The sequence below is a fragment of the Xenopus tropicalis genome, chromosome 3 (genome assembly GCF_000004195.4).
Source record: "Xenopus tropicalis strain Nigerian chromosome 3, UCB_Xtro_10.0, whole genome shotgun sequence".
NCBI classification, from domain to species: Eukaryota; Metazoa; Chordata; class Amphibia; order Anura; family Pipidae; genus Xenopus; species Xenopus tropicalis.
The window spans coordinates 133,433,786-133,722,143 of NC_030679.2; the positions used below are offsets into that span (position 1 = coordinate 133,433,786).

Genomic DNA, 288,358 nt, shown 5'->3' on the forward strand with positions numbered 1-288,358 from the left:
TTTTGTCTGGGTTTAAAACCCAGCAAGGTGGCAACCCTAGCTCCATGCTTTTATAAATCTGTTTAAATCTGTTTTTTAAAGTAACAATAAAGTCTTTCTTTTCTGTGTATATTTGTGTGTTTGATATATACAATAAAACATCTGAATAACTTTATATGAGAAATGCTAATTCCTCTTTACTTCTTGTAGATGAGCAGAAAGCCAACCTTCTAACCCAAATCCCAGCCATAAACCAAACACTGGGTAAGCCATTTGCTTTTGTTGCTTTGCTGTTCCTGCAGTGTGTAAGGTTCAACAAGGATAAAAGGAATGCCATGGAAATGGGAAGAACACCGGAGAGTAACCACGTGGCATTTGTCAATTTATTTTGTAAAGTTCAATAGTAACAAAAGCATCAACAAACCCTTCTAGGGATAACACAAGGGCAGTTCCGGAGTCCCATAAAAAGTCTATCCAAAGTCTGAAGAAATGGCTGGAGAGTAACTGAAGCAGTAAATCTGAAGTGCAGTCCTTTCCTGTATCTCTGCAGTCTGACCCCCCAAGCTCTCTGACAAGGCCTGATGGAATACACCCATGGGTCCTTCAGTAGTGATGAGCGAATTTTTTTGCCAGGCATGGATTTGCAGCCAATTTCCGCATTTTGCCATTGGAGAACTGTTTTGCAAAACTTCAGTAAAAATTTGCTGTGTGGAGTTTTTTTTGTTGCGTGTCAAATTGGGCATGGTCGCGTCAAAATGTGGGCGTGGTCAAGTCAAAACAAGTGTGGGTGTCAAAAAAATAGACGCGGGTGACAAAAAAATTGTGCAACAAATGCGTTTCATGCATTTTCGTGACAAATGCATTCATCATTATACTTCAGAAAGCACTGGGCCAGAGTACTCTGTGAGCCCCACAAAGCATTCCTCTTCTTTCATTTCTTATGGCTTCAAAATTCTCAGGCCAACACATTACCAGTAGGGTGAGAAAGCTCTTATGTTCGGCATTTTCATTACTGCACTTGTGCTCCCATGCAAAGAAAGAAGCAGGAAGTACCCGGGGCCCTTGCAGATTTCTGCTAACATGAGCATTGGCCCAGGAAAGTGATTATAAGCACTGGGGGTGCCTAACATTTGGAACCCCCAGTGATTGAAGCTTTCCTTCTCCTTTAAATCTTCTTATACCATCTGCTGTCTGGTTTGGCCCCACTTATTAACAAAGAACCTAGCAACTAGGAGGCATCCATTTCAGGTAGGCAAGAGGCAGAATTGCAAGTGAAATAATACGCTGTAATAGAATTTCAAAGCAGCGGGTTCTGGAGTAAACTGAAACTGAATGACCCACCGCAGATTCAATTAGGGGAGGGAAATCTCTTTAAAGTTATTGCTAACATCAGAGAAAGGCTCAAAGAGACTGACTGCACTAATTATTACAGTTTAGTCAAGACATATTGGTCTTTTTATGAACAAATTATGGAAGAAACCCACTTTCTTAACAATTAGTTACATGCTGATACTTAATATTGTTTACTTGGCCATTCTAGTCACCCCAATGGGTCATCTAAAGTCCAGGATCTGCAGTAAAGATAAGAATTCTGGACATGTAGAACCATACATACGCCCATATACAAAATATTCATATTTATATAACTTTGAAATATGCTACTGATTTCTGTAGGCTTTCTGATCTGCTATTATCCCGGCTTCTGCTTTAAAACCCCAGTGGGTGAGCTGTAGCCTATAGGATAAACCCATGTAAATGGGATTTTTTTGGAGCTTGTTTGGAATTCATTCCCAGAATTCCTTTTGTTTATTTGTATCTGTATGAGGCAGTCTCCTCAACCTTAATGTTTTGTTTGTAGATAAGTTGAAAACCAACCTTCTAACACAAATCACAACTATAAACCAGACACTGGGTAAGCAATTCCCTTGCTGATTAAATAAGGCATTGTTAAAAAGAGAGATCCTTTGTGAATCTGACTTCTATATGCTCTTGAGGCAGATTCAAGCACTTCATGTATGATGTTTTAAAGGTGCAACTTTTCTCCATTTCATGCTCCATCATTTGCATTTATCTATACTAAAAAACATATTATTTTCAGGAGACTGAAAATCTGTAGGTCTAAAAATGGATGGTTTTACCTTTATATCTCTTTTCAGATTCCCGTATATCAGAGGTTATCTTACAGGCAATACGAAAAGGTAAAAGGAGTTAGAGAGTAAAAAATGGTAACAAGACTGGGTGATAGTTGGTACGAGAACTAGACAAGAGAGTAAAGATGAGAAGTACAGTTGTTTAACTATTGAGAAAGCTTAAAAGTGTGGTAGCCAAGCAGAAAAGTGATCTAGAACGGTAGAATAGTGACCAGCAGGGCATTATATAACTGTGGTATGGTATCTTTCCAAGGAAATAAAAAAATAGCTACAGTAGGTTTAAGATATTGTACATATTATGCCTTTTGGCCTCTGTTCTGGAAATATCTGTCTGTTAGGCACCATGGCCCCTAACTGGGCTCTAGATCTACACTGCCAGTTCTCCATCCAATTACAAATATTCCTCAATGTTATCATTAACTTTCTGTGAGGTACTGTATCAAATGATTTAGCAAAGTTCAATTAGACATCAACTGCCATCCCGGTGTCGAGGTTCCTGCTCACCTCATCCTAAAAGGCGACTAAATTAGTCTGCCAAGATCTGTTATGCATAAAACCATGCTGGGCACAAACTTATATTATTATGATTTGTAAGGTACTCATGTACTCTATCCCTTATTTCTCCATCCAATAGCTTTGCTACCATTGATGTCAGACTAACAGGCCTATAGTTTGTTTAGGCTGCAGCATCTAATGGAAAGCTTTCCCAGAAGAAAGGAAGAACCAAGCAGCAATGGGAGGATCAAGTTCACATTAATACCCTTGGTTTGGGGATTGGAAGCTTTTTAAGATGAAAAACAGGGGAAATGACACAGGTTACATAGCAGATGACAGATAAACTCTGTAAAACACCATTGTATTCTACAAAGCTTAACTTTTTTTTGCTATGTAACCTGTGCTATTTAGCCTATTTTAATTTGAATGGCTGCCCCCATGGCTGCACATTAGCTCATTTATATAAACTATAGTAGTGTTTCTGAGGTAAACGCACAACTTTTACCAGTGCAGGGCAACAGTACATTATATTTTAATCACTTTGGTGTTACTGTTCCTTTAATTCTCTTATTTATTATAACTTTTATATAGTTGTGATCTTTTTCTCCATAAACTTGTTTTCAAAACCAAAAAGAACTTATGTGAATTATTTGTAATGTTTATTAGAATTCCAACACTCAATGGCCCATACCTTTAATCTCCACATTCAATCTCCATACAAGCTCAGTGCAAGGAGTGACTATAAATGACTAAGGTGGAAGTTACAGTGCAGCACAGGCATCAGGCAGAACCTCTATGTTCACTTGTACAGACCCAAACTCTGTCTTCCCTTTCAGAGATACGTCAGTGTGATTCTGGCTGGAAAGGATTTGATGGAAGCTGTTATTATATTGTTACAACTGAGAAGAACTGGACAGAGGCCCGGGGCTTTTGTAAATCAATGAACAGTGACCTGGTTATTATCAAGAGTGAGAGGGAACAGGTGAGGCACTTACTATATATACAAGATAGCTGACTCCATTCACTATAGGCATCACTGGCGTAACTATAGAGGAAGCAGACCACATGTATGGGCGGCCCAGGGTCCCGGACTATAGGGTCTGTATTTTTATAGTGATATAAATCTCCCCTCCCCAGCTGCTCTCTGACCTATGGCCAGAGAGCGGGGGGAGCAGGTGGGCGGGGGATGCTAGCAGGGGGTAGGGAGTGGGCGGGGGATGGTAGCAGGGGGTAGGGAGTGGGCGGGGATAAAAGCAGGGGTTAGGGAGTGGGGGGGATGCTAGCAGGGGGTAGGGAGTGGGCGGGGGATGCTACCAGGGGGTAGGGAGTGGGCGGGGGATGCTAGCAGAGGGTAGGGAGTGGGCAGGGATACTAGCAGGGGGTAGGGAGTGGGCAGGGGATGCTAGCAGGGGTAGGGAGTGGGTGGGGATACTAGCAGGGGGTAGGGAGTGGGCAGGGGATGCTAGCAGGGGGTAGGGAGTGGGCGGGGATACTAGCAGGGGGTAGGGAGTGGGCAGGGGATGCTAGCAGGGGGTAGGGAGTGGGCGGGGATACTAGCAGGGGGTAGGGAGTGGGCAGGGGATGCTAGCAGGGGGTAGGGAGTGGGCAGGGATACTAGCAGGGGGTAGGGAGTGGGCGGGGATACTAGCAGGGGGTAGGGAGTGGGCAGGGGATGCTAGCAGGGGGTAGGGAGTGGGCAGGGATACTAGCAGGGGGTAGGGAGTGGGCAGGGGATGCTAGCAGGGGGTAGGGAGTGGGCAGGGATACTAGCAGGGGGTAGGGAGTGGGCAGGGGATGCTACCAGGGGGTAGGGAGTGGGCAGGGGATGCTAGCATGGGGTAGGGAGTGGGCAGGGATACTAGCAGGGGGTAGGGAGTGGGCAGGGGATGCTAGCAGGGGGTAGGGAGTGGGCGGGGATACTAGCAGGGGGTAGGGAGTGGGCAGGGGATGCTAGCAGGGGGTAGGGAGTGGGCAGGGATACTAGCAGGGGGTAGGGAGTGGGCAGGGATACTAGCAGGGGGTAGGGAGTGGGCAGGGGATGCTAGCAGGGGGTAGGGAGTGGGCAGGGATACTAGCAGGGGGTAGGGAGTGGGCGGGGATACTAGCAGGGGGTAGGGAGTGGGCAGGGGATGCTAGCAGGGGGTAGGGAGTGGGCGGGGATACTAGCAGGGGGTAGGGAGTGGGCAGGGGATGCTAGCAGGGGGTAGGGAGTGGGCGGGGATACTAGCAGGGGGTAGGGAGTGGGCAGGGGATGCTAGCAGGGGGTAGGGAGTGGGCAGGGATACTAGCAGGGGGTAGGGAGTGGGCGGGGATACTAGCAGGGGGTAGGGAGTGGTCAGGGGATGCTAGCAGGGGGTAGGGAGTGGGCAGGGATACTAGCAGGGGGTAGGGAGTGGGCAGGGGATGCTAGCAGGGGGTAGGGAGTGGGCAGGGATACTAGCAGGGGGTAGGGAGTGGGCAGGGGATGCTAGCAGGGGGTAGGGAGAGGGTGGGGGATGCTAGCAGGGGGTAGGGAGTGGGCGGGGGCAGAGTTCTGGGTAGTTATCACTGTGTGCCCAACCCCCTCAAGGATTTTTCATGGGGCGGTGTTGCCATTCTGATAAGGAGACAGGATAACCGGTATGTGATATTTGAGCATTCAGCTTTCTTTTAGACAGAGGTGAAACTACACACAGACACCAGGCTTCTCTTCCTTCAGAAAGTCTCAACTTTATTAACACTTCTGCATTAACAAACAGACATTGAGTCACATGACACCAGATCAGTGTGAGATCTGTACGGGAGCACATATATGATTGAATATCTTAACAGGCGGCCCATCGAGTTATGCCACTGATAGGTATCTGGTTACGTTATAGTGAAGATATCTAAGTTCCATTTGAATCTTTCTGTAATTTAAATACCACACCTGCTAAAATAATTTCACATAAATTAAACCCAATAGGATTGCTTTGCCACCAATACAAATTCATGCAGCTTAGCTGGGCTCAAGTACAAGGCACCATTTTATTATTATAGAGTAAAAGAAATCAAAAAAATCATTTTTAAAATATGAAATATTTGCTTAAAAATGGACTCTATGGCAGATGGGCATCCTACAATTCAGAGCTTTCTGGATAAGGGATCCTATACCTGGGATCAAGGTACAAAGTTACTACCACATAGCAATGCATTTGGACCCATGCAATAAAATTTACTTCATCAAGGTTGAAAAATGTTGCCATAAATAAAATATATTATTTCCATTAGTGCTGGGCGGTATGACCAAAAATTTATATCACGGTATTTTTCAAAATTATATCGGTATCACGGTATTTGACGGTATTTTTTTTTCCCCATGCATGATTAGGTGACCACCCCAAACACCCGCCACCCGCACCCCCCCCGCCACCCCAAACACCCCCCCATCCGCACGCAGCCCCCCCACCCCCCATCCGCATGCACCCCCCCATCCGCACGCAACCCCCCCACCCCCCCATCCGCACGCACCCCCCCCACCCCAAACACCCCCCCATCCGCACGCACCCCCCCACCCCAAACACCCCCCCATCCGCACACCCCCCCCCACCCCAAACACCCCCCCATCCGCACACACCCCCCCCACCCCACCCCAAACACCCCCCCATCCCCTTCACATAAATATAACCCCCCACCCCACCCCATCCCACCCCCCCCCCAAACACAACCCCATCCCCTTCACATAAGTATAACCCACCCCCACCCCAAACACCCCCCCATCCCCTTCACATAAATATAACCCCCCCCACACAACCCCATCCCCTTCACATAAAATATAATTACTGGCCAGGCACCCCCCAACAGCTCACATTGGTATCCGACTCTGAATGCGTCCTAGCGATGGCGCTTTTGTAGAGTGTGCGCGCTGACGTCACGTGCGCGCTGACGTCACGTGCGCGCTGACGTCACGCGCGCACCCGGAAGTATTCAGCACACCGGTATGTAGAAAATTCATATCGGTTTCAAAAAAAAACCGGTGATCGGTTTTTACCGGTATACCGCCCAGCACTAATTTCCATATATTAAAACAATATGAAACCAATGTCTGGGGCCCTGACAACTTCCACTTCATCTTTATTTAATTAATAGAGCTCATTATTCTTCCAATGTTCAACAATTCCCACCTTCTATGAAATGCTTTTGTAGCCCATAAAATGGTAGCTTCTGATGAAGTGGCGAGAAGCCATGAAACACATTAAGCTGTAGGTGCCTGACTCTGTGATGTTTTTAATGGACTGAATAAAAGTGATATTTTAATGGAAGGACGTTTCTGTGCTCCATTTACAATTTATCAACGTAGCCCATCAAATGGTTGGTGCTCATTGCAGGAATATCACCATACATTTATATGTGAAAGAATTATATTATGTCATATAAGACACACCCTTAAATCCATATGCCTCCTCCTCCCCTATGGATAGCACAGAAACGCCCAGCATGTAATTACACACCTCAGGGACCCCCTAACAACTATTTCCAAATGCTAACAAATGCCCACCAGGTTCACCTCTTACAGGTAGATACAACAGGCAGAGTATGGCACACACACAGGCAGCATAAGACAGGCAAAAATAGCACACACAGGCAGCATAGAGCAGGCAGAGTATGTCACACACAGGCAGCATAGGGCAGGCAAAGAATAGCACACACATGCAGCATAGGGCAGGCAGAATATGTCACACACAGGCAGCATAGGGCAGGCAGAGAATAGCACACACATGCAGCATAGGGCAAAGGGCAGGCAGAGTATGGCACACACAGGCAGCATAGGGCAGGCAGAGTATGACACACACAGGCAGCATAGGGCAGGCAAAGAATAGCACACGCATGCAGCATAGGGCAGGCAGAGTATGGAACACACAGGCAGCATAGGGCAGGCAGAGTATGTCACACACAGGCAGCATAGGGCAGGCAGCGTATGGCACACACAGGCAGCATAGGGCAGGCAGAGTATGACACACACAGGCAGCACAGGGCAGGCTAAAAATAGCACACGCATGCAGAATAGGGCAGGCAGAGTATGGAACACACAGGCAGCATAGGGCAGGCAGCGTATGGCACACACAGGCAGCAAAGGGCAGGCAGAGTATGACACACACAGGCAGCATAGGGAAGGCTAGGAATAGCACACGCATGCAGAATAGGGCAGGCAGAGTATGTCACACACATGCAGCATAGGGCAGGCAGCGTATGGCACACACAGGCAGCATAGGGCAGGCAGAGTATGACACACACAGGCAGCATAGGGCAGGCTAAGAATAGCACACGCATGCAGAATAGGGCAGGCAGAGTATGGAACACACAGGCAGCATAGGGCAGGCAGAGTATGTCACACACAGGCAGCATAGGGCAGGCAGATAATAGCACACACAGGCAGCATAGGGCAGGCAGAGTATGGCACACCAAGGCAGCATAGGACAGGCAGAGTGTAGCACATACAGGCAGCATAGGGCAGGCAGAGTATGGCACACACAGGCAGCATAGGGCAGGCAGAGTATGGAACACACAGGCAGCATAGGGCAGGCAGAGTGTGGCACACACAGGAAGCATAGGGCAGGCAGAGTGTGGCACACACAGGCAGCATAGGGAAGGCAGAGTATGGTACACACACACACCACATAGGGCAGGCAGAGTATGGCACATACAGGCATCATAGGGCAGGCAGAGTATGGCACACACAGGCAGGGTAGGGCAGGCAGAGTATGGCACACAGGCAGCATAGGGCAGGCAGAATATGTCACACACAAGCAGCATAGGGTTGGCAGAGTATGGCACACCAAGGCAGTATAGGGCAGGCAGAGTATGGCACACACAGGCAGCATATGAAAGGCAGAGTATGGCACACACAGGTAGCATATGGAAAGCAGAGTATGGCACACACAGGTAGCATTGGAAGGCAGAGTATGGCAACCAAAGGCAGGATAGGGCAGGGCAGGCTGAGTAGGGAAGGATACAGGAAAACTTATCCTGACTAAACAAGTAACTGACCATGACAACTCCAAGATGACCACAGCAGTACATACAGTGACACAATGTCAGCGCTGTTCCTACAGTCTCTCTAAGGTGTGACCAGTTGAACAATGTGGGTGCTTACAGTCTTGGCCTGTGTTGTGAACAATAAAGGGTCGTAAAGGTGTGGATAATGCAGGGCCTTACAAGTATCAACAATACAGCAGTTTACAGCCTCAATCTGAGTTGTGAATAACGCAGGGGAAGCAGTTAATTTCAGCACTGATATTATTTAAAGGGGATCTGTCGTAAAAATTAAAATTTAATATAAGCATCATCACACTGAAATAAGAAACTTTCTAAATATAATCAATTAAATATTCTGTACTGTACTACCAGTCAATGTAGTGCAAACTAAAGGGAGTAATTATCTCTGGCATATGTTAGTATGTAGTATATCTGCGTCTTGTAATGAGATGTGTCTTCTGCTTCCCTAGATATTCCTTGAAAATATTACTGACAGATCATTCTTTTGGATCGGCCTCACAAGGGATAAGGATGATAAAAATGTGTTGAGATGGGTGGATGGAACACTCCATAATTTATCAGATGGGTAAGAATCTGTCCCTGGCCATCAGTGAAAAGCTTCTATTTTCATGAAAGTTTTATTGAGAGTTGAAAAATATGATGCTTGGTGAATAAAACCCACTAATACTAATGTCTGTCATCTTGTTCCCACCCACCTCCCACTACTTTTTTGCTGTCTGTCGGCGGGAGGAGGGCAAATAGAGACAGATAATTACAGAGAAATGACCACAGAGGAGGGCAAGCAGACAGGGGAGGGTGGGGAAGAAAATGGGGACAGATAAGTGCAGAGAAATGGGCACCAGAAGGGCAAGTAAATGGAGACAGAAGGGGAGAAAAAGACAGTTGAGGTGAACAAAGGTAGGGAAATATTTATGCAGGTCAGGAGAGAAGGTTAATGATTCCCCCACAAACCCCTGTAGATTATAATGAATAATGCGGCCCCTACTAAAAGGATATTTTATTATTAACATTTATTTATAAAGCGCCAACATATCCCGCAGCGCTGTACAATAAGTGGGTTACATACATTGGACATACAGAGTAACATATAAAGCAATCAATAACCGATACAAGAGGTGAAGAGAGCCCTGCCCAAAAGAGCTTACAATCTACAAGGAGAAAGGGTTGAGACACAAGGTGTGGGAATGGGCATGACCAGAGTTGTGAGAGGTGGGGCACAGGGTATTGCTAAACTAGATTAGGGTAAGCCTCTCTAAATAAATGTGTTTTTAGAGATCTCTTGAAGGCAGAGAGATTGGGAGAAAGTCTGACAGTGTGTGGGAGTGAATTCCAGAGAAGGGGGGCAGCCCTTGCAAAGTCTTGAATGTGAGTGTGTGAGGAGGGAATGAGAGAGGAGTTGAGGAGCAGGTCAGTAGAAGAGCGTAACAAGCGGGTTGGATGGTACCTAGAGATGAGTTCAGAGATGTAGGGTGGGGCAGAGTTATGAACTGCTTTAAATGTGAGAGTCATTAGTTTGAATTTTATCCTGGATGGTAGGGGAAACCAGTGCAGGGATTGGCAGAGCGGCGTTACATGGCCTATATAAGACTATATATAACTTGGCCTATGGTCTTGCGCCTTTATATGATCACAGTACTCCTTGGTGACTTCCCTTATGAATTACAATTTACCAAGGAATTCTGTGGTCCTTATACATTACAGTAGGGGGTACATTATCCCAATTTTCCCATTTCCCTGTGGCCCAAATTATAAATTATATCATTACAAAGGGCTTGTAAATGATTGCAGGAACAGTGCATCTTCCCAAATCTCCAGCTTGTGCATCTTCTTTCTGCCAGCAGCAGCCACTCAGCTACTCACCTTCTGACTGCCACAGCACTCAGTGACTTACTGCCACACTTACTGCTACTTACTGGGATGGGTGGGTGGGGTAGAAGGGATTGGGAATGAGAGGGGAGTGGATGTAAGTGGAGGGGAACAGAGACGAGAAGGAAGGAGTAAGTGGAGGGGCACAGGGATGTGGCAAAGAAAGGAAAAGGAATAGAGGCAGTAATTTAACCATAGATATCTGTGCCCCCAGCACCCACACCCAGAGGCTCAGTCACCCATACACACTGCCCCCCTGAGATCCATGCCCCTGGGCACCCCATCACCCATACCAGTGAAAGGCAAGAATGGGGGAGAGAAAGTGTGTGCTAATTAGCATTTAACACGTTTGTGCTGGAATTAATATATAGGTTTTGGTCACATTGATTTTCACTGTTCTAATGAATTTAGCATTTTCACATAATAAATTTCCTATTTATGCTGTTTATTGTTCTTGATCTATATAGTTAGAGAGTACATTTCACTTTACATTTGCAAGTTTTCAATCTTTTCTGATTTGCTCATACAATCTGATGTATATCGTGACATATCCACTAGGGGGCACATGCACTAAGCAATTTTGACCGATTTTGTAGGAGAAGTTAATACCCTCATTGTTTTTTGTTTCACGAAAATATTTTATTAATTCAGCCCCTAGGTATATTTTTTTCTATTTCTGCCAGATTATAGGGGTCATTCAAATGTCCCACACAGTGTGCAAAAAAGGCACAATAGGTAGTTTTTTGGACTTTTCTCACTGTGTGTGACAGTATGTGAACAGCTACAGGCCTCTAACCTTGTGACCTTCACTTAGAATTGAGCCCAGACTGTGTGAGGTTGCGTTGGACTCAAAAGGGGAGTGTAATAGGGGGCACGTAGGCGTCCTACCCCCCCACCTTGTGCAACATTCAAATTCTCTTTTATGTTTTTGCTATATTTCTCTGCTTTCTGTCAGTTTTATACTGCAATGGGGACAACGTGACTCGTAACAACAATCTTTGTGCGACACCTAAACCTGCAGTTCCCAGTTTAACTCAGTTTGCAATTCTTCTGCAGATTCTGGGCCAATAATCAGCCAAATAATAATTATGGAAGTCAAGACTGTGTTCTACTGTGGCGTGGAGAAAAGTGGAATGATCTTGATTGCACCTATCAGTATAAAGCAATCTGTGAGAAATAACTGACATGCTGTGTTTAGTTTTGGAGCCATAAATATAGGTTTTATGAGCAGCTTCTTAGTATACAGGTATTGGACCCCTTATCCAGAAACCCATTATCCAGAAAGCTCCGAATTAGAGAAAGCCTGTCTCCCATAGACTCCATTTTAATCAAATAATTCAGAATTTTAAAACTGATTTCCTTTTTCTCTGTAATAATAAAACAGTACCTTGTACCTCACCCCAACTAAGATATAATTACCCCTTATTGGGGGCAGAACAGCCCTATTGGGTTTATTTAATGGTTAAATTATTCCCTTTTCTCTGTAATAATAAAACAGTACCTGTACTTGATCCCAACTAAGATATAATTACCCCTTATTGGGGGCAGAACAGCCCTATTGGGTTTATTTAATGGTTAAATGATTCCCTTTTTTCTGTAATAATAAAACAGTACCTGTACTTGATCCCAACTAAGATATAATTACCCCTTATTGGGGCAGAACAGCCCTATTGGGTTTATTTAATGGTTAAATGATTCCCTTTTTTCTGTAATAATAAAACAGTACCTGTACTTGATCCCAACTAAGATATAATTACCCCTTATTGGGGGCAGAACAGCCCTATTGGGTTTATTTAATGGTTTATTGATTTTTTAGAAGATTTAAGGTATGGAGATCCAAATTACAGAAATACCCCTTATCCAGAATACCCTTGGACCCGAGCATTCTGGATAACAGGTCCTATACCTGTACCAATGTCCAGCAAATAAATAGAAAACTAAAATCTCCTGAAAACAATGACGGAGACCCTATATCCTTCCAAATAAGGAGCATTATAGCTCCACCCCACTGCTACTATTTGCTATAATATCTGGGGTGGGGCTGAAGAGATACTTAATGATGAATGACATGGTACTGCGCTCCCTCTAGTCATTATATCTGCTGAGAAGAAAAGGTCCTCAAAATTTCAGCCTTCAGTCAACTGACATGTGCCTTCCCCAAAGAATCACTTGCCTACAGCATTGGGATCTGTATCTGCTTTTCAATAAATTGTTGCAATTAAATCCTTGAGTCTCTCTGATCAATGCCAAGTGATGCTGAAAGTGGGAACTTCACTAATTTCACATAAATTCCTTTTCTCCCATGTCCCAACATGTAAGTACACATGGGTAGTATTGCCTGCCCACACAAGGAGGTAGGACCTATAACACCATACGACTTCCTTCTCACCACTTTTATACATTTATCATAGCAGTACAGGAACCAACATTATTCTTTGGATGGGAAACTTATATTGACACGTCGGGATATGGAAGAAAAGGAATATATGGCAAGTAGGTAAGTGACATTCCCATTTTCCTCTATGTCCCTTTCATGTCAATACACATGGGATCTACTAAGCAAAGCCATGCCTAACAAGGGGTGGGAGTTATAGATTGTCCCCTCTTAGTCAAGGGAGGTACAAATGATTCTACTTAGCCTAACTGAGGACATTTAGGGGTATATTTATCATGCTGTGTAAAAAGTGCAGTAAAACATTCCCTGTGATGTTGCTCATAGCAGCCAATCAGATGCTTTGCTTTGGTTTTCTAACTATTGAAATCTAATTGCTGATTGGTTTCCCTGGGCAACATAACCAGTAATGTTTCACTCCACTTTTTATACAGCATGATAAATATACCCCATAGGGGCGAGTTTACTAAGATTGGAGATAAATATTACCGGTGATGTTGCCCGTAGCAACCAATCAGATTTCTTGATTTCTTACTTGTAGGTGACAGTTCAAATCTAATTGCTCATTGGTTGCTATGGGCAACATCACTAGTGATATTTATCTCCAGTCTTAGCCAGCCACAGCTCACACTTCAGTGCAGTTTCCCTCTGTTTCTTCTGGCATGCCCATATGATTCTCTAAATCATCTGCCTTGGCTTCCAGCAGGTTTAGTTGCCTATAGATAGAGTCCATGCAGCATGGCAGGGAGATATTAAGTCCTCAAGGTCTCCAATCCTCCTCTCTACCTTTCCTAGTCCTTTCTGATATTTTTGGCAAGGCATGTCAGAGTATTGCAAAGTCTGTGGGGAATTCATCAAGCAGGAGTGATTGCCAGTAAGTATATGCAGCGGTTCTGCTAGTGTTGGGTCCATACGGGGGGCTGTTCTGTGGTGGCAGGAGGTGAGGGGGTCTCGCTAGCAGCAGTCTCAGTGTCAGGAGGGAGAGACATACCCTGTGACTGCTCCTGGAAACCTACACGGCCAGTGGCCATTCTGATGTGAAAAAGCGAGGGACTGCTCTGTACCAGACTTGAAAAAGAACAAAAGCAGGGACTGCCCTATACCAGACTTGAAATAAAAGCACTGGAGTTTGTTTACTGGATTGTCATTGGTCAGTTGCTGATAAGAGCAAGTCCGGCACAGATAAGGGAGGGAGACATGAGTGAGACTCGCCCACTCCTCATTCAGCTGCAGGCACTGAGGAATAGAAAGCGCCAGTTAGCTGTGTTTTACCCCTGTTTTAATGGTTTTGCCATCTGATTTTTTTTCTTAGAACAACATGAGTTATAGTGCTTTCCTATAGGGCTGTATAGAAACACTGAGTTAAGATTTTGAGAATTCACATCCCCTTTAATGCTTAATATGCATAGATTTCCAAAATGTGTGTTATGTAAAGGCTCCACAAATGAAATATTGCACACAAAATTTACATGGGCAAAACCTCTATATACTCTAAATGCCTTCCCCATGGGGTATAGCTGTATAGGGAACATAACAAGCAGTGGTCATTAGGAGGAACTATATTGCTTAATTTGTTTAAAAAATCTGTGGTATCAGATAAACAAGGTTGTAGAGTAGGCAAAATCTCCTGCAAAAATAAATCAATGTAAATGGCCAGAGGTGGTAACAAGGATCCCCCATTGGAGACTATTGGTCTCCCCAGTGGATTCTCCAAACTTTTATGGATTTTGGGTAAAAAATAAATATATATGGAGCCTTGGGATATTTACAAAACTTCAGAGTGGGATCCCCACTAAGCTTTTGTAGTGTGTAACATTAGATAATTGTCTTACTGCTTTTATCTTTTTTATCCAAAATTACAGGACCACCAACTTTATCCGCCTTTATCATGATGGAAACATTCTCATTAAGGGATTTTCATGCCATTTTTTCTAAATAAGAAATATTGTTTGGTTTACTTTTTTTATTTTGCAGGTTTTATTCCTATTCCATCATCACTGAGGCTTCAAACACATCTATCGATTGTAGAGAGCACTGAAATACTTCATGAAAGCACGGAGGGACTGTGGAGCTAGCTGGGGCTCAATTCCCTCCGGCACATGAAGGGTTAAGTTGGTAAGCCATTGTGCGGGAAAGGATTAGACTCCACACTCACCCCTCCCCCTGTTGCCTGTCAGCTCCCAGCACAGCGTTGCAGCCTCACCTCCTGCTACACACGGAGCGGCATCTCCCTCCCCCCCTCCCTGTTTAAGCACATTTAGCTGGTGACCGGTATGTCAGTAATTTCGCTCAACTTAAATGTATATGTTTTCTTTTCAGGCTCTGTTCATTTTTATTTAAAAAAAAAACATTCTGAAAGTTACATATACTGTATTTGTATATGTTTGGTTTGTCACAGCATATGGCGGGGGATAGTCCTTGGCCATTTAATCTCTGGTTGTTTGATGGTTTCCACATGCCCACTGCGTTCGCAGTGACTGGCATTCATTATAAAACAGCCTTTTTTTGGTAAAGTTTGAAATACATGGCAAGGACTATTCTGATGTTGGATTCTTTAATAAAGCTGTGGACGAACTCCACCCACCAAAACATTGTCATTGTGTTTTTCTTATGTCAGCTGGGCTCATCGGGGGGGGGGTATGTTGGAAGGAAGGGAATAAGTCTCCGCAGTCAAACTGACCTGGGGGATTAAATGTGCTTTTAAACTAAAATAGCCCTAAAGGTGGGCATACACGCACCGATAATATCATACGAAACCTCGTTTCGTACGATATTCGGTGCGTGTATGGTATGCCGGCGAGTCGACCGATATCGCAGGAAGCTGCTCATATCGGCCGACTCGCCGATCGGACCAGTGTGAAAATTTTGATCGGGCGCCATAGAAGGCGCCTGACCAAAATTCTTCCTTCAGCGCTGAATCGGCAGAAGGAGGTAAAAATCCTATTGTTTCTACCTCCTTACCTGCCGATTCAGCCCTGAATGGTGTGTGGCGGATCTGACGATGTTTCGTGCAACCGATGGTCGCACGAAACATTGTCAGATCGCCACGTGTATGGCCAGCTTTAGAGACATACTGGCATTATCCCTCATTGTTGTAAACCCCTTATCAGAAAAATATTGTACCAAATTATGTTACCTTCTGGGTAGCCTGGCAAGGTATGGGTTCCTGCAACAGCCTGGTACAAAGTAAAGATAACACGCTGAATTTATGGTGAGAGTGAATGCAGCACTCTCTATTTTACTGGAACAGGTAAATGAAAACTATAATAGAACAAGTACAAATAAAACACCTTGGGGCTCAACCCTTTCTCCTTGTAGATTGTAAGCTCTATTGGGCAGGGCCCTCTTCACCTCTTGTATCGGTTATTGATTGCTTTATATGTTACTCTGTATGTCCAATGTATGAAACCCACTTATTGTACAGCGTGGCGGAATATGTTGGCGCTTTATAAATAAACGTTTATAATAATAATAATAATGTCAGTAAGAACAAACCAATACAGTAACACTATATATTAACCCCTGTGGCGCACCACATATAACAGAGTTCAGGCCTGATTGTTACATACACTTTATGTTTGTGCGCACTTATCTGTAATCCAAGGTGTAACATCCATAAAATCCAGTACATTAGATTTATAATCCAGTGATGGAAATCTATCCAGTGTTCCCAGGGATTACAGTGTCCAGTAATTAGTCCTGGTTCTCCTTTTGGTTAGAACTGGGCCACTAACTAAGCAGGGGTGACTGACTCTAACGGGCACCGGAACCTGGGCTCTAACCTTCTCTGATCAGAGAAGGAACCTGACTACTGAACCTTCTGGTTCTTATAAAACCCTAAAATCCCTAACTGGGCCCTAGATCTGCACTAGTTACAGTGAGGGCCTATTGGAACTGGAACTTAATGGTCCTAAAGTGCAAGGAGAGTAAAATCCTTCCCTGACTGACACTCACTGGCACACTAAGGGGGACCTGCAGTTGGTGCAGCCTTTTCTGCCCTTTGCCAACCATGCATCCCAGGGGGTCTCTCTCTCCCTGCTGCCAGATCTGTGCATGCTCTCTCCTTGCCTTATTGCCCTGACTTCCTCTTTCCCATCTCTCCTTGCAAAGTCACATGGTATCAGCCTTACTGTTTCCAGATTGTCTAAGGCTGCAGGCTGGAGGTGATATTTGCACAGTCCTCGTTTGCCTGCCTGTTAAAATATGTTTTTAATTTAAGAGATCTGGTGAATTTAAACATGTCAATCACAAAGTTAAATGGTGGACTACTCTGTGTAGACACAAAATGAAGTCCCTTATTAAGCACAGATAGTTCTGCTCCAGAAGGGTATAAGAGGATAAATTAAATACATTATTCAACTCAGTTTTCTCACCCCTTTCCTCTGGTAGTTGTTCCTGCGATCTGCACCTTTTCCTTCCCCGTCTCGTTTTCCTCCTTTTCTGCGCTGACTTGGTCTTAAAAAATCAGCAGAACTTGCTGAAACAAACGAGGAAGGAGGAGAGCAGCCCTCTGTATCCGATGTGTGCGGGGTGGCGGTGTCCTGTGAGGCCATAGCTGCCCTTGTGTGTCTGTAAAATTGGCGGCGTGTCTCCTTCCAAATGTAGATTTCACCCCTCTCATAATCCCTTGTATCTCGGCGGAACTTCATTTGTAGCAGGTCCTGTTGTAACTTCTCGACCTTGCATTCCAGTTCCTGCCAATCCGTGGTCACCTCGCTTATTCCTTTCTTGCAAAAAATATTTTTTAAGCAGAGAAGGAGAGTAATTCATTGGAGTAATTTGTGTTTTCACAAGTGGTACCCATGTTGGTGACAGCCACTGTAGTTTAGTAGTGTAGTAGAGCTCTGTGTTAAATTAAAATGATGTCAAAGTGATACTATCAGTCCCAGCCCTTGATTTTTAGGAATGACATTTTATCTCCCTTGACCTTCCAGACCAGACTCACTAGAGACACAAGGGAGCTGTGTTGCTGGCAGTTTGTGTGCAGGAATGCAGCAACTACACAACCTCCTTTCTGTCTATAGAGACCAATCATGAAAGTGTAATCATTTGTTCCACCTAAACTGCTGTGTTTTGAGAAATACAACTATAATTCCCAGGAAATCAGATTCTGGGGTGGCATGGAGATGCCTTTTTAAACTACTTTAATGGAAGGTTACATAGAAAACATAGATTTAATTTTAAAATGTCACATGGGGCTAGCCATATCCTTCATTTCCCAGGGTGCCACAACCATGTAACCTGTGTGCTGATAAACTTCAATCACACTTTACTGCTGGAGTGATACCCCCCCTCCCAGCAGCCGATCAGCAGAACAATGCGAAGGGAGCAGCTCCCAGTAGGTATCAGAATAGCACTCAATAGTATATGTCTATGAAGATTCTCATTCATCCAGGTCATGATATACAGTATCTAGTAGAATTAAGTCTAAATCAACTGGACTTTTCTGAGTTTTTCTTGAAAACGTTTCACCCCTCATCCGAGTGGTTTCTTCAGTTCAAATGACTGGTAGGGAATTCCCCAACATTTAAACCCTTGATGGTAGTTCAGACATAGACATCCAATCACAATGGTTCCATTGAACTTGTTCAGTTAGGTGTTGGCTGAAACTGACAGGTGTAAGAAGGAACGATCCAGTCACAATGGTACCATGATTCTCATTGCTGAATGTGTTAATCCTTCAAAGTACATGACTGGAAGTGTGAACTGTTGTGAAAACGCCGGGGTAAGGATGCCAAAGTGGCATTGTATGTAGGTGACAAGCGGTGTCTCAGGCCCCCTCCTCTGTTCAGGGATGGTTTTTCCAGGCTGGCATAAATGGCCTCTTTTACACCTCTTTCAAACCATCTGTCCTCTCGGTCCAAGATATGCACGTTACTGTCCTCAAAAGAGTGACCTTTTTCTTTGAGGTGTAGATAGACTGCTGAGTCTTGTCCTGAGGAGTTCGCCCGCCTATGTTGGGCCAGAGAGGTTGTTTTGTCTCCCCAATGTATAAGTCAGAGCACTCTTCATTACACTTGACAGCATAGACCACATTACTTTTCATGTGCTTGGGTGTAGGGTCTTTAGGGTGCACCAGCTTTTGTCTCAGGGTGTTCAAGTGTTTAAATACCGGGGAATTCCCTACCAGTCATTTGAACTGAAGATGAGTGGTGAAATGTTTTCAAGAAAAACTCAGAGACTTAATTCTACTAGATACTCAATAGTATAGCTAAAAAAAAGTGTTGGTTCAAGAATAACATTTTAAATGTCAGAAATAAAAAGTACCCCATAAAAATGATGAGAGCATCCCTTTAATGTTTGCTTGGTAAATTATATTTGGCTATAATCTAAAGTAGAATCCTCATACTGTAGTTGTATTAAAAAAGAATAAAAGAACAGTAAAAATAAAAATGGTGAGCTGATCAGAAAAACAGACAGAGCTGACTAGAGTTCCTTAGGCCAGTCCATAGTAAGTAATGTTGTTGGTTTAAGTCAAAACCACTTCCCTTTAGCCTTCCCAGGAGTCAGTATTGTGCTTTATTCTAGTGATTTCACTATTCTCCCTCCACTTAATATTCTTTGATATGTTCAGAGATTTTGTGTCCCATGAGTCCCTATCAGTAAGTTGACCCCAGAAAACCCTGTATTAATGGAAGGTACACATTCTGATTAATGCAAAATGTCCTACTACTCCAAACTTTACTATGAACAGTATCTTATCTCCTACAAAGCAATATAAATATAAAGAATGCCAGTGTGATGCCCGATATGCATAGGAGTATGAAAGTATGCAGTGACCCCAACATTAAAGTGCAGAGAAGAAATCCTCAAAGCTGACACTGGCTGCTGCAAAATAATCTCCCTCTCTGAGATTTATGTGGCAAAGTACTCATTCAAAAGAATACAAAAATCGGCAAATATGACTTTCTGCTCAAAACTATTAAACTACAAAGATTTGCAAAGCTAGCCTTTTTATGAAATGTCTTAAAATTGCCTCAAAGCTTAATAATCAGTCATTTGCATTACCCACTATTATCATTTTATACAGTATTTTGTACCAAACTACACCCAAATAAAAGCAATACATTGTGCTAGCACAGTAATATTTGCCTGGAAATGCTACTCAAAAAATATACTAAAAACACATAAAAATACTTGTCAGCCATTTCATCTTGCAAAGATTTTTGTTCTACGATGTTAAGAGAAAACATGATAAAAAAAAGCAGAAGTGGAGCCCCAGGGACCTACTGTATCTGGCAGGGAGGAGCCAGAACCCCACTGAGAAGGAACCACTCAGCTGGGCAGAGAGACTTTCCCATCCATTGGCACAAGATGGACAGAGGTAAGGGGTATAACAAGGGACTGGGATGGGAGAGATCTATATGGGAATATGTCTGTATCATTAATATGGAGAGAGAACAGCACAGCAGGGAGGACTTGACTATGTAACTATAATTTACTTAAGATAATGTATAAACAGCATACCTTTCTTTGCAGGCGGAAACCACCAGTCACATAAATACACAGAAATAGATTTAGTTGTGTAACCACATGGGGAGGCATGACTAAACTCATTTTCTCTAAAACCACAAAAAAGATCAGGAAAAACCATGAAAACTGCAACTTTTTTGTATTGCTGCACAAACGCAAGCATCAAAAATCCTTCAAAACCAAAAAGCAAAGAAAGATCTTCCAGTTGTAAAAAGGACACTTGCCACTGACTTTAACCTGATCTCAGCAGCTTTTAGATGGTGTATTTTTTGTTTTGGATTTGTTACATTTTTGTCACAATATAAAACATTAAAAAAATTGCTTTTTTTCCCGTACCAAAATTCTATTTTGTTTAAAAAACTTAAGCAGTAAATCACTAACGCTTAGGGGCAGATTTATTAAGACTCGAACGCTCCGAGCGTATTTTCGGCGAATTCGCCTGCGCGACTTTTTTGTACGCTTGTGTGAAAAAATCGGAGAGGTTTTCCCTCTGTTTACAATCGTTCGGTACGAAAATTTTGTGACTAATACATTTTTTTTGTAAGCATTTTCATTTTTGCGATCTTCGAAAATGATCGTATCCAATCCAAATTTTTTTTTATCCCAATAAACACCATGCTGTCAAAGTTTCCTCTCACAACTACTTTATCATTTGATTTAGCTTCAATTTAATTATTTTATAACCATAAATATTTTTCAACTCTAATTTCAGTAACTATGGGGATTTATCAATGTTTGAATTCAAATATTTTCCACGCTTTGATTTTGTTTGCACTAAAACTCCCAGTATTCGAATTACGGTTCAAAAACTTGAATGTTTGATAAGTGCAAAAACTTGAAGAACTCAAATGTAAAACTGCATCTTAAAGCTCGCGAGTTGCTGGTAATTTTAACTGACCAGAACCTTACTACAGAACAAGACCCTGAGACAAGGTTCTCAGTTATATGAAATTATTTATTAATCAAACAAACAAACACAGAGTCTTGTGGAAGCTATCAGCAACACAGAACAGCAACTGAAATGTGTCACTAACAGCTTCCAATGAGACCCTGAAGGTTTCAGCCTTTTATAGAGGATGTCATACCCTATGTAAAAAGTACATAACACCCCTTTTACAACTTTCTTTACTAGTCAGCACTATCATGTCTGGACCTTGTGATTTTATAATATGGTATACTAGGCTTTTATATTCTATTTTACACCTTGCATATATAGTATATTTATATACCTTTATCTCCTACCTCATCTGCCTTGGGTTGTCTTTCTAGGGGACACTGGGGGATTTTATGTGTCCCTTTATACAGAACTTACCCATCATAAGTGAGTGTCTCAACATCCCCTCTTAAGCTGTGAAACAGCTTACATTATCATATGGATTGGGAACCCCCAGAGACAGAGAAGCATATAGAAATTAGGTGTGGTATAGCAATAAAACCTAAGCAATCTAAAGTTAGATATCAGGGTAAGGACATTCTGACAATGATGACTTGCTATATCAAAATAGGGGCAGCAATACTAGGGTCTTAAGTCCTTCCCCGATACCTTTTTATCAGCTTATCCACAGAGACCCACATAAGTTATAAATTCTGTCTTACTTAGACTTGATATAGGTATAATTTCAATCATATTGCAAGACAGTTCTACAGTCCTCCCTTCAACTATGTTATACTAACTCAAATTATTGCTGAAACATAGGAGGTACAGCGTCTTATGGTACATAGTAATATTCTTATGAGTAGGTATATGCAGATAACAAAAGCAACAAACAATAGTATGGATTTCCAAGGAAATTACTCCCCATTTCCCAACCATCTGAATAGATTTTACAGAGTAGAAAGAGTATGAATTGAAATACAGAAACATCCCCAACAGTCACTTTGATTCCCAGCTATTGCTTTAGTTTTATGTAGGTGTAAGAGTTCATAGCTAGCCCACAATGCTGTTGTTGGGATTGGGTAAAGAAGCCACGTATAGAGATTGTAAACAGTCCTCCAGTTGCACCCATGTGAATGTCCTTTTAATAGAGTAGTAGTAGGCGAAAGTTTGTTCAGTGGGGGTAAAGTTTCGTTTATGGATCAGATCATCAACCTGTAATACAAAGCAAAGAAGTGATAACAACTGGTGCCTTAAAGAGATTAATCTTCATTAGTTGGTGGGCGACCTGAATCTTTAAGTGTTTACTTCGCAAACAGCAAAACCAGAATGCATTTCTGTTTAGGAACCATAAAGATTATTACATATTGTCATATAATCAGTAACAGGAACTATTCCCTTGAAGGGCTGTTCTTCTAGTGGCTCATTTGGTAAACAGCCTCGGTTCTCAGTTAAGAATAATGGTAAATCTTTTATGATGGCAAAGGGATTAGTAGATATCATACCTTTGAAAAAAATGTGACTTCATATTAGCACAGCTGTGTATTGCCCTACACACACAGACACAAAATGTAATGTGTTGCTTTTCAATAGTGCTGGCACATTATGTGAGGTGTATATGATGACACTAGGGACAGTAACATGAACATACAAATTCTCTATGGCTGTAGCACAGGCACTTATGTTGCAGAGCGAAAGTTTGCTCAAGGGGTGAAAAAGTACTAGAGAAATGTCCCAATTAACACCCCCTCTTGTTGGGTTGCAACTGCAGTCTAGCAGTACCCATTGAAAAGACATATAATTCAATATATTCACATTTGTTAATGAGATGAAGATGTGGAGTGTGCAATATGTCAGACATACAGTATGGGAGAGTAAAACTTCACTTTTTAGAGTCAGAGAGACAGGAGTTTTAGCAGAAAGATAAGTAGTCTGTGGTTTCCCTATCAAAGTCCCAAACCAACAGTGCAGATAGACTGTTCATGCAGACATGGGCCAGGGTGGAGAGTAGATAAAACTGAAATAGAAGCAGGATAGTGACTGGGTTTGCAACACTCACGCACAAAGTGATCAGGCTTATTGCAATTCCAGCAACAACATTCCTCCTGTAACTGTTCTGAGAATTACCAGGGTTCCTTCTATGAGGGATATTATACCTGGTCTGAGCATTTATAACAAAGAAATTGGGAACAGATTTGGTAATCTTAAGGCTGCCTGATAAATCTGCCCAAAAGCCTTCATTAGAAGGGCAATATGGATTGGGATTTGTAAGAGTGAAATTAAGTTTGTCTCCACTCCCTGTGAAGTGGAAGGCCCCGGTGCTTCTGCACCCCATAGGGTGGAGGAACCTTGTATCTCCGGTAGAACAAAACGTTCTGGTGCTTTATAAACAGAAGACTCCTTTTGGTCTTGTACTGGGGTGCTCAAGGCCTGATTTAATTGCCCTTAAGCATCCATATTAAGGACAGAATAAAGCTTACTTAAAGCAGTAGCTGAATCTGAGTCAGCTGATAGGGATAAACCTTGAGTATAAGTAAGAGGTAATCACTTTACAATTGGCATAATTTTGCCAAATATTATAATATACAACATGCAAGTCAAGATACAGAGTTGACAAAAATGACATATAACATATATACTCACCAAGAGTCTTCTGCAGGTTCACTTACTTCCGTTCCTTCGATTGTCCAGCAATCGGCTTACCATCATGTTGGGACAGTCACCAAATAATGTTGGTAATTTTAACCGACTAGAACCTTACTACACAAGAAGACCCTGAGACAAGTTTCTCAGTTATATGAAATTATTTATAACACTGAGTCTTGTGGAAACTATCAGCAACACAGAACAGCAACTGAAATGTGTCACTAACAGCTCCCAATGAGACCTTGAAGGTTTCAGCCTTTTATAGAGGATGTCATACCTTAGCTAAAAAGTATATGATGCCCCTTTTGCAACTTTCTGTGTGTTCTGTGGTTACAGTTGTGCAAATAACAAAGTGCATGTAGGGGCTTAGCTAGTCAGCACTATCATGTCTGGCCCTTGTGATTTTATAAGATGGCATACTAGGCTTTTATATTCTATTTTATACTTTGCATACATAGTATATTTCTATACCTTTATCTCCTACCTCACCTGACTGGGGGATTTTATGTGTCCCTTTATACAGAACTTACCCATCATAAGTGAGTGTCTCAACAGAGCCCATATAAGAAACCAATGGGGGTTGTCCTAAGCAAAATTCAAGCCATTTTTTCAACTCCCAAAAACAGGTACCGGTATAGGACCCATTATCCAGAATGTTTGGGACCAAGGGTATTCCGGATAAGGGGTCTTTCTGTTATATGGATCTTCATACCTTAAGTCTACTAAAAAAATCAATAAAACGTTAAATAAACCCAATAGGATTGTTTTGCATCCAATAAGGATTATTTATATCTTAGTTGGGATCAAGTACAGATACTGTTTTATTATTACAGAGAAAAGGGAATCATTTAACCATTAAATAAACCCAATAGGGCTGTTCTGCCCCCAATAAGGGGTAATTATATCTTAGTTGGGATCAAGTACAGGTACTGTTTTATTATTACAGAGAAAAGGGAATCATTTAACCATTAAATAAACCCAATAGGGCTGTTCTGCCCCAATAAGGGGTAATTATATCTTAGTTGGGATCAAGTACAGGTACTGTTTTATTATTACAGAGAAAAGGGAATCATTTAACCATGAAATAAACCCAATAGGACTGTTCTGCCCCCAATAAGGGGTAATTATATCTTAGTTGGGATCAAGTACAGGTACTGTTTTATTATTACAGAATAAAGGGAATCATTTAACCATTAAATAAACCCAATAGGGCTGTTCTGCCCCCAATAAGGGGTAATTATATCTTAGTTGGGATCAATTACAAGGTGCTGTTTTATTATTACAGAGAGAAAGGAAATTAGTTTTAAAATTCTGAATTATTTGATTAAATTGGAGTCTATGGAAGAGCTTTCTGGATAACGGGTTTCCAGATAAGGTATCCCATACCTGTATTTGAATTTACACAATTAAATTTGTTTTTTATATGTGGATTTTTGAATAAATAACCATTTGAGGTTTTTTTTTACATTGTTAGTTTATTCAAAGTAAAAAAAAGATAAACTCTAAAATTCACAAACTCAAAAACTGATAGATAAGCCCATATTTCAGGGATGCACTGTATCTGGGATCTGGTTTAACTTCTTGCTGAATTCTGATTGTGTCAAAATGTACATCAAAAGCAGGGTTTTCTAGCTGTAAGGCCGGTGCCACCTAGGGCCCACCCACTGCTTTGAAGGATGATTTACGTGGGCAGATAAATCAAAATTTGAGTTTGCGTTTTTTCACAATTTAAGAAAAAATAAGAAAACCGTGAATCCAAATATACTCAAGAATGTTCTTAATAGTGATGAGCGAATCTGTTCCGTTTCGCTTCGCCGAAAAATTCGCAAATCTTTCAAAAGATCCGCGAAACGGCGAAAAATTCGCGAATTTGTCTTCCAAATTGAGTGAGCAGAACCAATGATAGCCCCTGAGGAAGTCACACTGAGAGTCGCGTTTGGTGGGTCTTGTTGACCATGGCTGGGTGTAGGTGGAACTTTGATGGAGCAGAATTAGGCAGAGTGTTTGTTACCAAGCAGCCAGACTTATTTTTTATAGAGACCTACATTGTTTGGGGGTATAGTTTATGGAAAGCTTAGTACACTCTTTAACTCCTTGCTTTATTTCTCAATGATTCACACACGCAACAATGGAACTAACATAGCACCAATGATTCAGATCCTTCCAGGCCTAACCTTTCCCTAAGCAGAGCGCTTCTTCTCTCCCTCACACACTGCCACAATGGCAACCTCCCCCATTGTTTCCTGTTTCCTTTATTACTTCACATATCTATGGAAATACTTTGCTATCCATCTGCCTTACCAGTTGCTGCCATCTACTGGCTGAACCTGCACCTTGTTAACTACTACATGTGTAGGGAACTGGTAAATTATGCTTTTTCTAACTCTGTGAACCCCTAGTATTTGGACAGCTATAAAGGGTCCTTAATGTAATGGGAAGTAAGTCCTTGTTCCTGGGTCATAGCATGACCTTTTGCAGTTCCACAGTTTGGCCATAAGGTGGCACTGTGGTATAGTATAAAAGGCTGAGCAGCCATGAGGCTGGAGGCCATTTTGTGAAGCTCTCTGCCTAAACAAGCAGGTGGACAGATATTGTGGAATCTGGGAATAGGTAGGCCCAGACAGAATAGGCAGCTCCTGTTATAGTTTCATAGTTATAGTTACATAGTTACATAGGGTTGAAAAAAAGTGTCCATCAAGTTCAACCCATCCAAGTAAACCCAGCACACCTAACCCACACCTACCAATCTATACACTCACATACATAAACTATAAATACAACCACTAGTACTAACTGTAGATATTAGTATCACAATAGCCTTGGATATTTTGATTGTTCAAGAACTCATCCAGGCCCCTCTTATAGGCATTAACAGAATCTGCCATTACCACATCACTAGGAAGGGCATTCCCCAACCTCACTGCCCTCACTGTGAAAAACCCCCTACGTTGCTTCAAATGGAAGCTCCGTTCCTCTAATCTAAAGGGGTGACCTCTGGTGCGTTGATTGTTTTTATGGGAAAAAAGAACATCCCCCATCTGCCTATAATCCCCTCTAATGTACTTGTACAGAGTAATCATGTCCCCTCGCAAGCGCCTCATTTCCAGAGAAAACAACCTCAACCTCGACAGTCTCACCTCATAGCTTAAATCTTCCATCCCCTTAACCAGTTTAGTTGCACATCTCTGCACTCTCTCCAGCTCATTAATATCCTTCTTAAGGACTGGAGCCCAAAACTGCACTGCATACTCACGGTGAGGCCTTACCAGGGACCTATAAAGGGGCAAAATTATGTTCTCATCCCTTGAGTTAATGCCCTTTTTTATACAAGACAGCACTTTATTTGCTTTAGTAGCCACAGAATGACACTGCCTGGAATTAGACAACTTGTTATCAACAAAAACCCCTAGATCCTTCTCCATTAAGGAAACCCCCAACACACTACCATTCAGTAGATAGTTCGCGTTTATATTATTTCTACCAAAATGCATAACTTTGCACTTATCAACATTGAACCTCATTTTCCAGTTTGCTGCCCAGTTTTCTAATTTTGTCAAATCGCTCTGCAAAGCGGCAGCATCCTGCATGGAACTTATAGTTTTGCACAATTTAGTGTCATCAGCAAAAATAGGTCACACTAGGTGTGATAGACAGGCAGGGCTAGCTAGTGAGCATATTCTGGCTCTGACAAGGAATTGTAGAGGGATTATAATCCCGGGTATTATACTGCCCAGAGTAGGGTTACCAGTGTACAGACCTAGGGTTAGATAGTGATCACCCAGGTTCCACTGGAAGCATATACCTGAAACATGGGAGTTAACCCATTGTGCCCTACGGGAGAGAATCATTGTGACCATTTGTCATGAGTACTGTCTGTTCTGTGAGATGCTACTACCTACCTATTCTGTGCTGTAATTACTCCTAAGTGGCTGTGTAAATAAACAGTTCATTGTTTCAACGTTAAGAACCACTGGCGCCCATTTCTTGAGAGATACAACACATAACTACCTGACCTCCATATCAAGCGAGGGCTCACACCTGAAGGATATAGTGTCATCCCTTGTAAAATAAGGTGTGGTTTGTGGTAAACAGAAGGGCTAATTTACCATAAGCTTACACATGTATAAACACATTCTTTATTTTACCTCCTTACAAACTAGAACTGAAATTAAATCTCTTAATTAAACTCATCTTCAACTACTAATATAACACTTTATTTCAAATACCCAGGAACATGGCAAAGTGATTCTGATAGTGATGTATATGAAAATATCCCTGGTACTAAAGAACCAAGGAAGATGATGAGGTTTAAACAAGAATCTAAAGGAGAAAACCTCTCACCAAAAGGTAATCTGTATTCCTGTGTGTGGTTTCCCTACTATAACAGCTCACTGTAGGGCCAGTGTTTGCATGGCGCTGATGTCTGTGGAGCTCTATACCTCAGCCACACGTGTCATGTTCTAATTAAGTAACATTCTGTAAAGGAGAAAGAAAGGCAGATTCACTGGGCTTATTATAATCACATACCTGAGACCCTGGGCCAGTGCTCCTGTTGGTTGAAAATGACACCAGCCCTGGGTACCACTGTTTGTGTCACGTCTCCATCTTCCTCCTCTTTGGTGATCCTGTCTACAGCCCCTGGCTGGGTGTATATGCACAGAGTACTGAGAAGCCGGCTCTTTGCTTCTACATTCAACTTTACATAACGCACATGTGCACTCGTCCTGTTCTGTAAACAAGATCGAGAAGAAGAGGATGATGTAGTGATATCTGTATTACCCCCCCTAGTGCAGTTTGTTTTCAGCCTAACATTTTGGCACCCAGCAGTGATTATGCCTTTATTTCCCCTTTATGACACAAGGAGCATAGTTACAATTTGTCTAACTAGTGAAATGATGGGCAGCTGTTTCTGCTGATCGTCGGCTTTTAATTTTTCTCTGGTTTCCCCATCTTCAGTTCTATGGGACAAAGGACAAACATTGAATTCCAGTGAGCTTTGCAGATAATAATTATTATGGCATCACTGGAACTAGATGCCCAAATGCCCCAGTGCAAAAGTCGGTGTTTGGCCTCCTTCTTTCCCCATCCCTCAGTGCCTAGATGTGAGGCTGTGCATAGTGCATTTCTGCAAAGATCTGATACTTTGGGCCAAAAAACTTTCCATTGAATATATCTTATTTAATAGCCAAAAACACACAATTTCTCCCCCAACAGAAGCAATAACTAATGTGTCTGTGTATCCATTTCTTTTTTAGCTCTGAAGGCAAGTGAAACATTGGGGACACAGAGGAGACTCCTGATGGTTCTGGTGACCCTGCTGGTTCTTGTCTTCATTTTCCTGATAACCCTGACCGGCCTTAAGTTTATATACTGTGAGTTTCACCCTTCTTCACAGCCAAACACTTGACTCATTTGCCAGCTGCAAAAAATTGACTGATAGATTTAGCTTTAATTTTAAAATATACTGTACATAATTAGTGATGAGCAAGTCTGTCCCATCTTTTTGCTGAAAAATTCCCAGAAATGCAGCTATTGCACGACTTGTTTGACACATCCACAACTTATTTGACACAACTTTGACTTTTTTGACCCAGTTGCAACTTATTTGATGCAACGGCAACTTTTTTGACGCCACCACAACTTATTTGACATGACCGCAACTTTTTTTGACACTGCAACTTTTTCCTCACTCAGTGAATTTGTGTTGCGGCAAATCTTTGCAGCAGTGTTGTAGAAAAAGTTGCCAAAGGTGAAATGCGGAATTTTACAGTGAACCCATGCCTGGTGAAAAAACTCACTCATCACTATATATAATGAAATAAGCTGGGGGTGCTGAAGGCTTTTGCTGCTATTTCAAGCTACTAAAGAGAAACGTTTTCAAGTTCCGTGTTTGTGTGACAAAACGTCACATGATTTTAAGGATTGGATTTGGTTTGGCCAGGAATATGGATTCGCCTGAATATGAATCCTGCTGAAAAAGGCTGAATCTTGGCCAAATCCTAAACCAGATTCTGGACTTGAGCTCACTCACCTGTTACTGATCTTCTCTTTCCAGATTCTACAGTGAGCCGGCAGCTACAGCAGGCAGGTGAGTATTCGCTACACACTGTCTTCATCATTATACATACATCAAAGTGTAAGGACATAAGAAACAACCCCTGTACCATACTATAGCCTTATAGACACATTATTATAACACTGAGCAGTATAAAACACTTGGTAAAAAAGGGAAAGTAGTACAGGTATGGGATCCATTATCCAGAAACTCGTTATCCAGAATGCTCTGAATTATGGGACGGCCATCTCCCACAGACTCCATTTTAATTAAATAACTTAGACTTCCGGTTATGGTGCCTGAGGGAGCGGTCAGACAGTGAAGGAGCTCCATGCACGTCCCCATTTAAGCAAAATTTTCAAAATAAATAGACCCCTCTTACCTGTCTCTTTCATAGCGGAGACCTCTCCTAAGTAGTGATGAGCGAATCTGTTCCGTTTCGCTTCGCCGAAAAATTTGCGAATGTTTCAAAAGACCCGCGAAAAAAATGTCGCCCGCGGCTATTATTTTGTCGCGCGGCTATTGTTTCGCCGCCCGCGGCTATTATTTTGTCGCGCGGCTATTGTTTCGTCGCCCGCGGCTATTATTTTGTCGCGCGGCTATTGTTTCATCGCCCGCGGCTATTATTTTGTCGCGCGCCTATTGTTTCGTCGCCCGCGGCTATTATTTTGTTGCGTGGCTATTATTTCATCGCCAGCGGCTATTATTTTGTCGCGCGCCTATTGTTTCGTCGCCCGCGGCTATTATTTTGTTGCGCGGCTATTATTTCATGGCCCGCGGCTATTATTTTGTCGCGCGCCTATTGTTTCGTCGCCCGCGGCTATTATTTTGTTGCGCAGCTATTATTTCATGGCCCGCGGCTATTATTTTGTCGCGCGCCTATTGTTTCGTCGCCCGCGGCTATTATTTTGTTGCGCGGCTATTGTTTCATCGCCAGCGGCTATTATTTTGTCGCATGGCAATTGTTTAGTCGCTCGCGGCTATTATTTTGTCGCGCAGCTATTATTTCATCACCCGCGGCTATTATTTTGTCGCGCGACTATTGTTTGTCGCCCGCGGCTATTATTTTGTCGCCAGCGACTATTCTTCTTTTACTCCAGCGACAATTTTTGGACGTGCAGCGAATTTTTCCGCGGCAAAATTTTTCATCCGTTTCGCAAAACAATCCGCCAATGGTGAAACGCGGAAATTCGCCGCGAAACTTTTCGCCCATCACTACTCCTAAGCAATAGAAGAGACCTAAAAACTCTGCAGCACCAAATTCTGCAGGGGAGAGAGATGCACATCAAATATGAGTGTTTCAATGGTTAGATTCTTTATAACAAGTTTATTCGGCTTCTAATCCACTCAAGGAAAAAAGTGAAGTTGTATGATTTAATTCACTTTCTTAAATTGCCATCCTTTGTTATTTGCACTTATTTAACTTGTTATATATTATGTAATGATGTTCTGCCATTATATCTTTTTCCCAATGTTGTTATCTAATTTACTTTTCCTATTAAATTGCTTATGTTTTCACCATTCTACTGCTATTACAGATAACCATCTATTTAAGGCTAGTCTAATGTTGATGTCTTATGTTATATATACTACATTTGTTATCTATGGATAACGTCAATATTATTTCATGGAACGTGAATGGAATTAATTCACCAATAAAACGTAAAAGAATTCTACAAGAACTAAAAAAATTTGATACAGATATTGCACTGCTCCAAGAAACACACTTAAATAAAGATGAAAACCAGAAACTATGTTCTTTTTTCAATTTTATTTAGAAAAAAGTTAAATTTCCAGCTTATAAATACATCCAGGGACAACACTGGTAGGTTTATCCACGCAGAAATTCTTCTTCAAAACCAGCAATGGAATATCTGCTCATTTTATGCCCCAAACAACAATAAACCTGACTTCTACTGAGATTTAATTCACAGAATTAATTCTTTGAATTCCTTTAATGTGATAGTGGGAGGTGATTTTAATGAATCACATTTATGGTCTTTGGATAAATGTGAGGCTTGATAAAGGGCTGGAGTGAAGCCCGAAACGTTGCCTTTGGCACTTGAGTAAAGATTCACATTTTTCAAAACAACCGGAGTGCTGCTGTTTTCTTTATTTATCTGCTCGGGCAGTGGGTACAGCGTGCACCTGGGGCTGCAAGAAGCTATTTTCACTGTGTAAGCACATGTTAACTGATTCTATGTGATATATACACTAATCCTTCTCACAGCAAATCAAAACTATTTTCGGACCTACTAGATCATAGTTACATAGTTACATAGGGTTAAAAAAGGCCAGTGTCCATCAAGTTCAACCCATCCAAGTAAACCCAGCACACCTAACCCACACCTACCAATCTATACACTCACATACATAAACTATAAATACAACCACTAGTACTAACTGTAGATATTAGTATCACAATAGCCTTGGATATTCTGATTGTTCAAGAACTCATCTAGGCCCCTCTTAAAGTAACAGTAACAGTAAAAAAAATTTATTAAAAAAATAAAAACTACACCCTCTAACTAATACCCATGTCCAGCTGCATTGTATATATTTACATTCTATTTAGCAAAAAAATCCCAAGTAAATCTCCTCACCATGGTATGGATACAGTTTTGAAGAATGGCGATATGGCGACTAGTCCCTCAGTGTGTGCGCGCCCCCGACATCTCTCCTCTTTACAGGACATCCGGCTGTAACCAGGAAGTGCAGCGATCACCCTGCTGAAGACACGCTGACAGGATGGCCGGTGGGAGGAGAGGCAGACAGATGGAATGGCTGCTGGAGGGGAGAGACGCTGCCTGGATGGCCGGTGGGAGGAGAGGCAGGCTGATAGAATGGCTGCTGAAGGGGAAGAGCTGCCAGGATGGCCGGTGGGAGGAGAGGCAGGCTGATAGAATGGCTGCTGAAGGGGAAGAGCTGCCGGGATGGCCGGTGGGAGGAGAGGCAGGCTGATGGAATGGCTGCTGAAGGGAAACACTGAAGCCGGTTGCAGCGGAGCTTTGCTGGTTGCTAAGCGACGTGACGTCACGGAGGCGGGATTTTTGAAACCAAAAGCAGGAAGAAGCTGTCGGCAGCACTCACATAGGGGAGAAGAAGCCTGCAGGCCCTGCAAGATGGCGAACACCCTGTATACTCCACAGGAAAGCGTCGGTTTGGATTTTTTTGTGATACATTATACGAAACCAGCATGCAGCAGAGTATTTCAAGTAAAAACTGTAAGTTGATTGATTGGGGCTGGGGTGTCTAAATGGTGTTACTGGTCCTTTATAGGCATTAACAGAATCTGCCATTACCACATCACTAGGAAGGGCATTCCCCAACCTCACTGCCCTCACCGTGAAAAACCACCTACGCTGCTTCAAATGGAAGCTCCGTTCCTCTAATCTAAAGGGGTGACCTCTGGTGCGTTAATTGTTTTTATGGGAAAAAAGAACATCCCCCATCTGCCTATAATCCCCTCTAATGTACTTGTACAGAGTAATCATGTCCCCTCGCAAGCGCCTCTTTTCCAGAGAAAACAACCCCAACCTCGACAGTCTAACCTCATAGTTTAAATCTTCCATCCCCTTAACCAGTTTAGTTGCACGTCTCTGCACTCTCTCCAGCTCATTAATATCCTTCTTAAGGACTGGAGCCCAAAACTGCACCGCATACTCAAGGTGAGGCCTTACCAGAGACCTATAAAGGGGCAAAATTATGTTCTCATCCCTTGAGTCAATGCCCTTTTTTATACAAGACAGCACTTTATTTGCTTTAGTAGCCACAGAATGACACTGTCTGGAATTAGACAACTTGTTATCAACAAAAACCCCTAGATCCTTCTCCATTAAGGAAACCCCCAACACACTATCATTCAGTAGATAGTTCGCATTTATATTATTCCTACCAAAATGCATAACTTTGCACTTATCAACATTGAACCTCATTTCCCAGTTTGCTGCCCAGTTTTCCAATTTTGTCAAATCGCTCTGCAAAGCGGCAGCATCCTGCATGGAACTTATAGTTTTGCACAATTTTGTGTCATCGGCAAAAATAGAAACATTACTCTCTATGCCCACCTCCAGATTATACAAACTTGAAGGATGTCTGGAGAATTTTGAATCCCTCTAGCAAAGAATTCACCTTTTACTCACATTCCCATGGAATGGTGACAAGAATAGACTATATACTCACATCCACCAACCTACTATCCCATATTTTGGATGCAACTATTGGGAACTTTACTTACTCAGATCACACTCCAATCGGCATTACATTTACAGCTAATTATATTTCCAAATCCTACATTCCTTGGAAATTTCCAGTATTCTTAGCTTCCAGGTGTGACTTTCAACAAATGCTCAAAGATAAGTGGAAAATATTCCTGTCTGACAATGCAATTCACTACAATAATCCAACTCTCTTCTGGGACACATGGAAAGCATTCATCAGAGGAGAAATAACTTCTTCCAGATCACAATTCACTAAAAAAATTAATTCAAAAATTTGGGATCTTAGTAACAAACAAAACGAAGCCTATATTTCTTTTAAATCAACTCCTTCTCAAGTCAACCGCGAGAAATTTGAAAAATCCATAAAAGAACTCAAATCCTAGTTATCTATTAAAGATTCTATTAATCAGAGTTATGTAAAATCCAAACAAACAAGCTAACAAATTACTAGCCAATATGACAAAATATTGGTCAAAGTCTCACAAGATTTACGCTATTAAGTCCATCGATGATAAAATCACCCATAACCCATTGGAGATTGCTGAGACCTTTCGGAAATATTATGAGACCTTATACTCTTCTACCAACTCTAATAGAAAGTTGAGAAGATCATTCTTTAATAACATAACTTTTCCCAAGATATCCCAATCGGATGTGGAAAATCTAAACTCTCCTATTACTGAAGAAGAAGTAAGATTCACGATATCATCCCTGAAGAAATACAAAGCTGGAGGTCCTGATGTTTTATCCGGTCCTTTTTATAAGTGCCTAATTAATGAAATTTCACCCTTTCTTACAAAATTGTCAAAATTAATCAAAAATTAATCAAAAACAATCTTTACCCTCCAGTCTCAATTCATACACTTCAGTACTGCTCAAACAAGGAAGAGATCCAACCATTACATGCTAGTACAGACCCATTGCACTAGGATGTGAAGATATTGTCAAAAATTATTGCAAATCGTTTATCTATAATTCTCCCAAAACTCATCTCCCCAGAACAATGTGGATTCATCAAGGGGAGATCAGGAATTAAAAATGTAAGAACTTTAATTAAGGTCATATACTCAGCAAAAACTAACCAAATCCCAATATCATTGGTGGGAATAGACACAGAGAAAGCTTTCGACAACATTTGCTGGGACCATTTGTTAGACACTCTAGAAGCTTTCGGTTTTCATGTATTTTCATCTATTTGAAATGAGGTTTTCATCTATTTGAAATGAGGGACCAGACAAGGTTGTCCTTTATCACCTCTATTATTTGACCTATCCTTGGAACCATTAATTAGAACACTAATAAATAAAATAAGAGTTCAATTAACTGCTTTTACTGACAATTTAATTGTTAAAGACCCTAATAAAAACCTTACCAACATCATAAATTTACCTCTCCTAATCAAACACACCGATATCAATAAGCTAAAATCGGCCCTCTTAGAATTCCTTTGGAAAGGCAAAACTCTCAAAATAGCACTTAACAAACTGAACTATCCTAAGTCTCCCATGGTCTTGATTTGTCTGATTTTAGTACTTTTATCAGCTTTAACTCGATATATAGTTGTCAGAAAAAGGTAAATTTACCAATCTACGTCTGGAACTTTCAACTAATTCCCACAAAAACATTTTGGAACAAATACATAAACCTCTGAAATTTCAACCTGTAGAAACCAAAGAGAACCCTTTATTTAGAGATACGTTCGCAGTTTGGAAACTAATGCATAAGTCATATAAATCAAGTTATATCTCAACTACATACTTTCCCCTAGTGAAGATTTTGACACTACCCAACTCATTTCATCCTCCTATGTCTACCACCTGGAAACAAAAAGGAATACAATATATAAAATACATTATTTCACCATCTTCTGATAAAATTATGGATTGGTCAGAATTCAGCAGTAAATATCAAATTTCAGAAAAAGAAAAATTACATTATTTCCAAATCTCTCATTGGTCTCATCACCATAATCACCTAGACTCCTTATCAGTCTATAATCCAATGCTTACTACTGCTCTTGATAATCTTATGGTTTCTCAATCCCGTAATAACATCAGGAGTATACAAACTTCAATATGGAACAACCCAATTCTTAAAGCTCATCCTCTAGATTCGACTGCAAAAAAATGGTCCACCTATCTTCTACATACATGAATTTTCCCAGAAACCATAACCAATTGTATGAAGTGTTTTGACAAACTCATTCACACAGTCTGGAGGGAGCAAACTATAAACTTATCCATCTAGCCTATAAAGGTTTTAACTTTGACTCCAAAAAAACAAATTTCCTTAAATGTCCCAAATGTACTACACCGCTTCCAAACATTATTCATCTACTTTGGGATTGCCCTCATATTAATAGTTTTTGGAAAGTCATTGAGAGCCATTTAAAATCTACATTGGACTTTAAATACAATCTGACTCCAAAATCTGCCTTATTAAACTTTTCAGAAGACTCAGTGCAAGTGTCTCACCTACTTCAACCTAAATTCAGAAACATTTCCTACTCCATAAATTACTTAAACCTTATTTTGGCAGCAGCAAAGAGGATTATTTTCAAGAAGTGGATTGATCCTAACCCCCCATTAATAGTGGAGGTCATTTCAGAGCTACAAATTCTCTGTACAAATGAAGCCATTGCTTTCAAATGTAGTAACACGAAAAATTGTACAAGATTCTTGACTAAATAGAGATTCCAAAAGAATACCCTTTCTCCCAAGGATAGATCTCATTTAGACTCATTACTTTACTAACCATAGTTCCATGAATGCTTACAAACTCTTACTAGCCTGTCTAATTGTAACAATAAGAATGACTTAATGTGGTTTAACCTTATTCAATTGTATAATACTAATCCATGTTTTTCCATCATTACCTTTTCATTCATAGTCAATTGTAAAATTGTTCTGAATTGTTCAATTTACTAATCTACTTATGTACCTTATTAATCCCATTTGGGATTTGCTTGTTTCTCAATGATTGTTGTATTTGTCTAATCTAATAAATAAAAAAATAAAAAAATCAGTACCTTGTGCATGATCCCAGCTAAGATATACTTAATCCTTATTGAGGGCCAAACAATTTATATGGGATATTGTTCCTCTCTGGTAACATGTATACAAGCTGTAGCATAGAAATGTTTCACTTGGGGGAACCGTTTAAGTGCCAGCAGGATTTCACATTTTGGTTCCCCCCAGTGCCAGACATTTTGTAAACATTCTGTGCTCTCTCATTTTAGGGGCATTTACTGGAGGGGGGGTTAGTTTAGGTAGGAAAACTATATATATATATTTTTTTTAAAGAGAACCTGAGCTTCCCAAATCTGGCTGAGTTTCTGTGTATTTCCACATTTAAAGCTCTAAATACAAAAAAAAGAAAAAATTCTATTTTTCATGATATAGGGATTTATACCAGAAACATATTTTATTTTCTGGACAAAACTTCAACTGATTTGGGAAGACTCATGTCTCCCAAATCTGCCAATACCTGATATGTATAGTTTTATGGAGATTTCTGACTTCTATAGATCAAAAATAAATTACCAAATTTTCAAAGCATTACAGCAGAATACGGCATAAGCCAAAAATCCTGGAACATTAAGTTTACCCCAAGAAACAATATATTTTTTAAAAGTACACATCCTGCCCAATCCAAAATAGGTAACTACGTCTTCCAACTCCTAAGTACCAAACACCAATGCTTGCCTGATTTTAACAGTTTCTATAAAAAAATAAAAATTTTTAAAAATTACCTCGAAGCTATACAATTCAAGCATCATATCTTTCCCATAGTATTAGGCACCAAGAAAAAACATCCTAAATATTAAAGCCAAGGGTCCACTGGGGGGAACAGTTTGATGCCCATTGTGCATAGGATTACCAAAGTATCTAGCATTTAGAGAACCCAAAAGGAAGTTAGTGCCTACAAATTGCCCCGGAGAGCTTTTTTGCTACTGAAAATTGAACACATTTACTGCATTTTTTTTGTGAGATAAAAAAAATACTTTGACTTCCCAAAACCATATATTTTTGGAAAGTACGCATTCAAATGGATTCAAAATGGGCACCCATGTCTTTCTACTCCAAACTACAGAGTTGCAATGGTTGCCTAAAATTGGCAGTTTTGATGAAATACCTAAGAATCTTTTCAAACTTTCCACTTTCAAGCACCTTATCTACCACATAACATTAGATACCAAAAAAACACATCCTAAACATGAAAGGGTTGGACCAAGGGTCCACTGAAGGATTAGCAAAGTATCTGGCATTTAGAGACACAAAAAGAAGTTAGTGCCTACAAATTGCCCTGGAGATCTCACTACTGAAAATTCAACATATTTACTGCATTTTTGTGGGGTAAAAACACAAAAAAATACATTGCCCCCCCAAAACCATATATTTTTGGAAATTATATATTTGGGTGAATTCAAAATAGGCACCCATGTCTTTCTACTCCAAACTACAGAGTCGCAATGCTTTCCCAAATTTGGTGGTTGTGATGAAATACCTGAAAGTTGCATCCTTCCACTTTCAAGCACCTTATCTCCCACATAACATTAGCTACTAAGAAAACACATCCTAAATATGAAAGCCACAGGTCCACTGAACAGTTTGATGCCCATTATGCATAGGATCACCAAAGTATATGGTATTTAGAGATCCCAAAAGTAACTTAGTACATACAAAGTGCCCTGCAATATAAAATCCCGACATGTGTATTATTTGCCATAAGACCCCCTAACAGTACAGAGACCCTAAAAAAAATATATTTTCCAAAAGTGAACATTCTGACAAAACAAAAATTGGTAAATACATCTTTCTACTGCAAAAAACCAAACTACTTTGCTAAACATAACGATTTTTATAAAATTTCTGAAAATAGCCACAAAGCTTGCATTTTCCCCCATTATATAACCCACATTTTGTAACATATCAACATAAAACATTCTAAATATGAACTCCAGAGGTCTGCTGAACAGTTTGATGCCCAGTATGCATAGATTTACCAAACTATGTGGTGTACAGAGGCACCCAAATTGATATATAGCAGACAAAATATCTATTGCAAAGACAAGTAACAAAGAACAATGCAAAATGCAATAAAATCACTAAGATCCATAAAAAAACTGCTGTCAGAAATTAGTTTTGCGCACAAAATCAAGTGAACAACACCCATGCATAACTGAAATGCAATAAAATGGCTAAAAATCACAGAAAATATAATAAAAGCACTAAAATAACATACAAAAGGTATTGCGCAGTGAGATTGGAGAATATGCTATCCACAATGGCAATAAAACATTTTTTAGGCATACTCTAGAGACAAGGAACCTCGTCCCTAATTTTAAGCCTTGATACTGAAAAGGCCTTTGATAGATTGAACTGGCCCCATTTATTTACATTACTAAAACATTTAAATCTTACAGGCCCCTATCTCTCTGCTCTACAAAACCTCTACAGCATTTCTACAACTTATTTAAAACTAACAGGCCAATCTGGAAAACCTATCCCAATATCAAATGGAACCTGTCATGGTTGTCCCCTATCGTCTCTCTTATACGCCCTAAGCATAGAAAAACTTGCAGCCGCTATTAGATCTCTCATATTGCGCAGTGAGATTGGAGAATACGCTATCCACAATGGCAATAAAACATTTTTTAGGCATACTCTAGAGACAAGGAACCTCGTCCCTAATTTTAAGCCTTGATACTGAAAAGGCCTTTGATAGATTGAACTGGCCCTATTTATTTACATTACTAAAACATTTAAATCTTACAGGCCCCTATATCTCTGCTCTACAAAACCTCTACAGCATTTCTACAACTTATTTAAAACTACCAGGCCAATCTGGAAAACCTATCCCAATATCAAATGGAACCTGGCATGGTTGTCCCCTATCGTCTCTCTTATATGCCCTAAGCATAGAAAAACTTGCAGCCGCTATTAGATCTCATCCCAACATTAAAGGGGCACTAATGATGTTTTATTGACCTTAACCAACCCTTTGATTTCACTTCCAAATCTACATCAGACTCTATCTCAATATAGTGCATTTTCTGGATACAAACTAAACCTGCACAAAACAGAAGCTTTACCATTAAATATCCCTCTAAAAAAACCTAGAGATTCTTAAGACAAATTTCAACTATAAAAGGAGAACAGACTCTATTACCTATCTAGGGACCCATATCCCTACAGCTCATGACCGGATATTTGACTTTAACTTCAAAACCCTAACACATAAAACTAAAACTAGTCTTACAGAATCGGCAAAGTAGTCAATCTCTTGGCTTGGGAGAATAGCAGCCTTAAAAATTACCATATTGCCAAAATTTCTCTATCTTTTTGAAATGCTACCAGTAACAATGCCAGCTAGCATACTAAAGGTCATCCAGGCCTTATTCCATAAATTTATATGGAACTCCGCAGACACAGAATCTCCAAATCAGTAATCATGACAGCGACTAGGCACGGTGGACTGGGTGTCCCCAATTTACAAAAATACTATGAAGCTGCACACTTAAGACAACTTCTAACTTGGTCCTGGAGATCACTGACTATTTGGGGCCAAATCGAAAACGACATGCACAATGACTCCCACTTCAACTCAACAATCTGGTCCAAAACTGATAAAATACAAGCATCTCCATACATGCTATCATCAACTCAACTCACACTTTCACTCTGGACTAGGCTCAAACATAAACACATAAAGCTTAATTTCTGACTGGTCGGGCAATACAATATATCTAAGGAACCCAAACTTCCTCCCAGGCACGGATCCTTCTTTTTACAACAGGTGGATTGGAACAAATCTACACACCGTAAAAGATATGATAGAACCTGGGAACCATACAGATCTTCCATTCCAGACTTTAAGAGACAAAGAGACTGAAACCCTAGCTCCATGCTTTTATAAATCTGTTTAAATCTGTTTTTTTTAAGTAACAAGAAAGTCCTTCTTTTCTGTGTATATGTGTGTGTTTGATATATACAATAAAACATCTGAATAACTTTATATGAGAAATACTAATTCCTCTTTACTTCTTGCAGATGAGGAGAAAGCCAACCTTCTAACCCAAATCACAGCCATAAACCAAACACTGGGTAAGCCATTTGCTTTTGTTGCTTTGCTGTTCCTGCAGTGTGTAAGGTTCAACAAGGATAAAAGGAATGCCATGGAAATGGGAAGAACACTGGAGAGTAACCACGTGGCATTTGTCTATTTATTTTGTAAAGTTCAATAGTAACAAAAGCATCAACAAACCCTTCTAGGGATAACACAAAGGCAGTTCCGGAGTCCCATAAAAGTCTATCCAAAGTCTGAAGAAATGGCTGGAGAGTAACTGAAGCAGTAAATCTGAAGTGCAGTCCTTTCCTGTATCTCTGCAGTCTGACCCCCCAAGCTCTCTGGCGCTCTATTTATTACCCTGTTGCCCAGACTCCTAGCAGGTCCCCATTGGGGGACAGGCCATGATAACCCCTTTGCTTTTTTGAAAGGATACTGGGAACTGGGATTGACAGTGCAGTGTCTCCACCTAGTGGACACTGAGGAGCACACCCCAGGGGAATTCCACTAGCGAGTCAGGGCTGTCAGGCTGCTGCCTGTGTTACATTGAGCCCCCAAGGCAGAGAATAGAAAAGGGCAAACACTACTTTTAATAGCAATTATTTATACAAATAACCCAATAACCATTACAAATATGTAATGAATGAATATAGCAAAGTTGCTTAGAATAATGTTTTCTTTATTAGGCAAAAAATATTTTTGGGTTTGGCTTGTCCTTTAACTGAGGCAGTTTCGGGATAACAATTTACTAACTATAACTGAAATATTGTTTCAGAATCTTCATCTGCTTATATAAATACTGAGGTTTTACATTGAGTTTAAAAATACAGCAAAGTCGATGCATTTTCATTAGTGTTCAGCAGGTTTCTTTAGGAGTGCAAAAAGGCAAGAAACATGAAATACACAATGGCTATTGTAAAGCAGCAATCGGGTTATCAGAAATTGGAAATGTCAGATTATTTGCCAAAAGCAGGGTAGACACACACTTAAAAGGACAGTGTATTAAAAGAAAACAAAAACATAGTGGGCAGCAAACAAACTCCCCTTGGCTGACAGACATTGTGCACAAAACATTTTGACAAGATAACAAAGTATCAGGGCCTGACAGAATACACCCATGGGTCCTTCAGAAAGCACTGGGCCAGAGTACTCTGAGCACCACAAAGCATTCCTCTTCTTCCATTTCTTATGGCTTCAAAATTCTCGGGCCAACACATTACCAGTAGGGTGAGAAAGCTCTTATGTTCGGCATTTTCATTACTGCACTTGTGCTCCCATGCAAAGAAAGAAGCAGGAAGTACCCGGGGCCCTTGCAGATTTCTGCCAACATGAGCATTGGCCCAGGAAAGTGATTACAAGCACTGGGGGTGCCTAACATTTGGAACCCCCAGTGATTGAAGCTTTCCTTCTCCTTTAAATCTTAGGGGGTTCCTGAGTAGACTGAAACTGAATGACCCAGCTCAGATTCAATTAAAGTTATTGCTAACATCAGAGAAAGGCTCAAAGAGACTGACTGCACTAATTATTACAGTTTAGTCAAGACATATTGGTCTTTTTATGGACAAACTATGGAGGAAACCCACTTTCTTTAGCAATTAGTTACATGCTGGTACTTAATATTGTTTACTTGGTCATTCTAGTCACCCCAATGGGTCATCTAAAGTCCAGGATCTGTAGTAAAGATAAGAATTCTGGACATGTAGAACCATACATACGCCCATATACAAAATATTCATATTTATACAACTTTGAAACATTCTACTGATTTCTGTAGACTTTCTGATCAGCTATTATCCCGGCTTCTGCTTTAAAAACCCAGTGGGTGAGCTTTAGCCTATAGGATAAACCCATGTAAATGGGATTTTTTTGGAGCTTGTTTGGAATTCATTCCCAGAATTCCTTTTGTTTATTTGTATCTGTATGAGGCAGTCTCCTAAACCTTAATGTTTTGTTTGCAGATAAGTTGAAAACCAACTTTCTAACACAAATCACAACTATAAACCAGACACTGGGTAAGCAATTCCCTTGCTGATTAAATAAGGCATTGTTAAAAAGAGAGATCCTTTGTGAATCTGACTTCTATATTCTCTTGAGGCAGATTCAAGCACTTCATGTATGATGTTTTAAAGGTGCAAATTTTCTCCATTTCATGCTCCATCATTTGCATTTACCTATACTAAAAAAATATTATTTTCAGGAGACTGAAAATCTGTAGGTCTAAAAATGGATGGTTTTACCTTTACATCTCTTTTCAGATTCCTGTATATCAGGGGCTATGAAGAGTATAAAACAGGACATCTTACAGACAATACAAAAAGGTAAAAGGTTTTAGAGAGTAAAAAATGGTAACAAAACTGGGTGATAGTTGGTAGGAGAACTAGACAAGAGAGTAAAGATGAGAAGTACAGTTGTTTAGCTATAGAGAAAGCTTGATTTTAGCAGGAACACATGAAACTTTAAGTGGATGAAGTCAAGATCAGTCTATGACTTTCTCCACTGGCATTCAGCTGATGAAGAACATCTTCTGAGGTACCTAGTTGAGCTTGTCTGCCAGGGTAGCTATTCAGCTGGGCGTGTGTGACAGGAGGTGGAATGAGCAAGGGTGTCACCGGCAGATAAGAGAGCATTGCTGAAGTCAGAAGCAGCCATATTCATACAGAAGAGGTTGCTAATATGGGTGATGTGATATGTGTTGGTAGGGGTTATCTGTATTAAGATTTCTGTGTGTGTGTGTGGTGTGTGATGATTGTGAGTTAGTGAGGTTGGAAGAATAGCAGGGGTTGCAGAATATAAACTCAATGGCACGACCCTCAGTATGAATAGGTGAGTAAATTGTTAATGAAAGGCCCTTACATGTGACTGAAGAAGCACAGTTGTCGGTAGGTAAGTCACCTAGAATGAGAGCTAGTGTGTTATAGGAGGAAAAGTGTGGTAGCCAAGCAGAAAAGTGATCTAGAACAGTAGAATAGTGACCAGCAGGGCATTATATAACTGTAAAATATAGAGAGATTTGAGAAAACTGTGTGATAAAAGTGATGTAATGGCTCTCAGTGCTGTGGCATATTTCCAAGGAAATAAAAAATAGCTACAGTAGGTTTAAGATATTGTACATATTACTTTTGGCATCTGTTCTGGAAATATCTGTCTGTTAGGCACCATGACCCAACAATGAAACAGAACAACCAGTGTTTCTTCTCCATGACACCATGGCAACATTAGCATTGAAAGCATCTACACTCTATTCTGTGGGAACCTTTGTAGGAATGATATAAACAACAACTTCAACACTTTATATTGTACCAAGATATATCACCTTCTGGGTAGCCTGGCAAGGTATGGGTTCCTGGTACAAAAGAGAGATAACACACTTGCTGTATTTATGGTGAGAGTGAATGCAACACGCTATATTTTACTGGAACAGGTCAATCTGAACCATAAAAGAACAAAGAATGTCAGTATAGAACTGTTACGTACACTTTATGTTGGTGCGCACTTAACTATAATCCAAGGTGTAACATCCATAAAATCCAGTACATTAGACTAGTAATCTATTAAGGGATATCCATCTGGTGTTCCCAGGGATTGCAGTGCCCAGTATTTAGTTCTAGTTCTCCCCTTGTGTAGAACTGGACAACTAGCTAAGCAGGGGTGACTGACCCTTATGGGCACTGGAACCTGGGGCTCTAACCAACTCTGATCAGAGGAGGGAATCATCTGCTTCTTATAAAACATGCTCCTAACTGGGCGCTAGATCTGCACTGCCAGTTCTCTATCCAATTACAAATATTATGTTCCGGACCAATATTCCTCAGTGTTATCATTAACCTTCTGTGAGGTACTGTATCAAATGCTTTAGCAAAGTCAAAGTAGAGGACATCAACTGCCATTCCAGTATCGAGGTTCCTGCTCACCTCCTCCTATAAGGAAGTTAAGTTATTAAATATTGTAATTTGTAATATATTCAAGTACCCTCCCTATCCCTAATTACTCCCTCCAATAGCTTTCTTACTATTGATGTCAGACTAGACCTATAGTTTGTTTAGGCTGCAGCATCTAATGGAAAGAAAGGAAGAACCAAGCAGCAATGGGAGGACCAAGTTCACATTAATACCCTTGGTTTGGGGATGAGAATCTATTTAACCTGAAAAAATGGGAGAAATCAGCTCATTTATATAAACTGTAGTAGTGTTTCTGAGGTAAATGCACAACTTTTACCAGTGCAGGGCAACAGTACATTATATTTTAATGACTTTGGTGTTACTGTTCCTTTAATATCCTTATTTATTATAACTTTTATAGAGATGTGATCTTTTTCTCCATAAACTTGTTTTCAAAACCAAAAGGAACTTATGTGAATTATTTGTAATGTTTATTAGAATTCTAACACTCAATGGCCCATACCCTTAATCTCCACATTCAATCTCCATACAAGCTCAGTGCAAGGAGTGACTATAAATGACTAAGGTGGGAGTTACAGTGCAGCACAGGCATCAGGCAGAACCTCTATGTTCACTTGCACAGACCCAAACTCTGTCTTCCCTTTCAGAGATACGTCAGTGTGATTCTGGCTGGAAATCCTTTGATGGAAGCTGTTATTATATTGTTACCACTATGAAGAATTGGACAGAGGCCCGGGGCTTTTGTAAATCAATGAACAGTGACCTGGTTATTATCAAGAGTGCGAGGGAACAGGTGAGGCACTTACTATATATACAAGACAGCTGACTCCATTCACTATAGGCATCACTGGCGTAACTATAGAGGAAGCAGACCACATGTATGGGCGGCCCCGGGTCCCGGATTATAGGGTCTGTGTTTTTATAGTCATAGAAATCTCCCTCCCCAGCTGCTCCCTGACCTGTGGCCGGAGAGCGGGGGAAGCAGGTGGGCGGGGGCTGCTAGCAGGGGGTAGGGAGTGGGTGGGGCCTGCTAGCAGGGGGTAGGGAGTGGGTGGGGCCTGCTAGCAGGGGGTAGGGAGTGGCCGGGGTATGCTGGGTAGTGATCACTGTGTACCTGGCCCCTTTGAGGATTTTTCAAGCCCATCAAGTTATGCCACTGATAGACATCTTCACTATAATGTGACCAGATATCTAAGTCCCATTTGAATCTTTCTGTAATTTAAATTACCACACCTTAAGTCTGCTAAAATAATTTCCCATTAATTAAACCCAGTAGGATTGATTTGCCACCAATATGAATTCATGCAGCTTAGTTGGGTCAAGTACAAGGCACCATTTTATTGTTATGACAGAGTAAAATTTTTTTTAAATATTTAAAAATTGACTATTGACTCCTATAATTCAGAGCTTTCTGGACAATGGGTTTCTGGATAAGGGATCCTCTACCTGGGATTATGGTACAGGTATGGGACCCGTTATCCAGAATGCTCAGGACCTGGGGTTTCCAGGATAAGGGGTCTTTCCGTAATTCGGATCTCCTACCTTAAGTCTACAAAAAAAATTATTTAAACAGTAATTGAACCCAATAGGACTGTTCTGCCCCCAATAAGGGGTAATTATATCTTAGTTGGGATCAAGTACAGGTACTGTTTTATTATTACAGAGAAAAGGGAATCATTTAACCATTAAATAAACCCAATAGGGCTGTTCTGCCCCCAATAAGGGGTAATTATATCTTAGTTTGGATCAAGTACAGGTACTGTTTTATTATTACAGAGAAAAGGGAATCATTTAACCATTAAATAAACCCAATAGGGCTGTTCTGCCCCAATAAGGGGTAATTATATCTTAGTTGGGATCAAGTACAGGTACTGTTTTATTATTACAGAGAAAAAGGAAACCATTTTTAAAAATGTGAATTTTAATTAAAATGGAGTCTATGGGAGATGGACTTTCGAACTTTCTGGATAATGGGTTTCCGGATAAGGTTTCCCATACCTGAAAAAAGTTACTACCATAAAGCAATGCATTTGGACCCATGCAATAAAATTTACTTCATCAAGGTTGAAAAAATTGCCATAAATAAAATATATTATTTCCATATATTAAAACAATATGAAACCAATGTCTGGGGCCCTGACTTCCACTTCATCTTTATTTAATTAATAGAGCTCATTATTCTTCCAATGTTCAACAATTCACACCTTCTATGGAATGCTTATGTAGCCCACCAAACGGTTGGTGCTCATTGCAGGAATATCAGCCTTCATTTATATGTGAAAGAATTATATTATGTCATATTAAGATATACCATTAAATCCATATGCCTCCTCCTCCCCAGTGTGTAGCACAGCAACCCCCAGCATATAATAATTACCCACCTTGAGACCCCTATCAACTATTTCCAAATGCTACCAAACTCCCACCAGGTTCACCTTTTACAGGTAGCATAGGACAGGCAGAGAATAGCACACAGATGCAGCATAGGGCAGGCAGAGTATGGCACACACAGGCAGCATAGGGCAGGCAGAGTATGGCACACACAGGCAGCATAGGACAGGCAGAGTATTGCACAAGCAGGTAGGCAGAGTATGGCACACAGGGTGCATAAGGCAGGCAGAGTATGGCACATACAGGCAGCATAGGGCAGGCAGAGTATGGCAAACACAGGCAGCATAGGGCAGGCAGAGTATTGCACATGCAGGTAGGCAGAGTATGGCACACAGGGTGCATAAGGCAGGCAGAATATGGCACATACAGGCAGCATAGGGCAGGCAGAGTATGGCACATACAGGCAGCGTAGGGCAGGCAGAGTATGGCACATACAGGCAGCGTAGGGCAGGCAGAGTATGGCACACACAGGCAGCGTAGGGCAGGCTGAGTAGGGAAGGATACAGGAAAACCTATCCTCATTAGACAAATAATTGACCATGACCACTCCAAGATGAACATTTTTTACAGCAGTATATACAGTGACACAATGTCAGCACTGCTCCTACAGTCTCTCTAAGGTGTGACCAGGTGAACAATGTGGGTGCTTACAGTCTGAGCCTGAGTTGTGAACAATATAGGGGCTTAAAGGTGTGGAGAATGCAGGGTCTTGCAAGTGTGAACAATACAGCATTTTACAGCCTGAATATGAGGTGTAAATAAATGCAGTTAATCTCAGCACTGATATTATTTAAAGGGGATCTATCATGAAAATTAAAATTTAATATAAGCATCATCACACTGAAATAAGAAACTTTCTAAGTATAATAAATTACATATTCTGTACTGTACTACCAGTCAATGTAGTGCAAACTGAAGGGAATAATTGTCTCTGGCATATGTTAGTATGTAGTATATCTGTGTCTTGTAATGAGATGTGTCTTCTGCTTCCCTAGAAATTCCTTGAAAACATTACTTCCATCACCAAATTTTGGATCGGCCTCACAAAGGATAGAAATAAGAATGTGTGGAGATGGGTGGATGGAACACTCCATAATTTATCAGATGGGTAAGTATCTGTCCCTGGCCATCAGTGAAACACTTCTATTTTCATGAAAGTTTTATTGAGAGTTAAAAAAAAAATGTGATGCTTGGTGAAAAAAAACACTAATACTAATGTCTGTCAACTTGTTCCCTCCCACCTCCCACTACTTTTTTGCTGTCTGTCGGCATTACTAAAACCACCCTGCTGCGCTCCCTCTCCCATATACCTGGTGCCCCCGTCTGTCACCTGAAGCCATGCTTGCCCCCCACCCTGCCCAACCATCCGCAAGCTGGTGCTCACAGCCACCCTTCCACACGCAGGGTACGGAAACCAAAGGGGGGGGGAATGTAAGCGATAACCAATGTACATCAGAGAAATGAGAATAGAGGGGAATAAAACAGACAGGGCAAACAAACAGAGACAGAAAACTACAGAGAAATGGACACAGAGGAGGGCAAGTAGACAGGGGAGGATGGGGAAGAAAATGGGGACAGATAAGTGCAGAGAAATGGACACCTAAAGGGCAAGTAAATGGAGACAGATGGGAATAAAAGGAGGCAGATGAGGTGAACAGAGGTAGGGAAATATTTATGCAGGTCAGGAGTGAAGGTTAATGATTCCCCCACAAACTGCTGTAGATTATAATGAATAATGCACCCCCTACTAAAATTTAGAAGGATATTAGAAGTGTACTTGGTATTACATAGCCTATATAAGAGTACTTGGCCTATGGCCTTGTGCCTTTATATGATCGCAGAACTCCTTGGTGGCTTCCCTTATGAATTACAATTTACCAAGGAGTTCTGTGATCCTTATAAATTACAGTAGGGGGGTACATTATCCCAATTTGGCCATTTCCCTGTGGCCCAAATTATAAATTATATCATTACAAAGGGCTTGTAAATGATTGCAGGCACAGTGCATATTCCCAAATCTCCAACCCAACTTGTGCATCTTCTTTCTGCCAGCAGCAGCCACTCAGCTACTCATCTTCTGACTGCCAGAGCACTCAGTGACTTACTGCCACACTTACTGCTACTTACTGGGATGGGTGGGTGGGGTAGAAGGGATTGGAAATGAGAGGGGAGTGGATGCAAGTGGAGGGGAACAGAGACGAGAAGGAAGGAGTAAGTGGAGGGGCACAGGGATGTGGCAAAGAAAGGAAAAGGAATAGAGGCAGTAATTTAACCATAGATATCTGTGCCCCCAGCACCCACACCCAGGGGCTCAGTCACCCATACACACTGCCCCCCTGAGATCCATGCCCCTGGGCACCCCATCACCCATACCAGTGAAAGGCAAGAATGGAGGAGAGAATGTGTTTGCTAATTAGCATTTAACACTTTTGTGCTGGAATTATGTTGCATTGTGTGAAATAATGTGTCCTATTTGCAAATGAGTCTCTGACTCCTGCCATTACACATAAGCACTTAAAAACATCTGTATCACTTTATAACATTGGACTAATTAATATATGGGTTTTGGTCACATTGATTTTCACTGTTCTAATGAATTTAGCATTTTCACATAAACATTTCTTATTTATGTTGTTTATTGTTCTTGATCTATATAGTTAGAGAGTATAATTCACTTTACATTTGCACTCCAGTCTTTTCTGATTTGCTCATACAATCTGATTTTATGTATATGGTAACACTAGGGGGCACTAAGCAATGAGAAAAAGTCGATTTTTTTTTAACTTGTGATATTTTCAAGATTTAAGAATAGGTTTTGGCCAGTACTCAATTTTTCTGATATTGTTTCTCAAAAAATTAGAGTTTCTCACAAATATTTCCTGCAAATATCGAGTTTTTCTAAAATTATGTTTTTGCTATATTTCTCTGCTTTCTGTCAGTCTTATACCGCAATGGGGATAACGTGACTCGTAATGTGACTGCGGCACCTAAACATGCAGTTCCTGGTATAACTCAGTTTGCAATTCTTCTGCAGATTCTGGTACGAGGATGAGCCAAATAACGAAGCTGGAAGAGAAGACTGTGTTAACCTGTGGAAAGATAAAAAGTGGAATGATGTTTATTGCACCGGCCTGTATAAAGCAATCTGTGAGAGAAAACTGACATGTTGTGTTTAGTTTTGGCATCATAAATATAGGTTTTATGAGCAGATGCTTTGCTTTGGTTTTCTAACTATTAGAATCTAATTGCTGATTGGTTGCCCCGGGCAACATCGCCAGTAATGTTTCACTCCACTTTTTATACAGCATGATAAATATACCCCTTAGGGGCGAGTTTACTAAGATTGGAGATAAGTATCACCGGTGATGTTGCCCGTAGCGTCCAATCAGATCTCTTGATTTCTTACTTGTAGGTGACAGTTCAAATCGAATTGCTCATTGGTTGCTATGGGCTCTAGTGATATTTATCTCCAATCTTAGCCAGTCACAGCTCACACTTCTGTGCAGTTTCCCTCTGTTTCTTCTGGCATGCCCATATGATTCTCTAAATCATCTGCCTTGGCTTCCAGCAGGTTTAGTTGCCTATAGATAGAGTCCATGCAGCATGGCAGGGAGATATTAAGCCCTCAAGTTCTCCAATCCTCCTCTCTGCCTTTCTGATATTTTTGGCAAGGCATGTCAGAGTATTGCAAAGTCTCTGGGGAATTCATCAAGCAGGAGAGATTGCCAGTAAGTATATGCAGCGGTTCTGCTAGTGTTGGGTCCGTACGGGGGGCTGTTCTGTGGTGGCAGGAGGTGAGGGGGTCTCGCTAGCAGCAGTCTCAGTGTCAGGAGGGAGAGACATACCCTGTGACTGCTCCTGGAAACCTACACGGCCAGTGGCCATTCTGATGTGAAAAAGTGAGGGACTGCTCTGTACCAGACTTGAAAAAGAACAAAAGCAGGGACTGCCCTATACCAGACTTGAAAAAGAACAAAAGCAGGGACTGCCCTATACCAGACTTGAAAAAGAACAAAAGCAGGGACTGCCCTATACCAGATTTGGAAAAAAAGCAATGGAGTTCATTTACTGGATTGTCATTGGTCAGTTGCTGATAAGAGCAAGTCCGGCACAGATAAAGGAGGGAAACATGAGCAGAGAGTGAGACTCACCCACTCCTCATTCAGCTGCAGGCACTGAGGAATAGAAAGGGCCAGTTAGCTGTGTTTTACCCCTGTTTTAGTGGTTTTGCCATCTGATTTTTTTTTTTAGAACAACATGAGTTATAGTGCTTTCCTATCTTAGGGCTATATATTTATAAACACTTAAGTTAAGATTTTGAGAATTTACATCCCCTTTAATGCTTAATATGCATAGATTTCCCAAACTGTGTGTTATGTAAAAGCTCCACAAATGAAATATTGCACACAATAGTTTCATGGGCAAAAACAGAAATTTAAGAGCAGTGCAGAATGCAATAAAACCACTTAAAGCACTATTTTGTTTGGCTAGTGAAATCAAAATGGCAGTTTTAGTAGTTCACTGTGCTATAAAAGTTATTCAGGCTAAAAATAAAATAATATAACTTGAGATAAAACATAAAAGGGTAACACAGGGTGGTTATGGGTGTGCTGCCCCAGCAGTTAATATTTGTGTATTAGGTTTAAATATCATAGTTTATTTGCATATACATTGTTATACTGCCACCTAGTGACCAAGGTCATATTGCAAGATGTTTATTTCTAAGTCTGTAGACCCTCCCATTCCCCTTCCTTATATGTGATGTCAGTTCCTCCCATCATTCCTTTCCTGTTCCTGCTTTCCACATGTAAGAAGCTACTCCAGGGGTTAGGAAAGAAAATTGTTTTGACCTTCGGCATTTGTTCATCCAGTCTAACATTCGTTTATCCGCTTTAGCATTTATACATCTGCTCCAAATAAAGAACCTTTGTGGTCTCCAAGTGCCTGGGGAGTTCTGCTATCTGGCAAAGATTGCCCACAGTGGTTGTGCCCAGCTCCATACCGGCCCAGGGAGAGGGGTCTCAGGGGAAACTCAGCCATTATCACAGCAATTGGAGTCAGAATAGTCCTGTTAAGGGGGAAAAACATGTAAGACATTATGGGAACTGGGGTCTTGGCTGGAGGAAACTGATTTCTGCTACATTGTTTCTGTAGTCAGGCAAGCAGTGCAGGGGATGGCAAAGTACAGAGAAATGCTGCTTTCTGTAGTAAAGACATTTATACATAACATAAATCATTACATTTTTAACTGAATGTACTAAAAATATGAACACAGATATTCATTTGTATTTATGTAACCTCATACAGAGGGTATAGATATACAGTAGAGTGGCAACAATCGTATGGGTATGGCTTATGAAATACCCCTTACCTTTGTCCATCTTGTGCCAATGGATGGGAATATCTTTCTGCCCAGCTGAGTGGTTCCTTCTCAGTGTGGTTCTGCCTCCTCCGTAATATATACTGTATATACTCGAGTATATGCCGATCCGAATATAAGCCAAAGTACCTAATTTTACCTAAGAAAACTGGAAAAACTTATTGACTCGAGTATAAGCCGAGGGTGGGAAATGCAGCAGCTACTGCTAAGTTTCAATAATCAAATAAATAATAAAAGGACACTCAGAGTGACCCCCTCTGAACTCTTTATAAATATATCATGTTGGCAGCTGCAGATTAAGGAAAGGTGATTAGGGAAAGGTGGGTGGAGAACCCTTTGACCCTCCTGCCATGAAGAGTCACAGCACTGCTGATAACTTCAGGGAAAGAAAAATGCAACAGCAGCAGACAAAAGCAAGTTTGGGAAGGCTAAGGAAGCTAAGTATCAAGTACTTGCCATCCTGCTGTGTGTGCTCCCCTGTGTGCACTCCCATCATATCAATCATGGAAGGCAGGTGCAGCTAGTCCACTTAATTTTCTTATTTTGTGCTATAAGACATGTTCTGTCTCAGCATCGGTTGTACCTGCCACAAGCTCAGTGTAAGCCCAGTCTGTGAGGATGAGTGCAGCCGGTTGAATGATCACCTTAACAGATAGCTTACTCAATGAATAAAGACTCCAGAAGTGTTTTCCAATGCTTCTTTATGCTTCTAGGTAGAAAAGGTATAAACATAGAGACTTTTACATAGGTAAATTTCTAATGAAGTTACACAGCTTACACACACTGCAGTCCCTTCATAACACTCTAAACCAGGGGTGGGCAAACTACAGCCCACGGGCCGCATCTGGCCCCTTGGCCTTTTTAATCCGGCCCGCCGCCGACGCCAAGTCTCATCACGCGAGACTTGGTGTCATTGGTGGGCCGGAATTAAACAGACGAAGGGGGTGTAACGCTGGCCTGGCCCTGCCTGCCCTGGCCCGGGGGTAAGTAAATGTGGCCCGTGAGCCAAAAAGTTTGCCCACCCCTGCTCTAAACAAAAGGGGGAGTTACAGCAAGAAAATGGAGGGCGGGAGCAACTATCTAGCATGAAACAGCAGGGGTGAACGGATGATGCCAAATAACATTATAACAATAACATGTAATAACAACTGCTAGGCAGTAAAAAGCTGCGTGGCAGCACAAGACGTTATAGAGTATATGTAGAATATGATCGATTGCACCAATTTCCCAAGTATCTAACTCAGCAACGCATTCCAAACTACCTGTTAGGTGCCAGAGATTGTAAGCTCTACGGGGCAGGGACCTCCTTCCTACTGTGTCTCATACCACATGGCACTTATATATATATATATTTATTGTATTTATTTATTATATCACTCGTCCTCCCTGTGTGTAATTTTGTATTCTGTAAGATTGTACAGCGCTGCGTACCCTTGTGGCGCTTTATAAATAAAGTTATACATACATACATACAGAGATTGCTTCATTAACTCCACTATATCTACTGCTTATTAATTATGCACGAAGCTCTGTTCACCCGGGGGGGTGCGCTGGGATGATTCCATTGCAATGTCCGCAATTATAACATGGGAATGTTCCCAATCTTTTTTGTTGGTATTTATACTGGGGTTTCTTTTCCCGGGATTTCAGTTCTCTGATAGTGATGGGTGAAAAGTTTCACCAGGCATGGATTCGTGGCGAATTTCTGCATTTCGCCATTGGCGGATTGTTTCCCGAAACGGATGAAAAATTTCGCCGCGGAAAAATTCGCCGCATGTCCAAAAATTGTCGCCGGCGTCAAAAAAGAATAGTCGCGGGCGACAAAATAATAGCCACGGGCAATTAAATAATAGCAGCATGCGACGAAACAATAGCCGTGCGACAAAACAATAGTCGCGGACGACGAAACAATAGCCGCGCGACAAAATAATAGCCGCGTGACAAAATAATAGCCGCATGCGACGAAACAATAGCCGCGCGACGAAACAATAGTCGCGGGCGACGAAACAATAGCCGCGCGACAAAATAATAGCCGCGCAACGAAACAATAGTCGCGGGCGACGAAACAATAGCCGCGTGCGACAAAACAATAGCCGTGCGACAAAACAATAGCCGCGGGCGACGAAACAATAGCTGCGCGACAAAATAATAGCCACGTCGCACAACATTTTCGCCGTTTCACGAATTTTTCGCCGTTTCGCGGATCTTTTGAAAGATTCGCTAATTTTTCGGCGAAGCGAAACAGAACAGATTCGCTCATCACTATTCTCTGATAGTCTTAGCTTTTCTGTAAGAAAACATAGGATGCTCACAGAAAAGTTTACTATATTTAGGGTTAGATTTTAAAATGCCCCAGTATTTACAAATTACAAAAAAGGAAGTCACTCACAATTCAGTAGGTGCAAAAAACTGCCTCCATGAAGGTTTATTGGAGAAATCAGTGAGAAGGATACAGACATTTCAGGAACCTCTTGTTCTCTATTTCAATGTAGCATTCCCTAACACCCACCCCAGGTGAACAGAATTTAAACTACAAGGTGCATGTCCATGATCATACGAAATCTCGTGAGGTCTCGGGCTGTTAGTGATGTCAGACATAGGTCATGTGATAAGGATCGCAGACAGAGCCATGACCTGGTTATCAAGGCAACGTCTAAGTGTTATACAGTGAACAATTATTACAATGTTATACACCAGGCAGATTTGTAAGGTGAAAAAACAAATAAAGATAAAATAAACAATATATACATCATATACAATTGTTACTGTGCTCACATAGCACCTAACATGTGCTGAGAATAAACATGAAAATCAAATGGAAACTCACCAGTCTGCATACAATGCATACATTGATCACCCCTGATGATGTTCCCTATGTCCCAGCATCATCAGGGGTGATCAATGTATGCATCCTAGAACTGGGGCCCCAGTAAAGATTAGGGGGTACCACACTTGCCTTAGCAAGTTTGTGGTGTACTTTTTGAAATGCCTGTGTGGGCTCGGATATGTTGGCAAAACTATCCAATCTGTAAAAGACAGAATTGGGCAGCATAAATCAGAAATTGCCAATAAATGTAACATTCCTGTAGTTATGCATTATGTGGAGATGGGACACCATGCTGCACAACTAAGATTTCAAGTGTTAAAACAGGTCAATAGATCTAAAATAGGGGGCAACAAAATACGGTCTCGATCGCCCCCTATTTTGTTGCAATGTGAGGCATGTTGGACTTACCCCCGCAGGTTTAAATGAGAGAATAGAACTTAATTGGCTTTTATAGGTTTTATTGTGGGTCCTGCAGACTGGTGAGTTTCCATTTGATTTTCATGTGTATTCTCAGCACATGTTAGGCGCTATGTGAGCACAGTAACAATTGTATATGATGTAGATATTGTTTGGTTAATCTTTGTTTTTTCACCTTACAAATCTGCCTCGTGTATAACATTGTAATAATTGTGCACCGTAACACTTAGATGTTGCCTTGGTAACCAGGCTCTGTCTGCAATCCTTATCACATGACCTATGACTGATATCACTAACAGCCCGAGATCTTGCGAGATTTCGTATGATCGTGGACATGCACCTTGAAGTTTAAATTCTGTTCACCTGGGGGTGGGTGTTAGGGAATGAGAGGTTCCCGAAACGTCTGTATCCGTCTCACTGATTGCTCCAATAAACCTGCATGGAGGCAGTTTTTTGCACCTACTGAATTGTGAGTGACTTCCTTTTTTGTATTTTGCACTTAATATGTCTATAGCCGGAAGCCACAGGTTTTAGGAATACGCACTCCAAGTTAATTTATTTTACTATAGACTTTATTTTGGATAGCACAACTGATTTTTTCTTTTTGCATTATTTACAAATTACATTCTTAACTGTTTTTACCTTGAATATCATACGTGGTAACAAACAGTGTACACTGTTCCATGCCTGTAGGTCTCCCTGTTCTTTTTAACACCTGTTCCCTAGGCATTGATTTCACCTCCTCACTAACTTTAACTAGCTCATCCTTGTTGTAACCTTAACTAGCTCATCCTTGTTGTAACCTTAACTAGCTCATCCTTGTTGTAACCTTTCTCCAGGAATTTATTGATCATATAGATGTTTCCTGCTCACTAGATATGATACGCCTTGCCCTAATCATTTGGCTCTTAGGTAAACCCTTAAAAACACCCAGAGGGTGCAAACTGGTGGCTTGTAGCAAGTCATTCCTGTCAGTGGGTTTAGTATAAAGGGAAGTGGAAACCCCCAACCCTGTGGAATGGATATTTACATCCAAAAAGTGTAAACACCTATCCTGTGCATCAAGGGTAAATTTAATAGTGGAGTGAGCTGCATTTACAGTAAGTACTCCAGAAACTCAGTTAATTTACTTTTGGTTCCGAACCAAGGAAAAACTGTGTTGTCCACATAACGCATATATGAGTGGATGTATTCATTAAAACCATTATTGGAAAATGTATACGTGCTTTCAAACCAATCCATAAATATATTAGCGTAAGCAGAACCCATATTAGCCCCCATCGCACAGCCTTGAAGTTGCAGAAAAAATTCAGTAATAAAGCAAAAATAATTGTTAACAACTACAAATTCCAACAAACTACAAATAAAGTTAATATAATAATTAGGCATCCGTATACTCTTAATGCCTTCCCCATGGGGTATAGCTGTATAGGGAACATAACAAGCAGTGATCATTAGGAGGAACTATATTGCTTATATATTCTGTAACCCTTTCTTGGCACATTCACTTAATATGGGCTGTATTTTCACAGGAGATATGTGTTCTCAAAGAATATTGATACTGGGAACTGGGAACAGCGCAGTGCCTCCACCTAGTGGACACTGAGGAACACACCTCTAGGGGATTTCCACTAGGAATAATCACACATGGTTTGCAGCAATATTAAACTTTATATAACTTTTGGACATTAACAGCAGAACAGCTTTTGGGTGACTGATAATCCTTTCCTGAGGAAACTTGGGAGGGCTATCCACACTGGCACAGTCTCTGTACTTGCCCAGCCCACTTTAGATCCGGATAGACCCCCAACCCTTAAATCAGTTCAGTCCCTTCCCAAAGAGCTCTTTAGTCCCCCCAGGTAGCGCTACCTGCCCCAGTGTACCTTCCCTGTTGAAAGGGGTGGCTGCTCCCACGTAGCAGGCAATTGCAATACCTGTTCCTCCAGGGGACACACACACAGAGTTCCACAGAGTATTTTATATTCCCAGGCAGCCCAGCAGACTTTTATCCTTTCCGGTCTGAACTCACACTGTTTGTGCTAACTGCTCACTCTGGGTCTCTGTCTCTGAACTGGCAAACAACAGCAGGGGCTCCCTTTATAAACTGCTGGGCCCGCCCCTAGATTTTTGGCTCCAAAGCTTAGGCACACCTCTCCCAGACGTGCACTGGGGCAGCCAGCCAACCAGATCCCTCCCCAGTCTGTAGCTAGGCTGGATGAGATCACAGACTGAGAAACAGGGGACAGGGTTCTCTGATCCCCTACAATTCCATAACAGCAGTGTTTAGGATAATATTAATCTCATCCTTAAACTTCAGAGTGGGATCCCCACTAAGCTTTTTGTAGTGTGTAACATTAGATAATTGTTGTACTGCTTCTCTCTCATAATCTTTTTTTATCCAAAATTACAGGACCACCACCTTTATCCGCCTTAGTGATCATGATGGAAACATTCTCCCTAAGGGATTTTAATGACATTTCTTCTAAATAAGAAATATTGTTTGGTTTACTTTTTTTTTTTTGCAGATTTTTTTTCCAATTCCATCATCACTGAGGCTTCAAACACATCTATCGATTGAAACTGACCTGGGGGATTAAATGTGCTTTTAACATTAAGTTTAGTCCTTAGAGACATACCGGCATTATCCCGCATTGTTATAAACCCCTTATAGAGCTGGGTGGTATGACCAAAAATTTATATCACGGTATTTTTCAAAATTATATCGGTATCACGGTATTTGACGGTATATAAATAAAAAATAAATATTGGTGGCCCCCCACCCCCCCCCAACAACCCCAGCCCCCCCAACAACACCAACCCCAGCCCCCCCAACCCCAGCCACAACCCCCCCAGCCACCCCAGCCACAACCCCAGCCACAACCCCCCAGCAGAACTTACCCAACTTGTGGTTCCTCCAGCTCCAGCGATGCGTCCTAGCGACGTCGCGTGCGCGCTGACCTCACATGCGCGCCGACGTCACGTACGCACGGGCGCAACCCGGATGTGATTGGAGAAAAACAGCAGGAGGCGCGCATACCGGTATAGCGGTATGTTTAAAACTCATACCGTTAAACTCATACCGTTAAACCGGTATACCGCCCAGCACTAACCCCTTATCAGAAAAATATGCTTTTAATTTAAGAGATCTGGTGAATTTAAACATGTCAATCACAAAGTTAAATGGTGGACTACTCTGTGTAGGCACAAAATGAAGTCCCTTACTAAGCACAGATAGTTCTGCTCCAGAAGGGTATAAGAGGATAAATTAAATACATTATTCAACTCAGTTTTCTCACCCCTTTCCTCTGGTAGTTGCGATCTGCACCTTTTCCTTCCCTGTCTCATTTTCCTCCTTTTCTGCGCTGACTTGGTCCTAAAAAATCAGCAGAACTTGCTGAAGCAAACGAGGAAGGAGGAGAGCAGCCCTCTATATCCGACGTGTGCGGCGTGGCGGTGTCCTGTGAGGCCATAGCTGCCCTTGTGTGTCTGTAAAATTGGCAGCATGTCTGCTTCCAAATGTAGATTTCACCCCTCTCATAATCCCTTGTATCTCAGCGGAACTTCATCTGTAGCAGGTCCTGTTGTAACTTCTCGACCTTGCATTCCAGTTCCTGCCAATCCGTGGTCACCTCGCTTATTCCTTTCTTGCAAAAAATATTTTTTAAGCAGAGAAGGAGAGATCCTTACTTAACACCTGTAGATGTGATGACGTGAATACTTTAGTTTTGATAAATTAAAAACTTTTTCTGTGGCCTTCTCCGCAGTGTGTATCGCTCCCATTCTCTTTCTCTTCATTCCATTGGAGTTTCTTGGTCTTGTTTTCCATAAATTTCTGTTGGTCTTTTTGCGAGTCCATTGTCGGGTTGGTGATTTGCCGTCATCTTGTTCTCCTAAAAAAAACCTCTTGAGCCTTTTCTATTCTGTTAACCTGTGAAGAAGCAGGAGAGGAGCCAGCAAAAGAGCCTTCTGAGAGTTCATCACAATCCATACTAGAGAAGCTCACTTTCTTAGGAGTGCTAGTATTTTTTGAGATAGATCTGTGGGTATATCTCTGATTCTTTCTACTTTCTCTCCTCTCTTGTGCCCAATTATATACTTGTCCTTTATTATAATCAATAGTGTCTCAAACAAATTTTCTCTTTTCATTTTCCATAACTTCTATTTCTACCTTTTTAACTCTCTTCTGAAAAAAGAGAGTTCAAAAATATCATCAAAATGTGCTGATTTTCTAAATGTGTCAATTTCTTTTTCCACTCTTTTAAGTTCAACCTAAGCTCCATTTAGAAGAAGGGAGGTTCCGTTTAAATATTTGGAAAGGATTTTTTACAGTGAGAGCTGTGAAGTTGTGGAATTCCCTCCCCGAATCAGTCGTGCTGGCTGATACATTATATAGCTTTAAAAAGGGGCTGGATGGATTCTTAGCAAGTGAGGGAATACAGGGGTAGGGGAGATAGCTCTCAGTACAAGTGAGGGAATACAGGGGTAGGGGAGATAGCTCTCAGTACAAGTGAGGGAATACAGGGGTAGGGGGGATAGCTCTCAGTACAAGTGAGGGAATACAGGGGTAGGGGGGATAGCTCTCAGTACAAGTGAGGGAATACAGGGTTATGGGAGATAGCTCTCAGTACAAGTGAGGGAATACAGGAGTAGGGGGGATAGCTCTCAGTACAAGTGAGGGAATACAGGGGTAGGGGAGATAGCTCTCAGTACAAGTGAGGGAATACAGGGTTATGGGAGATAGCTCTCAGTACAAGTGAGGGAATACAGGGGTAGGGGAGATAGCTCTCAGTACAAGTGAGGGAATACAGGGTTATGGGAGATAGCTCTCAGTACAAGTGAGGGAATACAGGGGTAGGGGAGATAGCTCTCAGTACAAGTGAGGGAATACAGGGGTAGGGGAGATAGCTCTCAGTACAAGTGAGGGAATACAGGGGTAGGGGGGATAGCTCTCAGTACAAGTGAGGGAATACAGGGGTAGGGGAGATAGCTCTCAGTACAAGTGAGGGAATACAGGGGTATGGGAGATAGCTCTCAGTACAAGTGAGGGAATACAGGGGTAGGGGAGATAGCTCTCAGTACAAGTGAGGGAATACAGGGGTAGGGGAGATAGCTCTCAGTACAAGTGAGGGAATACAGGGGTAGGGGAGATAGCTCTCAGTACAAGTTGATCCAGGGACCGGTCCGATCTGTAAATGATGGAATTTTTTTATTCTTAAACCCCGGGGAATCATTTGAGTCTCTACATATTTCTCCATCGAAGCTATATCCCACAGGTGTATAATTCTTTAGTTAACATACGTTCATATTCCTTATAGGCTCGCAAAAATACCAACAGAAATTTAATTAATTCAAAAATAATACTTGTTTAATTTTAAAATGCATGATGTCACTGAATTGCAAAGCATGCTGGGAGCCTTGAGTATAAAAGGCCGCCCCAGTCAGCAAGCATCAGTCTGGTTTTGGCTTTACACATGAAAGACCTGTGTACAGACTGCTTTGCTGGTTTGATGCTGTGCTATACTGAGCTGTGTAACAATTTTGCCTTCTGCTTCAAGGCAATAAAGTCATAATTTTGGACCAGTGCTCTTACCTATTCCAACCAGATCAGACTATAACAAGTTGGAAAATCAAAGCAAACATCTGATGCAGGAAATAGATGTTAGTTTTTGAATGGAAAGTATACTGCCACACATTAGAGGGAGTCTAGGGATCTAGGTTGGAGAAGATAACTCTTCCTCTTTGTGCTCCACTCCAGGAGGCGTTGGATGCTAATGTAAAGTCTAGAACATTAGTCCCTAGTATCCACTGTGAGACGATCCTGTGAATGAGGTAATGACTGTTGACTGCTGTAGTTCAGCTACTTATAGTCATTCTGCAATACTGTGTAAGGGCCCGGCTGAAAAAGAGGGTCTCAGTGTAACTGTATTTTTCCCTAAAAAAGGGTTTCACCAGCTTTCACCAAATTCTAAAGGGACAGCAAGCAGATCTGCTCATTAACAATATGGGATGCACCATTTCTAGTCACTCATATCAAAATAAATGACATAAATGATATATGTGATTCTCCTTGTTTTTTGTATTACTTTTTTTTTTAAATTATAATCAATGAACTAAGATTGATGTTTAACCTGAATTTACTAACAGTGTCTCATTCATGAGAGGGTGCAGCACAGTTCTTGTTGACAGAGTTTGGAATCTGTACAGCTTGTAAAATGGAAACTGATGGAATTTAGAAGCAAGACTAGTAACTAGAGAGTCTACATCTCCAAGTGGCTGCCAGAGTGTAGTTTCTCCCCTGTGTGAGGGATTCCATCAGACAAGGGCAGATGATCCTCTGCTACAAAGAGTAATTCATTGGAGTGATTTGGGTTTTCACAAGTGGTACCCATGTTGGTGACAGCCACTGTAGTTTAGTAGCGTAGTAGAGCTCTGTGTTAAATTAAAATGATCTCAAAGTGATACTATCAGTCCCAGCCCTTGATTTTTAGGAATGACATTTTATCTCCCTTGACCTTCCAGACCAGACTCACTATAGACACAAGGGAGCTGTGTTGCTGGCAGTTTGTGTTCAGGAATGAAGCAAGTACACAACTAATATGAATTTCTGTTTGTCACAAACCTCTAGCACTGAGACAATTGCTGATTGATGTTTGAGTTTGTGTTACATGTACAGTTATGTGGTTTCCAAAAATGAATACCAGGAAGGATGTGACAAAAATATTGTATGTAGCACATCGTTGAAGTTTCCGTATTCTAGCCTGCAAATAGAATGGAAGTGTGATGAAATAAATGACAGAAGCAACCAGGCAATGGGGTCTTTGTTTTATTGCCTTTTGTATAAAGTACAGTCAATTGGAAATGGGTTCCAGGGCAGGCACACTATGGGTATTTGCACATAACAGAACTGGATCTTATAATCATTGTTTTAGTTGTAAGGTAGGTATTACTTTTAAAGGAATACTGTCATGGGAAAACAGGTTTTTTTTTCAAAACCCATCAGTTAATAGAGCTGCTCCAGCAGAATCCTGCATTGTAATCTGTTTTTTAAAAACATAGATTTAATTTTGAAATGTCACATGGGGCTAGCCATATCCTTCATTTTGACTATTTCGACATTTCGACTATACTTTTGACGCCCGTGACTATTCTTGCGACAATTTTAGGACGTGCAGCAAATTTTTCTACTGTGAATTTCTTCATCCATTTCGCGAAACAATCCGCCAATGGTGAAACGGAGAAATTCACCATGAATCCATGCCTGGTGAAACATTTCGCCCATCACTAGCTGTAATCTAAAGTAGAATCCTCATACTGTAGTGGTATTAAAAAAAGAATAAAAGAACAGTAAAAATAAAAATGTTGAGCTGATCAGAAAAACAGACAGAGCTGACTAGTGTTCTTCAGGCCAGTCCATAGTAAGTAATGTTGTTGCTTTAAGTTAAAACCACTTCCCTTTAGCCTTCTCAGGAGTCATTATTGTGCTTTATTCAAGTGATTTCACTATTCTCCCTCCACTTAAGATTCTTTGATATGTTCAGAAATGTTGTGTCCCATGAGTCCCTATCAGTAAGTTGACCCCAGAAAACCCTATATTAATGGAAGGTACACATTCTGATTAATGCAAAATGTCCTACTCCAAACTTTACTATGAACAGTATCTTATCTCCTACAAAGCAATATAAATATAAAGAATGCCAGTGTGATGCCCGATATGCATAGGAGTATCAAAGTATGCAGTGACCCCAACATTAAAGTGCAGAGAAGAAATACTCAAAGCTGACACTGGCTGCTGCAAAATAATCTCCCTCTCTGAGATTTATGTGGCAAAGTACTCATTCAAAAGAATACAAAAATCAGCAAATATGACTTTCTGCTCCAAACTATTAAACTACAAAGATTTGCAAAGCTAGACTTTTTATGAAATGTCTTAAAATTGCCTCAAAGCTTAATAATCAGTCATTTGCATTACCTCCTATTATAATTTTATACAGTATAAAACATTACATTACATTGTGCTAGCACAGTAATATTGCCTGAAAATGGTACTCAAAAAATACACTACAAACACATAAAAATACTATTCAGTCATTTCATCTTGCAAAGATTTTTGTTGTACGATGTTAAGAGGAAATACAAACACATGATGAAAAAAACAGAAGTGACTGCACCTACTGTATCTGCACAGAGGAGCCAGAACCACACTGAGAAGGGACCCACTCAGCTGGGCAGAGAGACTTTCCCATCCATTGGCACAAGATGGACAGAGGTAAGGGGTATAACAAGGGACTGGGATGGGAGAGAAGGAACCACTCAGCTGGGCAGAGAGACTTTCCCATCCATTGGCACAAGATGGACAGAGGTAAGGGGTATAACAAGGGGCTGGGATGGGAGAGAAGGAACCACTCAGCTGGGCAGAGAGACTTTCCCATCCATTGGCACAAGATGGACAGAGGTAAGGGGTATAACAAGGGGCTGGGATGGGAGAGAAGGAACCACTCAGCTGGGCAGAGAGACTTTCCCATCCATTGGCACAAGATGGACAGAGGTAAGGGGTATAACAAGGGACTGGGATGAGAGAGATCTATATGGGAATATGTCTGTATCATTAATATGGAGAGAGAACAGCACAGCAGGGAGGACTTGACTATGTAACAATAATTTACTTAAGATTAAGATTAAACGACCAGTCACATAAATACACATAAATAGATTTAGTTGTGTAATCACATGGGGAGGCATGACTAAACTCATTTTCTCTAAAACCACAAAAAAGATCAGGAAAAACCATGAAAACTGCAACTTTTTCACATTATTGCACAAACGCAAGCATCAAAAAATCTCCAAAACCATAAAGCAAAGAAAGATCTTCCAGTTGGAAAAAGGACACTTGCCACTGACTTTAACCTGATCTCAGCAGCTTTTAGATGGTGTATTTTTGGTATCGGATTTTTTACATTTTTGTCACAATATAAAACATTAAAAAAATTGTTTTATTCCTAGGTCCACGTGCGTTAGTGGATCTTTCTCATGAACGCAACGTGGATCTGGGAGCTTAAATGAAAGCATTACCCTCAATGTTTTTATCTGAAACTTGTGCCTAAGGAAATACTGTACCTGATTGACTCTCATTTAAATCTCTTATGCCTCACTACCCCACTGTGATATATTTCCCTATAGCACTCCCTGTAAAGACAATCTTTTTAATTCCTATATTGAATTAATGCCCGTATCTAGATTTTTAAAAGTATTTATAACTATACATTGGGAGCAGAACTCTTGCACGGGGAGAAGCACTGCCATTGGGATGCAAAGCTAGTTCTCCTGTACCAACGTGTCTGCTTGAGAGGAGCTTAGCGCTCGTGCTGGGAGAGGCGTTGCTAGGGAGACGTGAGGCTGGAAACCCTGTAGTGCCGCACCTGTTTTTAACGTCTCCCTGGAGATGTTACTTAGGGGCTGATTTACTAACCCACGAATGGTCCGAAGGCGTCCGAATGCGTTTTTTTCGCAATGATTGGTATTTTGCGATTTTTTCGGAAATTGTCGCGACTTTTTCGTAGCCATTACAAATGTTTCGCAAAATGTCGTGACTTTTTCATAGCGCTACGACTTGCGCGAAAGGTCGCAACTTTTTCGCAACTTTCGCGCCGAGTACGAAAGTTTCGGATTCATTCAAGCTTCACTATGGTGACTTTCCTTGGGCCAGGTTGGAGCTGCAGAGTGTCATTGAGCCCTATGGGAGACTTTCCTTGGGCCGGGTTGGAGCTGCAGAGTGCCATTGAGCCCTATGGGAGACTTTCCTTGGGCCAGGTTGGAGCTGCAGAGTGCCATTGAGCCCTATGGGAGACTTTCCTTGGGCCGGGTTGGAGCCGCAGAGTGCCATTGAGCCCTATGGGAGGCTTTCCTTGGGCCAGGTTGGAGCCGCAGAGTGCCATTGAGCCCTATGGGAGACTTTCCTTGGGCCGGGTTGGAGCCGCAGAGTGCCATTGAGCCCTATGGGAGGCTTTCCTTGGGCCGGGTTGGAGCTGCAGAGTGCCATTGAGCCCTATGGGAGACTTTCCTTGGGCCGGGTTGGAGCTGCAGATTGCCATTGAGCCCTATGGGAGGCTTTCCTTGGGCCGGGTTGGAGCTGCAGAGTGCCATTGAGCCCTATGGGAGACTTTCCTTGGGCCGGGTTGGAGCTGCAGAGTGCCATTGAGCCCTATAGGAGACTTTCCTTGGGCCGGGTTGGGGCTGCAGAGTGCCATTGAGCCCTATGGGAGACTTTCCTTGGGCCGGGTTGGAGCTGCAGAGTGCCATTGAGCCCTATGGGAGACTTTCCTTGGGCCAGGTTGGAACTGCAGAGTGCCACTGAGCCCTATGGGAGACTTCCCTTGGGCCAGGTTGGAGCTGCAGAGTGCCATTGAGCCCTATGGGAGACTTTCCTTGGGCCGGGTTGGAGCTGCAGAGTGCCATTGAGCCCTATGGGAGACTTTCCTTGGGCCGGGTTGGAGCTGCAGAGTGCCATTGAGCCCTATGGGAGACTTTCCTTGGGCCGGGTTGGAGCTGCAGAGTGCCATTGAGCCCTATGGGAGACTTTCCTTGGGCCGGGAGACTGCCAAAATCATGCTAAGTCTGAAACTTTCGCCCGCCGCTTACGAGCGCTCAATACGAAAAAGTCACGACAAGATATGAGCAAATCGTAACGGTTACGAAAAAGTCACGACTTTTCGCGCAAGTTGTAATGGTTACGAAAAAGTTGCGACAATTTACGAAAAGTCGTAACGGCGACGAAAAAAACGCAAAATGTTCGTTTTCCAATCGGAATTTTTCCAATTCGGATTCGGATTCGTGTGTTAGTAAATCAGCCCCTTAGTATACACGTGCAGAGTGGAAAGGAGGTGGGGGTGTGGCACTGAGTATGATTTCTGGGGTGGGTTCCCAGGGGCATGTATGATTGGTCTGTTCAAACTAGGGGGGCAGTCCTTTGTCTATTTAACTTTCCCTATGATCTGCCTGACTTTAATACCTTTGTAAAAGCTTGGACTTACCGAGCGAAATGTGCATCAGGCACTGATTTTAACTTAGCTGGGTAGGCAGGTGTTGAGCACCGTGGGTGTTGATGGTGTGGGAGAGGGGAAGAGGGTATGGTTTGGTAAAGGGTGCGTGGTGGTCTGAAACGATGTTAGTGGATGGTGTGGTGCATCATTCAAACCAGCACAGGTATAGTTAATTCTGTATTTGCTCTCTTCCCTTCCTGCTCTCCCTAAACCAGATGCAGAGTGCTAGTGTGGGCACCTCAGTGTGTCACTGAGCCGTACCCCTTACTTTTAACGATTTGATATATATTAATGGTTAATTAAGGGTTAAGTCTTAAATTGGTCTACGAACTAACACAGCTGTGGGTGCTGCAGTGTTATGATCTTTCTTCCTTAATTGCATTTATGTTTTTGATCATGCACACCCTCATGCACTCATTTTTTGTGTTGGTGTCCCATTTATATCTTCAATTTGGCCTAAGCTTTTTTTGTTGCATTATGGAGTTAAACCCTGGCATTACTGGAATGGGAGGAGCCAGTGTTCACATCTCAACCAGAACTAAACTTGTCTTTAGTTAAAGGGAAACCCCCAAAATGAATACTTAACAAACGGGTTATATCATGTTAAGTTGCCTATTAAAGAATCTCCCAAACTGGAATATATACAGTGGTGTGAAAAACTATTTGCCCCCTTCCTGATTTCTTATTCTTTTGCATGTTTGTCACACTTAAATGTTTCTGATCATCAAAAACCGTTAACTATTAGTCAAAGATAACATAATTGAACACAAAATGCAGTTTTTAAATGAAGGTTTACGTTATTAAGGGAGAAAAAAAACTCCAAATCTACATGGCCCTGTGTGAAAAAGTGATTGCCCCCCTTGTTAAAAAATAACTTAACTGTGGTTTATCAATTTCAATTTTCAATTTCAATATCAATTTCTGTAGTCACCCCCAGGCCTGATTACTGCCACACCTGTTTCAATCAAGAAATCACTTAAATAGGAGCTACCTGACACAGAGAAGTAGACCAAAAGCACCTCAAAAGCTAGACATCATGCCAAGATGCAAAGAAATTCAGGAACAAATGAGAACAAAAGTAATTGAGATCTATCAGTCTGGTAAAGGTTATAAAGCCATTTCTAAAGCTTTGGGACTCCAGCGAACCACAGTGAGAGCCATTATCCACAAATGGCAAAAACATGGAACAGTGGTGAACCTTCCCAGGAGTGGCCGGCCGACCAAAATTACCCCAAGAGCGCAGAGACAACTCATCCGAGAGGCCACAAAAGACCCCAGGACAACATCTAAAGAACTGCAGGCCTCACTTGCCTCAATTAAGGTCAGTGTTCACGACTCCACCATAAGAAAGAGACTGGGCAAAAACGGCCTGCATGGCAGATTTCCAAGGCGCAAACCACTTTTAAGCAAAAAGAACATTATGGCTCGTCTCAATTTTGCTAAAAAACATCTCAATGATTGCCAAGACTTTTGGGAAAATACCTTGTGGACCGACGAGACAAAAGTTGAACTTTTTGGAAGGTGCGTGTCCTGTTACATCTGGCGTAAAAGTAACACAGCATTTCAGAAAAAGAACATCATACCAACAGTAAAATATGGTGGTGGTAGTGTGATGGTCTGGGGTTGTTTTGCTGCTTCAGGACCTGGAAGGCTTGCTGTGATAGATGGAACCATGAATTCTACTGTGTACCAAAAAATCCTGAAGGAGAATGTCCGGCCATCTGTTCGTCAACTCAAGCTGAAGCGATCTTGGGTGCTGCAGCAGGACAATGACCCAAAACACACCAGCAAATCCACCTCTGAATGGCTGAAGAAAAACAAAATGAAGACTTTGGAGTGGCCTAGTCAAAGTCCTGACCTGAATCCTATTGAGATGTTGTGGCATGACCTTAAAAAGGTGGTTCATGCTAGAAAACCCTCAAATAAAGCTGAATTACAACAATTCTGCAAAGATGAGTGGGCCAAAATTCCTCCAGAGCGCTGTAAAAGACTCGTTGCAAGTTATCGCAAATGCTTGATTGCAGTTATTGCTGCTAAGGGTGGCCCAACCAGTTATTAGGTTCAGGGGGCAATTACTTTTTCACACAGGGCCATGTAGGTTTGGATTTTTTTTCTCCCTAAATAATAAAAACCCTCATTTAAAAACTGCATTTTGTGTTTACTTATGTTATCTTTGACTAATAGTTAAATGTGTTTGATGATCAGAAACATTTTGTGTGACAAACATGCAAAAGAATAAGAAATCAGGAAGGGGGCAAATAGTTTTTCACACCACTGTATATCAGTAAATATTGCCCTTTTGCATCCTTTCCCTTGAGCCGCCATTTAGTGATGGGCTGTGTGCTCCCTCAGAGATCAGCTGACAGGAAATAATGCAGCTCTGACTGTAACAGGAAGTAGTGTGGGAGCAAAAGGCAGAACTCTGTCCATTCATTGGCTGATGGGGCCTAGCATGTATGTGTGCCTTGGCTTGTTTGTGTGCAACGTGGATCCTATGATCTCAGGGGATCATAAAATCTGGGAGTTAACCCATTGTGCCCTGCAGGAGAGAGTCATTGTGACCATTTGTTGTGAGTACTGTCTGTTCTGTGAGATGCTACTACCTATTCTGTGCTGTAATTACTCCTAAGTGGCTGTGTAAATAAACAGTTCATTGTTTCAACATTAAGAACCACTGGCGCCCATTTCTTGAGAGATACAACACATAACTACCTGGCCTCCATATAAAGCGAGGGTTCACATCCTAAAGGATCTAGTCTCATCCCGTGTAAAATAAGGTGTGGTTTGTGGTAAACAGAAAGGCTAATTTACCATAAGCTTACACATGTATAAACATGTTCTTTATTTTACCTCCTTACAAGCTAGGACTGAAATTAAAGCTCTTAATTAAACTCATCTTCAACTACTAATATAACATTTTATTTCAAATACCCAGGAACAAGGCAAAGTGACTCTGATAGTGATGATTATGAAAATGTCCCTGGCACTAAGGAACCAAGGGAGATGATGAGGTTTAAACAAGAATCTAAAGGAGAAAACCTCTCACCAAAAGGTAATCTGTATTCCTGTGTGTGGTTTCCCTACTATAACAACTCACTGTAGGGCCAGTGTTTGCATGGCGCTGATGTCTGTGGAGCTCTATACCTCAGCCTCATGTGTCATGTTCTAATTAAGCAACATTCTGTAAAGGAGAAAGAAAGGCAGATTCACTGGGCTTATTTTAATCACATACCTGAGACCCTGGGCCAGTGCTCCTGTTGGTTGAAAATGACACCAGCCCTGGGTACCACTGTTTGTGTGTCACGTCTCCATCTTCCTCCTCTTCGGTGATCCTGTCTACAGCCCCTGGCTGGGTGTATTTGCACAGAGTAGTGAGAAGCCGGCTCTTTGCTTCTACATTCAGCTTGTGCACTAGTCCTGTTCTGTAAACAAGAAGAGGATGATGTAGTGATAACTGTATCACACCCCCCCCCCCCAGTGCAGTTTGTTTTCAGCCTAACATTTTGGCACCCAGCAGTGATTATGCCTTTATTTCCGCTTTATGACACAAGGAGCATAGTTACAATATGTTTAACTAGTGAAATGATGGGCAGCTGTTTCTGCTGATCGGTCGGCTTTTTATTTTTCTCTGGTTGTTAAATACATATTAAACCCACCCCAACTTCAGTTCTATGGGACATAAAGGATCAAAACATTGAATTCCAGTGAGCTTTGCAGATAATCATCATTATGGCATCACTGGAACTAGATGCCCAAAGGCCCCAGTGTTTGTCCTCCTTTCCCCATCCCTCAGTGCCTAGATCTGAGGCTGCACATAGTCCATCTCTGCAAAGATCTGATACTTTGGGCCAATAAACTTTCCATTAAATATATGTTATTTAAAAGCCAAAAACACAGAATTTCTCTCCCAACAGAAGCAATAACTAATGTGTCTGTGTATCCATTTCTTTTTTAGCTCTGAAGGCAAGTGAAACATTGGGGACACAGAGGAGACTCCTGATGGTTCTGGTGACCCTGCTGGTTCTTGTCTTCATTTTCCTGATAATCCTGACCAGCCTCATGTTTATATACTGTGAGTTTCACCCACAGCGGCAATAACATATATAATATATAACTACCTATTCTTCACAGTCATACACTTGACTTAGTTGACAGCTGCAAACATTTGATCCAATTAAAAATAGATTAATCCTTTAAAACATACTGTACATAATTAGTGATGAGCAAGTCTGTCCCATCTCTTTGCTGAAAAATTCCCAGAAATGCAGCTATTGCACAACTTGTTTGACACATCCATGACTTATTTGACACATTTTGACTTTGTTGACCCAATTGCAACTTACTTGATGCGATGGTGACTTTTTTATGCAACTGCAAGTTATTTGGTGCGACCGCGACTTTTTTGATGCAACCACAACTTATTTGACATGACCACAACTTTTTTTTGACACAACTGCCTCTTTTCTCACTTTTTCCTCTCACACAGTGATTTTGTGTTGCAGCAAATCTTTGCAGCAGTGTTGTGACAACTGTTGCCAAAGGTGAAATGCGGAATTTCGGGACGGCCATCTCCATTTTACTGAAATAACTTTTTTAAATGATTGCCTTTTTCTTTGTAATAATAAAACAGTACCTTGTGCTTGATCCCAACTAAGATATAATTACCCCTTATTGGGGGCAGAACAGCCCTATTGGGTTTATTTAATGGTTAAATGATTCCCTTTTCTCTGTAATAATAAAACAGTACCTGTACTTGATCCCAACTAAGATATAATTACCCCTTATTGGGGCAGAACAGCCCTATTGGGTTTATTTCATGGTTAAATGATTCCCTTTTCTCTGTAATAATAAAACAGTACCTGTACTTGATCCCAACTAAGATATAATTACCCCTTATTGGGGGCAGAACAGCCCTATTGGGTTTATTTAATGGTTAAATGATTCCCTTTTCTCTGTAATAATAAAACAGTACCTGTACTTGATCCCAACTAAGATATAATTACCCCTTATTGGGGGCAGAACAGCCCTATTGGGTTTATTTAATGGTTAAATGATTCCCTTTTCTCTGTAATAATAAAACAGTACCTGTACTTGATCCCAACTAAGATATAATTACCCCTTATTGGGGGCAGAACAATCCTATTGGGTTTATTTAATGGTTAAATGATTCCCTTTTCTCTGTAATAATAAAACAGTACCTGTACTTGATCCCAACTAAGATATAATTACCCCTTATTGGGGGCAGAACAACCCTATTGGGTTTATTTAATGGTTAAATGATTCCCTTTTCTCTGTAATAATAAAACAGTACCTGTACTTGATCCCAACTAAGATATAATTACCCCTTATTGGGGGCAGAACAACCCTATTGGGTTTATTTAATGGTTAAATGATTCCCTTTTCTCTGTAATAATAAAACAGTACCTGTACTTGATCCCAACTAAGATATAATTACCCCTTATTGGGGGCAGAACAGCCCTATTGGGTTTATTTAATGGTTAAATGATTCCCTTTTCTCTGTAATAATAAAACAGTACCTTGTGCTTGATCCCACACAATAACTCCCACTTCAACTCAACAATCTGGTCCAAAACTGATAAAATACAAGCATCTCCATACATGCTATCATCAACTTAACTCACACTTTCAATCTGGACTAGGCTTAAATATAAACACATCTTAAAGGACAAGTAAAGGCTAAGTCAATTGTGGGTGCCAAAATATTAGGCACCCCCAATTGACTTAAATCGCTTACCTTGTACCCCGGGCTGGTGCCCCTGTTAGGAGAAAACTGCACCAGCCCAGGTTACCTGTAGCGAGCGCTTCCTCCTTCCAGCTTCGTTCTGCCGGCAAATTCCCGGGACCGGCACATGCGCAGTAGAGTGAAAAGCCAACTTTGTGGTTAAAGTTCCACTGTTCACTCTACTGCGCATGCGCGTGCTCGCGAAACAGGAAAGAGAAAGGGCTCGCAGCTACCCCGGGCTGTTCTCTCCTAACAGGGGCACCAGCCCGGGGTACAAGGAAGGCAATTTAAGTCACTTGGGGGTGCCTAACATTTTGGCACCCTCAAGTGACTTAGCCTTTCCTCCTTTAATTTCTGGTCAGGCAATACAATATATCTAAGGAACCCAAATTTCCTCGCAGGCACGGATCCTTCTTTTTACAACAGATGGATTGGAACAAATCTACACACCGTAAAAGATATGTTAGAACCTCGGAACCATACAGAGCTTCCATTCCAGACTTTAAGAGACAAAGTCCCACAACTTAATCTTCGACATTTTTTACTACCATATGCAACCTTTGCAAAGGCCAATCAACCAACGGCTTTTGAAACTATAGCAAAAAAGGGCCTCCCACATAAGGGCTTGATTTCCATCCTCTACAACATCCTCATGACCCCCCCACCAGAAGGCTCTCAGGGTCGGCATAAATACATGGACAAGTTAGATGCAATTCTCCCAAAACCATTATCTGAACAGATTTGGTAAATATCTGGGATAATGCAAGAAAGATGATCACATGTGTGAGACAAAAAGAACACATATACAAAATCCTGATGTTTTGTTACCACACTCCTGAAAAACTACACAAACTTTTCCCAGATCAACCCTCAACCTGCTGGAGGAGCTGCGAAATGTAGGGATCCCTGCAACATATTTTCTGGGACAGCCCTGTAATCCAACCTGTCTGGAACAAAATAGCAAACCTATAGCAAAAAGGAAAGGTAAAAACTCAGTAAGCTTTATCAGAAAGGTCTGTGTAAATACAGTCATAAGCACTTACAGTAATGCTGCACTGAGCCCTCTATCAAAAGAAACAGGATTTGTTGTCTGTTTGTTTTCCTGTGCCAGAGACATGCAGCTCTCTCCTCTCCCCCCTCTCCTGCTCCCCCCTCCCTCAAGAATGCTAAGAACTCACCCCCCCTTAGGAATGTGGATGTAAGCCAATCAGCAGGAAGCTTCCACATAGTCTTACAAACTGAGCATGTACACCGGTCTTGGTCTTGGTGCAGGAGCGAGGCATTATGGGAATTTACTTTACACAGTTCATGGTTTTTTGTTTTTTTTGAGGCTTCTGATCATCTGAACGGGAGAAATATTGGGAGACTTTTATGGATAAAGAAGACATAATACACATGACTTATCACTGGAAGCAAGGTTCTGTTTTCCCCCTGATGATTGAAACTTAGTATATGCTTTCTTACAGCAATGTATTATGTTTACTGCATAAATGAAATATAAAATATAAGTTACAAAAAAAATTGGGCATACAATCCAAGAACTTGGAGCCTCCTTGCATGATAAAGAGTATTGGCTCTCTCACATATTTATTCCCTGCTGAGATGTTTCCCTTATTACCATATGCATGGGGTAGGCGTGCCCAGGAATGTGTTATTTACCACTTCCTGTAGAGGAAGCAGGGGCATATACTGTATAAGAACATATCAGAATAATATCAAGCATGAGGGGTGTTGAATAATCCTGTTCCCCTAAAATAGCGAAACAGCTATTTGGTAAATAAAGGCAGAGGGGTGCAGGGGCTCAGCCAATGGGGGGGCACCTTGGGGGGTGTGGGGACTCAGCCAACGGGGGGCACCTTGGGGGTGTGGGGACTCAGCCAACGGGGGGGCACCTTGGGGGGTGTGGGGACTCAGCCAATGGGGGGCACCTTGCGGGGTGCAGGGGACTCAGCCAATGGGGGGCACCTTGGGGGGTGTGGGGCCCCTGGGGTAACAGCCCCAGTGGGACCTACACCCCCCAAGTCTGACCCTGAATAAGGGCCCCCAAGCTGTATAAGAAAATAATAATGTTAATTAGTTTTTAATCAGACCTAAAAAATTATATGCTTAAAAATTGATTAAAATGTATTTAAAAATATACCGTACATACTATAATAATTACTTCCAGAATAAGTAATTGCCCATAGAGAGAGTTGGGCTGATACTGGGTAACCCAGTCTCTTTGCTTAAAAAATCATGAATTTGCACAAAACTAAAGTAATTAAACAAGCAAAGAGCAACTTTTTTTAAAAGCCGCACCTCCCACACCTGAATGTTACCCCCTTGGAGAATAGTTGGCTAATGTGAAGGGGGAGTAATCCATAGAAATAAAGTGAAATCCAGATGACAAAGAATGTGACCACAAATAGACTCCTGTCAGACCCGACTCCATTGCCACGAAAGTCAAACAGGCTGAAGGATCCCAAACTAAAACGTAACATTTATTAATCACATTAATATTCCCAAATATCAGCCCTTCACTTGCGTTTTTTTTAAATAAATTGCTCAAACTGTCCTGACGTTCATACACAACAACCGATGCTTTCATACACAATCCTTCCATAAACAGAGAAGACTCTGTTCCTTTCTAGCAGGAAGTTGACCGACCAATGAAACAAAAGCTTGTATTCAGCTCACTCACCTGTTACTGATCTTCTCTTCCAGATTCTACAGTGAGCCGGCAGCTACAGCAGGAACGTGAGTATTCTCATATATTCATATTCATACATACATACATGCATACATACATGCATATAGAAAAATATAAGGGATTTTGATAAAAGGCTTTTACCCTATCTCATATATCTAATAGAGGGCCCTGCGGGTACCTGATTGCTGAAATAATTTTTCATAAATCTGCTCCTGTCTCAAGTATTGCCTTCCTAAATAAAATGCTATTTCTCCTCCACCACCATTGCCATGTTATTTTCAGTGACGCAGTAGATATGGCGCTGGTGAACTGAAAGTGTTTCAAAAGCCCTCCCCCTGAATGCGAGCCAGCTTGCATAGCGAAAGCGCACACTCGAGCATTATCACCTGCGTATGCGCCTAATCCAAAGAACATTTAATGCGCATGCATTTCCGGTCATGGCCTTGAGTGTGGGTTACGTTTTTATATACTAAGCGCAAGTGTGAATCCAGCAGCCTTAGCGCTCCCCTAGAAGCCCATATACAGGTACGCCTTTCCCTGGACACAATATTGTATTCAGACTTTCCTCTTCCTTTAAGAAGCAACCCCTGTACCTCATGATTGCTCCACTTATTTCTTTCTGTGAAGCCATGGGTGTCGGCAAGTAGGGGCAAGGGAGGCCACTGGGACTTTGCATGCACTACCTCCCAGTCTGCTGGCCCAGATCACTGTTTAACTGTCCCACATTGCCCTGCTTGTCCTCTGTTCTTCTCAGCTCCCTGGTCCTCAAGAAAAAAAAAATCCAAGATGGCAGTGCATTTCACTGTGGAACACATGGCCATATTGGATATTTTAGGGGAGCCAGGCAGAGAAAGGCAGAGACAGAGACAAGTAGCATGGGAGCAATATGAAAAAAACCTTGGTGTTGGTATTCTGCCTGTGTGAGTGTAGGTGAGGGAATGTTTTCAGTCTGTCTATTTCTGCATTCATCTTTCTGGCATGTCTGGAGTGCTCATTGGCCATTTTTCAGTGATTTCACTGGCTTGTCTGGTGTTAGTGCTCATTAGCCATTTCTACAGTGACTATAATGGCAAGTGTGTGGTGAATATGCTGATTATCCATTTCCTGTAGAAATGATACTGGCATCTCACATGTTAAAGGACATGTAAACCCCCCACAAAAAATCTGTGTGACTATGAGCTTTGCCAATAGAAACAAACTTGCCTCCTAGTAGTTATATACAGGCTTAGTCTAGACAGGTAGTTTTTGCTTGATGACTTTGCTCCCTCTGAAAATTTTTCTTCAGATGCCCATGTCTGAAACTGTACCTTCCTGGTAAAAGACTGGGAACATATAGGCAGAAGAAATCAATTTTCTTTAGGACCCAAGGGACATCGAGCCGGATAAAACACTTTGCCAACATTAGTTGTTTGTAGGGCTGCTTACAAAATTATTGTAGTAATCATTCTAGTAATACATTTTTATTACTGCTTGATGACGTCAGCGGTTTGCTAGATGACATCAGCAAAGCATGGCTATGATATCATTGTGTTTGCCCTTTTGTCTGGGTTTAAAACCTGGCAAAGGTGGCAACCCTAGCTCCATGCTTTTATAAATCTTTATAAATCTGTTTTTTAAAGTAACAAGTCCCCCCTGCTTTCTCTGACTCCCTCTGCATCCTCCCGCTCCCTGCTGAGTCCTTGCGTCAGATCATAGTGGGGGCCGGGTAAATTATCTTATATAATTATATACAATAAAACATCTGAATAACTTTATATGAGAAATGCTAATTCCTCTGTACTTCTTGCAGATGAGGAGAAAGCCAACCTTCTAACCCAAATCACAGCCATAAACCAAACACTGGGTAAGCCATTTGCTTTTGTTGCTTTGCTGTTCCTGCAGTGTGTAAGGTTCAACAAGGATAAAAGGAATGCCATGGAAATGGGAAGAACACTGGGGAGTAACCACGTGGCATTTGTCAATTTATTTTGTAAAGTTCAATAGTAACAAAAGCATCAACAAATTCTACTAGGGATAAAACAAAGGCAGTTCCGGAGTCCCATAAAAAGTTTATCCACAGTCTGAAGAAATGGCTGGAGAGTAACTGAAGCAGTAAATCTGAAGTGCAGTCCTTTCCTGTATCTCTGGAGTCTGACCCCCCAAGCTCTCTGATGCTCTATTTATTCCCCTGTTTCCCAGACTCCTAGCGGGTCCCCATTGTTATTATACATGTGTGTGTAGATATATTGGAACTGGGGTAACCGGATTATCTTCGCCTGTTGGATCTGCCTATTGTTCTTATGGAAACATGTGCTCGTATTGTCTATACAGACACACCTTGGAGAAGTCCATAATCCTTTCAGATTAAGAACATTAGTAGTTTCCCATATCCATCACATGGAAGGCTTAGTATTTGCTTAATTTCTCAACTTTTCAAATACAACAGTGCAGCTTACTTAGCATCAATCCTGCAGATCCATCCAGGCTTCTCTCCCTAGCACTCACACTGCCCGAATGGCCACCTCTCCTTCCTTCCCTGTCTCCTTTATTATAACTTGTTGCAATACTTTTCTAGAGTTCATCCTTAAAGTTGCTGCCATCTACCGTCATTTCCTCAGAAACTGGAGAAACTCGCTTCTCTTTGGAGTCACAGGCCCTGATAACCCTTTTGCTTTTATGAAAGCATACTGGGAACTGGGATTGACAGCACAGTGCCTCCACCTAGTGGACACTGAGGAGCACACAGTGCAGATTCAATTAGGGGAGGGAAATCTCTTTAAAGTTATTGCTAACATCAGGGAAAGGCTCAAAGAGACTGATTGCACTAATTATTACAGTTTAGTCAAGACATATTGGTCTTTTGCTGAACAAATTATGGAGGAAACCGACTTTCTTTACCAATTAGTTACACGCTGATACTTAATATCGTTTACTTGGTCATTCTAGTCACCCCAATGGGTCATCTAAAGTCCAGAATCTGCAGTAAAGATAAGAATTCTGGACATGTATATCCATACATACGCCCATATACAAAATATTCATATTTATATAACTTGGAAACATTCTACAGATTTCTGTCGGCTTTCTACAGATAAGTTTAAAACCAACCTTCTAACACAAATCACAACCATGACACTGGGTAAGCAATTCCCTTGCTGATTAAATAAGACATTGTTAAAAAGACTTCTATATTCTCTTGTGGCAGATCCAAGCACTTCATGTATGATGTTTTAAAGGTGCAAATTTTCTCCATTTCATGCTCCATTATTTGCATTTACCTATACTAAAAAAAACCATATTATTTTTAGGAGACTGACAATCTGTAGGTCTAAAAATGGATGGTTTTATCTTTACATCTCTTTTCAGATTCCCGTATATCAGAGGCTATGGAAAGTATAAAACAGGACATACAGACAATACGAAAAGGTAAAAGGAGTTAGAGAGTAAAAAAATGGTAAGACTGGGAGTAAAGATGAGATGTACAGTTGTTTAGCTATTAAGAAAGATTAATTTTAGCAGGAACACATGGAACTTTAAGTGGATGAAGTCAAGATCAGTCTATGACTTTCCCACTGGCATTTAGCTGATGAAGAACATCTTCTGGGGTACCAAGCTGAGCCAGTCTGCCAGGGTAGCTATTCAGCTGGGCGTGTGTGACAGGAGGTGGAATGAGCAAGGGTGTCACGAGCAGATAAGAGAGCATTGCTGAAGTGAGAAGCAGCCATATTCATACAGAAGAGGTTGCTAATATGGGAGATGTGATATGTGTTGGTAGGGGTTATCTGTATTAAGATCTCTGTATGTGTGTGTGGTGTGTGATGATTGTGAGTTAGTGAGGTTGGAAGAACAGCAGGGGTTGCAGAATATAAACTCAATGGCACGACCCTCAGTATGAATAGGTGAGTAAATCCACTGTGAGAGCCCAAATGAAGTTGTTAATGAAAGGAGCTTACATGTGGCTGAAGAAGCACAGTTGTCAGTAGGTAAGTCACCTGGAATGAGAGCTAGTGTGTTATAGGGGGAAACGTGTGGTAGCCAAGCAGAAAAGTGATCTAGAACGGTAGAATAGTGACCAGCAGGGCATTATATAACTGTAACATATAGAGAGATTTGAGAAAACTGTGTAAAACTGATAAAAGTGATGTAATGGCTCTCAGTGCTGTGGTATCTTTCCAAGGGAATAAAAAATAGCTACAGTAGGTTCAAGATATTATACATATTATGACTTTTTGGCATTTGGTTCTGGAAATATCTGCCTGTTAGGCACCATGACCCAAAAATGAACAGAACAACCAGTGTTTCTTCTCCATGACACCATGGCAGCATTAGCACTGAAAGCATCTACAGTCTATTCTGTGGGAACCTTTGTAGGAATGATAAAAACAACAATTTCTATTTTACGTCAACACTTTACTGTACTTAGTGAAGCTATTATATTGTACTAAGTTATCTGTCACCTTCTGGGTAGCCTGGCAAGGTATGGGTTCCTGGTACAAAGGAGAGATAACACACTTGCTGTAGTTATGGTGAGAGTGAATGCAACACTCTGTTTAACTGGAGCAGTTCAATCTGAACCATAAAAGATCAAATAATGTCAGTATAGAACAAACCAATACAGTAACACAATATATTTACCCCTGTGGTGCACCACATATAACTGGGAGTTCAGGCCTGATTGTTACATACACTTTATGTTTGTGCGCACTTATCTGTAATCCAAGGTGTAACATCCATAAAATCCAGTACATTAGATTAGTAATCTATTAGGGATATCCATCTGGTGTTCCCAGGGATTGCAGTGCCCAGTATTTAGTCCTGGTTCTCCCCTTGAGAGACAACTAGCCAAGCAGGGAGGATTGACCTTAAGGCCACTGTAACCTGGGCTCTAACCTTCTCTGATCAGAGGAGGAAACCTTCTGCTTCTTATAAAACATGCTCCTAACTGGGCCCCAGATCTGCACTGCCAGTTCTCTATCCAATTACAAATATTATGTTCCGGACCAATATTCCTCAATTTTATCATTAAAGGAGACATTTTATATAAAGTTCATATTCAATTATAATATTCATCCTCCCACAAAATGTGAAATGACGCAGAAAGAAAGAGGTTTTGAAAGCATTTTACCTTCTAAAACTGCCATTATATGAGAGCTGCAGAGACAACCACTCAAGTCTGAAGCCAGAGCAAAATGAAACATGGGAGTGTCCTTCAGTCTCCCACAGGAACTGGTCACAGCACTGACTGACAGGCTTTACTCAGCAGCAGCAGGGAAATCCCCTCCCTCCTTCTGTGTCTCTCTGCTTGTGCTGCTGTCTGGGGGGGAGGAGCGAGTAGAGCAGGAATGACTGCCTGTGACATTGCTAAGCCCCGCCCTCCCTATGCATATTCACTTCACTTTAAGTAGCTATGAGAGCCAGCTGCCCCAGCCAGGTACTGAAGAGTCTAAATCAGAAGCTGGCATAAGGTATGGGTAGAGCACAGTTTTCAAGCAGTTATGAACATATTTGAACCCAAAGGTATTAAAATAAAAGCACTTCTATTTTACAGTTTTTTACATGGATTAGTGCATTGTAAAAATGTATGCTATATATCCTCTTTAACCTTCTGTAAGGTACTGTATCAAATGCTTTAGCAAAGTTCAAGTAGATGACATCCACTGCCATTCCAGCATCGAGGTTCCTGCTCACCTCTTGATAAAAGGCAATTAAATTAGTCTGGCAAGATTTGTTATGCATAAAACCATGCTGGCACAAACTTATAATATTGTGATTTGTAATGTATTCAAGTACCCTATCCCCTATTACTCCCTCCAATAGCTTTCCTACTACTGATGTCAGACTAACAGGCCTATAGTTTGTTTAGGCTGCAGCATCTAATGGAAAGCTTTCCCAGAAGAAAGGGAAGAACCAAGTTCACATTAATAGGGGAAATGACAAAGGTTACATAGCAGATGACAGATAAGCTTTGTAGAATACAATGGTGTTTTACAGAGTTTAGCTTTTTTTTTTGCTATGTAACCTGTGCTACTTAGCCTATTTTAATTTGAATGGCTGCCCCCATGGCTGTAAATCAGCTAATTTATATAAACTATAGTAGTGTTTCTGAGGTAAACGCACAACTTTTACTAGTGCGGGTCAATAGTACATTATAATTTAAAGATTTTGGTGTTACTGTTCTTTTAATACCCTTATTTATTATAACTTTTATATAGATGTGATCTTTTTCTCCATAAACTTGTTTTCAAAGCCAAAAAGAACTTATGTGAATTATTTGTAATGTTTATTAGAATTCCAACACTCAATGGCCCATACCTTTAATCTGCACATTCAATCTCCATACAAGCTCAGTGCAAGGAGTGACTATAAATGACTAAGGTGGAAGTTACAGTGCAGCACAGGCATCAGGCAGAACTTCTATGTTCACTTGCACAGACCCAAACTCTGTCTTCCCTTTCAGAGAGACCCCAGTGTGATTCTGGCTGGAAATCCTTTGATGGAAGCTGTTATTGTATTGGTTCAACTGAGACGAACTGGACAGAGGCCCAGAGCATTTGTAAATCAATGAACAGCGACCTGGTTATTATCGACAGTGAGAGGGAACAGGTGAGGCACTTACTATATATACAAGACAGCTGACACCATTCACTATAGACATCACTGGCTTAACTATAGAGAAGTGCTGTACAACTGGCAGCCTGCGAGCTACCTGTCTGGCTGCTTTGATGGCTTACCTTTGTGGAAGCTTTAAATGGTATCAGTACTGAGATTAACTGGCCCCCTGCATGGTTCATACCTCAGATTCAGGCTGTAAACCCCCTGTATTGTTTAAAAATAGAGATGTAGCGAACCTCGCCAAAAAAGTTCGCGAACCCGTTCGCGAACTTTCGGCAAAAAGTGCGAACGTTCGTGAACTTTGCGAACCCCATAGACTTCAATGAGAAGGCGAACTTTAAAACCTAGAAAAGCCATTTCTGGCCAGAAAACTGATTTTAAAGTTGTTTAAAGGGTGCCACGACCTGGACAGTGGCATGCAGGAAGGGGATCAAGGGCAAAAATTTCTCTGAAAATTACGTTGTTGACACAGCGTTGCGTTTTGTGCTGTAAAGGGCAGAAATCACACTACATTCCTAAACTTATGTAATAAACTGCTTTAAAAAGTCCGGCATCTACATTTCAATCAAGTCGTGTAAAGGTTACGGCCGGTTCACACGCAAAGACAAAATGCCGTGTTTACTGCAACGAAAAAAAACGCAAAAAGCTTTAATGATACCGTCAAGTGAGCGAATAATAGTTTTTACTAGTTGCTTGTCACCTCCAGGACGTTCGTCCTGTCGGTGGGAATATTTCTGTAGTGGTGTGTTTAGCAGTCACCGTGCTTGTGCGCACGTGCATGGTCAGGCAGAGGTAATTCAATGTACAGTGACGTGAACCAAAAAACACTGATTCTGCAGTGTGGGCCCAGTTTTGTCCTACCTTTTTGATCACCTGTGGTGACCATAAAAGATACGATTTTGCCGCTGTTGCAGAACCCTGAAAAATCAGGAATGTGTACATTCCTGAAAAATTATGGTTTTTTTGTTGCAGCCACTGAAGCACAGAGGACAGAAAAAATATGTTAGATAGATGGTATCATAACCATGCCCCAGGCAAACCCTTTAAAAGAACTAAGATAGGGTGCCAAGCACAGAAGACAGAAAAAACATCAAAGATAGATGGTATACTAACCAATCCCCAGGCAAACCCTTTAAAAAAATGAAGATAGCGTGCCAAGCACAGAAGACAGAAAAAACATCAAAGATAGATGGTATCATAACCAATCCCCAGGCAAACCCTTTAAAAAATGAAGATAGCGTGACAAGCACAGAAGACAGAGAAAATATGTTAGATAAATGGTATCACAACCATGCCCCAGGCAAACCCTTTAAAAAAATGAAGATAGCGTGCCAAGCACAGAAGACAGAAAAATTCAGGATTTACCTGTCCAAAAAGTTTGGCTTAAAATTAAGCCAGTAGGATTTGCACCCTAGTTTGTACGGTGGTGGAGGAGGACGCTAAAGGACAGCTGTGTGTGGTGTCAAGCGGCGTGCAGAGAAGGACAGCTGCATGGGCAGTCAGAACAAGTCTTCCGGCGTGCAGTAACCCTCTGAGATCCATGCCTCATTCATTTTAATAAAGGTCAGGTAATCAACACTTTTGTGACCTAGGCGAGTTCTCTTCTCAGTTACAATCACTCCTGCTGCACTGAAGGTCCTTTCTGAGAGGACACTTGAGGCAGGGCAAGACAAGAGATTTATGGCAAATTGTGACAGCTCTGGCCACAGATCAAGCCTGCGCACCCAGTAGTCCAGGGGTTCATCGCTCCTCAGAGTGTCAATATCTGCAGTTAATGCCAGGTAGTCCGCTACCTGCCGGTCGAGGCGTTCTCGGAGGATGGATCCAGAAGGCTCCTGGTGCTGCCTTGGACTGAAAAAACTTTGCATGTCTGACGTTACAGAGTGGCCAAAGTGCATTGACCTTGCAGGTGTGCTCGTGGGAGGATTATCGGCACCTCTGCCCCTGGAATGTGGAGTGACATCACCCTTAAAAGCATTGTACAACATGTTTTGCAGGCTGGTTTGGAAATGCAGCATCCTTTCGGACTTGTGGTACGTTGGTAACATTTCTGCCACTTTATGCTTGTAACGAGGGTCTAGTAGCGTTGCCACCCAGTACAGGTCCTTCTCCTTAAGCCTCTTGATACAGGGGTCCTTCAACAGGCATGACAGCATGAAAGACCCCATTCTCACAAGGTTGGATGCAGAGGTATCCATCTCCCCTTCCTTGTTATCAAGGACTACGTCCTCATCCACCACCGTCTCCTCCCCCCAGCCACGTACAAGACCAGGGCTCCCCAAAAGGTGACCACAAGCCCCCCGGGAAGCCTGCTCCTGTTGGTCTTCTGCCTCCACAAAGCCACCTTCCTCCTCTGACTCCACTTCTGACACCTCTCCCTGCATTGCAGCAGGTGCCTGGGAACGTTCTGGTGATTCCGCCCAGAAATCATGCTCTTGGTCACGCTGGTCTACAGCGTCATCCGTCACTCGTCGCACGGCACGCTCAAGAAAAAAGCAAAGGGTATTAGGTCGCTGATGGTGCCTTCAGTGCGACTAACCATATTTGTGATCTCGTCAAAAGGGCGCATCAGCCTGCAGGCGTCGCGCATAAGCACCCAGTAACGGGGGAAAAAAATCCCCAGCTCTGCAGATCCAGTCCTACCACCCAGTTCAAATAGGTATTCATTGACGGCTCTTTGTTGTTGCAGCAGACGTTCAAACATCATTAGCGTGGAATTCCAGCGAGTCTGGCTGTCGCAAATTAAACGCCTGACTGGCAACTTGTGCCGCCGCTGAATGTCAGCAAGGCGTGCCATGGCTGTGTAGGAACGTCTGAAATGGCCAGACACCTTCCTGGACTGCCTGAGAATGTCCTGCAATCCTGGGTACTTTGAGACAAACCGTTGGACTATCAAATTTAAAACATGTGCCATGCAGGGCACATGTGTTAAATTGCCCAATCTCAGTGCTGCCAACAGATTGCTTCCGTTGTCACACACCACTTTTCCAATTTTCAGTTGGTGTGGGGTCAGCCACCGATCGGCCTGTGAGTGCAGAGATGACAGGAGTGCAGATCCGGTATGGTTTCTGCTTTCCAGGCACGTCATGCCCAAGACAGCATGACAACGGCGTAACTGGCACGTCGAATAGCCTATGTGGAGCTGGGGGTGCACAGGTGTGGAGGAGGACACAGCAGCAGAGGAGGAAGAAGCCAAGTTAGAAGACGAGTTAGAAGACGAGTTAGAAGACGAGTTAGAGAGCAAAGGAGGAGTAGAGGTGGTGGCAGACCCGCATGCAACCCGTGGTGGTGACACCAACTCCACTGTTGTTGAACCACGCATTCCCTGCTTCCCAGCCATCACCAGGTTCACCCAGTGGGCAGTGTAGGTGACATACCTGCCCTAACCATGCTTGGAGGACCATGTGTCAGTAGTCATATGGACCTTTGCCCCAACACTAAATGACAGAGATGCGGTGACTTGGCTCTGCACATGCTGGTACAGGTGTGGTATTCCCTTCTGTGAAAAAAAATTGCGGCTGGGTACCTTCCACTGCGGTGTCCCAATTGCTACAAATTGGTGGAAAGCCTCAGAGTCCACCAGCTGGTATGGTAAAAGCTGGCGGGCTAAGAGTGCAGACAATCCAGCTGTCAGACGCCGGGCAAGGGGATGACTCGGAGGCATTGGTTTCTTACGCTCAAACATGGCCCTCACAGAAACTTGGCTGGGGGCAGATGAGCAGGAACTGGTGGTCAAGGTGGAAGGCGGAGTGGAGGGTGGTTGAGACGGGTCAAGGACAGCAGAGGTAGAGCAGTAAGATGCTGGAGCAGAAGGAGGGTGGCTTAGCGTTTGGCTGCTGCCTTTGAGGTGTTGCTCCCATAGTGCTTTGTGTTTGGCGTTCATGTGCCTTCGCATAGCAGTTGTACCTAAGTGGGTGTTGGGCTTCCCAAGACTCAGTTTCTGACTGCACTCATTGCAAATTACAGCGCTTTTGTCAGATGCACAAATATTAAAAAAATGCCACACTGCTGAGCCTTTTGATGTGGGCTTTCTAGCAGTAACAGTAGAAGTTGGCGGGTGCGTTGGCTGGCTGACCACAGGTGCCGATTCATGTTGTTGCCCTACTGTTCCCTGCGAACTGTCCCTGCTTCTTCTAAGTCTTATTCTCCTCCTGCCTCTCTGACTCTCCGTCTCTCCATCTGAACTATCCTCCTCTTGCTCTCTTCTTGTGGGCACCCACAAAATATCAATCTCCTCATCATCATTCTCCTCAGATGCATCAATTTCTTCTGACAGCTCACAGAAGACAGCAGCAGCGGGGACCTCATCACACCTTATGTCCATCTCTGTTGTGTTGCCTGGCTGAATTATGATATCTGGTGTAACGTCCTCATCTCCTTCATCTTCTTCTGGCAATAATGGTTGCGCATCACTCAGTTCACCAAACTCATGAGTAAATAACTCCTCTGACTCCAGTGAAGAAGGGGCGGCGGTGGTGGAGGAAGTGGTACGTGGGGTGCCCATAGCAGAGGAAGATGAGGATGTTGTGGCAAAGTTAGAAACAGTAGAGGATGGGGTGTGCTGTGTAAGCCAGTCAACTACCTCTTCAGCATTTTGGGAGTTCAGGGTAAGTGCCTTCGGAAAACTGGGCAATTTCCTAGGGCCACAGGATATCATAGCAGCACGGCCCCTAGTGCCTCTGTGTGGTGGCCTGCCTTTGCCTGGCATTTTTTTTATTTTTACAAAACAACAACAACTTGGGTGATGTTTCTGGACACGGAATTACTATTGTTATTTTTAGACAGAATGTGCAAAAGCTCACACAGCTAGGTGGCACTTGGTTGAAAAAGACAGTGGCAACAACAAGGCCTGCAATGGTAAAGTATACAGTAGTGGATGTAGTATTGCCGGTGGAAAAACGTCACTCAGGTGATGTTTCTGGACACGGAATTACTATTGTTATTTTTAGACAGAATGTCTTAATAAATATCTAAATATCTATATCTAATATATCTATATCTAATATATATATCTAATATCTAATAAGATAAATGAAAAAAAAAATAATAAAACAAAAGTGATCTCTGGTTGGTGCTGGTGGTGAACTACTAGGAGCAGCACACCAGTCCCCAACACAGCTAGACTAATAGCTACCTAAACTCTCCCTCAAATCCCTGCACACTTGGACATAGCTCTCTCCCTATGTGCTGCTAATACAGAGCAGTAGAAAGCAGATCACATTCACTAGTCAGACTCAACAAAGCTACCTAAACTCTCCCTCAAATCCCTGCACAAATCTCTCCCTATGTGCTGCTAATACAGAGCAGTAGAAAGCAGATCACATTCATTAGTCAGACTCAGCAAAGCTACCTAAACTCTCCCTCAAATCCCTGCACAGCTTCTCTCCCTACACTATCTCTTCAAACACACACAGGCAGAATGTAAAATGGCTGCTGGGCTTCGGTTTATATATGGAAGGGAGTGGTCCAGGGTTGGGGGGGGTGGTCCAGGAGGGAGAGCTGCCTGATTGGCTGCCATGTATCTGCTGACTCTGGGGTGAGAGGTCAAAATTTGGTGCCAGCTAAGGCGAACCCAAATGGCGAACATCGCCAAAAGTTCGCGAATTTGCGGACTTGCGAACACCCGATGTTCGCGTGAATTAGTTCGCCGGCGAACAGTTTGTTACATCTCTATTTAAAAATGTAATCCCCTATACTGTTCACACCTTTTAATCCCTACATTGTTAACCCACTGCATTGTTCACACCTCATGCTCAGACTATAAGTGCCCACATTGTTCACCTCTTCACACCTCAGACTGTAGGAGCAGTAGAAACCCACACATAAAAAGAACATATACTGAGGTGGTGCTGCAATTAAACATTTTTCTTAATATATAGTTATTGTGCAGACTGTTGGAGCAGACAGCATAGGGCGGGCAGAGTATGGCACATACAGGCAGCATAGGGCAAGCAGAGTATGGCACACACAGGCATCATAAGGCGGGCAGAATATGGCACACACATGCAGCATAAGGCGGGCAGAGTATGGCACACACAGGCAGCATAGGGCGGGCAGAGTACGACGCATACAGGCAGCATAGGGCAGGCAGAGTATGGCACACACAGGCAGCATAGGGCAGGCAGAGTATGGCACACACAGGCAGCATAGGGCAGGCAGAGTATGGCACACAGAGGCAGCATAGGTTAGGCAGAGTATGACACACACAGGCAGCATAGGGCAGGCAGAGTATGGCACACACAGGCAGCATAGGGCAGGCAGAATATGGCACACACAGGCACCATAGGGCAGGCAGAATATGGCACACACAGGCAGCATAGGGCAGGCAGAATATGGCACACAGGCAGCATACGGCAGGCAGAGTATGACACACATGGGAAGCATATGAAAGGCAGAGTATGGCACACACAGGTAGCATATGGAAGGCAGAGTATGGCACACACAGGCAGGATAGAGCAGAGCAGGCTGAGTAGGGAAGGATACAGGAAAACCTATTCTGACTACACAAGTAACTGACCATGACAACTCCAAGATAAATAGTTTGTACTGCTCCTACAGTCTCTCTAAGGTTTGACCACTTGAACAATTTCAACAATTTTCATCACACTGAAATGAGAAACTTTCTAAATACTGTCTAATCAATTAAAAATTCTGTACTGTACTACCAGTCAATGTAGTGCAAACTGAAGGGAGTAATTGTCTCTGGCATATGTTAGTATGTAGTATATCTGTGTCTTGTAATGAGATGTGTCTTCTGCTTCCCTAGAAATTCCTTGAAAATATTACTGACGACTCATACTTTTGGATCGGCCTCACAAGGGATAACAATAATATGAATGTGTGGAGATGGGTGGATGGAACACTCCATGATTTATCAGATGGGTAAGATTCTGTCCCTGACCCTCAGTAAAAAGCTTCAATTTTCATGAAAGTTTTATTGAGACTTGAAAAATGTGATGCTTGGTGAATAAAACCTACAGAGAAATGACCACAGAGGAGGGCAAGCAGACAGGGGAGGGTGGGGAAGAAAACAGGGATAGATAAGTGCAGAGAAATGGGCACCAAAAGGGCAAGTAAATGGAGAAGGGGGGAAAAAAGGAAACAGTTGAGTTGAACAGAGGTAGGGAAATATTTATGCAGATCAGGAGTGAAGGTTAATGATTCCCCCACAAACCGCTATAGATTATAACGAATAATGCGCCCCCTACTAAAATTTAGAAGGATATTAGAAGTGAACTTGGTGTTACATGGCCTATATAAGAGCACTTGGCCTTTGGCCTTGTGCCCAGTGTCAGACTGGGACCCCAGGGGCCCACCAGAAAACCTTAGACCCTAGCCCCACTTTCCAAACTATTTTTTTCTCACCCAACCTCTTTATTCTCCTAGTCTCTTTTATTTACATGCTAGCATCTATTCTTCCAACTATTTCTCCTCTTTCTTCCCAATAACAAATCGGGAATGACCATGAAACAGGCCAAATGGTCATGAGCAGGAGGGCACACCTGGGCCCACCGGGAGTTTTCCTGGTATCCTGGTGAGCCAGTCCGACACTGCTTGTGCCTTTATATGATCATAGAAGAAGTTCTGTGATTCTTATACATTACAGTAGGGGGGTACATTATCCCAATTTGGCCATTTCCCTGTTGCCCAAATTATAAATTATATCATTGGCTTGTAAATGATTGCAGGCACAGTGCAAATTCCCAAATCTCTAACCCAACTTGTGCATCTTCTTTCTGACTTGCCAGCAGCAGCCACTCTGCTACCCACCTTCTAACTGCCACAGCACTCACTGACTTACTGCCACACTTACTGCTATTTACTGGGATGGGTGGGTGGGGTAGAAGGGATTGGAAATGAGAGGGGAGTGGATGTAAGTGGAGGGGAACAGAGACGAGAAGGAAGGAGTAAGTGGAGGGGCACAGGGATGTGGCAAAGAAAGGAAAAGGAATAGACACAGTAATTTAACCATAGATATCTGTGTCCCCAGCACCCACACCCAGAGGCTCAGTTACCCATACACACTGCTCCCCTGAGATCCACTCCCCTGGGCACCCCATCACCCATACCAGTGAAAGGCAAGAATGGGGGAGAGAATGTTTGTGCTAATTAGCATCTAATGCTTTTGTGCTGGAATTATGTTGCATTGTGTGAAAAAATGTGGCCTATTTGTAAATGAGTCTTTCTCTGACTCCTGCCATTACACATAAGCACTTAAAAACATCTGTATCACTTTATAACATTGGACTAATTAATATATGGGTTTTGGTCACATTGATTTTCACTGTTCTAATGAATTTAGCATTTTCACATAATTTCCTATTTGTGTTGTTTATTGTTCTTGATCTATATAGTTAGAGAGTATAATTCACTTTACATTTGCACGTTTTCAGTCTTTTCTGATTTGCTCATACAATCTGATTTTATGTATATCATGACAAATCCACTAGGGGGCACATTTACTAAGCAATTTTGAGAAAAAGTCCATTTTTTAACTTGTGATATTTTTGAGATTTAAGAATGGGTTTTTGCCAGTACTCAATTTTTCTGAAATTTCTCAAAAAAATCAAGTTTCTAGAAATGTTTCCAGAATTTTTCGAAAATTACTCCCACAATTTATGGTTTTTTAGTGTTTTTTGGTCAAAAAAAAAAATCAGCAGGTTTGATTTGCCTCCTGTGGAGGCTTAGAATAGTAGAGGAATAGAATATTCAGTTACAGCCTGTACTTGACACATTTTCTAGGAGGAGTTAATCCCATCATTGTTTTATGTTTCATAAAAAAAAATTTTTAAGTAGCAATTTAGTAATTCAGTACCTAGGTATATTTTTCTATTTCTGCCAGATTATAGGGGTCATTCAAATGTCCCACACAGTGTGCAAAAAAGACATTCCCCATTGTGTGTGACAGTGAACTTCACTTAGAATTGAGCCCAGACTGTGTGAGGTTGTGTTGGATTCAAAAGGGGAGTGCAATAGGCGGCACGTAGGCGTCCTACCCCCCACCCCCACCATGTTTTTGCTATATTTCTCTGCTTTCTCTCAGTCTTATACTACAATGGGGACAAAGTGACAACAATTTTTGTGCGGCACCTAAACCTGCAGTTCCCAGTTTAACTCAGTTTGCAATTCTTCTGCAGATTCTGGTACAAGAATGAGCCAAATAATGAAGATGGAAGAGAAAACTGTGGTCATCTGTGGAAAGAGAAAAAGTGGAATGATGTTTTTTGCACTGATCTGTATGAAACAATCTGTGAGAGAAAATGGACATGTTGTGTTTAGTTTTGGAGCCATAAATCTAGGTTTATGAGCAGCTTATTAGTATATCAATGTCCAGCAAAAAAACAGAAAAACTAAAATCTTCTGAAAACAATGGCGGAGACCCTATATCCTTCCAAATAAGGAGCATTATAGCTCCACCTCACTGCTACTATTTGCTATAATATCTGGGGTGGGGCTGAAGAGATACTTAATGATGAATGACACGGTACTGCGCTCCCTCTAGTCATTATATCTGCTCAGAAGAAAAGGTCCTCAAAATTTCAGCCTTCGGTCAACTGACATGTGTCTTCCCCAAAGAATCACTTGCCTACAGCATTGGGATCTGTATCTGCTTTTCAATAAATTGTTGCAATGAAATCCTTGAGTCTCTCTGATCAGTGCCAAGTGATGCTGAAAGTGGGAACTTCACTAATTTCACTTAAATTCCTTTTCTCCCATGTCCCAACATGTAAGTACACATGGGTAGTATTGCCTGCCCTCACAAGGAGGTAGGACCTATAACACCATACGACTTCCTTCTCACCACTTTTATACATTTATCATAGCAGTACAGGAACCAACATTATTCTTTGGATGGGAAACTTATATTGACACGTCGGGACATGGAAGAAAAGGAATATATGGCAAGTAGCTAAGTGACATTCCCATTTTCCTCTATGTCCCTTTCATGTCAATACACATGGGATCTACTAAGCAAAGCCATGCCTAACAAGGAGTGGGAGTTATAGATTGTCCTAGTCAAGGTAGGTACAAATGGTTCTAATTAGCCCAAATGAGGACATTTAGGGGTATATTTATCATGCTGTGTAAAACATTACCAGTGATGTTGCTCATAGCAGCCAATCAGATGCTTTGCTTTGGTTTTCTAATTATTGAAATCTAATTGCTGATTGGTTGCCCTGGGCAACATCGCCAGTAATGTTTCACTCCACTTTTTATACAGCATAAAATATACCCCTTAGGGGCGAGTTTACTAAGATTGGAGATAGCAACCAATCAGATCTCTTGATTTCTTACTAATTGCTCATTGGTTGCTTTGGGCAACATCACCGGTGATCCCATATAGATTGTAAGCTCTACAGGGCAGGGACCTCCTTCCTCTTGTGTCTTCGACTCTTAACTTATTGCAGCTGTATTTATCTGTATTTATTGTTATACTTTGTATTTATCTATTATCTTATTAACACCCTGTTTGTATTCATGTATTCTACTGTACAGTGCTGTGTACATAAGTAGCGCTTTATAAATAGATATAAATAAATAAAAGATATACATACATACATACATACATCACTAGTGACATGTATCTCCAATCTTAGCCAGCCACAGCTCACACTTCTGTGCAGTTTCCCTCTGTTTTTTCGGGCATGCCCATATGATTCTCTAAATTGTCTGCCTTGGCTTCCAGCAGGTTTAGTTGCCTATAGATAGAGTCCATGCAGCATGGCAGGGAGATATTAAGTCCTCAAGGTTTCCAATCCTCCTCTCTGCCTTTCCTGGTCCTTTCTGATAATTTTGGCAAGGCATGTCAGAGTATTGCAAAGTCTGTGGGGAATTCATCAGGCAGGAGTGATTGCCAGTAAGTATATGCAGCGGTTCTTCTAGTGTTGGGTCCGTACGGGGGGCTGTTCTGTGGTGGCAGGAGGTGAGGGGGTCTCGCTAGCAGCAGTCTCAGTGTCAGGAGGGAGAGACATACCCTGTGACTGCTCCTGGAAACCTACATGGCCAGTGGCCATTCTGATGTGAAAAAGCGAGGGACTGCTCTGTACCAGACTAGAAAAAGAACAAAAGCAGGGACTGCCCTATACCAGACTTGGAAAAACAGCAGAGGAGTTTGTTTACTGGATTGTCATTGGTCAGTTGCTGATAGGAGCAAGTCCGGCACAGATAAGGGAGTGAAACATGAGCAGAGAGTGAGACTCGCCCACTCCTCATTCAGCTGCAGGCACTGAGGAATAGAAAGCTCTAGTTAGCTGAGTTTTATATAAACACTGAGTTAAGATTTTGAGAATTTACATCCCCTATAATACTTAATATGCATAGATTTCCCAAACTGTGTGTTATGTAAAGGCTACACAAATGAAATATTGCACACAAAAGTTTCATGGGCAAAAACTGAAATTTAAGAGCAATGCAGAATGCAATAAAACCACTTAAAGCAATATTTTTTTGGCTAGTAAAATCAAAATGGCAGTTTTAGTAGTTCACTGTGCTATGAAAGTTATTTGGGCTGAAAATAAAATAATATAACTTGAGATAAAACATAAAAGGGTTACACAGGGTGGTTATGGGTGTGCTGCCCCAGCAATTAATATTTGTGTATTAGGTTTAAATATCATGGTTTATATGCATATACATTGTTATACTGCCACCTAGTGACCAAGGTCATATTGCAAGATGCTTATTTCTAAGTCTGTAGACCCTCCCATTCCCCTTCCTTATATGTGATGTCAGTTCCTCCCATCATTCCTTTCCTGTTTCTGCTTTCCACGTGGGAGGATCTACTCCAGGGGTTAGGAAAGAATTTTTTTTTTTTACCTCCTGCATTTGTTCATCCAGTCCAACATTTGTATATCCACTTTAGCATTTATACATCTGCTCCAAATAAAGAACCTTTGTGGATTCCAAGTGCCTGGGGAGTTCTGCTATCTGGCAAAGGTTGCCCACAGTGGTTGTGCCCAGCTCCATACCGGCCCAGGGAGAGGGGTCTCGGGAAACCTCGGCCATTATCACAGCAATTGGAGTCAGAATAGTCCTGTTAAGGGGGAGAAACATGTAAGACATAATGGGAACTGGGGTCTTGGCTGGAGGAAAGCTGATTTCTGATACATTGTTTCTGTAGTCAGGCAAGCAGTGCAGGGAATAGCAAAGTACAGACATATGCTGCTTTCTGTAGGAAAGACATTTATACATAACATAAATCATTACATTTTTAACTGAATGTACTAAAATATGAACACAGATATTCATTTGTATTTATGTAACCTCATACAGAGGGTATAGATATGCAGTAGAGTGGCAACAATCGTATGGGTATGGCTTATGTTATACCCCTTACCTCTGTCCATCTTGTGCCAATGGATGGGAAAGTCTCTCTGCCCAGCTGAGTGGTTCCTTCTCTCCCATCCCAGCCCCTTGTTATACCCCTTACCTCTGTCCATCTTGTGCCAATGGATGGGAAAGTCTCTCTGCCCAGCTGAGTGGTTCCTTCTCAGTGTGGTTCTGCCGCCTCCCTGCCAGATACAGTAGGTCCCTGGGGCTCCAATTCTGCCTTTTTCATCATTTCTTAAAGCTGTTAATTTCCTCTTCACATAGTTTTAAAATAACATTTAAAGGAGAAGGAAAGGTAAAAACTAAGTAAGCTTTATCAGAAAGGTCTATGTAAATACAGCCATAAGCACTTACAGTAATGCTGAACTCTATCAAAAGAAACACAGGTTTTCTTGTCTCCTATTTTTGTTCGTGCTTCGGTTTCTGACTTCCTATCTCAGAACAATCCTTCATTCCTGGGGCCAGAGTCTGTGCAGCTCTCTCCTCTCTCCTGCTCCCCCCTCCTATAAGAATTCATAAAACTCACTCCCCCCACCCTTAGGAATGTGGAATCTGAGCTACCATAGGCTAGAGCTGCAGCAGGAAGTATTGATTTCTAATGCTGCTTCTTCTTTGATGAACTATTATGCTGATTTATAACTGCAAAGCTGAATTTCTAATCATTGAGCCAACGCATGAATTGTAATAGTAAATGCTGCTATTATGATCAAGTAACATTTTATCCTTATTGATCGATTTGTTTATGGCTGATAATTGTGATTTTTTATTTGCCTGTTTTTTTATACTAATATTATTAGGGATCCAAAAGTATAGTATGTTCTCTATGTTTAATCTAGGCCAAAGAGGATTGTATTTATTCTTTATTCTTATTGAGTAGTTCTTAAATTGTAAGTAATTAACCCTCTGCATATTCTTTCTTGTTAACTACATGCCACATACTTTGATAATACTATGCATATTGGGCATTAACTGCTATTGATATTTATGATGTTTCATAAAGATAAAAAGTTTGAAAAACAAACAGGAACACGTTATTCCAATCAATGTGTGTCTATATTGATGCCCTTTGTTTGGGGGTAGCAAGCTCTCCAGCTTGGCATTTCAGCATCTGGTTGTGAGGGTCTAATTTACCTTAGCAACCGGGCAGCTATTTTAACAAGAGACTGGAATATGAATAGGTGATGGACTGAATAGCTATAACAAGTAGCAATTAAACTGAACCTGCAAAAAGCAATACATGTTGGTTGCCGGGGTCAGTGCCCCTCATTTGAAAGCTGAAATGATGCTGAAGAAAAGAGGAAATAATTCATTAACTATAAAAAAAGAAATAATAAAGATTCCATGCAAAGCTGCTAGAAATAGGACATTCTATAACATACTAAGTTAACTTATAGGTGAGCTGCCCCTTAAAGAGAAGTGGTTATTATTTCAAGACTGCAGCTAAAAGTAACAACATTACTTATATTGGGCATCCTCGACTAACAATGTATTAAAAAATGACCAAAACAGTGCTGTTGAAGTGCCAAGGTTAGTAGAAAAAGTGGAGGTTTATTGAGCAGCATCCTTGGAAGATCTGTCAAGCCTTATCCTACCCCACTTTGACACATATTCTTTAGTCTTCAAGAAGCATGACAGCCATTTCCATCAGGCTTTAGAGGATTAATTAAGGCAAATGTGTGGGATAAACATCCCAGAGATAACATCTTAGTGCTCTGTATAATGCACAGTTTGTAGCAGACTCCTCCATCTGGAGCCAGAGTGCTTCACAGAAGAGCCAGTCAGCATACAAGCCATTAGACCCTATAGGCAAATACTGGAAAGATATCAGTCAGATTTCTTGCAGGACTTCAACAATCAACATTGTGTGCACAGAGTGTGAAAGCTAGCCCAGCTGGTCCCCAAATTGACCAAAATGGCAGTAGAACAAGTGAGGGTTTACTGAGGTTTATAACTGAAGTTATATCCTACCCCACCGTGACCCATGGGTAGTCCAACTGCGGTCACTTGCTGCAATTAAGGGGTTAGTTTGGCTACCACAACAGGTCACCCAATCAATGGAACATTCCTGTGACAAATTAAGTAGAGAACTGCTCTATTGTTCTTGAATCACATCACAGCTTGGGCAAATAAAGGGAGGTTCTTTCATCGGGAATAGCTAATCAATACTATGACCAAACTGGTGGGATCAAAAATAAAATTTGTTCATTAAACCTTATGAGTTCAGGTGTCACAATAATTATAACTGGACTGTCAAAGTCTATAACAACGGAAGGCTTAACGCAAGTTGTATTTCAATTTCTCTTCATTATCATATATTTATCCAAGTCAGAGTACGACCCAAAGAAATGGTTTAGATTGAATTATTCTCTCTATTCACGGTGACCTAAATAAGGGTTTTGTACCTTGGATTAATAATCCTGGTTTAGCCCTTCCCACCCCAGAAAGCAGAGATATCTGTGACACCATCACTTGGCACTGATCAGAGAGACTCAAGGATTTCATTGCAGCAATTTATTGAAAAGCAGATACAGATCCCAATGCTGTAGGCAAGTGATTCTTTGGGGAAGGCACATGGTTGTGCTTACACATCAGCTGACTGAAGGCAGACATTTTGAGCAGGGCTGCTTTAAAGTACCAGTGGGCCCAGGGCAAAGACATGAGGGTTGGCCCCCGCAATTGCTCCAATAAATATTTTTTTTTTTATAGGACTACACTCAAGTAGGGGAACTTCAGTACACTAATGCAGAAAATACAGAATAAAGTCTGTGCTTACTGAAATAGACATAAGGTCCAGCAGTGGTGGGAAAAGAAACTGTAATCACAAATACTAGCTTTTATTAAAAATATAGCCATTAAGAACATTTGTTCTAACAGAACAGTAATGGTGTTGAGCTCTCCCAGCTGATTAAAATTAGGGGCCTGCCATTTTGGGGGGATGCTTTAATCAATAGTTATAAAAAATAAAGGTTTGATGGTGGGCCCTAGGCATACTGACCTATCTATCCACTCACATACAGACCCACACTGACCTATCTATCCACTCACATACAGACCCATACTGACCTATCTATCCGCTCACATACAGACCCACACTGACCTATCTATCCACTCACATACAGACCCACACTGACCTATCTATCCACTCACATACAGACCCATACTGACCTATCTATCCACTCACATACAGACCCACACTGACCTATCTATCCACTCACATACAGACCCACACTGACCTATCTATCCACTCACATACAGACCCATACTGACCTATCTATCCGCTCACATACAGACCCACACTGACCTATCTATCCACTCACATACAGACCCACACTGACCTATCTATCCACTCACATACAGACCCACACTGACCTATCTATCCACTCACATACAGACCCATACTGACCTATCTATCCACTCACATACAGACCCACACTGACCTATCTATCCACTCACATACAGACCCATACTGACCTATCTATCCACTCACATACAGACCCATACTGACCTATCTATCCACTCACATACAGACCCACACTGACCTATCTATACACTCACATACAGACCCATACTGACCTATCTATCCACTCACATACAGACCCACACTGACCTATCTATACACTCACATACAGACCCACACTGACCTATCCACTCACATACAGACCCACACTGACCTATCTATCCACTCACATATAGACCCATACTGACCTATCCACTCACATACAGACCCACACTGACCTATCTATCCACTCACATACAGACCCACACTGACCTATCTATACACTCACATACAGACCCACACTGACCTATCTATACACTCACATACAGACCCATACTGACCTATCTATCCACTCACATACAGACCCATACTGACCTATCTATACACTCACATACAGACCCACACTGACCTATCTATCCACTCACATACAGACCCATACTGACCTATCTATCCACTCACATACAGACCCATACTGACCCATCTATCCACTCACATACAAACCCATACTGACCTATCTATACACTCACATACAGACCCACACTGACGCTCTATATACTCAGATACATAAACCATATATACCAACATCAATACTAATCGTAGTATCACAATATCCTTGGATATTATACTATACTTGTTTTTAGGAGATTTTCATTTTTCTTTATTTTTTTTACAATTCTTTAAAATTTGTAATATAATAAAATAAATATACAAACCTCCAAATCTATACACAACATCAGTTTTTTTCCCAGATTGCAAACTATATCATTCCACTTTTTGTCTGGCAGCATATGAATACAGTCTTCTTTTCCCCCTGCATTATTTGGCTCCCCCTTCATCCAGAATCTGCAGAAGAATTACAGATAGAATTAAAGGGGTGTTATGGGTCACTTTGTCCCATTGCAATTTAGGGCTGACCGAGAGCAGGTGGATATTAAAAACAATAAATATTCACTCATCACACATTTCAGTGAATTGTTTTGCAAAAGTTCTGTGATAATTTGCTGTGAAAACATTTGGATTGTTTTGCACTATCTATATAGTCCTCTATGTTCTATTGTGTTAGACTTCCTTCTCTCAGAAAAAAACCTTCAGGGCATGGGCATGAGTCTGCTTAGCTCACTCCTCTCCCCCTCTTTCTCCCTTCCTCTCCCGTCTCTGCTCATTCCCCCTCCCCTCTCTACTCACTCCCCGTCCCCTCTCTGCTCACTCCCTCTCCCCTCTCTACTCACTCCCCCTCCCCTCTCTGCTCACTCCCCCTCCCCTTTCTGCTCATTCCCTCTCAGCTCAGAGCTGCAACAGGGAAGCTACTGAAACCAAGCTAAAGTGGCAGCTGCTACCTTACAGATTAAATATAGCATTCTAGCTTGCACTATTGTCTCTAATCTATTGGCAATCAAATGCCAAAATGCCTTTCCTTCTCCTTTAAAAAGTAAAATACCTTTCCTTCTCTCATTCAATTCATTTTTAATGTACTCTCAATTAAACTTTATTAAAAATGGAAGGTGTTGACTGAGGGCTAGGGACAGATACTTACCCATCTGATAGTTTATGGAGTGTTCCATCCACCCATCTCCACCTATCATTATTCCTTTTGAGGCCAATCCAGAAAGTTGACCCATCAGTAATACTTATAATAAAACCCTAGGAAAGCAGAAGACAAATCTTATTAGGAGACCAAGGTAAGACACAGCTGTAGTACATATTACAATATGTCATAAAGACAAAAAAAAAACCCTTAGGTAATTCTACAGAATAGTGGCAACCAATAGAGTGTTGGTGATACGATCTATTAGTAAACAAGGCCTTATGAAGTCACACCTACCAACCATAGGACATATAAATATATATAGAAATATCTAGAGTCAACTTGACAGAAAATGACTACAGAGAGAATCCCATCGGATACAAAGTTTACATAGTAACATAGTAACATAGTAAGTTGGGTTGAAAAAAGACATACGTCCATCATGTTCAACCATAATGCCTATATATAACCTGCCTAACTACAAGTTGATCCAGAGGAAGGCAAAAAACCCCATCTGAAGCCTCTCTAATTTGCCGCAGAGGGGAAAAAATTCCTTCCTGACTCCAAGATGGCAATCGGACCAGTCCCTGGGGCAACTTGTACTAAGAGCTATCTCCCCTACCCCTGTATTCCCTCACTTGTACTGAGAGCTATCTCCCCTACCCCTGTATTCCCTCACTTGTACTGAGAGCTATCTCCCATACCCCTGTATTCCCTCACTTGTACTGAGAGCTATCTCCCATACCCCTGTATTCCCTCACTTGTACTGAGAGCTATCCCCCCTACCCCTGTATTCCCTCACTTGTACTGAGAGCTATCTCCCATACCCCTGTATTACCTCACTTGTACTAAGAGCTATCTCCCATAACCCTGTATTCCCTCACTTGCTAAGAATCCATCCAGCCCCTTCTTAAAGCTATATAATGTATCAGCCAGTACGACTGATTCGGGGAGGGAATTCCACAACTTCACAGCTCTCACAGTAAAAAATCCTTTCCGAATATTTAAATGGAACCTCCCTTCTTCTAAACGGAGTGGGTGCCCTCGTGTCTGTTGGAAGGCCCTACTGGTAAATAAAGCATTAGAAAGGTTATTATATGATCCCTTTATATATTTATACATAGTTATCATGTCACCTCTTAAGCGCCTCTTCTCCAGTGTAAACAAACCCAACTTGGCCAGTCTTTCCCCATAACTGAGACTTTCCATACCCTTTACCAGCTTAGTTGCCCTTCTCTGGACCCTCTCTAGCTCAGTAATGTCCCGTTTGAGCACTGGAGACCAAAACTGAACAGCATATTCTAGATGGGGCCTTACCAGTGCTCTGTAAAGGGGAAGAATAACCCCCTCCTCCCGTGAATCTATACCCCTTTTAATACAGCTCAAAACCTTGTTTGCCCTTGCAGCTGCTGCCTGGCATTGCTTGCTACAGCCAAGTTTATTATCTACAAGGACTCCAAGATCCTTCTCCATTATGGATTTGCCTAGTGCAGTCCCATTAAGGGTATAAGTGGTTGCATATTTTTACATCCCAGGTGCATGACCTTACATTTATCCACATTAAATCTCATCTGCCACTAGGGGACTGCAGTTTTAGTTTTGAAAACTGGGTGGAGCCACCAACAGCCAATCAGATTTCACCAATTGAATTTTATTGGTTCCCAAACTTTACACAGTCAGTCACTGGGTGACTATGTACTCAAGGTTAGAAAAAGTGGGCGGGGCCACCAAAAGCCAATCACATTTCTTTAATTGTTTTCAGTGGGGAAATTTTAACTGTTGCTATTCTCACATGTTTAATGTCAGGGTCCCCAAACTTGGGTGACTATGTTCCAATTTTAGAAAAATGGGTGGTGCCAACAACAACCAATCAGATTTCACCTATAGACTTCATATCTTTAAATTTAAACTGCTGCCATTCTTTAAATATTAATACTAAGGTCCCCAAACTTTGCAGAGCTAGTCACCAGGTAACTGCGGTTCAGAGTTAGAAAAAGTGGGTGGAGCCACCAACAGCCAATCAGATTTTACTTATTGATTTTCAATGGGGAAACTATACTAGGGGACTGAATTTTTAGGTTTTAAAAAGTGGGTGGAGCCACCAACAGCCATTCAGACTTCACCTATTGAAATTTTCAGGTTTAAATTTAAAATGCTGCCTGTCTCACACTATTTATGTCTGGGTTCCCAAACTTTGCACAGTCAGTCACTGGCTGACTACGTATTCAGGATTAGAACAAGTGGGTGGAGCCACCAACAGCCAATCCATTTCCACCCATTAAATTTTGTTGGTTCATATTTAAACCAATGCCAATTTTTAAGTATTAATTCCAGGGCTGTTAAACTTTTCAGAGTTAGTGACTGGGTATTTGCCATTCAAAGTTAGAAAAAAGTGGGCGGAGACACCAACAGCCAATCACATTTCACCTATTAACTTTCAATGGTGAAGTGTAAAATGCTGTCAGTCACAATTTTTATGCCTGAGTCCCCAAACATTGCAGAGTTGGTCACTGGGGGACTGCAGTTCAAACATATGAAAAGTGGGTTGGGCCACTAACAGCCAATCAGATTCCATCCATTGAATTTTGTTGATTTACATTTAAAATGCTGCCATTCTCACACTATTTATGCCAGGGTGCCCACTTTTTGTCCCTGGGTGACTTTGACTCAAGGTTAGAAAAGTGGGTGGAGCCACCAACCACCAATCACAATTTACCTATTGGTTTAAATTTAAACTGCTGCCATTCTCTAACTATTAATCCTGGGGTCCATAAACCTTGCAGAGTTAGTCACTGAGTAACCGCAGTTCCAGGTTAGAAAAAGTGGGCGGAGCAACCAATAGCCAATCAGATGTCACTCATTGACTTTCAGTGGGGAAATTGCTGCCATTCAGACACTATTAAAACCAGGGTCCCCAAACTTTGCACAGTGGTATTAACTATATAACTGTGGGCCCAAGGTTAGAAAAAGTGGGCGGAGCCAACAACAGATCAGATTTCATTCAGTTTCTTCATGTTTTTCAACCCAACATGAAGTTTGTTCTCAAACTTTCCTTTCTAGTTAACAATGCTTTCATATTTTCATATTTTTTTATTAGAGGCATTTAAATAAGTAATTTATCCTTTTATTATTATAATCTTAGACAACAATTTTGATGGAAAAAAAAATACTTTTATAGGAACTGATTGAAGAATTTCACACAATAGTAGTGTCCCTAAAGTCTACAGGGATAAAGTGATCCAGACTATCTGTGAAATTGGAAGTTATAGTTCTGTGGTAAAAGATTTTAGGACTCATTTATTAAGATGTGGAAAGATGCAAAGCATGCAAGTTTCTGGACTTTGCCCCAGCTAAATCCCTATTCATACCCAACCCCTGGCACTCACCCTACTGAGGATAAAGTGTCATGGTACATTAATGGATAAAGTGTCATGGTACATTAATACATGGAATACTTGCAGCGTAATACCACATGAATATTATATACACATATAGATCTAAAAAAAAACACCACACAAAAAATTTATTGGATTATTCCAATGTTTCAGTCACTAAATGTGACCTCCCTCAATGACAAATGTCAATTAAACTGAGCTTATGGTGACCAAGGGTCCCTATAAAGCCTCTTTCTAAAGCAAAATGGCACGGAAAAAAATTTCACCCACATACATGATATTATAAAAAAAAGTGCTTCTACAGGTGAAGACAAAAGCAAATAAACACAAAACAAAACTAAGAAAATTAATTACAACCAGCTACAAGAAATTAAACAAAAAACATATCTTGGCAACAATCAAGCTGATATTAATATATTACATTACCAAATCTGTGTTGTTTGCTACCATTTAAAGCAGCATAAACTGGAGTGGGATATGTACAGTAGTACAGCTGTGTGTTACCTCTGCCCTGTAATGAGATGTGTCTTCTGCTTCCCTAGAACTTCATTGAAAGTCTTACTGACAACTCCTATTTTTGGATCGGCCTCAAAAGGGATAATAAGGATAAGGATGAGTGGAGATGGGTGGATGGAACATACTATAATCCACCACAGCAGTAAGATGAAGAATCTGTCCTTGGTCCTTAGTTAAAAGCTGTCACCTGTTTCTATACCCTGGATGTGCAGTCATTTTTGTACAGGAAAATTGGAATGCTGCCCATTATCAGGAAGGAGCCCCATTGTGTGGTGATTAGTGATGATTGAATCTGTCCCGTTTCGATTTATTAAAAAACTTGTGAAATCTGAAAAATGTCACTTGTAAAAAAAAAATTGTCTGATCCTCAAATGTTTTTAGCTGTTTAGCAAAAATACCTGCCAATGGCAAAACATGGAAATTCACTGTGAATCCATGCCTGCTGAAAAATTTGGCTCATCACTAGTGATATTTGGCATTGACATTTAGTAATCAAGTTGGGTGACAACCTCTTGAAAAAAAAATATACAGTATTTACTCTAGCATTCCTTTACCCCTTTAACCACAGCATCTTATATCTCACATGTCTTCTGAACATTTTGATGCCCAATATGAACCAATATGAATCAAGGCAAAAATCTGATTGGTTGCAGGAAATGGATGTTTTTGAATGGAAAGTATACTGCCACACTTTAGAGGGAGTCAGAGGCACTTTGGACATAGTTTACTCCATATAAGCTATTGACTGTTCTCCATTAGCTCCATACTCAACTCCATACCCCATTAAAGTTTCTTCTTTCCCATTGTGGCTGAAAGAAAGAAATCTTTCTGGTAACCACTGTATTAGATATGTAGGGGACCCAAGGGGCTAATACCTCTACTGGCTTAGGAAGTCCTTGTTCTGTTACCTATGTCCTGTGGGATGGAATTGTCCCTAATTGGCTCAGGGATCTAGGTAGGAGAAGATGTGTGTGCCATACTCTGCCTGCCCTATGCTGCCTGTGTGTGCCATGCTCTGCCTGCCCTTATCTGCCTGAATGTGCCATAAACACAGGTAGTATAGGGCAGGTAGTACACACAATTGTGTACACACAATACGTATAATGTTGGCACTACTCCTACAGTCTGAGGTGTGAATATGTAAACAATGTGAGTGATTACAGTCTGAACCTGAGGTGTGAACAATGCAGGGGGTGAACAATACAGAAACTAAAAGGTGTGACCAACACAGGGGATTACATGTTTAAACAATACAGGTGGAATTACAGCCTGAATCTGAGGTGTGAACCATGCAGGGGGGGCAGTTAATCTCAGTACTGACACCATTTAAAGCTTACACAAGAGTAAGCCATCAAAGCAGCCAGACAGGTGTGGGGCCACACAGAGGGGGGTCGCGGGCCGCCAGTTGGACAGCACTGGTCTAGAGCATTAGTCCCTAGTATCCATTGCAAGCCGATCCTATGAATGAGGTAAAGATGTGGAGTCATATTGTGCCATAAATACTTGTTGTACTCAGGTAGTACCTTTGGTACTGTCTAATATAACTTTTGTTTGATCAAGAATTACTGGTGCCAGCCATTTTATAAAGTATCAAAGCTGAAAAAGAGGGTCGCACTGTATCTGTATTTTTCCCTGAAAAAGGGTTTCACCAGCATTCACCATATTCTAAATAATTTAATTTCTAATTTAATATTCTATCTAATTCAATAGCTTTAAGAAATCATGATACATGATACCAGTGTATGCAATAATATGAATTTCTGTCTGGCACAAACCTCTAGCACTGAGACAATTGTTGACATGTTTGAGTTTGTGTTACATGTACAGTTACAAAGCCAGTAAATGTAGTTTCCAAAAATGAATACCAGGAAGGATGTGGCAAAAATATTGTACTCAGCGCGTCTTTGAAGTTTCTGTATTCTAGCCTGCAAATAGAATGGAAGTGTGATTAAATAAATGTCAGAAGGAACCAGGCAATGGGGTCTTTGTTTTATTGCCTTTTGTAAAAAGTACAGTCCATTGGCAATGGGCTCCAGAGCAGGCACACTATGGGTATTTTTACATACAGGAGCAGTAATGAAGGATTTATACAGCATATAGTTAATAACACAAGCAGCACATAACAGCACTGGATCTTATAATCATTGTTTCAGTCGTAAAGTAGGTATTACTTTCTTAAAGGAATACTGTCATGGGAAAACATGTTTTTTTTCAAACCCCATCAGTTAATAGAGCTGCTCCAGCAGAATCCTGCATTGTAATCTGTTTTTAAAAAACATAGATTTAAGTTTGAAATGTCACATGGGGCTAGCCATATCCTTCATTTCCCAGGGTGCCACAGCCATGTGACCTGTGCTCTGATAAACTTCAGTCACACTTTACTGCTGCGCTGCAAGTTGGAGTGATATCCCCCCCATTCCATCAGCCGATCAGCAGAACAATGCGAAGGGAGCAAGATAGCAGCTCCCAGTAGGTATCAGAATAGCACTCAATAGTAGTGATGAGCGAATCTGTTCCGTTTCGCCGAAAAATTCACGAATCTTTCAAAAGATCCGTGAAACAGCTAAAATGTTGTGCGGCAAAAAAAATTGTCGCCCGCGGCTATTATTTTGTCGCACGGCTATTGTTTTGTCGCCCACGGCTATTATTTCATCACCTGCAGCTATTATTTTGTCGCCCGCCGGCCACAATTTTTGGACGTGCAGCAAATTTTTCCAAGGCAAATTTTTTCATCCGTTTCGCGAAACAATCCGCTAATGGCGAAACGCGGAAATTCACCACGAATCCATGCCTGGCGAAACATTTTGCCCATCACTACTCAATAGTAAGAAATCCAAGTCCGGCTTGGGACTCCTCCAGTTACATGGGAGTAGGAGAAACAATAGGTTACCTGAAAGCAGTTCTAATGTGTAGCGCTGGCTGAAAGCTCAGACTCAGGCACAATGCACTGAGATGGCGCCTACACACCAATATTACAGCTACAAATAAATTGTTGGATCAAGAATAACATTTTAAATGGCAGAGTGAATTATTTGCTATGTCAAGTGTAATTTAGAAACAAAACGTACCCCATAAAAATCATGACAGTATCCTTTTAATGTTTTCTTGGTAAATTATATTTGGCTATTATCTAAAGTAGAATACTCATACTGTAGTGGTATAAACAAACAATAAAAGAACAGTAAAAATAAAAATGGTGAGCTGATCAGAAAAACAGACAGAGCTGACTAGTGTTCTTCAGGCCAGTCCATAGTAAGTAATGTTGTTGCTTTAAGTTAAAACCACTGCCATTTAGCCTTCCCAGGTGTCATTAGTGTGCTTTATTCTAGTGATTTCACTATTCTCCCTCCACATAAGATTCTTTGATATGTTCAGAAATGTTGTGTCCCGTGAGTCCCTATCAGTAAGTTGACCCCAGAAAACCCTATATTAATGGAAGGTACACATTCTGATTAATGCAAAATGTCCTCCTACTCCAAACTTTACTATGAACAGTATCTTATCTCCTACAAAGCAATATAGATATTTAGCCATTTCATCTTGCAAAGATTTTTGTTGTACGATGTTAAGAGGAAATACAAAAACATGATGAAAAAAGCAGAAGTGGCTGCGTCTACTATATCTACACAGAGGAGCCAGAACCAAACTGAGAAGGGACCACTCAGCTGGGCAGAGAGACTTTCCCATCCATTGGCACAAGATGGACAGAGGTAAGGGCTATAACAAGGGACTGGGATGGGAGAGATCTATATGGGAATATGTCTGTATCATTAATATGGAGAGAGAACAGCACAGCAGGGAGGACTTGACTATGTAACTATATAGTTACATAGTTACATAGGGTTGAAAAAAGACCAGAGTCCATCAAGTTCAACCCTTCCAAGTAAACCCAGCACACACAACCTATACTTACCAATCTATCTTCATATACATAAACTATATATACAACCACTAATACTAACTGTAGATATTAGTATCACAATAGCCTTGGATACTATGCTTGTTCAAGAACTTATCCAGGCCCCTCTTATAGGCATTAACAGAATCTGCCATTACCACATCACTAGGAAGGGCATTCCCCAACCTCACTGCCCTCACCTTGAGGAACCCCCTACGCTGCTTCAAATGGAAGCTCCGTTCCTCTAATCTAAAGGGGGGGCCTCTAGTGCGCTGGTCATTTTTATGGGGAAAAAAAGAACATCCCCCATCTGCCTATAATCCCCTCTAATGTACTTGTACAGAGCAATCATGTCCCCTCACAAGCGCCTCTTTTTCAGAGAAAACAACCCCAACCCTGACAATCTAACCTCATAGTTTAACGCTTCCATCCCCTTTACCAATTTAGTTGCAGTCTCTGCACTTTCTCCAGTTCATTAATATCCTTCTTAAGGACTGGAGCCCAAAACTGCCCCCCATACTCAAGGTGAGGCCTTACCAGGGACCTATAAAGAGGCAAAATTATGTTTTCATCCCTTGAGTTAATGCCCTTTTTATACAAGACAGCAATTTATTTGCTTTAGTAGCCACAGAATGACACTGCCTGGAATTAGACAACTTGTTATCTACAAAAACCCCTAGATCCTTCTCCATTAAGGAAACCCCCAACACACTACCATTTAGTAGATAGTTTGCGTTTATATTATTTCTACCAAAGTACACACTTTAGTGTCATCAGCAAAAATAGACACATTACCCTCTATGCCCACCTCCAGGTCATTAATAAACAAGTTAAAAAGCAAAGGCCCAAGGACTGACCCCTGCGGTACTCCACTAACCACACTGGTCCAATTAGAAAATGTTCCATTTACCACCACTCTTTGTACTCCATCCTTCAGCCAGTTCTCTATCCAATTACAAATATTATGTTCTAGGCCAATATTCCTTAATTTGATCATTAACCTTCTGTGAGGTACTGTATCAAACGCTTTAGCAAAGTCCAAGTAGATGACATCAACTGCCATTCCAGCATCGAGGTTCCTGCTCACCTCCTCATAAAAGGCAACTAAATTAGTCTGGCAAGATCTGTAACGCATAAAACCATGCTGGCACAAACTAATAGTATTGTGAACTGCAATGTATTCAAGTACCCTATCCCTTATTCCCCCTTCCAGAAGCTTTCCTACTACTGATGTCAGACTAACAGGCCTATAGTTTTCAGGCTGAGAACGGGATCTCTTTTTAAATAACGGCACCACATTAGCAATCCGCCAGTCTCTCGGCACCATGCCAGACCTCAACGAATCCTGAAAAATTAAGTGAAGAGGTTTGGCAATCACAGCGCTCAGCTAATTTAATACCCTAGGATGAATCCCATCTGGCCCTGGACCTTTATTTACCTTTATATGTTTAAGTCTCATTTGAATTCCCTCCCGAGTGACCCATGCGTCAGTAGCTAAATTACTAGAACTGGGTATATTAAAAGGGAACCCTTCATTAGCTGGCTCCTCAGATGTATAGACAGATGAAAAATAAGAGTTCAAAATTTCTGCTTTTTCCCCATTCTCATCAACCAACTTACCCCCCCCCCATGATAATAAGGTTCCCACCCCTTCTTGCTTCATTTTTTTACTATTCACATAATTAAAAAATAGTTTTGGAATCTTTTTACTCCTAGCTGCAATATCCCTTTCCATTTCTATTTTAGCTGCCTGATAGCTTTTTTGCTACTTTATTTGCCTCTTTGTACCTGATGAAAGTCCCTGCTGTCCCAGCTAACTTGAATGCTTTAAAAGCAGGTTTTTTCTTACCAACCTCGACACTAACACTTTTATTCAGCCATAAAGGTTTTGCTTTGCGATGCCTCTCCTTGCTTACAAGGGGAATATACTGTTGTGTATACCTGCAAAGCAATGTTTTAGATGTTCCATTTTTTTTCTGTGTCTAACCCTGTGAAAAGCCTTTCCTAGTAGGTTCTTGAACCGCCTGAAATAAAAAGTTGCCATTCAGCATATTTACAAACCTACTAGCTTTTTCGGACTTAGCCACCCCATTACTCCAGTCAATGTCCAGATAATTTAAATCCCCCATAATAACAACTTGACCCAGTTGTGAAGCCTCCTCCATTTACAACAGTAGCTGGACCTCATCCCCCTCATCTATACGGGGTGGTTTATAGCATACACCAATGATCATTTTCTTTGTGACCTTCTGCCCTACTGAAATTTCTACCCAAAGAGATTTGACGTTTTCATTGGTAATGTCTTTATTACATGGCTTTAAATCTGACTTTATATAAAGACAAACCCCTCCACCCTTTTTAATATCTCTGTCCCTCCTAAAAAGTGTATAACCATTTAAATTCACAGCCCAGTCGCATTTATCATCCCACCAGGTCTCAGTGATACCTATTAAATCATAATTTTCAATACATGCAATAGCCTGCAGCTCCCCTAATTTACCCAACAAGCTTCGTGCATTAGCCAGCATGCAGCGGAGATTACTACTTCTCCCTCTGATGTTTACATTAGCTAACGGAGAGTTAGAGCTAGGGTGAATATTAGACTGTTTCCCTTGTAACAATGGAAACTCCTTATCTAATAAACTATAGGCCCCCTCACTTCTCCCCACAACCCTTTGCTAATCCCACTGCCCTGTCTACACTAGCTTTCCCATAAAACTCTAGCTCACCCACCCCCCTTGTCTACTTTAAACACTCCTCCAGCCTCTTAACCATTTTCCCTCCCCTAGCACAGCAGACCCCCTTCCATTGAGGTGCAATCCATCACGGCTGTATAGATTGTACCCCAAAAAAAAGTCAGCCCAGTGCTCTAGGAACCCAAACCCTTCCTTCCTACACCAAGACTTTAGCCATGCATTTAGCTCCCTAAGCTCCTGCTGTCTCCCTAAACTTGCACGTGGTACCGGCAAAATTTCAGAAAAAAATGACATTAGAGGACCTTTCCTTAATCTTAGAGCCTAGATCCCTCTCACTCACTCTCTCTTTAAGGTCCTCCACCTACCATTCATTTTGTCATTAGTACCGATATGTACCAAGACAGCCGGGTCATGCCCAGCCCCTCCCAAAAATTTGTCAACCCGATCAACCACATGCCAAACCCTGGCACCAGAAAGACAGCAAACTGTTTGGCTGAAGCGATCCACTCGACAGATTACCCTGTCCAATTTCTTAATGATCGAATCCCCTATAACCACCACTAGTGATGAGTGAATTTTTTCACCAGGCATAGATTCGCAGCGAATTTCTGCATTTTGCCATTGGAGAATTGTTTTGCAAAACTTCTGTGAAAATTCACTGCATGAAATTTTTTTGTTGCGCGCCAAATTGGGCGCGGTCACATCAAAAAAGGCATGGTTGCGCAAAAAACCCGCGGGCGTTAAAAAAAGTAGACAAGGGTGACAAAAAATAGATGCGGGTGACAAAAATGACACGGGCAACAAAAAAAAATAGCACGACAAATACATTTTGTGAATTTTCGCCAGACAGATTCACTCATCACTAACCACCACCTGTTTAGGCCTAGCTCTGCTCTCCTCCCCGCTGTTAGAGAGATCAGCCTCATCTAGAACTGCCAGTCCAGAGTTCACACTCCCATCTTCTTCACACAATCTGGCAAATCTGTTGGGATGCGCAAACCCTGGTGCAGCCTCCCTCTTCCTTTTCCCCACACTAGATTGTCTAACTGTCACCCAGCATACTGCCTTATCATCCTTTCGCTGCTCCCCTCCCCCCAAACTATCTGACCCCGCTAGCTCCTGCTCAGTGAGCAAGAGACTCCTCTCAAGATTGTCAATCAAATGCAGTGTTGCAACTTGTTCCTCTAGGGCTCTAACGCGAGCCTCTAAAGTGGCAATTCGCTCACATCCACAACAGAGGTATGTACTTTGGAACTGTTGTTCCACAACTGCATACATGCGGCAGGCTGGCACTGTGTCAGACCTTCAATGTTGCTACAACTCATACTCCCAGTTACAGAAACAGTTAAACAAAAATAGGTGAAAAGACATGAAATAAATACAAACTTTGTACCTTGTCAGAAACTCCTTTAGTTTGTAACTCCTGTGTTTATAACTCCACTTACAGAGCCCCCACTAACTCCTGTGATTATAACTCCACTTACAGAGCCCCCACTAACTCCTGTGTTTATAACTCCACTTACAGAGCCCCCACTAACTCCTGTGTTTATAACTCCACTTACAGAGCCCCCACTAACTCCTGTGTTTATAACTCCACTTACAGAGCCCCCACTAACTCCTGTGTTTATAACTCCACTTACAGAGCCCCCACTAACTCCTGTGTTTATAACTCCACTTACAGAGCCCCCACTAACTCCTGTGATTATAACTCCACTTACAGAGCCCCCACTAACTCCTGTGTTTATAACTCCACTTACAGAGCCCCCACTAACTCCTGTGTTTATAACTCCACTTACAGAGCACCCACTAACTCCTGTGTTTATAACTCCACTTACAGACCCACTAACTCCTGTGATTATAACTCCACTTACAGAGCCCCCACTAACTCCTGTGATTATAACTCCACTTACAGAGCCCCCACTAACTCCTGTGTTTATAACTCCACTTACAGAGCCCCCACTAACTCCTGTGTTTATAACTCCACTTACAGAGCACCCACTAACTCCTGTGTTTATAACTCCACTTACAGACCCACTAACTCCTGTGATTATAACTCCACTTACAGAGCCCCCACTAACTCCTGTGTTTATAACTCCACTTACAGAGCCCCCACTAACTCCTGTGTTTATAACTCCACTTACAGAGCACCCACTAACTCCTGTGTTTATAACTCCACTTACAGACCCACTAACTCCTGTGATTATAACTCCACTTACAGAGCACCCACTAACTCCTGTGATTATAACTCCACTTACAGGGCACCCACTAACTCCTGTGATTATAACTCCACTTACAGAGCCCCCACTAACTCCTGTGTTTATAACTCCACTTACAGAGCCCCCACTAACTCCTGTGTTTATAACTCCACTTACAGAGCACCCACTAACTCCTGTGTTTATAACTCCACTTACAGACCCACTAACTCCTGTGATTATAACTCCACTTACAGAGCACCCACTAACTCCTGTGATTATAACTCCACTTACAGGGCACCCACTAACTTCTGTGATTATAACTCCACTTACAGAGCCCCCACTAACTCCTGTATTTATAACTCCACTTACAGAGCCCCCACTAACTCCTGTGTTTATAACTCCACTTACAGAGCCCCCACTAACTCCTGTGATTATAACTCCACTTACAGGGCACCCACTAACTCCTGTGATTATAACTCCACTTACAGAGCCCCCACTAACTCCTGTGATTATAACTCCACTTACAGAGCCCCCACTAACTCCTGTGTTTATAACTCCACTTACAGAGCCCCCACTAACTCCTGTGTTTATAACTCCACTTACAAAGCCCCCACTAACTCCTGTGTTTATAACTCCACTTACAGAACACCCACTTCAAGAGCAATCAGTTACAGAGCACCTACCACCAGAGCAAGCTCCACTAGAGTGCCAGCGGTTCTATTTATACTGTCTGTTCAGGTGAACTAATCAACCCCCTCCCACCTCAGAGGGTAATTATAAAGGAATGTAACTTCTGGCAAACCTGCTGTAAGCCTAATAGTTCACCAAACTTTGTAAATTAGCACCAAAAAAAGCAATTACTTTTGAAAAAAATTAAACCCAACAGTTAAAAAACACCATGGTTTTGAATAAAGTTAATAAAGAATACTTATCCCTTTTTGTTGAAGTGAAAAGCAAGTTGTTTTAACCAGCCACCAGCCTGTTAGTAAGGCTATAATTTACTTAAGATTATGTATAAACAGCATACCTTTCTTTGCAGGAGGGAACCACCAGTCACATAAAAACACAGAAATAGATTTAGTTGTGTAATCACATGGGGAGGCATGACTAAACTCATTTTCTCTAAAACCACAAAAAAGATCAGGAAAAACCATGAAAACTGCAACTTTTTCGTAATGTTGCACAAACGCAAGCATCAAAAATCTTCCAAAACCACAAAGCAAATAAAGATCTTCCAGTTGTAAAAAGGACACTTGCCACTGACTTTAACCTGATCTCAGCAGCTTTTAGATGGTGTATTTTTGTTTTCGGATTTGTCACAATATAGAACAATAAAAAAATTGCTTTTTTTACACCAAAATTATATTTTGTTTAAAAAAAGACAAACTGAGAAAACAAATTACCTTAGTAAATGCCCCCCCTTAGCTTTAACATAAGAAGTAGCGGTTTGCTCTCGCCCACAATTCTTTAAGGTTCTGGTTGGTCTTGTGCTGATCTCCAAAATTGAATCTACCCAATGATAAAGTAGTTCTTGCCAAATTATCAGATGGAAAAATACACCCAGCTTTACACTGCTGCCAAATCTAAAGAAATGATGGTACATTCTATCCCCAGCAAATCAGATCATAGTAGAGATGAAGTGAATATCATTTCTGTTAAACATATCAATATGCATTTTTAATTTTTATTGAAAAATCAACAGAAAAGTAAAGAATGTTTTTTTCTCTCCTGTTGCATTATGGTTAAACCCCGGCATCATTGGAATGGGAGGAGCCAGTGTTCACATCTCAACCAGAACTATACTTGTCTTTAGTTAAAGGGAAACTATACCCCAGAATGAATACTTAACCAACAGATAGTTTATATTATGTTAAGTGGCCTATTAAAGAATCTTACCAAACATCCTTTCCCTTGAGCCGCCATTTAGTTCCAACAATGGAACTGACTTAGCACCAATGATTCAGATCCTTCCAGGCCTAACCTTTCCCTAAGCAGAGCGCTTCTTCTCTCCCTCACACACTGCCAGAATGGCAACCTCCCCCTTTGTTTCCTGCTTCCTTTATGGCTTCACATATCTATGGAAATACTTTGCTATTCATCTTCTTTACCAGTTGCTGCCACCTACTGGCTGAACCTGCACCTTGTTAACTATTTACATGTGTAGGGAACTGGTAAATGATGCCTTTTCTAACTCTGTGGTCCCCAAGTATTTGGCCAGCTATAAATTGTCCTAAATGTAATGGGAAGTAAGTCCCTGTTCCTGGGTCATAGCAGGACATTTTGCAGTTCCACAGTTTGGCCATAAGGTGGCACTGTGGTGTAGTATAAAAGACTGAGCAGCCATGAGGCTGGAGGCCATTTTGTGAAGCTCTCTGCCTGAACAAGCAGGTGGAGAGATATTGTGGAATCTGGGAATAGGTAGGCCCAGACAGAATAGGCAGCTCCTCTAATAGGTCACACTAGGTGTGATAGACAGGCAGAGCTAGCTAGTGAGCAGCTTCTGGCTCCAACAAGGAATTGTAAAGGGATTATTATCCCGGGTAAAATACTGCCCAGTAGGGTTAACAGTGTACAGACCTAGGGTTAGACAGTGATCACCCAGGTTCCACTGAAAGCATATACCTGAAAGCTGGGAGTTAACCCATTGTGCCCTTCAGGAGAGAGTCATTGTGACCATTTGTCGTGAGTACTGTCTGTTCTGTGAGATGCTACTACCTACCTATTCTGTGCTCTAATTACTCCTAAGTGGCTGTGTAAATAAACAGTTCATTGTTTCAACGTTAAGAACCACAGGCACCCATTTATTAAGAGATACAACACATAACTACCTGGCCTCCATATCAAGCGAGTGTTCACACCTGAAAGAATAAGTCTCATCCCAGGTAAAATAAGGTGTGGTTTGTGGTAAACAAGCTAAAACTGAAATTAAAGCTCTTAATTAAACTCATCTTCAACTATTAATATAACACTTTATTTCAAATACCCAGGAACAAGGCAAAGTGATTCTGATAGTGATGTATATGAAAATTTCCCTGGCACTAAGGAACCAAGGGAGATGATGAAGATTCAACAACAATCTAAAGGAGAAAAACTCTCACCAAAAGGTAATCTGTATTCCTGTGTGTGGTTTCCCCACTATAACAACTCACTGTAGGGCCAGTGTTTGCATGGCGCTGATGTCTGTGGAGTTCTATACCTCAGCCACACGTGTCATGTTCTAATTAAGCAACATTCTGTAAAGGAGAAAGAAAGGCAGATTCACTGGGCTTATTATAATCACATACCTGAGACCCTGGGCCAGAGCTCCTGTTGGTTGAAAATGACACCAACCCTGGGTACCACTGTTTGTGTCACGTCTCCATCTTCCTCCTCTTCGGTGATCCTGTCTACAGCCCCTGGCTGGGTGTATATGCACATAGTAATGAGAAGCCGGCTATTTGCTTTTACATTCAGCTTTACAGCTTTACATAACGCACATGTGCACTAGTCCTGTTCTGTAAACAAGATCCAAGAAGAAGAGGATGATGTACGTATGTATGTATGTATAAATTTATTATATGTTAATTGCCACAAGAGGATGCAGCACTGTACAATCTTACAAAATACAAAATTACACACAGGAAGGACAAGTGATAATAAATAAATACAATAAATATATATATATATATATACATAAATGCACAGGGAATAAGTGCCATGTGGTATACGACACAGTAGGAAGAGCCCATAGAGCTTACAATCTAAGTGGTTGTGTAACATACAGGCATAAACTGGAAGGTAAGAGTGCATCAGGTATGGGCATTTGCCCTTAAGCGCAGGACTAGGCAAAATAATGTTTTAGTGCTCCAGAAGGTAACAGCTGAGTTTTTTCTTAAAGAGAGTGGGTGAGTTTTCCCTACTGAGGGATTCAGGTAGATATGTAGTGATAACTGTATTACCCCCCCAGTGCAGTTTGTTTTCAGCCTAACATTTTGGCACCCAGCAGTGATTATGCCTTTATTTCCCCTTTATGACACAAGAAGCATAGTTACAATATGTCTAACTAGTGAAATGATGGGCAGCTGTTTCTGCTGATCAGTCGGCTTTTTATTTTTCTCTGGTTGCTAAATACATATTAAACCCACCCCAACTTCAGTTCTATGGGACATAAAGGACCAAAACATTGAATTCCAGTGAGCTTTGCAGATAATCATCATTATGGCATCGCTGGAACTAGATGGCCAAAGGCCTAGATGTGAGGCTGCGCATAGTGCATTTCTGCAAAGATCTGATACTTTGGGCCAAAAACCTTTCCATTGAATATATGTTATTTAAAAGCCAAAAGCACACAATTTCTCCCCCAACAGAAGCAATAACTAATGTGTCTGTGTATCCATTTCTTTTTCAGCTCTGAAGGCAAGTGAAACATTGGGGACACAGAGGAGACTCCTGATGGTCCTGGTGACCCTGCTGGTTCTTGTCTTCATGTTCCTGATAATCCTGACCTGCCTCATGTTTATATACTGTGAGTTTCACCCACAGCAGCAATAACGTATATAATATGTAACTACCTATTCCTCAAAATCATACACTTGACTCATTTGTCAGCTGCAAAAATTTGACCCACTTAAAAATAGATTTATTTTTAATTTTAAAATATACTGTACATAATTAGTGATGAGCAAGTCTGTCCCGTCACTTTGCTGAAAAATTCCCAGAAATGCAGCTATTGAACGACTTGTTTGACACATCCACGACTTATTTGACATGACTTTGACTTTTTTGACCCAATCACAACTCATTTGATGCAACGGCAACTTTTCTGACGCAACCACAACTTATTTGACATGACTGGAACTTTTTTGACACAACTGCGACTTTCTCCTCACTCAGTGAATTTGTGTTGTGGCAAATCTTTGCAGCAGTGTCGTGAAAACTGTTGCCAAAGGTGAAATGTAGAATTTCACAGTGAACCCATGCCTGGTGAAAAAACTCACTCATCACTATAAAATAAGCTGGGGGTGCTGAAGGCCATTGCTGTTATTTCAAGGCAAAGTATCTGTCCACAAAGATAAATCAAGAGTTGGGCTGCTACTGGATAACCCAGTCTCTTTGCACAAAGTAATGACTTAGCACAGAACTAAAATACTTATACAAGCAGAGAGTAATACACTTTTTGCCCAAACTGTCCTGAAGTTCATACACATACGCGAGCTTCATAAACATGGAAGATTCTGTTCCTATCTAGCAGGGAGTTGATAGATACACCAATGTTTCCAGTTGGCCTGTGCTATTTTGGGATTTGGCCAAATCCCTTGTGAAAGATTTGTTACAAACTGAATCAGAATCATAATTTGCATGTGCAAATTGAGCTACTAAAGAGAAAAAATTTAAAGTTTGTGTTTGTGTGATAAAACGTCACATGATTTTAAGGATTTGGATTTGGTTTGCCCAGGAACATGGATTCATCTCAATATGGATCCTGCTGAAAAAGACCGAATCTTGGCCGAATCCTAAACCAAATCCTGCGCTTGGTGCATCCCTAGTATTCAGCTCACTCACCTGTTACTGATCTTCTCTTTCCAGATTCTACAGTGATCCGGCAGCTACAGCAGGAACGTGAGTATTCTCTATACACTGTCTTCATAATTATACATACATCAAAGTATAAGGACATAAGAAACAACCCCTGTAACACATGATTTCTCCACTGTTTTTCTTTCTTTAAAGTCAGACCTGCTTGTGTAAAGGCCATAGCCTTATAGACACATTATTATTATTAACATCATTTTATAATGCGTCAACATATTCTGCAGCGCTGTACAATAAGAGTGTTTATACTGTGGGGATTTTGCATTTACTGTGGGGATTTAGCTCTTTAGGGAGCAGCAGCTCCTCTCACACAGATAAGGGACAGGTACACAGGATTTCAAGCTGAATTCTGGAGTGAATTTATTTAGCAGAGCAGTTTTGGCAGAAAATAAAATTTCATACAGCTGATATCCAAATATAACAAATAAGTAGCAGTCTTGCTGAAACAGAAACTGTCCTTCTCAGGGGACACACACAGCCACACTTGGGCAGATTAAACAAAATCGGTAAATGCAGGTGACACGCAGTCTTTTTGTAGAATCCCTGTGCTTTCTCAGAAGCAGCTGCAATTCAGTCCCAAATATTTAGGGCAGCATGTAGTACTGTAGCTGGTCCTTGCTAGTGATGAGAGTAGTGATTAACAAATCTGTCCATTTTTCAGAAAATAAAGTACGTCCAATACATTTGTTGTGCGTACCAAAAAGAATTGGCGGCACATTAAATTGTTGTGGGTGGCAATTTTTTTATATGCTTGACATTTTTTTACGCGCATCATGTTCTTGATACATGTGGCAATTGTTTTGGTGGTGCGCAACAATTTTTTGTTGCATGGCAAATTTTTGAGCCCTTTCCTGAAAAATTCCACCAATGGCAAAACGTGGAAATTTGCCACAAATCCATACCTGGCAAAATGTTTCACTCATCATTCTCTTTTGGACCTGGTGATATCTAATACAGGTATAGGACCTGTTATCCAGAATGCTTGGGACCAAGGGTATTCCAGATAAGGGGTCTTTCCGTAATTTGGATCATCATACCTTAAGTCTACTAAAAAACATAATACATAAAACATTAATTAAACCCAATAGGATTATTTTGCATCCAATAAGGGGTAATTATATCTTAGTTGGGATCAAGTACAGGTACTGTTTTATTATTACAGAGAAAAGGGAATCATTTAACCATTAAATAAACCCAATAGGGCTGTTCTGCCCCAATAAGGGGTAATTATATCTTAGTTGGGATCAAGTACAGGTACTGTTTTATTATTACAGAGAAAAAGGAATCATTTAACCATGAAATAAACCCAATAGGACTGTTCTGCCCCCAATAAGGGGTAATTATATCTTAGTTGGGATCAAATACAAAGTACTGTTTTATTATTACAGAGAAAAAGGAAATCAATTTTAAAAATCTGAATAATTTAATTAAAATGGAGACTATGGGAGACAGGCTTCCCGTAATTCAGAGCTTTCTGGATATCGGGTTTCCAGATAATGGATCCCATACCTGTAATACTGAACTCATCTCTAACATTTGTGTGGGTGAGAATTTGGGGAACAGTGATGATAAGCGGCAAAACAAGCAGTACCGGGCAAAAAGAACAGCTTAACTGATTTAATCAATCCTCAGCTAAATAAATACAATAGCAGACCAAATATATAGCACTGAGAAGGTGCAAAAGGTGTAATCTTTAGGAGTTGCAGGATGATCATCAAATGTTATATTGACAATGGTGGAACTGATTTACTCCCAGACAAATAAAAACTCTATGAGCTCTATGAAAATGAAGGCTAACATTGTGCTCTATATGATATAGTATAGCTGGGATCATTTGGATCCCTTGTCATTCACCCCCTGTGCCTATAGCTCCAGGGCTTTCCTATATTGTATGGTCCCTTAAGGGACACTGAGCAGTATAAAACACTGGGTAAAAAAAGGGAAAGCAGTACAAGTAAGGGATCCATTATCCAGAAACTTGTTATCCAGAATGCTCTGAATTACGGAAAGGCCATCTCCCACATACCCCATTTTACTGAAATAACTTGGATTTTTAAAAATGATTTCCTTTTTCTTTGTAATAATAAAACAGAACCTTGTACTTGATCCCAACTAAGATATAATTAGCCCTATTGGGGGCAGAACAGCCCTGTTGGGTTTATTTAATGGTTAAATGATTCCCTTTTCTCTGTAATAATAAAACAGTACCTGTACTTGATCCCAACTAAGATATAATTACCCCTTATTGGGGGCAGAACAGCCCTATTGGGTTTATTTAATGGTTAAATGATTCCCTTTTCTCTGTAATAATAAAACAGTACCTGTACTTGATCCCAACTAAGGTATAATTACCCCTTATTGGGGGCAGAACAGCCCTATTGGGTTTATTTAATGGTTAAATGATTCCCTTTTCTCAGTAATAATAAAACAGTACCTGTGCTTGATCCCAGCTAAGATATAATTAATCCTTATCGAGGGCCTAACAATTTATATGGGATAATATTCCTCTCTGGCAACATGTAAACAAGCTGTAGCATAGAAATGTTTCACTTGGGGGGGACTATAGATTGAATTATGTGGTAAATTAACCCTGTAAGTGCCAGCAGAATTTCACATTTCATTTCCCCCAATGCCAGACGTTTTGTAAACATTCTGTGCTCTCTCATTTTAGGGGCATTTACTGGAGGGAGTTTAGTTTAGGTAGGAAATCTATATATTGTTTTTGTCAGGAGAACCTGAGCTTCCCAAATCTGGCTGAGATTTTGTATATTTCGATGTCTGGAACAAGATTTAGAGCTCTAAATACAAAAAATAATTTCTACCAGAAACATATTTTATTTTATGGACAAAGATTCAACTGATTTCAAAAGCCTCATGTCTCCCATTTTAGGGCTCTGGTACACGGGGAGATTAGTCGCCCGCGGCAAAACTCCCTGCTCGCGGGCGACTAATCTCCCCGAGTTGCCTTCCCCCTGCCATCCCACCGGCGAACATGTAAGTCGCCGGTGGGATGGCACACGCGGCGGCGCGATTTCGCGCAAATCGCCCCGCCTCAAAGCTTCCATTTTCAAGCATCATATCTCCTGCATAACATTAGATACCAAGAAAAAACATTGTAAATATGAAAGCCAAGGATCCACTGGACAGTTTGATGCCCATTGTATATAGGATTACTGATGTATCTGGCATTTAGAGACCCAAAAGGAAGTTAGTGCATACAAACTGAATATACTGCAATATAAGATACATATATGTATTATGTGCCATAAGTCCCCCTAACAGTACGGAGAAAAAAAAATCAACAAAATTGTGTAAGTGTGTGTGTGTGTACACTTGGCAAAATGGGTGTTGTGTGTGTGACAGCCCTATAAGCCCATATAGAGGTACACTTTTTTCCTGGACACAATATTGTATTCAGACTTTCTTCTTCCTTTAAGAAGTAACCCCTGTACCTCATGATTGCTTCAGTTATTTCTTTCTGTGAAGCCATGGGTGTTGGCACGTAGGGGCAAGGGAGGGCACTGGGATTTTGCATGCAATACCTCCCAGTCTGCTGTCCCAGATTGCTGTATTGAATGTCCCACATTGCCCTGCTTGTCCTCTGTTCTTCTCAGCTCCCTGCTCCTCAAGAAAAAAAATCCAAGATGGCAGTGCATTCCACTGTGGAACATATGGCCATCTTGGATTTTTTTAGAGGAGCCAGGCAGAGAAAGGCAGAGAAAGAGACAAGCAGCAAAGAAGAACCTTGGTTGGTATTCTGCCTGTGTGAGTGTAGGTGAGGGAATGTTTTCAGTCTGTCTATTTCTGCATTCATCTTTCTGGCATGTCTGGAGTGCTCATTGGCCATTTTTCAGTGATTTCACTGGCCTGTCTGGTCTTAGTGCCCATTAGCCATTTCTACAGTTATTATAATGGCAAGTGTGTGGTTAATATGCCGATTATCCATTTTCTGTAGAAATTCTGGCATATCTCATGTTAAAGGACATGTAAACCCCCCAACAAAAAAAAATCTGTGCGACTTTATGAGCTTTGCCAATAGAAACAAACTTCCCACCTAGTTGTTATATACAGGCTTAGTCTAGACAGGTAGTTTTTGCTTGATGACTTTGCTCCCCCTGAAAAATGTTCTTCAGATGCCCATTTCTGAAACCGTACCTTCCTGTTAAAAGACTTAAAGCATACAGGCAGAAGAAATCAATGTTCTTTAGGACCCAAGGGATATTAAGCAGGTTTGTTTCTAGGGCTGTTTACAAAATTATTGTAGTAATCATTTTAGTAATATATTTTTATTACTGGGGCAGGGGCAATGCAAAAGGGCAATTTCACTGAGCTCTATGTGCACTTCCTGCAGTTTTTCAGTGTTAACCCCCCATACCTGTAAAATAACCCCCACAAACTATATATTTCTGAAAAGTGCACACCATCAGCTATTCAGAGACGCCACTCTCCTCTTTCTACATGGAAAATTGCGGCCGCAGTCCCTTGCAGAAGTGGGTGCTTTGGTCAGAAATCAAGGAAAAAACAGATACAAACCTAGATTTCTCCCCAAAATCTCTATAGCAACTACCAAAAACTTACTAAACATCAATCTGCAAGTTCCCCTGAATAAAACGATACCCCATATGTATGGGTGCACATAAAGACGTGGCCACCAAATGCCCCAAAACAGGGGCAATGCATAATAATGGGGCTGCAATTTATGTGCACATCTCAAAGTTTTTCAGACAAAATTGCCCCTTAACTGTAAAAAAACCCATATAAACTATACATTGATTAAAAATAGACAACTTCAGCTATTTAGAGACACCATTCTTGGTCTGAAAAAAAATATAAAGTTAGATTTCTCCCCAAAATCTCAACGGCAACTATCAAAAAACTTGCTCAGTATCAATTAGCAAGTTACCCTGAATAAAATTACACCCCATATGTCTGGTTGCACATAAGTACATGGCCGCCAAACCTGAAAATGCACTCTATGCACCCCTTGCAGTTTTTTACTTTACCCCCCCCCAAATAAACCCCTAAATTGTACTTTACTCACCTATTTCTGTTTTGTGGAGCATCTTTGATTTGAGTTCCATCTTTCCTGTGGTGTTATGATACCAGTTTTTTGCTTCTTCCTACACTACTTTAGAAATGACAAAATCTGCACCACATTTAGAAGGATATTTGCCAAAAAATCCATAGTAATTTGGCCCATAAATGATGCAAATGTCCTTAGAAGTTGCACTAAAGGTTAGGAATTTAGGTGCCAACAATAAAGCTTGGGGCATTAGCATCAGAGATAAAATTATGTGCACCATTACGTGCCGTGCAGCAGTCACCAGTGGCACACCAGCAAAGTTTTTATATTTAGAGAGCCACTGCAACTTGTGTAACCTAACCAGAACATACAGTAGATATTCAATTTGTACTACAAGCACAAAAAACCATAATGTATCTGTCATCCTGTGCTCAAGAACCTTTGCAAAAAACTCAAGGCCTACACTTACAGTAGTTAAATGCTGCCCAGAAATGCAAAGTAATATACAAAACTATGCACAGATAACTGCGCTGACAGGCAAGCTTTTGAGGTGCCAGTAAAAGGACTTGTGGCATCAGCTTTAGAGATAAAAACATCTCATTGATTCATCACACACCACAAGTTTTATCATGCGCCCTGTCAGTCACCCAGCACCTCAGTTCGCTATACCAACAGCACAATATAAGTCCTACCCCATAACCAAAGAAACACTGCAACTAGCCTGAATAACCATAGCTCAAACACAAAAATCTGAATGCCCAAGAACAAGTCTAAACAACCACAAGCTACAAGCACACTTTGTTTTTCTGACAACCTGTGCAAAAAACAAAATCACACACCATAAATCCCTACTTTACTAAAAAAAAAACAACACTTTTGCCAATATGACACACCTTACCAAACTTTTCATCACATAAATCTATAACCTAGTTATAAGTAAAGTACGGACCTGCCAGAATAGATAAACTCAATAAATAAAAAACAGCGTTACTTTGCCAGCACAGCTAAGTTTGGAGTCCTGAAACCTTGTGCATAAAAACCTAGAACATGCCAAGTCCACTATTCTGATATGCTAAATCCTTATTCCACCAACAAACCCAGAGAACCATAACCTACCTATAAAAACACAAAATTCAAGTCCTCTCATAGTGTACCACAGTATGGTACACTTCAAAACATGGGTGGAAACACAAAGCAGGCTTGCTAGGACACTTGGGACAATAATACCGGACATCTCGCCTAACACCCTTGGAACGGCAAACCTTACATTTTCTCTGGGCATATGTTTTTTTAGGTGTTGGTGGAATTTGTGCTATAAAATGCTTACCCACCATTCGGGCAACATTGTCATTACCTGGCATGTCAGGAACCTCCTCTACATCACCAAACAACAAGGAAGGGAGCAACTGCAGCACATAATTGTAATAAGACAATCTGGGGCCTGGTACTGCCGCCTTGTAAACGACATAAGAATTATAAAGGGCCATTTGGATCATATAAATTGCTGCTTTTTTGTACCAGGCCCTGGTTTTTCGGGTGGCATTATAATAATGTTGTATTTGGTCGGATTTATCAACACCACCCATATGCTTACTATATTCTTTACTACACAGTGGCTTTGTTTTTGAGGGCCTACCGCCACTTCTGTGTTGGACAATCATGGTCTCATCGTGGATAGTAGTAAGCATAAAAACAACTTTGGTGTCTGAATATTTTATGGCCAAGAGCTCATTGCTTCTTAGAGCATGTACTTCTCCACGCTTCAGTTTCTTATCCAGCAATTCCCTGGGCAGTCCTTTGCGGTTACGGTTGACTGTGCCGCAGGCTGGGGTGTCCAAAGAATTTAGGGCTCTAAATAAAGGGATGCTTGTGTAAAAGTTATCCACGTATAAGTGGTAACCTCGGCCCAGCAGTGGAGTTATGAGCTCCCAAACAATTTTACCACTGGTAGTCAAGTCAGTGGGACAACCGGGGGGGTCCAAATTAGTGTCCTTTCCCTCATACAGCATGAAATAACTAGTGTAGCCCGTGCTGCTTTCACAGAGTTTGTAAAATTTCATCCCATAGCGAGAACGCTTACTTGGGATATATTGGCGAAATTTTAGGCGCCCTTTGAAGAGCAAAAGGGACTCATCAACACAGACATTTTGGGAGGGGGTGTAAACCTCTGCGAAGCGCTGAGACAGGCTATCTATAAGGGGCCTCAATTTATAAAGCCTGTCATAACCGGGCTCATTAGGGGCAACAGCCGTTGTGTTGTCGTTAAAGTGAAGAAACCGCAATAAAATTTGATAACGGTTTCTTGGCATAACGGCTGAAAAAAGAGGGATGGAAAGGACTGTATTGGTATCCCAGTAGGAAGCTAAAGAATTACGTTCTACGAGTCCCATTGCCAATGTAAGAGCCAGGAATCTTTTTATTTCATTTATATTTGTGGGATACCATGCCTGGGCTCTTGAAAAACCCGGTAAAGGGTTGCTGGCAAGATACTGCTCAGCATACAAATTTGTGTAACGGACCATGTCCTGTAGGATGGCCTCTGTAATATAGAGATTAAAAAAATCTATAATTTCAAAATTAGTGGTGTCCACACTGATGCCAGGGACTGCAGTGAAAGGGGGAATTTCAGGGACATAATTACAGGGAGGCCCCCACGCAGGCTCTCCAACTGCTGCATCAGTGCTACCCTCACCCTCTTCTACTTCCATGGGTACATCTTGGGCACTACCACCAGCCTCTGCCTCTTCAGCAGTAAGCGTGCCACCACTACTAACCTCTGCGCTAACCGTGTCACTATCGTCTATCTCTGATTCCTCAGTAGAGTGGTCAGATGGCACATACTCAGACCCAGAATCGCTAAATTCTTCTGAGCTGGAGTCCATGCAATACCTAGCAGCTTCCTCGGTGCTGTAAAACCGTTTGGCCATTGTGCCAGAAATATACCGACAACTGCAAATCTAGCAATCAGCAGGCAAAGTGAAAACAAGCAAGCAAAAAAAAAAAAAAAAAAAATAGCAGCAAGCAAGACAGCACTTGTAATAGGAGAAGCTAGAAAAAAAAAACCTCACTGTAACCTTTTGATAAACTCAAGCCAGCAAGGGATGACCAGGAGTTAACCTTTGGCAATAGAAACTACTAGAACAATCTGAACTTAGCACCTCTGGATCTTTCTAGAACAACTGAAACCAAATGGAATAAAACCACTAAAAGCAATCAAAGAACAATAATTACAATGAAATCGGTGGTCAGAGCCCTGGATCCACCAATGTCACTGCAAAAGCAACCTTTTAGGGGCACTAAATACACAATAAAGAACAATGCAAAGATAAAACACCATAAAATCAGTAAATTCAAATAAAACCACCCAAACCAACAAAAGAACAATAATTGCAATGAAATCGGTGGTCAGAGCCCTGGATCCACCAATGTCACTGCAAAAGCAACCTTTTAGGGGCACTAAATACACAATAAAGAACAATGCAAAGATAAAACACCATAAAATCAGTAAATTCAAATAAAACCACCCAAACCTACAAAAGAACAATAATTGCAATGAAATCGGTGGTCAGAGCCCTGGATCCACCAATGTCACTGCAAAAGCAACCTTTTAGGGGCACTAAATACACAATAAAGAACAATGCAAAGATAAAACACCATAAAATCAGTAAATTCAAATAAAACCACCCAAACCTACAAAAGAACAATAATTGCAATGAAATCGGTGGTCAGAGCCCTGGATCCACCAATGTCACTGCAAAAGCAACCTTTTAGGGGCACTAAATACACAATAAAGAACAATGCAAAGATAAAACACCATAAAATCAGTAAATTCAAATAAAACCACCCAAACCTACAAAAGAACAATAATTGCAATGAAATCGGTGGTCAGAGCCCTGGATCCACCAATGTCACTGCAAAAGCAACCTTTTAGGGGCACTAAATACACAATAAAGAACAATGCAAAGATAAAACACCATAAAATCAGTAAATTCAAATAAAACCACCCAAACCTACAAAAGAACAATAATTGCAATGAAATCGGTGGTCAGAGCCCTGGATCCACCAATGTCACTGCAAAAGCAACCTTTTAGGGGCACTAAATACACAATAAAGAACAATGCAAAGATAAAACACCATAAAATCAGTAAATTCAAATAAAACCACTCAAACCAACAGAAGAACAATTATTGCAATGAAATCAGTGGCCAGAGCCCTGGATCCACCAACGTCACTGCAAATTCAGCACCCAATAGCAATAAAAAAGTTACAGTGCAATAGAATAATTCAAAAACAGAAATCAATTATGAAAATGCAAAAAAAACACTAAAATGCAACCAAATAAATCAGATAATTATAGAGCAAGATCAGAAATAAAGTTTTAGTAAAAAAAAAGACTGCCAAAGAAAGCAAAGAAAGAAAGAAAAGAAAAGAAAGAAAGATTTTTTTTTTTTTTTTTTTTCTAAGTGTAAGTGTGTGTGTAAGTGTCTGTGTGTGCTTGGGAAAGTTGTAAATAAGTGTGTATGTGTGTAAAAGTGTAATAATGACAAAGATAGAAGAAGAAATGGAAAAAAAAAAATAAAAAAATTTTTTAGACAGTTGAGATAGAAATAAGCAAAATAAACAGTGGTTAGAGAGTTGTAGTTCAGCTCACACAATGCAGGCAGGCAATCAGGGCGACCAATCCAGCAGGAAGGCAGCAGGAAGGCAGCAGGGGGGCTCCAGCAGTCACATGTGCGCAGCAGGAGTGAAGAGGCGACGCGGGGGCGGCGATATTTAAAGGGACAGCAGTGGACACGTCATCAATGCGTGTCCACTGCTGTCATTGGCTGAGGGACCGGATCGGTGCGGCTGGGCGACCGGATCTGTAAGTATGTCCTTATTCGCTCGTTGCCTAGGGGGTTGTGAAGGCTTTACAAGCGCTGCGCTGCTTTAAAAGCGCTTGTAAACCCGACAGTGCCATTGGACGTAGATTCTACGTCCCATGGCACTTTGGTCCCTTGGTACCTGGGACGTAGAATCTACGTCCCTTGGCACTTAAAGGGTTAAAGTAACAAAGTTCTTTTCTGTGTATATGTGTGTGTTTGATATATACAATAAAACATCTGAATAACTTTATATGAGAAATGCTAATTCCTCTTTTACCTCTTGCAGATGAGGAGAAAGCCAACCTTCTAACCCAAATTACAACCATAAACCAAACACTTGGTAAGCCATTTTCACTGTGGATAGACCCCAGTTCCCAATATCCTTTCAAAAAAGCAAAGGGGTTATCATGGCCTGTGACTCTGACTTCCATATTATTATAAATTTTTCTTTGCAGATGAGGAGAAAGCCAACCTTCTAACACAAATCACAACCATAAAAGAGACACTGGGTAAGCAATTGCCTTTTCTTATCTTCTTTTAGTGTTCTGGTATTTTACTGGAGCAGTTCCATGGGCAGCCCAACAGCTCCCCTGGCCTTGCTATGCAAGGTTAGGTTAATACATAGCTGTCTGTGAAATAATACAGTGACCCCTTTCCATAAAAAAAACTCAACCTGGAACCGCAGTCTGAGGACTTTAGGGAATAATTTCTAGATATTATTTCCATATTATTATACATTTTTCTTTGCAGAGGATGAAAAAGCCAACCTTCTAACACAAATCACAACCATAAAAGAGACACTGGGTAAGCAACTGCCTTTTCTTCTCTTCTTTTAGTGTTCTGGTAATTTACTGGAGCAGTTCCATGGGCAGCCCAACAGCTCCTGGCCTTGCTATGCCTATGCAGGGTTAGGTTAATACTCAATCTAAACAACTTGATCTGAATCAGAAGTCATGAGACTTTAGGGATGCATTTTTAGATATCATATTCCATATTATTGCTTTATATTATTACGTTTTTCTTTGCAGATAAGGAGAAAGCCAACCTTCTAACCCAAATCACAGCCATAAACCAAACACTGGGTAAGCCATTTGCTTTTGTTGCTTTGCTGTTCCTGCAGTGTGTAAGGTTCAACAAGGATAAAAGGAATGCCATGGAAATGGGAAGAACACTGGAGAGTAACCACGTGGCATTTGTCTATTTATTTTGTAAGGTTCAATAGTAACAAAAGCATCAACAAATCCCCCTAGGGATAACACAAAGGCAGTTCCGGAGTCCCAAAAAAGTTTATCCACAGTCTGAAGAAATGGCTGGAGAGTAACTGAAGCAGTAAATCTGAAGTGCAGTCCTTTCCTGTATCTCTGCAGTCTGACCCCCCAAGCTCTCTGACGCTCTCTTTATTCCCCTGTTGCCCAGACTAGCAAGTCCCCATTGTTATTATACAGGTGTGTGTAGATGTATTGGAACTGGGGTAACTGGATTATCTTCCCCTGCTGGATCTGCCTATTGTTCCTATGGAAACAAGCGCTACTGTTGTCTATACAGACACACTTTGGAGAAGTCCATAATCCTTTCAACTCAGGCTTTTAGAAAGATCATTAGTAGTTTTCCCATATCCATCACATGGAAGGCTTAGTATGTGCTTCATTTCTCAACTTTTCAAATACAACAGTGCAGCTTACTCAGCATCAATCCTGCAGATCCATCCAGCCTTATCTCCTTTGTTTCCTGTCTCCTTTATTATCTCACACTGTTGTTACAATACTTTTCTAGAGGTCATTCTTAAAAGTTGCTGCCATCTACTGGTTGGATCTGCACATTGTTAACAATATACATATAATATATATATATAAATAATTGTAACCCATTCTTAGCATATTTCGCAGAAACTAGGTTACACTCTCTTCTCTTTGCAGTCACAGGCCCTGATAACCCCTTTGCTTTTTTGAAAGGATACTGGGAACTGGGATTGACAGCGCAGTGCCTCCACCTAGTGGACACTGAGGAGCACACCCCAGGGGGATTCCACTAGTGACTCAGGCCTGTCAGGCTGCTGCCTGTGTATTACATTGAGCCCCCAGGGCAGAGAATAGAAAAGGACAGACAAACACTACTTTTAATAGCACCGATATATACAATAATAATAATAATGATTTACTAACTAAATATTGTTTCAGAATCTTCATCTGCTTATATAAATACTGGGGTTATACTTCCAGTTTAAAAATACAGCAAAGTCAATGCATTTTCATTAGTGTTCAGAAGGTTTCTTTAGAAGTGCAAAAAGGCAAGAAACATGAAATACGCAACAGCTATTGTAAAGCAGGGTTATCAGAAATTGGAAATGTCAGATTATCTGGGAAAAGCAGGGTAGACACACAATTAAAAGGACAGTGTATTAAAAGAAAACAAAAACATAGTGGGCAGCAAACAAACTCCCATTGGCTGACAGACATTGTGCACAAAACATTTTGACAAGATAACAAAGTATCAGGGCCTGACGGAATACACCCATGGGCCCTTCAGAAAGCACTGGGCCAGAGTACTCTGTGAGCCCCACAAAGCATTCCTCTTCTTCCACTTCTTATGGCTTCAAAATTCTCAGGCCAACACATTACCAGTAGGGTGAGAAAGCCAGATTTTATGTTTGGCTTTTTCACAATAACATGTGAAATAATACGCTGTAATAGAATTTCAAAGCAGGGGGTTCCGGAGTAAACTGAAACTGAATGACCCAGTGCAGATTCAATTAGGGGAGGGAAATCTCTTTAAAGTTATTGCTAACATCAGGGAAAGGCTCAAAGAGACTGACTGCACTAATTATTACAGTTAAGTAAAAACATATTGGTCTTTTGATGAACAAACTATGAAGGAAACCCATTTTCTTTAGCAATTAGTTACATGCTGATACTTAATATCATTTACTTGGTCATTCTAGTCACCCCAATGGGTCATCTAAAGTCCAGCATCTGCAGTAAAGATAAGAATTCTGGACATGTATAACCATACATACGCCCATATACAAAATATTCATATTTATATAACTTGGAAACAGTCTACTGATTTCTGTAGGCTTTCTGATCTTACATAGTTACATAGTTACATAGGGTTGAAAAAAGACCATTGTCCATCAAGTTCAACCCATCCAAGTAAACCCAGCACACACAACCCACACCTACCAATCTATACACTCACATACATAAACTATATATACAAACATTAATACTAACTGTAGATATTAGTATCACAATAGCCTTGGATATTCTGATTGTTCAAGAACTCATCCAGGCCCCTCTTATTGGCATTAACAGAATCTGCCATTACAACATCACTAGGAAGGGCATTCCCCAACCTCACTGCCCTCACCGTGAGGAACCCCCTACGCTGCTTCTAATGGAAGCTCCGTGACAAGGGGACTCCCAATTGCCCTTCGCCTTCAGCCATCCCTCTGAACCCCATTGTTACATACATTAATAAAACACCAGGAGCTGGAAATGGGTTAAAAAGAGGCCACAGCATTTATTCACATTTTATCAAATAAATAGGACCTTGCCAGCCTCACCCCAAGGCAATATTCAAAGACAGAATTCCATAAGAGATCGCTACTATGATCTGCTGTTCCTTACTGAAGACTTGAGATCAGCACTATGTCATTATATCCACCACTGAGTATTAGGCTGCCTCTACCTACAGAGAGGATGGCCCCAAACTCTGCTACCAGCAGGAGCTGCATCTCCCACCATGAGAGAAGTTCAGCAGCCCTGCTGCCGGTCCTGAATCTGCAGTGCCTTGATGATAGGAAATCCAAGCAGGCTGTCACATAGCACAAGCAGTAGTAGCGTCTGTATAATCAACCCACTGTGCAGTCAAAGGAGAGAAGCTCCTTTCTCCCTCTGCTAAAATTTCCTGTGCAGTACTCTGGCAAGGTCCTACTGCTGCTGTGACAGATACAACTTAAAATACATTAACATATATCAACTGTTTTGATCCAGAGGAAGGCAAAAAACCCAGCCTGAAGCCTGTGCCAATTATGCCTCAAGAGGGAAAAAATTCCTTCCTGACCCCACCTGGCGATCGGAAAATTCCCTGGATCAAGGATTTGACTTTCATTTAACATAAATAATACCATGCAGACTCTCACATTCATACTGTATAGTGTTACCGAAACCACAATATAACAGTGCATATAGGAAAACTTTCACATTCTGTTATTAACAGATAATATGAGAGCATAAAGAAGAAAATATCCTGGCATTTTACAAAATATTTTAAAATAAGGGGAGGGTGGGAGGGATGTTTCTACCTGTTCAGAAGATAGGAAGTGAACTCCTTCTCTTGTGACATCACATCCCTATCCTTCTCCACCCCCAGCCCAGCTTTCCCCCTCCTTAACTTATTGCTTCTCACCCAATCACAGCTGCATCTGATTTTTCCAATCTTTAAACATAAACCAGTGTAATCTGGCTGCTGGTCATTCGGATCCCTTGTCATGCAGCTCCTGCGTTTATAGCTTCAGGGCTTCCTTTCCTCTAATCTAAAGGGGGGGCCTCTGGTGCATTGATTGTTTTTATGGGAAAAAAGAACATCCCCCATCTCCCTATAATCCCCTCTAATGTACTTGTACAGAGTAATCATGTCCCCTCGCAAGCGCCTCTTTTCCAGAGAAAACAACCCCAACCTCAACAGTCTAACCTCATAGCTTAAATCTTCCATCCCCTTAACCAGTTTAGTTGCGCGTCTCTGCACTCTCTCCAGCTCATTAATATCCTTCTTAAGGACTGGAGCCCAAAACTGCCCCCATACTCAAGGTGAGGCCTTACCAGGGACCTATAAAGGGGCAAAATTATGTTCTCAACCCTTGAGTCAATGCTCTTTTTTATACAAGACAGCACTTTATTTGCTGTAGTAGCCACAGAATGACACTGCCTGGCATTAGACAACTTGTTATCAACAAAAACCCCTAGATCCTTCTCTTTTAAGGAAACCCCCAACACATTACCATTCAGTAGATAGTTTGCATTTATATTATTTCTACCAAAGTGCATAACTTTGCACTTATCAACATTGAACCTCATTTTCCAGTTTGCTGCCCAGTTTTCCAATTTTGTCAAATCGCTCTGCAAAGCGGCAGCATCCTGCATGGAACTTATAGTTTTGCACAATTTTGTGTCATCAGCAAAAATAGAAACAGTACTGTCTATGCCCACCTCCAGGTCATTAATAAACAACTTAAAAAGCAAAGGGCCAAGGACTGACCCCTGCGGTACTCCACTAACCACACTGGTCCAATTAGAAAATGTTCCATTTACCACCACTCTTTGTACTCTATCCTTCAGCCAGTTCTCTATCCAATTACAAATATTAAGTTCTAGGCCAATATTCCTTAATTTGATTATTAACCTTCTGTGAGGTACTGTATCAAACGCTTTAGCAAAGTCCAAGTAGATGACATCAACTGCCATTCCAGCATCGAGGTTCCTGCTCACCTCCTCATAAAAGGCGACTAAATTAGTCTGGCAAGATCTGTTATGCATAAAACCATGCTGGCACAAACTAATAGTATTGTGAACTTCAATGTATTCAAGTACCCTATCCCTTATTACCCCTTCCAAAAGCTTTCCTACTACTGATGTCAGACTAACAGGCCTATAGTTTTCAGGCTGAGAATGGGATCCCTTTTTAAATATCGGCACCACATTAGCAATCCGCCAGTCTCTCGGCACCATGCCAGACCTAAACGAATCCTGAAAAATTAAGTGAAGAGGTTTGGCAATCACAGCGCTCAGCTCATTTAATACCCTGGGATGAATCCCATCCAGTCCTGGACCTTTGTTTACCTTTACATGTTCAAGTCTCTTTTGAATTTCCTCCCGAGTGACCCATGCGTCAGTAGCTAAATTACTAGAACTGGGCATATTAAAAGGGAATGCTTGATAAAGGGGTTATTTTGCCCTAAAACGTTGCACTACCGCAATAAAGTTTGAATTTAAGGGCTTGTCCCGTTTGTAGACTTGAGTGCCATTGCATTACTTGACATATTAAAAGAGAAGCCTTCATTATCTGGCTTCTCAGATGTATAGACAGATGAAAAATAAGAGTTAAAAATTTCTGCTTTTTCCGGGGAAAATCATCTCATCAACCAACTTACCCCCCCGTGATAATAAGGTTCCCACCCCTTCTTGCTTCACTTTTTTACTATTCACATAATTAAAAAATAATTTTGGATTCTTTTTACTCCTAGCTGCAATATCCCTTTCCATCTCTATTTTAGCTTGCCTGATAGCTTTTTTGCATGCTTTATTTGCTTCCTTGTACCTGATGAAAGTTTCCGCTGTCCCTGCTGTCCCAGCTAACTTGAATGCTTTAAAAGCATGTTTTTTATTACCAACCTCGACACTAACACTTTTATTCAGCCATAAAGGTTTTGCTTTGCGATGCCTCTCCTTGCTTACAAGGGGAATATACTGTTGTGTATACCTGCAAAGCAATGTTTTAAAGATGTTCCATTTTCCTTCTGTGTCTAACCCCATGAAAAAACTTTCCCAGTTGACACATTGCAGAGATGCCCTTATACTGGCAAAGTCTGCACGTCTAAAATTGAGCGTTTTAGTTACTCCCTTATAGAGCTGTCTCTGTAGCATTATCTCAAAGGAGACCATGTTGTGATCACTGTTCCCCAAATGCCCCCCCCACAAATGTTAGAGATGAGTTCAGTATTATTAGATATCACCAGGTCCAAAATAGAGTCATTCCTAGTGGGTTCTTGAACCGCCTGAAATAAAAAGTTGTCATTTAGCATATTTACAAACCTACTAGCTTTTTCTGACTTAGCCACCCCATTACTCCAGTCAATGTCCGGATAATTAAAGTCCCCCATAATAACAACTTGACCCAGTTTTGAAGCCTCTTCCATTTGCAACAGTAGCTGGGTCTCATCCCCCTCATCTATATGGGGTGGTTTATAGCATACACCAATGATCATTTTCTTTGTGACCTTCAGCCCTACTGAAATTTCTACCCAAAGAGATTCAACGTTTTCATTGGTAATGTCTTTATTACATGGCTTTAAATCTGACTTTACATAAAGACAAACCCCTCCACCCTTTTTAATCTCTCTGTCCCTCCTAAAAAGTGTATAACCATTTAAATTCACAGCCCAGTCGCATTTATCATCCCACCAGGTCTCAGTGATACCTATTAAATCATAATTTTCAATACATGCAATAGCCTGCAGCTCCCCTAATTTACCCGACAAGCTTCGCACATTAGCCAGCATGCAGCGGAGATTACTACCTCTCCCTCTGATGTTTACATTAGCTAACGGAGAGTTAGAGCTAAGGCAAATATGAGACTGTTTTCCTTTTAACGGAAGCTCCTTATCTGATAAACTATATGCCCCCTCACTCCTCCCCCACAACCCTTTGCTAGTCCCCTTGCCCCGTCTACACTAATTTTCCTATACAGTAGAACTCTAGCTCACCCACCCCCCCTTGTCTAGTTTAAACACTCCTCCAACCTCTTAACCATTCTCTCCCCTACCACAGCAGACCCCCTTCCATTGAGGTGCAATCCGTCAGGGCTGTATAGATTGTACCCCAAGGAAAAGTCAGCCCAGTGCTCTAGGAACCCAAACCCTTCCTTCCTACACCAAGACTTTAGCCACGCATTTAGCTCCCACTGTCTCCCTAAACTTGCACGTGGCACCGGCAAAATTTCCGAAAAAATGACATTGGAGGACCTTTGCTTAATCTTAGAGCCTAGATCCCTGAACTCACTCTTTAAGGTCCCCCACCTACCGTTCATTTTGTCGTTAGTACCGATATGTACCAAGACAGCCGGGTCATGCCCAGCCCCTCACAGTAATGTGTCAACCCGATCAACCACATGCCGAACCCTGGCACCAGGAAGACAGCAAACTGTCCTGTTGAAGTGATCCGCTTGACAGATTACCCTGTCCACTTTCCTAATGATCGAATCCCCTATAACCACCATCTGTTTAGGCCTACCTCTGCTCTCCTCCCCACCACTACTAGAGAAACTGGTCTCCCGGCTGTTAGAGAGATCAGCCTCATCTAGAACTGCCAGTCCAGAGTTCACACTCCCATCTTCTTCACATAATCTGGCAAATCTGTTGGGATGCGCAAACCCTGGAGCAGCCTCCCTTTTGCTTTTCCCCACACTAGATTTTCTAACTGTCACCCAGCTTACTGCCCTATCATCCTTTTGCTGCTCCCCTCCCCCCATACTATCTGGCCCCGCTAGCTCTTGTTCAGTAAGCAAGAGACTTCTCTCAAGATTGTCAATAGAACGCAGTGTTGCAACCTGTTCCTCTAGGGCTCTAACGCAAGCCTCTAAAGTGGCAATTCGCTCACATCCACAACAGAGGTATGCACTTTGGAACTGTTGTTCCACAACTGCATACATGTGGCAGGCTGTGCACTGTGTCAGACCTTCAATGTTGCTGCCACTCATTCTCCCAGTTATAAGAACAGTTAAACAAAAATAGGTGAAAGGACTTGTAGTAAATACAAACTTAGTACCCTGTTTTTAACTCCCTTAGTGTTTAACTCCTGAGTTTATAACTCCACTTACAGAGCCCCCACTAACTCCTGAGTTTATAACTCCACTTACAGAGCCCCCACTAACTCCTGAGTTTATAACTACACTTACAGAGCACCCACTTACAGAGCAATCACTTACAGAGCACCTACCACCAGAGCAAGCTCCACTGGAGTGCCAGTGGTTCTATTTATACAGTCTGTAAAGGTCAACTAATCAAACCCCACCCACCTCAAACTGAGGGTAATTACAAAGGAATGTAACGTCTGGCAAACCTGCTGTAAGCCTTATAGATCACCCAAACTTTGTAAATTACCACCAAAAACAACAATTACTTTTGAAAAAAAATTAAACCCAACAGTTAAAAAACACAATGGTTTTGATAAAAGTTAATAAAGAATACTTATCCCTTTTTTGTTGAATTGAAAGCAAGTTGATTCAACCAGCCACCAGCCTGTTAGTAATGATCTGGTTAGTGATCTGCTATTATTCTGGCTTCTGCTTTAAAAACCCAGTGGGTGAGCTTTAGCCTATACAGTAGGATAAATCCTTGTAAACGGGATTTTATTTGGAGCTTGTTTGGAATTAATTCCTTTTGTTCATTTGTACCTGTATGAAGCAGTCTCCTCAGCCTTAATGATTTGTTTGTGAAACCACACGGTGACTCTACCTAAGCTGATCAGAAAACCCTGCACTACCCTGATGAGCCTCAAGAAAGGTGAACTGGTCTGTAGTTGGGAATCTGATCAGAGCTTTAGCCTATAGGATAAACCCATATAAATAGGATTTTTTTTGAGCTTGTTTGGAATTCATTCCCAGAATTCCTTCTGTTTATTTGTATCTGTATGAGGCAGTCTCCTAAACCTTAATGTTTTGTTTGCAGATAAGTGGAAAACCAACCTTCTAACAAAAATCACAACCATGGGCCAGACACTGGGTAAGCAATTCCCTTGCTGATTAAATAAGGCATTGTTAAAAAAAAGAGATCCTTTGTGAATCTGACTTCTATATTCTCTTGAGGCAGATTCAAGCACTTCATGTATGATGTTTTAAAGGTGCAACTTTTCTCCATTTCATGCTCCATCAGTTGCAAATACCTAATCTGTAGGTCTAAAAACTAATGGTTTTACGTTTAAATCTCTTTTCAGATTCCCGTATATCAGAGGCTATAGACAGTATAAAACAGGACATACAGACAGTACGAAAAGGTAAAAGGAGTTAGAGAGTAAAAAATGGTAACAAAACTGGGCGATAGTTGGTAGGAGAACTAGACAAGAGAGTACAGATGAGAAGTACAGTTGTTTAGCTATTAAGAAAGCTTAATTTTAGCAGGAACACATGAAACTTTAAGTGGATGAAGTCAAGATCAGTCTATGACTTTCCCCACTGGCATTCAGCTGATGAAGAACCTCTTCTGAGGTACCAAGTTGAGCTTGTCTGCCAGGGTAGCTATTCAGCTGGGTGTGTGTGACAGGAGGTGGAATGAGCAAGGGTGTCACGAGCAGATAAGAGAGTATTGCTGAAGTGAGAAGTAGCCATATTCGTACAGAAGAGGTTGCTAATATGGGAGATGGGATATGTGTTGGTAGGGGTTATCTGTATTAAGATCTCTGTATGTGTGTGTGGTGTGTGTGATGATTGTGAGTTAGTGAGGTTGGAAGAACAGCAAGGGTTGCAGAATATAAACTCAATGGCACGACCCTCAGTATGAATAGGTGAGTAAATCCACTGTGAGAGTCCAAATGAAGTTGTTAATGAAAGGAGCTTACATGTAACTGAAGAAGCACAGTTGTCAGTAGGTAAGTCACCTAGAATGAGAGCTTGTGTGTTATAGGAGGCCTTTGGCACTTGAGTAAAGATTCACATTTTTTCAAAACAACTGGAGTGCTGCTGTTTTTATCATTTTTGTATTTATTTGCCCGAGCAGTGGGTAAAGTGTGCACCTTGGACTACAAGAAGCTATTTTCACTGTGTGAGCACAGGTTAGCTGATTCTAGAATGGTAGAATAGTGACCAGCAGGGCATTATATAACTGTAACATACAGAGAGATTTGAGAAAACTGTGTGATAAAAGTGATGTAATGGCTCTAAGTGCTGTGGTATCTTTCCAAGGAAAATCTGTTCTGGTAATATCTGTCTGTTAGGCACCATGACCCAAAAAATAAAACAGAACAACAAGTGACACCATGGCAACATTAGCATTGAAAGCATCTACAGTCTATTCTGTGGGAACCTTTGTAGGAATGATAAAAAAACAACAATTTCTATGAATTAAGTCAACACTTTACTGTCCTCACCCTGTGGTGCTCCACATATAACTGAGAGTTCATAACTAGCTAAGCAGGGGGGACTGACCCTAAGGGGCACAGGAACCTGGCCTCTAACCTTCTCTGATCAGAGAAGGGAACCTTCTGCTTCTTATAAAACATGCTCCTAAGTCCCTAACTGGGTCCTAGATCTGCACTGCCAGTTCTCTATCTAATTACAAATATTGTGTTCCAATTCCTGAATTTTAAACATTTTAAAAATTCCTCAATATTCCTCAATTTTATCATGAACTTTCTGTGAGGTACTGTATCAAATGCTTTAGCAAAGTTCAAATAGACATCCACTGCCATTCCAGCATCGAGGTTCCTACTCTCCTCCTCCAAAAAGGCCATTAAATTAGTCTGGCAAGATCTGTTATGCATAAAACCATGCTGGCACAAACTTATAGTATTGTTACAGGTATGGGATCCCTTATCCGGAAACCTGTTATCCAGAAAGCTCCGAATTACGGAAAGCCCGTCTCCCATAGACTCCATTTTAACCAAATAATTCAGAACTTTAAAATTGATTTCCTTTTTCTCTGTAATAATAAAACAGTACCTTATACTTGATCCCAACTAAGATATAATTAATCCTTATTGGATGCAAAAAATCTTATTGTGTTTAATTAATGTTTTATTGATTTTTTAGTAGACTTAAGGTATGGAGATCCAAATTACGGAAGGACCCCTTATCTGGAATACCCTTGGTCCCGAGCATTCTGGATAACAGGTCTTATACCTGTATTTGTAATGTATTCAAGTACCCTATCCCTTATTACTCCCTCCAATAGCTTTCCTACTACTGATGTCAGACTAACAGGCCTATAGTTTGTTTAGGCTGCAGCATCTATTAAAAAGCTTCCCCAGAAGAAAAGGAAGAATCAAGCAGACCTAATTCACATTAATACCCTTGGTTTGGGCTGAGAAGCTATTTAAGCTGAAAAATGGGGGAAATGACAAAGGTTACATAGCAGATAGCAGATAAGCTTTAGAATACAATGGTGTTTTACAGAGTTTATCTGTTTTTTTGCTATGTAACCTGTGCTATTTAGCCTATTTTAATTTGAATGGCTGCCCCCGGGGCTACACAGCGGGGTATTTATATAAACTATAGTAGGGTTTCTGTAGCAAACACACCAGCTGTACCAGTGCAGGAATGGCTGCCCCCGGGGCTACACAGCGGGGTATTTATATAAACTATAGTAGGGTTTCTGTAGCAAACACCCCAGCTGTACCAGTGCAGGAATGGCTGCCCCCGGGGCTACACAGCGGGGTATTTATATAAACTATAGTAGGGTTTCTGTAGCAAACACCCCAGCTGTACCAGTGCAGGAATGGCTGCCCCCGGGGCTACACAGCAGGGTATTTATATAAACTATAGTAGGGTTTCTGTAGCAAACACCCCAGCTGTACCAGTGCAGGAATGGCTGCCCCCGGGGCTACACAGTGGGGTATTTATATAAACTATAGTAGGGTTTCTGTAGCAAACACCCCAGCTGTACCAGTGCAGGAATGGCTGCCCCCGGGGCTACACATCAGCTTATTTATATAAACTACAGTAGTGTTTCTGAGGTAAACAGACAACTTTTGCCAGTGCAGGGCAACAGTACATTATAATTTAAAGATGTTGGTGTTACTGTTCCTTTAATACCTTTATTTATTATAACTTTTATATAGGTGTGATATTTTTCTCCATAAACTTGTTTTCAAAACCAAAAGGAACTTGTGTGAATTATTTGTAATGTTTATTAGAATTCCAACACTCAATGGCCCATACCCTTAATCTCCACATTCAATCTCCATACAAGCTCAGTGCAAGGAGTGACTATAAATGACCAAGGTGGAAGTTACAGTGCAGCACAGGCATCAGGCAGAACCTCAATGTTCACTTGCACAGACCCAAACTCTGTCTTCCCTTTCAGAGATACCCCGGTGTGAATCTGACTGGAAATCCTTTAATGGAAGCTGTTATTATATTGTTACAACTGAGAAGAACTGGATGGAGGCCCAGGCCTTTTGTAAATCAATGAACAGCGACCTGGTTATTATCACCAGTGAGAGGGAACAGGTGAGGCACTTACTATATATACAAGACAGCTGACTCCATTCACTATAGGCATCACTGGCGTAACTATAGAGGAAGCAGACCACATGTATGGGCACCCAGTGTCCTGGATTATAGGGTCTGTTTTTTTATAGTGATAGTAATCGCCCCTCCCCAGCTGCTCTCTGACCTGTGGCCGGAGAGCGGGGGAAGCCAGTGGGTGGGGGATGCTAGCAGGGGGTAGGGAGTGGGCGGGGGATGCTAGCAGGGGGTAGGGAGTGGGTGGGGGATGCTAGCAGGGGGTAGGGAGTGGGTGGGGGATGCTAGCAGGGGGTAGGGAGTGGGCGGGGGATGCTAGCAGGGGGTAGGGAGTGGGCGGGGGATGCTAGCAGGGGGTAGGGAGTGGGTGGGGGATGCTAGCAGGGGGTAGGGAGTGGGTGGGGGATGCTAGCAGGGGGTAGGGAGTGGGCGGGGGATGCTAGCAGGGGGTAGGGAGTGGGTGGGGGATGCTAGCAGGGGGTAGGGAGTGGGCAGGGGGTGCTAGCAGGGGGTAGGGAGTGTAGGGAGTATTCAGCTTTCTTTTAGACAGAGGTGAAACTACACACAGACACCAGGCTTCTCTTCCTTCAGGAAGTCTCAACTTTATTAACACTTCTGCATTAACAAACATAGTTACATAGGGTTGAAAAAAGAGCATTGTCCATCAAGTTCAACCCATCCGAGTAAACCCAGCACACAACCTATACTAACCAATCTATACACTCACATACATAAACTATATATACAACCACTAGTACTAACTGTAGATATTAGTATCACAATAGCCTTTGATATTCTGCTTGTTCAAGAACTCATCCAGGCCCCTCTTATAGGCATTAACAGAATCTGCCATTACCACATCACTAGGAAGGGCATTCCTCAACCTCACTGCCCTCACCGTGAGGAACCCCCTACGCTGCTTCAAATGGAAGCTCCGTTCCTCTAATCTATAGGGGGGGCCTCTGGTGCGCTGATTGTTTTTATGGGAAAAAAGAACATCCCCCAACTGCCTATAATCCCCTCTAATGTACTTGTACAGAGTAATCATGTCCCCTCGCAAGCGCCTTTTTTCCAGAGAAAACAACCCCAACCTCGAAAGTCTAACCTCATAGCCATAGGCGGATTTTCCATAAGGCTAGGGTAGGCTAAGCCTCCCCAAACCTGCTTGGCACATTAAAAAAAAACAAACAAACAAAAAAAAACCCACCTTACTCCGTTTCTGCACTGTCCTGGAAATGAGTTCCTCAAGCCCGTTTTGCTGTGCTCCGATTGGATCTTTCTTCTTCTGGATTCTCCAATCAGAGCACAGCTTTCTTGACAGACAGTAAAATTGACCAATCAGAGCACAGATGCACACAGGGATTGGGAAACAGTGCAGAAATGAAGACTGAAAAGAAGAATCTGCAGCTGTAACTTTACCTAAGAACCAACTCTCAACTTTTGCTGCAGATTTCATCCCACAGGTACTATATACAGGTACTATACCCAGGTACTATACCCAGGTACTATACCCAGGTACTATACACAGGTACTATACCCAGGTACTATACACAGGTACTATACACAGGTACTATACCCAGGTACTATACACAGGTACTATATACAGGTACTATACCCAGGTACTATACCCAGGTACTATACACAGGCACTATACCCAGGCACTATACCCAGGCACTATACCCAGGTACTATACGCAGGCACTATACACAGGCACTATACCCAGGCACTATACGCAGGCACTATACACAGGCACTATACCCAGGTACTATACACAGGCACTATACCCAGGTACTATACACAGGCACTATACCCAGGTACTATACACAGGCACTATACCCAGGCACTATACCCAGGCACTATACCCAGGTACTATACGCAGGCACTATACACAGGCACTATACCCAGGCACTATACGCAGGCACTATACCCAGGCACTATACCCAGGTACTATACGCAGGCACTATACACAGGCACTATACCCAGGCACTATACGCAGGCACTATACACAGGCACTATACCCAGGCACTATACACAGGCACTATACCCAGGTACTATACACAGGCACTATACCCAGGTACTATACACAGGTACTATACACAGGTACTATATACAGGTACTATACCCAGGTACTATACCCAGGTACTATACACAGGTACTATATACAGGTACTATACCCAGGTACTATACCCAGGCACTATACCCAGGTACTATACACAGGCACTATACCCAGGCACTATACCCAGGCACTATACCCAGGTACTATACGCAGGCACTATACACAGGCACTATACACAGGCACTATACCCAGGTACTATACACAGGCACTATACCCAGGTACTATACCCAGGTACTATACACAGGCACTATACCCAGGTACTATACACAGGCACTATACCCAGGTACTATACACAGGTACTATACACAGGTACTATACACAGGTACTATACCCAGGCACTATACCCAGGTACTATACACAGGCACTATACACGGGTACTATACACAGGTACTATACCCAGGTACTATACAGTTCTAAAGAATCACTAGCTGACATTAAATAGTTTTTTGCCTGACCTGACATCTATAATAATTTATAATCTATCCCCTACCCTAACAGATGGAGGGTAAGTTAACTCTTTCCCTCTGAAAAAGCTCATTGTGTGTTTGTACTATTTTTTTTTATTTTTGTCATTGTTTTGTTCATTTATAGTAAGTTACAGTGGGGCCAATGTTGTGTATCAGTGCCAGTGTTATAGTGCCAGGGCCTGAATATCTGCCATCTGTACCCACTGTGTTTCACTGTATATAATGTGCTGGGTTTGTAAATAAGGACTGCGTCTCACTGTATATAATGGGGAGTCAGTACCCACTGCCTTTCTTGCTATAAAACTAACATTAACACATCTAAAGGGGTGGTTCACTTTTAAGTTAACCTTTAGTATGTTATAAAATGGCCTATTCCTAGCAACTTTGCAATTGGTCCTCCTAATTAATTTTTTTGAATAATTTGCCTCTGTTCTGCCTCTTTCCAGATTTCAAATGGGGGCCAAAAATATTGCTCTGTGAGGCTACAATTTTATTATTATTATAATTTTGTATTACTTATTTTTCCAAGTAGGCCCCTTAACTATTCATATTCCCATCTCTTGTTTAAACCACTACCTGGTTGCTAGGGTAAATAAGACCCTAGCAACCAGATAGCTGCTGAAATACCAAATGGAGAGCTGCTGAACAAAAAGCTAAATAACTGAAAAACCATTAAAAATAAAAGTGAATTCGAATGCGAACTAGCCCTTGAAGCTAACTGATCACAAACACAAATGTTTGCAGATCCCCTAACAGAAGTGCACGTATGAATACTTTTACACCCTAAGCATTTTAGGGTTAAAAAAAGCACCCCCACCCGCACTTTTGTACAGTATCCCTGGGAGTCAGTGGGAACGGCAAGAGGTAGTTGGGAGGTTAATTTTTTACACCAGCAGCGAATCCACATTAGCTGTAGGTCAGTCTGTGTATGGGCCATCTTTAGCCTCCCCAAACAAAAAAGTCACCCTCCGCCTATGCTCATAGCTTAAATCCTCCATCCCCTTTACCAGTTTAGTTGCAGTCTCTGCACTCTCTCCAGCTCATTAATATCCTTCTTAAGGACTGGAGCCCAAAACTGCCCCCCATACTCAAGGTGAGGCCTTACCAGGGACCTATAAAGGGGCAAAATTATGTTCTCATCCCTTGAGTCAATGCCCTTTTTTTATACAAGACAGCACTTTATTTGCTTTAGTAGCCACAGAATGACACTGCGTGGAATTAGACAACTTGTGATAGTTATTTAGTTACATAGTTACATAGGGTTGAAAAAAGACCATTGTCCATCAAGTTCAACCCACCCACCACTGCCTGGATTTAGACAACTTGTGATCTACAAAAACCCCTAGATCCTTCTCCATTAAGGATACCCCCAACACACTCCCATTCAGTAGATAGTTCGCGTTTATATTATTCCTACCAAAATGCATAACTTTGCACTTGTCAACATTGAACCTCATTTTCCAGTTTGCTGCCCAGTTTTCCAATTTTGTCAAATCGCTCTGCAAAGCAGCAGCATCCTGCATGGAACTTATAGTTTTGCACAATTTAGTGTCATCAGCAAAAATAGAAACAGACATTGTGTCACATGACACCAGATCAGTGTGAGATCTTTATGAGAGCACATATATTATTGCATATCTTAACAGGCGGCCCATCAAGTTATGCCACTGATAGACATCTGGTCACATTAAAGTAAAGATATCTAAGTCCCTATCTAAGTCCCATTTGAATCTTTCTGTAATTTAAATCACCACACCTTAAGTCTGCTAAAATAATTTCACATTAATTAAACCCAATAGGATTGCTTTGCCACCAATACGAATTCATGCAGCTTAGCTGGGCTCAAGTACACGGCACCATTATATTATTACAGAGTAAAAGGATATAATTTTTAAAAATGTGAAATATTTGTTAAAAATTGACTCTATGGGAGATGGGCATCCTGTAATTCAGAGCTTTCTGGAAAATGAGTTTCTGGATAAGGGATCCTATACCTGGGATCAAGGTACAAAGTTACTACCATAAAGCAATGCATTTGAACCCATGCAATAAAATTTACTTTATCAAGGTTGAAAAATGTTGCCATAAATAAAATATATTATTTACCTATATTAAAACAATATGAAACCAATACCTGGGGCCCTGACAACTTCCACTTCATCTTTATTTTATAAATAGAGCTCATTATTCTTCCAATGTTCAACAATTCCCACATTCTATGGAATGCTTATGTAGCCCATCAAATGGTTGGTGCTGATTGCAGGAATATCACCGTACATTTATATGTGAAAGAATTATATTATGTCATATTAAGACACATCCTTACATCCATATGACTCCTCCTCCCCTGTGCACAGCACAGCAACCCCCAGCACATAATTACACACCTTAGGGACCCCCTAACAGCTATTTCCAAATGCTAACAAACTCCCACCAGGTTCACCTCTTACAGATAGCATAGGGCAAGCAGAGTATGTCACACACAGGCAGCATAGGGCAGGCAGAGTATGTCACACACAGGCAGCATAGGGCAGGCAGAGTATGCACACACAGGCAGCATAGGACAGGCACTGTATGTCACACACAGGCAGCATAGGACAGGCAGAGAATAACACACACAGGCAGCATAGGACAGGCAGAGTATGGCACACACAGGCAGCATAGGACAGGTAGAGTATGGCACACACAGGCAGCATAGGACAGGCAGAGTATGGCACATGCAGGCAGCATAGTGCAGGCAGAGTATGGAACACCCAGGCAGCATAGGGCAGGCAGAGTATGGCACACCCAGGCAGCATAGGGCAGGCAGAGTATGTCACACACAGGCAGCATAGGACAGGCAGAAAATAGCACACACAGGCAGCATAAGACAGGTAGAGTATGGCACACACAGGCAGCATAGGGCAGACAGAGTATGGCACACACAGGCAGCATAGTGCAGGCAGAGTATGGCACACACAGGCAGCATAGGGCAGGCAGAGTATGGCACACACAGGCAGCATAGTGCAGGCAGAGTATGGCACACACAGGCAGCATAAGGAAGGCAGAGTATGATGCATGCAGGTAGGCAGGGTAATGCACAAACAGGCAGCATATGGCAGGCAGGGTATGATACACACAGGCATCATAGGGTAGGCAGAGTATAGCACATTTAGGTAGGCAGAGTATGGCACACAGGCAGCATAGGACAGGCAGAGTATGGCACATCCAGGTAGGCAGTGTACAGCACACACAGGTAGGCAGAGTATGACACACAGGGTGCATAGGGCAGGCAGAATATGGCACACACAGGCAGCATAGGGCAGGCAGAGAATGGCACACATAGGCAGCATAGGGCAGGAAGAGTATGGCATGCACAGGTAGCATAGGGCAGGCAGAGTATGGCACACACAGGCAGCATAAGGAAGGCAGAGTATGGCACATGCAGGTAGGCAGAGTAATGCACACACAGGCAGCATAGGGCAGGCAGAGTATGTCCCCCACCGGCAGCATAGGGCAGGCAGAGTATGGCACACACAGGCAGCATAAGGCAGCATAAGGCAGGCAGAGTATGGAACACACAGACTGCATAGGGCGGCACACAGGCAGCATAGGGCAGGCAGAGTATGGCACACACAGGCAGCATAAGGTAGGCAGAGTATGGCACACAGAGGCAGCATAGGGCAGGCAGAGTATGGCATACAGGTAGCATAAGGAAGGCAGAGTATGGCACATGCAGGTAGGCAGAGTATGACACACACAGGTAGCATATGGAAAGCAGAGTATGGAACACCCAGGCAGCATAGGGCAGGCAGTCAAGTAACTGACCAAGAACAGCAGTACATACAGTGACACAATGTCAGTACTGCTCTTAAGTCTCTCTAAGGTGTGACCAGTTGAACAATGTTACAGTCTGAGCCTGGGGCTTAAAGGTGTGGCTAATGCAGGGCCTTACATGTATGAACAATACAGTGGTTTACAGCCTGAATCTGATGTGTGAATAATGCAGGGGGAGCAGTAAATCTCAGCATGGATATTATTTAAAGCGGATCTATCATGAAAATTAAAATTTAATATAAATGTCACCACACTGAAATAAGAAACTTTCTAAATATAATCAATTAAAAATTCTGTACTGTACTACCAATGTAGTGCAAACTGAAGGGAGTAATAGTCTATGGCATATGTTAGTATGTAGTATATCTGTGTCTTGTAATGAGATGTGTCTTCTGCTTCCCTAGAAATTCCTTGAAAGTCTTACTGACAAATCATACTTTTGGATCGGCCTCAAAAGGGATAAGGATGATAAAAAAGTGTGGAGATGGGTGGATGGAACACTCCATAATTTATCAGATGGGTAAGAACCTGTCCCTGGCCCTCAGTGAAAAGCTTCTATTTTCACGAAAGTTTTGTTGAGAGTTAAAAAATGTGATGCTTGGTGAAAAAACCCACTAATACTCATGTCTGTCAGCTTGTTCCCACCCACCTACCACTAATTTTTTGCTGTCTGTTGGTGGGAGGAGGGCAAACAGAGACAGATAACTACAGAGAAATGAACACAGAGGAGGGCAAGCAGACAGGGGAGGGTGGGGAAGAAATTGGGGACAGATAAGTGCAAAGAAACGGGCACCAAAAGGGCAAACAAATGGAGACAGAAGGGAAAAAAATTAGACAGTTGAGGTGAACAGAGGTAGGGAAATATTTATGCAGGTCAGGGGTGAAGGTTAATGATTCCCCCACAAACCGCTGTAGATTATAATGAATAATGTACCCCCTACCAAGATTTAGAAGGATATTATAAGTCCTTGGTGACTTCCCTGAATTACAAGTCACCAAGGAGTTCTGTGATCCTTATACATTACAGTAGGGGGTAGATTATACCATTTTGCCCATTTCCCTGTGGGCCAAATTACAAATTATATAATTACAATGGGCTTGTAAATGATTGCAGGCACAGTGAATCTTCCCAAATCTCCAACTTGTGCATCTTCTTTCTGACTTGCCAGCAGCAGCCACTCAGCTACCCACCTTCTAACTGCCACAGCACTCAGTGACTTACTGCCACACTTACTGCTACTTACTGGGATGGGTGGTTGGGGTAGAAGGGATTGGAAATGAGAGGGGAGTTAATGTAAGTGGAGGGGAACAGAGACGAGAAGGAAGGAGTAAGTGGAGGGGCACAGGGATGTGGCAAAGAAAGGAAAAGGAATAGACACAGTAATTTAACCATAGATATCTGTGGCCCCCCAGCACCCACACCCAGAGGCTCAGTCACCCATACACACTGCCCCCCTGAGATCCATGCCCCTGGGCACCCCATCACCCATACCAATGAAAGGCAAGAATGGAGGAGAGAATGTGTGTGCTAATTAGCATTTAACGCTTTTGTGCTGGAATTATGTTGCATTGTGTGAAATAATGTGTCCTATTTGCAAATGAGTCTCTGACTCCTGCCATTACACATAAGCACTTAAAAACATCTGTATCACATTATAACATTGGACTAATTAATATATGGGTTGTGGCAGGGCCGGAACTAGGGGTAGGCAGAAGAGGCAGCTGCCTAGGGCACAACAATTGTGGGGTGCCAGGCAGGTATCTCTTCTGCCTACCCCTAGTCCACTCTCTTTAGTCATTTCCCCCACCGCTTGGCAGTATTGCATCGCGAATTCCCCCACGACTGCACATGCGTGCCAAAGCACATGCGCTGGGGGGGGGCGAGGTGGCCAACTGGGTTGCCGGCTTGGCCCGCCCCCGGGTTTTGGTCACATTGATTTTCCCTCTTCTAATGAATTTAGCATTTTCACATAATATATTTCTTATTTATGTTGTTTATTGTTCTTAATCTATATAGTTAGAGAGAACCTTTCACTTCACGTTTGCACTCCAGTCTTTTCTAATTTGCTCATACAATCTGATTTTATGTATATCGTGACATATCCACTAGGGGTCACATTTACTAAGCAATTTTGACACATTTCCTAGGTTAATCCCCTCAATGTTTTCTGTTTCACGAAAATATTTTAGTAATTCAGCCCCAAGGTATATTTTTTTCTATTTCTGCCAGATTATAGGGGTCATTCAAATGTCCCACACAGTGTGCAATGTGCAAAAAAGGCAGCAATAGTCCATTTTTTGGACTTTTCCCACTGTGTGTGACAGTATGTGAACAGCCACAGGCCTCTAGCCTTGTGACCTTCACTTAGAATTGAGCCCAGACTGTGTGAGGTTGCGTTGGATTCAAAAGGGGAGTGTAATAGGGGGCACGTAGGCGTCCTACCCCCCCACCTTGTGCAACATTCAGATTCATTTTTATGCTATATTTCTCTGCTTTCTGTCAGTTTTATACTGCAATGGGGACAATGTGACTCGTAATAACAATCTTTGTGCGGCACCTAAACCTGCAGTTCCCAGTTTAACTCAGTTTGCAATTCTTCTGCAGATTCTGGTACGAGGATGAGCCAAATAATAAGTATGGAACAGAAGACTGTGTTCTACTGTGGAAAGAGGAAAAGTGGAATGATGATGATTGCATCGATCAGTATAAAGCAATCTGTGAGAAATAACTGACATGTTGTGTTTAGTTTTGGAGCCATAAATCTAGGTTTATGAGCAGCTTATTAATATACCAATGTCCAGCAAAAAAATAGAAAAACTAAAATCTCCTGAAAACAATGGCGGAGAACATATATCCTTCCAAATAAGAATCATTGAGCCAACGCATGAATTGTAATAGTAAATTCTGCTATTATGATTAACTAACATTTTTATCCTTATTGATTGATTTGTTTATGGCTGATAATTGTGATTTTTTTTGCCCTTTTTTTATACTAATATTGTTAGGGATCCAAAAGTTAGTTATATGTTCTCTATGAATTTTTAATGTAGGAGGAATGTAAGAGGATTGTATTTATACTTTATTCTTATTGTTAGAGTACTTATTAAATTGTAAGTTATTAACCCACCTTTATTGTTAACTACATGCTGTCATAGTTATATATAAAAATGTCTAGTAGTTCTATAATGGCTCGTATTTATATACTGCAATGATCCTCCACTAGGGATATATGATTCTCGCCCACAGTGAGTAAGTCACTCTTGGATTTAAATAGATACTTACTCAAATCGAGCCTGGTCCCGAAGTTCCCCCTGGGCCTGACCTGAATCATTCAGATTCACAAAGGATATTAACCAGACAGCTTTATTAGAAGTATACATTAATACAGAGTATTACAATATGGAGTATTAAATAATAGCTCATACATCCTGAAAGCTCGTGAGGACGTGAGGGAACAAATTCAAGTACAAAAATGTTGCCATTTAACCATTTCTTCCTACATGGGGCTGATCCCATGGCAGCCAATCATTAGCCTTGTTTTAGCCTAACTGTGTCTCTCTGTCCCTCTTTAGGAAAGGCTTAAGTGTCTCACTGTCTCAGCACACTAGCCCAAAAAGGTATCTCTCTGGTAAGAAATCTATATCAGCGCAGTGTCCCAAATGGTATTTGTGCAGTTGGTGATTCTGAGACTATTTGTGACATTATTAACCTTGCACTAGGGATACTTGTGACAGGAGACAACAGATGCATTCCTTGTTCTATGTAAACATTCTAAGGCCCAAGTACAGTAAATAGAATGACCTCTGGTCTTTATGTCTAAAATCAACCTACAAGTGCAGTTGTTCTGTGCCTGTGTCCTGTTCTAAATCTTTGTCCTTTGATAATAACTAAAATATATGTGTTTATAGCATAAACCTAAAACACCAATATCTACACATGCCACATACTTTGATAATACTATGCATATTGGGCATTAACTGGTATTGATATTTATGATGTTTTGTGGGAGATTGTAAAATATGAATTATAAAAAATAATTAATAATCCATAATGATATCATATAATAATTTACTGGAAGATTGATGAAGGGAGGGTACTCTCTGGGAACCCTCAAAATCTACAAGTAAACATGAGTATTAATACAAGAAGAGTATTTTAATCCTTTAGGCATAAATGGAATATAACAAACAAAGTACAGTTCTTAATTGGCACATAAAATAAGTTATTCTAAGGTGCCTGGCCTATTATCTTACATGACCCGATGTTGGAGGATTCTGAGGTTTTGATGTTTCTTCTGGGAGTGTCTTTTCTCCCACCCTCTCTCCTCACTAATACAAGTAAGGCTTCACTTTATACAGGGTTAACATAGATCATATTCCACTTAAAACCCACCCATTGGCCAGTAATAGATATTATATTGTCAAAGATTGCCTACTATGGACATGGCAATGTATCAGCACAACCTTGTATGTAAGAGGTGTTACTGCACCATAGACTTACTACTTATCACATAGCAAAGTCTAACAGTAGCCGACAAGGATGCTGATTCTCCTTGTCTATTTCTGTTACAGAAGGTAAATTCCTATGACAGGCAAATATACTGAACTTGAAAAGACCCAATCCTGTGGTTTATGTAGAAAAACATAAACAATATCTCTAACATAGAATTTTACATATAAAACCTAATATTAACTGGACATACATATATAAATGTATGATTTCAATCTCTATCTTGCAAGGATACCAAAATCATCAGTCTTTGCCAAATGCCACCTGTCACTCCACATTCATTCTGGGTTATATTTAACTTGTCCTTAGCTGTTAGTAGCTAGGGGTTATATGGTTAAGCATGGTTAATGGTTATATAAAGTTAATTAGCGCTCTATGAATTCTAACAGAGGTAAACAGTTTGAAAACACGTTATTCAAATCAATGTGTGTCTATATTGATGCCCTTTGTTTGGGGGTAGTAATGAATTCAGTATATTACTTGTTTAACCAGTAAGTTTTGTTGGCTGTTGCCCCTGGCTTTGCTGCTTTTAGCTCCCGGGGGGTGAGCGTAAGCTGTTGGGAATTGAACACTGAGTAAATACTCACTCTATACTTTAACTTTAGATACTGCAAAGGTCAAACTCAGTAGTTATAATGCATGTTCATACAGGGTTGGACTGGGCCACTGTTCCTCCCCTGATGCATTAAACTTATGCACGCTCAGGGGAACACATCAGGTGGGGGACCCTGGGGTGGGCTAGGGGGGCCCCTTTGGGGCATAATTGATGCTCAGAGGGGGCCCTGCAGGGGGTGTGGGGGATGCAGTGGGCAAGGGCACCTGCATCCGGTGGGTCCTGCACCCCCCAGACCAACCCTGCATCCATAACAAAGGAGAATTCTTTTAAATGGTCTATAATGTATGAGTTTTTATAAATAATGTATTAAAAATGTTAGTAGTATAATAACAATACAGATTTTGTTTTAAAGAGGCAGTTCAACTTTAAATTAACTTTTAGTATGATGTAGAAATTGATATTCTGAGACAATTTGTAATTGGTTTTCATTTTTTATTTTTTTGTGGTTTTTCAATTATTTAGTTTTTTGTTCACCTTCTCTCCAGTTTGGCATTTCAGCATCTTGTTGTGAGAGTCTCATTTACTGTACCAACCAGTCAGCTGTTTGAATGAGACACTGGAATATGAATAGGTGATGGACTGAATAGCTATAAAAAGTAGCAGTAGCAATTAAACTGTAGCTGCAAAAAGCAATAGATTTTTGGTGCGGGGGTCAGTGACCCCCATTTCAAAGCTGGAATGATGCAGGAGAGAAGGGGAAATAATTCATAAACTATCAAAATAGGAATAAGGAAGATTCCATGCAGAGTTGCTAGAAATAGGACATTCTATAACATACTAAAAGTTATCTTATGGGTGAACCACCTCTTTAAGAGAAGTAGTTTCAATAAGACAGTAGTTTTCACTGTTTTATTTCAAGTCTGCAGCTAAAAGCAACAAGATTACTTATATTGGGCATTTTCAACTAACAATATATTAAAAAATGACCAAAACAGCGCTGTTGAAGTGCTAAGCTTAGTAGAAAAAGTGGAGGTTTATTGAGCTAAAGAAAAACTCATAGCACACCCTGGCTCCTCCAAAACAAAAAACGTTAGCCTGGTGCCTGGTATCAAGAGGGAACGGCGCCCTCCAATCCAATCTCCAACAGCATAGATACCGGCACAGCAAGGCAATTATAAGCAGGTAAAACCTGCACATTTATTTAGTGCAACACAGTAATGTTTCGGGGTGAACCCCTTCATCAGCCAAACTGGAAAGTGAGGCCAATTAACATTTAAAGGGTATGAAATGTGACATCAGCAATTGCATTTGCATAATAAATTGACAATACATAGGTGCCACATACAGATAACATTATTTTATACATATGCCAGCCAAACAAGTTTAAATGCAAACAAGCACTACATTACCCAACAGATTTGCCGCTATCCAACAGATTTGCCGTTATCCAACAGATTTGCCGCTTTAGGTGAAGATGCTGGGGAAGACAGCTCTGAGCTGGCATGTATGGAGCGGGCTGACTCTCAGAGCACCCTGGGAGCCGGCACCTCTAATACAGGTGGGGGAATAGTGCTAGGAAGGGAAGGCAGGCTATAGTTGTAGGGGATTCAATTATTAGAAAGGTGGATAGGGTAATTTGTCGCAAAGACCCTACATGCCAAACTGTGTGTTGCTTGCCTGGTGCTAGGGTTCGGCATGTGGTGGAACGAGTGGACAGATTGTTGGGAGGGGCTGGGGAAGACCCGGCGGTCTTGGTACACATAGGTACCAATGACAAAGTTAGAGGAGGGGGGGAAGTCCTCAAGAACGATTTTAAAAAGCTAGGTGCGAAGTTGAGGGCGAGGACTTCCAAGGTAATTTTCTCAGAGATATTACCTGTGCCACGAGCAACATTAAGAAGGCAGCGGGAGCTTAGGGAGATTAATGCGTGGCTGAGAGATTGGTGTAGGGAGGAGGGCTTTGGGTTTCTCCAGAACTGGGCTGATTTCTCAGTCGGCTACAGGCTCTTTGCCAGGGATGGGCTGCACCTCAATGATGATGGGGCAGCTGCTTTGGGGGAAAAGATGGCTAGAGGGTTGGAGGAGATTTTAAACTAGGAGTGGGGGGGGAGGGTGCAGAGGGAAATTCTGTGGTACACAGGATAGATGAGGTAGTGGGCATAGTAAGGGAAAATGGGGGAGGAGACTTGCTTCGGGATACTGATAATGGCAGGGAGGCCCATAAGTTGTTTACACGTCATTCTCACGCCGGAACCAGTATTAAATGTATGTTTACCAATGCAAGGAGTCTGACTGGTAAAATGGGAGAGCTGGAGGTACTGGCGTTGGAGCAGAAATATGATGTGATTGGAGTTGCTGAAACTTGGTTGAATGAGTCTCATGACTGGGCAGTTAATATTGGGGGGTATACATTGTTTCGGAGGGACAGGGGCAATAGAAAAGGAGGAGGAGTGTGTCTGTTCATTAAGCAGGAATTAAAAGCAAATATTAGGGAGGAAGTGATGGGGTTAACAGAGGGAGCTGAATCCTTATGGGTTGAGCTTCTCACAGATAGTAAGGAATCTACCAAACTAATTGTAGGGGTATGCTATAGACCCCCTAATGTAAGCGAAGAGGAGGAGGCCCAGCTCCTGTTGCAAATAGAAAAGGCTGCTAGTTTGGGGCAAGTGATAATAATGGGGGATTTTAATTACCCTGATATTGACTGGGGCAATAGTACTGCCAGGACAGTAAATGGGAACAAGTTTATAAACTTGCTGCATGACAACTTTATGTCACAGGTTGTTGAGGAGCCAACCAGGAACCATGCTATACTAGATCTAGTGATCTCTAATGACCCAGAACGTATAGCAAATGTGCAAGTGGTTGAACCCCTGGGTAATAGTGACCATAATGTTATTTCATTTAATGTTTGGTGCAGGAAACAAATTTACACGGGGGCAACAAAGACAATGAATTTTAGGAAGGCAAATTTTAGCTCCTTAAGGGCAGCGCTTCAGGGCATAGATTGGGGCATTATGTTTTCTGATAAAAACACAGAGCAGAAATGGTTGTCATTTAAAATGATATTAAATCATTACTGTTCTCAATTTATTCCATTAATAAGAAAAAGTAGAAGTGTTAAGAATCACCCCATGTGGCTTAACTCTGAGGTAAAGAAGTTAATAGGGAGAAAAATGAAAGCTTTTAAGAAATATAAGTCAGAGGGGACAGTAGCTGCGTTTAATGATTATAAACACTATAACAAGTGTTGTAAAACAGCAATCCGGAAGGCAAAGATAGAAAATGAGGAGCGCATCGCGGCCGAGGCCAAGACTAACCCCAAAAAGTTTTTTAAGTATATTAATAGTAAAAAGATGCAGGTTGAGGGTGTGGCCCCATTGAGTTATAATAACAATATGGTTACAGCGGATACAGAAAAGGCAGATGTGCTTAACCAGTTCTTTTCTTCTGTGTATACAGTAGAGGAGCCAGTGGGACAAGTCCCACCCAATAGCTGCACTGTTGCCTCAGCTCCAACTACACAGTGGTTGGCACAGGATATGGTGCTTAAAGGGTTACACACGATAAATGTAAACAAGGCACCTGGGCCAGATGGAATACACCCTCGGGTACTGAGGGAGCTAGGGGCAGAATTGCAGTGGCCCCGGTTTCTGATATTCTCGGACTCTCTTTCATCAGGTATGGTACCTAGGGATTGGAAGAAGGCGAATGTCATTCCCATATTTAAAAAGGGAGTAAGATCTCAGCCTGGCAATTATAGGCCTGTAAGTTTGACATCCGTGGTGGGCAAGTTATTTGAAGGCTTGTTAAGGGATCACATTCAAAATTATGTAGTGGAGAATGCCATTATGAGCAGTAATCAGCATGGCTTTATGAAGGACAGGTCATGTCAGACCAATTTAATTGCTTTTTATGATGAGGTAAGTAAGAAGCTGGACAGTGGGGATGCAGTAGATATCATCTATTTGGATTTTGCCAAAGCATTTGATACCGTTCCCCACAAACGACTGCTTTCTAAGCTAAGGTCTATTGGTCTTAGTGAAGCCGTTTGCACATGGATAGAAAACTGGCTACAGGATCGGGTACAGAGGGTGGTTGTTAATGGTACATTCTCTACTTGGAATAAGGTCCTCAGTGGGGTCCCTCAGGGTTCTGTACTGGGTCCACTTTTGTTTAATTTGTTCATAAATGACTTAGGGGAGGGTATTATGAGTAATGTATCAGTGTTTGCAGATGACACAAAACTCTGCAGACCAGTCAATTCTATCCAGGATGTGACATCCCTGCAGCAGGATCTTGACCAACTGGCAATCTGGGCAGCTAAGTGGCAGATGAGATTTAATGTGGATAAATGTAAGGTCATGCACCTGGGATGTAAAAATATGCAAGCCCCATACACCCTTAATGGGACTGCACTAGGCAAATCCATAATGGAGAAGGACCTTGGAGTCCTTGTAGATAATAAACTTGGCTGTAGCAAGCAATGCCAGGCAGCAGCTGCAAGGGCAAACAAGGTTTTGAGCTGTATTAAAAGGGGTATAGATTCACGGGAGGAGGGGGTTATTCTTCCCCTTTACAGAGCGCTGGTAAGGCCCCATCTAGAATATGCTGTTCAGTTTTGGTCTCCAGTGCTCAAACGGGACATGATTGAGTTAGAGAGGGTCCAGAGAAGGGCAACTAAGCTGGTAAAGGGTATGGAAAGTCTCAGTTATGGGGAAAGACTGGCCAAGTTGGGTCTGTTTACACTGGAGAAGAGGCGCTTAAGAGGTGACATGATAACTATGTATAAATATATAAAGGGATCATATAATAACCTTTCTAATGTTTTATTTACCAGTAGGTCCTTCCAACGGACACGAGGGCACCCACTCCGTTTAGAAGAAGGGAGGTTCCATTTAAACATTCGGAAAGGATTTTTTACAGTGAGAGCTGTGAGGTTCTGGAATTCCCTCCCCGAATCAGTCGTGCTGGCTGATACATTATATAACTTTAAGAAGGGGCTGGATGGATTCTTAGCAAGTGAGGGAATACAGGGTTATGGGAGATAGCTCTTAGTACTAGTTGATCCAGGGACTGGTCCGATTGCCATCTTGGAGTCAGGAAGGAATTTTTTCCCCTCTGTGGCAAATTAGAGAGGCTTCAGATGGGTTTTTTTGCCTTCCTCTGGATCAACTAGTAGTTAGGCAGGTTATATATAGGCATTATGGTTGAACTTGATGGACGTTTGTCTTTTTTCAACCCAACTTACTATATGACTATATGACTATACTATATTACCCGACTATACTGAAGTACAGAAAATGTCCCTGGTTATTTCCTATTCAGTTATTCATTTCTGTAAGTAAAGAAAAAATAGTTTAAAATACAAAAAACAGAAAACGCAAAACGATGACAAAAAGCTACAAAAATCATGTTAGATTAAACTCCTCATTTAACCCCTGTGGCACCCTGGATTGAAGGGCCCAAAATGACTCACGTTGCAATAAAGATATTTTCTTGTCACAGCCTGGTCTACTCTCAATTTTTTCAAGTATTTGCCAATGCAGTTGTGATACCCTGTGGCCTTTATCGAAAAAAATGTTTTGCTAATGTAGTTTCCTTTCTCTTTATCTCCGAGATGATCACCCCTTGCCTCTTGCCCTCCTCCTTAGCTGGTTGATAATTGTGGATAGTGGACTTGTGCTCATTTAACTGGGTTTTTACAGCTCTGCCCATTTGCCCCACATACGCCAACCCGCTATCACAATTAAACCAACCATGTATGTGTAATTTAGAACCTTTTTGGGGGTGGGTTACACTCCTCCCTGGGATGATTCCATTGCAATGTCCACAATTATGACATGGGAATGTTCTTTTTTGTTAGTATTTATACCAGGGTTTCTTTTCCCGGGATTTAATCAGTTCTCTTAAAGTCCTAGCTTTTCTGTAAGAAAACATAGGAAGCTCACAGAAAAGTTTACTATATTTAGGGTTAGATTTTAAAATGCCCCAGTATTTCCAAATTACAAAAAAGGAAGTCACTCACAATTCAGTAGGTGCAAAAAACTGCCTCCATGCAGGTTTATTGGAGAAATCAGTGAGAAGGATACAGACATTTCAGGAACCTCTTGTTCTCTATTTCAATGTAGCATTCCCTAACACCCACCCCAGGTGAACAGAATTTAAACTACAAGGTGCATGTCCACGATCATACAAATGTAGTTTAAATTCTGTTCACCTGGGGTGGGTGTTAGGGAATGCTACATTGAAATAAAGAAGAAGAGGTTCCTGAAACGTCTGTATCCTTCTCACTGATTGCTTCAATAAACCTTCATGGAGGCAGTTTTTTGCACCTACTGAATCGTGAGTGACTTCTTTTTTGTATTTTGCACTTAATATGTCTATAGCTGGAAGCCACAGGTTTTAGGAATACGCACTCCAAGTTAATTTTACTATAGACTCTCTTTTGGATAGCACAACTTATTTTTTCCTTTTGCATTATTTACAAATTACATTCTTAACTGTTTTAGCATGAATATCATACGTGGTAACAAACAGTGTACGCTGTCCCATGCCTGTAGGTCTCTCAGTTCCCTAGGCATTGATTTCACCTCCTCACTGACTTTAACTCATCCTTGTTGTAACCTTTCTCCAGGAATTTCATCATATAGATGTTTCCTGCTCACTAGATATGATACGCCTTGCCCTAATCATTTGGCTCTTAGGTAAACCCTTAAAAACACCTGGAGGGTGCAAACTGGTGGCTTGTAGCAAGTCATTCCTGTCAGTGGGTTTAGTATAAAGGGAAGTGGAAACCCCCAAACCTGTGTAAAGGATATTTACATCCAAAAAGTGTAAACACCTATCCTGTGCATCAAGGGTAAATTTAATAGTGGAGTGAGCTGCATTTAAGTTCTCCAGAAATTCAGTTTACTTTTGGTTCTGGACCAAAGAAAAAATGTGTGGTCCACATAACGCATATATGAGTGGATGTATTCATTAAAACCATTATTGGAAAATATAAGTGTTTTCAAACCAATCCATAAATATATTTGCGTGAGCAGAACCCATATTAGCCCCCATGTCGCAGCCTTGAAGTTGCAGAAAAAATTCAGTATTAAAGCAAAAATAATTGTTAACAAGTACAAATTCCAACAAACTATGAATAAAGTTAATTGCGTGCAGTGCGTGCTAAGTACATCCGTATACTCTCAATGCCTTCCCCATGGGGTATAGCAGTCAGAAAGTATTCTGTTCCAACTTGTGATAAACACCTCATCACTATCTGTAAATGACAGAGATTTTTTTATTCTTAAACCCCGGGGAATCATTTGAGTCTCTATATCCCACCAGGTGTATAATTCTTTAGTTAACATACGTTCATATTCCTTATAGGCTCGCAAAAAGACCAACAGAAATTTATAGAAAACAAGACAAGACCAAGAAACTCCAATGGAACAAAGAGAAAGGTAATGGGATCGATACACCCAGCAGAGAAGGCCACAGAAAAAGTTTTGACTTTATCTTCTAAAGTATTCACGTCATCACATCTACAGGTGTTAAGTAAAGGTCTCTCCTTCTCTCCTAGCAGGAATTTTGATATATTTGAGAGTATTAAATGATAATCAGTTTATTAGAACAATTGTGCTTAAAAAATATTTTTTGCAAGAAAGGAATAATAATAAACAGTGAGCAATATTAGGCAATCTGATTGCATAGCTACCACTAGGTTTAAAAATAGAAGTAGTTTCTACCCCACTCATTTTAGAGGACCACTAAAAGAGGCTTATCAGCAAAGAGTTGAGGAAGCCCTGTGGCAGTTATTTGATGAGGCATCTAAACTGTTGCCCTCTAATCTGACTGGGGAGGAATGGGGGGCTCTAAAAGAGTTACAAGAGGATGATTCAATTGTTATCAAACATGGGGATAAAGGTGGGATGGTAGTGAAACTGGATGTGGAAGTACATAGATCAGAGGCTCTGAGGCAACTAAAAGATAGAACAGCTTATATAGAGCTAAAATCTGACCCCACTAGGGTATTTATGAGTAAACTCACCACCTTAATTGAGGAGGCATTTGGGAGGGGCCTGATTACTAGTTTGGAGAAAGATTTTCTTGTTCCCAAATATCCTGTTATTGCAATATTTTATCATCTCCCAAAGGTACATAAAGAGCAGAGACCTCCCACTGGTAGACCCATTATTTCAGGCATTAGCTCACTTAATGAACATCTTTCTGAGTGGGTTGATGCACATCTTCAACCTTTAGTTCTGCGACTTAATAGAGTCTAGAGCATTAGTCCCTAGTATCCACTGTGAGCTAATCCTGTGAATGAGGTAAAGATGTGGAGTAATATTGTGCCATAAATACTTGTTGTACTCATGTAGTACCTTTGGTACTGTCTAATAAAACTTTTGTTTGATCAAGAATCACTGGTGCCAGTCATTTTATAAAGTATCAAAGTGTTGACTGTTGCAGTTCAGCTACTTATAGTCATTCTGCAATACTTTATAAGGGCCCAGCTGAAAAAGAGAGTTGCACTGTAACTGTATTTTTCCCTGAAAAAGGGTTTCACCAGCATTCACCATATTCTAAATAATTTAATTTAATATTCTTTCTAATTTAATAGCTTTAAGAAATCATGATGCATGATACCAGTGTATGCAATATTATGAATTTCTGTTTGGCACAAACCTCTAGCACTGAGATAATTGCTGACATGTTTGAGTTTGTGTTACATGTACAGTTAGAAAGCCAGTAAAAGTGGTTTCCAAAAATAAAAATTGTACAGGATGTGGCAAAAATATTGTACTCAGCACATCGTTGAAGTTTCCGTATTCTAGCCTGCAAATAGATTGGAAATGTGATCAAATAAATAAAAGAAGGAACCAGGCGATGAGGACTTGTTTTATTGCCTTTTATAAAATGTAGAGCCATTGGCAATGTGCTCCAGAGCAGGCACACTATGGGTATTTTTACATACAGGAACAATAATGAAGGTTTTATACAGTAAATAGTTAATAACTCAAGCAGCACATAACAGAACTGGATCTTATCATCAAGTCGTAAGGTAGGTATTACTTTCTTAAAGGAATACTGTCACGGGAAAATGTTTTTTTTTTTTTTAAACCCATCAGTTAATAGAGCTGCTCCAGCAGAATCCTGCATTGTAATCTATTTTTCAAAAACACAAACAAATTTTTTTATATTTAATGTTGGAATTTCACATGAGGCTAGCCATATTCTTCATTTCCCAGGGTGCCACAACCATGTGACCTTTGTGCTGATAAACTTCAGTCACACTTTACAGCTGTGCTGCAAGTTGAAGTGATATCATCCCCTCCCAGCAGCCGATCAGCAGAACAATGGGAAGGGAACAAGATAGCAGCTCCCAGTAGGTATCAGAATAGCACTCAATAGTAAGAAATCCAAGTCCGGCTTGGGACTCCTCCATTTACATGGGAGTAGGAGAAACAATAGGTTACCTGAAAGCAGTTCTAAAGGAAAGCCCTGGAGATATAAGCACAGGGGCTGCATGACAAGGGATCCGAATAACCAGCAGCCAGATTACACTGGTTTATGTTTAGAGATTGGCAGAACCAGGTGCAACTGTAATTAGGTGAGAAGGAAAGAGTTAAGGCAGGAGAAGGCTGGCCTGGGGAGGGGCGGAGAAAGAGAGGGATGTGATGTCAGAAAAGCACTCACTTCCTTATCTTCTGAGCAGGTAGAAACATCCCACCCACCCTCCCTCTTTTTGCATATTTTGCAAAATGTCAGGAGTTTCTCTTCTTTTGGTTTTCATATTATCTATTAATAACTGAATGTGGATGTTTTCCTGAATGCATTGTTATATTGTGCTTTCTGTATCTTTATGTGGTATAAACTTGAGAGTCAGCATTGTGTTTAATTCATGTTAACAACGATTTCTTGATCCAGGGAATGTTTCCAATCGCCCAGGGGGTCAGGAAGGAATTTTTTCCCTCTTGAGGCATAATTGGCACTAGCTTCAGGTTGGGTTTTTTGCCTTCCTCTGGATCAAAATAGTGGCTATATGATAATATATTTTAAGTTTTATTTGTCACAGCAGCGGTAGGACCTTGCCAGAGTACTGCACAGGTCATTTTAGCAGAGGGAGAAAGGAGGTTCTCTCCTTTGACTGCACGGTGGATTGATAGATACAGACACTACTACTGCTTGTGCTAGGTGACAGCCTGCTTGGATTTCCTATCATCGAGACACTGCAGATCCAGGACCGGCAGCAGGGCTGCTGAACTTCTCTCATGGTTAGTAATGCAGCTCCTGCTGGTAGCAGAGTTTGGGGCCATCCTCTCTGTAGGTAGAGGCAGTCTAATACTCATTCAAGTCTTCAGCGAGGAACGGCAGAGCATAGTAACGACCTCTTATGGAATTATGTCTTTAGAATATTGCCTTGGGTTAGGCTGCCAAGGTCCTATTTATTTGATAAAATGTGAATAAATGCTGTGGCCATTTTCTCCACCTCTGTCTCCTGGTGTTTCACTAAGATATGTAAAAAGGGGGTTCAGCGGGGTGCCTCAAGGCGAAGGCTCAATTGAGGAGTCCCCTTGTCATGTGTAGAGCTGGCTCCTTCAGAAAGCTCAGACTCAGGCACAATGCATTGAGATGGCGCCTACACACCAATATTACAGCTAAAAAAAAATTGTTGGTTCAAGAACAACATTTTAAATGGCAGAGTGAATTATTTGCTATGTAAACAGTGTCATTTAGAAACAAAAAGTACCCCATAAAAATCATGACAGTATCCCTTTAATGTTTGCTTGGTAAATTATATTAGGCTATAATCTAAAGTAGAATCCTCATACTGTAGTGGTATTAAAAAAAGAATAAAAGAACGGTAAAAATAAAAATGGTGAGTTGATCAGAAAAACAGACAGAGCTGACTAGTGTTCTTCAGGCCAGTCCATAGTAAGTAATGTTGTTGGTTTAAGTTAAAACCACTGCCATTTAGCCTTCCCAGGAGTCATTAGTGTGCTTTATTCTAGTGATTTCACTATTCTCCCTCCACTTAAGATTCTTTGATATGTTCAGAAATTTTGTGTCCCATGAGTCCCTATCAGTAAGTTGCCCCCAGAAAACCCTATATTAATGGAAGGTACACATTCTGATTAATGCAAAATGTCTTCCTACTCCAAACTTTACTATGAACAGTATCTTATCTCCTACAAAGCAATATAAATATTCAGCCATTTCATCTTGCAAAGATTTTTGTTGTACAATGTTAAGAGGAAATTCAAAACAAGATGAAAAAAGCAGAAGTGGCTGCACCTACTGTATCTGCACCGAGGAGCCAGAACCACACTGAGAAGGGACATTGAGCTGGGCAGAGAGACTTTCCCATCCATTGGCACAAGATGGACAGAGGTAAGGGATATAACAAGGGGCTGGGAGAGAAGGAACCACTCAGCTGGGCAGAGAGACTTTCCCATCCATTGGCACAAGATGGACAGAGGTAAGGGATATAACAAGGGGCTGGGATGGGAGAGAAGGAACCACTCAGCTGGGCAGAGAGACTTTCCCATCCATTGGCACAAGATGGACAGAGGTAAGGGATATAACAAGGGACTGGGATGGCAAAAATGAAATCTACATGGGAATATGTCTGTATCATAAATATGGAGAGAGAACAGCACAGCAGGGAGGACTTGACTATGTAACTATATATGTACATAGGGTTGAAAAAAGTCCATCAAGTTTAACCCTTCCAAGTAAACCCAGCATACACAACCTATACTTACCAATCTATCCACTCACATACAGACCCATACTGACCTATCTATCCACTCACATACAGACCCATACTGACCTATCTATCCACTCACATACAGACCCATACTGACCTATCTATCCACTCACATACAGACCCACACTGACCTATCTATCCACTCACATACAGACCCACACTGACCTATCTATCCACTCACATACAGACCCACACTGACCTATCTATCCACTCACATACAGACCCATACTGACCTATATATCCACTTACATACAGACCCATACTGACCTATCTATCCACTCACATACAGACCCATACTGACCTATCTATCCACTCACATACAGACCCACACTGACCTATCTATACACTCACATACAGACCCACACTGACCTATCTATCCACACACATACAGACCTATACTGACCTATCTATCCACACACATACAGACCTATACTGACCTATCTATCCACTCACATACAGACCCACACTGACCTATCTATCCACTCACATACAGACCCACACTGACCTATCTATCCGCTCACATACAGACCCACACTGACCTATCTATCCACACACATACAGACCTATACTGACTTATCTATCCACTCACATACAGACCCATACTGACCCATCTATCCACTCACATACAGACTTATACTGACCTATCTATCCACTCACATACAGACCCATACTGACCTATCTATCCACTCACACACAGACCCAAACTGACCTATCTATCCACTCACACACAGACCCATACTGACCTATCTATACACTCACATACAGACCCATACTGACCTATCTATCCACTCACATACAGACCCATACTGACCTATCTATCCACTCCCATACAGACCCATACTGACCTATCTATCCACTCACATACAGACCCATACTGACCTATCTATCCACTCCCATACATACCCATACTGACCTATCTATCCACTCACATACAGACCCACACTGACCTAATTATCCACTCCCATACAGACCCACACTGACCTATCTATCCACTCACATACAGACCCATACTGACCTATCCATCCACTCCCATACAGACCCATACTGACCTATCTATACACTCACATACAGACCCATACTGACCTATCTATACACTCACATACAGACCCATACTGACCTATCTATACACTCACATACAGACCCATATTGATCTATCTATCTATCTATCTATCTATCTATCTATCTATCTATCTATCTATCTATCCACTCACATACAGACCCATACTGACCTATCTATCCACTCACACACAGACCCAAACTGACCTATCTATCCACTCACACACAGACCCATACTGACCTATCTATACACTCACATACAGACCCATACTGACCTATCTATCCACTCACATACAGACCCATACTGACCTATCTATCCACTCCCATACAGACCCATACTGACCTATCTATCCACTCACATACAGACCCATACTGACCTATCTATCCACTCCCATACATACCCATACTGACCTATCTATCCACTCACATACAGACCCACACTGACCTAATTATCCACTCCCATACAGACCCACACTGACCTATCTATCCACTCACATACAGACCCATACTGACCTATCTATCCACTCCCATACAGACCCACACTGACCTATCTATCCACTCACATACAGACCCATACTGACCTATCTATCCACTCACATACAGACCCACACTGACCTATCTATCCACTCACATACAGACTCATACTGACCTATCTATACACTTACATACAGACTCATACTGACCTATCTATCCACTCACATACAGACCCACACTGACCTATCTATCCACTCACATACAGACTCATACTGACCTATCTATACACTCACATACAGACTCATACTGACCTATCTATCAACTCACATACAGACCTATACTGACCTATCTATCCACTCACATACAGACCCATACTGACCTATCTATCCACTCACATACAGACCCATACTGACCTATCTATCCACTCACATACAGACCCATACTGACCTATCTATCCACTCCCATACAGACCCATACTTACCTATCTATCCACTCACATACAGACCCATACTGACCTATCTATCCACTCCCATACAGACCCACACTGACCTATCTATCCACTCACATACAGACCCATACTGACCTATCTATACACTCACATACAGACCCATACTGACCTATCTATACACTCACATACAGACCCATATTGATCTATCTATCTATCTATCTATCTATCTATCTATCTATCTATCCACTCACATACAGACCCACACTGACCTATCTATCCACTTACATACAGACCCACACTGACCTATCTATCCACTCCCATACAGACCCACACTGACCTATCTATCCACTCACATACAGACCCATACTGACCTATCTATACACTCACATACAGACCCATACTGACCTATCTATACACTCACATACAGACCCATATTGATCTATCTATCTATCTATCTATCTATCTATCTATCTATCTATCTATCTATCTATCCACTCACATACAGACCCACACTGACCTATCTATCCACTTACATACAGACCCACACTGACCTATCTATCCACTCACATACAGACCCATACTGACCTATCTATCCACTCACATACAGACCCATACTGACCTATCTATACACTCACATACAGACCCATACTGACCTATCTATACACTCACATACATAAACTATATATACAAACGTCAATACTAACTGTAAATATTAGTATCACAATATCCTTGGATACTATGCTTGTTCAAGAACTCACCCAGGCCCCTCTTATAGGCATTAACAGAATCTGCCATCACAACATCACTAGGAAGGGCATTCCCCAACCTCACTGCCCTCACTGTGAAAAACCACCTGCGCTGCTTCAAATGGAAGCTCCGTTCCTCTAATCTAAAGGGGGGGCCTCTGGTGCATTGATGGTTTTTATGGAAAAAAAGAACACCCCCTATCTGCCTATAATCCCCTCTAATGTACTTGTACAGAGTAATCATGTCCCCTCGCAAGCGCCACTTTTCCAGAGAAAACAACCCCAACCCTGACAGTCTAACCTCATAGTTTAACCCTTCCATCCCCTTTACCAGTTTAGTTGCAGTCTCTGCACTCTCTCCAGCTCATTAATATCCTTCTTAAGGACTGGAGCCCAAAACTGCACTGCATACTCAAGGTGAGGCCTTACCAGGGACCTATAAAGGGGCAAAATTATGTTCTCATCCCTTGAGTTTATGCCCTTTTTATACAAGACAGCACTTTATTTGCTTTAGTAGCCACAGAATGACACTGCCTGGAATTAGACAACTTGTTATCTACAAAAACCCCTAGATCCTTCTCCATTAAGGAAACCCCCAACACACTCCCATTCAGTAGATAGTTTGCGTTTATATTATTTCTACCAAAGTGCATAACTTTGCACTTGTCCACATTGAACCTCATTTTCCAGTTTGCTGCCCAGTTTTTCAATTTTGTCAAATCGCTCTGCAAAGCGGCAGCATCCTACATGGAACTTATAGTTTTACACAATTTTGTGTCATCAGCAAAGATAGAAACATTACTCTCTATGCCCCCCTCCAGATCATTAATAAACATGTTAAAAAGCAAAGGACCAAGGACTGACCCCTGCGGTACTCCACTAACCACACTGGTCCAATTAGAAAATGTTCCATTTACCACCACTCTTTGTACTCTATCCTTCAGCCAGTTCTCTATCCAATTACAAATATTATGTTCTAGGCCAATATTCCTCAATTTGATCATTAAGCTTCCGTGAGGTACTGTATCAAACGCTTTAGCAAAGTCCAAGTAGATGACATCAACTGCCATTCCAGCATCGAGGTTCCTGCTCACCTCCTCATAAAAGGCGACTAAATTAGTCTGGCAAGATCTGTTACACATGAAACCATGCTGGCACAAACTAATAGAATTTGAACTGCAATGTATTCAAGTATCCTATCCCTTATTACCCCTTCCAAAAGCTTTCCTACTACTGATGTCAGACTAACAGGCCTATAGTTTTCAGGCTGAGAACGGGATCCCTTTTTAAATAACGGCACCACATTAGCAATCCGCCAGTCTCTCGGCACCATGCCAGACCTCAACGAGTCCTGAAAAATTAAGTGAAGAGGTTTGGCAATCACAGTGCTCAGCTCATTTAATACCCTGGGATGAATCCCATCCGGCTCTGGACCTTTGTTTACATGTTTAAGTCTCTCTTGAATTCCCTCCCGAGTGACCCATGCGTCAGTAGCTAAATTACTAGAACTGGGCATATTAAAAGGGAAGCCTTCATTATCTGGCTCCTCAGATGTATAGACAGATGAAAAATAAGAGTTTAAAATTTCTGCTTTTTCCCCATTCTCATCAACCAACTTACCCCCCCGTGATAATAAGGTTCCCACCCCTTCTTGCTTCATTTTTTTACTATTCACATAATTAAAAAATAATTTTGGATTCTTTTTACTCCTAGCTGCAATATCCCTTTCCATCTCTATTTTAGCGTGCCTGATAGCTTTTTTGCATGCTTTATTTGCTTCCTTGTACCTGATGCAAGTTTCTGCTGTCCCAGCTAACTTGGATGCTTTAAAACCACGTTTTTTCTTACCAACCTCGACCCTAACTCTTTTATTCAGCCATAAAGGTTTTGCTTTGCGATGCCTCTCCTTGCTTACAAGGGGAATATACTGTTGCGTATACCTGCAAAGCAATGTTTTAAAGATGTTCCATTTTCCTTCTGTGTCTAACCCTGTGAAAAGCCTTTCCCAGTTGACACATTGCAGAGATGCCCTTATACTGGCAAAGTCTGCACGTCTAAAATTGAGCGTTTTAGTTACTCCCTTATAGCTCTGTCTCTGCAGCATTATCTCAAAGGAGACCATGTTGTGATCACTGTTCCCCAAATGCTCACCCACACAAATGTTAGAGATAAGTTCATTATTATTAGAAATCACCAGGTCCAAAATAGAGTCATTCCTAGTAGGTTCTTGAACCGCCTGAAATAAAAAGTTGTCATTTAGCATATTTACAAACCTACTAGCTTTTTCTGACTTAGCCACCCCATTACTCCAGTCAGTGTCCAGATAATTAAAATCCCCCATAATAACTTGACCCAGTTGTGAAGCCTCCTCCATTTGCAACAGTAGCTGGGCCTCATCCCCCTCATCTATACGGGGTGGTTTATAGCATACACCAATGATCATTTTCTTTGTGACCTTCAGCCCTACTGAAATTTCTACCCAAAGAGATTCAACGTTTTCATTGGTAATGTCTTTATTACATGGCTTTAAATCTGACTTTATATAAAGACAAACCCCTCCACCCTTTTTAATCTCTCTGTCCCTCCTAAAAAGTGTATAACCATTTAAATTCATGGCCCAGTCGCATTTTTCATCCCACCAGGTCTCAGTGATACCAATTAAACCATAATTTCCAATACATGCAATAACTTGCAGCTCCCCTAATTTACCCGACAAGCTTCGCGCATTAGCCAGCATGCAGCGGAGATTACTACTTCTCCCTCTGATGTTTACATTAGCTAATGGAGAGTTAGAGCTAAGGCAAATATGAGACTGTTTCCCTTGTAACAACGGAAGCTCCTTATCTGATAAACTATATGCCCCCCTCACTCCTCCCCCACAACCCTTTGCTAGTCCCACTGCCCCGTCTACACTATCTTTCCCATAAAACTCTAACTTACCCACCCTCCCTTGTCTAGTTTAAACACTCCTCCAGCCTCTTAACCATTCTCTCCCCTAGCACAGCAGCCCCCCTTCCATTGAGGTGCAATCCATCACGGCTGTATAGATTGTACCCCAAAGAAAAGTCAGCCCAGTGCTCTAGGAACCCAAACCCTTCCTTCCTACACCAAGCCTTTAACTACGCATTTAGCTCCCTAAGCTCCCGCTGTCTCCCTAAACTTGAACGTGGCACCGGCAAAATTTCAGAAAAAATGACATTAGAGGACCTTTCCTTATTATTAGAGCCTAGATCCCTGATCTCACTCTTTAAGGTCCTCCACCTACTGTTCATTTTGTTGTTAGTACTGATATGTACTAAGACAGCCGGGTCATGCCCAGCTCCTCCCAATAATTTGTCAACCCGATCAACCACATGCCGAACCCTGGCACCAGGAAGACAGCAAACTGTCCGGTTGAAGCGATCCACTCGATAGATTACCCTGTCCACTTTCCTTATGATCGAATCCCCTATAACCACCACCTGTTTAGGCCTAGCTCTGCTCTCCTCCCCACCACTACTAGAGAAACTGGTCTTCCGGCTGTTAGAGAGGTCAGCCTCACCTAGAACCGCCAGCCCAGAGTTCATGCTCCCATCTTCTTCACACAATCTGGCAAATCTGTTGGGATGCACAAACCCTGGCGCAGCTTCCCTCTTCCTTTTCCTCACACTAGATTGTCTAACTGTCACCCAGCTTACTGCCTTATCATCCTGTCACTGCTCCCCTCCCCCCAAACTATCTGACCCCACTAGCACCTCCTCAGTGAGCAAGAGACTCCTCTCAAGATTGTCAATCGAGCGCAGTGTTGCAACTTGTTCCTCTAGGGCTGTAACGTGAGCCTCTAAAGTAGCAATTCGCTCACATCCACAACAGAGGTATGTACTTTGGAACTGTTGTTCCACAACTGCATTCATGTGGCAGCCGGGCACTGTGTCAGACCTTCAATGTTGCTGACACTCATTCTCCCAGTTACAGAACAATTAAACAAAAATAGGTGAAAAGACTTGAAATAAATACAAACTTTGTACCTTGTCTGAAACTCCCTTAGTTTGTAACTCCTTTGTTTATAACTCCACTTACAGAGCCCCCACTAACTCCTGTGATTATAACTCCACTTACAGAGCCCCCACTAACTCCTTTGTTTATAACTCCACTTACAGAGCCCCCACTTCAAGAGCAATCACTTACAGAGCACCTACCACCAGAGCAAGCTCCACTGGAGTGCCAGTGGTTCTATTTAAACTGTGTGTTCAGGTGAACTAATCAAACCCCACCCACCTCAAACTGAGGGTAATTATAAAGGAATGTAACTTCTGGCAAACCTGCTATAAGCCTAATAGTTCACCAAACTTTGTAAATTAGCAATTACTTTTGAAAAAATTAAACCCAACAGTTAAAAAACACAATGATTCTGAATAAAGTTAATTAAATATACTTATGCCTTTTTTTGTTGAAGTGAAAAGCAAGTTGTTTTAACCAGCCACCAGACTGTTAGTAAGGCTATAATTTACTTAAGATTATGTATAAACAGCATAACTTTCTTTGCAGGAGGGAACCACCAGTCACATAAATACACAGAAATAGATTTAGTTGTGTAACCACATGGGGAGGCATGACTAAACTCATTTTCTCTAAAACCACAAAAAAGATCAGGAAAAACCATGAAAACTCAAACTTTTTCATATTGTTGCACAAACGCAAGCATCAAAAAACCTCCAAAACCACAAAGCAAAGAAAGATCTTCCAGTTGTAAAAAGGACACTTGCCACTGACTTTAACCTGATCTCAGCAGCTTTTAGATGGTGTATTTTTGGTTTCGGATTTGTCACAATATAAAACATTAAAATAATTGCTTTTTTTTCAAACCAAAATTATATTTTGTTTAAAAAAAGACAAACTGAGAAAACAAATTGAACCTTAGTAAATGCCCCCCTTAGCTTCAACATAAGAAGTAGAGGTTTGCTGTCGCCCACAATTCTTTAAGGTTCTGGTTGGTCTTGTGCTGATCTCCAAGATTGAACCTACCCAATGATAAAGTAGTTGTGAGTGGAAAATTTGCGAAACACATTTGTTGCACAATTTTTTCACCTCCCATGTCTTTTTTGGTCGTCCGTGTTTTTTTACGTGGCCACGCCCAATTTGATGCACGCTTACATTTTTTTACGCACAACAAATACTTTTGCAGCAAATTTTCCCAAAAAAATTGCCAATGGCAAAATGCGGAAATTCGCTGGGAATCCATGCCTGGCAAAAAAATTCGCTCATCACTAGTTAGTAACACTAACCGTTAGTGGTTTACTGCTTAAGTTTCCTTTCACAACTACTTTATCATTTGATTTAGATTCAATTTAATTATTTTTATAAGCATAAATATTTCTCAACTCTAATTTCAGTAATTATGGGGGTGATTTATCAATGTTTAATTCCAGTATTCGAATTATGGTTCAAAAACTCGAATGGTTTTTAGTACAAAAACTTGAAGAACTCAAATGTAAAACTGCATCTTAAAGCTCACAAGTCCATATAAGAAGCCAGTGGGGGTTGTACTAAGCAAAATTCAAGACATTTTTTAAACTCACAAAAACGGGTATTTGAATTTACACAATTAGATTTTTCATACTTGGATTTTTGAATAAATAACCATTTGAGTTTTTTTTTTAAATTGTTTATTCAAAGTAAAAGAAACCTCTAAAATTCACAAACACAAATTGATTGATAAGCCCATATTTCAGGGACGCACTGTATCTGGGATCTGGTTTAACTTCTTGCTGAATTCTGATTTTGTCAAAATGTACATCAAAAGCAGGGTTTTCTAGCTGTAAGGCTGGTACCACCTACGGCCCCACCTCCTCAAAAAGTCTTTGTCAAATAAAAGCTGGCGAGGTTCAATAGAGGTCAATAAGAATTGTTTTATTTATTTATTTCCCCAGTTTAATAAAACATTTAGGTTTTTTTTAACCACATTTAAAATATATGGAACAATGTGATTCTTGCCGGTGTGCAATGCGCAGGGATATTCTGTCACATCTTTTTCTTAAATAAGCTCGCATCAGTCCATATCCTGTCCAATTGTCAGAGGCATGAACATAAATAAAGTTTGTAAATTTGAATAGTAAAAGAATGGTAAGGAGGCACAGCTAAGCAATCACAGGGCTAAGGGCTCGTATTCATGAGCATTTGTTTGGGTGCTTCCTGTGGCAGCATTCTCCTGCCTTCCACCGTACAAACAAATGCTCGCCATTCTTCTGTACGTGCCTGTACTTACACAAGCGCATGTAAGCGCTGAACACAGGTGGAACACAACATACACCTGTGTAAGTACAGGCTCATACAGAATAATAGGATGTTTTCTTTCCTGCACAGGAACATACGAGTAGGAGCCCTTAGAGAATATGTTTTCTAAATTGAGTGAGCAGAACCAATGATAGCCCCTGAGGAAGTCTCACTGAGAATCGCGTTTGGTGGGTCTTGTTGAACATGGCTGGGTGTAGGTGGAACTTTGATGGAGCAGAATTAGGCAGAGTGTTTGTTACTAAGTTGCCTTTGTGTTTGTGTCAAACAACCAACTGAGCCACTACCACTAGTAGAGCAACAGTTTTTCAGAATGCACTTTTTTAAAAGTGATTAAGATGTGAGTCCAGGTTGGACCTTCCATATAACGCTATATTTTTCTGGCATATTACAAACTGGTAACATATCACTAGGTATCTTGCTTGGGGGTCTTAGGGAAAGGAAACTGTTTGACAGTGAATTGGGACCCAGGGCCAGTGCGAGGCTGGCCATTAGGGGTAATGGAGCCCCCGAGGCAGAAGCCCTGGTGGGCCCTGCACCCCCCAGTCCATCCCTGTCTACCCCTGACATCATCAACCCGCTTCCTTTGCCCTTGTTTAATGGGAAGCAAAGGTGGCAACCCTAAGCTTAAATGATGTACAGTAGTTTCCTTTCTAATCTCTGGGAGTGACCGCAGGGGACCATTTGTAGCATCTGGTAGACCACCCTGTAGCTTAGGCACCAAAACCAGGCTTCTCTTTGGTCCTCTTTCTTTCCCAGGTGTACCCTAGGGCTCCCAGTAATTTTTAGGGACATGTTCTGCCTCACAGCCAATGGGATAGCTCCCCTGCAGCAGGCTCTGATCCCCTGTTTACTTTACTTACTTTGCATGTTCTGCAGCACTTTATAGAGAATATACCACATTCATATTAGTCCCTGCCCCAGTGGAGCTTACAATCTAAAGTCCCTATCACATTCACACACACAATTAAGCTTCCTGTATTAGCTTTAAACAAAATGGCTCCTGTAAACCGAAACTGCCACTCACAACTCACTTTAACTGGGCTAGCCATTGAGATGACTGCACTGATACAAGCAGTCACCAGGTGACTAAAGGTGGCCATATTGGTGCCAATAAAAGCTGCTGGTTTGACCTCCCCAGACCCCTCTTCAGGCAATTAAAAAAAAATCCTATTGAGCAAAAAGTGGATTGGGGCATTGATATAATCCTCTCCCAACTGATCGCCCCAGGCCTACAGTATGATCTGACCATTGGCCCAGATTATTGTTGGCTGAGTCAAAAAGGGTTAAGATCCACATGTATGTGTGCCTTGGCATGTTTGTGTGCACTATGAATCCTATGATCCCAGGGGGCGGCCCATAATTTATGTTTATGCAATATATTTTTTATAGAGACCTATATTGTTTGGGGGTATAGTTTTCCTTTAACTTCACCTTATGGAAGGTTTAATACACTCTTTAACTCCTTGTTTTATTTCTCAATGATTCACACACACAACAATGGAACTGACTTAGCACCAATGATTCAGATCCTTCCAGGCCTAACCTTTCCCTAAGCAGAGCGCTTCTTCTCTCCCTCACACACTGCCATAATTGCAACCTTCCCCTTTCCTGTTTCCTTTATTGCTTCACATATCTATGGAAATACTTTGCTATTCATCTACCTTACCAGTTGCTGCCGCCTACTGACTGAAACTGCACCTTGTTAACTATTTACATGTATAGGGAACTGGTAAATTATGCTTTTTCTAACTCTGTGGTCCCCTAGTATTTGGATAGCTATAAAGGGTCCTTAATGTAATGGGAAGTAAGTCCCTGTTCCTGGGTCATAGCATGACATTTTGCAGTTCCACAGTTTGGCCATAAGTGGCACTGTGGTGTAGTATAAAAGGCTGAGCAGCCATGAGGCTGGAGGCCATTTTGTGAAGCTCTCTGCCTATACAAGCAGGTGGAGAGATATTGTGGAATCTGGGAATAGGTAGGCCCAGACAGAATAGGCAGCTCCTGTGATAGGCCACACTAGGGGGCACATTTACTAATCCACGAACGTCCGAAAAGTGTCCGAATGCGTTTTTTTCGTAATGATCAGTATTTTGCGATTTTTCTGTAAATTGTCGCGACTTTTTCGTAGCCGTTACGGCTTTTTTGCAAATTGTCGTGACTTTTTCGTAGCGTTACAACTTGCGCAAATTGTCGCAACTTTTTCGTAGCCGGCGCGCCGAGTACGAAAGTTTCGGATTCATTCAAGCTTCAGTATCGTGACTTTCCTTGGGCCAGGTTGGAGCTGCAGAGTGCCATTGAGTCCTATGGGAGGCTTCCAAAATCATGCAAAGTCGGAAAGTTTTGCCCGCCGTTTACGAGCGCTCAATACGAAAAAGTTGCAACAATATACGAGCAAATCGTAACGGCTACGAAAAAGTCGCGACTTTTCGTGTAAGTCGTAATGGCTACGAAAAAGTTGTGACAATTTACAAAAAAGTCGTAACGGCGATGAAAAAATAATACGAAAAAGTCGCAAAATGTTTGTTTCCAATCCGAATTTTTCCCATTCGGATTCGGATTCGTGGATTAGTAAATCAGCCCCTAGGTATGATAGACAGGCAGGGCTAGATAGTGAGCAGCTTCTGGCTCTGACAAGGATTTGTAGAGGGATTATAATCCCGGGTATTATACTGCCCAGAGTAGGGTTAACAGTGTACAGACCTAGGGTTAAATAGCGATCACCCAGGTTCCACTGGAAGCAAATACCAAAAAGCCGGGAGTTAACCCATTGTGCCTCGGGAGAGAGTCATTGTGACCATTTGTCCTGAGTACTGCCTGTTCTATGAGATGCTACTACCTACCTATTCTGTGCTGTTATTACTCCTAAGTGGCTGTGTAAATAAACAGTTCATTGTTTCAACGTTAAGAACTACCTGGCCTCCATATCAAGCAAGGGTTCACACCTGAAGGAATAAGTCTCATCCTGGGTAAATAAAGTGTGGTTTGTGGTAAAGAGAAGGGCTAATTTACAATAAGCTTACACATGTATAAACACATTCTTTATTTTACCTCCTTACAAGCTAGAACTGAAATTAAAGCTCTTAATGAAACTTATCTTCAACTACTAATATAAATTTTATTTCAAATACCCAGGAACAAGGCAAAGTGATTTTGATAGTGATGTAAATGAAGATATCCCTGGCTCTAGGGAACCAATGAAGATGATGAAGATTCAACAAGAATCTGAAGGAGAAAACCTCCCACCAAAAGGTAATCTGTATTCCTGTGTGTGGTTTCCCTACTATAACAACTCACTGTAGGGCCAGTGTTTGCATGGCGCTGATGTCTGTGGAGCTCTATACCTCAGCCTCATGTGTCATGTTCTAATTAAGCAACATTCTGTAAAGGAGAAAGAAAGGCAGATTCACTGGGCTTATTATAATCACATACCTGAGACCCTGGGCCAGTGCTCCTGTTGGTTGAAAACAACACCAGCCCTGGGTACCACTGTTTGTGTCACGTCTCCATCTTCCTCCTCTTCGGTGATCCTGTCTACAGCCCCTGGCTGGGTGTATATGCACAGAGTAGTGAGAAGCCAGCTTTTTGCTTCTACATTCAGCTTTACATAACGCACATGAGCATTAGTCCTGTTCTGTAAACAAGATCCAAGAAGAAGAGGATGATGTAGTGATAACTGTAGCACCCCCCCCAGTGCAGTTTGTTTTCAGCCTAACATTTTGGCACCCAGCAGTGATTATGCCTTTATTTCCCCTTTATGACACAAGGAGCATAGTTACAATATGTCTAACTAGTGAAATGATGGGCAGCTGTTTCTGCTGATCGGTCAGATTTTTATTTTTCTCTGGTTGCTAAATACATATTAAACCCACCCCAACTTCAGTTCTATGGGACATAAAGGACAAAAACATTGAATTCCGGTGAGCTTTGAAGATAATCTTCATTATGGCATCACTGGAACTAGATGCCCAAAGGCCCCAGTGTTTGGCCTCCTCCTTTCCCCATCCCTCAGTGCCTAGATGTGAGGCTGCGCATAGTGCATTTCTGCAAAGATCTGATGCTTTGAGCCAATAAACTTTCCATTGAATATATGTTATTTAAAAGCCACAAACAAAGAATTTCTCCCCCAACAGAAGCAATAACCAATGTGTCTGTGTATCCATTTCTTTTTTTAGCTCTGAAGGCAAGTGAAACATTGAGGGCACAGAGGAGACTCCTGATGGTTCTGGTGACCCTGCTGGTTCTTGTCTTCATGTTCCTGATAATCCTGACCTGCCTCATGTTTATATACTGTGAGTTTCACCCACAGCGGCAATAACGTATATAATATGTAACTACGTATTCTTCAAAATCATACACATGACTCATTATACTGTACATAATTAGTGATGAGCAAGTCTGTCCTGTCTCTTTGCTGAAAAATTCCCAGAAATGCAGCTATTACACGACTTGTTTGACACATCCACGACTTATTTGACACAACTTTGAATTTTTTGACCCAATCACAACTTATTTGATGCAACGGCGACTTTTCTGACACAACCACAACTTATCTTACATGACCGCAACTTTTTTTGACACAACTGCAACTTTTTCCCTCACTCAGTGAATTTCTGTTGCGGCAAATCTTTGCAGCAGTGTCGTGAAAACTGTTGCCAAAGGTGAAATGCGGCATTTCACAGCGAACCCATGCCTGGTGAAAAAACTCACTCATCACTATATAATGAAATAAGCTGGGGGTGCTGAAGGCCATTGCTGTTATTTCAAGGCAAAGTATCTGTCCACAAAGATAAATCAAGAGTTGGGCTGCTACTGGATAACCCAGTCTCTTTGCATAAAGTAACGACTTAGCACAGAACTAAAATACTTATACAAGCAGAGAGTAATACACTTTTTGCCAAAACTGTCCTGAAGTTCATACACATACGCGAGCTTCATAAACATGGAAGATTCTGTTCCTATCTAGCAGGGAGTTGATAGATACACCAATGTTTCCAGTTGGCCTGGTCACTATTTTGGTATTTGGCCAAATCCCTTGTGAAAGATTTGTTACAAACCGAATCAGAATCCTAATTTGCATGTGCAAATTGAGCTACTAAAGAGAAAAAAAATTCAAGTTCCATGTTTGTGTGATAAAACCTCACATGATTTTAAGAATTTGGATTTGGTTTGCCCAGGAACATGGATTCATCTGAATACAAATCCTGCTGAAAAATGCTGAATCTTGGCCGAATCCTAAACCAAATCCTGGACTTGGTGCATCCCTAGTATTCAGCTCACTCACCTGTTACTGATCTTCTCTTTCCAGATTCTACAGTGAGCCGGCAGCTACAGCAGGAACGTGAGTATTCTCTACATCAGGGGTGGGCAAACTACGGCCCACGGGCCACATCCGGCCCCTTTGCCTTTTTAATCCGGCCCGCCGACGACGCCAAGTCTCATCACGCGAGACTTGGTGTCATTGGCGTGCCGGAATTAAAGAGAGAAGGGGGCCCGCCCTGGCCCGGGGGTGAGTAAATGTGGCCCGTGAGCCAAAAAGTTTGCCCACCCCTGCTCTACACACTGTCTTCATAATTATACATACATAAAAGTATAAGGACATAAGAAACAACCCCTGTACCACATGATTTCTCCACTGCTTTTCTTTCTTTAAAGTCACACCTGCCTGTATAAAGGCCATAGCCTTATAGACACATTATTATTATTAACATTATTTTATAAAGCACCAACATATTCTGCAGCGTTGTACAATAAGAGGGTTTATACTGTGGGGATTTAGCTCTTTAGACAGCAGCAGCTCCTCTCACACAGACAAGAGACAGGTACACAGGATTTCAAGCTGAATTCTGGTGTGAATTTATTTAGCAGAGCAGTTTTGGCAGAAAATAAAAGTTCATACAGCTCATATCCAAATATAACAAATAAGTAGCAGCCTTGCTGAAACAGAAACTGTCCTTCTCAGGGGACACACACAGCCACACTTGGGCAGATTAAACCAAAATAGTTAAATGCAGGTTACACTCCCTGTGCTTTTTCAGAAGCAGCTGCAATTTAGTCCCAAGTACAGTATTTAGGGCAGCATGTAGTACTGTAGCTGGTCCTTGCTAGTGATGAGAGTAGTGATAAAAGAATCTGTCCTGTTTTTCAGAAAATAACGTGCGTCCAAAACATTTGTTGCGTGTACCAAAAAAAATTGGCGGCACATCAAATAAAATTGTCATGGCAATTGTCGCGGCAATTTTTTTATATGCTTGACATTTTTTTACGCGCATCATTTTCTTGATGCGTGTGGCAATTTTTTTTGGTGGTGCGCAACAATTTTTTGTTGCATGGCAAATTTTTGAGCCCTTTCCTGAAAAATTCCACCAATGGCGAAATGTGGAAATTTGCCAGGAATCCATACCTGGCACAATGTTTCATCCTCACTGTTCTCTTTTGGACCTGGTGATATCTAATAATACTGAACTCATCTCTAGCATTTGTGTGGGTGAGCATTTGGGGAACAGTGATCATAAGCAGCAAGTGATAACAAAACAAGCAGTACCGGGCAAAAAGAACAGCTTAAAGGAGAAGGAAAGGCTAATAAAGAGTTAATCTCAAGCTGCAGGCATACCTTCAGTTCTCTCAATAGTGCCCTTAAGTCTCCCCATATTTCTCCCGTTCAGATGATCAGAAACCAAACAGCAAGAAAAAACACTGAGCTGTGTAAAGAAAGTTCTCATAATGCTTCACTCCTGCACAGACACGGAGACCAAGTGAACATGCTCAGTTGGTAAGACTATGAGTTACCTTCCTGCTGATTGGCTCAGATCCACATTCCTAAGGGGGGGAAGTGAGTTCTTAGCATTCTTGAGGGAGGGGGGAGCAGGACTTACAGACACAAGAAATCTTTTTTCAGAGAAGTCAGTGCAGCGTTTCTGTGAGTGCTTATGGCTGTATTTACATAGACCTTTCTGATAAAGCTTACTTAGTTTTTACCTTTCCTTCTCCTTTAACTGATTTAATCAATCCTCAGCTAAATAAATACATTAGCAGACCAAATATATAGCACTGAGAAGGTGCAAAAGGTGTAATCTTTAGGAGTTGCTGGATGATCATGAAATGTTATATTGACAATGGTGGAACTGATTTACTCCCAGACAAATAAAAACTCTATGAGCTCTATGAAAATGAAGGCTAACATTGTGCTCTATATGATATAGTATAGCTGGGATCATTTGGATCCCTTGTCATTCATTCCCTGTGCCTATAGCTCCAGGGCTTTCCTATCTTGTATGGACCCTTAAGTGACACTGAGCAGTAAAAAAAGGAAAAGCAGTACAGGTATGGGATCCATTATCCAGAAACTCATTATCCAGAATGCTCTGAATTACGGGACAGCCATCTCCCATAGAAATATGAAATAACTTAGATTTTAAAAATGATTTCCTTTTTCTCTGTAATAATAAAACAGTACCTGTACTTGATCCCAACTAAGATATCATTACCCCTTATTGGGGCAGAACAGCCCTATTGGGTTTATTTAATGGTTAAATGATTCCCTTTTCTCTGTAATAATAAAACAGTACCTGTACTTGATCCCAACTAAGATATCATTACCCCTTATTGGGGCAGAACAGCCATATTGGGTTTATTTAATGGTTAAATGATTCCCTTTTCTCTGTAATAATAAAACAGTACCTGTACTTGATCCCAACTAAGATATAATTACCCCTTATTGGGGGCAGAACAGCCCTATTGGGTTTATTTAATGGTTAAATGATTCCCTTTTCTCTGTAATAATAAAACAGTACCTGTACTTGATCCCAATTAAGATATAATTACCCCTTATTGGGGGCAGAACAGCCCTATTGGGTTTATTTAATGGTTAAATGATTCCCTTTTCTCTGTAATAATAAAACAGTACCTGTACTTGATCCCAACTAAGATATAATTACCCCTTATTGGGGGCAGAACAGCCCTATTGGGTTTATTTAATGGTTAAATGATTCCCTTTTCTCTGTAATAATAAAACAGTACCTGTACTTGATCCCAACTAAGATATAATTACCCCTTATTGGGGGCAGAACAGCCCTATTGGGTTTATTTAATGGTTAAATGATTCCCTTTTCTCTGTAATAATAAAACAGTACCTGTACTTGATCCCAACTAAGATATACAGTAATTAATCCTTATTGAGGGCCAAACAATTTATATGGGATATTGTTCCTCTCTGGTAACATGTAAACAAGCTGTAGCATAGAAATGTTTCACTTGGGGGGACTATAGATTTAATTATGTGGTAAATTAACCCTTTAAGTGCCAGCAGAATTTCACATTTTGGTTCCCCCCAGTGCCAGACATTTTTTAAACATTCTGTGCTCTCTCATTTTAGGGGCATTTACTGGAGGGGGGTTAGTTTAGGCAGGAAAACTATATATATAATTTTTTTCAGGAGAACCTGAGCTTTCCAAATCTGGCTGAGATTTTGTATATTTCCATGTCTGTAACAAGAGTTAGAGCTTGAAGTACAACATTTTTTTTTTACCAGAAACATATTTTATTTTATGGACAATAATTCAACTGATTTGGAAAGCCTCATGTCTTCCGAACGTGCCAATACCTGATATGTATAGTTTTATGGAGATTTCTGACTTCTGTAGATCAAAAACTCCCAGCAGGAAATTACCAAATTTTCAAAGCATTACAGCAGAATACGGCATACTTTACATTCCAAAGCCAAAAATCCTGGAACATTAAGTTTACCCCATGAAACCATATATACATTCACATACACATTCTGCCAAATCCGAAATGGGTAACTTCCAACTCCTAACTACCAAACAGCAATGCTTTCCTGATTTTCTATAGAAAATTATAAAAATTAAAAAAAAAAATTGCCTCAAAGCTTCCACTTTCAAGCATCATATCTCCCATATAACATTAGGTACCAAGAAAAAAAATCGTAAATATGAAAGCCAAGGGCCCACAGAACAGTTTGATGCCCATTGTGCATAGGATCACTGATGTAGCTGGAATTTAGAGACCCAAAAGGAAGTTAGTGCATACAAATTGCCCAGGAGATACCGAAAATTCAACACATTTACTGCATTTTTGTCAGGTAAAAACACAAAAAAATAAATTGACCCCCAAAAAACCATATATTTTTGGAAAGTCCACATTTGGGTGAATTTAAAATGGGCACCCATGTCTTTCTACTCCAAACTACAGAGTCGCAATGCTTTCCCAAAATTGGTTGTTTTGATGCAATACCTACAAATCTTTTCAAACCTTCCAATTTCAAGCACCATATCTCCCACATAACATTAGGTACCAAGAAAACACATCCTAAATATGAAAGCCAAGGGTCCACTGAACAGTTTGATGCCCATTGTGCATAGGATCAGCACTGTATCTGGCATTTAGAGACCCCAAAAGGAAGTTAGTGCATACAAAGTGAATACACTGCAATATAAGATACATATATGTATTATGTGCCATAAGACCCCCTTACAATACAGAGAAAAAAATCAACAAAATTGTGTGTGTGTGTGTGTGTGTGTGTGTGTACACTTGGCAAAATGGGTGTTGTGTGTGTGACAGCCCTATAAGACCATATAGAGGTACACTTTTCCCTGGACACAATATTGTATTCAGACTTTCCTCTTCCTTTAAGAAGTAACCCCTGTACCTCATGATTGCTCCACTTATTTCTTTCTGTGAAGCCATGGATGTCGGCACGTAGGGGCAAGGGAGGCCACTGGGACTTTGCATACATTACCTCACAGTCTGCTGTCCCAGATCGCTGTTTAACTGTCCCACATTGCCCTGCTTGTCCTCTGTTCTTCTCAGCTCCCTGCTCCTCAAGAAAAAATATCCAAGAGGGCTGTGCATTCCACTGTGGAACACAAGGCCATCTTGGATTTTTTTTGAGGAGCCAGGCAGATAAAGGCAGAGAGAGACAAGCAGCATGGGAGCAGCAGGAAAGAAGAACTTTGGTGTTGGTATTCTGCCTGTGTGAGTGTAGGTGAGGGAATGTTTTCAGTCTATCTATTTCTGCATTCATCTTTCTGGCATGTCTGAAAGTGCTCATTGGCCATTTTTCAGTGATTTCACTGGCTTGTCTGGTCTTAGTGCTCATTATCCATTTCTACAGTGATTATAATGGCAAGTGTGTGGTTAATATGCTGTTTACCCACAAAAAAATCTGTGAGACTTTATGAGCTTTGCCAATAGAAACAAACTTCCCACCTAGTAGTTATATACAGGCTTAGTCTAGACAGGTTGTTTTTGCTTGATGACTTTGCTCCCCCTGAAAAATGTTCTTCAGATGCCCATGTCTGAAACTGTACCTTCCTGTTAAAAGACTGGGAGCATATAGGGAGAAGAAATCAATTTTCTTTAGGACCCAAGGGATATCGAGCAGGTTTGTTTGTAGGGCTGTTTACAAAATTATTGTAGTAATCATTTTAGTAATATATTTTTATTACTGCTTGATGACGCTTAATGACGTCAGCAGTTTGCTTGATGACATCAGCAAAGCATGGCTATGATGTCCTTGTGTTTGCCCTTTTATCTGGGTTTAAAACCCAGTAAGGTGGCAACCCTAGCTCCATGCTTTTATAAATCTGTATAAATCTATTTTTTAAAGTAACAAAGTTCTTTTCTGTGTATGTGTCATGATCTCCCTGAGGAGACGCCATGGAGTAGCAGGAAGGTGGGAGCCTGAACACTGGGTAACCCGGAGTGTAACCATATGTCACAGAACTGGTGTCAGAGGCCATGATGATAATGAAGAACTTTAATACTAGTGACGTAACACAAAGGAAATACACACTGCATATATAACACAGCAAGCAGAGGCAGAATCCAAACAGGCAAAAGGTCAGGGCAAGCGGCAGTCAAGCGAAGTCAAGGACAGGCCAAGGTCAAAACCGGGAAATCAAGGTAGAACTAGGAAGGGCTCAGGAACAAGGCAGAAGGCAGGATCAGGACACGAAACTGGAGCTTGGAACCAGCGAGAACAAGAACAGACACAGGAACAGGGAACACGAAGGCAGGGTCACGAGAGACAATTAATGACCAAGCAAGGGGCAATGGTCAGGGAAAGGCTTATAAAGGGTGAAGATTAGGAGATGGGAAACACATGAGGTTAATGAGGTGGGTGGAGGAAAGGGAGCGGACAGAAAGTAGGAGACAAGAGAAGAAACAGACAGAGCCCAAAATGCCTCCAGTGGCTATAGAGGCAAATGCATGCCGTCAGGAACACCCCAAGTTGTGTTCGAATCCTGCTGATCCTGACAGTATGTTTGAGTTTGATATATACAATAAAACATCTGAATAACTTTATATGAGAAATGCTAATTCCTCTTTACCTCTTGCAGATGAGGAGAAAGCCAACCTTCTAAAACAAATTACAACCATAAACCAAACACTTGGTAAGCCATTTTCACTGTGGATAGACCCCAGTTCCCAATATCCTTTCAAAAAAGCAAAGGGGTTATCATGGCCTGTGACTCTGACTTCCATATTATTATACATTTTTCTTTGCAGATGATGAAAAAGCCAACCTTCTAACACAAATCACAACCATAATACTGGGTAAGCAACTGCCTTTTCTTCTCTTCTTTTAGTGTTCTGGTATTTTACAAGAGCAGTTCCATGGGCAGCCTAACAGCTCCTGTGGCCTTGCTATGCCTATGCAGGGTTAGGTTAATACTCAATCTAAACAACTTGATCTGAATCAGAAGTCATGAGACTTTAGGGATTCATTTCTAGGTATCATATTCCATATTATTGCTTTATATTATTAAGTTTTTCTTTACAGATAAGGAGAAAGATGAGCAGAAAGCCAACCTTCTAATCCAAATCACAGCCATAAACCAAACACTGGGTAAGCCATTTGCTTTTGTTGCTTTGCTGTTCCTGCAGTGTGTAAGGTTCAACAAGGATAAAAGGAATGCCATGGAAATGGGAAGAACACCGGAGAGTAACCACGTGGCATTTGTCAATTTATTTTGAAAAGTTCAATAGTAACAAAAGCATCAACAAATCCTACTAGGGATAACACAAAGGCAGTTCCGGAGTCCCATAAAAAGTCTATCCACAGTCTGAAGAAATGGCTGGAGAGTAACTGAAGCAGTAAATCTGAAGTGCACTCATTTCCTGTTGTTCTGTCTCAGCATCGGTTGTACCTGCCACAAGCCCAGTGTAAGCCCAGTCTGTGAGGATGAGTGCAGCAGGTTGAATGATCACCTTGACAGATAGCTTACTCAATGAATAAAGACTCCAGAAGTGTTTTCCAACGCTTCTTTATGCTTCTAGGTAGCAAGGGTATAAACATAGAGACTTTTCCATAGGTAAATTTCTAATGAAGTTACACAGCTTACACACACTGCAGTCCCTTCATAACACTCTAAACCAGTGGATCTCAACCTGTGGGTCGGGACCCCTTTGGGGGTCGAACGACCCTTTCACAGGGGTCGCCTAAGACTATCAGAAAACACATATTTCCAATGGTCTTAGGAATAATTTTATGGTTGGGGGTCACCACAACATGAGGAACTGTATTAAAGGGTCGCGGCATTAGGATGGTTGAGAACCACTGCTCTAAACAAAAGGGGGAGTTACAGCAAGAAAATGGAGGGCGGGAGCAACTATCTAGCATGAAACAGCAGGGTGAAAGGATGATACCAATAACATTATAACATAACATGTAGTAACTGCTAGGCAGTAAGAAGCTGCATGGCGGCACACCTGTATCTCTGCAGTCTGACCCCCCAAGCTCTCTGACACTCTCTCTATTCCCCTGTTGCCCAGACTCCTAGCAGGTCCCCATTGTTATTATACAGGTGTGTGTGGATGTATTGGAACTGGGGTAACTGGATTATCTTCCCCTGCTGGATCTGCCTATTCTTATGGAAACATGTACTCCTGTAGTCTATACAGACACACCTTGGAAAAGTCCATTATCCTTTCAACTCAGGCTTTTAGAAAGATCATTAGTAGTTTCCCATATCCATCACATGGAAGGCTTAGTACTTGCTTAATTCTCAACTTTTCAGATCCATCCAGCCTTATCTCCCTAGCGCTCATACTGCCCGAATGGCCTCCTCTCCTTCCTTTCCTGTCTCCTTTATTACCTCACATCTGAGGGAGAGTTTAGGTGGCTTTGCTGACTAGTGATCTACTTTCTACTGCTCTGTATGTAGCTGCTGTGGCTGTGGGCAGCTGTCCTGTGCTGATCATCTGCTGTAACCCAATAGTCCTTGTAACGACTTTTTTTTTTTCTGATTACTGATACTCTAGTGTTCTTTTCATTGTGTACTGCAGCTCCATCTGTGTGTGTTGGAGACAGGTGTGCTGCTCATAGTAGTGCAGCAGCACCAACCACCGTTTAACACATCATTTTTTTTTATTTGTGTTTTTTACTTTGCTACTGTAATTTATAGAGCCCAGTGCTATTAGTCTAGCTGTGTTGGGGACTGGTGTGCTGCTCCTAGTAGTTCACCACCAGCACCAACCAGAGATCACTTTTGTTTTATTATTATTATTTTTTTTATCTTATTATTTAGATATATATATATATATGATATAGATATTTAGAAATTTATTTAGACATTCTGTCTAAAAATAACAATAATAATTCCGTGTCCAGAAACATCACCTGAGTGACGTTTTTCCACCAGCAATACTATATCCACTACTGTATACGTTGCCATTGCAGGCCTTGTTGCCCACTGTCTTTTTCAACCAAGTGCCACCTAGCTGTGTGAGCTTTTTCACATTCTGTCTAAAAATAACAATAATAATTCCGTGTCCAGAAACATCACTTGAGTGACGTTTTTCCACCAGCAATACTATATCCACTACTGTATACTTTGCCATTGCAGTCCTTGTTGCCCATTGTCTTTTTCAACCAAGTGCCACCTAGCTGTGTGAGCTTTTTCACATTCTGTCTAAATAACAATAATAATTCCGTGTCCAGAAACATCACCCAAGTTGTTGTTGTTTTGTAAAAATAAAAAAAATGCCAGGCAAAGGCAGGCCGCCACGCAGAGGCACTAGGGGCCGTGCTGCTATGATATCCTGTGGCCCTAGGAAATCGACCAGTGTTCCGAAGGTACTTACCCTGAACTCCAAAAATGCCGAAGAGGTAGTTGACTGGCTTACACAGCACACCCCATCCTCTACCGTTTCTAACTTTGCCACAACATCCTTATCCTCCTCTGCTATGGGCACCCCACGTACCACTTCCTCCACCACCGCCGCCCCTTCTTCACTGGATGAGTCAGAGGAGTTGTTTTCACATGAGTTTGTTGAACTGAGTGATGCGCAACCATTATTGCCAGAAGAAGATGAAGGAGATGAGGACGTTACACCAGATATCATAATTCAGCTAGGCAACACAACAGAGATGGACATAAGGTGTGATGAGGTCCCCGCTGCTGCTGTCTTCTGTGAGCTGTCAGAAGAAATTGATGCATCTGAGGAGAATGATGATGAGGAGCTTGATGTTTTGTGGGTGCCCACAAGAAGAGAGCAAGAGGAGGATAGTTCAGATGGAGAGACGGAGAGTCAGAGAGGCAGGAGGAGAATAAGACTTAGAAGAAGCAGGGACAGTTCGCAGGGAACAGTAGGGCAACAACATGAATCGGCACCTGTGGTCAGCCAGCCAACGCACCCGCCAACTTCTACTGTTACCGCTAGAAAGCCCGCATCAACAGGCTCAGCAGTGTGGCATTTTTTTAATGTGTGTGCCTCTGACAAAAGTGCTGTAATTTGCAATGAGTGCAGTCAGAAACTGAGTCTTGGGAAGCCCAACACCCACTTAGGTACAACTGCTATGCGAAGGCACATGAACGCCAAACACAAAGCACTATGGGAGCAACACCTCAAAGGCAGCAGCCAAACTCTAAGCCACCCTCCTTCTGGTCCAGCATCTTACTGCTCTACCTCTGCTGTCCTTGACTCATCTCAACCACCCTCCACTCCGCCTTTCACCTTGACCACCAGTTCCTGCTCATCTGCCCCCAGCCAAGTTTCTGTGAGGGCCATGTTTGAGCGTAAGAAACCAATGCCTCTGAGTCACCCCCTTGCCCGGCATCTGACAGCTGGATTGTCTGCACTCTTAGCCCGCCAGCTTTTACCATACCAGCTGGTGGACTCTGAGGCTTTCCACAAATTTATAGCAATTGGGACACCGCAGTGGAAGGTACCCAGCCGCAATTTTTTTTCACAGAAGGGAATACCACACCTGTACCAGCATGTGCAGAGCCAAGTCACCGCATCTCTGTCATTTAGTGTTGGGGCAAAGGTCCATATGACTACTGACACATGGTCCTCCAAGCATGGTCAGGGCAGGTATGTCACCTACACTGCCCACTGGGTGAACCTGGTGATGGCTGGGAAGCAGGGAATGCGTGGCTCAACAACAGTGGAGTTGGTGTCACCGCCCCAGGTTGCATGCGGGTCTGCCACCACCTCTACTCCTCCTTCGCTCTCTAACTCATCTTCTAACTCGTCTTCTTCCTCGGCTTCTTCCTCCTCTGCTGCTGTGTCCTCCTCCACACCTGTGCACCCCCAGCTCCCTCTGGGCTATTCGACATGCCAGGTACGCCATTGTCATGCTGTCTTGGGCATGACGTGCCTGGAAAGCAAACCCATACCGGATCTGCACTCCTGTCATCTCTGCACTCACAGGCCGATCCGTGGCTGACCCCACACCAACTGAAGATCGAAAAAGTGGTGTGTGACAATGGAAGCAATCTGTTGGCAGCACTGAGACTGGGCAATTTAACACATGTGCCCTGCATGGCACATGTTCTAAATTTGATAGTCCAGCGGTTTGTCTCGAAGTACCCAGGATTGCAGGACATTCTCAGGCAGTCCAGGAAGGTGTCTGGCCATTTCAGACGTTCCTACACAGCCATGGCACGCCTTGCTGACATTCAGCGGCGGCACAAGTTGCCAGTCAGGCGTTTAATTTGCGACAGCCAGACTCGCTGGAATTCCACGCTAATGATGTTTGAACGTCTGCTGCAACAACGAAGAGCCATCAACGAATACCTATTTGAACTGGGTGGTAGGACTGGATCTGCAGAGCTGGGGATTTTTTTCCCCTGTTACAAGGTGCTTATGGGCGACGCCTGCAGGCTCATGCGCCCTTTTGACAAGGTCACAAATATGGTCAGTCGCACGCTTTTGCTTTCTTCCCGGAGCATGCCGTGCGAGGAGTGACAGATGAGGCCATAGACCAGCGTGACAAGGAGCAGGAAGAGCATGATTTCTGGGCGGAATCACCAGAACGTTCCCAGGCACCTGCTGCAAAGCAGGGAGAGGTGTCAGAAGTGGAGTCAGAGGAGGAAGGTGGCTTTGTGGAGGTGGAAGACCAACATGAGCAGGCTTCCCGGGGGGCTTGTGGTCACCTTTTGGGGACCCCTGGTCTTGTACGTGGCTGGGGGGAGGAGACCATGGTGGATGACGTAGTCCTTGATAACGAGGAAGGGGAGATGGATACCTCTGCATCCAACCTTATGAGAATGGGGTCTTTCATGCTGTCATGCCTGTTGAAGGACCCCCGTATCAAGAGGCTTAAGGAGAAGGACCTGTACTGGGTGGCAATGCTACTAGACCCTCGTTACAAGCATAAAGTGGCAGAAATGTTACCAACGTACCACAAGTCCGAAAGGATGCAGCATTTCCAAAACAGCCTGCAAAACATGTTGTACAATGCTTTTAAGGGTGATGTCACTCCACATTCCAGGGGCAGAGGTGCCAGTAATCCTCCCACAAGCACACCTGCAAGGACAATGCACTTTGGCCACTCTGTAACGTCAGACATGCAAAGTTTCAGTCCAAGGCAGCGCCAGGACCCTTCTGGATCCACCCTCAGAGAACGCCTCGACCAGCAGGTAGCGGACTAACTGGCATTAACTGCAGATATCGACACTCTGAGGAGCGATGAACCCCTGGACTACTGGGTGTGCAGGCTTGATCTGTGGCCAGAGCTGTCACAATTTGCCATAAACCTGTTGTCTTGCCCCGCCTCAAGTGTCCTCTCAGAAAGGACCTTCAGTGCAGCAGGAGGGATTGTAACTGAGAAGAGAACTTGCCTAGGTCACAAAAGTGTGGATTACCTGACCTTTATTAAAATGAATGAGGCATGGATCTCGGAGGGTTACTGCACGCCAGAAGACTTGTTCTGACTGCCCATGCAGCTGTCCTTCTCTGCACGCCGCTTGACACCACACACAGCTGTCCTTTAGCATCCTCCTCCGCCACCGTACAAACTAGGGTGCAAATCCTACTGGTTTGAGGCATGGATCTCAGAGGGTTACTGCACGCCGGAAGACTTGTTCTGACTCCCCATGCAGCTGTCCTTCATTTATCTAACATATTTTTTCTGTCCTCTGTGCTTGGTACGCTATCTTAGTTTTTTAAAGGTTCTGCCTGGGGAATGGTTGTGATATCATTTATCTAACATATTTTTTCTGTCCTCTGTACTTGGTACGCTATCTTAGTTTTTTTAAAGGTTCTGCCTGGGGAATGGTTGTGATATCATTTATCTAACATATTTTTTCTGTCCTCTGTGCTTCAGTGGCTGCGACAACAAAAAAACAAAGTTTTGGGGTACGCAAAGTTCGCGAACGTTCTCACTTTTTGGCGGAAGTTCGCGAACGGGTTCGCCAACTTTTTTTGTGAGGTTCGCTACATCTCTATGAAGGAAACCCATTTTCTTTAGCAATTATGGGGAATGGTTGTGATATCATTTATCTAACATATTTTTTCTGTCCTCTGTGCTTCAGTGGCTGCGACAACAAAAAAACAAAGTTTTTCAACATTTAGCGAACGGGTTCGCCAACTTTTTTTGTGAGGTTCGCTACATCTCTATGAAGGAAACCCACTTTCATTAGCAATTAGTTACATGCTGGTACTTAATATCATTTACTTGGTCATTCTAGTCACCCCAATGGGTCTAAAGTCCAGCGTCTGCAGTAAAGATAAGAATTCTGGAGATGTATAACCATACATACGCCCATATACAAAATATTCATATTTATATTACTTGGAAAAATTCTACTGATTTCTGTAGGCTTTCTGATCTGCTATTATCCCGGCTTCTGCTTTAAAAACCCAATGGGTGAGCTTTAGCCTATAGGATAAACCCATGTAAATGGGATTTGTTTGGAGCTTGTTTGGAATTCATTCCCTGAATTCCTTTTGTTTATTTGTATCTGTATGAGGCAGTCTCCTCAACCTTAATGATTTGTTTGTGAAACCACACGGTGACTCTACCTAAGCTGATCAGAAAACCCTGCACTACACTGATGAGCCTCAAGAAAGGTGAAACCGGTCTGTAGTTGGGAATCTGATCAGCTATTATCCCGGCTTCTGCTTTAAACCCAGTGGGTGAGCTCTAGCCTATAGGATAAACCCATGTAAATGGCATTTTCTTGGAGCTTGTTTGGAATTGACTCCCATAATTTATTTTGTTTATTTGTATCTGTATGAGGCAGGCTCCTCAACCTTAATGTTTTGTTTGCAGATAAGTGGAAAACCAACCTTCTAACACAAATCACAACCATAAACCAGAGACTGGGTAAGCAATTTCCTTGCTGATTAAATAAGGCATTGTTAAAAAGAGAGATCCTCTGTGAATCTGACTTCTATATGCTCTTGAGGCACTTCATGTATGATGTTTTAAAGGTGCAACTTTTCTCCATTTCATGCTCCATCATTTGCATTTACCTATACTAAAAAAAATATTATTTTCAAAAAACTGAAAATCTGTAGGTCTAAAAATGGATGGTTTTACCTTTATATCTCTTTTCAGATTCCCGTATATCGGAGGTTATGAAGAGTATAAAACAGGACATCTTACAGACAATCCGAAAAGGTAAAAGGAGTTTAAAAAGGAGTAAAGATGAGAAGTACAGTTGTTTAGCTATTAAGAAAGCTTGATTTTAGCAGGAACACATGGAACTTTAAGTGGATGACGTCAAGATCAGTCTATGACTTTCCCCACTGGCATTCAGCTGAAGAAGAAAATCTTCTGGGGTACCAAGTTGAGCTTGTCTGCCAGGGTAGCTATTCAGCTGGGCGTGTGTGACAGGAGGTGGAATGAGCAAGGGTGTCACGAGCAGATAAGAGAGCATTGCTGGAGTGAGAAGCAGCCATATTCATACAGAAGAGGTTGCTAATATGGGAGATGGGATATGTGTTGGTAGGGGTTATCTGTATTAATATTTCTGTGTGTGTGTGTGGTGTGTGATGATTGTGAGTTAGTGAGGTTGGAAGAACAGCAGGGGTTGCAGAATATAAACTCAATGGCATGACCCTCAGTATGAATAGGTGAGTAAATCCACTGAGTCCAAATGAAGCTGTTAATGAAAGGAGCTTACATGTGGCTGAAAAAGCACAGTTGTCAGTAGGTAAGTCCAGTATTTAGTCCTAGTTCTCCCCTTGTGTAGAACTGGACAACTAGCTAAGCAGGGGGGACTGACCCTAAGGCCACTGTAACCTGGGCTCTAACCTTCTCTGATCAGAGGAGGGAACCTTCTGTTTCTTATGAAACATGTCCCTAAGACCCTAACTGGGCCCTAGATCTGCACTGCCAGTTCTCTATCCAATTACAAATATTATGTTGCAGACCAAGATTCCTCAATTTTATCATTAACTTTCTGTGAGGTACTGTATCAAATGCTTTAGCAAAGTCCAAGTAGATGACATCCACTGCCATCCCAGCGTCGAGGTTCCTGCTCACCTCCTCCTAGAAGGAAGTTAAATTATTAAATATTGTGATTTGTATTATATTCAAGTACCCTATCCCTTATTACTTTGTCCAAAAGCTTTCTTACTATTGATGTCAGACTAACAGGCCTATAGTTTGTTGAGGCTGCGGCATCTAATGGAAAGCTTTCCCAGAAGAAAGGAAGAACCAAGCAGCAATGGGAGGACCAAGTTCACATTAATAACCTTGGTTTGGGGATGAGACGCTATTTAAGCTGAAAAAATGGGAGAAATCAGCTCATTTATATAAACTATAGTAGTGTTTCTAAAGTAAAGACACAACTTTTACCAGTGCAGGGCAACAGTACATTATATTTTAATGACTTTGGTGTTACTGTCAGGAAGGGGAACAGGGGGTACGATCGTCCCGGGCCTGGGCGTTTTTAGCATTAAAGCACTAGAGTTTCCTTAGCTCGGGCCCCCTTTCATCAAGCCCGGGCCCTGTCTTTAGTTGTGTCCTCCGCTATGTGCCGCGGCTCTCTGCTACATCTTCACTTTTATAAGGTTGCGCCCATGCGTACTGACGTCACACGCACGGGGCGCAACCTTATAAAAGCACAGAAGTAGTGGGGAGCCGCGGCACATAGAAGAGGACATCACGGGAGCTGGAGGCCGCTGGGGGGGGAAGGGGGGAAATGGAAAATGCTTGGGGCCCTGGGGGAAACTGAAGGATACGTGGGGGGGCCCTGGGGGAAGCTGAAGGATTCTTGGGGGGCCCTGGGGGAAGCTGAAGGATGCTTGGGGGGGCCCTGGGGGAAGCTGAAGGATGCTGGGGGTGCCCTGGGGGAATCAGGAGGATGCTGTGGGGGAGCTGGAGGATGCTTGGAGGCCCTGGGGGAAGCTGAAGGATACTTGGGGGGGCCCTGGGGGAAGCTGAAGGATGCTTGGGGGGGCCCTGGGAAAAGCAGGAGGATGCTTGAGGGGGCAGGAGGATGCTTGGAGGGGCCTGGGGGGAAGCAGGAGGATGCTTGGGTGGCCTGGGGACAAACAGGAGGATGCTGGGGGGAGCCAGAGGACACTGGGGGGGAGCCAGAGGATGCGGAAGGAATCAGCGGAGAGCAGGCCATAGTATGAGTAATTTGGGGGAGGGCCACCAATGTTTTAGGGGGTACCTGCCCTGGCACCAATGCAAAACGTAACCCCTGGCCACCAATGTTTTAGGGGTGCCCTGCAGGGGCGCTTCAGCCATTAGGCAAGTTGAGAAACTCGCCTCAGGTGGCAGAAGCGCCCCAGTTACCAGGGGCGGCAAAAAGCCGCTCCTGGTAACTTTAAGAGACGAATTTCCGGTTTTTAAACTGGAAATTCGGCTCTTCTAGTGAAGAGAGTGCAATTGCGCTCTCTGCACTAGCGATCTCACCGCCCCCGGACCCGCTCCTGCGCTCAGAAGGTAAGAGCTGGGGAGCGGGGGGGGGGGGGGCGGCATCCAGGAGCCGCCTCAGGTGGCGATATGTCCAGAATTGCCCCTGGTGCCCTGGCTACCAATGTCTGTATGTCTTTTGTATTGATGGGGAGGGGTCACTGGGGGAGGGGCCATTGGGAGTATGGGAGGAGGGGGGCCCAGAAATTTTTTTTGTGAGGGGCCCTGTGATTTCTGATGGCGGCCCTGGTTACTGTTCCTTTAATATCCTTTTTATTATAACTTTTATATACATGTGATTTTTTTCTCCAAAACCAAAAGGAACTTATGTGAATTATTTGTAATGTTTATTAGAATTCTAACACTCAATGGCCCATACCCTTAATCTCCACATTCAATCTCCATACAAGCTCAGTGCAAGGAGTGACTATAAATGACTAAGGTGGAAGTTACAGTGCAGCACAGGCATCAGGCAGAACTTCTATGTTCACTTGCACAGACCCAAACTCTGTCTTCCCTTTCAGAGAGACCCCAGTGTGATTCTGGCTGGAAATCCTTTGATGGAAGCTGTTATTATATTGTTACCACCAAGAAGAACTGGAAAGATGCCCAGGCCATTTGTAAATCAATGAACAGCGACCTGGTTATTATTGACAGTCAGAAGGAACAGGTGAGGCACTTACTAAATATACAAGACAGCTGACTCCATTCACTATAGGCATCACTGGCGTAACTATAGAGGAAGCAGACCACATGTATGGGCGCCCAGGATCCCGGATTATAGGGCCTATTTTTTTATAGCCATAGAAATCTCCCTCCCCAGCTGCTCTCTGACCTGTGGCCGGAGAGTGGAGGAAGCCAGTGGGCGGGGGAAGCTAGCAGGGGGTAGGGAGTGGGTGGGGGATGCTAGCAGGGGGTAGGGAATGGGCGAGGGATGCTAGCAGGGGGTAGGGAGTGGGCGGGGGCTGCTAGCAGGGGGTATGGAGTGGGCGGGGATGCTAGCAGGGGGTAAGGAGTGGGCGGGGATGCTAGCAGGGGGTAGGGTGTGGGATGCTAGCAGGGGGTAGGCAGTGGGCGGGAGATGCTAGCAGGGGGTAGGGTGTGGGCGGGGGATGCTAGCAGGGGGTAGGCAGTGGGCGGGAGATGCTAGCAGGGGGTAGGGTGTGGGTGGGGGATGCTAGCAGGGGGTAGGCAGTGGGCGGGAGATGCTAGCAGGGGGTAGGGTGTGGGCGGGGGATGCTAGCAGGGGGTAGGGTGTGGGCGGGGGATGCTAGCAGGGGATGCTAGCTATTGACTCCTATAATTCAGAGCTTTCTGGGCAATAGGTTTCTGGATAAGTGATGCTATAGCTGGGATTATGGTACAGGTATGGGACCCATTATCCAGAATTTTTGGGACCTGGTGTTTTCCGGATAAGGGTTCTTTCCCTAATTCTGATTTCCTACCTTAATTCTACAAAAAAAAATTTAAACAGTAATTAAACCCAATAGGATTTTTCTGCCCCCAATAAGGGGTAATTATATCTTAGTTGGGATCAAGTACAGGTACTGTTTTATTATTACAGAGAAAAGGGAATCATTTAACCATTAAATAAACCCAATAGGGCTGTTCTGCCCCCAATAAGGGGTAATTATATCTTAGTTGGGATCAAGTACAGGTACTGTTTTATTATTACAGAGAAAAGGGAATCATTTAACCATTAAATAAACCCAATAGGGCTGTTCTGCCCCCAATAAGGGGTAATTATATCTTAGTTGGGATCAAGTACAGGTACTGTTTTATTATTACAGAGAAAAGGGAATCATTTAACCATTAAATAAACCCAATAGGGCTGTTCTGCCCCCAATAAGGGGTAATTATATCTTAGTTGGGATCAAGTACAGGTACTGTTTTATTATTACAGAGAAAAGGGAAACCATTTTTAAAAATGTGAATTATTTTATTAAAATGGAGTCTATGGGATATGGTATTTCTGAACTTTCTGGATAATGGGTTTCCGGATAAGGGGTCCGATACCTGTACAAAGTTACTACCACAATACATTGGGACCCATGCAATAAAATTTACTTCATCAAGGTTGAAAAAAGTTTCCATAAATAAAATAAAATATATTATTTCCATATATTAAAAGAATATGAATCCAATGCCTGGGGCCCTGACAACTTCCGCTTTATCTTTATTTAATTAATAGAGCTCATTATTCTTCCAATGTTTAACAATTCCCACCTTCTATGGAATGCTTTTGTAGCCCACCAAATGGTTGGTGCTCATTGCAGGAATATCAGCCTTCATTTATATGTGAAAGAATTATATTATGTCATATTAAGACACACCCTTAAATCCATATGCCTCCTCCCCTGTGCGCAGCACAGCAACCCCCAGCACATAATAATTACCCACCTTAGGGACCCCTAACAACTATTTCAAAATGCTAACAAACTTCCACCAGGTTCACCTTTTAAAGGTAGATTAGGGCAGGCAGAGCATAGCACACACAGGGAGCATAGGGCAGGCAGAGTATGGCACACACAGACAGCATAGGGCAGGCAGAGTATGGCACACACAGGCAGCATAGGGCAGGCAGAGTATGGCACACACAGGCAGCATAGGGTAGGCAGAGTATGGAACACACAGGCAGCATAAGGCATGCAGAGTATGGCACACACAGACATCATAGGGTAGGCAGAGTATGGCACACACAGGCAGCATACGGCAGGCAGAGTATGGCACACACAGGCAGCATAGGGCAGGCCGAGTATGGCACACACAGGCAGCATAGGGAAGGCAGAGTATGTCACACACAGACATCATAGGGAAGGCAGAGTATGTCACGCACAGGCAGCATAGGGCAGGCCGAGTATGGCACACACAAGAAGTGTAGGGCATGCAGAGTATGGCACATAGTGGTAGGCAGAGTATGGCACATACAAGCAGGCAGAGTATGGCACATATATGTAGGCAGAGTATGAAACATAGAGGTAGGCAGAGTATGGCACACATGGTGCATAGGGCAGGCAGGGTATGGCACACACAGGCAGCATAGGGCAGGCAGAGTTTGGCACACACAGACAGCATAGGGCAGGCAGAATATAGCACACAGGCAGCATAGGGCAGGCAGAGTATGGCACATAGAGGTTGGCAGAGTATAGCACATAGAGGTAGGCAGAGTATGGCACATAGAGGTAGGCAGAGTATGGCACATAGAGGTAGGCAGAGTATGGCACATAGAGGTAGGCAGAGTATGGCACATAGAGGTAGGCAGAGTATGGCACATAGAGGTAGACAGAGTATGGCACATAGAGGTAGGCAGAGTATGGCACATACAAGTAGGCAGAGTATGGTACATGCAGGTAGGCGAGTATGGCACACGGTGCATTGGGCAGGCAGAGAATGGCACATACAGACAGCATTGGGCAGGCAGAGTATGGCACGCAGGCAGCATAGGGCAGGCAGAGTATGGCTCATACAGTTAGGCAGAGTATGGCAAATGCAGGCATAGCGAGTATGGCACACAGGGTGCATAGCGCATGCAGAGTATGGCACAAACAGGCAGCATAGGGCAGGCAGAGTATGGCACAAACAGGCAGCATAGGGCAGGCAGAGTATGGCGCATACAGGTAGGCAGAGTATGGCAAACAGGGTGCATAGGGCAGGCAGAGTATGGCACAAACAGGCAGCATAGGGCAGGCAGAGTATGGCACAAACAGGCAGCATAGGGCAGGCAGAGTATGGCACATACAGGTAGGCAGAGTATGGCAAACAGGGTGCATAGGGCAGGCAGAGTACAGCACACACAGGCAGCACAGGACAGGCAGGGTATTGCACACACAGGCAGGATAGAGCAGGGCAGTAGGGAAAAATACAGGAAAACCTATCCTGACTAGACAAGTAACTGACCATGACCACTCCAAGATGAAACGTTTGTACAGCAGTACATATAGTGACACAATGTCAGCGCTGCTCCTACAGCCTCTCTAAGGTGTGACCAGTTTAACAATGTGGGCGCTTACAGTCTGAGCCTGAGTTGTGAACAATATAGGGGCTTAAAGGTGTGGATAATGCCGGGCCTTGCAAGTGTGAACAGTACAGCATTTTACAGCCTGAATATGAGGTGTAAATAATGCAGGGGGAGCAGTTAATCTCAGCATTAATATTATTTAAAGGGGATCTATTGTGAAAATTTAAATGTAATATGTCATCACACTGAAATAAGAAACTTTCTAAATATAATCAATTACAAATTCTGTACTGTACTACCAGTCAATGTAATGCAAACTGAAGGGAGTAATTGTCTCTGGCATATGTTAGTATGTATTATATCTGTGTCTTGTAATGAGATGGGTCTTCTGCTTCCCTAGAAATTCCTTGAAAATATTACTGACTACACCAACATTTGGATCGGCCTCACAAGGGATAACAATTGTAAGAATCTGTGGATATGGGTGGATGGAACACTCCATTTATCAGATGGGTAAGAATCTGTCCCTGGCCATCAGTGAAAAGCTTCTATTTTAATGAAAGTTTTATTGAGAGTTGAAAAATGTGATGCTTGGTGAAAAAAACCCACTAATACTAATGTCTGTCATCTTGTTCCCACCCACCTCCCACTACTTTTTTGCTGTCTGTCGGCATTACTAAAACCACCCTACTACGCTCCCTCTCCCATATACCTGGTGCCCCCGTCTGTCACCTGAAGCCGACGCTTGCCCCTCCACCCTGCCCAACCATCCGCAAGCTGGTGCTCACAGCAACCCTTCCACGCGCAGGGTACGGAAACCAAAGGGGGGGGGGAATGGAAGAGATAACCAATGGATGGAAACAACTTTCAGAGAAACAGGGAGGGCAAACAGAGACAGATAACTACAGAAAAATGAACACAGAGGAGGGCAAGCAGACAGGGGAGGGTGGGGAAGAAAATGGGGACAGATAAGTGCAGAGAAATGGGCACCAAAAGGGCAAGTAAATGGAGACAGATGGGAATAAAAGGAGACAGTTGAGGTGAACAGAGGTAGGGAAATATTTATGCAGGTCAGGAGTGAAGGTTAATGATTCCCCGACAAACCGCTGTAGATTATAATGAATAATGCACCCCCTACTAAAATTTAGAAAGATAATAGAACGCAGCTGGGTGTTACATGGCCTATATAGGAGTACTTGGCCTATGGCCTTGCGCCTTTATATGATTGCAGAACTCCTTGGTGACTTCCCTTATGAATTACAATTTAGCAAGGAGTTCTGTGATCCTTATAAATTACAGTAGGGTGTACATTATCCCAATTTGGCCATTATCCTGTGACCCAAATTATATAATTGTAAATGATTGCAGGAACAGTGCATCTTCCCAAATCTCCAACCCAACTTGTGCATCTTCTTTCTGACTTGCTAATAGCAGCCACTCAGCTACTTATCTTCTGACTGCCATAGCACTCAGTAGGCCTCTGGCCTTGTGACCTTCACTTAGAATTGAGCCCCCCACCTTGTGCAACATTCAGATTCATTTTTATGTTTTTGCTATATTTCTCTGCTTTCTGTCAGTTTTATACTGCAATGGGGAAAACGTGACTCGTAACAATCTTTGTGCGGCACCTAAACCTGCAGTTCCCAGTTTAACTCAGTTTGCAATTCCTCTGCAGATTCTGGGGCAATAATCAGCCAGATAATGAAGGAGAAAACTGTGTTCAACTGTTGCGTGGAAAGAAGTGGCATGATTATGATTGCACCGATCAGTATGAAGCAATCTGTGAGAAGAAACTGATATGGTGTGTTTAGTTTTGGAGCCATAAATCTAGGTTTATGAGCAGCTTATTAGTATACCAATGTCCAGCAAATAAATAGAAAAACTAAAATCTCCTGAAAACAATGGCGGAGACCCTATATCCTTCCAAATAATGAGCATTATAGCTCCACCCCACTGCTACTATTTGCTATAATATCTGGGGTGGGGCTGAAGAGATACCTAACAATGAATGACATGGTACTGCGCTCCCTCTAGTCATTATATCTGCTGAGAAGGAAAGGTCCTCAATTTCAGCCTTCAGTCAACTGACGTGTGCCTTCCCCAAAGAATCACTTGCCTACAGCATTGGGATCTGTATCTGCTTTTCAATAAATTGCTGCAATGAAATCCTTGAGTCTCTGATCAGCGCCAAGTGATGCTGAAAGTGGGAACTTCACTAATTTCACTTAAATTCCTTTTCTCCCCTGTCCCAACATGTAAGTACACATGGGTAGTATTGCCTGCCCACACAAGGAGGTAGGACCTATAACACCATACGACTTCCTTCTCACCACTTTTATACATTTATCATAGCAGTACAGGAACCAACATTATTCTTTGGATGGGAAACTTATATTGACACATCGGGACATGGAAGAAAAGGAATATATGGCAAGTAGCTAAGTGACATTCCCATTTTCCTCTATGTCCCCTTCATGTCAATACACATGGGATCTACTAAGCAAAGCCATGCCTAACAAGGAGTGGGAGTTAAAGATTAGTCAAGGGAGGTACAAATGGTTCTACTTAGCCCAACTGAGGAAATTTAGGGATTTATATTTATCATGCTGTGTAAAAAATATAATAAAATATAATAAAAATGGAATAAAACATTAACTGTGATGTTGCTCATAGCAGCCAATCAGATGCTTTGCTTTGGTTTTCTAACTATTGAAATCTGATTGCTGATTGGTTGCCCTGGGCAACATCACCAGTAATGTTTCACTCCAACTTTTTATACAGCATGATAAATATACCCCTTAGGGGCACGTTTACTAAGATTGGTTGCTACGGGCAACATCACGGGTGATATTTATCTACAATCAGATCTCTTTCTGGCATGTCCATATCATTCTCTAAATGATTTTCCTTAGCTTCCAGCAGGTTTAGTTGCCTATAGATAGAGTCCATGCAGCATGGCAGGGAGATATTAAGTCCTCAAGGTTTCCAATCCTCCTCTCTGCCTTTCCTAGTCCTTTCTGATATTTTTGGCAAGGCATGTCAGAGTATTGCAAAGTCTCTGGGGAATTCATCAAGGAGGAGTGATTGCCAGTAAGTATATGCAGCGGTTCTGCTAGTGTTGGGTCCGTACGGGGGGCTGTTCTGTGGTGGCAGGAGGTGAGGGGGTCTCGCTAGCAGCAGTCTCAGTGTCAGGAGGGGGAGACATACCCTGTGACGGCTCCTGGAAACCTACACGGCCAGTGGCCATTCTGATGTGAAAAAGTGAGGGTCTGCTCTGTACCAGACTTGACAATGAACAAAAGCAGGGACTGCCCTATACCAGACTTGAAAAAAAAGCACTGTAGTTTGTTTACTGGATTGTCATTGGTCAGTTGCTGATAAGAGCAAGTCCGGCACAGATAAGGGAGTGAAACATGAGTGAGACTCGCCCACTCCTCATTCAGCTGCAGGCACTAAGGAATAGAAAGTGCCAGTTAGCTGTGTTTTACCCCTGTTTTAATGGTTTTGCCATCTGATTTTTTTTAGAGCAACATGAGTTATAGTACTTTCCTATCTCAGGGCTATAGAGAAACACTGAGTTAAGTTCTTGAGAATTCACATCCCCTTTAGTGCTTAATATGCATAGATTTCCCAAACTATGTGTTATGTAATGAAATATTGCACACAAAATTTACATGGGCAAAAACAGAAATTTAAGAGCAACGCAGAATGCAATAAAACCACTTAAAGCAATATTTTTTTTGGCTAGTGAAATCAAAATGGCAGTTTTAGTGGTTTACTGTGCTATAAAAGTTATTCAGGCTGAAAATAAAATAATAGAACTTGAGATAAAACATAAAAGGGTTACACAGGGTGGTTATGGGTGTGCTGCCCCAGCAGTTAAAATTTGTGTATTAGGTTTAACTATCATGGTTTATATCCATATACATTGTTATACTGCCACCTAGTGACCAAGGTCATATTGCAAGATGAATATAGGGGAGAGAAGTGACCTTCTCTCCCCTATATTTAGTCATATTGGGTTTCCCCTGGCTATACAAGCAGCATGGTGGATGATACTGCCTTGTAGTGCTGGGTCCTGAGTTCAATCCCAGCCAGGGCACCATTTACAAGGTGTTTGTATGTTCCCCATTGTCTGTGTGGGTTTCCACCCCTCCAGATGTTCTGATTTATTTTATAATTACGTATCAGGCACATCACGTTCAATACAGCTCGTCTCCAATTCTCTGTTTTTATGTGAATAACACAGTTCCCTTCATTTAGGTTATTGCCAGTCACTTCCATCACTATACTGGGACACCAATTTCCCCATATGTTTCTTTCTAGCAATCTGGCATTCTTCTCTTCCAGAGCTTCTGTTACTCAAGCCTCTGGTCAGGATTAACCCAATGCCACTTTGCTCTCCTGTACAGGACTTTCCATGCTGGTGGAATTCATTGAAGGCCCCAGCACCCTTAACTGGTCCTGGTCTAGCACTTTGCCCCTAATTAATGGATGGATCCATCGGTAACTAATTCTACTTTCTCCTAGATGGAGCGACCACTGCCCGTATCCACTATTCCTGACTGCCTCATACATCTAATGTATGTTATTAAAGTTGCTTATCTGTTCTGACTGTTCCTAGCCAACTGTGACTGTCTCTCTAACTGGGTCCCAACTCACCCTCCTGCAGGTGATGTTGCTCCTGCCAAGCATCTTGAGTCTGGATCCCATGACTAATATGCAGCAGCCTTTTATACCTTCTGCACTATGCTTCCCCCTGGTGGCTAGAGTCCTATATTATATTTTTATACTCATTATAAAACACAATTGCCCTTACTGTCATCTAGTGGTCAATTGCCCACATTACAACAATTTCAAACATTTACAAACATAAACTTTTTAATAACTCACATTTGTATAATTACAAACTTACAATTTTCATGTACGATTAGGGAACTGTTAAATTGTGCCCTTACGCTATGGCAGTTATTATTTGGACAGCTATAAAGGGTCCTTAATATAATGGGAAGTAAGTCCCTGTTCCTGGGTCATAGCAAAACCTTTTGCAGTTCAACAGTTTGGCCATAAGGTGGCACTGTGGTATAGTATAAAAAGCTAAGCAGCCATAAGGAGAGATGCCGTTTTCGTAACAGAGTTTGTCTAAGCAGAATGGTAAGAGATATTGTGGAACCTGTGTGTAGGTAGGCCCAGAAAGGTCAGGCAGCTCCTATAATAGATCACACTAGGTGTGATAAACAGGCAGGGCTAGCTAGTGAGCATATTCTGGCTCCCACAAGGATTTGCCAAGGCATTATTATCCAGGGTAGAGACTTTCCTTGGGCCAGGTTGGAACTGCAGAGTGCCATTGAGCCCTATGGGAGACTTTCCTTGGGCTGGGTTGGAGCTGCAGAGTGCCATTGAGCCCTATGGGAGACTTTCCTTTGGCCGGGTTGGAGCTGCAGAGTGCCATTGAGCCCTATGGGAGACTTTCCTTGGGCCGGGTTGGAACTGCAGAGTGCCATTGAGCCCTATGGGACACTTTCCTTGGGCCAGGTTGGGGCTGCAGAGTGCCATTGAGCCCTATGGGAGACTTTCCTTGGGCCGGGTTGGAGCTGCAGAGTGCCATTGAGCCCTATGGGAGACTTTCCTTGGGCTGGGTTGGAGCTGCAGAGTGCCATTGAGCCCTATGGGAGGCTTTCCTTGGGCCAGGTTGGAGCTGCAGAGTGTCATTGAGCCCTATGGGAGACTTTCCTTGGGCCAGGTTGGAGCTGCAGAGTGCCATTGAGCCCTATGGGAGACTTTCCTTGGGCTGGGTTGGAGCTGCAGAGTGCCATTGAGCCCTATGGGAGACATTCCTTGGGCCAGGTTGGAGCTGCAGAGTGTCATTGAGCCCTATGGGAGACATTCCTTGGGCCAGGTTGGAGCTGCAGAGTGTCATTGAGCCCTATGGGAGACTTTCCTTGGGCCGGGTTGGAGCTGCAGAGTGCCATTGAGCCCTATGGGAGACTTTCCTTGGGCCGGGTTGGAGCTGCAGAGTGCCATTGAGCCCTATGGGAGACTTTCCTTGGGCCGGGTTGGAGCTGCAGAGTGCCATTGAGCCCTATGGGAGACTATCCTTAGGCCGGGTTGGAGCTGCAGAGTGCCATTGAGCCCTATGGGAGGCTTTCCTTGGGCCGGGTTGGAGCTGCAGAGTGCCATTGAGCCCTATGGGAGACTTTCCTTGGGCCGGGTTGGAGCTGCAGAGTGCCATTGAGCCCTATGGGAGACTTTCCTTAGGCCGGGTTGGAGCTGCAGAGTGCCATTGAGCCCTATGGGAGGCTTTCCTTGGGCCGGGTTGGAGCTGCAGAGTGCCATTGAGCCCTATGGGAGGCTTTCCTTGGGCCGGGTTGGAGCTGCAGAGTGCCATTGAGCCCTATGGGAGACTTTCCTTGGGCCGGGTTGGAGCTGCAGAGTGCCATTGAGCCCTATGGGAGACTTTCCTTGGGCCGGGTTGGAGCTGCAGAGTGCCATTGAGCCCTATGGGAGACTTTCCTTGGGCCAGGTTGGAGCTGCAGAGTGCCATTGAGCCCTATGGGAGACTTTCCTTGGGCCGGGTTGGAGCTGCAGAGTGCCATTGAGCCCTATGGGAGACTTTCCTTGGGCCGGGTTGGAGCTGCAGAGTGCCATTGAGCCCTATGGGAGACTTTCCTTGGGCCAGGTTGGAGCTGCAGAGTGCCATTGAGCCCTATGGGAGACTTTCCTTGGGCCAGGTTGGAGCTGCAGAGTGCCATTGAGCCCTATGGGAGACTTTCCTTGGGCCGGGTTGGAGCTGCAGAGTGCCATTGAGCCCTATGGGAGACTTTCCTTGGGCCGGGTTGGAGCTGCAGAGTGCCATTGAGCCCTATGGGAGACTTTCCTTGGGCCGGGTTGGAGCTGCAGAGTGCCATTGAGCCCTATGGGAGACTTTCCTTGGGCCGGGTTGGAGCTGCAGAGTGCCATTGAGCCCTATGGGAGACTTTCCTTGGCCCAGGTTGGAGCTGCAGAGTGCCACTGAGCCCTATGGCAGGCTTCCAAAATCATGCACTGAAGGATCAAAGTCGGAAAGGTTTTCCTGCATTTTACGATCTTAAGAAATTATTGTATCCAATCCGAATTTATCCCATTCGGGATTCAAACTCGTGATTTCATGAATCTGGCCCCTAGTGATGTTGTGATGGCAGATACAGTTAATGCCTATAAGAGGGGCCTGGATGATTTCTGGAACAAGCATAGTATCCAAGGCTATTGTGATACTAATATCTACAGTTAGTATTGATGTTGGTATATATGGTTTATAAATTAATATATATATATCCTGGTATAAGTGTGTGGATATACAGTATCTGAGGGGTTTGTTTAGGAGTTTAGGAGTTTAAACCAATGGACTATTTTTTCAACCCTACCTGTTAATATATGTAACTATGACAATGCATTAAAAGGGATCACGGAGGCCCATCCTAAGCAACATGGTGACATATTTTATGGTCATGTAACTTGGATTAATAATCCCTGGTTTAGCCCTTCCCACCCCAGAAAGCAGAGATATCTGTGACACCATCACTTGGCACTGATCGGAGAGACTCAAGGATTTCATTGCAGCAATTTATTGAAAAGCAGATACAGATCCCAATGCTGTAGGCAAGTGATTCTTTGGGGAAGGCACATGGTTGTGCTTACACATCAGCTGACTGAAGGCAGACATTTTGAGGACCGTACTTTGCAGTTAATCAGAAGGCATTATAACCAGAGGGAGGGCAGTATTGTTCATTGCAATATTGTTCAGCCCCACCCCAGATATTATAGCAGTATATACATTGCATTTGTCAAGAAGTGGAGCTATATACTCCTCATTTGGATGGGTATATGGTCTCTGTCATTTTTTTTAGAAGATTTTAGTTTTTTTTTGTTTTTTTCTGGACTTGTATTGTAATAAGCTGCTCATAAAACTGGTATTCATGGCTCCAAAACTAACCACAACATGTCAGTTTTCTCTCACAGATTGCTTTATACTGATCGGTGCAATAAACATCATTCCACTTTTTTTCAATCCACAGGTGACCACAGTCTTCTGTTCCAGCTTCGTTATTTGGCTCGCCCTCGTACCAGAATCTGCAGAAGAATTGCAAACTGAGTTATACCAGGAACTGCAGGTTTAGGTGCCGCACACAGAATGGCATTATGGGTCACGTTGTCCCCATTTCAGTATAAGATTAATATAAAGCAGATAAATATAAAAAATCAGCTCATACCAGCACTTGTGATGTTAATGAGACAGGAACGAGCAGAAAGAGAAAACATATACATAATGTGGTAGAGTCAATATATCACAATATAAAAGAGGAGACTATGAGAATTGGAGTGCATATGTGAAGTAACATCTAAACTATCTAAATAGATAGAAATTTCATTTAGGATGAAATTAATGAGAGAATGCTAAATTCATTAGAACAGTTAAAATTAGTGTGACCATGCATTAAATATCCCTGTGTAATGAAGGGCTTATACAAATGTACAAATGTGCTTATACATTTACAAATGTGACACATTTTTTCCCACAATGCAGCATTTTTTCCTAGAATTCTAGCACAAAAGCATGAAATGCTAGTTAGCTCACACATTTTGACTTGCAAAGCTGCAGGCCTAGTGCTTTTATACAGATCACGTGAACTCCAAGGTGACTTTGGATATCTTTATACGTTTGAATAGGTGGTACATTATTCATTATAGGCTACAGCTCAGTCTATCTGTTTGTGGGGGGGGATCATTAACCTGCACTCAACCTGCCCTCCTTCCTGTTTCTCTGATTGGTTATTGCTTCAGATTTTCCCTAATTTTTACCTCTCCCTGCTGCCAGTAGGGTTGTGGTGACTGACAGCTTGAGAATGGTTGGGCCGGTTGAGAGGGGTGAGTGGTGGCTTCAGGATGGTTGAGGTGACAGGCAGAGGGCCTTTGGGTGTTTGAGAGTGAGCAGCAGCTGCTGGGTTGTTTTAACAGTGCTGGGAGATGGCAAGAAGAAGGTGAAGGCGGTGGGTGGGAACAGGTTGACACATTAGTATGAGTGGTTTATTCCGCAGGGCATGTTACACACAAACACACACACACATTCCCATACATCACATTTTCCTAATTGACACTCAATAAAACCAGGGAAAGATTCTTACCCTTCTGATAAATTATGGAGTGTTCCATCCACCCATCTCCACCCATTTATATCATCATTATCCCTTTTGAGGCCAATCCAAAAGTAGGAGTCGTCTGTAATATTTTCAAGGAATTTCTAGGGAAGCAGAAGACACATCTCATTCCAAGACGAAGATATACTACACATATGCTATAGACTCCCACCAGTTTGTTGGAACAGCCCAGGATTGGTAATATAACTGTAGAAAACAACCCAGGATTGGTAATATGATATACTAGTAAATGAGACTATTACAAGGCCATGGGTAAGTGATAAAGGAGAGCAAGTGGCAACTGGGTATTAACAAACAAGTGGAACCCCATTACTAATTGACTTTGGTGGACCAAGTGCAGAAATCATGGTGGCATACTGTAAAAAGGGATTCCTTGATTGACATTATGGACAGCCCAAAAACCATTAGTCAAAATGATCAAAGTTACCAGGAAGACAAAGAAGCCAAAACTTTTAATATAATGGTATGTAGGGGGAATTAGCAGCTCAGGATCAGGTTTAGCAGAAGTAAATTAAGTTACTATCATTTATTTAAACTTTTGAAAGAAAGCTACACACATTTCATATAGTATTACAACTCAGGGTTATCTGTATTCAGCTCTAATACATTTCTTAAAAAAAACAGTTCCCTAGTTGGTTTGGTCTAAGGGGGTGCTAGAACAGGAGATGTTGGGATATTGAGGAGATTGTAAGGAGATATTGGCCTCTGTGTATCACTTGGAATGTGAAGATAAGGAACACATACAGAGGGATATTTCCCCATGTAGATGATATCCTTGTATTATTGAATGACATCTATTTGAAGAGATGGTTCAAGCTGCTAATACCCCACCACACCCCACCAACAGATTTGCCATAGAAATCATAATGAATGAATGCCCCGAGCTTTGGTACCATATTATTCTTATATGTGGAAATAATGTAGGGCTGGCAGTAGTGCAATATACAGGGATCCAAATCTATTTTGTTTACAGTAGTGGTTTTAAACCTTGAAAGAAAATGTAATTCATGGGTTTAAATGCTTTAATTTATGGCAAGTGATTCTGTACCTTGATACAATATACGTATGTAAGTGCCTCACCTGTTCCCTCTCACTGTTGATAATAACCAGGTTGCTGTTCATTGATTTACAAAAGGCCCGGGCCTCTGTCCAATTCTCCTCAGTGGTAACAATATAATAACAGCTTCCATCAAAGGATTTCCAGCCAGAATCACACTGACGTATCTCTGAAAGAGAAGACAGAGTTTGGGTCTGTACAAGTGAACATAGAAGTTCTGCCTGATGCCTGTGCTGCACTGTAACTTCCACTATAGTCATTTCAAATCACTTGTTGCCCTGAGCTTCTATTACTGATAAATGTGGAGATTGAAGGAAAGGGAACCTGAAATTGGCACTATAATAAACAATAAACATTCAGACAAGCTTCTTTTCACTTTTAAACGCTAAATGTACTAAAGCACAGAAAAGTTTTTGAAGAAAAAGATGTCACGTATATAAAAACATGATAAAGAACATGAGAAGAACATCTAACAGGCAGGATTGAAGACCACTGTGGCCAGACCAAGTGGGGAACGTAAGTGAGTAGTAGTTGGGTGTGAGCTTACTCTTGGAGTGAGAGATACATAGGTTTGCCAGTAAGGATAGTCTGTTGTCTTGACTAGGAGTAAGTACTTTGGGATACTAGAGCAACCAGAGCCCCAGTCTGTAACCTGCCTCCCTGCAAGAAACTACCTTTTAATGAAAGTGTGCCTTGCTTCATAGCATCGCTGTGTACCATGTCTGACTGCAGTAAAGGCTGTTCCTATACTTTGCACTGTAATGGGTGCCTGCCAGTTATGGGTAGCGCCGTTACACACTCCATCTAACTGGACCAGTTTACATATTGGAGCAGACTTTCTACAGTAAGATTGTCCGATGGAAATATCAGAATTACACTGTTGAAAATTACTTTGATATTGTGAGCTTTACCTGACATGATTAAAAGGTATTTTAAAAAAAAATTTCTGACTTCCGAAGTAGTAGTTGATGTGGTTCCCGTATTACTGGATGAGGAGCCGTGTGTGTGTGTGTGTGAAACCCTGACTGTACATTTATTATACTTGAGGTTTTGCTGCATGGCAGGCAGGGCCATATTACTGGAAACTTTGCTTCTTTGAAATAAAAACTCTGAAAAAAAAAGACTCTGAATAGGCTAAATATACCAGCTTTACTGAGTACACTAAAGCTTTGCCTAACAACTGTAATTTGATAAATTATCATTCCTTCCAATGTTCCTATAGAATAGACCAGTGATCCATTTTTAATGTTAATATTCATATGGTGTCATAGAGAAGAAACCCTCGAGACATTTGTTCTGTTTCATTGATGGCTCATGGTGCCGAGACTAACAGACAAATAACCCCAGACCAGGTGCCAGGAGTCATAATCCACACAATAGCCTAAGCTGTTTGTCATCTCCTTGGTAAGAAACCACAACACTAAGATGATATTACATGACTTTTATCACACAGTCTTCCCAAACCTTTCTACAGTAATATATTGTCCCTAGATTCCTTTTAGATCACTTTTCTGTTTTCATTCCAGGTGACATATAACATTCATATTGACATCTGCGATTCTCCAGCCGCCTCCAAACTCACTAACTCCAAATCATCACACTCCACGAACACATACAGAAATATTAATGCAATTGGCCCCCAGCAACTACCAGCAGTAGCAGCACAACAGGTCGCTCATATTCTTCTGTATCTACAGTAGCTGCTTCTCTCTACAACAGGGGTCCCCAACCACCAGGCCCGGGACCGGTGCCAGGCCGTGGGCTGTGCTGAATCGGGTCACCTCTGGTTCCAATCACCTGTTATCCCAACTCTCCAATGTGTTACACAGCCATGACAACAGCTATGCAAAGCCCAGGAAGCTGTCTACTGATTGGGACAAGAACCAAAGTACCTAAAGCCCCATACTAACCAGCAGGTGAGGTCACCGCTTAGGTAGGCGTAAGAAGAGCAAAGGGGCTGGGCGCATCTAGTTGCAGGGAAACAAGCTCAGGTCTCCCACTGATTTTGTATTATGATTATATATGATTATGTATTATGATGATGTGTATCATATTTTATAATGTAATAATAATAAAACTAAAGTGCATTATATAAAATGTAATTATTACATTTACATTATATATGTAATAATTGAATTATATACTATGCACTATTTGCATCACACCCCCCCCCACCCATGGTCCTTGGAAAAATTGTCTTGCTTGAAACTGGTCCGCGGTGCAAAAAAGGTTTTCTGACCACTGCTCTACAACAATGCTCTCCTCAGCTCTTTACACCCTTGTGCATCCAACCACGTTACTGGCGTCCTGTTAAACCACAACTATAGCGCACTATTTCCTCTCAGTAGCTCATAGGATGTTCTCAATGAGCTGAACATCAGTGGATGAAGTCACAAACTGATCTTGACTTCCTTTACTTTAAGTCCATGCTTTCCTGCTACAATTGAGCTCTATCAATAGCCAGTCAACCATACTTCTCATCTTTTCTATCCTCTAAACTGCAAACACTCTTGCCACATTTAACTCCCCACTGTGTCCCCACCACATCCTCCACCCACTACTGTAACTACTCAAGACCTTGCTCATTTTTTTAAAGACAAAACAGACCACATTTTGCTCAGCATTCCATTCAATGACAATATGAATCTAACTTTCATTATAGTTACATCTATTTTACACTTTTTCTACCTGCAACAGTAGAAAAATATGGAAGAATTCTGGCCTGTTCCCACCCAACAGCCTGTTTGCTTGACCCCATACTTCCCTCCACTTTCACCATCTCACCCTGCATTTACCCATATATTTATCTTTTCACTTTCAGCAGGGACTTTGCAATCAAGCACCAATTGTTTCCATTTTTAAAAAACCTTACAGCACCGGGAGGCGTGCTGCCCAATAAGAGATTGTTTGATTTGCCAGATGAACAGAGTCAAGTAAAGCAATGTCCATATAACTGCAAAAGTCTGCACTGTGTAAAGTACGCCGGTGGCGTAAGAGAAATGTTACAAGTGCCATGTGATGGGTCATCAGGCCCGGAACTGTAAGACTTACAAAGGCCCAACAGTACTGAAGTCCTACTATGAGCCTTCCATATCTGAGAGTGACTCCCCTGAAGGAGACGAGGGGTTGAGTCAAAGGGGGACCACTGTGGAGAACCCTATTGAGTGTTGTACTGTTTCTGAGGGTAAGGGGGTATGACAAGCGAGGCCATTGCCGGTTTGTCCAAGGGGAGAATGTAGGGGATCAGAGAACGCTGTCCCCTGTTTCTCAGTCTGTGACATCATCCAGGCTAGCTACAGACTGGGGAGGAACCCAATTAGCTGGATGCCCCAGTGCACGTCTGGGAAGAGGTGTGCTTAAGTTTGGAGCCAAAAATAAAGGGGCGGGCCCAGAGTTGATAAAGGGAGCCCCTGTTGTTTTTGCCAGTTGTTGGAAGAGAGAAACAGAGTGAGCAGCCAGGACCAAGTGGTGTGAGTTCAGACTAAAGGGATAAGAGTCTGCAGGGCTGCCAGCGCTTACAAAGTCCTCTGTGGAATCTCCGTGTGTGTACCCTGGTGTGAACAGGTATTGCTTGTTTTCCTGCTACGTGGGAGCAGCCACCTTTTCCAAGGGGAAGGTACTCTGGGGCAGGTAGCGCTACTTGGGGGGACTTAAGAGCTCTTGGGGAAGGGACTGAACTGATTTAAGGGTTGGGGTCTATCTGGATCCAAGTTGGGACAGGAAATTCAGTTATCCCTAAGCTGTTTTACATTCTATTTCAACAGTTAAATAAAGTTTGATATTGCTGCAACTGTGTGTGATTATTCCTAGTGGAAAGTCCCTTGAGGTGTGTTCCTCGGTGTCCACTAGGTGGAGCCACTGCGCCAAAATCCCAGTTCCGAGTATCTTATAATTCAAAGAGAACTAAGAAAGGGTTACATTACTATGTACTACGTACTATGTTACCCTTTCCAAGTTCAGTCTCTTGCAAAGTCCCTTTCCCAAGAATAGAGATGTAGCGAACTGTTCGCCGGCGAACAAATTCGCGCGAACATCGGGTGTTCGCGAACGCGTATGTTCGCGAACTTTCAGCGTATGTTCGCAGTTTGGGTTCCGCGGTTTTTTTATCGTCGCGAAAAATATCGCACAAATCACACATGGCGTTTTTCCGCAAATCCCGTTTTCATGGTGTTTAACGCGAAAGAAAAAAAGCCGTGTATTTTCGCTAGAATATCTTGCGGTTTTTTTTTGTGCAATGCTGTGCCAACAAAGTATTTTTTAGAGAAGTTTTTGCCCTTGATCCCCCTCCTGCATGTCACTGTCCAGGTCGTGGCACCCTTTAAACAAATTTAAAATCAGTTTTCTGGCCAGAAATGGCTTTTCTAGTTTTTAAAGTTCGCCTTCTCATTGAAGTCTATGGGGTTCGCAAAGTCCGCGAATATTCGCGAGTTTTGGTGTAAGTTCGCGAACGGGTCCGCAAATTTTTTTTTTCAGGTTCGCTACATCCCTACCCAAGAAGTCTTTAGTCCCCCCCAGGTAGCGCTACCTGCCCCAAAATACCTCTCCCTTTAGATAGGCAGTTGCTCCCACATAGCAGGCACTCAAGAAACACCTGCCTTCACACAGGGGAGACTCACACGGAGGTACAGGTAGTCACAAGCAACTTAGCAGACCTGTCTCTTTATAGTTTGGAGCTCGATACAAAGCAGAGCACACATAGCTGGTTACTCACTCTGGATCTGGTTCTCTCTGTCTGGTACTATGGCAGGGGCTACTTATAACCTGCTGGCCCCACCCCTGGCTCCAAAACCAGGCACTCCCTGGATCCTCCTTTTTTCCCAGAAGTCCACTGGGGCGCTCAGCCAATCGGGTTTTTTCTCCAGTCTGTAACCGGGCTGGATGATGTCACAGAGAGAAAAATGGGGAAAGGGTTTTCTGATCCCCTACATTATAAATTAATGTAAAGCACTGCTTGGTAGTGCTGTATAAATAAACCGAATGGTGATAGTTACCTTTTTGTATTGTCTCTAAGGTGTCCTGTCTTAGACTTTTAATAGCCTCTGATATACGGGAATCTGAAAAGAAATATGAAAGGTAAACAATATATTTATAGACCCACGGATCATACAGTCACCTGAAAATAATATGGTTCGTTTACTATAGGTAAATGCAAGTGATGGAGAATATTTGCACACTAAGATCTGGAGCCTATCTCATATAGCAGTAAGATTAACAAACGATCGCTCTGCTTTTAATGCCTTAATAAAAGAAAAAAAACACAATTGCTCACCCAGTGTCTGGTTCATGGTTGTGATTTCTGTTATAAAGTTGGCTTTCTGCTCATCTGCAAAGAAACAGAAATCATTAGAATTCCCAAAGAAAGTTATATAAATATGTTTTTTTATATGGGTGTACTGTATGTATGGTTATACATGTCCAGAATTCTTATCTTTACTGCAGATCCTGGACTGTATGTGCCCCATTGGGGTGGAGAAAGATGTTGTGCATCAGAAACCTATTTAGTATTGCTGGTAATTATGCACAAAATATATAACTTCCTACACAATTCCGCCAGTAGTTTACTTGGCTTGCAGCAGTTTTTCCCATACTCCTTAGAGGGCTTTGTCATGTTCCTTTTTTTTTTTAGGTTTGAGCAATTATGTCACACTTAATTTTAAAAGGCACACCAAGAGCCAAGTTACACTGGAATTTTATGTTAAATAATCAATACTTTGTAATGAGCCTTACAAACAAGTAATGTTGGCAAATTGTTTTATACTGCTCTGCATCACTTAGGGGTCCATACAAGACTGTCCATTCGTACCTATGAGCTTACAGCCTTTTATGTCATTCAGAGAACGACATAACCCTGTGTCAGGAACCCCTGGTATAGAAGCAGGACCCTGAGATGTACTGGTTTGCTGCACAGGAGACAGTGGGCCTGATTCACTAAAGGGCGATAAAACGTGCGCTATTTATAGCGTGCGCTAAAAATTTAATCGCGTCTTAATTTTCGCGATTTTTCGCACGATTCACTATAAGCATACTTGCGCTTTTTTACACGCGATTTTGCATGCGCTATTTAACTCGCAAAGACTATTTCAATGTGGTATTTGCCGGTACATGCGCTAAATTACGCACGCGAATAGTCGCCGCATATGAATGGTAGCATAGAAATAGTGTATAAAAATTGTCGCCGCATATAAATGGTGTATATAAATATTAGCCACATATAAATAGTAGCATATAAATAGTATCATATAAATAGTAGATGCTTATAAATAGTAGCCACTAGTGATGAGCAAATGTGTTTTTTGACGCTTGTATCAATTTTTGGATGTGCGGTGAATTTTTGCGTGGCAAATTTTTTCATGCGTTTTGCCATTGGCGGATTGTTTTGCGAAACGCATGAAAAAATCCGCCGTGAAAAAATTCAACGCACGTCATAAAATTTGCTGCGAATCCATGCCTGGCGAAACATTTCATCATTTGTAGCCAAATATAAATAGTCGCACAAATGAACGCACGCCATGTTAGCCATACACGCCAATACTTGCAGAAAATTACTGTATTAAAAATGAACATTTCCCTGCAAACTGGCGGCTGCATCACTCTGGGGGAAACACAGACTTGAATAAATAACACTGTAAGTCCATATTTTATTGCAAAAAATCATTTACTGTACTTTTGTATAATTTTTCGCCTGCCTGTAGTAGGTATTAATTTTCGCATAGCCGAATGCGATATTTAGCGCGCAAACGTTATAGTGAATCATGCGATCGTATTCTTTTCAGCGTGGAAATTAACGCATGCGGTAAAACTAGGGCGAGAAATAACCCATGCGAAAATGGCGATAATACTATGGTGAATCGTGCGCAAATTATCGCGTCTTTTTTTACCGCAAAAAAGCGTGCGATAATTTTTATCGCACTTTAGTGAATCAGGCCCAGTGTGTTTTGGGCCTGGAATGTTGTGTCAATGACAACTTCTCATGTCCATTTTCCCTAGCTGACACCACCTATGATCCAGCTACAGGCAAAAGCCCAATTAAGGGGCTATTTAAGCTTTTTCCTATTAGCTATTTAGCCTATTACCTATGTAACTTTTTTGTTTGCTGCCTGCCCAGACCAATTGCCAGTTCATCAGAATTGTTCTCTGCCTGCTCCTTACACTAATTTCTGCTATGTTCATGTCATTTTCTATCATTAAATCTTTTATTAAAACAAGATTTGTGAGAAGCCTCGGTATGTATGAGAGTGGTTATTTAGGACATTGGCTCCCATCAGCTAGATAGGGCTCATTTACATCCCAGTTGTAGCCCTGCACCATTGGAGAAGGAGGCAGCATGCAGGTACAGTGGACAGATCTGTGACCAACTTCCTATTCAAAGAATAAGGTAGGCTCAGTATGCTTAAGGGACAGAGCTTCACACTAGATAAGCCAGATAACTGAACTAATCATCTTTCCATCTAAGCCTGGTCCTACTCCCCCCTGTCTATTGACGGCGCACTCATCAACTGGGCACATTGCCTCGGGGTGATCTCTCCTTCTCTGACCATATTAACACCACTGTCAAAACCTGTCACTTCTGTCACAAAATCCATCCCTTTCTGTTACCTGCAATAGCTAAGGCACTTATGCATACTCTCATTCTATCCCAAATGGGCGACTGGCCTCCTTAACTTCCATCTATACCCCCTACAGTCTGTATTTCATACTGCTGCCAGAATTCTCCTCCTTTCATCAAGGAGAGTCCAGGCCCCTCCACTGCTAAAGTCCTTATCGTGGATTCCCATAAAAACAAGAATAACTTACAAACTTCTTCTTTCAATCTTCAAAGCCCTCCATTCCACTGTGCCTTGCTATATCTCTTCTCTTGTGTCCTGGCTGACTCCTCCACTCTTCTCAGAGCAACCGCTTGGTGGCACCCCCCACTACTACTGCTGTTTCCCAAGCCTTTCTGCCTTGCTGCTCCCTGGAATGCCCTCCCTTAATTCCTCTGGAGAGGTTTAAAACTAAACTCTTGGGGCACTCGCACAGCACCTGAACAAGGAACTAACACTTATATTGCAGAGTCACCCACTGTAACCTGCAGCTGTTATATTCTCCTATTAGTAGCCTCCAATTTAGATTGTAAGTTCTACGGGGCAGGGACCTCCATCCTCTTGTCTCTTTGATTTTTATCGGAACCGTACCTTGTATCTATTTTTATTTATTATCTTACTTTGTGTTTATCTATTATTATGATGACCCCATGTTTTGTTGTATTAATTTAATGTTCTACTGTACAGCGCTGCATACAGAAGTAGCACTTTATAAATAAAGATATACTGTACATACAAACAGTCATACATACAAGTTACTGATTTTTACTACAGGTTTCAGCTCTTATCTTAGAAAAGACATCAGACTCAAGACTCAAGTCTTTATACTTTTTTGCATGAATGAATATGAAGAAAGTTTGAGAATACTCACGTTCCTGCTGTAGCTGCCTGCTCATTTTAGAATCTGGAAAGAGAAGATCAGTAACAGGTGAGTGAGGGTGGCACCGGGCCTAAATACAGCCCTGGAAGGGTTCCCAGCAGTTTCATTTAATTCTTATAAATGTAGCAGAACTTGAACCTGACTTAAAAATGGTTTAATGAACTGACAGATGTACTAAAGCTGTGCCAGTTTGTCCAACTGTTGGTTTGTCACACAACATCATCATCCTTTTCTATGGTGGAATGCAAATCACATGCTAGGATTAAAAAATGCAATGCTCATTGGTTCTGCTTGAACCAACAAAAGTTAATAAAGCTAATAAATATGCCCCTACATTGATCCAGAGACTGGATCATTTTGGTAAGGTTTAAGGAAGCTAACCAAAAAGTTTGAATTATTTGAGCAAAATGTTGATCAAGTCCTTCAGCCTCATTTATTAGCTATCTCATATTTTGTCCTTCCACGGTCAACCAGAACACACACAAGTGAAATGATCCCACCCATGAAATTTGTGTGTGTGTGTATGTTAGGTGTTTGCAATAAGCAGATGAGTTAAGTGTGTTTGAAGAATATATAGTTATATATTACACAAGTCATTGGCGCTATTGGTGAAACTCACAGTATATAAACATGAGGCAGGTCAGGATTATCAGGAAAATGAAGACAAGAACCAGCAGGGTCACCAGAACCATCAGGAGTCTCCTCTGTGTCCCCAACGTTTCACTTGCCTTCAGAGCTGATAGGGAAATGGTACATAGACACATTAGTTATTGCTTTTGCTAGGAGAAGAATGCTGTTTTAGGCTATTACATAACAGATGATGGAAAGTTTATTGGGCATCTAGTGCAAAACTATTTGGAATTCAGTACTTTGGTCCTTGTCTGATGAAAGATGAGAGCTATTCTAATATCTTTTTATACTGTGGTATATACAGGTATGGGATCCGTTATCCAGAAACCCGATATCTAGAAAGCTCCAAATTATGGAAAGCCTGTCTCCCATAGACTCCATTTTAATAAAATAATTCAGATTTTTAAAATTGATTTCATTTTTCTCTGTAAAAATAAAACAGTGCTTTGTATTTGATCCCAACTAAGATATAATAACCCCTTATTGGGGCAGAACATTCCTATTGGGTTTATTTAATGGTTAAATGATTCCCTTTTCTCTGTAATAATAAAACAGTACCTGTACTTGATCCCAACTAAGATATAATTACCCCTTATTGGGGCAGAACAGTCCTATTGGGTTTATTTAATGGTTAAATGATTCCCTTTTCTCTGTAATAATAAAACAGTACCTGTACTTGATCCCAACTAAGATATAATTACCCCTTATTGGGGGCAGAACAGCCCTATTGGGTTTATTTAATGGTTAAATGATTCCCTTTTCTCTGTAATAATAAAACAGTACCTGTACTTGATCCCAACTAAGATATAATTACCCCTTATTGGGGGCAGAACAGCCCTATTGGGTTTATTTAATGGTTAAATGATTCCCTTTTCTCTGTAATAATAAAACAGTACCTGTACTTGATCCCAACTAAGATATAATTAATCCTTATTGGGGCAGAACAGCCCTATTGGGTAAAATAATCCTATTGAGTTAAATTAATGTTTTATTGATTTTTTACTAGACTTAAGGTACAGTATGAAGATCCAAATTACGGAAAGACCCCTTATCCGGAATACCCTTGGTCCCGAGCATTCTGGATAATGGGTTCTATACCTGTATATAACTAAAATTGGGAGGATTTTTATGTGTATGTAAGAATAGAAAGCCAACCTTTTAGCAGATATGGCTGCCTGCATTTCACACAGATGAAGGACACATTCTAATTATGCTCTTCAGGTCATGGTAATAAAAAGTTCTTGGCTTACCTACATCTAGTAACCCATAGCAGTAACCCATACCAGCAGGTAGCATTTACTAGCCTACTGTTTAAAGGCAAACATCTTATTGGTTGCTATGTGTTACTGATACTGGGCAAACGTAGTGCCTTTTATTACATATTGGGTGTGTGTCTTAAAGTTGCAGTATCCTACATACTGACATGTGGCCAAAGTATAGAGCTCTATAGACATCAATACCATGCATACAATGACCATTAATGCTGTAAGTTGCCATAACAGGGAAACCGCACACACAGTACACAGAAATGCAATTTACAAATTACTTTTTGATGACAGGTCTTCTTTAGGTCTTTGATGAATCTTCATCATCTTTCTTGAAGACACAGTAGGTTCCTTAGTGCCAGGGGTATTTTCATATACCTCACTATGAGAATCATTTTGCCGTTTTCCTGGATATTTGAAAAAATAATATTCATAGCAAAGTTGAATTAGAAGTATTCATTTCAGTTCTGGTTCAGATATGAATTCCAGTCCCTCCCACACTCAAAAGAACTGGTAAGGTCCCAACTAGAATATGCAGTGGAGTTTTGGTTTGGATTTCTCAAAAGGGATATTAATGAAATAGAGAGGGTCCCAAGAAGAGCTACTAAGCTGGAAAAGGGTATGGAAGGTCACAGTTATGAAGAAAGACTGGCCAAGTTCAGATTGCTTACGCTCAAGGGGGGATATGATAACTACAGATAAAGTATATCAGATAGATATTGTGTAAGGAGGTCACCCCGTAAGTCACGCTTCGTATCAAGGAAAGGCAAGCACTTCCAAGCAGTAATGCAAAATAACTTTATCACACATCACAAGGGAGTCACAGCATACAGGTAAAGATCCACACAGGTGTGGCTAATGCAAGGGTATAGGCTCCTCCCTGCTGTGCTGTTCTCTCTCCATATTAATGATACAGACATATTCCCATATAGATCTCTCCCATCCCAGTCCCAATTGTTATACCCCTTACCTCTGTCCATCTTGTGCCAATGGATGGGAAAGTCTCTCTGCCCAGCTGAGTGGTTCCTTCTCAGTGTGGTTCTGCCTTATCTGTGCCAGATACTGTAGGTCTTTGCTTCTGCTTTTTTCATCAGATTGCTGCTAATTTCCTCATAACATAGATAAAAATAACATTTAAGACAAATATATAATCTCTATTGATCTATCTATCTATCTATCTATCTACAGTATCTAACTATCTATCTATCTATCTATCTATCTATCTATCTATCTATCTATCTATCTATCTATCTATCTCTATTTCTGTCTATATCAAAACATTATAGGGGTCTGTAGGGCCCCATATGGTTAACAGCCCCCATGGCTTTACACTTCTTAGTAGCTGAGCAGACGCCCATGTATCTATTTTGGTTCACCGATGCTGCCCTCGGTGCTACTGCTCCTATACCCTAGGGCCACCCTAGGGCCCCCTTTGGTGGGCATATCAGGAGATATCTCCCTGATCTATTTCTTCTGTATGGGATCCAAACCACATGAGGCATGAAAACCCTTGAATGTGAACCTTTAAACTAGTTCTAGGTTCTCTCTACTAACCTGACATTTTCATCATACTGCTGTTACTTTGCCTCTGTGGACTGTACATTATTATTACTATTAATAACATTTATTTATAAAGCGCCAACATATTCCGCAGCGCCGAACATATTATCAACCCTGCCTTGCATTATCCTGGACAAGAAATTTGTCCTGTTTGAGTTTTATGCAAGTTGTAGTTGCAATATTTCCCCCCTCCCCATTCGGCAGGTGGTAAGGACAGGGTCTGTGGGGCCTGTGCCCTTGCTGAGTTATCCAGTTGCTCTATACTAGATATACCATTACCTGGATGAATGAAACCCTTCATAGTCATAATCATTTATTAACAGATTCTGTAAAAAATGTTTATCATTCATTCAACCAAAGAGGACACCTCCCATAACTCCTCCACCCTTTCCCATGCTTGCATCCCACAATCCCTAGTCCCAATCACTCTCCCCCACAGGTGTGAAGCACATGGGTTTGGGTGACAGAGGAACCACATGTCCCAAGTTATGCAAATAACTATACCTATGTGTATCTGCAAAGAGCCTTAGAATTATATTTCATTATGTTACATTGCGTAAATGCATAAGGTAACACCTCTGCCTCTGGGTGAGCTGCAACTCCAAAAAGAGAGTCACTTCCAGGTGGAAGCAGGTAGTATTTCCAGTTGCACAAAATGAATGAATACTTGAATGTATTCCATGTAACACAATCTGACAGTTCCACCCAAGTACCCAATACAGGCAGAGTGCCCCAATATCTGCATAAATACGTTGTGCATCTAGGGAAAATGCTGAATGCCCCAACTTTATCCATCAAGAACTGGTGAACTATAAGACATCTTCAAGTCTCTACTTAGCCATTAACCAAAAGCAAACAATCTTTTATATGGCTATCATCTCTGGAACTTATACATACATATACTATATTGGTTATATGACAAATAATATATAGTTTATGTAGAAGGCTGGCCAGGTGTTATTTTATACGGAGAGATTTACAGGGGAAGTTTAGAGGTAGGACAGGCAAACAGGAACATAGCTGCCAGTTGGAAACTAACCAGAACACAAGAGACTTTATGCAAAGTGTTTTATACACAACAGCACCTTCCTTCTTTATTTTCTAATGAACTATATACAGAAGTGAGAATACAAAATAAAATAACTCCAAATTTCAAAACAACAATTTCTCATTAATAAAAGTGTTAGCTAACAGAAAGACAGTGATAAAATTGAGGAATATTGGCTTAGAACAAAATACAGGTATAGGACCCATAATCCAGAATGCTTGGGGCCATTTGTATACCGGATAAGGGGTCTTTCCGTAATTTGGATCTCCATACCTTATGTCTACTAAAGAATCAATAAGACATTAATTAAACCCTATTGGATTGTTTTAATCCAATAAGGATTATTTATATTTTAGTTGGGATCAAGTACAGGTACTGTTTTATTATTACAGAGAAAAGGGAATCATTTAACCATTAAATAAACCCAATAGGATTGTTCTGCCCCCAATAAGGGGTAATTATATCTTAGTTGGGATCAAGTACAGGTACTGTTTTATTATTACAGAGAAAAGGGAATCATTTAACCATTAAATAAACCCAATAGGGCTGTTCTGCCCCCAATAAGGGGTAATTATATCTTAGTTGGGATCAAGTACAGGTACTGTTTTATTATTACAGAGAAAAGGGAATCATTTAACCATTAAATAAACCCAATAGGGCTGTTCTGCCCCAATAAGGGGTAATTATATCTTAGTTGGGATCAAGTACAGGTGCTGTTTTATTATTACAGAGAAAAAGGAAATCAGTTTTAAAATTCTGAATTATTTGATTAAAATGGAGTCAATGGGAGACGGGCATTCCGTAATTCAGAGCTTTCTGGATAAAGGGTTTCCGGATAAGGGATCCCATACCTGTATTTGTAACTGGATAGAGAACTGGCTGAAGGATAGATTACAAAGATTTTCTAATTGGGCCAGTGTGGTTAGTGGGTACCACAGGGGTCAGTCCTTGGGCCTTTGCTTTTTAACTTGTTTATTAATGACCTGGAGGTGGGCATAGAGAGTAATGTTTCTATTTTTGCTGATGACACTAAATTGTGCAAAACTATAAGTTCCATAAGGATTATTTATATTTTAGTTGGGATCAAGTACAGGTACTGTTTTATTATTACAGAGAAAAGGGAATCATTTAACCATTAAATAAACCCAATAGGGCTGTTCTGCCCCCAATAAGGGGTAATTATATCTTAGTTGGGATCAAGTACAGGTACTGTTTTATTATTACAGAGAAAAGGGAATCATTTAACCATTAAATAAACCCAATAGGGCTGTTCTGCCCCCAATAAGGGGTAATTATATCTTAGTTGGGATCAAGTACAGGTACTGTTTTATTATTACAGAGAAAAAGGAAATCAGTTTTAAAATTCTGAATTATTTGATTAAAATGGAGTCAATGGGAGACGGGCATTCCGTAATTCAGAGCTTTCTGGATAAAGGGTTTCCGGATAAGGGATCCCATACCTGTATTTGTAACTGGATAGAGAACTGGCTGAAGGATAGATTACAAAGATTTTCTAATTGGGCCAGTGTGGTTAGTGGGTACCACAGGGGTCAGTCCTTGGGCCTTTGCTTTTTAACTTGTTTATTAATGACCTGGAGGTGGGCATAGAGAGTAATGTTTCTATTTTTGCTGATGACACTAAATTGTGCAAAACTATAAGTTCCATGCAGGATGCTGCCGCTTTGCAGAGCGATTTGACAAAATTAGATAACTGGGCAGCAAACTGGAAAATGAGGTTCAATGTTGATAAGTGCAAAGTTATGCACTTTGGTAGAAATAATATAAACGCGAACTATCTACTGAATGGTAGTGTGTTGGGGGCATCCTTAATGGAGAAGGATCTAGGGGTTTTTGTAGATAACACGTTGTCTAATTCCAGGCAGTGTCATTCTGTGGCTACTAAAGCAAATAAAGTGCTGTCTTGTATAAAAAAGGGCATTGACTCAAGGGATGAGAACATAATTTTGCCCCTTTATAGGTCCCTGGTAAGGCCTCACCTTAAGTATGGGGGGCAGTTTTGGGCTCCAGTCCTTACTAAGAATATTACTCACTAACCAATGAGGATCACATTCTCATTTAAATCTTCCTCTTAAGGGCTCTGGCACACGGGGAGATTAGTCGCCGATTAAGTCGCCGGTGGGATGGCACACGCGGCGGCGTGATTTCGGCAAATCGCCGAAGTTGCGTCGTGAGGCTTTTTCAGCGATTTCCCGAAATCGCGCCGCCGCGTGTGCCTTCCCACTGGCGACTTACATTTTTGCCGGTGGGCTGGCAGGTGATGGCAACTCGCCCGCGAACAGGGAGTTTTGTCCCTGTGTGCCAGAGCCCTAAATGTTCAGGCTAATTCAGTGTGTTCCAGCAACCACAAGTAGCAATGACCCCATTTACTGTACCAAAATACACACTCACATGGACACACCATTATACACCCAGACACAATCAGTGTCAGTCTTTCTCACAGAGAAGCAGAACCATTTTCTAAAACAAACTTGGCCTATACAGAAAGGACCATGCAAACATAATATAAAATGAACATAATATTATGGGCATAATACGTGTGGTGTTAATGAAAATGATGTAAAGGGGTTATTCACCTTGGAATTCACTTTTTTTTGTGGTTTTACAGATATTTAGCTATTTTGTTCAGCAGCTCTCCAGTTTGGCATTTCAACAGGTATCTGTTTGCTAGGGTGTTGTTCACCTTAGCAACCAGGCATTGTTTGGAATAAGAGATGGGAATACGAATAGGAGAGGACTGAATAGAAAAATAAGGAATAATAAATAACAATACGAATAAAACTGTCAGCTTACAGAGCAATAGATGGCTGCTGGGGTCACTGACTCCCATTTGAAATCTAGAAATATGTAGAAGAGTAAGGCTCATCATTCAAAAACTACAAAAAAGATATACTGAAGATGCTTTTAATAAGACATTTTATAACTAAAAATTAACTTTGAGATGAACTACCCCTTTGAGTGTTCTTGAAACATGTTTGATGTTGTCCAGTTCTAAAAAGTTCAAAGGGGAACTCACTAGGGAACTATCAATAATAAAAACATTAAAGAGGTGCATATTGTTAAATGAGGAATAACAATGTTTGGGGGGGGGTGTGCCTGCCTAAAGCTAGAGGCTATTGTTCAGCTGATGAGAAGATCTGCCTTAAATAAAAGTGACACTTGCTTCCCCTTTCAAAATATATTTGAAAGAGGGGATGTTGATTATGGCAACTCGCCATTAAGCCATTTGTAATGAGTATATTTAGTCAGATGTAAAGTCATTGTCGAATCTCTTTGGGTAGAAATTTCAGTAGGGCTGAAGGTCACAAAGAAAATGATCATTGGTGTATGCTATAAACCACCCCGTATAGATGAGGGGGATGAGGCCCAGCTATTGTTGCAAATGGAGGAGGCTTCAAAACTGGGTCAAGTTGTTGTTATGGGGGACTTTAATTATCCGGACATTGACTGGAGTAATGGGGTGGCTAAGTCAGAAAAAGCTAGTAGGTTTGTAAATATGCTAAATGACAACTTTTTATTTCAGGCAGTTCAAGAACCCACTAGGAATGACGCTATTTTGGACCTGGTGATTTCTAATAATAATGAACTTATCTCTAACATTTGTGTGGGTGAGCATTTGGGGAACAGTGATCACAACATGGTCTCCTTTGAGATAATGCTGCAGAGACAGCGCTATAAGGGAGTAACTAAAACGCTCAATTTTAGACGTGCAGACTTTGCCAGTATAAGGGCATCTCTGCAATGTGTCAACTGGGAAAGGCTTTTCATGGGGTTAGACACAGAAGGAAAATGGAACATCTTTAAAACATTGCTTTGTAGGTATACACAACAGTATATCCCCCTTGTAAGCAAGGAGAGGCATCGCAAAGCAAAACCTTTATGGCTGAATAAAAGAGTTAGTGTCGAGGTTGGTAAGAAAAAACGTGCTTTTAGGGCATTCAAGTTAGCTGGGACAGCAGAAACTTTCATCAGGTACAAGGAAGCAAATAAAGCATGCAAAAAAGCTATCAGGCAAGCTAAAATAGAGATGGAAAGGGATATTGCTGCTAGGAGTAAAAAGAATCCAAAATTATTTTTTAATTATGTGAATAGTAAAAAAATGAAGCAAGAAGGGGTGGGAACTTTATTATCACGGGGGGGTACGTTGGTTGATGAAAACGGGGAAAAAGCTGAAATTCTGAACTCTTATTTTTCATCTGTCTATACATCTGAGGAGCCAGATAATGAAGGCTTCCCGTTTAATATGCCCAGTTCTAGTAATTTAGCTACTGGCGCATGGGTCACTCGGGAGGAAATTCAAAAGAGACTTGAACATGTAAAGGTAAACAAAGGTCCAGGGCCGGATGGGATTCATCCCAGGGTATTAAATGAGCTGAGCGCTGTGATTGCCAAACCTCTTCACTTAATTTTTCAGGATTCATTGAGGTCTGGCATGGTGCCAAGAGACTGGCGGATTGCTAATGTGGTGCCGTTATTTAAAAAGGGATCCCGTTCTCAGCCTGAAAACTATAGGCCTGTTAGTCTGACATCAGTAGTAGGAAAACTTTTGGAAGGGGTAATAAGGGATAGGGTACTTGAATACATTGCAGTTCACAATACTATAAGTTTGTGCCAGCATGGTTTTATGCATAACAGATCTTGCCAGACTAATTTAGTCGCCTTTTATGAGGAGGTGAGTAGGAACCTTGATGCTGGAATGGCAGTTGATGTCATCTACTTGGACTTTGCTAAAGCGTTTGATACAGTACCTCACAGAAGGTTAATGATCAAATTAAGGAATATTGGCCTAGAACATAATATTTGTAATTGGATAGAGAACTGGCTGAAGGATAGAGTACAAAGAGTGGTTGTAAATGGAACATTTTCTAATTGGACCAGTGTGGTTAGTGGAGTACCGCAGGGGTCAGTCCTTGGGCCTTTGCTGTTTAACTTGTTTATTAATGACCTGGAGGTGGGCATAGACAGTATTGTTTCTATTTTTGCTGATGACACTAAATTGTGCAAAACTATAAGTTCCATGCAGGATGCTGCCGCTTTGCAGAGCGATTTGACAAAATTAGATAACTGGGCAGCAAACTGGAAAATGAGGTTCAATGTTGATAAGTGCAAAGTTATGCACTTTGGTAGAAATAATATAAACGCAAACTATCTACTGAATGGTAGTGTGTTGGGGGGATCCTTAATGGAGAAGGATCTAGGGGTTTTTGTTGATAACAAGTTGTCTAATTCCAGGCAGTGTCATTCTGTGGCTACTAAAGCAAATAAAGTGCTGTCTTGTATAAAAAAGGGCATTGACTCAAGGGATGAGAACATAATTTTGCCCCTTTATAGGTCCCTGGTAAGGCCTCACCTTGAGTATGGGGGGCAGTTTTGGGCTCCAGTCCTTAAGAAGGATATTAATGAGCTGGAGAGAGTGCAGAGACTGCAACTAAACTGGTAAAGGGGATGGAAGATTTAAACTATGAGGTTAGACTGTCAGGGTTGGGGTTGTTTTCTCTGGAAAAGAGGCGCTTGCGAGGGGACATGATTACTCTGTACAAGTACATTAGAGGGGATTATAGGCAGTTGGGGGATGTTCTTTTTTCCCATAAAAACAATCAGCGCACCAGAGGTCACCCCTTTAGATTAGAGGAACGGAGCTTCCATTTGAAGCAGCGTAGGGGGTTCCTCACGGTGAGGGCAGTGAGGCTGTGGAATGCCCTTCCTAGTGATGTGGTAATGGCAGACTCTGTTAATGCCTATAAGAGGGGCCTGGATGAGTTCTTGATCAATCAGAATATCCAAGGCTATTGTGATACTAATATCTGCAGTTAGTACTAGTGGTTGTATTTATAGTTTATGTATGTGAGTGTATAGATTGGTAGGTGTGGGTTAGGTGTGCTGGGTTTACTTGGATGGGTTGAACTTGATGGACACAGGTCTTTTTTCAACCCTATGTAACTATGTAACTATGTAACTATGTAACTATGTATGTAACTGCCTTATTTTGTATATAACATAGCTTTTTGTTCCAACGCCCAGATTCATTCTTTCTTGCCCCCCCCACAGACACCAGTGGAGAGGTATAGGGGTATAAGGGTATAGGGGTATAGGGGTATAGGGGTATAGGCGCGGTGACTGGAAGATTTGTAGCCAACCCCAAAAGTATCTGTATCATGTTTAAAGATTTAGGGAAAATCATTTGCATTAGTCTTCCTTTACCTTGTGTTTCTCCTTAGCCTTTGATTGGACCTATGTATGTATGTATGTATAACTTTATTTATAAAGCGCTACTTATGTACGCAGCGCTGTACAGTAGAATACATTAATACAAACAGGGGGTATTAAAATAGATAAATACAAAGTATTACAATAAATACAAATAAATACAAGATACAGTTGCAATAAGATAAGAGTCAAAGACACAAGAGGAAGGAGGTCCCTGCCCCGTAGAGCTTACAATCTATATGGGAGGGGAACTTACAGACACAAATAGGCACAAATAGGCTATCTTAAGAGCTTGTGTTACATCGCAATTTGTAAGTTTTATTCTTTTATTCCTACTTTTATAATAAATAATATTGCACCAGTTGCTGTCTCCCCTTTTGTGCCTCACTGAGGATACAGCGACACTCCGCAATTAGATTCGTTGGACAGACTTCACATGAGGATACAGTTGCGAGTTACATCAAGAATGCTGCTTTCATCTATCTAGTTAGAAGCCACTACTGGATTTATTATATCAGTCTGCTACATCTACACTGCCATCTGGTAAGCAGTTTGTAGTACTGCACTTGGGTGAGAGTGTAAATTAAATGAGCACAAACTTTCTCTCTTAATTGTTACATTGTTTGGTTACCTTTTGGGGAGAAGGATTCTCTCTATATATACTCTGTTGCACTATTGTATATTTTTTTTTTCTCTACACATGCGCTCCGTTTGTATGCATTGCTGAATTCGTCTTTGGGACCCAGTCAAAGGGGTTGATCTAAAGCGGAGCTGCAAGAAGGACTCTACACGCACACATGATTTGACTTAAGATTCACATAAGATTGGAAATTTTTAGAGCGCTGAGGTCTTTGGTATTGTATATATACCCCATCACAGTATTTTTAGGCAAATATAAGTGCTGTAGGTCACAGTGGGTGACCATACAATATAAGTGCCAGTTCCCAGATCAGGTGCTGGGCGAGTGCTCCAAAAGGGAGTCTTGAAGTTTAGTTTTAAAAAGACTGGGGGAGGATTCTCTCCGGAGGAAATCAGGGAGGGCATTCCAAATGTAAGGGGCAGCCAGGCATTAAGGTTTAAGGCGGGAAACAGCAGTAGTAGTGGGGGGCGCAACCAAACGATAGTCTTATATGCCTATATGGGCAATGCTAGCAGTGCAGAGCTTTAGAGTAAAAGGTCAACTTATGAAAGATCCTGTTGAGATTGTGACATCTACTGTTAATAAACCTACTGTATTGTCATAAAGGGAGAAGGAATATTGTGTTTCTACATGGAGTGGAGACTGGCAGTTTTAGTCTCAGTGAGTCCATCTCACTCCTTTGCTCTATACTCTCCCATTCTCCTTCCCTCATCTGCCTTTTTGCTTTTGCCTTTCCTTTTTGCTCTTTTCATCTCTCTCACATTTTCTGATTTGTTCTCTCCCTCCTTCCCATTTTATTTCATTGCCCTTACCCAGGGGTGGCCAATACGTTGATCGTGGTCCACCAGTCGATCCCCCATGGATTTTTGGTGGATGCGAAAGTTCTGTGTGGATGCGTACATACGCTGCATTACGTACGTACGCATTCACACCGCACTTCCGCATTCTGCGCCGGTCCAGTCGATCGTGACTGTACCGAGTCTGGCCACCCCTGCCTAAACCCTTATTCCCTCAGGTTTTCCAGAAATTACCTCACATATCTGTATAATTTGCACTTTACAACTGCACGTATTGTATTAAACAAACTAACATTATGTCAACTGCCTGCTCACTGGGTCCAAGAGGAAGAAGAGCCTCAGCCGGCAGCAGTGGCACCACCACCTTCCCAAAGCTGTCGACTCCCCTATTTCTTTGTGAGTGAGGCTTTCTCCCATTCTCCTGTCCCTCAGAAAAATGTTCCCGATTTTTCCGAAGTCTCACAAAGTCCTGCGGTGAATCTCGCAGGCACTTGCATCTTCAAACCTTTGTTTGATGGATCTTTTTTATCATGCAAGTAAGGAAGATGTGTTTATTTATATGTTTGTTTTATTGTATTGTGTTTTATTGTCTTCTTCTTCTCTGAATCGTGACACACTGGCAACTTGGTTGTCAAAAAAAAGTGTTTCCTATAAGAATAATAGAAAGCAAACAAGTCCAAATTACCCTAGCAACCAGGCAGTGGTTTAAATCAGCACACCTACAGCCTGGTGTGCTGTAGGTGAAGACAAGACTCCCCCGGTCCCCTCTGGGACACCTTCCACTTCCTGGCTCCCTGATGCCCGGAAATCGTCACTGCCTGTGACGTCATCCGGCATCGGATCCAGGAGGGCGGAGCAACCAGAGAGGAGACAGAGAGGGGACAATCCCGGGACACCCCTGGATGCCGCAGCCTGACATGTAAGAAAACAATTAATAATAATATATATATAATATAAAATTTTTGTGTGTATAAAAAAAAAAAAAAAAATCAGTGGGGGGGGGGGGGGGTGGGTTTGTGGAGAAAATGTCCCGGAAAATACTTTCTTTGTGTTTATTTGATTCCTATTCAAGAGAATTACTTTATATATAGTCAATATAGGTACAGAGTTAAATTTTCTAACATTTTCTAATGGTGGTGTGCCTCGTGATTTTTTTCATGAAACAAGTGTGCCTTTGCCCAAAAAAGGTTGAAAAACACTGGTTTAAATGAGAGACTGGAATATGAATAGGAGAGATAAGTAATAAAAAGTAACAATAATAATAGTTTTTTTGGCTGCTGGGGTCAGTGACCCCCATTTGAAATGACTCAGAAGAAGAAGGCAAATAATAAAAACCATAAAAAATGAAAACTATTTCAGAAGTTGCTAAGTGACAGATCTATTAACATTCTGATTGTTGTGGTTTTGAAACCAGGACTAAACTCATTTCCACGAAAACCACAAATGTCTAGTCATTTCTTAAAAAAGTGATTCTGTTTTGTAGTTTTACATCCTTAAAAGCTTGACTAGGGAAGGAAAATGTGACTCGAGTTTCTGAAAGGTTTCATTGGGCATCCAGCTAGTTGGAAGCTGCTTATAGCCATTAGCCATGTCAGTAATACTGCTATTATTATTCACATGCTGACTGGTATTCTCTCTATATCAGTGGTTCTCAACCTTCCTAATGACATGACCCTTTAATACAGTTCCTCATGTTGTGGTGACCCCCAACCATTAAATTATTCCTAAGACCCTCGGAAATATGTGTTTTCCGATGGCCCTAGGCGACCCCTGTGAAAGGCTTGTTCGACCCCCAAAGGGGTCCCGACCCACAGGTTGAGAACCGCTGCCCTATATGTTTGTATTTAAAGTTTCACACCATTTGTATGAGTAAACACTTTCATCATCACCTCGTGGTCTGGAAATAATTATTAAAAGGTCTTTAACTTGCTGGATAATTGAACGGGCCATTCAGTGAGGCCAGTACACAAGTCATTTTGGCTTCCCATTGACTCAAATGCAAATCAGTGAATTTTTACACCAATTCATGAATTTTTACTAAAGGCAGATTCGCTCATCACTAATTAAAACTGAAATCCTGGGTTAAAGAAGTAGGAAAGGTACAAGGAGGGGGGACAAAATGTTAAGCACCCCCCAGTGATTGTAATCACTTGATACCCCAGGCCGGTGCTTCTGTTAGCAGAAATCTGCACCAGCCTGGGGTACATATAGTCATGGCCCAAATTGTTGGCACCCCAGAAATTTTTCCAGAAAATCATGTATTTCTCACAGAAAAGTATTGCAGTAACACATGTTTTGCTATATACAAGTTTATTCCCTTTGTGTGTATTGGAACAGAACAAAAAAGGGAGGAAAAAAAGCAAATTAGACATAATGTCACACAAAACTCCAAAAATGGATAAATAAGATTGTTTCAAACATGTGATGCTCCTTTAAACTCACCTGGGGCAAGTAACAGGGGTGGGCAATATAAAAATCACACTTGAAAGCAGATAAAAAGGAGAGAAGTTCACTTAGGGGCTGATTTACTAACCCACGAATCCGACCCGAATTGGAAAAGTTCCGACTTGAAAACGAACATTTTGCGACTTTTTCGTATGTTTTGCGATTTTTTCGGCGTCTTTACGAATTTTTCGTTACCAATACGATTTTTGCGTAAAAACGCGAGTTTTTCGTAGCCATTACAAAAGTTGCGTAAAATCTTGCGATTTTTTGTAGCGTTAAAACTTGCGCAAAAAGTTGCGCTTTTTTCGTAGCGTTAAAACTTACGCGAAACTTCGCACCTTTTAAGTTTTAACGCTACGAAAAAGGCGCATCTTTTCGCGTAAGTTTTAACGCTACAAAAAATCGCAAGATTTTACGCAACTTTTGTAATGGCTACGAAAAACTCGCGTTTTTACGCAAAAATCGTATTGGTAACGAAAAATTCGTAAAGACGCCGGAAAAATACAAAAAAATCGCAAAATACCGATCTTTACGAAAAAAACGCAATCGGACTCATTTCGACCCGTTCGTGGGTTAGTAAATGTGCCCCTTAGTCTTTCCATTGTGTGTCTGTGTGTGCCACACTAAGCATGGACAACAGAAAGAGGAGAAGAGAACTGTCTGAGGACTTGAGAACCAAAATTGTGTTAAAATATCAACAATCTCAAGGTTACAAGTCCATCTCCAGAGATCTAGATTTGCCTTTGTCCACAGTGTGCAACAATATCAAGAAGTTTGCAACCCATGGCACAATCTTCCTGGGTGTGGACAGAAGAGAAAAATTGATGAAAGGTTGCAACGCAGGATAGTCCAGATGGTGGATAAGCAGCCCCAAACAAGTTCCAAAGAAATTCAAGCTGTCCTGCAGGCTCAGGGAGCATCAGTGTCAGCGCCAACTATCCGTCGACATTTAAATGAAATGCTAAGGCAGGAGACCCAGGAGGGCCCCACTGCTGACACGGAGACATAAAAAAGCAAGACTACAGTTTGCCAAAATGTACTTGAGTAAGCCACAATCCTTTTGGGAAAATGTCTTGTGGACAGATGAGACCAACATAGAACTTTTTGGTAAAGCACATCATTCTACTGTTTACCGAAAACAGAATGAGGCCTTCAAAGAAAAGAACACAGTACCTACAGTGAAATATGGTGGAGGTTCAATGATGTTTTGGGGTTGTTTTGCTGCCTCTGGCACTGGGTGCATTGAATGTGTGCAAGGCATCATAAAAACTGAGGATTACCAAAGGATTTTGGGTCGCACTGTAGAGCCCAGTGTCAGAAATCTGGGTTTGCGTCCAAGATCTTGGCTCTTCCAGCAGAACAATGACCCCAAACATACGTCAAAAAGCACCCAGAAATGGATGGCAACAAAGCTCTGGAGAGTTCTGAAGTTGCCAGCAATGAGTCCAGATCTAAATCCCATTGAACATCTGTGGAGAGATCTTGAAATTGCTGTTGGGAAAAGGCGTCCTTCCAAAAAGAGAGATCTGGATCAGTTTGCAAAGGAAGAGCGGTCCAAAATTCCCGGTGAGAGGTTTAAGAAGTTTATTGATGGTTATAGGAAGCAACTGATTTCAGTTATTTTTGCAACCAAATATTAAGTTAAGGGTGCCAATAATATTGTCCAGTCCATTTTTGGAGTTTTGTGTGACATTATGTCCAATTTGCTTTTTTTCCTCCCTTTTTTGTTCTGTCCCAGTACACACAAAGGGAATAAACATGTGTATAGCAAAACATGTGTTACTGCAATACTTTTCTGTGAGAAATACTTGATTTTCTGGAAAAATTTCTGGGGTGCCAACAAATTGGGCCTTGACTGTATGACTGAATGATCTTCTTTCTTCTAGCATCATGAAAGGCGAATGCGTCAGCTCTCGGATTGCAAAGAAAGAAGAGAGAGGGAAGAGGATCACTTGTGCACAGGTACCCCGAGTTGGTGCAGTTTTCTGCTGACAAGGGGCAACAGTCTGGGGTATCAGGTAAGTGATTACAATGACTTGTGGGTGCCTGGCATTTGGCACCCCATCCCCCCCCCCCAGGGATTTTACCTTTTCTTCTCTTTTAAAGCAGCTAATTCTTTTATTTATTGTATAACATTTTTAGGGCATTTTTCATATCTGCACTTTTCCAGCTGTAAATGATTGGGTTAGCAAAAGGAGTCACTACAGTGTATAAAAGGGAAAAGAGTTTGCTAATGGTCTGTGACTGGTTTCTTGTGGGAATCAAATAAATACCAATGATAGTCCCGTAAAACATGGAGACCACAGCCAAGTGGGAGCTGCAGGTGGAGAAAGCTTTTTGTCTTCCGATTTTGGACACAATCTTTAGGATTTCATGGGCAATACAGATATAGGATATCACGATGAGCATGAAGGGGGAAAGAACTACAGGAACAAGCAGTGTGATTGTCAATACTCGTGCCATGAAGGTGTCGGAGCAGGCAAGCTCCAGAAGAGGAAAGTAATCACAATAGAAATGGTTGATGGTATTTTGGTTGCAGAATTCTTGTGTAGCTGCAGAAATCACAGTAACTGGTGTAGCGCTAAAGGCAAGCAGCCATAAAACGCCAATTAATTTAACAGAAAATGCATGGTTCATTATTGAGGAATAATGCAGAGGATTGCAGATGGCCAGATATCTGTCATAGGACATCACCGTAAGAAGGAAAGACTGCAAAGATTCAGTGATGGCAAATAAATAAAGTTGTGCAAAACAGCCAATAAGGGATATTTTAGCTCCTTCGTTGATTACAGTTCTGAGCAAGGTGGGCACAATAATTATGGAGCCCAGGAGATCAGAGAGAGACAGCTGTCGGAGAAAGAAGAACATGGGAGACTGAAGATCTCGGCTAATTGTTACCAATGCTATGACAAGGGCATTTCCGTATATGGTCAATATGTGAGTCAAAAGAATTGAAGTGAAAATCAGGATTTTGAAATTGTTGAGATGCTGAAACCCCAAAAGGAAAATCTCAGTGACCATAGAGTGATTGTTCATTTGCATTGTCATAAGGGAAAAGAGTAACGTTTTAATCCAGTTCTAGTTCTCGCCAACACCAAGTCCAGTTAATAGTAATGAGAATGCTGTGCTTGGAATTATGCAATCAATATCAACATACATACGTGAAGATTAATTGGTTTTGAGACTTATTATTAAAGTTTTGTTTATTGCTTTTTGATCATTTCTGCTCTTGTGGAGGATCCAGCCTAAAGTGTAAGTTATCAGCAATAAAAATTACCATCAGTTTAAGGGGTTAGGTTAATTAAAGGGAAAGTTTACATAAAGGAAAAGTATGGTTTGAGTAGACCTACCTATAAGACACATTTCAATTTCTGAATGACTAAACTCCCCATTTTGCCTCTAGGATCAGTGACCAATACCAAATATTTTTTGACCCCGGCAAGTCTGAATCTAAAGGTGCTACAAAAAGGATTAGTATATTGGAGAAGGACAAACAAACAAATAAACAGTAGAAATTCACAGTCCAATCAGTTATGTTCTGCTGATCTTTCTAAGTAGCCTTATTGCCAACATTGTTTATGCTTCAGACACAAAATTGCATTTTTACTTCAATGAACATGTTTTAGTGTTTAAAAACCACAGAAATTAAGTAATTTAATGTATTTATGTACATTCTAATTATCTATACTAACTGACTGTTTTTAGTGGTTCTGTATTTCTACTTCCAAATCCCCAGTAACATAGAACCAAGCTAAAAAGAAATCACCAAACAAGAGATATGATCTTGTAATGGCAACCTCTGGCCTCGGAATGCTGTATCCAGCACAAGTGTGAAACTGATCTCTTTTTATTAACCAGCGATAGGAAAATACACGAGTGGCAACATCCACTGAGACATCTCTAGAGCCTCCTGTGTTGGTGAACTTAATCAGTCCATAGAGTAATGTGAGTCATTGTAGGGACAGAGGATAATAGTCCCTTTGGCTTTAAATCAGTTACACTTCTAGTTACCAGACAGAAGCCTATGTATCTAAGTTAGCATAGTGGTATATCTGTATTTTTGGCCAATAGATTTGCCACCACTTCCTGTCACACTTTGAAATGTTGTTGGGAAAGGGGAGGTACTTCCGCCTTGGTCTTTATCTGTTAAACTGGGTTTGGGGAGCCTGGGATCAACAAGATCCATTAAAGAGTTCTGCCCTAGAGGGACAAGTTCAACCCTTCTAGTGAAAGTCGGGGGAACAGGGACACTGAGAACGAGGTTTAGTCAGTTACAGGACAGTTACAGTAATAGCACATTCTGGTAACACAAGTTAGTCAGGAGTAGAAAGAAGAGGTCTCTCTCCCCTCTGCTTGCCCAAGTGTAGGGACCACAGTACTGAAGAGGGATTTAGGTTATAGACTTCCCCTGATCCATTTCTGCTATATGGGATCTGGACCATATTGACTAGAAACTATAGAAGGTGAACCTTACAGAAGAAGAAAACCTTTTTTTTCTATCTTTAAAATGATGCTAAACAACCCCCAGAATAACATACCTTAGTCCCTGCATTCAGTCTGATCTGGTTTCTGATTTATAAGTTGAAATCTCCAGCGCCTTTCCTCTTCTTCCTGGTACAGTGTGAAGCCCCACCTCCACTTCCTGTTCAGCTCTCCTTATCTCTCTGACTACAGGGAGTGGAAGAGGAGATCCTTCTGGCCATGTTTCTGTATCTGTATCATGTTTAAAGATTTAGGGAGCATTAGTCTTCCTTTAGCTTGTGTTTCTCCTCAGCCTTTGATTGGGCCTATAAGGAGAGCTCCTAGAATAGCAGTGAGGCAAAGCAGACCATTCTACTTAAGGGGGTCCTGGAAAACAGGTCACATTTGCTGGATAATAATAATTTGTCATATACGCCCATATGGACAATGTTAGCAGTGCAGAGCTTAGGGGGTCAACCTATGAGAGATCCTGGTGAGATTGGAACATAAGAGCAAACTGAATAAGTTTCTGAAATCTAAGTAACCCTTCTGTATTGTCATAAAATTCTACATGGAGTGTAGGTTGACAGTTTCAGCCTCAGTGACTCAGTGAGTCCATCTCACTCCTTGCGCTATACTCTCCCATTGTCCTTCCCGCATCTGCCTTTTTGCTTTTGCCTCTCCCTTTTGCTCTTTTCATCTCTCTCACGTTTTTCTGCTTTGTTCTCTCCCTCCTTCCCATTTTATTTCATTGCCCTAACCCTTATTCCCTCATGTTCCACATGTAGGTAACAGCTGCACCCATGAAATAAATCCTGATGCAATCCATTGGAGAGTGAATTTGACCTTATTAGTGATGAGCGATTTCTTTTCACCTGATATGGTTTCAACTCAAATCTCCACATTTTGCAACATTTTCCAAAAATGTTCATAAAACCATGCACATGGCACATTATTCAGAAATAAAACATCTATAGTGCTAAGTGTTAAACAGGGTGTTGCCAGTATATATCATTAATGCACTGCTAGAATTGCCACCTGGCTGGTATTAAACTAGCTAGGACCAGCATGGGTATTACAAATTTGCCAGGAATGCCCTATAAATCCCCCCCTTTCCTCACCATCAGCCTTTACACACACAGGCCCTCGACTGCCCTGCCCATTTCAACACCCACTTGGCCCATTTTCCCACCCATTTACCAGTCACATTCACCCTTTCTCTGCCATGGCCCGCCCATGACCTAAAGGCCAGTATTATTAAAAAAAAAAAGGTGGCAACCCTACACGCAGCCTAGAACTTTAGAGTGGAAACATTTTTAGTGTAGATAGTGGGTATGAGCTCTTTTCCAGCTTTCCTTCCTCATCCAATACCTGCAGAGGGCAGGGTATAACGATGTCCCCTTGGGAGCCCATGGGATACAGCAGGAAAAAGAAGGATAATGGAGAGACTGGGCAGGAGACTGGAAAGGAAGTTTGGTTGTGAGATTGATCTCCAGAGTAATGTGAAGAGGAGACATTCAGAGTTGGTGAAGGAAGTTTGAGACAAGCTGGAACGTAGACTTTTTTTATCCAAATATTTGTTATTTATTACAATTAAAATATTAAGCAGAATGCATAAGTCCTTATTTAAGTCCTATTTGTTTTGCTTTCTTCACACAAAGATGTTTTTAGGTGTATTCTATCATTTTAACATCAAGAACAAGCGACTTTCATTATGCAGAGAACAAGGAAATGGCAAAATCTAAATTATCTGCTTAAAAAAAATCAATTAAACTCTTAAATATGTCCCCCAATACTTTGCATCAATATAGATGATGGATTTCCAGAAATTACTGTACCTCACATACCTGTATAATTTGCACTTTACAACTGCACGTGTACTATATTAGTATTTTATATTAACTGCCTGCTCACTGGGCCCAAGAGGAAGAAGAGCCTCAGGCGGCAGCAGCGGCACCACCACCTTCCCAAAGCTGTCGACCCCCCTATTTCTTTGTGAGTTACCCAGTTACCCAGTTTTGAAGGCTTTCTCCCATTCTCCCACCCCCAGAAGCATTCTCCCAATTTTACCAAAGTCTTACAAAGTCCTGTGGTGAATTTTGGGCGTGTATGTAGTGACATCATTTGATGCATTTGTGCAATATGGTGTAATATTTCAGCTTCTGCTGTGATTTTTCAGCGGTTCGCTGCATTTTCCCTAGGTTGACAGTTCTGCCTTTCCCATAACAGGCACTTGCAGTACTCTGTAATTTTGGCTTCCCATTAACTCACTAATTAAAACTGAAATCCTGGGTTACAGAAGTAGGAAGGGTAAAATCACTGGGGGGGGGGGTGCAAAATGTTAGACACCCCCAGTGATTGTAATCGCTTACCTAATACCCCGGGGCAGTGCTCCTGTTAGCAGAAACCGGCACCAGCCCGGGTAACTGCCAGCCAGTGATCTTCTTTCTTCTGTCTTCACACTGCTTGTTAAAGTCGAACTTTACCAAAAACAATGCCTTATTCATTGTACCACGTGAATACATCGGCCCCGGTGTTAATAATTTTCATTTACCAGAACCTTATTATGGAACCTGAGACAAGGTTCTCTTATTTATTGATCAAAGATAGGGGCCGATTCACTAAAGGTCTATAACGCTTATCGCATGCTTTTTTTGCGCGAAAAAGCCCGCGATAAATTAGTACCGATTCATCAAAGTCATTTCGCATGTGTTATTTACCTCGCATTGTGTTAATCCTCGCATAGATATAATACTAACGCATGATTCACAAACACATATGAAGCGTTAAACGCGCTAAATATCGCATTAGTCTGTGCGAAAATTAACCCCTACTTGGGGCAGGCGGTAATTATAGAAAAGTACAGTAAATGAGCTTTTGGCAACACAATATGGATTTTGCAGTGGGATTTATTCAAGTCTGTGTTGGCCCCAGAGTGATGCAGCCGCCAGTTTGCAGGGAAATGGGCATTTGCAGAAAAGTAGTTTTCCGAAAGTAATGGTTACGTGCGTTATATTGTGCACTGATATAGCAAGCAGCGAAATATATCACGCGCAGCAGGAAATAACGCACTTGCCAGAAAATAATGCAAAAAAAGCATTCATTGCGAGTTAAACAACGCAAAGAACATCGCGTCTAAATTTTGATGCCTGTCCTTTAAGTGAATTGTAAAATGAACCTACACCCGCACTCCCTCAGCTCTCAAACCATTCACCGCTCGGTGCACAGTGCTCGGAGGGGATCGGCACCCTCACCACAAATTCCAAATAGATAGATAGCAACGGCACTCAAGAGCTTAATGCGGGACTATGCCCTTCAAATACTTTATTGCGGAAAATGCGTCGAAACATTGCATTTTCCGCAATAAAGTATTTGAAGGGCATAGTCCCGCATTTAGCTCTTGAGTGCCGTTGCTATCTACCTATCTTTAAGTGAATTGTGCCTTAAGTCGCAAAAAAAAATGAAGCGATACAATTTTTAACGCATGCTATAAACAGCGCTCATTTTAACGCACTTTAGTGAATCGGCCCCATAGAGTCTTGTGGAAGCTTTCAGCAACACAGAACAATAACTGAAATGCGTGACAGTTTCAGGTGAGACCCTGAAATTCTTAGCCTTCTATAGATCATAGTATACCTTATGTAAAAAGTATATAACACCCCTTTTACAACTGTCTGTGTGCTGTGTGGTTCCAGTTGTGCAAATAGCAAAGTGCACGTATGGGCTTAGCTAGTCAGCACTATCATGTCTGGCCCTTGTGATTTTATAAAATGGCATATTAGACTTATATTTTATACTTCACATATATAGGATATTTGTATACTTTATTCTCCTACCTCTCTCCTACCTGCCTTGGGTTGTCTTTATAGGGGACACTGGGGGATTGTATCCCTTTATACAGAACTTACCCGTCATAAGTCTCAACACCAGATCACAAAGAAAGAAGACAGGAGAAAAAAGATCACTTGTACTCAGGTACCCCGAGCCGGTGCAGTTTTCTGCTGACAAGGGGCAACAGCTTGGGGTATCAGGTAAGTGATTACAATCACTGGGGGTGATTGTACCTTTCCTACTCTTTTAAAGCAGCTAATTCTTTTCTTTATTGCATAACATTTTCAGGGCATTTTTCATATCTGCACTTTTCCAACTGTAAATGATTGGGTTAGCAAAAGGAGTCATTACAGTGTATGAAAGGGAAAAGAGTTTGCTAATGGTCTGTGAATGGTTTCTTGTGGGTATCAAATAAATACCAATGATAGTCCCGTAAAACATGGAGACCACAGCCAAGTGGGAGCTGCAGGTGGAGAAAGCTTTTTGTCTTCCTATATTGGACACAATCTTTAGGATTTCATGGGCAATACAGATATAGGATATCACGATGAGCATGAAGGGAAAAAGAGATACAGGAACAAGCAGTGTGATTGTCAATATCCGTGCCATGAAGGTGTCGGAGCAGGCAAGCGCCAGCAGAGGAAAGTAATCGCAGAAAAAATGGTCGATGGTATTTTGGTTGCAGAACTCTTGTGTAGCTGCAGAAATGATAGTAACTGGTGTAATGCAAAAGGCAAGCAGCCATAAAATAACAATTAATTTAACAGAAAATGCATGGTTCATTATTGAGGAATAATGCAGAGGATTGCAGATGGCCAGATACCTGTCATAGGACATCACTGATAGAAGGAAACACTCTACCGTTTCAGTGATGGCAAATAAATAAAGTTGTGCAAAACAGCCAATAAGGGATATTTTAGCTCCTTCGTTGATTACAGTTCTGAGCAAGGTGGGCACAATAATCATGGAGCCCAGGAGATCCGATAGAGACAGCTGTCGGAGAAAGAAGAACATAGGAGACTGAAGATCTCGGCTAATCGTTACCAATGCTATGACAAGGGCATTTCCGTATATGGTCAATATATAAATCAAGAGAATCAAAGAGAACATTATAATTCTAAAATCGTTAAGATGTTGAAATCCCAAAAGGAAAATCTCAGTGACCATTGAGTGGTTGTTCATTCGCATTTTGATCCAGTTCTAGTCCTTGCCAACAGTTAATAGTAATGATAATGCTGTGCTTGCAATTATGTATGTATGTATACCTTTATTTATAAAGCGCCACAAGGGTACGCAGCGCTGTACAATCTTACAGAATACAAAATTACACACAGGGAGGACAAGTGATATAATAAATAAATACAATAAATATATATATATAAGTGCCATGTGGTATGAGACACAGTAGGAAGGAGGTCCCTGCCCTGTACAATCTATACACTTTTGGAACACATCAAACATTTGCAGTTTTTTGGCATTGCAATAATTTTATTGAATATATTCAATTTATATTACTGGGCAACTGATTATGCAATAATATCAACATACATACATACATGTAGATTAATCATTTCTAAGACTTATTACTGAAGTTTCACTTATTGCGTTTTGATCATTTCTGCTCTTGTGGGGGATTCAGTCTAAAGTGTAAGTTATCAGCAATAAAAATGACCAAGTTTAGATAAATGGAAAGTACGGTTTCAATAGACCTACCTACAAGTCACATTTTAATCTGTAAATGACTAACCTTCCCATTTTGCCTCTATCCAGTCTGTAACTGAAAACCTATCTGGTTAACAGGATCAGTGACCAATACCAAATACTTCTACTTTTTGACCCCGGCAAGTCTGAATCTATAGGTGCTACAATAACGATTTGTATATGGGACAAGGAGGAATAGAGTCTAATGAGACAAAACAAATATTTGTTATTATAGGATAACAGCAGTGGAAAATTACAGTCCATACAGTTCTTTTATATTATTTAGTAAGTGGCATTATTGCTAACATTGTTTAGGTATCACATACAAAATTGCATTTCTGCTTCAATGAACATGTTTTAGTGTTTTGCAACCACAGCAATTGTGTAATTTAATGTATTTATGTAAATTCTAATTATCTATACCAGCTTACTGTATTTAGTGGTTCTGTATTTCTACTTCCAATCTCCAGTGACATAGAACCAAGCTAAAAAGAAATCACCAAACTATAGATATGATCTTGTAATGGCAACATCTGGCTACAGACATGGCCTCAGAATGCTGTATCCAGCACAAGTGTGAAACTGATCTCTTTTTATTAACCAGCGATAGGAAAATACACGAGTGGCAACATCCACTGAGACATCTCTAGAGCCTCCTGTGTTGGTGAACTTAATCAGTCCATAGAGTAATGTGAGTAATTGTAGGGACCCAGAGGATAATTGTGCTGTTTATACCTTATCTGATGCCAATTTAATGTTAGATTGTATGCATTAATATTAGTTCAGCTGTTATGTGCTGCCACCTAGTGACCCCCTTTGGGATAGTTGTCCATATGTTAATTATATACATCATTCAAGGTTAAACCTCCCCCTAAAGTTCACAGGAAGTGGAAGAGCATCCATTTTGAGCACACACAGGCAGCTCACAAGCAGAGGGACAGACCTTAGGATTCTTCACCTTTACACAGGCCCTGGTTACATAACCGTCTGTAAGTAAGATGCTAGGTTTCCTGTATGTGTTTACATGTGTGTATATGTTGTACAGGTTGTGATGCAATGTTATTATGTTGTTTTACAGTTTTACAAAATAAACTCTTCATAAGGATAAAGCTTTCAAGTTATTCAACTCACAGAGCAGTCTGAGTATTCTTTGCTGAGTCTTATGTGGAGTGTGTTAAGCTGGCTGGTTAACCTATATTACGCAAGGCACAGTATAGTGTGGAAACAGTACAGTAAAAAGACGGTTGCAGCAGACCTGTATACAGAAGCGACTGCATCCTAAACATGAGTCTGAGATCGGGGAAGAAGTATATACCTGAGGATGGGCCCCCCATGAGACAGCATGGCAGGGAGAAAGCTAGCACCCAGCAAGATGAGTTACGGTCACATGCGTCCAAATCATCTAAGTCTAGCAAGATGTCTGCAGCGAGTTCCCTAGCACTCAAAGCACGAGCAAAGGCAGAGGCCACACGTGTACAGCTAGCCTTTGCAGAAAAAGAAGCTAATGTGAAAAGAGAAATCGCAGAAAAACAGGCTAGCATGAATAGAGAAATGGCAGAAGCAGAAGCAGAGCTGAAAATTCTGCAGTGTCAGAGAGAAGCTGCCGCAGCAGCAGCTGAAGCTGCGGTCTACCTAGAAACATATTCATCAGAAAGTGAGGGAACCCATGAAGGCCCAGAAATGCTGGAGAAACCTCTTTCCCCTGCAGAACGTGCAAGTGAGTACGTTCAGCGGGTTTCTAGTATGCCAACCACTGAACGGTCGATTAAAACTGAGCCAGCAGAAGTATATAGGCCTAAGCCGGCAGCAGTTACAAGTACACCAAGGCAGCACTACAGCGCCAGTGACGTCAAACCAGTTAGAAAATATCCAGCAGAATACCCAAGAGACAGAATTCAGAGTTTCCCATTGCCTCAGCCTAAAGATTGTGCGCCTGAGCAACAATGCATACAAGATATCACTAAATATCTGCTACGCAAAGAAGCAGTTAACTCAAGCTTCATCAAGTTTGATGACTCCCCTGAAAATTACTGGGCTTGGAAGTCCTCCTTCCAGAATGCAATCAAAGATTTGAACCTTTCAGCCTCAGAGACGCTTGACCTGATGATAAAATGGCTAGGTACAGAGTCAGCCGAACATGCAAAAAGTATGCACAGAGTGCATTTGTTCAACCCTTCAGCAGGACTTGATATGGCTTGGCAGAGACTAGAGAAAAAATATGGCTCACCTGAAGTAATTCAGCGAACATTACAAAAAAGGTTAGATGCCTTCCCCAAGCTGACCAACAAAGATGCCAAAAAACTAGAACAGTTGGGAGATCTTCTTCTGGAGATAGAGTGTGCTAAAGAAGAAGGATATCTGAGAGGTTTAACATACTTGGACAATGCTATTGGTCTTAATCCCACGGTGGAGAAACTACCATACCACATGCAATTAAAGTGGGCATCTGTTGGAACCAAGTATAAAGCAGAAACAGGAGAAGATTTTCCCCCTTTCTTTGTGTTTTCCAGGTTTGTGCAGCAACAAGCACAGATGAAGAATGACCCCAGCTTTGCCTTTTACAGCAACCGCGATCAATCACCTAAACCTGAAAGGCCTTACAGATACCACGGTAAGACCTCTGTGTCCACACACAAAACATTTGTCCCTACAGAAACCTCACACTCTCAAACCAGCAACAAGGAGGGCAGTATAGAGAGCCCTGATAGACAATGTCCAATTCACCAAAAGCCCCATCCTTTAAAAAGGTGTAAAGGATTCAGAGGCAAACCTATAGGTGAAAGAATGTATTTTCTCAGACAGAATGGCATCTGCTTCAAGTGCTGTGAAACCACCAAACACATAGCCAGAGACTGTAAAATATCAGTGAAGTGCTCGGAATGTGGCAGCGAGAAACATATCGCAGCTTTACACCCTGACTTACCTGCGCCACCAGTAGAGACTGTACGAGCCGGGACAGATCACGGCAGGGAGCTTAGTGACAGCTCACCTCCTCCAGTAATGTCTAAGTGCACTGAAATCTGTGGCACAGGCAAGAACTTCCGATCATGCTCCAAAATATGTTTAGTGACTGTGTTCCCCTCTGGACAAAGAGAGCGAGCAGTGAAAATGTACGCAGTCCTCGATGAACAAAGCAACCAATCTCTTGCAAAGTCAGACTTTTTCAACATCTTCAACATTAAAACTACTGTTGCTCCATACACTTTAAAGACTTGTGCAGGCGTTACAGAGACTGCAGGCAGAAGAGCCACAAACTTTATTGTTGAATCCTTTGACGGAAAAACACAGCTCCCTTTACCAGCATTAATAGAATGTGATATGTTACCAGATGACAAGGAAGAAATCCCTTCTCCAGAAGTAGCTCATTACCATCTCCACCTCCGTCCAATTGCTAACCTCATACCAGCTATTGATCCTGAGGCTTCCATACTTTTGCTCTTAGGAAGAGACATTTTACAAGCACACAAGGTGCACAAGAAAATCAATGGTCCCTTTAATGCCCCTTACGCACAAAGACTTGAATTAGGATGGGTAATAGTAGGAGAAGTTTGCCTGGGATCTACACACCAGACTAATAGAGTCAGTACCTTAAGAACATCTGTGTTGCCGAATGGGCGTACCACCTTGTTGAACCCATGTCAGAACCGATTCACAGTCAAAGAAAGTTTTGATAACCTAACGCATTTCAGTGACTCTTCTGTGTGCAGCCAAGAAGACATCAGCTTCAATCCAGAGACTGATAAGCTAGGAACAACAGTGTTTCAAAAATCAAAGAATGATGATAAGCAAGCTCTATCCATAGAAGATCAAGTGTTTCTTCAGATCATGGACAAAGACACCTATCAAGACGACAGCCACAGCTGGGTCGCTCCATTGCCCTTTCGTACACCCAGGTGTAAATTGCCTTCCAACAGAGAGCAAGCCATGGTACGTCTCGCCTCACTTCGCAGAACTCTGCATGGTAAGCCAGGAATGAAAAGAGACTTCACAGAGTTCATTAAAAGGATGCTGGACAATGACCACGCTGAGATTGCAAGACCACTGGAACAAGGTAAAGAACACTGGTATCTGCCGATGTTTGGCGTTTACCACCCACACAAACCTGATCAAATAAGAGTTGTATTTGACTCCAGTGCGTGACTCCAGAGTGTGAAGGCGTCTCTTTAAATAATGTACTGTTAAGTGGCCCTGACTTAAACAACACATTGTTAGGGGTTCTCATACGCTTTAGGAAAGAACCTATTGCCCTTACAGCAGATGTGCAACAGATGTTTTACTGTTTCTTGGTGAGAGAAGACCACCGAGATTATTTACGTTTTCTGTGGTACAAGGACCATGACATAGACAAAGAAGTAGTTGAATATAGAATGAGGGTCCATGTCTTCGGAAACAGTCCCTCTCCTGCTGTTGCTATATACTGCATGCGTAAAGCTGCTCTGACAAGTGCAGAACAATTTGGACAAGATGCCAAACACTTTGTGTTGAGACACTTCTATGTAGATGATGGACTTGCATCTGCCAGCACCCCGGAGATAGCAATTGACATTCTGAACAATGCAAAACAGATGCTGGCAGAGTCTAATCTGAGACTTCATAAAATTGCATCGAATAGCACACAGGTCATGAACGCCTTTCCTGCTAATGATAGAGCTAAAGACCTCAAGGACCTCTGCCTGGGTACAGACACCCTGCCCCTTCAGAAAAGTTTGGGACTGAGCTGGGACCTAGAAAGAGACTCTTTCGTCTTTCAGGTATCTTCCGAAGAAAAACCTTTCACTAAAAGAGGAGTCCTGTCTACAGTGAACAGCCTCTACGATCCTCTTGGGTTTGTAGCACCTGTAACTATAAAGGGTAAGGCACTAGTTCGTGAACTGTCATCTAAAAAATGTGATTGGGATGCATTACTCCCACAAGAAAAACTACATGAGTGGCTTCTATGGAAGGAATCCTTGCAAGCTTTGGAACACATAGAGATACCCCGGTGTTATGTGTCTACTCCTCTGTCAGCAGTAAGTAGAAAAGAACTGTATGTATTTTCAGATGCATCCAACACAGCGATAGGTGCTGTAGCCTACTTGAAAACAATTGATGTTTGCAATAAGTGTTCGGTTGGATTTGTTATGGGAAAGTCTAAGTTAAGCCCCAAACCAGCACACACAATTCCACGTCTGGAACTATGTGCGGCTGTTCTAGCAGTAGAGTTGTACGAGCTCATCAGAGATGAAATAGATAAAGACTTAGATGCTGTGCGATTCTTTACAGATAGCAAAACTGTACTAGGTTATATCTGCAACACCTCCAGAAGGTTTTTCTTGTATGTTGTTAACCGAGTGAATAGAATCAGGCAAGTAACCCATCCTGATCAGTGGGCTTATGTGCCAACAGAACAAAATCCTGCAGACTATGCTTCAAGGCCTACAAAAACTATTCATCTGCAGAATTCTATATGGTTCTCAGGCCCTCCATTTCTCTACCACACAGACAGAGAGGAGTTAGGCAATTCAGCAGAAAATTACCCACTTATAGAGCCTGAAGCTGACCCTGAAATTAAACCTACAGTTGCAAGCTTCAACACCAAAGCTTCTGACACCTTCCTCCATTCACATGTCTTTGAGAGGTTTTCTGACTGGATGTCGCTGTGTAAGACTATTGCCAGACTTATCCATGTAGCTAAGAGTTTCCAGAAAGAGCTGAGCAATATACACTGTAGAGGTTGGAAATGTTTCCCAGAGAAAGTCAACTCAGAGAAGATCTCGCAGTCTAAAGCTACAATAATCTCTTCCGTTCAGCACGAATATTTTAAAAAAGAGTATACCTGTTTAAGTGAGCATAAAGCACTTCCAAAGCAAAGTAGGCTTAAGAAACTCAGTCCTTTTATTGATAGAAATGGACTTATGAGAGTGGGTGGCCGATTGTCCTTTGCGGCACTGACTGAACAAGAGAAGCAGCCTGTCATTATACCTCATGATCATCATATTGCCAAATTGATTGTGAAACATTACCACAATAAAGTGGCACACCAAGGGCGTCACATAACAGAAGGCGCAATCAGAGCTGAAGGTTTCTGGATCCTTGGCGGCAAGCGTCTGATATCCGCAGTGATCTACAAGTGTGTCATCTGCCGTAAACTGAGAGGGAGATTAGAAAGTCAAAAGATGGCAGACTTGCCTGAAGACAGAGTGACTCCTGAACCCCCATTCACCAGTGTAGGCATTGATATTTTTGGTCCATGGTCAGTGGTGACCCGCCGCACAAGAGGAGGTAGTGCTGACAACAAACGCTGGGCGGTTCTCTTTACATGTCTGTCAACAAGAGCTGTACACATTGAACTGATCGAAACTATGTCAGCTTCCAGCTTCATCAATTCTTTAAGAAGATTCTTCTCAATTCGTGGTCCAGCAAAGATGCTCCGCTCTGACAGGGGAACAAACTTTGTAGGAGCCTGTAAAGAATTAGACATTTGCATAGCTGACTCAGGAGTACAAGACTATCTTCAGAACAGAGGATGCACATGGATTTTCAACCCTCCACATTCATCTCACATGGGAGGTGCCTGGGAAAGATTGATAGGTGTAGCCAGGCGTATTTTGGATGCAATGTTACTCCAAGATAAGTATACACGTCTAACCCATGAGACTTTGAGTACCTTTATGGCAGAAGTTATGGCCATTATGAACGCTAGACCTCTGGTACCAGTCTCTTCTGACCCCGACAACCCCATGGTTCTTACTCCTGCAATGCTCCTGACTCAGAAAGTGAACTCTTTGTCAGCCCCTTTTGGTAAATTTGAAACAACAGGACTTCATGTAAAACAATGGAAGCAAGTTCAAAATCTGGCTGATACTTTCTGGAAGAGATGGAAAAGAGAGTACTTGTCCAACTTGCAAAGCCGCAGAAAGTGGACCCAAAATCGCCCAAACATCCAAGTGGGTGATGTCGTGTTAGTGAAAGACAGTCAAGAAAGCAGGAATGAATGGCCTGTGGGACTCATCATCAACACTCTGCCAAGTAGAGATGGCAGGGTTAGGAAAGTGGAAGTAAAGATTGTCAAACAAGGGACTGCCAAAATGTATACAAGGCCAATTTCAGACATTGTTGTTCTTGTTTCTGATAATACTTGAATTGTGTTCTGCATAGCAGTAAGTTATATAGTGGCACATTGAAATATGCCAGGCAGGGAGTGTGCTGTTTATACCTTATCTGATGCCAATTTAATGTTAGATTGTATGCATTAATATTAGTTCAGCTGTTATGTGCTGCCACCTAGTGACCCCCTTTGGGATAGTTGTCCATATGTTAATTATATACATCATTCAAGGTTAAACCTCCCCCTAAAGTTCACAGGAAGTGGAAGAGCATCCATTTTGAGCACACACAGGCAGCTCACAAGCAGAGGGACAGACCTTAGGATTCTTCACCTTTACACAGGCCCTGGTTACATAACCGTCTGTAAGTAAGATGCTAGGTTTCCTGTATGTGTTTACATGTGTGTATATGTTGTACAGGTTGTGATGCAATGTTATTATGTTGTTTTACAGTTTTACAAAATAAACTCTTCATAAGGATAAAGCATTCAAGTTATTCAACTCACAGAGCAGTCTGAGTATTCTTTGCTGAGTCTTATGTGGAGTGTGTTAAGCTGGCTGGTTAACCTATATTACGCAAGGCACAGTATAGTGTGGAAACAGTACAATAATAGTCCCTTTGGCTTTAAATCAGTTACACTTCTAGTTACAGGTATATAGATTGTAAGCTCTACTGGGCAGGGGCCTCCATCCTCTTGTGTCTTTGACTTAACTTATTGCAACTGTATCTTGTATTTATTGTTATACTTTGTATTTATCTATTATTATCTTAATAACCCCGTTTGTATTAATGTATTCTACTGTACAGCGCTGCATACATAAGTAGCACTTTACAAATAAAGATATACATACATACATACAGATAGACAGACAGGAGCCTATGTATCTAAGTTAGCATAGTGGTATATCTGTATTATTGGCCAATAGATTTGCCACCACTTCCTGTCACACTTTAAAATGTTGTTGGGAAAGGGGAGGTACTTCCGCTTTGGCCTTCGTCTGTTAAACTGGGTGGGTGTGTTTGGGGAGCCTGGGATCAACAAGATTCATTAAAGAGTTCTGTCCCAAGTTTAACCCTTCTAGTGAAAGTCGGGGGAACAGGGACACTGAGAACGAGGTTTAGTCAGTTACAGGACAGTTACAGTAATAGCACATTCTGGGAACATGAGTTAGTCAGGAGTAGCAGGAAATTGTAGGTCTCTCTCCCCTAGACTCTGCTTGCCCAAGTGAAGGGACCACAGTACTGGAGAGGGATTTAGGTTATAGACTTCTCCCTGATCCATTTCTGTTGTAGGGGATCTGCACCATATTGACCAGAAACTATAGAAGGTGAATCTTAGAATAAAACCCTTGTTGTCTATCTTTAAAATTATGCTAAACACCCCCCCCCAGTATAACATACCTTAAGGTGGCCATACACACAAAGATCCGCTTGCCTGGCGAGGTCGCCAAGTGAACAGATCTTCTCCCGATATCCCCACCTACGGGTGGGCGATATCGGGGGACTTTAGGCTAATTCAGTCATTTGGCCCTGGGGACAAATGATCGAATTATAACGACTGGAATAGGCGCAGTGGGGTATGTTAAAAAAAAATTCAGTTGGATCGGGTACCGCATTGACCGTTGATGTGGTCCCCGAACCGACTGAATTTTTTAACTTGCCTGCACAATATCTGTCCGATTTCAGGCCAGATATCGGTCGGGCAGGCCAGTCATTTCCCCTACACGGCCCGATAAGCTGCCAAATCCAAGGGACCGATATCGCCAGTTACAATTGGCCCGTGTATGGCCACCTTTAGTCCGTGCATTCAGTCTGATCTGGTTTCTGAATTATAAGTTGAAATGTCCAGCGCCTTTCCTCTTCTTCCTGGAATGGCGTGAAGCCCCGCCTCCTCTTCCTGTTCTTCCTAATCTCTCTGAGAGTGTAGGAGAAGATCCTTCTGTGTATGTCTGTTAGCGTAATTTTTTTTTTTATGCCACTATTCTATTCAATATTCATAGTGGCATCAAATAAATCCTGATCTGCCTTTAATGTACCTAACATTTATATGTAATATGTCATTTGGATTTGTGAGTATTAAAGCTGTGGCAATTCTTTATATGACTGCATATTCATGGGTAGAACACTTGCAGTAAAATTGCAGACTGTCTCTGGAAGCACTATAGAACTTCTAACCAGGAACATTAATAATGTAGGGGACTGGTAAAATGGCTACCCCCGTTTTCTCAGGCACTTTGGGAGCCCCTGGTAGCCCCATCTAACTATAGCCCTTGTGAAGTCAGGAAAGAAATAATGAATACTATCATTATTATTATTATTATTGTTATGTCTTTGTTTAATACAAATGCCCATGAATTTGGGTTAGTTTATTGTTACAAATCCTTATTGAGCCATTGTGTCTATCATCTCCATACATACAATACAAACTATAGCTGTAATGGGAAGAAGGAATGATCTCAGACTGCTCGGTGTGATTCCCTCACTGGGATTTACATTAATGAGAGCTTAGAGACATAACCAAGGGGAAATAAATAAAATTTTATTTGAGATGATGCAAAGTGAATGGTTTGTTGCCAGACTGTATTTATAGATTTAGACTGTTTAATGCAAATCAACAATAAGACTTAATAATGAACACTGTAGTGAATTCAGTAGTGCAGAATAATCTTGAGAGAATATTTCCAAAGGGATTTCAAATGCTCAGGGCAAAACTTAGACTCTTTAACTAAGTAAATGGTTTATGGCCATTCATAAAAGTACATTGAGTAGAACTACATTATAATGTATTTTGCAAACATATTATTATAAAAAAATAAACACAGCTACATACTGTAGACGAAGCTGAAAAAAATACACTTTTTTAGTCAAACCTTATCACCAAGTGAAGACCACATATTTCTACTAGGCAAACTATAGATATACAGTATCAGGGATTCTACTTTTATCTACTTTATATCAAGTGCAGACAACATTATATATAGCACTCAACAATGTTGCAGCACCACACATTACTTCATAAGTTACAAAGTACACCCCAGACGTAGCCTTAACTCCTCCCTCTTCCTTGGTTGTTACCTCTTCATACTCCTACATCCAGAACTGCACCCATCCTTTTGAATTCCCTTCTCCATCCCATTAGACATAAAGCTTCCAGGTCTTTAGACAAATACTAAAAAGCCACCACTTTAACCAAGCCTATGGTTTGGGCCTGCAGAAACTTCTCAAACCTTTATCTTATCCAACACCCCCAACTGCTGATATTTTTTAAGCACACAAGAGCCCTTGTTACCCCAGGTAGCACAACCTGCCCCCAAGTACCTCTTTTTGGAAAAGGCAGTTGCTCCCACTTAGCAGTCACATTCAAAACCCGTTGTCACACAGGAGCCACACACGTGTACCTTTGCCAATATCCTCCTTTGGTGGACCACTCACTGGGGTGCTCATGGGGGGTTGCACAGTGGGGTTCACTCTGCACAGTGGCACCAGTCACCTGCTGGAATCTAGAAGCTTGGCAGGAAGGGGCCTTTCTGTGTAGTTGCAGTTCCATGCCTTACCAAATGGCATGAAATTTTTTTTCTCTTGGACAGTCTTTCCCTCTCTGGATGGAAGTTGCAGCAGGGGATACATTATACCCTGTGGTCCACCCTATAATTTAGGTGCCAAACCCAGGCTTTTCCTGGGTCCTACTTTTCCAAGTGCACTAGTCCTGCCTTCCAAAACTGTAACAGTAGTCAGAAATAAGGGATGATCTTTTCTGAGGAATTAATGCATATGTCTTGTCATATGTTTGTATGTTTGTGCCACAAGATATCATTGTTGTGCATTTTTAAAAGTAATAATTTAATGTTCAGATATTTAAGCTAAAGCATCTTAAAACAGAGAAGACAGAGTAGGCTGGGGGTTGACGCCATATTTATGTAACCCTTTCTTGGCACACTCCCATAAACCAGGATTACACTTATTGCATATTACCTGTTGGAAATCCAACCTCCTGACCTCTTTGCCTCTAAAAGATACTGGGGTTTACAGTGCAGTGCATCCCCCTAGTACACTTAGAATTCTTCTAAAAAAATAAAACACACAAAGCTTTGCAGCAACAAAGAAAACTTTAAATTAAGTTGTATTCCTGGGCAGCTCTATCACTCTCTCTCTGGTTGGATGCTGCAGCAGGGGTTCCTTTATAACCTCTCCTGGCTCACCCTGTAGATTGGATGCCAAACCCAGGCTCTCTCTGGGTCCTTCTCTTTTTCTAGATGTCCTCTGAGACTCCTAGCAAGCCTCAAGCTGTTCTGCCCTAAACCTTGGGGCCAGCATTGTTTGACTGAGACTCACAAGGTCCAAAACCTCGTGTAACAATCTGTTCTACTCCTGCCTGCTTTTATTTATATAAAAATGGAATATAATATGTATTGCTTTCACAAGGTCAATCCTACCATGGGGTTAGAATCTAGCCTCAGGTGGCAGTACCCTGCACATTGACAGGGGTGGCAAACAGATGCAACTATTTTTAAAGGAACAGTAACATCAAAAAAAGTGTTTTAAAGTAATTAAAATATAATGTGCTGTTGCTCTGCAAAAAACTGGTGTTATTGCTACAGAAAAGCTACTATATAAATAAGCTGCTGTGTAGCCATGGGGGCAGCCATTCAAGCTGGAAAAAAGGAGAAAAGGCACAGGTTACATAGCAGATAACTAGTAGATAAGCCCCGTATAATGGGGGTTTATTTGTTATCTGCTAAGTAACCTGTGCCTTTTCTCCTTTGAATGGCTGCCCCCGGGGCTACACAACAGCTTACTTATATAAACTATAGTAGTCTTTCTGAGGCAAACACCCCAGCTGTACCAGTGCAGGAATGGCTGCCCCCGGGGCTACACAGCAGCTTACTTATATAAACTATAGTAGGGTTTCTGTAGCAAACACCCCAGCTGTACCAGTGCAGGAATGGCTGCCCCCGGGGCTACACAGCGGGGTATTTATATAAACTATAGTAGGGGTTCTGTAGCAAACACCCCAGCTGTACCAGTGCAGGAATGGCTGCCCCCGGGGCTACACAGCGGGGTATTTATATAAACTATAGTAGGGTTTCTGTAGCAAACACCCCAGCTGTACCAGTGCAGGAATGGCTGCCCCCGGGGCTACACAGCAGGGTATTTATATAAACTATAGTAGGGTTTCTGTAGCAAACACCCCAGCTGTACCAGTGCAGGAATGGCTGCCCCCGGGGCTACACAGCAGGGTATTTATATAAACTACAGTAGGGTTTCTGTAGCAAACACCCCAGCTGTACCAGTGCAGGAATGGCTGCCCCCGGGGCTACACAGCAGGGTATTTATATAAACTATAGTAGGGTTTCTGTAGCAAACACCCCAGCTGTACCAGTGCAGGAATGGCTGCCCCCGGGGCTACACAGCGGGGTATTTATATAATCTATAGTAGGGTTTCTGTAGCAAACACCCCAGCTGTACCAGTGCAGGAATGGCTGCCCCCGGGGCTACACAGCAGGGTATTTATATAAACTATAGTAGGGTTTCTGTAGCAAACACCCCAGCTGTACCAGTGCAGGAATGGCTGCCCCCATGGCTACACAGCAGGGTATTTATATAAACTATAGTAGGGTTTCTGAAGCAAACACACCAGTTGTAGCAATGCAGGGCAACAGCACATTATATTGTAATTACTTTTATACACTTTCATTTTTTGGTGTTACTGTTCCTTTAAGAGCCAAAATTCCCCCGTGCTTTCATCTTATCTGTTATTCTCAAGATGTCAGACTGATTTACTTACAGGAGTTTTAAGGTCCCCATACACGGGCCGACTATAGCTGCCGATATCGGTCTCTTGGACTGATTCGGCAGCTAATCGGCCTGTGTATGGGCAGAACAGAGCTGCCTGGCCGACTGATATCTGGCCTGAAATTGGCCAGATCTCGATCGGCCAGGTTAGAAAATCCGGTCGGATCGAAAGCGAGCGGATCTTATAGTCCGGTCGACATCGCCAAGCGAGCGGATCTTATAGTGTATGGGGACCTTTAATAATGTCGGTCACAGAGCAACTGGTACAATTGATTCATATCACAACAGCATTTTTCACAAAAGTGTTTTTTTACAGTTTAGAAAGGCAAGTGGCAAGCAGATCTTATGAGTGGAAAGAAAATGTAACTAAGTTATTTTAAAACCTAAATAAGCTGAACTGCCCAGTAAATACCCACCTGAGACAGTAACTAACTCAGTATGTGATTTTATAATTGGCTCTCAGGATTCTAGCATTATATATGTATAATGGTTTTCAACTAATTATAACTGATTATACTAATATACTAATATTAATAACTAATTATACTAATTATAATATATTTTAATTGCACATTGCAGACTTTTTAAGGCATTCTTAAAGGTGGCGGAATCTTTTGAATCAAACGGAACAAGTTTTATTACATACACTGCTCACTGTCGACAGTAAAATTGGCAAATTTTCTTTCACTGTCGGAAGTGGTCGCAGTTTCTGCATTCGCAAAGCTCATCTTAAATTCGCACAAAGGCAAATTTGTTTATACAGAGGCATACATTTTCGCATTACATTCCCCCTTAACAGTACATGAGCCCTAATGCCCTTTTATCTCACAGATTGCTTTATACAGATCAGTGCAAAAAACATCATTCCACTTTTTCTCTTTCCACAGATGAACACAGTCTTCTATTCCATCTTCATTATTTGGCTCGTCCTCGTACCAGAATCTGCAGAAGAATTACAAACTGAGTTAAAGTGGGAATTACATGTTTAGGTGCCACACAGATTGGTGTTATGGGTCACATTGTCCCTATTTCAGTATATGACTGACAGAGAGCAGATGGATATAGAAAAATATTCATATCTACTGGTACCAGCATTTGGGATGCTTAAAGAGACAGCATCAGACAGAGAGAGAAAAAAAACTATATGTATTGTAGTAGAGTAGAGTAGTAGTATATTATATAATAATATACATACAGAACAATAAAAAGCATTAAACATGAAATTTAATAAAGCAAAATTCATTAAAACTGAAAAATGTTACCAAAACCCTGCAGCTAACATTTACAGGGTGAGCACGATATAGCTTACACCGCACTAACACACATCATGGGTCGGACTGGGGGTGCAGGGCCCACCGGGGCTCCCAGGTAGCCCCGCCAGCTGCGTCCCCTAACCCCCCCCACAGCGGCCCCCCTAACCCCCTGCAGGGCCCCCCACCCAATATCCTCCCCTGAGCTCGAGTAAATTTAACGTGTCAAGGGAGGAACGGTTGGGCAGGGGAAGCGCCAGCAAGGGTCGGGTCTGGGCCGTCGGGGGCCCACCAGGATTTTTCACGGTGACCCGGTGGCCCAGTCTGACCCTGGATGCAATGGCTAGTGGAAACCATGGAACCACTGTCATGTGGCTAGCAGAAAGTCTATGTTTCTCTAGTGTCAATGCACTTGCTTACTTTTTATCAGAGCAGGCTGGGCAGCAGTATGTATGGGTGCTAGTAGGTTTTAAGAATGGCATTATAGCGCATTTCATTTCATGTCCATTATAGCACTTTGCACTTGTGGCTGCATTTTGAAATGATTCCTGTTGTCCCTTAATCTGCCTTAATAACATATTAACTCTGGGGAATGGGTAACATCAACTCTATAACAATGGCACTACTCCTGCCTTGTGCGGCCAGTTACCAACCATGGCAAAAAGCAACCTCTGGTAACTTTCAGAGTAACTTTTAAAAAAATTCAGCTCTAGTGAACAAGCGAGCAATTGCATTCTCTAAACTAGCAAGGGGCAAGTAAGGGGGGAAAAAGGTCTACACATCATTGTGCCCACCCACAGTTGCGCTACTCCTTAATACATTTATTACTGAGCAGCAGAAGCCAGAGTAGCAGCTTTGAGAGAATGGAAGGCAGGGACTCCCCAACAAAAATGGAGGCCTTTGAAAGTGAATCTAAGCAGAACAAATACAGGTATGGGACCCATTATCCAGAATGCTCGGGACTTGGGATTTTCTGGATAAGGGGTCTTTCTGTAATTTGGATCTCTATACCTTAAGTCTACTGAAAGATTATTTAAGCATTAAATAAACCCAATAGGACTGTTCTGCCCCCAATAAGGGGTAATTATATCTTAGTTGGGATCAAGTACAGGTACTGTTTTATTATTACAGAGAAAAGGGAATCATTTAACCATTAAATAAACCCAATAGGGCTGTTCTGCCCCCAATAAGGGGTAATTATATCTTAGTTGGGATCAAGTACAGGTACTGTTTTATTATTACAGAGAAAAGGGAATCATTTAACCATGAAATAAACCCAATAGGGCTGTTCTGCCCCCAATAAGGGGTAATTATATCTTAGTTGGGATCAAGTACAGGTACTGTTTTATTATTACAGAGAAAAGGGAATCATTTAACCATTAAATAAACCCAATAGGACTGTTCTGCCCACAATAAGGGGTAATTATATCTTAGTTGGGATCAAGTACAGGTACTGTTTTATTATTACAGAGAAAAGGGAATCATTTAACCATTAAATAAACCCAATAGGGCTGTTCTGCCCCCAATAAGGGGTAATTATATCTTAGTTGGGATCAAGTACAGGTACTGTTTTATTATTACAGAGAAAAGGGAATCATTTAACCATTAAATAAACCCAATAGGGCTGTTCTGCCCCCAATAAGGGGTAATTATATCTTAGTTGGGATCAAGTACAGGTACTGTTTTATTATTACAGAGAAAAGGGAATCATTTAACCATTAAATAAACCCAATAGGACTGTTCTGCCCCCAATAAGGGGTAATTATATCTTAGTTGGGATCAAGTACAGGTTCTATTTTATTATTACAGAGAAAAGTGAATCATTTTTAAAAATTAGAATTATTTGCTTATAATGGAGTCTATGGGGGACAGACTTTCCGTAATTTGGAACTTTCTGGATAATTTGTTTCCGGATAACAGATCTGATACCTGTATAGAGGTTTGGGAGACTGGGCTGCAGAAAGTGTAAAGTGAAAAAATAAAATTGGGGTTTTAGGTTTATTATATTACTGGACAGGAGTTTTTAACCTGGGTAATATGAATGCTTTAAAGTAAATATATACCCCCAGAATGAATACTTAACCAACCGTTTATATCATGTTAAGTGGCCTATTAAAAAATCTCGTCAAACTGGAATATATATATCAGTAAATACTGTATTGCCCTTTTACATCCTTTCCCTTGAGCCGCCATTTTGTGATGGGCTGTGTGCTCCCTCAGAGATCAGCTGACAGGAAATAATGCAGCTCTAACTGTAACAGGAAGTAGTGTGGGAGTAAAATATTTTCATGAAAATGGTTTATTTAGAAGAAGCAGATTCTTACCCTTACCTCTCTGATATAATATAGATTGTTCCATCCACCCATCTCCACATATTTCTATCATCCTTATCCCTTTTGAGGCCGATCCAAAAATATGCGTCGTCTGTAATATTTTCAAGGAAGTTCTAGGGAAGCAGAAGACACATCTTCTTACAAGACAGAAATCAGATGCAGACGAAATACATATAAACGTTTGCCACAAACAAAAGCTCCTAAGAATTGGTAATATGATATTTTAGTAAATAGGACTATTACTAGGCCCCAGTTAAATGATCAGTTAATAAAGCAGAGCAAGTAGAATCTGGTTATTTAGAACCCTATTCCCATTGGGGGGGTAAGTTGGTTGATGAGAACGGGGAAAAAGCAGAAATTTTGAAATCTTATTTTTCATCTGTCTATACATCTGAGGAGCCAGATAATGAAGGCTTCCCTTGTAATATGCCCAGTTCTAGTAATTTAGCTACTGGCGCATGGGTCACTCGGGAGGAAATTCAAAAGAGACTTGAACATGTAAAGGTAAACAAAGGTCCAGGGCCGGATGGGATTCATCCCAGGGTATTAAATGAGCTGAGCGCTGTGATTGCCAAACCTCTTCACTTAATTTTTCAGGATTCATTGAGGTTTGGCATGGTGCCGAGAGACTGGCGGATTGCTAATGTGGTGCCGTTATTTAAAAAGGGATCTCGTTCTCAGCCTGAAAACTATAGGCCTGTTAGTCTGACATCAGTAGTAGGAAAAATTTTGGAAGGGGTAATAAGGGATAGGGTACTTGAATACATTGCAGTTCACAATACTATAAGTTTGTGCCAGCATGGTTTTATGCGTAACAGATCTTGCCAGACTAATTTAGTCGCCTTTTATGAGGAGGTGAGTAGGAACCTCGATGCTGGAATGGCAGTTGATGTCATCTACTTGGACTTTGCTAAAGCGTTTGATACAGTACCTCACAGAAGGTTAATGATCAAATTGAGGAATATTGGCCTAGAACATAATATTTGTAATTGGATAGAGAACTGCCTGAAGGATAGAGTACAAAGAGTGGTGGTAAATGGAACATTTTCTAATTGGACCAGTGTGGTTAGTGGAGTACCGCAGGGGTCAGTCCTTGGTCCTTTGGTTTTTAACTTGTTTATTAATGACCTGGAGGAGGGCATAGACAGTACTGTTTCTATTTTTGCTGATGACACTAAATTGTGCAAAACTATAAGTTCCATGCAGGATGCTGCCGCTTTGCAGAGCGATTTGACAAAATTGGAGAACTGGGCAGCAAACTGGAAAATGAGGTTCAATGTTGATAAGTGCAAAGTTATGCACTTTGGTAGAAATAATATAAACGCGAACTATCTACTGAATGGTAGTGTGTTGGGGGTTTCCTTAATGGAGAAGGATCTGGGGGTTTTTGTTGATAACAAGTTGTCTAATTCCAGGCAGTGTCATTCTGTGGCTACTAAAGCAAATAAAGTTCTGTCTTGTATAAAAAAAAGGGCATTGACTCAAGGGATGAAAACATAATTTTGCCCCTTTATAGGTCCCTGGTAAGGCCTCACCTTGAGTATGCAGTGCAGTTTTGGGCTCCAGTCCTTAAGAAGGATATTAATGAGCTGGAGAGAGTGCAGAGACTGCAACTAAACTGGTAAAGGGGATGGAAGGGTTAAACTATGAGGTTAGACTGTCAGGGTTGGGGTTGTTTTCTCTGGAAAAGAGGCGCTTGCGAGGGGACATGATTACTCTGTACAAGTACATTAGAGGGGATTATAGGCAGTTGGGGGATGTTCTTTTTTCCCATAAAAACAATCAGCGCACCAGAGGCCCCCCCTATAGATTAGAGGAACGGAGCTTCCATTTGAAGCAGCGTAGGGGGTTCCTCACGGTGAGGGCAGTGAGGTTGGGGAATGCCCTTCCTAGTGATGTGGTAATGGCAGATTCTGTTAATGCCTATAAGAGGGGCCTGGATGAGTTTTTGAACAATCAGAATATCCAAGGCTATTGTGATACTAATATCTACAGTTAGTACTAGTGGTTGTATATATAGTTTATGTATGTGAGTGTATAGATAGGTAAGTATAGGTTGTGTGTGCTGGGTTTACTTGGAAGGGTTGAACTTGATGGACTCTGGTCTTTTTTCAACCCTATGTAACTATGTAACCATGTGACTGTGATGGATCAAGTGTCACGTGCACAAATTATGGTGACTTTAGTATAGGAGGCAAGAAGAATTTTATTGGCTGACATTATGCATTGCCCAAAAAACCATTTAGTCTAAATGATCAAAGCAACTAAACCAAACAATATTAGGCATGAAACATGTCAAGTGCTGCCAGTGCTGCATACATCAATGTGCCACTCAGTTTGTTAAGTACCAAGAATTGGGCATGACTAGGGAGATATCTGAGGCAAAGCCAAGAACAGGCACGCATTGCACATTGCCCCATCTTAATACATGAAAATCTTTCACCTCTAGAATCTTTTAAACAGAACTAAAACATCCAATTTTTACCAATGTAGTAGTTTAGATCACTTTATCCCTGGGGAATAATAACTATTGTGTAAAGCAAAATGCACACAGACACTAAGATAAGGTGACCAGATTTTTTGAGCAAAATCCGGGGACAGAGATAAAAATGGCAAATGGTGGAATGTGGTGCTGCTCGTGGCTCCCTGATTGGCCAATTTGCGCAGTAACGTCTTCTGCCCTGAAGGACCTCCTAAGCTGGCAGTTTGAATGCCTGCCGATCCAGGGAATTCATGGGGTTTCTTTTGCCCTACGGGGATGGCAAACAGGGACAATTGCCACGGGGACAGCAGCTCTGAAACGGGGTAAATCCCCATCAAACAGGGATGAATGGTAACCATACATTAGAAAAATGAGCAACGTATGGGGTACCTCCTACTCGAGTCATAATCACCACTGCTTGGTCCCAGGCTCCCCTCAGTGCAAAGATCTCTACTTTAAACCCCTACTGCTAATGGGTTGTACCAATCTCATAAGAGGTGGTGCCATCTTCTGAAACCTTGAGCTTTATTGTCCCATGTGTCAGACTCTCAGAACTTAGTTGTTTATAATCCATTATAAAAATACTTGTTTCAAACAAATTATCTACTAAATACATGAAAGCAAATCTTACTCAAATATAAATATGAAGATATGAAAACATTCATAAGTAATAAGCAATATTTATATTTATCCCTATGGGAGCGATGGTATATATTTTCCACATAGATCAAGTCTCTGTTTTTAGTACAATGTTTGTTCTATGTTCCCCTCTCCAGTCTCTGTCCATCTCCATGCCATTGCATTTAGGAGCTTGCGAGTTCTGATTGTGATAGATTGTGATATAGATTACAAGTTATGGGCATTTGTTTTACAGGGCTGAAGGAATTTTGTACAACAGTCTGTAATTTATGTTTTTATGTCTTTACTCTATTAAAGTGGTGACTTTTTAGACAACAAGTAAAAGAAAGACTTTTATAAGAATCTGACATCAATGGTTTGGTTAAAAAAAAAACATGGGTTCTCCTGGTGCGAAGGGTTTACATTGATACAGTACCATTTAGAGATGGGACCTGGACATCTGCACTAATATATCCACTGTGTTGTGCCAGTGCCTTACCTGTTCCTTTTCACTGGTGATAATAACCAGATCACTGTTCATTGTTTTACAAGCGGTCTGGGCCTCCATCCAGTTCTTCATAGCGTTAACAATATAATAACAGCTTCCATCAAAGGCTTTCCAGCCAGAGTCACACTTGGTTGCCTCTAAAAGAGAATACAGATACATTTACGAAAGTCCATAGTGAAAATGGTCACAAATCAGTGGTGCACTGGGCCTCCCCTGTAAAAAAAATCTGCAGAGGGGCCTGGCACAGATTAGCAAAACTTAACCAGCTCCCCCCATGCTTGTGTATAAACCCCTACCCGCTTTGCTCCCCACCAGCTCTTAGGTAGGAGTGTAACATCCAGTTTGGAATTGAACCAGTGCCCTGCAGGTTACTGCGCAGTATCTTTTACCACTGCTGTATTTGGGCAGAAACCTACGGTCCTGGTTCCTTGCTATAGTAACCCTTGTATATACATGTAGGCAGGGTTAGTTTCACCTGTTGTTAATCTGGTCACAAGTGCTCTGGGTTAACAATCAACCTGCCTAAAAACTCTCTGCACTCAGTCATGGCCAAGGTTGATTGTTAACACAAAGCACCTGTAACCAGATTAACAACAGGTGAAACTAAATAAATAAATATACCCCTTGGAGTCAAAACCCACACAATATCCTAAACCTACTTACGTCTGTTATTCCCTGGAAACAGAATACAGCACTGAGACACCTTTCCATCATTTCTGTCACACTGTTAGTTACCTATTGCCAGTAAGAGCTCCTGCCTAATGTGGTTCATAGCTTCTGATATTCGGGTTTCTGAAAAGAAGAAATGTAAATAATAAAACCATCAATTTATAGGCCTATAGATCATCAGTCATCCCTTCAAAATGTTTATTGCACCTGAAAATAGGGCTCATTTACTATAAAATGATAGAGAATAATTAAACCCCATAGAACTCTGTGAACTTAACTCTCAAGCCTATCTCCATATAATGTAGCAGTCAGACTGAGGAAGGAACCCGCTACTTATTGCAAGCCTTAGTCAAAATGATAAAAAAAAAAGTCAATTCCTTACCTAGAGACTGTTTTGTCATTGTGATTTGTTCTAGAAGGTTGGTTTTTTGCTTATCTACAAATAATACACAACAATTAGTAAAATTGGCCAAGAAAGTAATAAAATATGTTTATACATGTTGTCTCATTTGCAGATCCTTGATACATACATGCTAGGCCCCATCAGCCAATGAATGGACAGAGTTCTGCCTCTTGCTCCCACACTACTTCCTGTTACAGTTAGAGCTGCATTATTTCCTGTCATGTGATCTCTGAGGGAGCACACAGCCCATCACTAAATGGCGGCTCAAGTGAAAGGATGTAAAAGGGTAATATTTACTGATATATATATTCCAGTTTGGCGAGATTCTTTAATAGGCCACTTACTATAAACTGTGCTAATTATTCATTCTGGGGGTATAGTTTTCCTTTAAATCATATAGTTCTTTGTTGCTAGGCTCAGTATCTGGTTGTAGGGCCATATCAGACAGTGGAGGGTGTAAGAATGATTCACTAACACAGTGCTAAGCTTCCTTAAGAACCCAGGGGTGTATTCTATCAGACACTGATTCTTTGTATATGTATTTTTGAAAATAATTTAAAAAAATCCCTCCATATAAAAAGATAAAGATTCTGAAAAACATATCATTTAAAATAATTGAGAAATATTTTACAACTAAAAACTGAGTGAATGGAGTCTCATACTCGAGACCCTGGTTCAGTTTCCTGTGGCAACTCCTTGTGCCCCTGGACAAGTCACTTCATCTCCTGATGTCCCAACTACTTGGTGCACCTATAATGGCTGCCTTGTTTGCTATCATAGTGCTTAGAGTCCCACAGGGCTTACCCAGTGTCTGGTTTATTGTCCTGATTTGTGTTAGAAAGTTGGCTTTGTCCTTATCTGCAAAGAATGAACAGAAATTAGTCGAGTTTAGTAGAAATTGGTATGATCATAGCAATAACTCTACTGATATTTGCCTGTGGCCATAGGTGGATATTAATAAAGACTTGGAGAGACTGAGCCTGTAACCTGTAAATGTACCCTACCTTGCCTGCAATGTTGTATTGTACAAGGTTCTAACCAGGTCCATATTTAAATACTAAATAGACCTTGTCATTTCAAGTATACAGAGGCCCAAACAGCCCAATAAATATTGACTGTCTATGGCAGGGGTGTCAAACTCAATTGCACAGGGGGCCTAAATTCAAAACACACTTAAGTTGTGGGCCAAACAGGATAAACATTTATTGAACACACTAAAATTCAGTTGTCTTTGCTCTTATATCATTTTATCAGAGCTGGAGTGCCAGCAGCCATATTATTGCCCCATGTACCTGTGCCAGCAGCCATATTATTGCCCAATGTACCTGTGCCAACAGCCATATTATTGCCCCATGTACCTGTGCCAACAGCCATATTATTGCCCCATGTACCTGTGCCAACAGCCATATTATTGCCCCATGTACCTGTGCCAACAGCCATATTATTGCCCCATGTACCTGTGCCAACAGTCATATTATTGCCCCATGTACCTGTGCCAGCAGCCATATTATTGCCCCATGTACCTGTGCCAACAGCCATATTATTGCCCAGTGTACCTGTGCCAGCAGCCATATTATTGCCCAGTGTACCTGTGCCAGCAGCCATATTATTGCCCCATGTACCTGTGCCAGCAGCCATATTATTGCCCAGTGTACCTGTGCCAGCAGCCATATTATTGCCCCATGTACCTGTGCCAGCAGCCATATTATTGCCCCATGTACCTGTGCCAACAGCCATATTATTGCCCCATGTACCTGTGCCAACAGCCATATTATTGCCCCATGTACCTGTGCCAACAGCCATATTATTGCCCCATGTACCTGTGCCAACAGCCATATTATTGCCCCATGTACCTGTGCCAACAGCCATATTATTGCCCCATGTACCTGTGCCAACAGCCATATTATTGCCCGTGTACCTGTGCCAGCAGCTATATTATTGCCCCGTGTACCTGTGCCAGCAGCCATATTATTGCCCAGTGTACCTGTGCCAGCAGCCATATTATTGCCCCATGTACCTGTGCCAGCAGCCATATTATTGCCCCGTGTACCTGTGCCAGCAGCCATATTGCCCCGTGTACCTGTGCCAGCAGCCATATTGCCCCATGTACCTGTGCCAGCAGCCATATTGCCCCGTGTACCTGTGCTAGCAGCCATATTGCCCCATGTACCTGTGCCAGCAGCCATATTGCCCCGTGTACCTGTGCCAGCAGCCATATTATTGCCCCATGTACCTGTGCCAGCAGCCATATTGCCCCATGTACCTGTGCCAGCAGCCATATTGCCCCATGTACCTGTGCCAGCCAAAAAATCAAGTAAGCGCCAGAACTCCGGTTTCTCCCGCCAGCTCTCTCTGTCTCTCTTGAATGACGGCGAATGCATGCGCCAACCCCGCGGGCCGGATATAATTACATACCGGGCTGGATGGGGCCAATCCGCAGCTGGTTCTAATAAATTAGTAAGGGGTAAGTGGGTTCACTGGCAGTGTTTTGTGGGAAGGGTGGGATGGACTGCTTTTCCCTGCCCTGCTTCCCAGTGTAAGTGCCCACCCAGCAGGGGGAGCTGCAACATGGCGCTGAAAACTAAAAGTAGAGAGCAAGAGAAGGTGTGGAGAATAACTTATTCATAATAATTGCCCTGATATTTATTTACCATAGCTGTATTGGTACAGGTAGGATTTTTGTGGTATATTGGAGCTGAAGGAATTATTCGCTTTGCAAGGTTTGGCATAGCTGTAATGAACCTTGGATTCATGTAAAACAGTAAAACTTTTGTGTCTGTAAGAGTTAGTCTTACTTGGAAATAATAGGAAAACAGTCTGGGGTGGCAGGAATATGAATTCTATTGGGCTTATGGGAGATACTGTTTATTGTTGGGGCATAAAAAGTTTTAAAACTGAGTCTGATATAAGGAACGGGCCGGCTGAGAGGTGACAGAAAAACCAAGAGAAGAGTGTGAGTATGGCATTAATGTAACATTAAGTGCTCATACAGAGGGGCCTCCTAGTTGCTGGGTTTATTGTCAGGTCATGGGGGCCAATCCAGGCAGTAAAGGGTGTAAGAAGATTTTTTTTTTAAAAGGATTTGTCAAAAACTATGTTCTCTACAAAATATCTGTATGTAGCGATATGATGCAGAAAGTAAAAGTGTCTAAAAAGTTGGATGTGAAAGTGAAGCTCCCAAAAAATGTGTGTGCGTGAGTTGTATGTGTGTGTGTATATGTGTCTGTGTGTGTGAGAGAGTTGTTTGTGAAAGGGAAAGTGCCTGAGAATATGTGCGTGTGAGTCCAGACCTTTTTATGGAATACACTCCCCCCCCTATTCATAACACATTCCATATGCTATCATCACCTTCCAGATTTAATATACAATGATATGAGCAGATGTGTGAACGGCCAAGTCAGGAGAAGGGAATAAATGAAACATCATTTAACCCATTCAGGCCTGGTTTAAAACCAGTTTTCTGTTTGCAGTACTTATATCTATCAGGTCCTGAAGCTTTTTGTGGAATACACTCCCCCCCCCCTATTCATAACACATTCCATCATCTCGTTATCATCACCTTCCAGATAAGAAGATACAATTATACAAACGGATGTGTGAACTGCCAAGTCAGTTGCAGTATCTTATATAAGGTCCTGAAGCTTTGTAAACCCAAAATTGGTTGCTGCTCCACTAGGTTTTTGTTTCATTTTCTTTTAATACGCTGTACTGTCTGTGTGTCTATCCTGCTTTAGGCAAATAATTTATTATTTTCATTGTTAGCTAACCTCATTTCAGCTTTGATGTTGTGTTTTTTCATAGTGTGGATTTTCATAGATTTTCTGCCAACCTTATTTATAGGTCATCAATTAACTTCCATTTGCTTCTTTAATAATTATCAAATAAACGTAAATGCAAGTTGTTTAACTATAAATTATTTCCAATTTATTCTGCATGAAATCTAAAAGAAAATTGCAGTTTGTTTAAATTTGCTTCTGCATAGGGATGAGCCTATGTTTTCCCTCAGATAAACCTATATTGATACAAAGATAAACCTATACTTTCTCCTGTATTCATTCTGAAGTCAACAAGTTACAGGTCCGCTACCTTGCATTTGACAAAATGAGGTCACGGTGTTATTTCACAGACATATTATTACAAATATAAACATAAATCATAATCTAGGGCAGTGCTGTCCAACTGGCGGCCCGCGGGCCGCATGCGGCCCGCGGCCCCCCTCTGTGTGGCCCCCCACCTGTCTGGCTGCTTTGATGGCTTACTCTTGTGTAAGCTTTAAATGGTATCAGTACTGAGATTAACTGCCCCCCTGCATGGTTCTCACCTCAGATTCAGGCTGTAATCAGGCTGTATTGTTTAAACATGTAATCCCCTGTGTTGTTCACACCTTTTAATCTCTGCATTGTTCACCCCCTGCAGTGTTCACACCTCAGGTTCAGGCTGTAATCACCCACATTGTTCCCCTGTTCACACCTCAGGAGCAGTAGAAACCCACAAATAATCCCTGCACACTACAAAAAGAACATATACTGAGGTGGTACTTCAATTAAAAAGTTTTTTAATATATAGTTATTGTGCAGTCTGTAGGAGCAGTGCCAGCATTGTGTCACTGTAGGCTGCCTGTGTGTGCCATACAGTATGGCACACACAGGCAGGGTAGGGAAGGCTGAGTATGGCACACACAGGCAGAGTAGGGCAGGCAGAGTATGGCACACACAGGCCAAGTTTGGCACAAACCAGCCAAGAATGGCACACACAGTGAAAGTATGGCACACGCAGGCAGGGTAGGGCAGGCAGAGTATGGCACACACAGGCAGGGTAGGGAAGGCAGAGTATGGCACACACAAAGGCAGGGTAGGGTAGGCAGAGTATGGCACTCAGGCAGGGTAGGGCAGGCAGAGTATGGCAGGTTTTTGCTGTACTACAACCATTAATATGGGTATGGTCATGTGATAACATGGGTGTGGTTTCAAGTGGGTGCAGTTTAAAAAAGGGGAGTGGTCAAAACTGGCTTCCATTATCGGCCCTACACCACGTAGGTCGGAAAAATTCCGGCCCTCGGTACAACAGAAGTTGGACAGCACTGATCTAGGGTCATGGGGTCTGTTTTTATGCCCATGGAACAGATCCAGGAAAATACCAGAACACAAAAAGAAGATAAAAAAGGCAATTGCTTACCCAGTGTCTTTTTTATAGCTGTCATTTGTGTTAGAAAGTTGGCTTTCTGCTTATCTACAAAGAAAAATGTATAATCAAATGGAATATAATATCTAGAGGTCACTGATTTATTTCACAGACAGCTAAGTATTAACCTAACCCCAAGGCCAGAGGCACTGTTGTGTGGCCATAGAAGTACTCTAGTGCACCACCAGTGTCTTACCGAGTGTTTGGTTTATGGTTGTGATTTGTTTTAGAAGGTTGGTGTAAGGATACTCACCGTGTTCGCCGCGTTGTCCGCCGTCGGCATGGTTTTCGTCGCTCAGTGCGTGTCGCGGCCTGAACGTCGCGTCGCATTGTGCGCATTCTCGCGCTCGTCCTGGTGCGCGCGCGATTATGCGCGCGCATCCATTGAGACGGGTTGCGTACATGCGCGGCGACTTTTCACGAGCACGTACGGTGAAATTACGCGCGCGTATAGCGTTACGCGGCGTGCGTCTTGACGCACGTCAGGTGCATTGCGTGCGTCTTGACGCCCTTCCCCCTGGGCTATTTAAAGCTGGTTACAATGCCTATCAGTGCCTGGTTATCACGGTCCACTCCTAAGATACCTAGCCTGTTCCTGTTCCTGATACTTCGGTTTGACCCTGTTCTGCTTTTGACTTTCCGACTACTCTCTGTTCCTGACTTTGGCCTGTTTACCGTTTAAGAACCTCTGCTGCCTGACTCGACCCGGATCTGCCTGACCAAGCCTTCGTCTCATCCTTGTGTACCTCGTTTCCGGCCTCACCGGCTACTCGTCACTCCCTCAGTTCCCTGTACCATCCTCAGGTGAGCTTAGGCTGTGTGGGGCGCTCGTGGGTCTCTCTCTCTACACGTCTGATCCTACCTGGTAAGCCTGACAGAATAACCAGGCCATAAAATGGATCAAGAAGAGGAACCCAATACTCTCGCCTTGTTGTCCCAGCAATTAGACGCTTTAACCCTGGCGGTGCAGGAGTTGCAAGGGGGTTTCAACTCCTTCCAAGAACAATTGAATGATCTTCAGTACCCCGCTGCTGCTGCAGGTCCAGCAACAGCTCCCCCTTCGGAACCCCAAGTTGGACTTGCCCTTCCTGCTGGATTCGCCGAACCCAAGATTCCTCTCCCTGATCGTTTCACAGGGGATAGAAAGACTTTTCGCTCTTTCATGAACGCTTGCAAACTGTTATTTACATTAAAACCCCGGACTTATCCTTCTGAACAAGCTCGTGTGGGTACGGTTATCTCTTTGCTACAAGGCGAGCCTCAAACCTGGGCTTTTCGGCTTATGGATCAGCAAGATCCGGTATTGTCCCGTGTTGAGACCTTTTTTCAAGCTATGGCCGTCCTCTATGATGACCCTCATCGGACGTCGTCTGCTGAAACGGCTCTACGTTCCCTTCACCAAGGTAGACGTCCAATGGAGGACTACACCCTAGAGTTCCGCAAGTATGCGGCCGATACTGATTGGAACGAGGCAGCTTTAAAGCATCAATTTCGCATTGGTCTCACAGAGAGCCTAAAGGACGAACTTGCTCGGACCGGTATTCCTGAATCACTAGAGGATTTCATCCTACTAACCATTCAGCTTGACCGAAGACTTCGAGAGAGGAAAGTGGAACGTCAGACCCTTACTGCTCCGTCTTGGGTCACACCTCGTGCTCCACCTCCTATTCGAGTTGATCCCTCTGCTCCATCTCTTCCCGATCCAGAACCTATGCAAATTGGTGCCCTTAGGTCTGCTCTGTCCTCTGAGGAACGTCTCAGACGTCGCCGCCTTGGCTTATGCCTCTACTGTGGGTTGTCCGGACATCTTCTTCGGGATTGTCCCACCCGTCCTTCCATTCCGGGTAAAGACCTCAAAAGAATAAACTGTCAATCTGATTTGTGTCCTGCTCCGCTTCTCACAGTTTCCCTTATCTTACAGTGGGAAGACAAGTCAGCGGAGCTCCAAGCAATAATTGACTCCGGGGCCAGCGGATGTTTCATTGATGTTCAGGTAGTGAAATCCTTCCGTATTCCTCTTCGACTCAAGAAGGTTCCCATGTTTATCCGTACGGCGGATGGGTCTGCTATCAACTCTGGCCCTGTAACACAAGAGACTTTACCTTTAAGTTTATCCCTCAATAAAAGACATATTGAGACCCTATGTTTTGATGTTGTAGCTTCTCCTCTGTTTCCAGTAATCCTTGGTTTACCCTGGTTACGAGCGCATAACCCTTCCATTGATTGGTCTTCTGGAAAAATGACTTTCTGTTCCAATTATTGTTCCCAAAACTGTGGTGAAAAGTCTTCTCTTCATTTTTGTTCTCTAGTGGACAAGTCCGACGTCCTTCCTGAGCCCTATCGGGAATTTGAAGATGTTTTTGACAAGAAGGGAGCTGATGTTCTTCCACCACACCGTGAATATGATTGCCCTATTGAACTTCTCCCTGGGGCACAAATCCCTTTTGGGCGTATTTATCCACTGGCCGAATCTGAGCTACTCGAACTACGCTGCTATTTGGATGAAAATTTAGCCAAAGGATTCATTCGTCCTTCTACATCGCCCGCTGGAGCTGGGATTTTTTTTGTGGAAAAGAAAGATCATTCCCTTAGGCCTTGTATAGACTATCGTGAGCTAAACAAAATCACTGTTAAGAACAGATATCAGATCAGAGAAGCAAAAATCTTCTCCAAATTGGATCTTCGGGGTGCGTATAATTTGGTCCGTATTCGCAAAGGGGATGAGTGGAAGACGGCCTTTCGAAGTCGTTACGGTCATTTTGAGTACCTCGTCATGCCCTTCGGCCTATGCAACGCTCCAGCAACTTTTCAACACCTGGTTAACGACATCTTCAGAGACTTTTTAGACATTTTTGTTATCATCTACTTGGACGATATTCTTATATTTTCTAAAGATCTTGAAGAACATAGAAAACATATGAAGAAAGTCTTCCTACGACTTCGGACCCATCAGCTATTTGTGAAGCTTGAAAAATGTCTCTTTGAAAAAACTACCATAGACTTCCTGGGTTTTATTATTTCCCCTTTTGGTATCCGGATGGACCCCAAAAAGATTTCTTCCATTTTGGACTGGCCTGCTCCTACCTCTAGGAAAGCGGTTCAACGCCTCGTTGGCTTCGCTAATTTTTACCGCAAATTTATCAGGAACTTCTCTCAGATAATTCTACCCATTACAGAGTTAACTCGTTCTAATCAAAAATTTGTTTGGACTTGTCAAGCTCAGACTGCCTTTGAAATCCTAAAAAAGCTTTTTACCTCCGCTCCAATTCTCTGTCATCCTGATCCATCTCTGCCCTTCACTTTAGAGGTGGACGCTTCAGAGTCAGCAGTTGGTGCTATTCTCTCCCAAAGGGTGGGACTAAGTGAAGAATTGCATCCAGTAGCCTTCTTTTCTCGGAAACTTAATAAATCAGAACAGAACTATGATGTTGCAGATCGGGAACTTTTGGCCATAAAATTAGCATTAGAGGAGTGGCGTTATCTCTTGGAAGGTGCTAGATTCCCAATCCTCATACTCACCGATCATCGCAACCTTGAGTACCTACGTTCAGCCAAACGTCTAAGACCAAGACAAGCCAGATGGGCTCTGTTCTTCATGAGGTTTAATTTTCACATTACTTATCGTCCAGGTGCCAAGAATGTCAAACCTGATGCCCTTTCCAGGATGTTTTCTGCAGATGCAGACTCTACGCAGAGAAGTGAACCCATCCTTTCTCCCAAACATTTTCTTATAATACAATCTTCTTTAATGAACCAGTTGAAAGAAGTCTCTAGTACTATCTCTGATCCTCCTTCTACAAAGAATTTATCTTTTAGGAATGGACTTTTCTTCCATTACAATCAAGTTTTTGTCCCACCCGAACTTCGACTCGAAGTGCTCAATTCAGTACACGATTCTAAATTGGCCGGTCATCCCGGTATTAAGAAAACCACTGTTCTGGCCAAAAGACTTTTTTGGTGGCCGGGATTAGCAAGGGACTGTGCAAAATATGTTTCTTCTTGTTTTACTTGTTCCAGATGTAAAGACACCCATATGAAACCTTTTGGTTTACTCCAACCTCTGCCTGTTCCCTCCCGACCCTGGGGATCCATTTCCCTTGACTTTATCTCTGAATTACCACCGTCAGAAGGAAAGTCCACTATTTTGGTGTGTGTTGATCGTCTGACCAAGATGGCACATTTTGTGGCGTTACAAAAGTTACCGACTGCTGCTAAGACTGCAGAAATTTTTGTCAAAGAAATTATCAGGTTACATGGTCTGCCAGATGAAGTCGTTTCTGACCGTGGGGTACAGTTTACCTCCCAGTTTTGGAGGTCCTTGTGTAAGAATCTCCAAATTAAAGTATCACTCTCCTCTGCTTTTCATCCGCAGTCTAATGGCCAGACTGAACGAACAAACCAGACACTAGAGCAATACCTTCGTTGTTACTCCTCCCATTTGCAAGACAACTGGTTTGCTTTATTGCCACTGGCCGAGTTTGCTTATAATAACTCTCACCATTCTTCCACCCAACAGTCACCTTTTTTCGCAAATTATGGTTTTCATCCTGCAGCTTTTCCGACTTCTGTCTCTTCGGAGATTTGGGTTCCTGCGGTTCAAGATCGTCTCACATTTTTGGCTGCCAATTATAAAATATTGCAACAAGCCATGACCAAAGCTCAGGCCGATTTCAAAACCTATGCCGATCGGAAAAGAAGGGGTGATATTAAATTTAAGGTTGGAGATCGTGTTTGGTTGTCAGCAATGAATTTAAAGTTGTCGTGTCCTACTAAGAAGCTTGGTCAACGTTTTTTGGGACCTTTTCCTATCATCCGTCAGATTAATGCAGTGACTTTCCAATTAAAACTACCGACTTCTTGGCGCATTCATCCAGTTTTCCATTCAGCTCTACTCAAACCCATGGTTCCAAATGTTTTCCCGGGTCGGTATTCTCCTCCTCCTCCACCAGTCCTCGTGGATGGTGAAAATGAATTTGAGGTAGAAAATATTTTGGACTCTCGAATTAAAGGCAGACGAATACTGTATTTGGTGAAATGGAAGGGCTATGGTCCTGAAGAAAATTCTTGGGAACCATTATGCAACATCCATGCACCACAGCTTTTGAAGGAATTTAACAGGAAACATCCTGGCAAACCAAATGCTTCTCGTGTCCTGAGGCCACGCTTTGGGGGGGGGCAATGTAAGGATACTCACCGTGTTCGCCGCGTTGTCCGCCGTCGGCATGGTTTTCGTCGCTCAGTGCGTGTCGCGGCCTGAACGTCGCGTCGCATTGTGCGCATTCTCGCGCTCGTCCTGGTGCGCGCGCGATTATGCGCGCGCATCCATTGAGACGGGTTGCGTACATGCGCGGCGACTTTTCGCGAGCACGTACGGTGAAATTACGCGCGCGTATAGCGTTACGCGGCGTGCGTCTTGACGCACGTCAGGTGCATTGCGTGCGTCTTGACGCCCTTCCCCCTGGGCTATTTAAAGCTGGTTACAATGCCTATCAGTGCCTGGTTATCACGGTCCACTCCTAAGATACCTAGCCTGTTCCTGTTCCTGATACTTCGGTTTGACCCTGTTCTGCTTTTGACTTTCCGACTACTCTCTGTTCCTGACTTTGGCCTGTTTACCGTTTAAGAACCTCTGCTGCCTGACTCGACCCGGATCTGCCTGACCAAGCCTTCGTCTCATCCTTGTGTACCTCGTTTCCGGCCTCACCGGCTACTCGTCACTCCCTCAGTTCCCTGTACCATCCTCAGGTGAGCTTAGGCTGTGTGGGGCGCTCGTGGGTCTCTCTCTCTACACGTCTGATCCTACCTGGTAAGCCTGACAGTTGGCTTTCTCCTCATCTGCAAAGAAAAACATATAATAATAATATGGAATATAATAATTAGAAAGTCATCCCTGAAATCTTCAGATACAGGTCAAGTTTTTTGAAAGCAAGAGGTCATATAATAATCAAAGTATTAACCTAACCTTGCATAGTACAGCCAGAATTGTAGTTGTACTGCCCATGGAACTGTTCTAGTACACCACCAGTACACAAAAGGAAGAGAAAAAGAAAACGGCTTACCAAGTGTTTCGTTTATGGTTGTGATTTGTGATAGAAGGTTGGCTTTCTCCTCATCTGCAAAGAATATATATAATAATATAGATAATAATATCTCGAAATTTACATAGGAAGTCATCTGACTCCAAGTCAAGGTCTAGTTATTTTGATGGAAAGAGGTCTCTGTATTATTTCACAGACTGCTAAGTGTTAAGCTATCTCTGAATACCAAGGCCAGAGAAGCTGTTACATTGCCCATGGAACTACTCTAGTACACGGATAGAACACTAAAGGAAGAGAAAAAAGAAATGGCTTACCGAGTGTTTGGTTTATGGTTGTGATTTGTGTTAGAAGGTTGGCTTTCTCCTCATCTGCAAATAAAAACATATAATAATATGGAATATGGAATCTAGAAATTCATCCCTGCAGTCACACGGCTGTAGGTTCAGGTCAATTTGTTGTGATGGCAAGAGGTAAGTATAGTAATTCACAGTATTACCCCAACCCTTGCATAGCAAGGCCAGGAAAGCTGTTGTGCTGCCCCTGGAACTGCTCTAGTACACCATCAAAACACTAAAGCAAGAGAAAATGGAAATGGCTTACCAAGTGTTTGGTTTATGGTTGTGATTTGTGATAGAAGGTTGGCTTTCTCCTTATCTGAAAAGAAATATAATTATATGAAGTATAGTATTTAGAAATTCATCCATAAAGTCACCAGACTGCAAATTATTATTATTATCTGGAAATTCTTTTTATGGCATAAGGTCACTGTATTATTTCGCAGCTAAGTATTAACCTAACCTTGCATTGCAATGTCAAAGGAGCAGTTGTGCTCTCCATGGAACTGCTCTTATACAACAGCAGACTAGTAGAAGAGAAAAGGAAAATGGCTTACCGAGTGTTTGGTTTATGTTCATGATTTGTAATAGAAGGTAGTCTTTCTCCTTATCTGCAAAGAAAAAATGATAATAATACCGAGTCTACCGAGTCCGAGTCTACCGAGTTCTAGCAATTTATCCCTAATGTCTCCAGACTCCATATTTAAGTCTATATCAAGTTCCTTTGATGGTAAAGGGTAACTGTATTATTTCACATTAATGTAACCTTATCTTATAAAGTATAAGCACGGACACACGTGACTCACGCAGGATAGGCCTTCGCAAAAAGGAAGAGATGCGCTTATGAGATGTTGCTAAACTGCAACTCTCAACTGCCAAAGGTGTATATATTGAATTATGGATGCCAGAGGTTATTTTGCATTTAACTAGAACTTGTTTTATTGATGGAATGCACAGCACATGCAGGGTTAATACTCACAGCACTGTGGTATAGTTGTACAAATATCAGATGCAGTTACAAGATAAGCAGAACAGTATGACACCACAGTGGAGATAGATGTGGGATAATAGGCAGGAGTCCCAAAGGTGTCTACCTTTACTGGCCCGGATCCCTAGGCCAACAATGGTTCAGGGTTTAGGGATAGCCTGAAACCTATATCTGAACTGTGGTCCCTACAATAAGGCACATTAACCTAACTTTGCATTTCATAGAAAGGCCAGAGGAGCTGTTGGGCTGCACATGGAACTGCTCCAGTAAAATACCAAAACACTAAAAGAAGAGAAAAAAGGCAATTGCTTACCAAATTTATCTTGTATGGTTGTGATTTGTGTTAGAAGGCTGGCTTTTTGCTCATCTGAAAAGAAAAATGCAGGTGTTGGTTGAGTTCTTGTGATGGCAAGAGGTCACTATATTTTTTCACAGACTGCCTAACCTAACCTTGCATAGCAAGGCCAGTGGAGCTGCCCATGGAACTGCTCTCTACACCACTAAAACAGGAAAATAAAAATAAAATGGCTTACCAAGCGTTTGGTTTATAGTTGTGATTTGGGATAGAAGGTTGGTTTTCTCCTCATCTGCAAAGAAAAGCTTATAATAATATACAATAAAATATCTATAAATTCATCCTTGCAGTCTTGAGACTGCAGGTCCAGGCTGAGTTCTTTTGATCAGAAGAGGTCACTGTATTATTTCACAGACTTCTAAGTATTAACCTAATCTTGCATAGCAGGCCAAAGGAACTATTACACTGTCCATGGAACTGCTCTACTACACCACCAGAAAACTAAAGAAAAATTTAAGAGAAATGGCTTACCAAGTGTTTGGTTTATAGTTGTCAATTGTGTTAGAAGGTTGGCTTTCTCCTCATCTGCAAAATAAAACTTATAATAATATGGAATATAGTATTTAGAAATTCGTAATAAAAGTCACAAAGCTGCAGGTCCAGTCAAGTACTTGTGATAGCAAGAGGTCCCTATAAAATTGCATAGATTTCTAAGTATTAACTGAACCTTGCATAGCAAGGCCAGTAAAGCTGTTGTGCTGTCTATGGAACTTATTTAGTACACTGCCAGAACACTAAAGGAAGATAAAAGTAAAACGGCTTACCAAGTGTTTGGTTTATGGTTGTGATTTGTGATAGAAGGTTGGCTTTCTCCTCATCTGCAAAGTAAAACTTATAATTATATGGAATGTAATATCTAGAAATTTGTCCCACCAGACTGCAAATACAAGTCAAGTTCTTTTAATGGCAAGAGGCCATAGTATTATTTCACAGACTGCTTAGTATTAACATAACCTTGCAAAGCAAGGCAAGAGGAGCATTTGTGCTGTCCATGAAACTGCTCTTGTACAATGCTGTAACAATAAAGGGAAAGAAAAGGGAAATGGCTTACCGAGTGTTTGGTTTATGGTTGTGATTTGTGATAGAAGGTTGGCTTTCTCCTCATCTGCAAAGAAAGACATAATAAAATAAAACAATAATATGGAATATGATATCTAGAAATTCATCCCTAAAGTCACAAGACTTCTGATTCAGATCAAGCTGTTTAGATTGAGTATTAACCTAACCGTGCATAGGCATAGCAAGGCCAGAGGAGCTGTTAGCCTGCCCATAGAACAGGTCCAGTAAAATATCAGAACACTAAAACAAGAGAAGAAAAGGCAATTGCTTACCCAGTGTCTCTTTTATGGTTGTGATTTGTGTTAGAAGGTTGGCTTTCTCATCATCTGAAAAAAAAAGTATATAATAATATGGAAATAATATCTAGAAATTCTTTCCTAAAGTTCCAGGTTGAGTTTTTTTTTATGGAAGGGGTCACTGTATTATTTCACAGACTGCTATGTATTAACCTAACCTTGCATAGCAAGCCATGGAGCTGTTGTGCTGCCCATGGAACTGCTCTAGTACAGAGCCAGAACACTAAAGGAAAAGAAAAGTAAAATGGCTTACCGAGTGTTTGGTTTATGGCTGTGATTTGTGTTAGAAGGTTGGCTTTCTGCTCATCTGCAAAGAAAAATTATAATATGGAATATAATATCTAGAAATTCATTCCTGCAGTCACAAGTTCTTTGTATTAGGGAGTTCATTGTATTATTTCACAGACTGTTAAGTATTAACCTAACCTTGCATAGCAGGCCAAAAGAGCTATCACACTGCCCATGGAACTGCTCTATAGTGATGGGCGAAATGTTTCAGCAGGCACGGATTTGCCGCGGAAAAATTTGCCGCACGTCCAAAAATTGTCGCCCGTGTCAAAATAATATTCGGGGGCGACAAAATAATAGCCGTGCGACAAAATAATAGCCGCGGGCGACGAAATAATAGCGCGGGCGACGAAATAATAGCCGTGCAACAAAATAATAGCCGCGGGCGATGAAATAATAGCCGCGCGAAAAAATAATAGCCGCGGGCGACGAAATAATAGCCGCGAGACAAAATAATAGCCACGGGCGACGAAATAATAGCCGGCCCAACAAAATAATAGCCACGGGCGACAAAATAATAGCTGCGCAACGAAAGAATAGCTGCGGACGACAATTTTTTTTGACTTGCAACATTTTCGCTGTTTCACGAATTTTCCACTGTTTCGCAAATCTCTTGAAAGATTTGCGGATTTTTTGGCGACGCGAAACGGGGCAGATTCGCTCATCACTACTGCTCTACTATATGTTACTAAACTTAAGGAAACTTAAAGAAAAATAGCTTACCAAGTGTTTGGTTTATGGCTGTGATTTGTGTTAAAAGGTTGGCTTTCTCCTCATCTGCAAGAAAAACATATAATTATATGGTATATAATATCTATAAATTCATCCAAGAAGTCACTAGGCTGCAGGTCCATGTTAAGTTCTTGTGATGGCAAGAGGTTACTATATTTTTTGACAGACTGCTAAGTATTAAACTAACCATAGCAAGGCCAGGGGGGCTGTTGTGCTGCCCATGAAACTGCTCTAGTACACCACCAGAACACCGAAGAAAGAAAAAGAAATGGTTTACCAAGTGTTTGGTTTATGGTTGTGATTTGTGATAGAATTTTGGCTTTGTCCTCATCTGCAAAAGAAATATTATAATAATAAGGGATATAATATTAAGAAATTCATAGTCTCCAGACTGAAGGTCCAGGTAACGTTTGTTTGATAGCAAGAGGTCACTTTATTATTTCAAAGACTGCTAAGTATCTACTTTACCTTGCATAGTAAGGGCAAAAGAGCTGTTTTGCTGCCCATGGAACTGCTCCAAAAAATACCCGAATAACAAAAGAAGAGAAAAAGCCAGTTGCTTACCAAGTGTCTCTTTTATGGTTGTAATTTTTGTTAGAAGGTTTGATTTCTGCTTATCTGCAAAGAAAAATGTATAATGATATGGAATATAACATCTAGAAATTCATCTGTGAAGTCTCTAGACTGCAGATCCAGGTCAAGTTCTTTTGATGCCTAGAAGTCACTGTATTATTTTATAAGTTGCTAAGTATTAACCTATCCTTGCATAGCAAGGCCAGAGGAACTGTTGTGCTGCCCATGGAACTGCTCTAGTACACTGCCAGAACACTAAAGGAAGAGAAAAGGTAAATGACTTACCAAGTGTTTGGTTTATGGTTGTGAACTGGGTTAAAAGGCTGGCTTTTTCCTTATCTGAAAGGAGAAAGGGGAATTAGCTTTCCCATGTAAAGTCATAGAAATATTTTGTGTATCCTTGTATATATAGTTACGGTCAATATTTATGGTGGATGTTAAATGTTGAGGCTGATTTATCAGTTTCAAAATTCAAGTTTTTTTTAAACCTCGACCTCAAAAAGTCAAATTAAAAAAAAATGATTGTGTGAATGCATGAAAAAAAACTTGATTAAGATGAATATCAAATTGACCAATTTATTTTTACAAATCTCATTTTCATTTTAGATTAATGTTGAGTTAAACTTTTTAATCTCTAGTTCAGAAAACTAGAATTCTTAAGAATGTAATTTTTTTATTACCAGGATTACCTGATCACAATATCAAATTTTAATAGATTGGCCCTATGTCTTCATGCCCCTCTGAATCCTTTGTAAAGGATTCAGCTGAGTTACAGACTGAATCCTAATAAGCATATCCTAATTAGGCCTTGGATGGGTTAAATATCGCTGTGTGGAAAATTTTCGGATTCGATTCCGCCAGGACTATGGATTTGGATGAATCCAAATCCTGCCGAAAAAGCCCAAATCTTAGCCAAATCCCAAACCGAATTCTGGATTTGGTGCATCCCTATTTGAGACAAAAAAAATTGTGGCTCGATGATCTTGTATAGATGTTCTTTCTAACATCCTTAAAATTTTATATATATGTATTAATGGGAAATACTCACCTGCCTGCTGTAGCTGCCGGCTCACTGTAAAATCTGGAAAAAGAAGATCAGTAACAGGTGATTGAGCTAAATATATACTTGAAATAATGGCCTATAAGCTGCCTGCTAGATAGGAGCAGAGGCTTAGTACCCTTCGGGCCCTCGTGTAGCAAATACAAGGATACTTGTAGTTCTACTTTATTGGTTTATTGATATTTATAACCCCATTATTCACCACATATTGCTCACATAATCATGGGAAATGTCAAATATTTAGATAACTTATAAGCAGTTGCAAAGCCAAATTTTTAAATGTACAAACTGAAGTAAATAAAGTCACGTTTGTGTAAAAACTGGGGTAGCAAGTAAAACTATGTTAAGATAAAGAAAGTTCTTATACAATTTTAGTAACTTCATTGGTTTTATATACAGTAAATTAACTAGACTAGATTTTTCCCATACTCTTCCATAGACTTCCGAAGGTCAGGGTGAAGTGTATACTACAGATGCATGTTTGGCACACTCACTTTTATAAATAGCACACAAAGTATTTATGTATGTATATATTTTTACAGTGCTACTTATGTACACAGCGCTTTAAATTAAGATATACACCATAAAAAGAAGTTCAGGGCTAGAAGAACTGCTGTAGCTTTTTAAAGAGGTGGATCACCTTCAGATTAACTTTTAGTATGTTATAGATGGGCCTATTCTTAGCAGCTTTTCAATTGGTCTTCATTTTATATTATGTATAGATTTTGAATTATTTGCCTTGCACTTCTGACTCTTTCCAGCTTTCAAATGGGGGTCACTGACCCTAGCATCCAAAAAAGTATTGCTCTGTGAGGCTTTAATATTATTTTTATTGTTTCTTTGTATTACTTATCTTTTTATTTAAGCCCTCCAGTATTCATTTTTCTGTCAGGGTCAACCAGAATACACCCAAGTAAAATGAGTCCACCCATGGAATTTTCTATGTGTGTTAAAGAAGAAGGAATGTTACTAATGCACTTTTTTTCCCAATAGATTAGCCATAATTGGATAAGCTAGAACGCTATATTTATTTATTATTATTATTTATTTATTTATATGTAAAATGCTTTACCATACCTGAGTAAACAGCCATAGAATCTCCCTCTGTTTATTTAAGATAGCAGCTGCTATATAATCTTGGTGTGACATCACTACCCTGCCTGAATCTCTACCCCTGCCCTGTGTCTCTCGCTTCTGGAAAGTAGTGCTTGGCTCAGATTACAGCAGGGAGGGAGGAGCAAGCTACACAGTCTCTCACCTGGGACCGGTAAGTTTGAGCTGAGAGAAGGAAATATGATACTGAAGCCCATGTGTAAACAATAGAAGTAAAGAAATGCCATGTTTCTTTTTACAGAGGACTCAGAACAGCAGTACTGTGAGTGTTTATGGGTGTTCAGATAACGTTTACTTAGCTTAATTAGTTTCTTTCTCCTTTAAATCTTTCCAACCAACAGATGAGTCAAGCGTATGATTTTGAAGAATATGTAGTTACATATTATATATGTTATAGGTACTGTGGGGGAAACTCACAATTTATAAACATGAGGCTGGTCAGGATTATCAGAAAAATGATGAAAGGAGCCGACAGGGTCACCAGAACCTTCTGGAGTCTTCTCTGCGTCCACAAAGTTTCACTTTCCTTTAGAGCTGAAGGAGAAATGGATACATATTGTTTATTGCTTTTGCTGGGAGAGAAATTTCATGTTTTGGCTATTAAATAACATATATGGAGTGGAAACTTTATTGGCCCAAAGCATTACATCTTCTCGCAGAGAGAAAAGGATAACTGCAGGGTAATGACACTATACACAGCTTCATTTCTAGGAGCTGAGGGATGAGACAAAGGTGGGTGCCAAACACACACTTTTTTACAATCATTATTATCTGTAAAGTTCTATGGAATTCAGTGTTTTGGTCCTTTCTATCCTAATATTTTTAGGTCCAGTGGTATTTCTCATAGACTGAAGTTTAGGGTGGGTTTAATATATTATTTAATAGACCTGTAACAGGAGCTGCCTATTCTTTCTGAACCTACCTATTCCCAGATTTCACAGTATCTCTCTCTGCCTGCTTGCTCAGGCAGAGACTTCACAAAATGGCCTCCAGCCTCATGGCTGCTCAGCCTTTTATACCACAGTGCCTTATGGCCAAACTGTGGAACTGCAAAAGGTCATGCTATGACCCAGGAACAAGGGACTTACTTCCCATTACATTAAGGACCATTTATAGCTGTCCAAATACTAGGGGACCACAGAGTTAGACAAGGTACAATTTACCTGTTCCCTGCAATACATTTCCTTTTTCTTTAAGGTTGAAGTATGCTACTAACTTTGAACATGACATATGGCTGAAGTATAGCATTTCATAGACTTTAACACCATGTAAACAATGCTGACAGTCCCTACAGTGGTTGTTATAGCAGGGAAACCACATACACAGAAAGTTACAGATTACCTTTTGGTGAGAGGTTTTCTTTTTTAGGTTCTTGTTGACTCTTCATCATTTTTCTTTCAGGCTCAGTTGGTTCCTCAGTGTAAAGGATATTTTCAAATACCACATAATCAAAAAGTCTTTGGTATTTTCCTGCGGTTCCTAGAGCTGAATTAAGAGCATTATTTTCAGTTCTAGATTAAAGACAAGGATAGTTCTGGTTCAGATATTAATTTCAGTTCCTCCAATTGTCAGAAGCACTGGTTGGTGGATTGAATACAGATAAGGCTCTGGGGGTCATTTATAAAGTTCGTGCATATGGTTGTTTTGCACATGTTTTCCCCTAAATGGTTAAACTCTGCAATGCTGTGCCCGTCTTTCCTTTTTTTAGTGAATTGCTGTGAAAAATGCATTGTGCATAAAAATTCCAAATGAGAGTGAGGCTTGAGTGAGAATAGTAACTGTGCGTGTTTGTTGTGGGCAAGTATAGTACCAATTTTCACTTTGTGGATATAATTTCGCAATTTGCCATAGTTGTGGCGTAATTCAAACGCAAAGTTTGCGCATAAATATTTGCAGTTGCGATTATGCCATATTTAGAAAGACACAAGGACAAACACATAAAAAATGTACCAAATTTTAGGAGCAGTACAAAACTGTGTGTATAATACAATATCTGGTCATTACATTAGGTAAGCTTCAAAAAGGGGTTGATGGCTGTTTAGCAAGTGAGGGAATTCAGGGTTATGGGAGATAGGGAGTCAGGAAGGATTTTTTTTTTCCCTTCTGCGGCAAATTAGAGAGGCTTCAGATGGGGTTTTTTGCCTTCCTCTGGATCAACTAGTAGTTAGGCAGGTTAGATATAGGCATTATAGTTGAACGTGATGGACGTTTGTCTTTTTTCAACCTAACTTACTATGTTACCATGATAGATACTTGATAGATAGATGATAGATAGATGATAGATAGATGATAGATAGATGATATTATGGTGTAAGGTTATTAGACATTCAAAGTAAAATCCAGGCAGTGTGTGCAGCAGGTGGAAAAACAAGGCCACATGGGCCCATCCCTACAAAACAGTGCTCATTTTTCATTTTACATTAGTAAACATACTTTTTAAATGCTACATTAAAAAAATCATATTTTTGAAGATATATGCTCAACCTGAGCTCAATAAACAGACTTCTGCTGAAAATACTTTTGCCTATTGCTTTAATTAAGGAATATCTATGGTTTTTGTTATTTCTGGCACTAAACCAGGATATGAAGCCAGTTTCACTTCCTGTCACATCCTGATCCAGCGCAATGAGCATCTGATTAAGCTAATTATCAGCCCACAGAGACCTTTGATAATGACATGCTGCTGCTTCTTAGATGTTTATTTAAACATATATAAGGAACTCTGAACAACTTGCCCAGTTTATACAGGAAGTGGGGAAGGATGTTAAAGGAACTGTAATTGCAATATAATGTACAACTAGCATGTTTGCTTTAGAAACCCAACTTTAGTTTAAATAAACAAAGCTGCTCTGTAGCCCCGGGGGCAGCCAATCAGATAATCAGATAAAGCTCATTATATTCTACAGAGCTGTAATTGTGTTGGGCTCTCCCCTTGGTGAGTGCATCATTGCTGGAATTCTGACAAAAAATGCTGCATTATTGAAAAAAAATTTAATTTTGCTCTGATAACAATCTGCTATGTAACCTGTGCCTTTTCTCCTTTTATCCAGTGTAACCTCTATTTCAACTCAATAGCTGCCTTCCCGGACTAATACCAGTAGAACATGGGTTACACTGTACTCTTACCCAGAATGGGCCTTCGCTAAGTGGAAGAGGAAGGTGAGGGTGTTGTGCAACTACACCTCTCTTGCCGCTATGCAGAAAAATGAAAACAGAGGGTGCCATAGGTTCTTGCAAATAACAAAATAATAAGTGTTTAGTGAACATCCACAGGGTTACTCAATGCAACAATACAGCTTCAGAGGCCAGTGCTACATGCAACACATACAGAGTGTAATACAGACTAACACTCCCCTGCGGGTAGACTGGCAGGAATCTCACTTCACCTCTGCGACACACCCCGTAGTGGATCCCTCAGGGAATTCTCTATCCTGATTCCCTATTCACTGGGATCCCTACACTACAGGCAATGTGGCCTGGGAGAGCTATCTCCAGAAAAACTGCAAGTCCTATGCAGGAGCTCAATGCTGCTCATTCTAGCTCAGCCCTAACTGCCTTACACTCCTACAGTGTACTATAAAGGGAGCTACACCTGCCACTATCTAATGCCTCATTCACGGGGCCCTGTTCCCCGACTTCACTGGGCCTGGGCCCATGCCCTGGGCTCACAGCACACACACACCCTGTCCCTCAGATGGAAGCAAACAGGAAGATGCCGCTCCTCCCAGCACTATACCAAAGTGAGGCAGAAAGTGGTCACCATACCTTCTAACCAATAGCACACATATGTTAATGAACTCACTTAGATACATTCCCTTCTGCCCAGCAACTAAGGAAACTGAACCTGTAGGGATTTAAATCCATAGGGGCCATTTAACCCTATGGGTCCCTACACCAGCTTGAATAGCTGCCCTGGGGCTACACAGCAGGTTATTTATATAAACTAAAGTAGGGTTTGTGTAGCAAACACCCCAGCTGTACCAGTGCAGGAATGGCTGCCCCCGGGGCTACACAGCAGGGTATTTATATAAACTATAGTAGGGTTTCTGTAGCAAACACCCCAGCTGTACCAGTGCAGGAATGGCTGCCCCCGGGGCTACTCAGCGGGGTATTTATATAAACTGTAGTAGGGTTTCTGTAGCAAACACCCCAGCTGTACCAGTGCAGGAATGGCTGCCCCCGGGGCTACACAGCGGGGTATTTATATAAACTATAGTAGGGTTTCTGTAGCAAACACCCCAGCTGTACCAGTGCAGGAATGGCTGCCCCCGGGGCTACACAGCGGGGTATTTATATAAACTATAGTAGGGTTTCTGTAGCAAACACCCCAGCTGTACCAGTGCAGGAATGGCTGCCCCCGGGGCTACACAGCGGGGTATTTATATAAACTATAGTAGGGTTTCTGTAGCAAACACCCCAGCTGTACCGGTGCAGGAATGGCTGCCCCCGGGGCTACACAGCGGGGTATTTATATAAACTATAGTAGGGTTTCTGTAGCAAACACCCCAGCTGTACCAGTGCAGGAACGGCTGCCCCCGGGGCTACACAGCGGGGTATTTATATAAACTATAGTAGGGTTTCTGTAGCAAACACCCCAGCTGTACCCAGTGGCGTAGCGTGGGCTTTCGTCGCCTGGGGCCGACCGGAAATTTGCCGCCCCTCTATTTAGTTATTCTTAAAAAAAATAGACAAAATAAAAAAAGCAGCATTAAATTTTTTTTTTTTTTTGATTGAATTTGAAATGCGGTGCGCATGTCATAATTGTCAAAAGTGGATTCAGCTGTGCGTCCGTGGCTGCCCATGGTGGCAGGGCCGCCATCAGAAATCACGGGGCCCCTCCCATCAGTACAGGACACACAGACATAAAAAGTATTAGGGTCACCCTACCACAGTGCCCCCTAACACTATGCTGGCCAGGCCCCCCTAACGCTATTCTGGCCACGGTCCCCCCATACAACTGCCCCATAGACAGTACCCCCATACACAGTGTCCCCAATTGCCCCATACACAGTGCCCCCCACACACATTGCCTCCAATTGCCCATAGAAAGTGCCCCAATTTCCCCATAGACAGTGCCTCCAATTACCCCATACACAGTGTCCCCATAGACAGCCCCCTCCACACAGTGCCCCCAATTGCCCTTAGACAGTGCCCCCAATAGGAAGTGCCCCCATACACAGTGCCCCAATTTCCCCATACACAGTTCCCCCATAGACAGTACCCCCCAAAGACCTTGCCCCCCCCACAGAAAGTGCCCCCATACACAGTGCCCCAATTGCCCCATACACAGTTCCCCCAATAGAAAGTGCCCCCATACACAGTGCCCCCATAAACAGTGCCCCCAATTGCCCCATACAAAGTGCCCCCAATAGGAAGTGCCCCCATACACAGTGCCCCAATTGCCCCATACACAGTGTCCCCATAGACAATACCCCCCAAAGACCTTGCCCCCCAATAGAAAGTGCCCTCATACACAGAGCCCCAATTGCCCCATACACAGTGCCCCCAATAGGAAGTGCCCCCATACACAATACCCCACAAAGACCTGGCCCCCCCATGGAAAGTGCCCCAATTTCCCCATAGACAGTAGCCCCCACACAGTGCCCCCAATTTCCCCCATAGTACATACCCCCAAAGACCATCGGCGGCGGCTCCTTCTCTCTTACAGGCAACAGGCGCTTCTATAAGGTTGTGCCTCGTCGCTGACGTGTGACGTCATACGCACGGGCGCAACCTTATAAATGCGCCTGTTGCCTGTAAGAGAGAAGGAGCCGCCGCCGCCCCTTCTGATACGCCACCCGGGGCCATGGCCCCCTCGGCACCCCCCTCGCTACGCCACTGGCTGTACCAGTGCAGGAATGGCTGCCCCCGGGGCTACACAGCAGGGTATTTATATAAACTATAGTAGGGTTTCTGTAGCAAACACCCCAGCTGTACCAGTGCAGGAATGGCTGCCCCCGGGGCTACACAGCAGGGTATTTATATAAACTATAGTAGGGTTTCTGTAGCAAACACCCCAACTGTACCAGTGCAGGAATGGCTGCCCCCGGGGCTACACAGCAGGGTATTTATATAAACTATAGTAGGGATTCTGTAGCAAACACCCCAGCTGTACCAGTGCAGGAATGGCTGCCCCCGGGGCTACACAGCAGGGTATTTATATAAACTATAGTAGGGTTTCTGTAGCAAACACCCCAGCTGTACCAGTGCAGGAATGGCTGCCTCCGGGGCTACACAGCAGGGTATTTATATAAACTATAGTAGGGTTTCTGTAGCAAACACCCCAGCTGTACCAGTGCAGGAATGGCTGCCCCCGGGGCTACACAGCAGGGTATTTATATAAACTATAGTAGGGTTTCTGTAGCAAACACCCCAGCTGTACCAGTGCAGGAATGGCTGCCCCCGGGGCTACACAGCAGGGTATTTATATAAACTATAGTAGGGTTTCTGTAGCAAACACCCCAGCTGTACCAGTGCAGGAATGGCTGCCCCCGGGGCTACACAGCAGGGTATTTATATAAACTATAGTAGGGTTTCTGTAGCAAACTCCCCAGCTGTACCAGTGCAGGAATGGCTGCCCCCGGGGCTACACAGCAGGGTATTTATATAAACTATAGTAGGGTTTCTGTAGCAAACACCCCAGCTGTACCAGTGCAGGAATGGCTGCCCCCGGGGCTACACAGCAGGGTATTTATATAAAGTGGGAAGCTGCCAAGTCTTTCCCCAAGGGGGTGTCTGTGGATGATATGCTCTGCAAGTGAATATTGTGGGGTGTGCCAATAGCCACAACAGACTTGCACCCAACAGTACAGATCTTTTCAGAGATAAAAATATAAATAACCTTGCGTATCAATGAATAGCAGGGATTGTAGATATACAGTAGAATGAGTCTTTTAAGATATAACAGTATCTGTATCCTTTGTCTGACAGGCTCAGCATATACTGCATGTCTAAAAGAGACGTACCCAATATCTATAATCTGACACATTAATGTGGCAGAAAATAATAAAGCGCAGTAACAAAAAAGTATCATAATAAATATTTGCAGTCTCGTGACAAAAGTATCCCTTTAACAAATTTGTACAGTGCTATGTTCTGTGACCCGAACAGACCAGTGAATAGGGAATCCCAGAAGCCTGCATGGCATTGTGGGAACTGAAATCTTGTCTGGAGGAACACTGATTTTTGCTACATTGTTTCTGTAGTCAGGCAAACAGAATGGGGAATAGTAAAACACAGACACATGCTGCTTTCTGTAGCAATTACATTTACATATATCTTCAAGCTTTTTGACATTTTTAATGTCTTGTAAATATGAACATAGATATTCATGTGTATTTATATAATCTAATACAGGGGGAGCAGATATTAGTGACACAAACAGCCCAGTGCAGGTGTAAGAGGAGAGTGGCCCCATCACATGGATATGGTTAATGAAAATATGAGTTGTTATTCCCCTTACCTGCGTCCATCCTGTGCCAATGGATGGGAATATCTCTCTGCCCAGCTGAGTGGGTTCCTTCTCAGTAATTGTTGTGCCTCCTCCGTGCCAGATGCAGCAGGTCCCTGGGTCCCCTCTTCTGCTCTCTTTCATTATCACTCTTACATTTTTAAGAACGAACATCAGGAAGTTATAAGGAAAAGCATTTACACATTAGAGGGAAAGTGTTTCCTGCTGTTCTCTAGTTTGGGAGAGGGAACTGGTGTATTAGTTGGAAATACAAGGGAATAACAACGGCACTGTACCTACTGCCCTATCCTGCCTTACTGAGCTCTAGATATACACTTGGGTCGGACACTTGTCTCACACAGAAGGAAGTATTTATACTGAGGGATTTATAACCAATACTATATGCATTTTATAGGGCTGGAGATTGTAACTACCCAACAGTGCTATTTTGTGATCTGTG

General features: G+C 41.8%; 4 protein-coding genes and 3 long non-coding RNA genes across 7 annotated transcripts; 5 read left to right on the plus strand and 2 right to left on the minus strand.

Annotated features, from left to right (window-relative positions):
- The first annotated feature begins 3,475 nt into the window (after positions 1–3,475).
- LOC116409801 lies at positions 3,476–11,623 on the plus strand. The gene is made up of 3 exons (XR_004222081.1): positions 3,476–3,606; positions 9,089–9,204; positions 11,562–11,623. It is a non-coding gene; the product is annotated as an uncharacterized LOC116409801 (long non-coding RNA).
- Positions 11,624–43,460: 31,837 nt separating this feature from the next.
- Positions 43,461–91,842, plus strand: LOC100486944 (macrophage mannose receptor 1). Its single transcript, XM_031898240.1, has 13 exons — positions 43,461–43,551; positions 45,780–45,925; positions 48,519–48,631; positions 50,558–50,670; positions 53,617–53,625; positions 70,119–70,235; positions 71,139–71,255; positions 75,630–75,662; positions 77,405–77,458; positions 78,961–79,020; positions 82,052–82,197; positions 88,973–89,088; positions 91,344–91,842. Exons 1-13 carry the CDS (start codon positions 43,461–43,463, stop codon positions 91,483–91,485), a joined length of 1,257 nt encoding a protein of 418 aa, XP_031754100.1. The 3' UTR covers positions 91,486–91,842.
- Positions 91,843–116,454: 24,612 nt separating this feature from the next.
- On the plus strand, positions 116,455–194,716 carry LOC101731168. Its single transcript, XM_031898241.1, has 14 exons — positions 116,455–116,491; positions 116,645–116,761; positions 137,424–137,483; positions 140,507–140,652; positions 147,471–147,586; positions 149,672–149,770; positions 159,509–159,582; positions 176,022–176,138; positions 177,062–177,178; positions 178,195–178,227; positions 184,693–184,758; positions 191,413–191,466; positions 191,701–191,763; positions 194,538–194,716. Exons 1-14 carry the CDS (start codon positions 116,455–116,457, stop codon positions 194,714–194,716), a joined length of 1,278 nt encoding a protein of 425 aa, XP_031754101.1.
- Positions 194,717–198,382: 3,666 nt separating this feature from the next.
- Positions 198,383–200,137, plus strand: LOC116409803. Its single transcript, XR_004222084.1, has 2 exons — positions 198,383–198,484; positions 199,647–200,137. It is a non-coding gene; the product is annotated as an uncharacterized LOC116409803 (long non-coding RNA).
- A 5,422-nt stretch (positions 200,138–205,559) lies between these two features.
- On the minus strand, positions 205,560–219,560 carry LOC116409564 (hepatic lectin-like). The gene is made up of 6 exons (XM_031898242.1): positions 219,551–219,560; positions 217,305–217,421; positions 213,214–213,276; positions 208,246–208,391; positions 207,133–207,248; positions 205,560–206,080 (listed from the first exon to the last, which is right to left on the minus strand). Exons 1-6 carry the CDS (start codon positions 219,558–219,560, stop codon positions 205,939–205,941), a joined length of 594 nt encoding a protein of 197 aa, XP_031754102.1. The 3' UTR covers positions 205,560–205,938.
- A 27,479-nt stretch (positions 219,561–247,039) lies between these two features.
- LOC105945358 lies at positions 247,040–248,979 on the plus strand. The gene is made up of 2 exons (XM_018092525.2): positions 247,040–248,737; positions 248,827–248,979. Exon 1 carries the CDS (start codon positions 247,183–247,185, stop codon positions 248,407–248,409), a length of 1,227 nt encoding a protein of 408 aa, XP_017948014.2. The 5' UTR covers positions 247,040–247,182; the 3' UTR covers positions 248,410–248,737; positions 248,827–248,979.
- Positions 248,980–263,228: 14,249 nt separating this feature from the next.
- LOC116409804 lies at positions 263,229–268,652 on the minus strand. The gene is made up of 2 exons (XR_004222085.1): positions 267,606–268,652; positions 263,229–263,288 (listed from the first exon to the last, which is right to left on the minus strand). It is a non-coding gene; the product is annotated as an uncharacterized LOC116409804 (long non-coding RNA).
- Positions 268,653–288,358: the final 19,706 nt, after the last annotated feature.

Excerpts from the sequence above, each read along its gene's own strand:
- LOC100486944 (XM_031898240.1), top strand. The coding sequence starts at position 43,461 with ATGGTTTTACCTTTACATCTCTTTTCAGATTCCTGTATATCAGGGGCT. Across the intron at positions 48,632-50,557 it reads CTCCATAATTTATCAGATGG|ATTCTGGTACGAGGATGAGC; the intron begins GTAAGTATCTGT and ends ATTCTTCTGCAG. Across the intron at positions 89,089-91,343 it reads CTCCATGATTTATCAGATGG|ATTCTGGTACAAGAATGAGC; the intron begins GTAAGATTCTGT and ends ATTCTTCTGCAG.
- LOC101731168 (XM_031898241.1), top strand. The coding sequence starts at position 116,455 with ATGGCATCGCTGGAACTAGATGGCCAAAGGCCTAGAT. Across the intron at positions 137,484-140,506 it reads CATACAGACAGTACGAAAAG|AGATACCCCGGTGTGAATCT; the intron begins GTAAAAGGAGTT and ends CTTCCCTTTCAG. Across the intron at positions 140,653-147,470 it reads TCACCAGTGAGAGGGAACAG|AAATTCCTTGAAAGTCTTAC; the intron begins GTGAGGCACTTA and ends CTGCTTCCCTAG.
- LOC116409564 (XM_031898242.1), bottom strand. Across the intron at positions 208,392-213,213 it reads CTTAGAGACAATACAAAAAG|AGATACGTCAGTGTGATTCT; the intron begins GTAACTATCACC and ends CTTCTCTTTCAG. Across the intron at positions 206,081-207,132 it reads CTCCATAATTTATCAGAAGG|ATTCTGGTACGAGGGCGAGC; the intron begins GTAAGAATCTTT and ends ATTCTTCTGCAG.
- LOC105945358 (XM_018092525.2), top strand. The coding sequence starts at position 247,183 with ATGAGAGTGGGTGGCCGATTGTCCTTTGCGGCACTGACTGAACAAGAG.